This window comes from Homo sapiens, chromosome 20 (assembly GCF_000001405.40).
Source record: "Homo sapiens chromosome 20, GRCh38.p14 Primary Assembly".
Lineage (NCBI taxonomy): Eukaryota > Metazoa > Chordata > Mammalia > Primates > Hominidae > Homo > Homo sapiens.
In genome coordinates, this window is record NC_000020.11 from 1209321 (window position 1) to 1432699 (window position 223379).

A 223379-nucleotide genomic window follows, 5' to 3' on the forward strand; every position below is an offset into this window, starting at 1 on the left:
CCATGCCCGATGCTAATCACTAGCACCCTCTGCCTCTCCCTGATTTCCACATTTGGGCCCAAAGACCAAAAACCCCTGCCAACCCCTCCATCTCCAATCTGGGAAGATAGACCTAGAGCTCCAGAACCTGCCCTTCTGGTGGGATATTTGTTGTTCTCCAAGACCCTACATTTGGAACCAACGTTCACTTCCTGATCCTAGGTCAGAGAAAGCCAAAGCTGAGCCCAGATGCTGGACAAGGAGTTGGGATGGAAATTACATCTTCAGCGTTGGTCCTAGAGGTCTGGGTGGGAAATCATGGCCATGCAGGACAGTGAGCACCAGAGGGAGCATGTGGATCATGGTCTCAGGAAAACCCAGGGTTTTCTCTGCTAAGGCAGCAAAAACAGGACTGCACACCTAAGCCTAGCATCCAGGATGAAGAGAGGAGGGGACAGAGATGGAAAAAGGATTCATGAGGTCAGAAGCTAAAAATTTAGGAGCAAGAACAGTTCAAGATGTGAAACCTAGAGTGAGTCAGGGCAGGCAAGGCAGGGCTTACTTACACTGTGACTGATTAGAAATGATCTAATCTCTCACACCTTTACATGAGAGCCAGCTTCCAGTCCTGGGTCAGCTGTGACACCTTACAGAGCCCATGTGTTGTGGTGTATATTGATGTGTAACAAACTGCCTCCAAACTTAAACACAGCAATCCCTTTATTATTGCAACAGCCATTTATTATTGTTGTAAATTATGTTTCCCATAGTTCTGGGCTCAGCTGAGCGGTTCTTGGCTTTGGGTCTCTCCAATGATTGCAGTCAGGTGGTGGCTGCAGCTCGATTTATCTCAAAGGCTTATTTGTTGCCCTCTGGCAGGTGATGCTGGCCTCAGCTGAGGCTGTAAGATGGAATGCCTATACATGACCCTCCAGGTGGCTGGGCTTCCTCACAGCACTGTGTCAAGGGTTGGGCTTTACTTTCCAGTCTTTCTGCATCTTTTCAGGTCCACTCCCACTGCTAAAGATTTTACTCTCCTGCTATTTCTTTAAGTCGCAGTTTATAGAGAGGGAATCTGATTGGTCAGCTTAACTTTTGACACCTGGACATATCATAGGTTATTGGTATAAAGGAGGTTTATTTTTGTCTTCCACTTCTTCCTCCTTCTTCTTCCGTCTCTTCTCCCTCTTTCTCCTTTTCCTCTTCATTATCATCATCCTCATCATGATCATCATACATAGGTAATTAAAAGGGAGGACTTTGACATCAGGCTGCCTAGGTTTGAATACCAGATCTGCATCTTATCAGCTCTCTAACCTTGGGCATATAGCATAACTTTTCTGTGCTTCAGTTTGTTCTTCTATAAAGTGGGGATAATAACAGAAATTACCTCATAGGACTATTGAGCAAATGCAATGAGTCAACATGTTCCTGGAACATAAGCAGTGCTCAGTAAATCTTAGCAATTATTATTAATAATGACAGCTACCATTTTATTTTATTTTACTTTAAGTTCTGGGATACAAGTACAGAACATGTAGGTTTGTTACATAGGTATACATGTGCCATGGTGGTGTACTGCACCTATCAACCCGTCATCTCGGTTTTAAGCCCTGCGTGCATTAGTTATTTGTCCTAATACTCTCCCTCCCCTTGCCCCCCACCCCTGACTGGCTCTGGTATATGTTGTTCCCCTCCCCTGTGTCCATGTGTTCTCATTGTTCAACTCCCAGTTATGAATGAGAACATGCAGTGTTTGGTTTTCTGTTCCTGTGTTAGTTTGCTGAGGATGATGGCTTCTAGCTTCATCCATGTCCCTGCAAAGAACATGATCTCATTCGATTTTATGGTTGCATAGCACTCCACTGTATATATGTACCACATTTTCTTTATTGTGCATTTGGGTTGGTTCCATTGATGTGCATTTGGGTTGGTTCCATGTCTTTGCTATTGTAAATAGTGCCGCAATGGACAGCTACCTTTTTTTTTTTGAGATGGAGTTTCGCTGTTGTTGCCCAGGCTGGTGTGCAATGGCATGATCTCAGCTCACCGCAACCTCCACCTCCCGTGTTTAAGCGATTCTCCTGCCTCTGCCTCCCAGGTAGCTGGGATTACAGGCGTGCGCCACCACACCCAGCTGATTTTGTATTTTTAGTAGAGACGGGGTTTCTCCATGTTGGTCAGACTGGTTTCGAATTCCCGACCGCAGGTGATCTGCCTGCCTTGGCCTCCCAAAGTGCTGGGATTACAGGCCTGAGCCACTGCGCCTGGCCAACAGCTACCATTTTTAAAGTCAGGATAGTTTAGTGATCGTAAGTACAGCCTGGAGCCTCACTGCCTGTGTCCAAATCCCAGCTCTACAATATACTGATTGTGTGCCCTTGGGCAAGTCATTAAACTCTCTATGCCTTGATTTTATCATCCGTAGAATGGGGATAATAGTATTGCCTATCTCCTGGGGTTTTTGTGAGGAATAAATGAGTAAATCCATGGAAAACACAACCGTGCTTGTCATCTAACAACAACTATGTGTCATGTAAACTATTCATTATCATTAGTAATCATCTGCCCTAAATACCAGCACCACACACGGCGCTGTAAAGATCTTAGTGCACTGAACACACTCAACATCTCTGCAAGGGTGATATTAAATCTCCACTTTATGGATGAAGGAACTGAAGTTTAGTGGAGCTAAGTTGCCCCCCAAAAAAGCACAATGAGTAAATGGCAGCAGTGGCATTGAATCTCAGGCCTGTCTTCTGTCTAAGCAGGGCTCTTACTATTATATGATGTTGCTCTTCTGATCAGCCACAGTGGGGGAGTGGTGCCATGAAGAGAGGAAGCAGTGATGTCAGGCTCATAGGATCCCTGCTCCCTCCTTCTGGCAGGGTCTGGGGCAAGACAGTCTCTAATGTGTGTGAAGGCAACTCTAGGACAACACCTCTGTTATCTCTCCAGTAAGTAGGCAGACACAGAATCTGGTGATCCCAGTAATGCACACCCATCCCTGCTCCCAGCATATCTTGAGGCCCAGTTCTCTCCTGTCTCTGCCACCCTGCTTTGTTTTGCCCAAACCCTCCCCAGGTCATGGGGACAGCTCCTATTTCACTGGGCTGAGGTCAGTTTCACTGGATCAAAATCAAGGTGTTGGCCAGACTGTACTCCCTGCTGACTCTAAGAGAGAATTCCTTCCTTGCCTCTTCCAGTTTCTCGTGGCTGCTGGCAGTCCTTGACTTAGGCTGCATAACTTCAGTTTCTGTCTCTGTCTTCTCATAGCCTTTTGCTCTGTGAGTGTTAAATCTCCCTCTGTCTACCTCTTATAAGGAATCACATGATTGCATTTAGGGCCCACCTGGATAACCCAGGATAATCTCCGCATGTCAAGATTCTTAACTTAATCACATCTCTAAAGACTTTCACCTGCCTTTCTTTCCATATAAGGTAACATATAAGGATTAGGATGCGGAGAGGGAATTTCCCTCTCATTCCTTCTGGAAAGCATTCTCTGGCCAATGTGCAGGGCTAAGAAGAATCTCACATAGCTGCAGATTACCTTGGTCGCTGTCAGAAGAAGAACTTATGTTTGTTGAACACCTACAATGCACAGGCATTGTAACAGACCTGACCAGTGAGTACGTGTTAATATTTCCATTCGACAGCGGAGAAAACTGTGACCCAAGGAAGCAAAAGCAGGACAGTTGCAAACAGATGAAACTGAGGGTTCAAAGTTGGGCTTCTGACAAACTTGTTTAGATTTCGTACGCGCGCCATCGAAGACTACGGTAATTACGCTGTGTGTGGCCGCCACCTAGTGTCCATACAGAGCAATCCTTCCGTGAATCAGCCCGTTCCGGGTTGCAGGACTGGCTCACTCACCATCAGCTTTCCCGTTGTGGCGCATCTTACTGGGAGGGCCATGGCCCCAGAGGCTTTCTGGCTCCAGAGATCTGCGTTTGAACTTTAGCTCTGCCGTTGACAGAGTGATCTGGGGCCTCCTTCTCTGATCCTTCACTTATCCTTAACTCTAAAGTAAAAATGACACCTCTCAGAGCTGTGGAGAGGATGTTGGAAAGTGCTTTGTAACAAACTGGGAATAACTGGAGAGAATGGAAAGAAACATTGTCTGCAGTTGACCAGGCTTGGATTCATTTTAAAAAATACTTAATGTGCACCTGCTGTGTGTCAGGCACTGTTCTGGATGTGGGAATGTCGCAACAAATAAAACAGACAAAATTTATGTTTTTGTGTAGTTAATAGTCCAGCATTCCAGTTTTTGAGTCATTCATTCATTCATTTACAATATGTTTCTGGCACTCCTGTGTGCAGCACTTTCCCAAGCAATGGGCACAGAGGGTATCTAATATGGCTGGAACCCAGGAAGCCAGGGGAACAGGATGGAGCAAGTCCAGATTTGTGGGGCCTGAAGTTTATACGATTTAGGGTATCAATCATATACCCTAAGAGAAAGAATGCAAAGTCAGAAATACAGAATTAGGCTAGAAAGAGTTTTTTCTTTTATAATGAGAGATGAAATAAACTTTAGCTGGCAAAAATCACAAAACATAAAATCTAGAAAAGTAGCACAATATTAACTGCATGATATGGCTCTATAATAATTTTTCTCTACATTTTTTTCTGTAACTTCTTTGATCATCTAGTCATGATAACAATTTTATTATTTTATTTTCTTCAAAGAGACTGTGGAAATAATTCAGTCTCTCCTCTACAAGATTAATTTTTTTTGTGTGGGTACTTTAAACAATTTAAACATTGTAAAAATGCCATGTATATTTTTAGGATTATTGTCAATTTTGGGGAAGCCTCTATGTTCCTCTTATATATAAGCTGTAAGCCTTCTTGTAAAGTGACTAATTTTAAATGGTATTTGAGTGGATGGTACATTAGCCAATTTATTGTTGCTGTCCCTATTGTAGGGGTGTATTAGGAGTTTTACATTTTCTTCCTGTATGTCAGTGTTTCATGTTAAATAATTGAGAAATTAAAACTTTCCCAATGTATTTATATGATTCACTCCTTTTAATTACTTAGATTATCAAACAATCTAAGTCTATTAATTACTTTTGTTGCCAGAAAAGGGGGTCTTGATCCAGACCCCAAGAGAGGGTTCTTGGATCTCACACGGGAAGGAATTCAAGGAGAGTCGCAGAGGGCACTGAGAAGAAGTAGTTTTAGTGAAAGCTACTCGGTTACCGAGCAGGGCATCCTCAGAAAGCAAGAGGAGAAATACCTCATCTCTAAGTTTTTCTTACAGAGGGGACTTATCTATGTAAAGGCTAAGATTTGTCTACATGCTGGTGGACTAACAGCATGACAAAATTTAGCACTTTTTGATTTAAGGAAAGTTATCCTTGGCATTTTAATGTATACATCCAACAAAATGACTACAATCAAAAATGTCCATCAAGACAACTATAATTATCTTGAAAGCACATATTGTTATGGATACTGGAACATCTGGACTTTCCGTTGTTGTAGGAGTGCGTCCTTGCAGGTATCTTTAAGTTGTTTTCTCAACTGTAAACGTCTTATGAACATGGGTCATGACTGGCAAGGAATGGGTCTTGCTTGTTTCACGATGGAGTCAATTTTAAAATGGTGTAACCCTGGCTCTCCTATGCTCCTGTTTCCCTGACACTTTGGTTTGAAATGTATCTATTTCTCTTAATGAATCACTACTTTTGTTATGATCTGCAGGCTAGTTCATCTGTAAACACCTGACATCGGGAAGGCAGAGATGGCCAAAGAAGACATGAGCCAATACAATGAGATCATAAACATGCAGCTTCACACATGGATGTACTAGCTGTTTACAGCACTGCTGCATGTTTGTGCTCTATGAACACCAGACTCTGATATCTTCTAGTTTGCGCAATTCCTATTAGAAATGAAGAAAAAATGTGCAGTGCATTTATAATTGCACATGTTGTGTTGTCAGATAGATTTCAGGTAGACAGATAGACAGGAAAGAACTTCTGCTTTAACTGGGCTTTGATGAGAATTAAATCCTCTGCTTATAGTTTAATATGTCTGATGATTGGAAGAATTCTCGATAGACTAGTTTCTGACTCTGTATGTTTCAAATTTTGTTTCTTATCCAATATATATGTACTCCTGACGCTATGCATTAAAACGATTTATGGCCCTGTACCTTCATGTCACAGTGCAGGATGAGTCAGCATGGTGGGCGTAGATGTGTTCCTGGAAGCCATTCCTAACTAAGATAGATAGCAATGACTTGACTATAGATCGAAGTGACTGTCAACCACATAAATTGATCCCTCTGAACCTGTATTAAATGTACATGTAACTCAGCTCTGCGTCAGCCACACCCCTCAGCTACTCCATTGCCACCCACACAGTGACAGACAGAGAGTTAAAGTGGAAAGAGACATCCATCTTCAAAGATTACGGTAAAATATCTTATTTTCGAAAACTTAACAAAAACACACACCCATAGGAAAATACTGCTGTGCTTCTCCCAGGGCTTTGGAGGAGGCCTTGCAAGTGAGGGTCCTGAAACTGAAGATTCCTAATTGTTAAGGTAAATCCACCCACGTGAAATGAAGCCAGAATTACAAGTAAGGGGGAGACCATGTAGGGCCCTGTAGTTGTTAGGAGGAAGTTTCAGTGTTATTCTAAGAACAACAGGAAGGCTTAAAAGGCTTTAAAAGGGAAACCCGCTGGTTGTGGGCGGAGGATTACCTAGGTGCCGAGGCAAGAGACTGAAGGCACAAACTATTTCAGTATAATAAAGAAAATAGTCAGAATAAGAATAGTCATAATACAAATTAGACATAGAGATGATCATGAACAATTACCAATCATTATTATAAACATTATTAATCATTAGCTTTTAATATTACTCTTTGCTGCATTACTAATATAACCTAGGAATAACCAGTGGGTATAGGGTCAGGTGCTGAAGGGACATTGTAAGAAGTGACCTAGAAGGCAAGAGGTGAGCCTTCTGTCATGCCCGCATAAGGGCCGCTTGAGGGCTCCTTGGTCAAGCGGTAACGCCAGTGTCTGGGAAGGCACCCGTTACTTAGCAGACCGCGAAAGGGAGTCTCCTTTCCTTGGAGGAGTCAGGGAACACTCTGCTTCACCTGCTTCTTGTGGAAGGCTGGATATTATCCAGGCGGGCCCGCAGTCATCCGGAGGCCTAAACCCCTCCCTGTGGTGCTGTGCTTCAATGGCCACGCTCCTTGTCCACTTTCATGCTTCTCCCACACTCCTGGTTCCTCTTTGAAGTTCATAGTAGATAGCAGTAGAATAAATAGTAAAAGTCTTAAAGTCTTTGATCTTTCTTATAAGTGCAGAGAAGAAAACGCTGACTTATGCTGCCTTCTCTCTCTGCTTTGACTACCTAAAAGGGAAGGGCAGAGCCCCCTATCCTGTAATCACGTGACTTCCTTCACCTTGTCAATCACTCAGAAGATTCACCCTTCTAATATGGTGGCGCCAAGATGGCTGAATAGGAACAGCTCCAGTCTGCAGCTCCCAGCGTGAGCGATGCAGAAGATGGGTGACTTCTGCATTTCCAACTGAGGTACTGGGTTCATCTCACTGGGGCTTGCCAGACAAGTGGGTGCAGCCCACGGAGCAGGGCGGGGCATTGCCTCACTCGGGAAGCACAAGGGGTTGGAGAATTCCCTTTCCTAGCAAAAGGAAGCCGTGACAGACAGCACCTGGAAAATTGGGACACTCCCACCCTAATACTGCGCCTTTCCAACGGCCTTAGCAAACTGCACACTGGGAGATTATATCCCGCGGCTGGCTCTGAGGGTCCCACACCCATGGAGCCTCGCTCACTGCTAGCACAACAGTCTGAGATCAAACTGCAAGGTGGCAGCGAGGCTGGGGGAGGGGCGTCTGCCATTGCTGAGGCTTGAGTAGGTAAACAAAGCGGCCAGGAAGCTTGAACTGAGTGGAGCCCACTGCAGCTCAAGGAGGCCTGCCTGCCTCTGTAGACTCCACCTCTAGGGGCAGGGCACAGCTGAACAAAAGGCAGCAGAAACTTCTGCAGACTTAAACATCCTTGTCTGACAACTTTAAAGAGAATAGTGGTTCTCCCAGCACGGAGTTTGAGATCTGAGAACGGACAGACTGCCTCCTCAAGTGAGTCCCTGACCGCCCAGTAACCTAACTGGGAGGCACCCCCCCAGTATGGGGGCAACTGACACCTCGTAAGACCGGGTGCCCCTCTGAGCTGAAGCTTCCAGAGGAAGGATTAGGCAGCAACATTTGCTGTTCTGCAGCCTCCGCTGGTGATACCCAGGCAAACAGGGTCTGGAGTGGACCTCCAGCAAACTCCAACAGACCTGCAGCTGAGGGTCCTGACTGTTAGAAGGAAAACTAACAAACAGAAAGGACATGCACACCAAAACCCCACCTGTACGTCACCATCATTAAAGACCAAAGGTAGATAAAACCACAAAGATGGGGAGAAACCAGAGCAGAAAAGCTGAAAATTCTAAAAATCAGAGCGCCTCTTCTCCTCCAAAAGAACACAGCTCCTCGCCAGCAATGGAACAAAGCTGGATGGAGAATGACTTTGACGAGTCAAGAGAAGAAGGCTGCAGATGATCGGTAATAAGAAACTTCTCCAAGCTAAAGGAGGATGTTCAAACCCATTGCAAGGAAGCTAAAAACCTTGAAAAAAGAGTAGACGAATGGCTAACTACAATAAACAGTATAGAGAAGTCCTTAAATGAACTGATGGAGCTGAAAACTGTGGCATGAGAACTACGTGACACATACACAAGCTTCAGTAGCCGATTTGATCAAATGGAAGAAAGGGTATCAGTGATTGAAGATCAAATGAATGAAATGAAGCGAGAAGAGAAGTTTAGAGAAAAAAGAGTAAAAAGAAATGAACAAAGCCTCCAAGAAATGTGGGACTACGTGAAAAGACCAAATCTACATCTGATTGGTGTACCTGAAAGTGACGGAGAGAATGGAACCAAGTTGGAAAACACTCTTCAGGATATCATCCAGGAGAACTTCCCCAACCTAGCAAGGCAGGCCAACATTCAAATTCAGGAAATACAGAGAACGCCACAAAGAGACTCCTCGAGAAGAGCAACTCCAAGACACATAATTGTCAGATTCACCAAAGTTGAAATGAAGGAAAAAATGTTAAGGGCAGCCAGAGAGAAAGGTCGGGTTACCCACAAAGGGAAGCCCATCAGACTAACAGCGGATCTCTCAGCAGAAACTCTACAAGCCAGAAGAGAGTGGAGGCCAATATTCAACATTCTTAAAGAAAACAATTTTCAACCCAGAATTTCATATCCAGCCAAACTAAGCTTCATAAGTGATGGAGAAATAAAATACTTCACAGACAAACAAATGCTGAGAGATTTTGTCACCACCAGGCCTGCCTTACAAGAGCTCCTGAAGGAAGCACTAAACATGGAAAGGAACAACCGGTACCAGCCACTGCAAAAACATGACAAATTGTAAAGACCATCGACACCAGGAAGAAACTGCATGAACTAATGAGCAAAATAACCAGCTAACATCATAATGACAGGATCAAATTCACACATAACAATATTAACCTTAAATGTAAATGGGCTAAATGCTCCAATTAAAAGACGCAGACTGGCAAATTAGATAAAGAGTCAAGACCCATCAGTGTGCTGTATTCAGGAGACCCATCTCACGTACAGAGACACACATAGGCTCAAAATAAAGGGATGGAGGAAGATCTACCAAGCAAATGGAAAACAAAAAAAAGCAGAGGCTGCAATCCTAGTCTCTGATAAAACAGACTTTAAACCAACAAAGATCAAAAGAGACAAAGAAGGCCATTACATAATGGTAAAGGGATCAATTCAACAAGAAGAGCTAACTATTCTAAATATATATGCACCCAATACAGGAGCACCCAGATTCATAAAGCTAGTCCTGAGAGACCTACAAAGAGACTTAGACTCCCACACAATAATAATGGGAGACTTTAACACCCTACTGTCAACGTTAGACAGATCAACGAGACAGAAAGTTAATAAGGACATCCAGGAATTGAACTCAGCTCTACACCAAGCAGACCTAATAGACATCTACAGTACTCTCCACCCCAAAACAACAGAATATACATTCTTCTCAGCACCACATCACACTTATTCCAAAATTGACCACATAGTTGGAAGTAAAGCACTCCTCAGCAAATGTAAAAGAACAGAAATTATAACGAACTGTCTCTCAGACCACAGGGCAATCAAACTAGAACTCAGGATTAAGAAACTCACTCAAAACTGCTCAACTACATGGAAACTGAACAACCTGCTCCTGAATGACTACTGGGTACATAACAAAATGAAGGCAGAAATAAAGATGTCCTTTGAAACCAATGAGAACAAAGACACAACATACCAGAATCTGTGGGACACATTTAAAGCAGTGTGTAGAGGGAAATGTATAGCACTAAATGCCCACAAGAGAACGCAGGAGAGATCTAAAATTGACACCCTAACATCACAATTAAAAGAACTAGAGAAGCAAGAGCAAACACATTCAAAAGCTAGCAGAAGTCAAGAAATAACTAAGATCAGAGCAGAACTGAAGGAGATAGAGACACTAAAAACCCTTCAAAAAACCAATGAATCCTGGTTTTTTTAAAAGATCAACAAAATTGATAGACTGCTAGCAAGACTAATAAAGAAGAAAAGAGAGAAGAATCAAATAGATGCAATTAAAAATGATAAAGGGGATATCACCACCACTCCCACAGAAATACAAACTACCATCAGAGAATACTATAAACACCTCTATGCAAATAAACTAGAAAATCTAGAAGAAATGGATAAATTCCTGGACACATACACCCTCCCAAGACTAAACCAGGAAGAAGTTGAATCCCTGAATAGACCAATAACAGGTTCTGAAATTGAGGCAGTAATTAATAGCCTACCAACCAAAAAAAGTCCAGGACCAGACAGATTCACAGCCGAATTCTACCAGAGGTACAAAGAGGAGCTGGTTCCATTCCTTCTGAAACTATTCCAATCAATAGAAAAAGAGGGAATCCTCCCTAATTCATTTTATGAGGTCAACATCATCCTGATACCAAAGCCTGGCAGAGACACAACAAAAAAAAGAGAATTTTAGACTAATATCCCTGATGAACATCGATGCAAAAATCCTCAATAAAATATTGGCAAACCGAATCCAGCAGCACATCAAAAAGCTTATCCACCATGATCAAGTTGGCTTCATCCCGGAGATGCAAGGCTGGTTCAACATATGCAAATCAATAAATGTAATCCATCATATAAACAGAACAAAAGACAAAAACCACATGATTATCTCAATAGATGCAGAAAAGGCCTTTGACAAAATTCAATAGCACTTCATGCTAAAAACTCTCAATAAACTAGGTATTGATGGGACATATCTCAAAATAATAAGAACTATTTATGACAGACCCACAGCCAATATAATACTGAATGGGCAAAAACTGGAAGCATTCCCTTTGAAAACTGGCACAAGACAGGGATGCCCTCTCTCACCACTCCTATTCAACATAGTGTTGGAAGTTCTCGCCAGGGCAATCAGGCAAGAGAAAGAAATAAAGGGTATTCAATTAGGAAAAGAGGAAGTCAAATTGTCCCTGTTTGCAGATGACATGATTGTATATTTAGAAAACCCCATCATCTCAGCCCAAAACCTCCTTAAGCTGATAAGCAACTTCAGCAAAGTCTCAGAATACAAAATCAACGTGCGAAAATCACAAACATTCCTATACACCAATAACAGACAAACAGAGAGCCAAATCATGAGTGAGCTCCCATTCACAATTGCTTCAAAGAGAATAAAATACCTAGGAATCCAACTTACAAGGGATGTGAAGGACCTCTTCAAGGAGAACTACAAACCACTGCTCAGCAAAATAAAAGAGGACACAAACAAATGAAACATTCCATGCTTATGGATAGGAAGAATCAATATTGTGAAAATGGCCACACTGCCCAAGGTAATTTATAGATTCAATGCCTTCCCCATCAAGCTACCAATGACTTTCTTTCTTTTTCTTTCTTTCTCTTTCTTTCTTTCTTTCTTTCTTTCTTTCTTTCTTTCTTTCTTTCTTTCTTTCTTCTTTCTTTCTTTCTTTTTCTTTCTCTTTCTTTCTTTCCTTCCTTCCTTCCTTCTTTCTTTCTTTTTCTTTTTTTGATGGAGTCTCGCTCTGTTGCCCAGGCTGGAGTGCAGTGGCGCCATCTCAGTTCACTGCAAGCTCCGCCTCCTGGGTTCACACCATTCTCCTGCCTCAGCCTCCCGAGTAGCTGGGACTACAGGCGCCCGCCACCACGCCTGGCTAATTTTTTGTATTTTTAATAAAGACGGGGTTTCACCATGTTAGCCAGGATGGTCTCAATCTCCTGACCTTGTGATCCACCTGCTTCGGCCTCCCAAAGTGCTGGGATTACAGGTGTGAGCCACTGCGCCCAGCCTGACTTTCTTCACAGAATTGGAAAAAACTACTTTAAAGTTCACATGGAACCAAAAAAGAGCCCACATTGCCAAGACAATCCTAAGCCAAAAGAACAAAGCTGGAGGCGTCACGCTACCTAACTTCAAACTATACTACAAGGCTACAGTAACCAAAACAGCATGGTACTGGTACCGAAACAGAGATATAGACCAATGGAACAGAACAGAGCCCTCAGAAATAATACCACACATCTACAACCATCTCATCTTTGACAAACCTGACAAAAACAAGAAATGAGGAAAGGATTCCCTATTTAATAAATGGTGCTGGGAAAACTGGCTAGCCATATGTAGAAAGCTGAAACTGCATCCCTTCCTTACACTTTATACAAAAATCAGTTCAAGATGGATTAAAGACTTAAATGTTAGACCTAAAACCATAAAAACCCTAGAAGAAAACCTAGGCAATACCATTCAGGACATAGGCATGGACAAGGACTTCATGACTAAAACACCAAAAGCCATGGCAACAAAAGCCAAAATTGACAAATGGGATCTAATTAAACTAAAGAGCTTCTGCACAGCAAAAGAAACTACCATCAGAGTGAACAGGCAACCTACAGAATGAGAAAAAATTTTTACAATCTACCCATTTGACAAAGGGCTAATATCCAGAATCTACAAAGAACTTAAACAAATTTACAAGAAAAAATCAAACAACCCCATCAAAAAGTGGGCGAAGGATATGAACAGACACTTCTCAAAAGAAGACATTTATGCAGCCAACAGACACATGAAAAAATGCTCATCATCACTGGCCATCAGAGAAATGCAAATCAAAACCGCAATGAGATACCATCTCACACCAGTTAGAATGGCCATCATTAAAAAGTCAGAAAACAACAGGTGCTAGAGAGGATGTGGAGAAAGGAACGCTTTTACACCGTTGGTAGGACTGTAAACTAGTTCAACCATTGTGGAAGACAGTGTGGCAATTCCTCAGGGATCTAGAACTAGAAATACCATTTGATCGAGCCATACCATTACTGGGCATACACCCAAAGGATTATAAATCATGCTGCTATAAAGACACATGCACACATATGTTTATTGCGGCACTATTCACAATAGCAAAGACTTGGAACCAACCCAAATGTCCATCAATGATAGACTGGATTAAGAAAATGTGGTACATATACACCATGGAATACTATGCAGCCATAAAAAGGAAGAGTTCATGTCCTTTATAGGGACATGGATGAAGCTGGAAACCATCATTCTGAGCAAACTATCGCAAGGACAGAAAACCAAACACCACATGTTCTCACTCATAGGTGGGAATTGAACAATGAGAACACATGGACACAGGGTAGGGAACATCACACACCGGGGCCTGCTGGGGGGTGGGGGGAGGGGGGAGGGATAGCATTAGGAGATATACCTAATGTAGGCTGGGCGAGGTGGCTCACGCCTGTAATCCCAGCACTTTGGGAGGCCGAGGCCGGTGGATCACCTGAGGTCGGGAGTTCAAGACCAGCCTGACCAACAGGGAGAAACCCCGTCTCTATTTAAAAAAAACACACAAAATTAGGTGGGCGTCGTGGCACATGCCTGTAATCCCAGCTACTCCGGAGGCTGAGGTAGGAGAATGGCTTGAACCCAGGAGGCAGAGGTTGCTGTGAGCTGAGATTGCACCATTGCACTCCAGCCTGGGCAACAAGAGCGAAACTCCATCTCAAAAAAAAAGGAGATATACCTAATGTAAATGACAAGTTGATGGGTGCAGCACACCAACATGGCACATACATACTTACGTAACAAACCTGCACGTTGTGCACATGTACCCTAGAACTTAAAGTAAAATTAAAAAAAAAAAGAAGAAGATTCACCCTTCTTACCCTGACCCCTTGTCTTGTATGCAATAAATATCAGCAAGCCCAGCCATTCGGGGCCACTACCAGTCTCCGCATCTTGATGGTAGTGGTCGCCCGGGCCCAACTGTTTTCTCTTTATCTCTTTGTCTTGTGTCTTTATTTATTACAATCTCTCCTCTCCACACACGGGGAGAACACCCGCTAAGCCCTGTAGGGCTGGACCCTACAGCTGGTAATAGGATTTGATCTATATTTTGAGACAGAGTCTCTCTGTTGCCCAGGCTGGAGTGCAGGGGCGCAAACTTGGCTCACTGCAATCTCTGCCTCCTCGGTTCAAGCGATTTTCCTGCCTCAACCTCCCGAGTAGCTGGGATTACAGGCACCCACCACCACTCCTGGCTAATTTTTGTATTTTCAGTGGAGACGGGGTTTCGCCGTGTTGGCCAGGCTGGTCTGGAACTCCTGGCCTCAGGTGATCCGCCTGCCTTGGCCTCCCAAAGTGCTGGGATTACAGGCGTGAGCCACCACACCTGGCCATGATCTATATTTTTCAAAGACCCCTCTGGCTTCAGTGTAGAGCAGCAGTCTCCAACCTATTTGGCACCAGGGACCAGTTTTGTGGAAGACAATTATTCCACGAGCCGAGTGGGCGGGGGGTCATGAGATTCTCGTGAGGAGCGGGCAACCTAGATCCCTCGCATGTGCAGTTCCCAATAGGTTTCGCGCTCCTGTGAGAATCTAATGCGCGGCTGATGTGACAGGAGGCGAAGCTCAGGCGGTGAGGCTCCCTCGTCCACTGTTCACCTCCTGCTGTGCGGCCCTGTTCCCACCCGGGGTTGGGAACCCCTGGTGTAGAGAATGGGCTTTAGGGAGGTGAGTGACAGGAAGGAGACCGCTCAGGAGGTTGGAGCTTTTCCAGGAGAGAGGTGGCTTAGACTAGGGTGGAGTCGGTGGAGATCTTGAGAAGGGGTAGATGAAAGTCATATTTGAAGGTGGAGTGATGGGCTTGCTGATGGGCTGGCATTGAAGTAGACATGAGGGTGGCACCAAGGGTGTCTCCCAGACATCCTCTTGAATGGTTGCCGTGACATCATTTCCTGAGGTCGGAAATTGGGAGCTAAACTTCAATTTGAATTCAATTTGAATCCTGTCTCTACAATTCCCAACCACGTGACCCTAGACAGGTTGCTATTTTTTCTCCAGCCCTTTCCTTATTCAAAAGGGGAAAACCAGTAACTACTTTTGTGAGATTGTTTGAAGAGTCAATGAGACAACCCATGAAAATGCCCAGCCAGGAGCCTGAACCTTATCAATAACCTTATATTGGATGCCATTGCCGCTCCAAGATTTATTAGTATTTACTATCAAACTCAAGAGAGGAAACCAGCCTTGCATCCTGATGCTCTTGCAGGATTTTTCTCAGGTTCTAGCACTTGGCCTTGACTACTGAGAACTGTGATATTCCAGGCTGGAAAATATTTGCTGTCCCCAAAGGGCAGGTCAATGTGAATAATCTTTTTAATAATAACAATAATAATAATAGCTAATATTTGTAGAGCACTTATTATTGCTTGGCTCTTTTCATGGTTCATTTTATTTATTTCTTACAATATCCTACGGCGCGAGTACTTTTATTATTTTCACTTTACAGATGAGAAAATCTGAGGTTCAAGGGATTAAAGAATTTCTCCAGTGACCTCCAGCTATAAGTGGAAGAGAAGAGACTGGACTGCATCATAGGGATGTTCAGAGATCAGCCAGAAAGATCACCTTTCACAACAGGACTATGGGGCCCAGGCCCCATCCCTGTCATGCCCCTGCTCAGGTGTCTCAGGTCCGAGCGCCAGGACAAAGCCGGAGACTGCGCACTAGGACCGGTGCGCCTTGCTCACTGTCTGACTCTATCCCTCCTGCCCCGTCCACTGTCCCCACCAACGCCCTGCGCCCTCGTCCCTCTCAGTCCCGGTCCTCTCCACTCTAGCGCACTGCCCTACTCTGTCCGTACCCCCAGCCGCCGCCGCCGCCGCCGCGCCCAGTCCCTCGGTCGCTGGCCCGCCCTTCCCCGCCCCCTGCCCCCGGTCCCTCAGCCACTGCCCCGCCCCGCCCGTCCATACCCCTCCACGCCCCTCCCCATGTCCTGCCCGTCCCTCTCCATCCCCTGCACGCCCCGCCCCTCGCCCACTGCCCCGCCCCATCCCCTGTCAGTCCCGTCCATCGCCCACTGCCCCGCCCCGTCTCCTGCACGCCCCGCCCCGTCCCCTGCACGCCCCGCCCTCGCCCACTGCCCCGCCCCGTCCCCTGCACGCCCCGCCCCTCGCCCACTGCTCCGCCCCGTCCCCTGCACGCCCCGCCCTCGCCCACTGCCCCGCCTTCTCCACGCCCCGCCCCTCCCCGCCCCGCGCCTGCCGCGCATTGCAGACGCCCAGCGGCGCCAAGAACCCGGCCAAGCTGACTTGGCGACTCCTCGCAGCCCCTGCTCTGGCACGCCACACCTCAGACGAGGCTTTGAAAGTAGGGCGCAGCCTGAGAGGCCGGCCGGACCCCGAGTGCTGTAGGCGGGCTGGGAGATGGGGGCCGCCGCCACCCACATTCCCACACGCACCCGGCGCCGGCGCCTCACGCCGTGTTAGCTCGCGGCGCCAAGCCCGGAGGGTCCCGCCTGAGGAAGAAAGGTCGTCGCCCGCAGCCCAGCTGGGGCTGGAGGCGCGACCCGGGGTCTCCTCGCCCGCACGCGGAAGAAAATGGGCGCTGTGGCCTCAGTTTCCCTCTGTGAGCACCCGGCCCGGAACTCTGAGGAGTCGTCTGTGGAGGAGCCTTTGGCGTCCCCCTGCCCCTGAGCGTGGCCGTCAGCTCTTCCCAGCCCCTGCACTTTGCTTTCCCCTCCCTCACGCCCGGAAGGGTCTCGCCCTGCCCGGCTCAGCCCTCTCTCCCCACGCCCCTCTCCCAGGGTCCCCGCCCGGTCCCCTTCCGACCCCTTCCTCCCTCCCTTCGCTCCCTCCCCGCCACCGCCGCCACCCTGCCCTTTGCGGGCCGGTTTCCACGGAGTGGCCCCATCCCGGTGGCTTCACGTTGCACGAAGTCAGTTCAATCTGGAGACTGAAAAAGCCTCCGGGACGTGGGGCGGGAGGGTGCGGGGGGAGTTTGTGTGCGTATTTTGTGGGGAGGGGAAAAAGGTTAGGTAATATGTGCTCGGGAAAATCAATGTCTCAGGAATAGCAAATCTCAGGGTTTGGGTTTTTTCTTTGTTTGTTTTCTCTTTTAAGAAGTCCATCACTTAAAAAGTACATTTGATTTTTTTGAGACGGAGTCGCCCTCTGTCGCCCAGGCTGGAGTGCAGTAGGGCGATCGCGGCTCATTGCAGCCTCCGTCTCCCGGGTTCGAGCGATTCTCCTGCCTCAGCCTCCCAAGTAGCTGGGATTACAGACGCCCGCCACCGTGCCTGGCTACTTTTTGTACTTTTAGTAGAGACGGGGTTTCACCATGTTGGCCAGGCTGGTCTCCAGTTCCTGGCATCAAAGTGATCCGCCCGCCTCAGCCTCCCACAGTGCTGGGATTACAGGCGTGAGCCACTGCGCCAGGCCAAAAAGTACATTTTAAAAGTACCTCACACCACTGGGAGCCATTTAAAAAGATAAATAGGAATTTATTCCGAGAGAGCGAAACACACAGACTAAAAAGGAAAGTAGTGGAACCAGCGCAAGGTACAAGCCATATGCATTAAAATCTCCAGCTGCCCCGTAGGGGAACATGGTTTGGCGGATTGCGTCACCTTTAGTTGGGGCATAATGATTGAATTCTTGCGGTACAAATAGACACTGATGGAAGTTTACCTAAGTTTTTAATTCTTTCGCCGACTTTGTGTTCGTCTTGGCTCAGTTTTCTCTTTTATCAGTATCTTAAGTAGAAAAGAAGCAAAAAGAAGCTTCCATAGTGGCAGTGTAAGATTACTTATATGTAAGCAATAATTTGATTCTTCCCTAGAAGTCAACCAAAGTGCTATAACATCCCTTCTCATCTTTAGCTTAGTGATAGAGCCCTATGGTGTTACCAAGAATAGTACAGTTTGTAAAAATGTGCATTAATTCCTTCTCTTTGTTTTAAGTGAAGGTTTTCTTTTATCGTTCTTATTTCAAAACATTTAAATTTGATTCGTGTTTCTTCCCTTGCCTTCTAATTATTTTCTTATAGTTTCTTGTTTTCTTCATTTTTCCACTTTATGGAATGGAAACTCCACTCCACTCCACTTTTTGGAGTCCCGTGATTTTAACTTCAAAAATTAAAATATTGTTGAATAAACCAGAGTATCTTGAAGAGGGCAATGAAATTCAACACCTGCGTATAAATCAATAATCCAATCCTTCTTAAATTATTAAGTTTTAGAAAAGAGGTGCCCTGTATTAGCTTTTCTTGGTTTTGTCTACCTTTTCCTATTCTTGTTTCTTATTTCCATATCTTATATTTTCAGCCTTCCTCCTTTATTTGACCATGTTAGTAAGAAGAGAACTCAAATCCTTTTTTGGATAAAATAAGTGACATGTATGAAGAAATCATTAATCAGGATGCATTTAAGCCCGGTGTAGAGGTGTAGTTCACAATTTACTAGAGCTTTGTCATTAGGTTATAATTTTATATTCTAAATAAGTTTCTCTTATTTACAAGAGAATAAATTGTATTGAATAATTGAATTAGAACATAATCTGAATGTTATTTTGTAGAATTAATACATATTTTTCTTATAGCAATAAAAAGTTTTTGTAATAAAATTTTAAATTTCTTTTCGTGTTCTCTCTAGTTTGTTAAATACAAGTAAGGAACACAGGCAACATGTTCTACACACATGTGCTTATGAGTAAACGAGGGCCATTGGCCAAAATATGGCTTGCAGCTCACTGGGAGAAGAAACTCACAAAGGCCCATGTATTTGAATGTAATCTAGAGATAACCATTGAAAAAATTCTTTCACCCAAGGTATGTTACTGATTAAAATGATAGCTTGTATTTATCATGACTTTGGAGGAGGAAAGACATTAAGATACACTTATATCATGAAATACATTTTCAAGGAAGTTTTACTTGTCAAATGGTCTTTCCTTTAATTCCTATAGCATTTAGTGTTATAACAAACCTATTGGTTTCTGTTGGTAATTAACTTTTTCATATGTCTATCATAGATAGATTGGACCCTAAGGGACAAAGGCCATATTTTATGCGTATTCATATTCCTTTCTTATTCACTAACAAAATACAGTTGACATAGTAAGTACTTAATAAGCATCTCTTAGAAAATAATGAACAAATGGGGAGGATAGAAAGAGGACTGGTTATAAATCCAAAAATATGTGAAAATGTGTCATAAACAGTAAAGTACTATGTTCATTATAAAACATTAAAACAGTGATTAGAATTTGCATTACAGCATTTAATATTGTTTTAAGTTAAGTATTTTTCAACTTTAGAGAAGGACAAATTGAAAGCCTATGGTGTGTTAGGCACTGGGCTGGACTTTATGCCTATAAGTCTATTTAATCTTTACAACAACCCTATGAGGTTGGCTTTTCTTAGCTTCTGTGAACTGTAGTTAGCATGTTTTGAGTTGGTCAAATTTATATTTAATTATTGCTTTATCACTTAATATGTTACTTTGGGCATCCTACTTAAAATATCTGAGTCTCAGTTTTTTCTTCTGTAAATAGAGGTTGTTGTCAAAATTAAATAAATTAGTGTATCAAAAGCTCTTAGGACAATGCCTGGCATAAAATAAGTATATAATAAATTGTAGGGAGGCTGAGGCAGGAGAATTGCTTGAACCCGGGAGGCGGAGGTTGCAGTGAGCCAAGATTGCGCCACTGCACTCCAGCCTGGGTGACAGAGCGAGACTCCGTCTCCAAAAAAACAATAATAATAAAAAAATAAGCTGTAGCCATTTTTATTAAACTGAAGTTCAGGAAGGTTAAGTGACAGCCTCAGCAACTGAACCAAGACCTGAACCCAATTCTGACTACAGAGTTTATATTCCTCTCATAATACCAATAATAGTATACTTTACTTAAATGCCATATTAGATTAACTTCCTTGAATAAGAATAAAAAAATCATTTTGCAAGGTAAGGTAAAAAGTGATATACTTTAACTAAGAATACAAAATATCTGCTTTTTTAAGAGAACCAATTCTTACGATGTCAGTAACTTTCAAAGAATAGGATTTATGAACCTAATCTTTACTCTTCTAATACTTCAAAAATTATTGAAAGGTGAAAATAGCACTTCGAACTTCAGGACACCTTCTTTTGGGAGTTGTTCGAATCTATAACAGGAAGGCAAAATATCTTTTGGCAGATTGCAGTGAAGCATTTCTTAAAATGAAGATGACATTTTGCCCAGGTATACATGTAATATTGATTTGTCTCCTTCTTGGTTCCCTTTTGCATTTTAATTGGGGGTGGGATCTTTTAATATACTTCAGGCTAGTATGGTGAATGTAAACTTAGTTTTGAATGAATCTAAGTTTCCATGGTTGAGGATAAATTGTATTCATTTCCTTGCTCTTTTTCTATACCTGCAGGAAAAGGTTATGCTTTCCAAAACTTGTAATGTTCCTGCATATTTATGGAAGACATATACTTAAAGCCACTACACTTGCATAAGAAACTCTGATATTCTGTTTTTAATGGGTCATTTAGTTTGTCGTGCCTGTTTTTGCCTTTATAAGAGAAATTAGAAATAGTGTGATTGACAAAACAGAGATATCAGTAATTGTTTTCAGAATTCTCAAGATTCCAAGCAGCTTGCTATTTATGACATATCAAAAATTCCTAAGCATTCCAAAGTGCCAGAGATTTACATATGTCATAAATATAATACCTTCAAAATTTATATACCATCTGTTTCACTTTGAAGACATTTTTTATTTTCTACCTTGTATTATGGCTACTTAGGTATGGATCTTGCCTCTGTCACTAGTCTTCAAGCTTCTTGAAGGCAAGGTCTTTGTCATAATTATTTTCTGAATCTCTTATAATATCTGTCTCAGTGCCTTGCACATACCATTTCCTCAATCAACATTTGTTGAATCAGGATTGACAGATTTTTTTTAATCTTCTTCATTTAAAATATTCATATAATCTCTAGGTGGATTTATATTCATATCAAGTATGGTTCATTTGTTCGTTTATTATTTTTTTACATATTCCACAAATATTCATTGATTTCATACTTTGTACCAAACACTATGTTAGGCTCTGGGATATAAAGACAAACAAGATAAATAAGATCCTTTTCAGTCAGGTGAGGAAATCAGATAATTAAAGTATTTTTAAAACATTACAGTAATTGTAAATTGTAATTGTGCTATAAAGGAAAATAAAGTGCTACAACATAAAATAACAGAGAAGTTCACTTTAGTTAAAATAATTGGGAAAAGCCTTTCTGAGAAGATAGAATTTAAGCTCAGACTTGAAAAATGAGAACTACCCAGCCATGTAAAAAGTCCCTGAGGGAATAGCATTCTAGGCGGAGGAAACTGCAAGAGCAAAGGTCTTGAGGTGGAAAAATGCTTGACTTTTTCAGGGAACAAAAAGGCTAGTATGGTCAGTATGGTGAATGTCACTAGATGATGCCTCTTAGGTTTTTAGGGTTACAGAGGCTCCAATTAGAAATTTTGATTTTATTAAATGCACTGGAGAAGTCACTAAATCATTTTAAGGCATCTAATCTGATTAGTTTTTTAAAATATTACTCTGTCTGCTTTATAGAGAATGGACTACACAAGGGTAGGAGTAGATAGAGGAAAACTAGTTAGAATAAGCAGTAGTCCAGTAAAAGAATATAGAGTTAGTTGGGAGTTCTTTGTTTTATATAGCATTGTTGCTTATTGAGTATGGTTTTTGATCCTTTTCAGGACTGGTTGACCTTCCAAAAGAGAATTTTGAAGCATCTTACAATGCTATCACATTGCCAGAAGAATTTCATGATTTTGACACCCAAAATATGAAGTAAAATATTTTATTTATTTTCCTTCGATTTAATTTTCTTGATATTTGTTTTTATATTCAAATTTAATTGAGTCAAATGGAATGTAGTTAACAACTGCACAAGTACAGATGTAATTGATAAAGACTTATATTTGGTATAAACTCCCAAAGTACAACAACAAAAGTGTGTCATTTTATTTATTGAATATAGTTTGCAATATTGACAGTATATTCATCTATTCATTCAGTAAATATTCACTGAGTGCCTTCCATATGCCGGAAACTGTTCTAGGCACTGAGGAGATAGCAGTGAATTAAACATAGCTGCTGGCCTCATGGATCTTAAATTTTATTTGGGGTAGCTAATAAATAAACGAATAAATATATGTCAGGAAATGATCACCATTGTGAAGAGAAACAGAAAATGAAATAAATAAACAGTAAGACAGGAAAGGCTTTTCTGAAAAGGTAAGAACAAATCTGAAGGAGGTAAAGGAACAAATCAGTAATGTGGGGGAAGAATATTCTAGGAAGAGCAAGTAGAAAGGCCCTAAAGCAGGACACACTGGACATTTTCAAGGACCAGCAAGGAGGCAAGTGAGACTCTAGCGGAGTAAATGAGAGGCTGAGTGGTAGGAGATGAGGTCAGAGAGATAGCAGGAGACACAGATGATGTAGGGTGTGATATACTACAGCGGGACTTTTATTTTACTCAGGGAACACAGGAAGGTTTTGAATAGAGGAGTGACGGGATCTGACTTGATTTCAACATCATCCCTTTGGCTACTTACTCTAAGGGGAAAGGGAGGAATCAGAAAGCACATGAGAAAGTTATTGTAGTAAGAAGTCCAGATAAGAGAATGCAGTATCTATGATCAGTTCTCAGTCATCATCTCACCCAGGTGGTAGCAGTCAAGTTACAGATATATCTGGAAAGCGAAGCCAGGAGAATTTGCTGATGAATTGCATATAGCTTTAAGAGAAAATGAAGGATACTATATGATTTTTGGCATGAGAACAGACTTAACACTTCATAAGATTAGTATAATCAGATTTAAAGGGGGCAGAGAGAAGGAAGTAAACTAGGTTTTGCATATAAGTTTTGGGATGACTGTTACACATCTGTTATGGTCTAAATGCATGTGTTCCCCTAAAATTCATATGTTGAAACCTAACCTTCAAGGTGATGGTATTAAGAGGTGGGGCTCTGAAGCCAGAATGACCTTTTAGGAACAACAACAACAAAAGAGTTGGAAGTGATTAGGTCATAAGAGAGGTGATTAAGTCATAAGAGAAGTGATTAGGTCATAAGGGCTCCACCATCATAAGTGAGATTAGTTCCCTTATAAAAGAGACCTGTAGGAGTTTTCTTGTCCCTTCCACTGTGTGAGGTCACAGCAAAAAGACACCATCTATGAGGAACAGGCCCTCACCAGACACCAAATCTGCTGGCACCTTGATCTTGTACTTCACATCCTCCAGGACTGTGAGCAATAAATTTCTGTTGTTTATCAGTTACCCAATCTAAGTTATTTTATTCTAGTGGCCCGAATGGACTAACACAATATCGAAGGGAGTAGGTAAGTAGTTGACTCTCCGGGTCTGAAATTCAGGAGAGAGGTCTGAAGTGGATGTATAAATTTGCAAGTTGTGAGTGTATAGATGGAACTTCAACCATGGACTCTAAGAGATCCCCAAGGTAGTGAGTATACATTTAAAAAAAGTAAAGAGAGAGAGGGATCTGAGGACTTAGTATTTGGTCATTCCCAGTAGTTAGTCTGGGATATTAGGAACAGAAAAGGAGCAGGTAGGAAGAAAATCGAGAAATAGTGATACCTCAGAGGCCAAGAGAAGAATGTATTCCATGAGGAAGGGAGTTGTTTAGTCTGTTTGGGCTGCTGTAACAAAATACCATAAACTGGGTGGCTTATTAACAATAGAAATTTAGTTATCATCATTCTGGAGGCTGAGAAATTCCAGATAAACTTGCCAGCAGATTCATCGTCTGGTGATGGCCTGCTTCCTGATTCATAGATGGCAACCTTCTCACCGTATTCTCACATGGTAGATTGAGGCAGCTTCCTGGGGCCTCTTTTATAAAGGCACTAATCTCATTCATGGGAATCTGCCCTCATGACCTAATTATCTCCCAAAGCTCCCACCTCCTAATACCATCACATTGGAGATTAGATTTCAAAATATGCATTTGAGGTGAAGAAGACACAAACATTTAGGCCATAGCAAAAGTCAACATCTAAGTCAAGTGCTGTTTGTTTGTGCAAATAAGATAAGGGACTGAAAATTGACCACTGGATTTGGAAGCCTAGAGATTATTTATATACATGTATATATAATAAACTAGTGTTTATAAATAATACTATTGAGAAAATGAAAGTTGTTTTAGTTTCTTCACTATATCAATGATATTTTTACAGTATCATTGTTTTCTGTTCTCATGTTTTTCTCAACCTTCTATTTCTCCATAGTGCTATTGATGTTTCAGAACACTTTACTCAGAACCAAAGCAGACCAGAAGAAATCACTCTTAGAGAAAATTTTGACAATGATCTAATTTTCCAAGCTGAGAGCTTTGGTGAGAATATTTGAGAACTCAAAATTACAAATTATAATCAATTATATTTGTATTTGTGTATTGAAATAATGCCAGTAGACGTAGCTATAGAATGAATCTTTTGATGTGTAAATGTAATTCCCAATACATTTTTCCTTGCCTTTTTCTAGTATAGATGTCAATGCCAAGACTCAGTCTTAGGATATACTTCTATTCTCAGTGTATAACCATTTACTGAATACCTACTCTGTATCAGGTGCTATCAATAGACAGGGCAGTACCAAAATTTAAAGAAGCAGTTCCTGCCCTCAAGGAGATTCTGGGTGTGAGAGAGACACATAAATAAACAGTTAAGATGGTCAACATACATACAAGATTTTATATGTATGCTGCATGAAATGCCTTCAAAATATATTTCTTCTGGTATATGATAATATCAATTGTAAAATAATGCCTTTTAAATCAGCCTGGGGGTGAGGAAGAGGAAATGCTACCACACTAAATGTATATATTGATTGTGAAACAGAAACTGATTTTTAAAATGTTAAACTCTTGTTTGGGCAAGGCGATTGTACTTTATTTTTAAATTTTTTTTTTGACACAGGGTTTTGTTCTTGTCACCCAGGTTGGAATGCATGATCATGGCTTACTGAAGCCTTGACCTGGGCTCACAATCTTCCCGCCTCAGCCTCCTGAGTAGCTGGGACTGCAAGTGCATGCCACCACACTCAGCTAATTTTTTAAAACTTTTTTGTAAAGACAGGGTCTTGCTATGTTGCCCAGGCTGGTCTTGAACCTCTAGGCTCAAGCAATCCTCCTGCCTCAGACTCCCAAATTGTTGGGTTTACAGGCATGAGCCACTGTGCCTGGCTAGTGTACTTTAAAATGGAAGCAATATGGTGTAATTTAACTATAGAGTATTTGATCTTTTTTTCTGGCATCTCCTACTCCCTGTCTTATATCATGATATTTATACACCTCTTGTCTTGGTCTACAAACTCCATGAGGATAGAATCTGTGTAATGTTCATATTTGAGTTTCCTATAGTGCCCAAAACAATGAGTATAGGAGAAAGATGGCCTATGTCTATCTTGGTCGGGGAGGGGAGTCAAGAAAGTAATGCTTGAGCGACATCTCTAACCTCAGCTTCTCATCCTTACTCTGCTTCCGTAACTCTTGCCATATCTGTAGCTGTGTTTCTCAGCCTGTGGTGAAGGACCAGTTTTCTAATATTTGTCCATTTTCAATCTGTATTGTATTTTACTGTGTAAAATACAATAAAATGAATTATTAGAAAAATTAAAAATTTAAAAATCAAAATACAAGTCTTAAGTTTTGTTATTAGAGTCAACATATATAAAATTGCTCTGTCAAATTTCTGTAAAACTTTCTGAAAATGTGCTTTTATTTCTGTATTTTCTTTCTTGTGGACCAGTACCAGTCCACAGATTATACTTTAAGTAGCACTGATCTCTTACTGGCTATAACCCCAGACCCAGAATTGCAACACATTGGCAAAGAGGTAATCATATTCCCTACTCCCAAGACACTCTTTACAAATTCCCCTACTATTCTTATTTGGGCTTGAAACTTTAGGATCACTTTTTTTTTTTTTTAAATGGGGTCTTGTTCTGTCACCCAGGCTGCAGTGCAGTGGCACGATCTCGGCTCACTGCAACCTCTGCCTCTCAGGCTCAAGCGATTCTCCTGCCTCCGCCTCTGGAGTAGCTGGGACTACAGGCATGCACCTCCGCACTCGGCTAATTTTTGTATTTTTAGTAGAGATGGAGTTTCACCATGTTGGCCAGGCTGGTTTTGAACTCCTGACCTCAGGTGATCCACCCACCTCAGCCTCCCAAAGTGCTGGGATTGCAGGCATGACCTACCGTGCCCGGCCAGGATCACTTTTAACTATACTTTCTGTCAGCTTCATACTAGTGCTGGGTTGTTTGTTTGTTTGTTTGTTTTTTAATTCTGAAATGTCTCTTAGATCTTTTTTCTATTTCCTTAGCCAGTGATATAGTTCACCAGTACCAAAGACCTGGAGTACTGCAATACCCTCCTACAAATCTTCCTCCAGTCTCTTCCCACATTTTATACATCTTTGTAAGAGCAATTGTCTTTAAATTCCATTTTTGATATATCACATTCCTCTGCTTAAGTGCCTTGGGTCCCTATAACTTACTGTATCACATACTTCTACCTATACTCAAGGCCCTCTGCCAATTTATCACCTTCTTTATTTTATCAGCTTTGTTTTACTCTTAATGTGGACTTTTTGCTCTAGTCAAGCAAATGTCTTACCACCCAACAAATACAATTTAGTTGTTCACATTTCTGTATCTTCCTTTACAATTTTAAAAGGTGGGAAGAACATGTTCTTAGTAAATGGGCAGATTTGGGTTTGAATCTGAACTTTCTCTATTGATTTCCTGTGTGACACTGGGCAGATTGCCTAACCTCTTTGAGCCTTACTGTCCCTATTTGTAAAGTTGGGATATAACTAACAACATCATAGGGTTATTCCCCTTATTCCTTCCTTTAATCTTCTTCACCAATATGTGATTTTTCTCTTCTATAAAAACTGCTTCAAACCTAATGTCCTCTAAGAAATATTTAAAATTAATCCATCTTATTCTGGATTGTAATATAAGATCAAAGGCAATGATTATTTCTTTTATGTATTTTGTATAATCTGATATTCTTGTGATGTTCAATGCTGAGAATATAGTGTCTTCATAAGTCTTATTCTCTGATTGACCAACGCTGGCTTTTCCTTTGGGAGCTATCAAGCTGTACCTAGATGATATGAATACATTCTTAGTTTTTGAAAAAGTAATTTAGTCTTTTCTTCTGAGCAATTCTTTAATCCATTGTCATGATAGTTGTTTTTTTCCACTCTTCCATTCTAGAAGATTTAGGTCTATAGAAGAATTTTCAATATGGGTAATACTTCATGATTTTCTTTACTGTCTAACACTAACATGGGTTGTTAGAGGGAGGAGAAGACTAACCTTGGACCTCTGGGGTTTCAGACTCCTGGACCTAGAGATTCAAACCCAAGAGAGGGAAATAACTGATGTCTGGTCAAGAGCTGACTTCTGGTCCCCTGGAACTATCAGTGTAGTGTTGTGATTGTCAGGATGCAGGCTCTGGAGTCAGAGAGAGCTGGGTTCAGATCCTGACTCTTGTCATTTATTATAGTGTGACTGTGTGCAAGTTACAAAACCTTTCTGTGGATGTGTTTCCTCATCTGTACAATGAGAATTATAATAGTATCTTCTATTACATAATATAATACATACTATAAACACTCGGTTACTGTTAGCTGACTGGGTTTGTCTTTTTTTTTTTTTAACGGACCTCTATCACTGCCTCCTAGCATATTCGATATTTATTGAATGAATGTTGTAAGCCCATTCTTTAATATTTTACCTACGTTTCCATTTCCTGAGATGACTAACATGTTCCTTATTTTCCAAACCTCCACTATGCATGAACACTACAAGCAATTGTCCTTGAAATACTATGAAATATACTTGGTCAAGCAGAACTTACTTACCTAAAATAGAATAAATTATTTTCCATAGTACTTTTACCTTAGGAAGTTATTAAACTATATCACAACTATAAACTCTATGTAATATGTTGGCATTTTTTCCATTGTATTTGAAAGGGCATTAGACTAAAAATCATGTCTCTACTGATTGAGTGACCTTAGTTGAATAATTCAAGTAAGTCTTTCAGCCATTCTCTTCATCTATAAAATGAGGTGTTGGATGACAAGATTATGCTAGATGATATCTGAATTTCCTTCTAACCCTATAATTCTGTGTTTCTATGAATTAGTATTAATGATATATATTTATTTAGGGGAGGAATCTGAAATTCTCAGAAGACATAGCTTCTTTGATGACAACATATTACTGAATTCCAGTGGTCCTTTAATTGAACATAGTTCTGGAAGCCTCACTGGAGAACGATCTCTATTCTATGACAGTGGAGATGGGTTTGGAGATGAAGGAGCTGCAGGAGAAATGATTGGTATGCTATCTGGTCATGTGGAAATAAAATATTTATTTTCATCAAATTACTACAATATATTAGTAGATTTATTATATCAATCTAAAATTTCAAATATGTTTTTGTGTTATGTAGGTCAATACTTTTTTTTATACAAGTTTTCAAAGTCTGTGGCATGTTTAAACATTTAGGCTAGGCCTAAGTAAATAGCCGTCTGTTTAAATATATTTTCTATAGAGGTTATGAACTACTGCTTGTTTTTATTTTTACAAATTCCTAATTTTTGGAGGGGAGAGAGTGAGGTTAGTATATTCCTTATAAAATATACTAGGCTATGTACTGGAAAACATTGTTTTCTTTAACATACATTGTGGGGCAGCTAAGTTATTTTCCAGAATTTTATATTATTATTTTATATTTATATTCCCCTGCTTAAGGCCTTGGGTCCCCATGACTTACTGTATCAAATACCTCTACCTATCCTCAAGGCCTTCTACCAATTTATTGCCTTCTTTATTTTATCAGTTTTATTTGTTTTACTCTTAACATAGACTATTTCACATTATAAAATAGTCATAGAAATCGGGTAGAGAAAAACTAAGAAGTCCAAATGCACATGTTTTATTTATTATTATTATTATTATTTTTGAGACGGAGCCTTGCTGTGTCGCCCAGGCTGGAGTGCAATGGCACCATCTTGGCTCAATGCAACCTCTGCCACCTGGGTTCAAGTGATTCTTCTGCCTCAGCCTCCTGAATAGCTGGGATTACAGGTGCCCACCACAATGTCCAGCTAATTTTTTTTCTAGTTTTAGTAGAGATGGGGTTTCACCATGTTGGTCAGGCTGATCTCAAACTCCTGACCTCAGGTGATCCACCCGCCTCAGCTTCCCAATGTGCTGGGATTATAGGAGTGAGCCACTGCGCCCAGCCAAAATGCACGTTTTAAAGATTATTTATTGGCTGTTCCTATCAAATCTTTTTTAAAATTCTCTAGTTCACATTAAAGATCTGGTTATTCCTTTACAATGAAATGCATAAAGTAACATTAATAAATGTTTAGTGAACAAATGACAGATTCCAGTCTGTATGAAAAAATATTCATTGTGTTTTTCAAGACAATCTATTGCAAGATGATCAGAATATCCTGTTAGAAGACATGCATTTGAACAGAGAAATTTCCCTGCCTTCTGAGCCTCCCAATAGTTTAGCAGGTAGGTTGAAATTTTCCTTTATGAGAAAGTAATGGGTTACTAATGTTTAAGCCTCAGAACTTCTGAATTTAAGTAGCAATATAGTATAGTGAAAGATAAAGAACAATGTCTTTCAGACTCTGTTAGTCTGACTGTAGACAATATAAAATAGGAAATTGGATTCTGATAAAGGTACACTGAAGGGTATTTAGCCAGGATTGGGCTTAGCATGAGAGAACTCTGCCAATATATTGTGCTTTTTGAATTATTAAAATAGTATATGGTAAATGGTAAGAAAATTTATTAACTAGTATGGTTTGATAATCTACATACAATTTGAGAGAAATTACAAATTGAGGATATTTTCCCTATTTGAAATTCATACGGAAGTACCTCAGATGATTTGAGGTATTTTAGTCTGATTTTTCTTAAGAATTAAAAGTACAATTAGCCCCATTTTTTATTTGCCACAATTTTTGATGTTATATTTGCTTTCTAAAAACAACAGTAGAAACTGAAAATACAAAGAGCTAAAAGTAATAAAATTTTACTTATGGTTTTTTATGGATCAACTGATAAGTGATTTAACAGAATAGAATTTTTTTTTAGCAGACATATAGTCAAATTGTTATCAGTCATTTACTGTAGTTGCTGCCACTGTTTTCACATCTGCTGTGACTTTAGCCCACCCTTAGATGTCTCATGTGCAAAAGGGGATGATGATACTTGACTCACTCGAATACTGTGGGTCCCACACCATATAATCTGTAAGCCTCTTCAGCTCTATTAAATAAATGGTTCTAAGAATTCAGATGTTCCAGTTAGTAATATAAATCTTCAGTTAGTTTATCTTTATCTTTAATTCTCATACAGTCCTCTAGCCTGCATCCTAACTGGTTTTTTTTACAATTACTTTTATGTGGATGTTGATTAGTTGAACCAGATAACTCAGAGTGTATATGTGTACCTGAAAATGAAAAAATGAATGAAACAATATTATTATCAACTGAAGAGGAAGGATTTACCCTTGATCCAATTGATATTTCAGGTCAGAGGCATTTACGGTTTTGTTTTAATTTTTAATACACTGTTAACTTATTTACTTTGAGATGTTTGAATAATCACTGAAATATTATAGGAGATAGTCAATCTAGTAATAGCACTTGTAACACAATAGAGGAGAAGACGGTGAAGAAAATTTTAGATGATCCTTTTGAGGTAGGAAGCGGGACTCAACTCCAGAATTGGGGGTTGGACACCGGACCAGATGAGGACTAGTTACAAGGTGGGTGGGGGGAGCTTTCAATCACACCCACCCACCAGTGTGCCATGTCAATTTACTGCTGCCATGGCAACACCGGGAATTCACCCTTTTCCATGGTGATGACCCAATGATTCCTACTCCTTCCCTGCATAAACCAGCCCCCTTAATCTGCATACAATTAAAAGTGGGTATAAATATGACTGCAAAACTGCCCTGAGCTGCTAGTCTGGGCCTGCTGAGTAGCCCTGCTCTGCAGCAGCAGTTACGGTGCTAGAGCTGTAACACCACCAGAGGTGTAACACTGCCTATTCAATAAAGCTGTTTTCTTCTACCTCTGACTTGCCCTTGAATTCTTTTCCTGGACAAAGCCAAGAACCCAGATGGGCTAAGCTCCACTCTGGGGCTCATTTGTCCTGTACCTCTGTATCACTTGCATTATATTCAGTCCTGTTCAAACCATGTATCCAGTTTGGGAAACTGAAAAATTTTAAACTAAGTTCAATTTAGGAAGGTATTGAGCCATTACTCTGTAGTGGGCACGGGAATAAAGAAGACACACACTTTTTACTTTTAAGAAGCTTAGAAAACAATCTAGTCAGGAAGATAAATAGTCATGCAAGTGAATATAATATAAGGCAGAATAAAAAGATCAGAGGAGAGGCGAATGCCTTCTAGCATTTAACTTCAAGCATCATATTTTTAGGGATAAGTAGTAAGTATGAATCTAATATATCTAATGTAACTACTAGTCTAATATAACTAATATAACTAGGTCATTTAGAAACATCCTAGTTGTAGGTAGTATAATTGATATGAATTTCAGTTTATAAACTCAGGCATGCAAACAGTAAAGCATTTTTTTTTTAACTGAATTCACCACTGAGCCTCTATCTCACTAGGCTGGCAGGAAATTCAATCTGTGTAGCTTCCCTGTCTTATTTCCACCATGTAGTTCCAAAGTTTGGGGGAGGGGTATGGAAGGTGGAAGGGAACCTCTGGTTATCAGCTATACCAATCTGTGGTTCCCAGGGCTCCAGCTTACATAGCCTTGGGGATCATCACATAGCCAACCTCTCCAGTATCTTGTCTTGTTCCTGGGATTTTACTGAGGCACATCAGCCAGCAAGCAGGTTCCTGTACATTTTGGCTCCATTTGATCTTGGATCTTTATCAATCCTGAGAAATCTAACCCTCTCTCCCCTTTTACAGCTTTACTAAAGAAAAGCTTGACTTCTGCTTTCTGCCTGGTAAAATTCCCTGGTGGAGTGAAATCCTATGGACCTAGTTACCTGCTTGGAATGTCTATGAATTTCAGTGGGAGAGGGAAAAATACACTGGACAAATACAAATGAGTGTTGTAGAAAGTTATTCTATTACATAAGCATTTTAAGGAACCTCCAAATTGGTGGACTTCCCTCTTCCCCACCTTTCCTCAGTTGCTCACTTAACAGGTAGATCCCTTTCTAAGCACTTCCAAGCAACACCTTACAAAATGTATCAGCTATTGGTTGCTCAGCATAATTTTCAGAGGGGAGAAGGGATTTTCTTTCCAATGCAACACTGTAGGTTGTACTGTGGTAGAAATTTCTTTTCTCTTTTGGAGATAGGGTCTTGCTCTGTTGCCCAGTCTGGAGTGTAGTGATGTGGTCTCAGCTCACTTCAACCTCTGCCACTCAGGCTCAAGGGATCCACCCATCTCAGCCTCCTGAGTAGCTGGGTCTACAGGTGCGTGCTACCATGTGTGGCTAATTTTTGTATTTTTTGTAGAGACGGGGTTTAGCCATGTTGCCCAGGCTGGTCTTGAACTCCTGGGCCCAAGCAATCCGCCCACCTCAGCCTCTTGAAGTGCTAGGATTACAGGCATGAGCCACCGTGCCTGGCTTAGAAATTTCTTAAGTATTTAGTGCCTACAATATGATTTTAGAAAGCTGTATAACCAATCACATTTGTGCTATTTCTTATATTTAGACATTGCTGAGAAAAGGAAAGGCAAAAAGAGGAGATTGCTCATAGATCCTATCAAGGAGCTCAGTAGCAAAGTTATACATAAACAGCTTACTTCCTTTGCGGACACACTCATGGTTTTGGAACTTGCACCTCCTACCCAAAGATTGATGATGTGGAAGAAGAGGGGAGGAGTGCATACACTTCTGTCAACTGCTGCCCAGGATTTGATTCATGCTGAACTGAAAATGGTAACGGTTCCTACCCTTCTACATGTGAGCAATGTCTGGTTATAAATAAATAATAAATAAATAAATAAACACATATTTACATACATATATAACAGAATTTAAACTTGCGAAGAAGTACTTCCTCATTTTGAATTAATTTTCTGTATTGTGTGTATGAATTATAGTTTTTCCTTTTTAGATATGTGCTTGTGTTTTCTTGAATTGCTTTGCTGGTACAAAAACAAAAAAAACAAAAATGTGTATTTTTACAGTTGTTTACAAAATGCTTTCTGTCCTCTGGCTTTAAACTTGGAAGAAAAATGATACAGAAGGAGTCAGTAAGGGAAGAAGTGGGAAACCAAAATATAGTAGGTGAGACTTCTTAATTCTGTTGATGTTGAGGGGAATGCTGTGGAAACAAAAATTTGATGTTTTAAATTTCAAAATGAAGGTGGGATCCAATTCCATATTCTCAAGTATAAATGCTAACTCTGGAAGAGTAGTGGAACTTAAATGAAATTATTACCTCGGTATTGCATTTTTCTGCATTTTGGATTAATTTTTGTCCCAGAGATTTCGTTAAAAAGATGAAATATATATACTATGTAAACCATTCTTATTATCACTCTTTCTACCTCCTTCACTCCCAAAGGCATACTCAAAAATCCTCAAAAAAGAAAATCTTTATATCTAGCAAGATAAAGTTTCAATGTAAAACAACTAACATGAAAAGTCATGTAAGGATAAGAACAGCACTTAATACACTTAACCTGACGCAGATATTTCTGTCTACCCAAAAGGCACATGGAGTATTAATAATCACTGATTATTATCATGATAATTATAAAGTGATAATAAAACCAATTGATGTGATGAGTGAGCTTCCACTTCCTGATCACCCTTCCTGAAGGCATTAAAACCTGCTGAACAATATACCACAATGGGCTTGAACTGTCCATGTTGTCTTGTGAGTGAATGTGTGAGAGCGTGTGTAGAGGAGATGGTTGGCAGAGAATGGGGAGTGGAGGTGATAGAGACAGAGGACAAGAAAGGGAAGATACATATGTGAGACTTGGGAGCAATAAGAAAGTTTGTGTATCCTTTGCTTAAATTCTTGGATCCCAACATGTCTGTCAGAAGTTTTCTTTTGTTACAACCATATCACAATTCAAGTTTGAAAGATATTTTGGTGAAATTGTCTTTATTTCCTTGATAATTCAGAGACATCCATGATGCAAGAGCCAAATTACCAGCAAGAGTTAAGTAAACCCCAAACTTGGAAGGATGTGATTGGTGGATCTCAGCATAGCTCTCATGAGGATACCAATAAAAATATTAACTCTGAGGTAAGTTATCCAGAGAGAATCGTAAAAATATTTTATTTTCTACAGATACAGTAAAGGAATGTTGGGACTCTGGTATATTTTCTTACATTTGTGTAGTTCATATTTCATTTTAAATTGTTTTGCAATTTGTTTAGTAAGTAGCAGGGTAAAACATGATTTTCTTCTGCAGAATTTTTCTAGGAGTTTAGGATGTAAATTGCAAGATAAGGTGGTTTCATACCAAGCTAGTATTTTGCATGATACGTTAAATCAATGATTGTCTCTATGTAAACCTAGTTATATGCTGAGAATCCTACTAGGCCTCATATTCTTTGTGTCATGGAATGTTTTAGAACTGCAGCCAGTATGCCTAAGTTTTGCTTTTCATCATAAATTCACCCAAGTATCTCTAAGAATAATATATTTTAGACCCACCAATTCCTTGGCCTTGAATCTGAAAGACTATCTAAAGATCTATGACCAAAACAAAATTTTAAAAACTTTTTAAGATATAATTTTTTATTTGAAAAATATTACTATTTGAAAACACAATTGGAAATAATGTACTTTGAAATATTTTCTCAGTTGTTATTTTATTGGTTGTACAAATATAAATATTATAGCCACACCAGTTAAAAATAAACCAGTGTTTTTATGGTCTGTTCCATTATCACTGTATTTTGATAACCACTCAGGGAATTCAAAGTCAACCCATGTTGAAACTGAATGCCCTTGGAAGGAAAGACAATTTCACAGTGCATTCAAACAGAATGTATTTTACTAAATATTTGATAATATACTGGATATTGAGACACTGGGTTGCTAGTACTACTCTCTCCCTCACTTGGGCTCAGGCATTTGTTAAAGTGTACCTACCGAAAATTATGATTAGGCAAACCTGTTTAGTTTATGATTTTTTGGAAGGAAAATACAACTGCAGTTATCACAGATATAACAAGATAGATTGTCCCATGGGCTTGAAGTAGAGAGAAGAGAGATCGATGTACCAGTTCTTTTGAACCTTTACTCCTTTACCTTATGCTTATGCTTTAAACCTTCAATACTCCTCTTATTCTGCTTCCAAAAATGGTTAACAAATGTGAAATATAGTCAAGCATGGGAGCACAAGAACAATAAGGGACAAGAGAATATTGATTCTGATGAATCATTTTCAAATCTTCATAAAACAGAATTTTTATATACCATACCTGCAAAATTGAGAGTATCAAAAATGTAGAATACTCATAGAAATTGAAAGAGAAAAACAAGGCTTCACAAATATGTATATTAAATAATAAAATGTAACTCCTTATGTTTACTAAAATTTTTTAAAGCTGAGTGAAAAAGCAAGTAAACTATCTTAGAGGAGGCCCTTAATCAAGATTGAGGAGGACAGCTGGGGAATGAAGCTTGGAGACAGGTTGAAGATGAAAAGAGGTTGATAGCTTCTATAGCAATGAGAAGGGAAGGAGATGATAGGGACTAGGAAATCTCTGTCTCTTTTTCTTTCTTCCTTTATGTCTTCACTCCCCTTCCAACAGACAGGTTCTTCTTCCCTTTTGCCCGTGACAGCTCCAGCAGTGGTGGCAGGAATCCTGTCATGGTCCTCGGTAGGGATATTAATATCCCTTTCCTCACTCTCACTCCCTCTCTGCTTGCTTATTGCAGATCTCTTTCCTCTGCCACCTGGTATTGGCATGAGAATAGAGGTAGGGGAGTGGGGCTATATAAAATGCTTCAAAGCAAAGTGGTCTCAGTAGCACAGCAGTAGAGACTTTTAATGTGAGGTCTGCAGTAGAGAGGGAAATAGGAAAAGGATAGGAAGCAAGGAGGGAAGGGGCATGCAAGTTCTTCCTTTATGGGAGGCATATGGAAAATTGTAACATTTAAGTCAAAGACTGCCTATCTGGGGTATTTCAGAGATAATATTTTGAGAATGTGGGTAGTATTTTAAATTAGTTTGAGAAGTGAGCATTCATGTGATTAAAGCATTTAATAAAATTAGATTGTTCCTGTATAACCACTGGCAGATTTACCTAACTTTCCCTAATTTGCTTCAGCAGGATATTGTTGAAATGGTGTCTTTAGCTGCTGAGGAATCATCTTTAATGAATGACTTATTTGCACAAGAAATTGAATATAGTCCAGTTGAATTGGTAAATATATGTGTAGTCTTGGGGATGTTCTTAAAAACTTTATTCCTAAATATTTAACACCTTATTTATCTAAAACTTGGCTTTTATAGCTGTCATGTTACTTTCTAAATTTATAATTTAAATTTGTGATTACAACAGAGATGTTTGTGAATAGTTTGATAAAATATTCTGAATTGCTCTGATTTTTTTGTCTTTCTTTAATTTCTTTTGAAACTTCAAATACTTTTAAGGGAAAGTGTGAGGTTTTTGTGCTTATCAAAAGTAGTGACAGGATTTTAAATGTTGAGAATCACTGTTTTAAATTATTGATATAACATCTCTAAAGAAACAGAACTATATTAAGAGTATGGCCTAGGGCATTTGAAATTTTATCTTATTTACAAAAAACTTGTGGGCAATTTTTCCTTTAACATTATGTGGCACAAGGCTTGTATCTATACAAGGCTTCTGGAAATCTGAAACAAAATAATCTGGTAGTCAGAGGGCCACATGTCAATAGCAAAGACAGAAGTAAAGTCTGATTTCCCTGACTCCCTGCTTATTAACTGTCTTATTTCTCTGGTATTATCCCAGCATACTGAAAACATTTTTAAGATTGTAAGGAATTTTAGTAAAAGTTTTTTAGTAAATAATATAAAAACACCTAGTAAGCCTGATGTTAATTTGCTTCTATAAAATTATCTATATATTGAGTTCCAAGACTCTTTGATTGTTTTTCATACAAGGAAAAGAGACCAAATTCTCTAGATAATCTAGGACAGAATAAATTACCTGAACTTTTTACCTGAAGTATCCAAACAGCTGAGCCAGAAGTGGGTTAGTTCATTTTTGCTATTCGCTGTGCTTCTGTAGATGCAGGTTATTTTCATACATGGTCAAGCAAACCACAACATAGCACAAGTTCAGCTGTTTTAATAATCCACTGGGCTTTTTACACAATAGATTCAGCTGTAGGGTGTCCAGATAGATCAAGTGGACAGGCTTTAGCAGAATGCACAGAGTATTTCTTCTGAGCCTTTCTCTGGTTAGTTTAGTTGTGCATTATAGATGAAGCTAGAGTCTCATGGATCTTTAACAAAGAGGTTTTTACATTTCAAAAACTGCATTTGTTTATTTAACAATAAAATAAACATTAATAAGTGGGTGTCCTCATTTATCCAAGGAGAGACCAGAAAAGAATAATCATAAATTGTAGCTGAAGGGATTTAGAAAACTCTCTAGAATAAAGTGACCGTATTTTCAAATCAGTCTTTTTGGAATATAAGAAAGCATACAGCATAGGCAGGCCTAGGAAGCTGGTATAGTTGGTGGAAATGGGGACTCAGTAGCTCCCAGGCTTAGTCAAAGAGTCCCTTTAGCCTCACATGATTTAAAATGTCATGCAGAATATTCTGGTGCTTTCTGTAATTGTCTTGGAGTCTATGAAATTGAAAGCACTTTTAGGAAGTGTCTGGGCTCCTATACATGAAGGCTAGACAGACAGTGGACATGAGGTGAGAGTGACATAGATGCTGTTGGGCTGCATAGTCAGAATTAGCTTAGGAAAAATTATGAAGTAGGCCAGGTTTGTGCCACTTCCCTTCCCCCAACCCTTTGTAAGCCTACTCTTTTATCAGATTCATGAACACCTTTCATATGCTCAGTTTCTGTTCTCACATCATAAGGTGTTAGTTTGTAAGGGATTAGAATACCATTTTTAAATATTGAGGTATTTCTGAAAGTGGTTAAGCCTTAAATACCAAAAAAAAAAAAAAAAAAAAAAAGAATCTATTTAGATAACATGACAGACATGTCCAAGGCACAGATGCCTTGGACAAGGCATCTCGAAATCTGAAAGATTTCTAACCCAATTGTACACAAACTACTAGACAGCAGTTATGTTTAGAGCTTCCATTACCAGATAAGTTCAGATAAAGGCCTTTACAAGACAGAAATAGCTGTATGTTTACTCCTGTCAACTGAGTTCAGATTGACCAGAACTAGGATAACCCTAGGCAAAAGTTGTTGTCTTTGCTAATTTTGCTTTTCAAAGTAACCGTAAGACCCTGGACACATTAACAAATAAAGATGGCAGAATCTCCTATTTTGGAGCCTCTTATCAGAAGAGACCCTGGAGAGTACAGGTGTAATTGTGCAAAGGTGGTTTATATTTGTATGTTAGCCTTATTCTTTTTATAAATAATAAAGATTATAAGCTCTTTATTTGGCAGGACCCATTGTAATAATTGTGTTTCTTGTAGAAGCTAACACTATGATGGGCAAATAGTCAGCATTTAGTAAAATTTGCTTAAATTAAATATTTTATCTATCATTCAAACAGGAGTCATTGAGCAATGAAGAAAATATTGAGACAGAGAGATGGAATGGAAGAATACTTCAGATGTTAAATCGTTTACGGGTGAGATGCTAGGGTTTGTCAACCCTGTTTTTATTTTAAAAAATAAGTAAATACTGACTTCAAGCTTCCATATATTAATGAAAACGCAATAATTTTCCTTATTTTTTTGAGGCCAAATCCCACTAGAGTGCAATGATTTTCAGTAGTATACCCAGGGCTAAATATAGAAGTTTGGATTTGGTGCCTGCATATTCTAATCAACTTCTTACCCACACTAATACCCTTAGATATCCATTCTGTGTCCCATCCTCGTTTTTAGCATGATACCAACTAATTCTCAATATGAAACTTAGTTTATAGCAGTTCAAGAGTGACAACTCAGGTAATTTTTGAATTTAATTTATATTTTTATCAAAATAATACATGTATATTATTTTAAAAGCTCAATAGCACCATGCAATAAGGCTGAAAAGACAGAAAGGCCTTTGTCCTACCTCTCCTTATCCCTAAGTCCTGCTCACCAGAAGCAACTACATTAAGCTGTTTCTTTTAGTATTTATATCTATATTCTTAATAAACATGCTTTTAGTGCTCTTTCTTGGTATTTCAGCTTTAAACTATATCTACTGAATTCTTTTGACAGAAAACAAAAGTTTAACTTAGTTACCTTCCCCTCCCTAGTATACTTTTAGCATAGTGTTATGTGTTTACAGTGTTATATTTGTAATAGTTATGATGCAGGTTTGATTGCGACAGGGAGCCAAAATATTAGTGGCTTAAAAAAGACAGAAGTTTATTTATCTGTCAGGTAAAAGTTCAATCTGGTATGGCAGCTATGCTCACAAAGTTGTCAGGGACCCAGGTTTCCTTTGTCTTCTCAAGATCCAAAATGGCTAACTACCCACCAGGTCTGTACTCCAATCAGTAACAAAATTTCCTTTAAGAGTACAACCCAGAAATTGTATCACTTTTTACACTTCATTGACCAGTACTTAGTCACATTGACGCATCTAGCTGGGAAATGTAGTCTTTATTTGGTAAGCTTAGTCCCAACTAATAATTCTGTTACTATAGAAGAAGAGAATGGAAATTAAAGGACAACTAGCAGCTGCTGCCATAAAGACTAAATAAAAATTAGTTACATTGAAGCTTCATAGCATAATTACATTTCTTGTCAACTTTATGGTTGTTTTGTCATTACCTCATTTTTTTTCTTTTTTTTATTATTATACTTTAAGTTCTAGGGTACATGTGCACAACGTGCAGGTTTGTTACATATGTATACATGCGCCATGTTGGTGTGCTGCACCCATTAACTCGTCATTTACATTAGGTATATCTCCTAATGCTATCCCTCCCCCCTCCCCCGACCCCATGACAGGCCCCGGTGTGTGTTGTTCGCCTTCTTGTGTCCAAGTGTTCTCATTGTTCAATTCCCACCTACGAGTGAGAACATGTGGTGTTTGGTTTTTTGTCCTTGCCATAGGTTGCTGAGAATGATGGTTTCCAGCTTCATCCGTGTCCCTACAAAGGACATGAACTCATCCTTTTTTATGGCTGCATAGTATTCCATGGTGTATATGTGCCACATTTTCTTTCTTTTTTTTTCTTTTTTTCTTTTTTATTATACTATGAGTTTTAGGGTACATGTGCACAACGTGCAGGTTTGTTACATATGTATACATGTGCCATGTTGGTGTGCTGCACCCATTAACTCATCATTTAGATTAGGTATAGCTCCTAATGCTATCCCTCCCGCTGTGTCCAAGTGTTCTCATTTTTCAATTCCCACCTGTGAGTGAGAACATGCAGTGTTTGGTTTTTTGTCCTTGTGATAGTTTGCTGAGAATGATGGTTTCCAGCTTCATCCATGTCCCTACAAAGACATGAACTCATCCTTTTTTATGGCTGCATAGTATTCCATGGTGTATATATGCCACATTTTCTTAATCCAGTCTATCATTGATGGACATTTGGGTTGGTTCCAAGTCTTTGCTATTGTGAATAGTGCCACAATAAACATATATGTGCATGTGTCTTTATAGCAGCATGATTTATAATCCTTTACTTCATTTTTTTATTTGCTCAGTGTCTATAAACCCATTTTAATTATTTTTCCAAACTCAGACAATATGACCAAACTCTGACAAAAATACCATTTTTATGGTTTTGTAATATTTTATAATATCTCTTATCAAATGATCCATCAGTTCCATTTTTTTTCCTTAAAGGTATCTCTCTGGGAGCTCACCATCCTCTTGTTCTGATCCAAACCAGCGGCTGTTTAGGTCTGCTCCATAGTTTTTGTCTTGGGATATTGCTTTGTCATAAACATGGGAATTTGTCTCTTTCCTGTATATATTATTTCCTCTGTGGTTTTGGGTGCTTTGATCTTTCTTTATCTTAAATTTTTTAGTGGTTAACATCCTTTCATAATTTCCTGAGATAAAGAGTTCACGAGAGATACAGACCCTCCATACCAGCGTGAGCGTTTCTTTTACCTTTAACGTGATTGATTGTCTCTAGATGTAAGTTGAAAATATATTTCTCTCAGATGTTGAAGGCTTTGTAACATTGCCAAGATTCTTGTGATGTTATTGAAAGGTCAGATATTGCCTTAGTTGGTGATCCTTTGTAAGTAACCTTTATTTTCTCTCTGGAAGCTTTTGATCTATTATTGTTATTATTATTATCCCGGGCACTCTGGAATTTCATGATGTGCTTTGGTTTTTTTTTTTTCCACTTATTGTCTTTACCATGTAGTGTGTTCTTTTATACAGAAATTTCATGTTCCTGAGTTTTAGAAAATTTTTAAAAATTTCTTGGACTTTCTCCTTATTATTGTTATTTTTTAAAGTTTTTCATAGAGTCAAGGTCCCACTGTGTTGCTCAGGCTGGTTTCAAACTCCTGGCCTCAGTTTCCTTTTTATTTATGTTTTGTCTTCCTGAAGGGCCAGTGGGTCAGATGTTGGATCTCCTGAACTACTCCTTTAATTTTAATAACATCTTTTATCCTCTATATTAATTTCTTTGTATTTGTGTTTTTCTACCCTCTAGATTTCTTCAACTTTGTCTTCTAGACTTTACTGAATTTTTATATCTGCTTTCACCTTTTTGTTTTCCAGGAGTTTTTTTTCTTGGTTACTAACTATTCTTTTATTTTATAGCATCATAATATTTTTATTTAATTATTCAATTAGGTTTCTAAAGCAGCTTTGTTGAGATATGATTAACATGCAGTAAACTATTTATATTTAAAGTATGCATTATATAAGTCTTGACATATGTGTACAACTGTAAAACCTTCACCACAATCAAGGAGTAAACATATATCAAACCAGAAAAACTTTCCTTGTGCCCCTTTTGAATCCCTCATTTGCATACCTCCAACTGGCACCCCCATTCCCAAGCAACCACTGATCTGCTTCCTCTCACTGTTATCCTAGCCATTTTTCATGGGTACAATGAAAAACTTCTTAACTTCAGAGGTTGCACTTCTGCTCCCTGCATTATCTTTCCTTAGTGATTTTCTTGAATGTATTCCTTTTTGCTCTTTAATATTAGAGATTTTACTCAAATGTCTTGTAGATCCTAGGATTATCTGCTTTTATTTAAGATAGAGACACCAAAAAACTGACTGGAAGTTATATACGCATGAGTAGGGGTTGTAGACTTATGGTCTTTATACTGAGGTAATTGGGTGGCACCTCTCACCTTCCCTAGATTGTATTATATAACTGGGTTTTGTTCTCCCTTAGAATAGTCATCTTTTCCAGAATAATCTTTAAGTCTACTGCCTAGGAGATATAAGCATGATGCCAGTGGCTCAGGAACCAAAAGGAGGTAAAGGAGAGGCTGGTTATCTCACTGTTCAGAGTGTAGAATTTCCCTTAATCCCACTGTTTGTGGTATGACACTTCACCATCCACAGCACTAGTGCCCTAAGTTCAAAGCCTCAATGCTTGTTATCTCCAGAAGGGCAACTTCACGCCTTCTGCTGTGTGAGTAGCGGTCTCCGCTACTGTTCCTAAGTAGATTCTCAAGGAATTCTCCTGTTTTCAGCTTCATCCCTCTCCCCAGTTTATGACACACTGATGTCTCCAATTCCTGAGCTTTTCCTAGGTACTGTGTCTCACTCAAATCAGCTTGCTTTTTGCTGGCTTCCCCCCTGCCAGCACTTAGGGTTCAGTTGTCTCTACTCTACTAAGTCAGTTATGTCTTCCACTTTCTTTGTCTTTATCTCCTTCGTCACTTTTTCTTCCTTTACCTTCATTTCAGAAGGGTTTCTGAAGGGAACACAAATAAACGCTTATGTTTAATCTTGCATATTTGTCCCTTTAGGGTTTTTCAAAATAATTCTTGAAATTGAAAAAACTGTCCTTATTCTCTCCCAGGGGGGAAAAGCCATCCAGTTCTCATCTTTTCTCTCAAGGCAGGGAATAAATGTAGGCTGGATATGCCATCTTTGAAAGGTTACTGAACCTGGGCCACGCCTTTGGTTAAGATAAAGTATGACAAAGTATTTAATTTATTAATTTGTTGACTGTTATGGACAAGCAAAACCTTGTATGTGGTATTTCTAAATAAGCTTCACAACTATCCAGCGTGTATGATTCTCATAGGGACATTGGCCAGTATTCACTGCAGTACTTCTTTTCTTTTTTTCTTTTTTTGTGACAGGGTATCACTGTCACCCAGGCCAGAGTGCAGTGGCATGATCTCGGCTCACTGCAACCTCATCCTCCTGGTTTCAAGCGATTCTTCTGCCTCAGCCTCCCGAATAGCTGGGATTAGAGGCGCGTGCCACCATGCCCAGCTAATTTTTGTATTTTTAGTACAGACAAGGTTTCACCATGTTTGCCAGACTGGTCTCGAACTCTTGACTGCAAGCGATCTGCCCTCCTCGGCCTCCCAAAGTGCTGGGATTACAGGCGTGAGCCACCACGCCTGGCCGCACTGCAGTATTTCTAACTAAAAAATTACACTTCTACTCTAGGACTCTGATTCCAAATCCTAGTCTTCATGAAAAGAGTTATCTTCATCCATAATTAAAATACTTTATTGTACCTCAGTTATTTTCAGTAGGTACACAGATGTCATGTGGTGAATCCGACATCTTTTTAATCTGTGCAAAGAAATTGGGAGTTGTTTACATAGTCATAATCCCCTGACACTGAAACTGGAGTTGTTTATAGTCAACACCAACACTATAGTACCTTTAAGTAGAAGAAGACTGATAGGCTGATCATTTTCATTGTATTTGAAGCCTCCCAAAGTCCTGTGGATTTTTTTGTCTCTGCAAATATAGACTAATTGCCCTTTCCACTGGAGCCATTTATGTTAACATCAATTTTAAAAAGGCCTATCATTTGTATAACACATTATAAATTTATATAACACTTCGGAATTCTTTTGCATGCATGTTCTTCACGAACCAAGCTTGTGTACAGTAACTTGTGTTGTTTTTATGTTTACTAAGGAGTCATTTCCCTTTTTCCATTTAAGGATTTTATAGTCATTTATCCAAAATGTCAATATTTTGTTGTTTATTACGCATTTATAGCCGGCTTTACTTCTAATGATCTTGTTTCCCATTTCTTTTTTCTTTTCTAATTATTTTCCCAGGAATCTAACAAGATGGGAATGCAGTCCTTTAGTCTGATGAAGCTCTGTAGAAATAGTGACCGAAAACAAGCAGCTGCCAAATTTTATAGCTTTCTTGTCCTAAAGAAACAGCTGGCTATTGAGCTGAGCCAGAGTGCTCCCTATGCAGATATTATAGCTACGATGGGACCAATGTTTTATAACATATGAAGGAAACCCAGACATACAGATTTATGGCATCACTGGAATTTCTGTGTAGATTGTTCAATTTAATGCAGAAGCCATCTGGAAGCAGCTGAAGGTCTGATCCATTTCATAGATAGGCTGACCTACTTCCTCTCTGTAGTTCAGAATAATCATAGCTAGAATTGGAAACCTACATGCTTACAAAGAAATACTTTAAATTCTGTTTTGTTTTTTTTTGTTGTTTTTTTAAGGACAAAGGTCTCACTATATTGCCCAGGCTGGACTTGAACTCTGGGTTCAAGTGATTCTCCTGCCTCAGCCTCCTGAATAGCTGGGACTACAGGCACATGCCACCATACCTGGCTCAGAAATACTTAATTATAGCTAAGTAATTATTTTTAACTTAGCTGATTTGAATATATAGCATTTATCATTTCCCTGATTTGAATGTTGCACTTAGCATACATTTAGCATGCATTTTTAAAATGCTGTATGTTTTTGACAGACATTCAAAGATGTTTCTTAAAAGGCTATTTTACATTGGAGTATTTACTTGAATTTTATGGGGTTAATGAAAACATCATTATTTCTACACAGACTATTTGGTTGCAACGTATATCATACTTGATTTGACATAATGCCATGGTTTTTAATCCAATATTTTAATTGAAGAGTTACAAAGCTCATCTTTGCTTTAAATTGCCTGAGTGGGTTTTAGTCTATTTATAGGTCACTTAACTTTTTTATTTACTATTTAATGATTATTATAATCACCATTAATGTGTCAGCAAAACTAAATCTGCTTCTTATGTTTAAAAAAATTAGCAGACACTTGTTCCTCATGTTGTTTGCAGCTACGGTCTGAGTAAAGATCACCAAAATAAATGTTCTTTTGTTTGGTGTTTACTGAACATTTTTGACATTAAAACTGTTGTTTTCCTTTTTTCTTAATTGAAGTTTGAGTTAGGACATTTTCATATGATGCTCTGTGAGCTCCATCATACACTGTCAAATGAAGCCTATGGTACTCATTAAAATGTTGTTATATCTGGAATTATGCTGCAAACAACAAATTCTAAATAGCCTCTCTAAATGTGTTAACTATAAATTTTAAATGGCAAAATTGCCTTTTTAAAATTTCTTTTATTTTTTAAATTAACATACAGAAAATTTGACTTCTTAATTTTGGTGCACAGTTCTGTGAATTTTAACATATTTGTAGAGTCCTGTAACCATCTCCACAATTAGGATTCCAGCAGTAACATCACCCTAAAAAATTCTGTTATCCCTTTGTAGTAACCCCCTTCCCCCATATAACATCTGGCAACCACTCTTCTCCATGACTACACTTTTGTCTTTTTGAAAATGTCACACAGATGGAATCATATAGCATGTAAGCTTTCGATACGGGCTTCTTTCACTCATAAATGTCTTTGAGACTTATCAAGTGCTTGCATGTGTCAGTGCTTTGTTCCTGTTTATTGCTGAGTAATATCCTGTTGCCTAGATATACCATAGTTTATCCATTTACCCACTGAAAGATGTTAAGTTGTTTCCAGTTTTGACAATTATTAATAGAGCTTCATACATTTGTGTACATTTTTGTCTGGATATAAGTTTTTATTTGTCTAGGGTAAATATCTAGAAATGGGATTGCTGGGCCATATAGCAAGTATATGTTTAACTTTATAAGAAATTACAAAATTATTTTCCAGAGTGGATGTACCATTTTGCATTCCCAGTAACCATGTAAGAGAGTTCCAGTTGATTTTTTGTTTACTTGTTATTTTGAGATAATTGTAGATTCACCTGCAGTTGTGAGAAATAATACAGAGATCCCATATATCAGTTTACCTCAGTGGTAACATCTTGCATAACTTTAATATAATACACAACTAGGAAATTGGCATTGACACTATCCACCCAGCTTATTCAGACATCACAGTTTTACATGCACTTATTTTGTGTATGTATTAATTCTATGCAAATTTATCGCATGTGTAGGTCTGTGTGGGCACCACCATAGTCAAGAAACAAAACAGTTCCATCACAAGGATCACTTGTGCTACCCTTTGTTAGCCACAGCCATCTCCCTCCTTACTGTCCTCCCTGGCTCCTGAAACCCACTAACCTGTTCTCCATCTCTATAATTTTGTCATTAATACAGTTAATTTTTATAGATTAATCTTGTATCCTATGACCTTGCTAAACTCAAAAATTAGTTCCAGGTGTTTTTATTTTACATAAATGGAATTGAACAATGTTTTGCCTTTTTTTTTTTTTACCCAAGCTGGAGTTGCAGTGGCACGATCTTGGCTCACTGCAGCATCGACCTCCCAGGTTCAAGCAATTCTCCTGCCTCAGCCTCCTGAGTAACTGGGATTACAGGGGCATGCCACCATGCCCAGCTAATGTTTTTGTATTTTTAGTAGAGATGGGGTTTCACCATGTTGGCCAGGCTAGACTCGAACTCCTGACCTCAAATGATCCACCTGCCTTGGCCTCCCAAAGTGCTGGGATTACAGGTGTGAGCCACCACTCCTGGCAATGTTTTGCCTTTTGTATCTGGTCCTTTCACCTAGTATAAAAGTTTCAGGTTTTATCCATGTTTTAGAATGTATCTTTACATCATTCCTTTTTATGGCCAAATAATATTCCATTGTATGGATATACCATATTTTGTTTATCCACTCATCAGCTGATGGACATGTTGATTGTTTCCACTTTTTAACTACTATGAATAATGCTGCTATCAACATTAGTATATAAGTTTTTGTGTATATAAGTTTTGATTTTTCTTGGTTATATACCTAGGCATGGAATTGCCAGGTCATGTGATAACTTTATGTTTAACTTTTTGAGGAGCTGTCAAACTGTTTTCCAAAGTAGCTGCACTATTGTACATTTCTACCAGCAATATATCAGAGTTCCAATTTCTTAATATCCTTGACAATACTTGTTATTTTCCTTTTTAAAAATTATAGCCATCCTAGTGAGTATCTCATGGTTTTGATTTGCATTTTCCTAATGACTAATTATGTTGAATATCCTTTCATGGGGATTTCCTAATAGTTTATTAAGGATTTTTGCATCTGATATTGGTCTGTATTTTTCTTTTACTGTCTTTTTCTGGTTTTGATATCAGGGTTATACTGGCCTCATAAAATAACTTAGAAAGTGTTTCTTCATATTCTATTCTTCTACAATAGATTGTGTATATTTGTGTTATTTCTTCTTGAAATAGTTGATAGAATTCACCCATAAACAATGTGGATCTGGATATTTATATTTTGTAAAGTTTTTTTAACCATGAATTTAATTTTTTAGTTGTAGGACTATTCAGTTACCTATTTCATTTTGAATGAGTTTGGGTAGTTTCTTATTTTAAGTAATTGGTCTATTTCATCTACTTTTGTGAGTTTATGTGTGTAGAATTGTTCAGAGTATTCCCTTATTATCCTTTTAATGTCTGTGGGGTCCATAGTAATAACCCCTCTTTCATTTCAGACATTGTTAATATGTTTTCTCTTTTCAGTTGTGCTAGAGGCTTATTAATTTTATTGATCTTTTAAAAGATTTTCTCTTTTGTTTTTCTGCTTTCTGTTTCATTTCATTTATTCCTGCTTTTACATTTATTATTATTGTCCTTTGGCTTGCTTTGGGCTTATTTTGCTCTTTCTAGTTTTATTAAGGTGGAGGCTTAGATAACTGATTTGAGATCTTCCCTCTTTTCTAACATAAACACATAAAGCTCTGTTTCCTTCTAGGTAACTGATTTGAGATCTTTCCTCTTTTCTAATATAAACACGTAAAGCTCTGTTTCCTTCTAGGTAACTGGTTTGAGATCTTCCCTCTTTTCTAATATAAACACATAAAGCTCTGTTTCCTTCTAGGTAACTGATTTGAGATCTTCCCTCTTTTCTAATATAAACACATAAAGCTCTGTTTCCTTCTAGGTAACTGATTTGGGGTCTTCCCTCTTTTCTAATATAAACACATAAAGCTCTGTTTCCTTCTAGGTAACTGATTTGAGATCTTCCCTCTTTTCTAATATAAACACATAAAGCTCTGTTTCCTTCTAGGTAACTGATTTGAGATCTTCCCTCTTTTCTAATACAAACACATAAAGCTCTGTTTCCTTCTAGGTAACTGGTTTGGGATCTTCCCTCTTTTCTAATACAAACACATAAAGCTCTGTTTCCTTCTAGGTAACTGATTTGGGATCTTCCCTCTTTTCTAATACAAACACATAAAGCTCTGTTTCCTTCTAGGTAACTGATTTGGGATCTTCCCTCTTTTCTAATATAAACACATAAAGCTCTGTTTCCTTCTAGGTAACTGGTTTGAGATCTTCCCTCTTTTCTAATATAAACACATAAAGCTCTGCTTCTTGGTAACTGATTTGGTATCTTCCCTCTTTTCTAATATAAACACATAAAGCTCTTGTTTCCTTCTTGGTAACTGGTTTGAGATCTTCCCTCTTTTATAATATAAACACATAAAGCTCTGTTTCCTTCTAGGTAACTGATTTGGGATCATCCCTCTTTTCTAATATAAACACATAAAGCTCTGTTTCCTTCTTGGTAACTGATTTGGGATCTTCCCTCTTTTCTAATATAAACACATAAAGCTCTGTTTCCTTCTAGGTAACTGATTTGAGATCTTCCCTCTTTTCTAATATAAACACATAAAGCTCTGTTTCCTTCTAGGTAACTGATTTGGGATCTTCCCTCTTTTCTAATATAAACACATAAAGCTCTGTTTCCTTCTAGGTAACTGGTTTGAGATCTTCCCTCTTTTCTAATATAAACACATAAAGCTCTGCTTCTTGGTAACTGATTTGGTATCTTCCCTCTTTTCTAATATAAACACATAAAGCTCTGTTTCCTTCTTGGTAACTGGTTTGAGATCTTCCCTCTTTTATAATATAAACACATAAAGCTCTGTTTCCTTCTAGGTAACTGATTTGGGATCATCCCTCTTTTCTAATATAAACACATAAAGCTCTGTTTCCTTCTTGGTAACTGATTTGGGATCTTCCCTCTTTTCTAATATAAACACATAAAGCTCTGTTTCCTTCTAGGTAACTGATTTGAGATCTTCCCTCTTTTCTAATATAAACACATAAAGCTCTGTTTCCTTCTAGGTAACTGATTTGAGATCTTCCCTCTTTTCTAATATAAACACATAAAGCTCTGTTTCCTTCTAGGTAACTGATTTGAGATCTTCCCTCTTTTCTAATATAAACACATAAAGCTCTGTTTCCTTCTAGGTAACTGGTTTGAGATCTTCCCTCTTTTCTAATATAAACACATAAAGCTCTGTTTCCTTCTAGGTAACTGGTTTGAGATCTTCCCTCTTTTCTAATATAAACACATAAAGCTCTGTTTCCTTCTAGGTAACTGGTTTGAGATCTTCCCTCTTTTCTAATATAAACACATAAAGCTCTGTTTCCTTCTAGGTAACTGGTTTGAGATCTTCCCTCTTTTCTAATATAAACACATAAAGCTCTGTTTCCTTCTAGGTAACTGATTTGGGATCTTCCCTCTTTTCTAGTATAAACACATAAAGCTCTGTTTCCTTCTAGGTAACTGATTTGAGATCTTCGCTCTTTTCTAATATAAACACATAAAGCTCTGTTTCCTTCTAGGTAACTGATTTGAGATCTTCCCTCTTTTCTAATATAAACACATAAAGCTCTGCTTCTTGGTAACTGATTTGGTATCTTCCCTCTTTTCTAATAGAAACACATAAAGCTCTGTTTCCTTCTAGGTAACTGGTTTGAGATCTTCCCTCTTTTCTAATATAAACACATAAAGCTCTGTTTCCTTCTAGGCAACTGATTTGAGATCTTCCCTCTTTTCTAATATAAACACATAAAGCTCTGTTTCCTTCTAGGTAACTGATTTGGGGTCTTTCCTCTTTTCTAATATAAACACATAAAGCTCTGTTTCCTTCTAGGTAACTGGTTTGAGATCTTCCCTCTTTTCTAATATAAACACATAAAGCTCTGTTTCCTTCTTGGCACTGCTTTAGCTGCATCACACAGATACTTATACGTTGTATCTTCACTTTTGTTCTGTTAAAAATATTTTCTAATTTCCCTTGAGACTTGCAGGTCTTTTACCTGCAAATTATTTGGAGGTATAGGATGTTCAGTTTCGAAGGGATATTTCCAGTAATTGATTTTGAGTTTAATTCCATTATGGTAAGAGAACATACTTTAAATGATTTCAATTATTTCAGATTCATTAAGATTTATTTTATGACCCTATACTAAGTTGAAAATTTGTGTATACATTTTGACTCCCCAAAAACTTAACTACTAATAGCCTACTGTTGACCAGAAGTCTTACCTATAACATAAACAGTCAATTAGCACATGTGTTGTATATGTATTATATACTATATTCTTACAATAAAGCAAGCTAGAGAAAAGAAAATGTTATTAAGAAAATCATAAGGAAGATAAATATATTTTCTATTCATTAAGTGGAAGTGGATCAACATAAAGGTCTTCATCTTCATGGTCTTCACACTGAGTAGGCTGAGGAGGAGAAGGAGGAAGAGGAGTTAGTGTTGCTGTCTCGGAGATGGCAGAGTCAGAAGAAAATCCACATGGAAATGGACACACACAGTTCAAAGCTGTGTTGTTCAAGGATCAATTCTGTTCTGCATTTGTTAGGTGGAGTGTTCTATAAATGTCAGTTGGACCTAGTTAGTTCATAGTGTTGTTTAGTTCTTCTACATCCTTGTTTATTTTGTCTACTAGTTCTATCAATTACTGAGAAAAAGTGTTTGTGTCTCCAGCTATAATTGTGGATCTGTTTATTTCTCTTTTCCATTCTGTCAGTTTTTGCTTTATATATTTTGAAGTTCTTTTATTAGGTTATATACATTTATAATTATTACATCTTCTTGGTGAAATGACCCTTTTATTATTTTATAATAATTCTCTTTATTCCTGGTAATATTTTTTGCTCTGTAGTCTACTTTTTCTAATATTAATATAGTTATTCCAGCTTTCCTTTGATAAGTATTTGTATGGTATATCTTTTTTTATCTTTTACTTTTAGCCTACCTATATCATTCATTATAGTTAAAGTGAATTTCTTATAGACTGCATCAAATAAAGTCATTTTTTTATCCATTCGGATAACCTCTGTTTTAATTGAAGTGTTTAGATCACTTATATTTAATGTAATTATTGACATTTTTGGATTTCAGATTTTATTTATTTAGGATTTTTGGATTTTATTTTATTTTTTTTACTGTTTGTTCCCTTTATTTTTTATTCCTCTGTTTTCCCCTTTCTTGTCTTCTTTTGGAATATTTGGAATTCCATTTTTATTTCTTCTTCTTCTTTTTTTTTTTTTTTGACAGAGTCTCACTCTGTTGCCCAGGCTGGAGTACAGAGGTGCAGTCTTAGCTCACTGCAACCTCTCCCTCCTGGATTCAAGCAATTCCCATGCCTCAGCCTCCTGAGTAGCTGAGATTACAGGTATACAACCACCCCACTCAGCTAATTTTTGTATTTTTAGTACAGACCAAGTTTTATATTTTTAATAGAGACCTGTTGGACAGGCTCATCTTGAACTCCTGGCCTCAAGTGATCCACCCACCTCTACCTCCCAAAGTGCCAGGATTACAGGCATGAGCCAGTGCACCCGGCCTATGGTGTTTTTTTTTTTTTTTTTTTACTATATTTTTTGTCATAGATTTTAAAAATAGCTATTCTAGGGGTTACAAAATACATACTTAACTTTTCATGCTCTACTTAGAATTGATATTTTACCACTTCAAGAGGAGTGTAAAAATCTTACACCATATAGGTCCCTTTATATTGTAAAGGAATATACATACTCCTCCTTTATATTGTACTAGTCTTATCTACACACATTGAACCCCCATCAACAATTGTTGCTTTCCACTGTCAAACATGTTTTAAAAGATCAAGAGAAGAATAGCCTATTACATTTACTCAAATATTTACCATTTTTGTTCTCCTTCCTTCTTGATGTTCCAAATTTCTTTCTAATGTAATGTCCCTTTTGTCTGAAGAACTTAATTCAGTAGTTCTTTTAGAGCAAGTGTGCTGGCAATGGATTATCTTCATTTTCCTTAATTGGAGAATGTGTTTATTTCACTTTCATTTCTGAAGGATATTTTTGCTGGGTACAAAATCCTGGTTGACAACTCTTTTCTTTAAGCAATTAAAAAAAATTGTTCTGTTTTCTTCTGCCCTCCATGGTTTCTGATAAGAAATCAACAGTTATTTAAATTATTATTCCTGTATTTTTTTTTTTTTTTTGACACAGGATCTTGCTCTGTCACCCAGGCTACAGTGCAGTGGTACAGTCAGTCATAGCTCACTGCAACCTCGACCTCCCGGGCTCCAGCAATCCTCCCACCTCAGTCTCCCGAGTAGCTGGGACTACAGGCAAACGCCACTACACACAGCTGATTTTTGTATTTTTTATAGAGGTGGGGTCTCGCCGTGTTGCCCAAGCTGGTCTCAAACTCCTGGGCTCAAGCAATCTGCCTCTTGGCCTCCCAAAGTGCAGGGATTACAAGTGTGAGCCACTGCATCCAGCCTATTCCTGTATTATTAATGCATCATTTTTCTCTGACTGCTTTAAAGATCTTGTTTTGTTTTTAATTTTCAGCAGTAACTGAAAACTATTATTATTATCATTATCATCATTTGATTTATTCTCTCTGGGGTTCACCAGAATGCTGGAGTTTGGAGCTTTATTTACTCTGTTCCACTTTGCTGCCTACTTTCCACAGTTGAACTTGCATCTGGGACCAGGAGGTAGGAGGACAGTGACAAAAAAACAACAACAGGGGCTCACCCTCCCTCAGGACTACAGCTACTTTTATTGAAGAAGTTTCTCCTCCCTCAGAGTTTTAGGCACCTGTGGGTTCCTGCTGTCACAGACACCACTGCAGGATGGCCTAGGGCCTGGGTCATGAGACAATGGAGAAAAGATTTGAAAGGAAAAGAACAATGATATCTCCCACATACTCTGCGCATCAGAAGTCCCTTTTCCTGATCTTCAAGTCAAAACTAGGGAGATTCTTTGGGAGCTTTCTCTTTATTGAGCCCCAATTCCAGATTTTGATCTGCCTTGAGACCAGGACAGGAGTTATAGGAAGAAATAAAGATGATAAATTCACCACTAGTTCAGTGGTAGGGTATATCAAATTCTGGCTTCTTCCCCAGTGTGCCTGCTAGTATTTTGTCTTCAGAATCCTCAAATAGCTGCTACATGCATTTTGTTCAGGTTTTATTGCTGCATTCTGTGGGAGAGTATGCTTAGCCAGAATTGGAATACAATTGTTTTTGAAACTAAAAAAATTTTTAATGTATTTTCAACTAGTCCAAAACAAAACAAAATTACTAATTTATTAGGAATAATTTTGTTTTATACTTATAATCCTCATTTGTTGCAATTTACATTATAACTAAACACCAGTTCTCTTCTCAATCATCTGCTTCCTGATGATAAAGAGAATACTTTACTAGCTAACACCATTCCAGATGGGAGTAATGTGAGTGAAGTCACTGTCTTGCTTTGGGGAAGTTCCTTGTGGAGATTTCTGGGAAATGTAGTCTTCTAAGTACCAAGCAAAAAAAAAAAAAAACCCAAAAAAACCCCCACACAAAACCCCACACACATACACACATGAGGATGGGACAGCCAGGCATGGTGGCTCAAGCCTGTAATCCCAGCACTTTGGGAGGCTGAGGATTGCTTAAGCCCAGGAGTTGGAGACCAGCCTGGGCGACATAGTAAAGCCCCATCTCTATTAATAAACAAAACAGCATGGGAACAGACAAAAAAATATTTTAATGACAATCTCAGAAATGTTCTCCTTCTAAACATGTAATAATTACATGGCTTCCTTTGGTTTCACTTTTAAGTGTAAAAATGTCACTTATATAATTTCAGTGAGCATTAGAGCAGATAAAACATTTTATCAATTAACTTGCTAATATAGCATTAGGTGTTTTGGACAGAAGACCTCAACATTTCACATGGCTTTTTCAACTAGTTTCCTATTCCTGCTAAATTGCTCTGCCATGTTTTTCTAGAAAACATAATATAATAATGGCTATCTGATAGGATATGGTTTAACGGAATACAGGAGAAAATAGAATCAATGTCCTCTCCAAAATTTATTAGCATTTGTTGCAAAAAAAGTAATGGATTTATTGCAGCTCAGAGATACAGGAAAAGATTTGACTGTGAAAAGCAACAGTAAACTTAAAATAATTATTTTTTCATGTACATTATCAATATTAACTGTTTCTCACCAGGCCAGTACTGCAGAGTCATGATGTAAATCAGTGAAGTCACTTTACAAATTCTTCTCTTGGAAAAGTCAGCTTGGGGCAGAGAGTAGAGGGTACCAAGTTCAGCACCGGCGAGAGTAAACAGACTTAAGGACTTAAGAGCCTTAAGAGACTTAAGACAAAAGGACTTCCAGGATGGCATCTGGCCTAGTGTTCCCATAGAAGACTGGGGCCTGGCACAATGTGTGCTTGCTTTCTCATTCACTTAGTCAATATTTATTGAGCTCCTACTATGTGTTAGGCACTGCTCTGGGCACTGGAAATACAGCAAGGGAAAAAAACAAAGTTCCTTCCCTCATGAAGTGTACATTCTAGTGGGAGTGATAAATGACACATAGTAAATATACACTATGTCAGCTGGTAATTAAGTGTAGCAAAACTAGGGGCAAAGGAGGTGGAGAGGAGGGAGTTAGTATTTTATGTAGAATGGTTAAGGAAGCCCTCTCTGAGACAGTAACATTTGAGCAGAGACCTGGAGGAAAGGAAGGATTGAACCATGTGGCTCTCTGGTGTGTTCTAGGCAAAGGGGACAGCAAATGCAAAGGCCCAGCAGTGAGGCCTCAGCAAGAAGGACAGCTTGATGGGAGAAAAGTGAGTGATGGGGAGAGCCACGCAAGATGAAGTCAGAGAGCTGGAGTAAGATGAGGGCATGTGGCGGAGAGCGATACAGAAAACCACTGGATGGTTTAGAGCAGAGTAATGACAGATCAGACAGGCCTGGTTCAGAAAGAAGGAGCCCATTCCCACTCCACCTACTTCCCACACATGAAGCAGATAAGAAACCAAGCCCAGAAAGTGAGTTAACTTATCTAAAGTTGTATGGCTAGAAATGGAAGGGCTAGGCAGAAAATCCAGTTTTTTGGACTTTTTGGTCTTCTTGTTTTCCCTGTGACAGATGGAAGACAGAGGGAAAAGAGCCACAATTAACATTTTAAGTTGTGATTGTTTATCTCTCCGAGATCTTTCCAATGATTCACCTTTTTACTACTTAAGAGGAAAACATTTCCATTTTCAGACACTTAAGATTCCTGCTATCATTGTTAGTAGCCCAAGTGCTTGTCATTCACATTAAATACCCCTGGTACTCAGACTTGGTTTGGGCAATGAAAAATGTTCCTAAAGGCTTTTAGATAAAAATTACTATTTCACTAGAGCCAACTATGTGCCAGGGAGTGAGACTGGTATCATCACCCCATGTTAGAGAAGAAAAAGCTGAGGCCCAGAGAGGTGAAGGGACTTGCACAGGGTCACACAGCCGACCAAGACGCTTTCCACCACGCCCAATCGATCGCCCAGCTCAAAATACCGGCTGGTGTGTAGGTGGGAGAGGCCGCCGCTCCCCGTGTGCTCGTTGTCTCTGTTCCCAGGCCCTCTAGAGCAAGATACTAACTATCTCTTTAAGAAGGAAAGTAAAGACGGGCCGCTTACGCAGCTGCCGGCGAGCCGCCGACTGGCTGGTCCCCTCCATCCACCTCACCCTCCCCGCCCCTCCCTCCCGGCAGCCCCAGCCCCGGCGAGCACCCAGCTAGCCGCCTCCTGCAGGGGCTCGGGAGAGCAATTCGGCGGCCCCTGCAGGGCAGCTGAAGCCATGGAAGCCTCCGCAGGTGATGACAAGGACCCCGGGGATCTCCGGGCCCACCGCCCAGCTGCACCCGCCGCAGTCCAGAGTGCCGAGTGCCAGGGGGTGGGGTGGGGGCCGCGGGCCGCGAGGAGGAGGGGACGGAGCACCCGGCAGGCAGCCTGCCCTCCAAGCCTTCTGGCTGCAGCGGCCCAGCTGTCAGCGGCCGGGGGCTCAGCTGCCTGGGTGTTCCCCGCCCGCGCTCACCCGCCCCGGTCTATCTCTTTTTCCTAACCCCGCAGGTCGCTGATCAGGGCCAGGCGGCTGCAGCAGCGACTGCAGAGGCGCTGCGCCAAGCCGGGCCGGAGTGGTGCGAGCCGGCGGGGCTGCGGAGGGCCAGTGGACTCAGGTGAGGAGGCCGCGGCGGAGCGGGGAGCTGGCCCTGCGCTGCACCGCGGCAGGTGGGGGCCGCTTGCAACCGCTCGCTGCGGTAGAATCCCTTGGAGGGCACCAGCCTAAGAGGGGTTAATCGTGACTCATTCTTACCCTCCCTTCATTCCCCTACATCCCTTTAAGCGCTTCCCTCCCTCCCCCTCCCTGAAATGTAAGAATTAGAGGGTGCTGATTGCAGCAGAGAAGATGCCCAAAGTGGGTGATTAGGAGGCTTTTAGGGAACCCACCCCCCAATTTTATTTGTCTTCCCCTTCTGGCATTTGGCAAACATTTAAGCTTCTCTTTTCCTTCTTGGAGGAGGAGCAGGGGTACCTGGGGGTGGGAGAAGGATGAGACCCCACCCCCACCCCAAGGTCAAGTGCCAATGACTGCTTCCATCCCATCTTTCCCTCTGAGAAGCATCAGGGCCCTGCAGTAGATCTGGGGAAAAAATGCCCATAAGTCCTAGAGTGGACGATCTGAGCCTCCGTCTCCCCGGAGCTTCCCTGGGATGTGAAGCCTTCCACTCCCCAGCCGGGATCTGGGCTGTTTGCAACACCTACTAGCCTGGGGAGCCCCATATTCCCTTCCCCAACCCTGCAGACTGAAAGAGAGGCCGGTCACATGCTGCCCGTTTCCTCTGCCTTCTCTGCCCATCTGGTGGTGTCGGGATGGGCTGGAGGAGCTTCTTAGAAAAAGGTGATCTCTGCAGGCAGAGTCGTGTAAGGAAAGTGCCAGAGATTGGGGTTCTAGGCCCTTAACTTGCTAGTTGGCCACAAGTAGCCATTTTAAAATTCTCTAGGCGTGGGTGTCTGTCTGCTCATCTGTTAGATGCAGGAATTGGATTAAATGATGTGTATAATTTTAGTATATCACTCAAGCAGCTTTTACATGTCAGGGGGACCCCTCTGCTAAGGCAATTTAAATTTAGTTTCATGAAATAATTGGGGTTTCCTCAGTTGATCTCTTTCAACTCTGACTTCTTAAGTGAAACATTGACCTTGTGGGCCTCAAGGAGCTGGAGGTGCCAGACAGTCCTATGTTGACATCCCTGAGCTGCCAAGTGACTTCCCTTCCCCCAGCCTCAGTTTCTCCATCTGTAAATCTAGGGGTACAGCCCGCAGAGGGCTGATGTGAAAATTAAATGAGATGTATGTGGAAGCACCTAAAATAGTGCCTGTGCCTGGCACATAGTAGGTTCTCAGGAACTCAGGACTTGGGAGATAGGCTGGGGGAAGAGAGGAAGAGGTGACTGCTTTTAGTCCTGTTCTCCTCCCCATCCCCTGCCTGTCTCTTCCACACCCCTGCAGATGGTGTCCCTGCCAGGGGTAATGAATGCTGAAGTGTATTGGGTCACCAGGCTGAGGGCCTAGGCAGGCAGCAACATTTCCACTGCAAAGGTTGTGACATCATTCTAGCAAATGATGGTCCCAAGGAGGACTGTAGCCCAGCATTGGGTTTGGAAAATCCTGGCATCCAAGGGCGGAGTCTCTGAGGGAACAGAAGCAGCAGATTCTTGTGTGCTGGCAGCAGGGCAGGGATCAGGTCTTCCGGATCTCACATGAATCCCACTGTGGCTCTCTTGCCCTCCCTGGAGTGTCTCCCTAGAGTCACCCTGAGGCCAGGCAGTCAAGTTTTTGGTGCTTGTATTTTCGATTCTTTATCTTCCTTCCTGCTGTCATTTTCAGCCTAGCACTCAAGCCTTTCTCGCTCCTCTTTATTCCAGATACCTCCTGCCTTTTGACAGCATGATAAAGGAGGTTCTCCATAGGGTTGGGTGGGGAATTTTGCTGCTGCACCATTTGGGCCAAAAGAAGTTGTCATGTCCCCCCACCCCCACCCTAAATTCCTATTTGGCAGAGGCCCTATCATTTTCCTTTCTCTATCTCCAGCCTCTGGCCCATGAGTAGGCCCAAAGTAGGTGCTCCGTAAGTGTTGAATGAAACAAACTTGAGGAAATTATGTCCCTAAGCCAACTAGGTTAGGGAGAAACTGTAGGAATGTGTTGATTATGTAGGTGAAAGCCCTTTTTAGTGTAGGACATCGTCCAGGTTGTTGGTTGTCATTATTATTGCTATTACAGCTACTGTTATTATTGCTATTGTTGGTGATTAACAGATGCTTCGCCTACTCCTCTAGGGCTCCTGACTAGACCAAAAGGGGCCAGATGTGCCTGGGAGGGTGGTGATGTTGGCAAAAAGGGATCCAGATGGTGCCAGCTGGTGTGAGATGACTGTGAAGGGAGGAGGATTGGGAAGGGAATGATTCTAGCCATTTTCTGTGTTTGAGGGAGGAGAGCAGGTAATTAGAATCAAGTGGGACAACATGGATATGCAGTAGAAAGTCAGGAGACCCAGGTCCCATGTCCCATTGAACCACTGCCTTATTATGTGACCTTGGGCCAGTCAGGCCTCCCCTCAAGGCCTCTGTGTGCCCATCTATATAATGATGGGACTGGACTAAGTGATTTCTAAGACCCCTTCTGCTTCTGACATTCTGTCGAGTGGATTTTGTTAAATAAAAATCAGACAACTATGATTACCCTCAACGTCATTTATGAAGTCCCAGACCATTAACTGTCTCAGGTAATCCTTAAAGAAAATTATGACCATTTCAAAGATGGGGAGACTGAGGCTTGGAGAGACTAAGTGACTTGCTGAGGGTTGCGCGGCTAGAACTGCTATCCGACACCAGGTCTGTCTGCATCGTCCCCTTCCAAAGGTTTCGCTGCCTCTTCATGCATACCTTGCTGATGCTGTGAGCTGTGTGTGCACTTGCAGGTGGGAACAGGGGTTTGGAGAAGAAGAAGCTGTGAACAATTTACGGTGAGAGATCAGGCATTTCTCCCAGGTGATTGGTGCAGGGTACTTCCTGGTTGAAAACTGTGTGAACCAGGAATGGAGAGTTTTCCTTTCACCGTGAGCCCTGCTTTGCTGATGTTTGGTGGATGCCCCTTTACCGAGGATAATGGTTAGGCCTGAATGACAGTCAGGACAGACACACTTTTTTAGTCTTCTTATGTGTTGTGCTCTGTTTTACACAGGTTCAATAATTTACTGCTCAGATCATCCCATTATGTAGGCACTATATATAAATTTACCCATTTTTATAAGTGAGAAAGCCAGGGCAGAGAGGCGAAGGGTCTTACCCAGAGTCGTACAACCAGTGTATCATAGAACCTAGAAAATGTTTAGCTGGAAGTGCACTGGACTGGGTGTCCAAAGGGTTGCTTTTAGTCTGAGCCCTCTCAATAACTGAATAACCTTGGGTCAGCCAGTTTCCCTCCAAGAGTTCCCATCCCTCAAATGATCTGCATGCATCTACTGGCTCCGAAAGGCCTACATGCACCCTTGTTCCAGTATTGGAGGTGGAGGGGATTCCTTAACTTGCTAAACATTGACCAGCATTTGTCCTTATTTATTAGCTAGGCCCTGGGCTAAGTGCATAGCATGCAGGAAAGAGTAAATTGTGAGTCCTAGTTTCAAGAAGCTCATATCTAACAGAGGGAGACAGACACCTAAACGTGTAGATATGAGAAAACATCTGGAAGCTATAAGACATACTGATATGTGTGTGATGGGGTGGGGGGACAGAGAGAGGGGAATGATCTTTCCTACTGAGTGGGTCAGGAAGGCTTTAGAGAGATGATGCCATTGTCATCTCTATTTTTGGCATTGAGCTTGTGAATAATAATTTAATAATAATAGTAAAGGGTTCTACTCGATTTAGAATGTTTCCAAACAGCCCTAAAGACTTGTTGGCTCCTGTCCTCATCAATCTAGAAGGTGGACATGGAGTCTAGGGGACTATCCAAGCTCACGCTGTAACACAATTTTGATGGAACTATCTGTTTGTCCCAGGTAGACCAGAACCTTTCCTGTCCTTAAAGCCTTCTAGAAGCAGGATTTTGAAATTCCTCTGACAAAGACTGTCTTGTGCCTATAATCATCTGATAGGCTTGGGGAATTCTTCTTCATGTCTATTCTAGGCATCCCACCTGTCTGGAGGAACGCCTAACACCTGAGAGGTGAAGTCATTTGCCTAAGATTACTCAGCAGGGCTTGGTTCATAACTCTGGCCTAACGGGGATTGCATTTCTAAGCCACATGGGGTCTTTCTACATCTAGGCCACCAGAAGCCCCAGGTGCCAGTTCTCCATTTGATGGGCAGCTGGTGCTGTGGGAAGTCTCGATGCAGGTGATGTGAAGCTCAAGCCAAGGGCCATGGAGAGGCTGAGGCCTGTGCACCCCAGGCTGCTTTGCATTAATGGACAGATATTTATGACGTGTTTGTCGCATACTCAGCACTGTCCTCTGAATTGAGGGGCTGAGCCAACCAAAAGGGAGTGGCTGGAAAGCAGCCTGGCACAGCAGGAAGAGCCAGCACCGAGGAGTCAGTAGACTTGGGTCCTCACCCCAGCTCTGCCGTTGACCCACTGGGTGGCCTTAGGTCAGACCCTTTGCTTTTCCACACCTGCAAAATGGGAGTCAGAGGTGATGATATCTAAGAGCCCTTCTAGCTCTGAGTGGCTAACAATTCAGAAACTCTTTCTTCTTCTTCTTCTTTTTGTTTTTTGGAGGCAGAGTCTTACTCTGTCACCTAGGCTGGAGTTCAGTGGCATGATCTTGGCTCACTGCAACCTCTGCCTCCCGGGTTCAAATGATTCTCCTTCCTCAGCCTCCTGAGTAGCTGGGACTATAGGCATGCGCCACCATGCCCAGAAAATTTTTGTATTTTTAGTAGAGAGGGGGTTTCACCATGTTAGCCAGGCTGGTCTCGAACTCCTGACCTCAGGCAATCCATCTGCCTTGGCCTCCCAAAGTGTCTTTCTTCTGTTCTGTAATGACTTTAGGGGGTAAAAGGGTGGATAGGATACATATAATTGTTACTTGAGGAAGAATAAGATAAATATAACAAAAGGCATGAACAAATGCTTTGTGGATTTGCTGGAGGGAGAGGGGTTGGGAAAGACTCAGTTCAAAAGCCACCTCTTCAAAAATAGAATGATGCAGACATGGTTAGATGAAGTTATGAGTTTTTGTTTTTTTGTTTTAACCAAGAGGAGTAACAGAAGATTGCTGTCATACTGGGACAGGAAGTCTGTAGCAGAGCAGTGGGTCTTGGACTTAGATTTCACAAAGACCAGTGCATTTGGGAATCCATCCTCGGTTAGCTAGCTTTTTATTTTACCAGACGAGGACATTCAGATGACACTTAGGGTCCTCTTTACCATCACTATCATAAAATAAGAGAAAGAACATTTTAATATTTCTATTCCCCCAAGTAAGAAGGCCATGTTATCAGGGGGAAAATGGTATTCCTTCAAATTGAATACATTTTGCTTTGTTAAAAACTCACTGCATTGTCTGTATTTTCCTCATTTTTGCCACAGACTCGTGTTCTCGTGTTTGGCTCTGCAATTGGGCTGCTGGGGTTTGAATTTTGGCCCAGTTATTTTTTTCCCTCAGAGCTTCTGTTTCCTCACCTGTAAAACTGGGAAATGATGTTGTCTCCTAAGGTCATTAGGAAGACTTTACACCAAAATGAAATATGTTAAGCAAGGGATGTCAAATGTAGTTGTCTACAAAGGTAAAACAGGCCAGTTGGGCTGTTTGGGGATTGTAGCACATTGGAAAGTGCTTGCTTGAAAGAGGCAGCTGCTATCCTGCTCTCACCATTCTTGCCTACAAGAACATGTGCCCAATGTTGTCAGATCTTCTGATTTATAAGACAGAAATCTGCATATTTGTTTGTGACATCTCCTAATTTTTAAAATGTAGCTGATTAGGCAATATTTTTAAATGCACATATTAAAATGTGTATGTGACCGGCCATCCGTCTGTGACCTCAGATGTAAAGTTTTAGATGCTGGGCACATAGTGCTCAGTCATTATTGGCTGGCCCACAGATGAAGGCAGAGAAAGGAAGGAAGGCTGGAAAGGCAGCCTAGGCCAGGGAATGCCTTGTTTGCATGGCTAGGGCATTTAGCCTGACTTTGGCAGCTTGTGATCTTCTGCTTCTGGCTCCCCCAGCTTCAAAGGCCCTGATGGTGCCCCTTCCCTTTTGGCAGCACTGTCAGGATTGAGTCTCTGGGGACTGAGGCCTCCAGATACCTCTGTACCCCTTGAAGCTGGCCCTAGCCACGCCTCCCTACCACAGGGTCTCTGGAAGCTTGGTCGGCAGCTTCAGAAGAGGGAACTTGGCTGGTGGCCTGTGCAGCCTGGCACAGAAGCCACCTTTGAGAAAGAGGGGTGCAGAGAGACTCCTGGCAGGTCCTCAGTGGGTGGGGTAGTTCCTGTTCTTTGGAAGCCACGCCGGCCTTGCAGCAGAGCTTCTGCCACCCTCTCCTTGGGTTGTGCTGTGGTCTGGACAGCAAGCAGTCTCTCTGTGGACAGCTCTGACACATGGTCCCTGCAGAGGAAAAGTTGGGATCTGGTTGCAAAGAGAGCCTAGAGTGTTCTTAGAGAAGGACCTCAGAGGAGCTCTTAATTAGCAGAAGAAACCCTACCACGGTTTCAGGGCCTTCTAGGATTCAGATTAAAGCCACTGATGACAGTTCACATTTTTTGTGGCTCCAGTTAATCAAATATTCATCAAGCACCTATCATGGTAAGGTTCTATTCTGGCCACGGTGAAGGAATTCAAAGAAGTATTTACAACCATTCATTCAACCAACATATACTGAGGATCTGCTGTACACACAGGCACCAAGATGTGGTCCCTACCCTCAGGGAGCTGTTTAGGTTGGTTGGAGGGAAGGAATGTGGGTGGTGCACAGGGCCTGACACATAGAAATATTAACAACAGCTGCCATTTGACTGTGTGTCTTCTGAGTATGAGGTGCTAGCCCTCATAGCACCTGTTTTAGAGGGTGGATGGGAACTGAACTGAATCTTCATCTGAAGCACTCAGCACTGTGCCTGCCACACAGTGATATAGCTGCATTATTCGTAGCCTGGAAAATTGGGCAGATGCAGAAGAAAGGCAACGTAAAGATGGGACGGAGAAAAAAAGAAGCAGTCAACCAATCCGGGCCCACTTAGCATATGTTATCCTTGTTTTATAGAGAAAGACACTGAGACTCAGAGAGGGGAGGAAATTTGTTCAAGGTTACACAGCGGCTGTGTAGCAGAGCCTACACTTAGATGCCAGTCTCTTTGGCATCAGAGCTGCGTTCTTCCCTCTAAGCCATACTGCCTCTAAAGAAGTGATCGGTGAACAAAAAATAAATAACTACCATTTGTTGAACACACACAACAGGTGAGGCACTGTGCTGCTTGCTAAGATAGGAAGTTTTTTAATAGTTGAGGAAACTAGGACCACTAGAAAGAAGAAACTGGCCCAAAGTTATATAAGCACAAGTGGTGGGGTGGGGACTCTGACACAGGTATACAGGATGTAGCTTCCCGCACCGTAGTGACAGGATAGCAGTTTTCAGGGGTAAAGGTATTCAAAGTGCAGGCATGGGAGAGAGTGTGGGCTTCTGCATGCCCTGAGAGATAGATACCAGACCAGTCCTTGCAAGTGCCAGCAAGGAAGGCAAATTTTGGCTCAGTTCAAGGGATGAAAGGGAGAAAATTCTAAAAAAAAAAAAATCTAGTAACAAAACAATGTGTTTTGAGAGCTGGCACCTCATCTCTGGGCTGCTCACATAGGGCTGGATGTTCTAGGAGGAATTCTTGCCATAGGATGGAGTTTGGAAAGGCTGTGCTTGACAGCTGTAACCCAGAAGATCTGGAATCCTAGTATAGGGCTGGTCACAGATGAGGCAAGCAGTGGGTGCTGCTGGCATTCCCAGGAGAAAGAATAGCTGTAGGTTGAGACTATCTGAGAAGGCTTCCCGGAGGAAGAGGAGGAACTAGAAAGGATCTAAAGGCTGGCACTCGGGAAGGGAGCGGAAGAGGACTGTGTAAGGACTGTGAGTCTGAGGACACTGAGCTCTCTAGTCTGGCTAGGCCATCGGTCTGGTGCCCTTCAGCAAAGGGCAGCTCCCTGTCCTTTCTGGCTTTTAAAATGGTGGAAGCAGAGGTACAGTAAATCCTGGGTCCTGCGTCTTTCCCAAAGCCTCATTAGGCAGCCAGTTTGGCACCACCTCCCCCGTCTTGCTTCCCACACATCCCCTCTGTATGCATTGTAAGATTCGCCTCCCTTCCAGCCTCCCTTTCAGAAGTGGCGGACTTTGGACGTGCAGCCCCAGAGGGAGAAGGGGTGCGCTAAACATCACCTCTTCTGTGAGGCAAGTGTCATGAGGCAAACTACGTCTTCTGGCAGTGGCCACCTGCCTCACTTTTGGGGCTCAGAGCCAAAGGGGGAGGAGCCACAGCTCCATCCATTTAAGCCACCCTGGGCCTTCTGGGAGCCACTCGCTTCCTCAGAGCCAGGCCTGGCTCATTTCCAGTTCTGCCACTTGTTAGCCTGGGACTTCAGACAAATTGTGTTACCCCCTGGGCCATTTTCTCATCTGCCAAAGAGAAATCGATTATTCCTGCCTGAGAGGAGACGGGATGATCTGTTGTGGTCCCCTGTGGGAAAGAGCCTGGTATATAGCAGATGTCCCCACGAACACTGCTTCCTCCTGTCTCTATGGGCCTCGATTGCTTTTCTGACCCTCTAAGTCCCGACTCTTGTCCAGGTTAATGAAAACAGCTACACTACATGTCGGGCACAGGGGATATGTGACCTTATAGCATCTTCCTGACAGCCCAGGTAAGGAAAGCATTATTATAGAAAAGGAAGCTGAGTTATAGGAAATTTAAGCAATTTGTCCATGGCCCACAGCTGTTACATGGTGGCTGAGCTACCAAATACCTGATTCCAGGGCCCAAACTCTCCCTGCCCCTCATTTTGCTTTCTCATTCTCTTCCTCTCCCCATTTCTGTTCTCTTAGGCCTGTGAATGGGCATTCCTTCCTCCTCAAAGCTTAGCTGGGCTCTTACACCAAGGTTGCTAGCCCTGGACCTGATAGGAGTGAGGTGGTCTAAGAGCTAGAGAAGGACATTTTGATAGTTTATGACTTCAGAAAAGTCCCTGAGTGACCCTTGGACGTGTTCTACCCCAAGTCAGCAGTATTTCCTCCCTGCCATTCCTTTCTACCTCAATTACTTTTACTTGCCCTGTTTCCTCTGCCTGAAATTTTCTTCCTACTACTACTGCTATCTCCTCATGTTCAGATCTGTCTCAAGGCCCAGCTCAAACACTGTCTTTCAGGGGACCCACTTCCAACTCCCACAGCTCCTTCACAGAGCCCAGGCTCTTAGTCACCAGCCTAAGCTCTGTGCTCTCAGAGGATGGAGAGGACCTGACCCCTCCACACCCTCCTGTTCCCTGACTGCAGAGACCAGCCCTCCCTGGGTGGCACGCAGGGCCCAGATTGGAGCTGTAGACCATTTGAGCCAACTGTCTGTGGCTTCCTTCTGGAGAGCCCCTTCCCCCTCCACAGGAGGGGGGCTCCTCACTCTGGGGCCGTGTGTTTGAGAGAGAAGCCCTCAGAGGTTGTTAGGCCTGGTAGAGGTCAGTTTTGTAAGGAATCCCTGAGGCCAGCCATCCAGATGAAAAAGCCCAGGATCCAAGCCTAGGCAGCACTGGCCCCCTTGCCCTGCTCTCTGAGTGGTTGGGAACAGAGAGCGCAGGTTGGAGTTGGATACACTTGGACTGCTGTCTCCGTCTCTGCCGTGGACTGACTTTGTGACTGGGCAAGTCACTTAATTTATCTGACCCTTAGTACCTCAATAGTAAAAATGGGCATCATAATCATAACGTAGGCCTCCTGACAGCAAAGCTGGCATGAGAATTAAACTAGATTAGAAATCTTCTATGTGTAAAGCCCCTACCTAGCCCAGGGGCTTTATTTATTAAACACAGTAGGTGCTTAATAAATGCCAGTACCCTTTCATCCGTGTTGTATAGGAATCACTTTATAACTTCCCTACTTTCCCAAAGTGCCAACACATCTTCATTTGGCAGTGAGCTCCCTCCTCACTGGAGGTATTCAAACTGGGTCCGGGTGACTGCAGAACAGGAATGTTATTCCGAGAAACAGAACTTCAGTCAGATGGATGTTGGGCTTTGAAACCTTCAGATTCTTTCCTGTCCAGAATTTTTGCGATTCTGTGAAGACTTGACTCAGATCTCGTTGGTCAATTATTAGAAATCAGTTGGGGTTCGGCTTGGATGTCTGTTTTGCACAGATAAAAGACAGACTTCTGCTGGAGTTGTGAACTAATTGAAGGCTTTCTCCCAAGAGGTGGCAAGGGTAGAAACAAAATCAGGCCCAGGAGGAAGGACTCCAAGGGATCCTGGAAAGGGAATCTGGCTGGGATATTAGGGGCATGTGGCGAAATGTTTAGGTTGAATTTGGGGAAGGCTATACCACGGCTGCTAGAAATAATTTCCTGGGGCAAGGATTGTTTGATTTGTCTCTGAACCCCCGTACCCAGCACAAACCAGGTACACAGAAACATTCTAGAAAAATGTTGAGTAAATGACAAGAAGCTTTGGTGTCCCTATCAGATGGAATCCTGGGTTGAGGGACTCCTTGGGACTAGAGGCCATGTGGGAGTTTCATACTCTGTGTGTGTATGTGTATGTGCCTGTGTCTGTGTGTGTCTGTGTCTATGTGTGTGTATGTCTGTGTCTGTGTGTCTGTGTATGTGTGCCTGTGTGTGTGTCCATGTGTATGCCTGTGTGTGTGTCTGTCTGTGCCTGTGTATCTGTATGTGTGTCCGTGTGTGTGCCTGTGTGTCTGTCTGTGCATGTGTGTCTGTGTGTGTATCTGTGTGTGTGTCGTGTGTCTGTGTGTGTGTGTCAGTGTCTGTCTCTGTGTGTGTCTGTGTATGTGTGCCTGTGTGTGTGTGTCTGTGCCTGTGTGTCTGTGTATCTGTGTGTGTCCGTGTGTGTCCATGTGTGTGCCTGTGTGTCTGTCTGTGCCTGTGTGTCTGTGTGTGTATCTGTGTGTGTCGTGTGTCTGTGTGTGTGTGTGTCAGTGTCTGTCTCTGTGTGTGCCTGTGTATGTGTGCCTGTGTGTGTCTGTGCCTGTGTGTCTGTGTATCTGTGTGTGTCAGTGTGTGTGTCCGTGTGTGTGCCTGTGTGTCTGTCTGTGCCGATGTGTCTGTGTATGTATCTGTGTGTGTGTGTGCCTGTGTGTGTCTGCGTGTGTGCCTGTGTGTGTCTGTGCCTGTATGTCTGTGTGTATCTGTGTGTGTGGCGTGTCTGTGTGTCTGTGTGTGTGTCAGTGTCTATGTATGTGTGTCTGTGTATGTGTGCCTGTGTGTGTGTGTCTGTGTGTGTATCTGTGTGTGTCTCTGTGTGTGCCTATGTGTGTGTCTGTTTGTGTGTGTATCTGTGTGTGTCTCTGTGTGTGCCTATGTGTGTGTGTCTGTGCCGGTGTGTCTGTGTGTGTGTATCTGTGTCTCTGTGTCAGTGTCTGTGTGTGTGTTTGTGTGTCAGTGTCTGTGTGTGTGTATCTGTGTATGTGTGTCAGTGTCTGTGTGTATGTGTGTTGTTTGTGTTGTTTGCCTGGCTTCCTAAGACAACTCCTGTTTGCTATGCTTTCTGTTTTCTTTCCTCCACTCTTTCCCATCCTCCTCCTTCTAGCTTTATTGAAATATAGTTGATATACAAGCTTCACATATCTAAAGTACAGTGTGGTAAATTCTGACATATTTCTATACTGATGAAACCATCACCACAATTAGGATAGTGAACATCTCCATCGTCCCCAAAAGTTTCCTCCCCCTTCATCCTCAGGCAATTACTGATCTGCTTTCTGTCAGTACAGATTACTTCACATTTTCTAGTAGTTTATATAAATGGAATAATATAATATGCACATTTTTGGTTTGGCTTTTTCACTCAGCATAATTATTTTGAGATTGATGTTGTGTATACCAATAGTTTATTCCTTTTTTTTCTTTTTTGTTGAGACAGAGTCTCACTCTGTCACCCAGGCTGGAGTGCAGTGGTGCGATCTTGGCTCACTGCAACCTCCGCCTCCCGGGTTCAAGCAATTCTCCTGCCTCAGCCTCCTGCGTAGCTGAGATTACAGGCATGCGCCACCATGCCCAGCTAATTTTTTCTAGTTTTAGTAGAGACAGGGTTTCACCATCCTGGTCAGGCTGGTCTCGAACTCATATTCCATAGTATGGAGAAAGGATAAATCATCATTTGTTTATACATTCATCTGTTTGTTGATGGACATCTAGTTTTTTCCAGTTTTTTGGCTATTACAAGTAAAGCTGTTATAAATGTATGTGTATAAATCTTTCAATGGACATACACTTTCCTATTTTCTTGGGTAAGTTCCTAGAAGAAGAATGGTTGTATCATTTGGTAAATATATATGTAACTTTTTACTGCCCAAGTGTTTCCAAAGCATCTGTACCATTTGACATTTCTACTCGCGGCATTATGGGAGTTTCAGTTCCTCTACATCCTCATCAGTACATGGTATGGTTAGTCTTTTAAATCTTAGCCACTCTAATAGGTTCGTAATGGTATCTCCTTATGGCTTTAATTGGCATTTTCCTAATAACTAATGATGTCGAGCATCTTTTTGTGTCTATTTGACAGCCACATATCCTCTTTGGTGAGGTATCAGTTCAAGTATTTTGCCCATTAATTTTTAAAAACTGGGCTGTTGGCCTTCTTATTGAGTTGTATGAGAGTACTTTATACATTCTGGATATAAGTTCTTTGTTAAATATATATTTTGCAAATACATTCTCCCAGTGTGTAGGGCTTGCCCCAGAGGGCCTCGTGGAAGTTTCTTGCTCAGTGTGTATGAGTGAGTGAGAGAGACACTGATAGAAAGACTGGTTTCCTGAGAGACTCCGGCTTCTTTTTTTTTTTTTTTTTTTGAGACAGGGTCTGACTCTGTCAGTCTGTCACCAAGCCTGGAGTGCAGTGGCACCATCACAGCTCACTGCAACCTCCACCTCCTGGGCTCAGGTCTTATTTTGCAAACAGGGAGCCTAAGTCCCTTAGATGCCATGAAGGTTTAGTGTCAGAGCCCACAAACAGCTCTGATGTCCAGAGAGGCCTGGCTGGCCCTTGATGCCTTTTATTCCTGTGACCCTGGGTGAGTAAGGTAACTTAGCATCCTTCATCTTGTGAAGATGGGCACAGCTGTGCCTTCCTGTGGGTGAGAGACTGGAGTAGAGCTCTCCAGCCGACCCTCCCAACAGCAAGGGCGAGGAGCGTGTGTCAGTGCCAATGCCATCAAAAGGCCTTTTGGAGGCAGAGATGGAGAGGCGAACTATTCAGTAAGGAAGGTTTGTTGAGCTCCACACTGACCAGATTGGGGCATGGACTGGCCGGAGCGGTGCCCACAGCTTTTCTGCGTTGCTCTGAGCTGTGTGGAGCCTGGACGAGGACCTCGTGACTTCTTCTGCCAGACCTCTTTCTCAGCTCATCAGCATCACACACACATGTGTGTGTGTGCATGCACATATACATGTAGGCTCAGTAACTCCCAAAGGGTGGGAGACTGGTCTACAGGTGGGGATGTGTGTAAACAGCCTGTATCTTACTGGTGCACGATGTGCTCTAGCTGTGAATTCTGTCTCCCTTGAGGCTACACACAAGCATTCAGGCCTGGATTGAACTTGGAAAATAAGTAGGCTGAAGAGGCTTGGGAGAGCTTTCCAGGAAGACAGCACTGCATAGGCAGAAGTCCAGTGAATTTTCAAGATGAATTGCAAAGGAGGTGTGTGGGAAATGAGGCTGACAAGGCAGAGGTCGGGTTGTCACAACTGCTGTATGAGGTGGGATGTGTTATCTCCACTTTATACATGGGCAGACTGAGGGACCCAGAGGTCAAGAGAGGTATGCCTTAGGTCTGAGTCATACTGAGTGGCAGAGCTGAGTGTCCTGGCCCCAAGTACCGTGGTCTCCATACTGTACCAGGCTTTGTCCCAAGAGAGTGAGAGGATGGAGCTCCCTCAGGGGCCCTCTTCCTGGTTCCTGGATTGATGGAATGGGGTTCTCAGAACTGTCAGGTCATCTGTTTGGCTGCCTGACTTCCCTCAGCAGGTGTTTACTAAGCCTCGATTTCGAATCCAGCTCTGTTCCTAGCACCTGGGAAGACTCCAAGCCTCTGAAGGCATGATGCCCATTCCTCTTTTAGCCCTTGCAGGATAGCAGACACCTAGCCAGGTTCCCAAGCCCAGGGTGCTGCTGTTCACAACTCACAGGCCAGAACTGTCTCTGCAACTCTGGGTGGAGTGGGGGGTGTGTTTGTATGTTTTAAGGTGGGTATATTGCCACCCCTGAATAAGGTTCTATTATTGAGGGAGGAGGGATAGAATATTGAGTAGGCAGCGAAGCTAACCCACACAGAGGCCTGGGCGTCATCACAATTCTTCCCTTTCCGTCATTCCCTACAGCCTATCTCTTCTGGGGACCCTCAAGAGTCTACTTCCTAAATTTCTCTTGAAGCCACCTTTACTTCTGTCACCTCCTCACCTCCACTCTCATTTTAACCTCTATAGCCTTCGTTAAAACGTCGTCATCCCTGACCTGTCCTGGTGCTTCTCTTCATCTCTTCCCAGTCCATACTTGGCAGAGCTCGTACAGGGTTATCTTCTGTAATATAAATCTGACCTTGAGCCTTAGGCCTGCCTTGACCTTGAACTGTAAACCTGACTTTGACCTTAAATTTGATCAGAACTTTTTTCTGTAAGCTCAAAAGGCTTTTTTCTGCTGGCTCAGCCCTTCTCTCTACTCTCCCTATGCCCCTACACTGTGTGGTCTAGCAGTACCCAGCCCCCTGTAGCTCTCTTACTCTTCATGACTCTGTAAATGCTAACCCCTATTCCTGCACAGAATGTGGAATGCTCCTCCACAGGCAGCTCCTGGGTACCTGGAGAACAACTATGCACCTGTCCTCCAGAGCTCTGCTCAAGGGCACCAGCTTCTGAGTTCTGCAGAGAAGCCCCTCTCTCTTCTGCCCAACCCCTCAGTGACACGTGCTTCGATTATGGGACTATTGGCAGAGGAGGAAGTGGCACACAATAGACACTTGGTAAATATTGACTGAAACAGCCATGCCAGAGCTGCCACACAGATAGGAAATGCTGTAATTAGAAGGGGGAGTAGCTTTGGGAGGCTTGCTTTCAATCTGGGAGCTAGGCCATTTCTGAGCTTGGCCTCAGTTCCCCGCCTGCATTGCCATGGGGCAGAGGGTGGAGGGTGGAGGGTGGGGGTGAAGATACTTGCCACAGGGCCGGAGAGACATGGAAAAATCATCTTGGATGATTTGTATGTCTGAGCTTGAACACTTTGCCTTTTAAGGCTTTGGCTAAGTGCTGGTGGTTTGATCAAGTAGAAAACCCAGCTAATAGGTATACATTATGGGTAGGAGAAACAATAGGCAACCTAGCCCTTCGGGAAAGCAGTTTGGCAGCACATTCATACTTTTCGACCCTATAAATCCATTATCAGGGAACCAGCCTAAAGAAATAATTCTAAATATAGGAAAATAATTATTCACAAAGATACCTATTGTAACATTATTTTTGATAGAAAGTCTAAATGTTCAACAGAGAGGGAGGCTAAATGAACCATGACAGACCCATCAAATGGAATACTATGCAGCCCATAAAATACTTTTTATAAAGGATATGCCATATGGGCGATTCTTAAACTATGGTACATTTTGAAAATATACAAGTTATATTTTTGCCACGGCTATAACTGTGTAAACATAACAACCCCTTGCCCCCTAAAAATATCTGTGCTTAGAAAAAGGCCTGAGAAGGGGCAGCAATCAAATTAATCAGTGGTTTGAGTAGCAAAACTGGAACTGGAAGGCTTTTAAATGGGTATGTACTACTTTTACAACTATATTTAAAACTTAAAAATTACCCAGTTGGAGCTAAGGGAGCCCATTTTAGTTCAGTACCTTTCTGGTATAAGTTATTCATTTGTCTCTGGGCCTTGGTTTATAACATACGGGAAAGAAATTACTGTTCATCCAGCAGTGTGTGTGCCAGGCTCTTTGCATGCACCACTCAGTTCAGTCTTCACAACTGAAACCCCATTTTACAGATGAAGTTAAAGCTCGTGGTCAGCCCTATGCTAAGAACTAGGTTTCCAGCTTGATTCTGCCCTAGGACAAAGCCCCTGCTCTTTACATCCTATCAGGGGCCCCTAGGATGCCTGCTCTCGGGAAAGGGGAGTGAGAGGGACACCTGAGAGTGCTATGTCCACAGAGCCAGTGTAGGCTGAGCCTTTCCCCTGAGTTTATTTTACAAGGTCGGGGAGATCAGTGTTTGCCAGCAAGTGGGAAGAAGAGAGGCTTTAGCTGCATGCAGCCAGAGATGGTGCTCTCTGCTTTACCTCCCTGGCCCCACCAGCCTTTTCCTGAAAAGGATTTCCCCCTCAGCCCAAGTAGCCCATTCTTCTTACCTGACAGCTGGGAACCAACCAAAAGAACATTGCAAGGCTGCATTCTCAGCCTCCTTGTACATCCCAGTGCCCTGGATTCAGAGCCGTAAGCCTGGGGTTGCAGTCCTGGCCCCACTCCTGATTTACTGGGGGCCTTGGGCAAGTGCCACCCACCCCCACGCTGACCTCAGATCTTCTACCTATAAAATGAGACTCGACCAGAAAAGAGACTCCAAGCTCCAATGCCGTGCCACTAACAAACAACACAGACCAGTTATAAGAGCAAGAGCTCTGTTAAGAACTCTGACAGAAAGGAGCAACTTCTCAGTCTCAGACAATCACTGCCATGCAGGAATGCAGGCACAGAGCTGAAAGATCTTTTAATTTGTTTGAGACAAGCCAGAAAACATGGATTTTAAAAAAATATGAAATCTCTTAGTTTATAAATATCGACTGAATTGGAATACATATACATGCAGGTCTTTAAGCATGATACGGCCGTGGGCTGCCAGTTTGGAATCTCCGTAGTCACCTGTCTCTGAGCACCTTCCTACCCCGAAGGTAGGCACCTTCTGATACCTGGACTCCTGGTCTACAAACACTTGCTAGGGCCAGTGCTGGGCAGAATAGGACCCGGGGCTGTGATAGCAAGAAGGTCAATCTGCTGAGAAGGAGGAGAAGGCCCTAAGTTTGCTTTTCTGGACCCCCAGGCTCGCCTTTGCCCAATACTTAGCCTTCAAAGGCTCTGTCCAGCTACCTTCTAGAAATCCTATCCCAGCTGTGACATGCACCGTGTACCAAGGGCTTGCTGTATATGCTCAGCAGCACAACCTCCCTTCGTTGTCATGGCAGTGATTAACCTCATGTACACACAAGGAAATTGGTCCTGATACTGATGGGCCTGAGGGCACACAGCTCCCAGCTGAGCTCTTGCATATAGTCATTACAGCCCTTAGAGGGGACCCTCTGGTGCTATTTTTTCAAAGATGAATAAAACTCTTCCAGCTCATAACCTAGCAGGAGAGACAAGCTCACTAAATAGAACACTGTGTGTAGAAAGGACTATAATAATATAAACAAAGTACCACAAAGCTTTCTTCCCCCCCTTTTGTTGACTTGCTAAGAGGCCTACACTTACTTGGGTGGTGACATCAACCCAGATCAGTGCACACCCCCTTATTCATTCAGCAAAGATTTATTGAGGGCCTGTGGTGGCCTGACACTAGTCTAGGCATAAGGGACTAAATAAAGCATAAAATGGGCATCCATCCTTACCTCTCTGGAGCTTATATTCTAAAGACATAAAATAAATACATACATAAATATGTTAGCTGTTGCTAAGGACGGTGGAGAAAAACGAAGCATGGGAAGAAAGAGGAGTGCTGTAGGAGGAGGGGTTGTATTTTAAACACAGTGGTCAGAGAAGATTCACTGAGAGGGTGACCTTGGAGCAAAGACCTGAAGCAGGAGAGAGAATACACGGGGCAGAGATCTGGGAGAAGAGCATTCCAGGCAGAAGGAACAGCATGTGCAGAGGCCCTGATGAGGGGATGTGCAAGAAGGCAGGGTGGCTAGAGCAGAGTGAATGAGGGGGAGAGGTGATGAGGTCAAAGAGATAAGCGGGGGTCAGGGGAGGGATGCACAGAACTTTACATCAGCCGAAGAAAAGGCTTTAGCCTCTATTGAAAGGAAGGACCGTTGGAGGGGTTTTGAGTAGAGGAATGACCTGATCCAATTTGTGTTCTAAAAGGATCCCTTTGGCTGCTGGGCAGAGTTTGTAGGAGATAATGAGACCTGCATCATCCAGGAGAGAGATGGTGGCTTGGACCAGGGATGGAGCAGTGAAGATGCCGAAAGGTGTCAGATTCTGTGACTGTGTCGCCTCAGTTTCCTTATCTGTAAAATGCATACACTGTGCAGGGAATAAAAGCTGACAGGCTTTTCTGATAGACGTGAGAGTGTTGGCCTACCCGACTGGAATGATGGGATTGCCATTAACTGAAATGAGGGAAGCTGCAGAAAAACAGATTTTTAAGGCAAAATCAGAAATTCATATTTTGGATGTGTTAATTTTGAGATACTCTGTTAGACCAAAGTGGCGGTGTCCTGAAATCCTGTTGTTTGGTAGACAATGACCGGTTTAGGGTTTTTCTTTCCTTTTCTTTTTTTGCAAGTAGACTTAAGAAAGCATAAAATGAATCTGTAGTCAGGAACCTCTCAGATACAAACGAGTATAGTATTTCAGATTAAGATTTTGGACAGGGAGAAAGATGTAATATACATGAATAACATTGAGAATAAGAATATATTCAGGCGAATAAATAATTACTGCTATTTACGGAGTGCTGTCCCTATGCCAGGTCCTTGCTAGGCATTTCACACGTGTTATTGCTCATTGTGATTATACTCATGCACAACTGTAATTAGCCCCATTTGAGAGATAAGGAGAATGAGGCTTAGAGGAGTAAAGTGGCATTCCCACTGTCATAAAGATGGTGGGTGGTGGAGTTTGGAATTCAGAGTTCCAAATCCAGTCATATTGGATCTAAAATTCAGTTACATTTGATGTTCAAGCCGTGGTTTCTTTCTGTCGGGTTAGTCTGCCTGTCAGCAAAAGGGGAAAACTCGTTCTGAGATAGATAAAGGGTGGCCGGGTGCAGTGGCTCATGCCTGTAATCCCAGCACTTTGGGAGGCCAAGGCAGGTGGATCACAAGGTCAGGAGTTTGAGACCATCCTGGCCAATATGGTGAAACCCCGTCTCTACTAAAAATACAAAAATTAGCCAGGGGTGGTGGCAGGCACCTGTAGTCCCAGCTACTGGCTGAGGCAGGAGAATTGCTTGAACCCTGGAGGCGGAGGTTGCAGTGAGCCGAGATTGCGCCACTGCACTCTAGCCTGAGCGACAGAGCGAGACTCCATCTTAAAAAAAAAAAAAAAAAAAAAAAAGATAAAGGGCCTTTAAAATAGGACATAGTAGTTTGTAGAATCTCCCTTTTAAAACATTTTAGAATGCTTCACTTTGGCTAAATTAAGAGGTAGGGCAGCTTCTCCAGAGAAGGAAAACTTATTAGGAGAGGCATTTATTAATCACCCACCCTCTTCCAGCAAGTGTGAGCCACACTGGGCATTGTTGAGGCCCTGGATCTTATTGAAGGTGAAAGAATTCAGCATGGCATGGGAAGTACCACGGGGAATCAGGTGGACAGGGATCAGCTGCTGAGGACAGCAGGGCAGCTGCAGCTGGAGAGGGAGAAGGGAGCTGGGAGGAGAGATGAAGGAGCTGCTGTGAGATAGGCTCCTGGGCTAAAACAGGCACAGTTGGGTGCGCTGGGCTCCATGTCTCCCTGCTGAGCCCCTGGGAGCTGCAGGAAGATAGATGAACCTTGGCTTCCAACAGGAGCGGCATGCCTGGAACTGTTGGTGGGATTAGAATGAGCTGGCCCTGCTTCTATGGCTCCATTGTGGCCTTTGGCAAGTCTTCACTTTTCTATCTAGAAAATGTGGCAGTTGGGACTCGATTGTCATGAAATGCCAGGAGAGCAAGAGAGAGTGTGTGTGCACAAGTGACAGGGAGAGAATGCAAGTGCAAGAGACAGCGTGAGTGGTTTTATGTGGTTTCTTGTTTTGTATTACCAGGAACGAGGAAGCTCTCTGATCTCAGGCTGGGTGGGGGCTTTGTCTGTGGAAAGGGGCTGTCGTCGCAGGCAGAGCAGATGACATCTCCACATCCCTTTAGTCCTTTGGTCTGTGTGTTCCATGTGTTCTTCAGTCTGACATGAGCAAAGCACAGCACACACAGGGCAACTTTGGGGAGCTCTGAGGGCACCATCTTTCCTTGGGACCCACTTTGCCGACTCCCAGTGGACCATCATCTTGCCCTGCAGCCAACCCCATGCAAAAGTGTTCCTTTTAACATTCCTTTTAGGGAGATCTTTATTTCTCCCAAAGAACCAATTTTCTTCCTGCCCTCCCATAACCATGAGAACAATAAGACTGAGCATACTTTCCCTTTTGGCATCAGTGGCCAGGAAGCTTGGAATTGAATCTCAATGTCATTATTGCCACCATGTATTTGTGGTCAGCATGGATATTCCCTTCTTCCCTGGGCCTCTGTTTCAATGCATATTTTATTGCATGTCATTTATGAGCTGCCTTAAAATGGTCAGGACTTCTCCTGTCATACCCGTAGGCCTTCCTTCCAAGATTTCTTTACTTGAAAAGGTTCCCTTTGTTCTTTTTTTTTTCTTAATTTTTGCCCTGGTGAGGGCAAGGGTTGTGGTACAGAAGCTTCACTGATAGATTCAGGAGTCTAGCCCCAAGCCCAGGCTCTGTCCCTGACTTTCTGGGTAACCTCAGGCAACTAACATGCTTTTTCTGGGTTTCAGTTTCTTTCTCTATAGAATGATAGGTTGTGATGAGGTCTACTCCAGATCCTTTCCATTCTGATTCTGAGAGTGTGTTAGTCCCTGTTGGTACCTGGGGTAAATGCCAGGGGATTAGGCATTTACCTAATCTTACATCCAGGATCCAAAGAATCAAGGCAGAAATCTGGAAAAAATGAGAATTTTTAGGGATGGAAGTCTCACCATTTTCCTCATCCTGTGATGCTTTAGAGTTGGAAGCTTGGGAGAAGGGGGAAGGGAGAGAAGCCGGACTGAGGCTTGACAGCTCTATCAGTCAGGAAGCCCAGGGAAGCATATGCTGTGGCCAAGGTTGCTGAAGGGCCTCCATCTGCCAGGAGCCACTAGCCAGGCAGCCACCAAGCTGGGGCTGGCACCACTGCCCCTCCGTTCCTCACATTTCTCCATGGGTGTCTGCAGAGGGGCAGCCGTGGAGCAGCTGGGATGGTGGAAGCATGGGAACCAGTGTTCCCCCTACTACTCCCTACCCAGACGGGAGGCCTGCCAGACATTGCCCTGGAAAGCCAGCCCAGGTCACTTGGCCTAGCAGAGTTTGCCAGTCATTTCAGAGTCACTCATGCCTGGGCCTGCTGATGTCCGCTGAGGTGATAAAGCAAGAATTATTTCTGAAGAAGGGAAAAAGAGAGATCTCCTTCGACAGGTAATAGTGATAGCAAGAAATGTTCAGTCCTCTAATTTCCCAAGAACTACCCCCATCCCTCCATTCATTACCTTGGTTGGATCCCAAAGAGACAGCAGGGCCAGGAAGGTGGCGCCTTCCTGAGTGAATGCATGAGACAGCTGAGACGAACAGAGGTCAAAGACCCAAGGTCACCAAGATGGACGATGTGATATGGCTCAGAGGAGCTGAGGGTCTCTCAGTGGTGGGCTTGCACAGCAGCTGGGCTGCTGGGTGGGACGCAGCAGTTGTTGGAAGAGGAAAGAGCAGTGCTCCTCATGGAAAGGGCTTCTCCTTTGCCTGCGAGGCTGATTCTTAGAGGAACAGGGAAAGTCACTAGTTAGGGAGAAGGCACATGAGGAATTTCTTTTTCTTTTTTTCTTTTTTTTTTTGAGATGGAGTCTCCACTCTGTCGCCCAGGCTGGAGTGCAATGTCGTGATCTCGGCTGACTACAACCTCTGCCTCCCAGGCTCAAGATATTCTCCTGTCTCAGCATCCCGAGTAACTGAGATTACAGGCACCCACCACCTCGTCCAGCTAATTTTTCTATTTTTAATAGAGACAGGTTTTTGCCATGTTGGCCAGGCTGGTCTTGAAATCCTGACCTCAGGTGATCCGCCCACCTCGGCCTCCCAAAGTGCTGGGATTACAGGTGTGAGCCACCGTGTCTGGCCAAGAATTTCTTTTTAAACGACTCTCTGTAGTATGCTTACCTCTTATGTCTGTGATGCCCTGCTTTTATGGAAGTATGACCAGCCCAAAATGCAGGTATATACCTGCTCATCTCCATTGTGGTATCTTAGAGTCTCATGGAAAAGTAGGTTTTTTCTTTTATGCAGCAGAATGATAAGTGTCCCAGGTCTACTGTATTATGAGACCTTCATGATGCAGTAGAAATGCAGGTGCCCATGACCTGGAAATCCAGGGTCCAGCCCTTGGTGACTCTTGTAACCTCTGAGGCTTCAGGTTTCCCATAGATCAGATGGACTAGTCTCTACCTGGCCTCCCTCTATGGGGAATTTGTGTGAGGATTCAACGAAGTTGTGAATATGCAAGAGCTTTAGGGGCAGCCTCAGCTACCAGTCTCCTCCAGGCTGACCCAAAGTCTAGGGAAGCATCCTGGGCCCAGCTACCTGAAGTCAGGTAGAGGGGGGGCACTGGCTCTTGCTCCCCTTCTGCTGCAACTTGCTGAGCCATTCTGGAAGAGTCTCTACCCCTTTCTGGACCATGCCTGTCTTTTTATTAATGCAACGGTTCATTTAAATACACACACACACACACACACACACACACACACACACACACACACAATGGAGTCAGGGGCATGGTGGCTCACACCTGTAATCCCAGCAACTCAGGAGGTGACGCTGGTGGATGGCTTGAGGCCAGGAGATTGAGACCACCAAGAGCAACATAGTGAGACCCCACCTTTAAAAAAAGTAAAAAATAGATTAGCCAGGTGAGGTGGCTACTGGAAAGGCTGAGGCAGAAGGATCGCATGAGCTCAGGAGTTTGAGGCTGCAGTGAGCTATGATTTTGTCACTGCACTCCAAGCCTAGGTGACAGAGTAAGACCCTGGCTCTAAAAAAAAATTAAATATATATCACATGTATTTTTAAAAATTTGTTTTTTATTGAGATATAATTTACATTCCATAAAATTTATCCTTTTAATAGCCAGATGCAGTGGCTCACACCTGTAATCCCAGCACTTTGGGAGCAGGGAGGCCAAGGTGGGTGGATTGCTTGAGGCCAGGGGTTCAAGACCAACCTGGCCAATATGGAGAAACCCCATCTCTACTAAAATATACAAAAATTAGCCAGGTGTGGTTGTGCGTGCCTGTAATCCCAGCTACTCGATAGGGTGAGTCATGAGAATCACTTGAACCCGGGAGGCGGAGGTTGCAGTGAGCTGAGATCGTGCCACTGCACTCTAGCCTGGGCGACACAGTGAGACTCTGTCTCAAAAAAAAAAAAATTAAGTTTTTAAAATGTACAATTCAGGGATTTTAGGATACTCACAAAATTATATAACCATCACCACTAGCTACTTCTAAAACGTTTTTTATCTTCCCAAAAAAGAAACTCCATTCCCATTACCAGTCATTCCCTGTTCCTTCTTCCCTTCCAGTGTGTTTTCTGTCTGTGTGCATTTGCCTGTGCTGGATATTTCATATAAATGGAATCATGCAATATGCGGCCTTTCGTATCTGGCTTCTTTCATTTAGCATAATGTTGTCAAGGTTCATCTGTGTTGTAGCATGGATCAGTAATACTTCATTCCTTTTATAGCTAAATATTCCATTGCATAGACGCATCACATTTTGTTTATCCATTCTTCTATTGGTGGACATTTGGGTTATTTCCACCTCTTAGCTATTAAGAATAGTGCTACTGTGAAGTACACTTCTTATACAAGTTTTTGTTTGAGCATCTATTTTCCATTCTTTGGGGTATATACCTAGCAGTGGAATTGCTGGTTCTTATGGCAATTCTATGTTTAACTTTTCGAGGAACCACCAAACTGTTTTCCATAGCAGCAGCGTCATTTTACATCCCCACCAGCAATACATGAGAGTTCCAACTTCTCCACATCCTTGACAACGCTTGTTATTGTCCATCTTTTTTATGCTAGCCATCCTAGTGAATGTGAAACAATATCTCATTGTGGAAAATAAGTATTCCATAGATTTTTAACCTGAAAAATCCTTTTTAAAAAGTAGTCTTACTTCACACCTTCCATATGTAAAACACATACGAGAGGAGCCTCTTCAGGTGAAATGGGGGAGGAGGCCCAAGCCACCCCTCCCAGTAGGTGCAGAGGCAAGTCCTCTTGGGTGGTTTGAAGACCTAGGCTTGATGCCCTTCAGCTCTGGAATCTGAGTCTAATCACTGGAGACACATCCTGTGTAGCAGCTGCCTCAGCCCTCAACCTATGCTGGTTGCCTGGGGAAGCTTCTCACAGCATTTGGCCAAGTTGTGGGTCTGCCTTGCCGCTGTGTTGGGGTTGCCACAACAGTGAGAAGAAGTCGGATGGCGCCTCATGTGTGGTCCCAGCTTTGAGGGTGGCTTGTGTGGGAAACAGGAAGCAAGCTGGAGAAATGCCAGCAAGTCCTGGAAGGAAGATCCTAGGTTTTGTTGACAAAGGAGGAGCAGAGGCACATAGTGGCTGATGAGGCCATAGCCAGTGCAGGGTTTACTGAACTCCTCAGCTGTGAATAGCCCTGGTAGTGCTAATCTTCTGAGATCTAGAGTGTGGCTGCTGGAACACTCCCAGGCCTGTCTTCTATTCCCACCTCTCTGCATTAGCATTCTAGGAGCACCAGGCACTCTGCTGTCTGATGGGTGGAATGTTCTGCGTTCTAGTGTTACCTTGGCAAAGAGAGGATCCCTCCCAAGTTCTGCTCTGTTGATTGCAATGCTCTGCTTTCCACAGCTGTCAGTGGTTTGAGTCATCAGACACAGATTGTTCTGTTCCCTCGGATTTTAGGATAGCTTTCTTCTTGTATCAATGGCTAATTCTTTGAAAGAAGATAAATTATAGTACATACAGGGACTTTTGCTTAGCTGGAATATTAGATTAACCCAAGCACCTGGTTTTTCCCCCATGACTGTTGATTGGGGAAAATGCTATCATGTCTCTTTGAAGAATGGAGCTTCCTAATTTTACATATGTGGAAACTGAGACCCGAAAGTCCTAGTAATGAAGGAGAAAGAAGCATCAATTAGAAGCCCATAATTTCATTGACAGCTCTAGAATTAGAGAATGTTAGATCCAGAGCACCTTAGAGACCATCTAATCTGACTCTTTGGTCTATTCAATGTGCTTGTTTAAACCATTGTATTACCAACAGTTGTGTGTTGATTGTGTTTGTTTTTATGAAGTTTCCCAGGGGATGGTGTTCCCTGAGTTTTAGTCTAAGGCATAGCATCCTAAGTGGTCAAGACAGTAAGTGATAGGAGAAGTCACTGGTGGAAAGGCTGTGGGTGGGACCTAAAGAAAGAGTGCAATGTATGCCTGAGGACAGGCAGGGAAGATGCTGCAGATGGGACAAACAGCCCATGTAGAGATGCAGATTTGGGAGTGACTAGCCGAGGTCTCCTGGATGTATCAGAGAGCCAGTTGGAAAGGTTGTAGATGAGAGGGCCTTAAGCACCCACATCAAGAGCTTTGCTCTGATTTTTACCTAATCTGGGACTTCCAAGGAATTTTGAACAGGGTCCAGGCCCTTTTCTCCATTGTTCCTGCCATGACCCTGGCCCAGGCCCTCCTAATTTCTCCCCTGGTTGGTAACCTCCTAACTGGTATCTGGTATCCCTCCCTCTCCACACAGGCTCCTTATCAGGAACTTTCTAAAATGCAAATATGATTGTGCCCCTTTCCTATAAAGCACTTGCATGGCTTCCTGTTGCCCACAGGACAAGATCCTGGCTTAAGTGGCTCTGTGTGGCCTGCCCCCCTCCTTCTGCAGCCTCACTCCCACTGTACTTCTGCCCTCAACAGGCTCCCTAGTTTCTGAGCAGCCAGCTGTCACTCACTGCCTGTGTCCAGACTTCTCCTTCCCTCCCATTTTCTGCTGCCACCTGGTGAACTCTTATTCATCCCTCAAGACCCAGTGCAAATTTCTTGTGTAGAGAAGCGTTCCTGGATCCTCCTGAAGACACTATTATGGCTTGAATGTGTTTCTGTTTTGAAGCTCACTTCATGTTACTTCCAAAATACTGGCTGCCCCCATGTTTTAGTGTTTATTGTGTGATAGGCACTGACCTAAGCCCCATACTCACATTATTTTATGTTATTCTCACAGTAACCATATGAGGTGCATTCATTAGAGCCCCAGTTATTACAGATATGGGCAGTGAGGCTCAGAGAAGTGGGTGACTTGCCCAAGGCATGCAGCTGAAGGGTGCCAGAGCTGGCATTTGAGCCCAGATCAGTTCATATTGACTTCTGCAGTCATTAGTCTCATGCTCCCTGGACCCCCATTGTCGGGGGGGTTAGGAAGTGTTGAGCATTTGAGGGAGCAGTCAAAGGAGTGGATGCAGCAGGGTTGCTATGGTGTGGACAAGATGGGGAAGTGGAGGGAAGTTCAGTGAGGGCAGGGGCTGGGTTTACTCTGGGGTTAAAGTGATGAGAGACTATCAGCCCAGCTTCCCACAGTTAAGGGTTTTCTTTCTACCTTCCTTTCCAAGTGGCAGCCTCTGGCCACCTGGGGAGAGGCCTGCGGGACTCCAGGCTAAGCAGGTGGCATGGTGACAAACACCATGGCAACCTGCCTCCTTGCTAGGGCCTAGAAGGGAGGGAGGACCTGAGAGAGCACAGGATGCACACTGAGTTTTCTGAGTAGGATCCTGAGAGGTGGCTCCCTTTGGGCCTGGGTGGCTTCTGCCCTCCCATGAGGGACCCTGCCTGCAAGGTCCCATCCCAGCAGGGGAAATGCGTCTTCCACCTTTGTCCCTAATGAATACCTGGCTCTGGGTGCCCAGGAGACTGTTAGCTATACGCAGGTACAAGTGCCACCCCCTTCCCTCCCCCAGGCCAGGGAGGAAGGAAGAGGGAACTCAAGAGGAGGCAGGTGTGGGGTAGCCAAGCAAGATAGTGGCAGGGACAGCTGGGACAAGGCCCTCATTGTAGCAAGGCCACACGCAGCTCCAAGACAAACCAGGCATTTTGCCTGCCTCCCAGGACTGGGCCTAGCACTCTGCCTGGACTTTCCTGGCTCCTTAGAACACTCACTCACACTGGCTTGGAAGAGCCCATCCTCAGATCTGAGTCCTGCCTCTGCTGGAAAGTCCTCCTGAAGGCTCAGCCTCCTTTTTGCATCCTCCCAAAAGCCAGAAGGGCAGGGATGATGGTGGGAAAGTTGTTGGTGAAGCCAGGCCGACCTGGGCCAGAAGCCAGAGCATGTCACACCTGCAGCTGTGTGACCTTGGGCCCAAATGCAGTAACAAAGCCGGCCTTGAAGGATTGCTGCTTCAAGTAATGGGCCAAGGCAGACGAGAGCACTCAGCATGGCCACCTTACCACTGAAGGATTCAGGCAATGGCAGGTGATCCTTGGAGCCCTTGCCCATGTGCCCCTCTGCACCCTAAGCTGTTCCTGGTCAAGATCCTCCTGTGCCCAGGAGGCAGTGAGCCATTTATGGCCATCCTCACAAGCATGGAGGAGCACTGATGTCCTCTTACCCCCAAATCGCCCCTCCTCCATGGTTCCTGCTCTAGGGGCCAGCCCTACAGTTCCAGGAGGCCCTGCCTGGGTGACTGGGGCATAATGAGTGGGAAGCATTGCCAAGCTGGGGCAAGAAGCTCAGGTGACAGGTGTGGTGTCGGCAGGTCCTGCAGCCCAGCACCCGACACCTCCAGGCAGACAATGCTGGCTGTGTCCAGACCCTCCAGGGGAACAGGCTGTGTTCTATGTCCCCGCCAGGAAACAGGCCATCTGAGTAGTGCCTTTGTCCACTCAGGAGGCAGCCCCGCCGCTGGCTGGGATGACCAGGCTCCGGGGAGGCCCTGACATGGGAAGGGGGTGGTCCCCGGGCCAGAGACTCTGGGGTTTGAGATCCAGCCCCTCAGCATCTGATGTTGACCTGGTTTCGATATTGGCTCTGCCACACACCTGGGATGTGACTTGGCCAAGTCCCTTCCCTCTCGGTGGCTCGATTCCTCATCTGTAAAAGGGGACTAATCACAGCACTTCCTCATAGGGTTGTTGAGAGGAGTCAATGGCATAATGTACGTAGCGTGGTTGGCACGAGGTCTGGTGTGGCGTGGGGCTCGGTGAATGCTTCCCTCCAGCATGGGGAGAGGTCCAGGCATGACATCCTCAGCCAAGTCTCCTGTAACCCAGGCTGCTGTCCTCAGTCCCTGCTGTTAATGTGGAAGGAGGGGACTGAGGTCTCTGGAGCTGGCACAGGACCAGCACATTGGCTGCAAAGAGCCCAGGTTCCCCACTCTGCCCCAGACTCCGGTAACTTTGGGCTAATACCCAGTATAGCCCTCCTCACGACAGCCAAAATCCAGCCCAGCATGGGGCCTCTCCCCTCCTTAAATCCTGGAAAGGCTGCCCTTGGAACCCAAGCCTCTACCCAGGAAAGAAGCCTAAGGACTCGGGGGCAGGAACCAGGGGCTTGAGTCTACCTGCCCACTTAGCAAGAGGCCCAGTGATGGGTCTCTCTAGGCACGAACGCTTCCTCCTGGGTCCACCCACTGGGACACCCCCAGCGGAGGGCCTCTGCTCCCACCCACCCCAGTGCTCATCTGCTTTAAGTCTGTGCCCCTACATTCCTGGTAGATGCCAAAACCAGCATGCGCATTACATGGGTGGGTGCGGACATGCCTGTGTGCCGCATGGGTGCGGGAGGACCTGGCTGCATGTCCTGCGTCATGGGCTGGCTGCCTGAGCACGTTCATGGAGACGCGTGTGGCATGTCTTGGAATGGCAGGGACATGGTACCTTCTCGTGTTGGTGTGTATCCGTATGTCTTTCTACACATGTGCTGGTACGTTGGTCTGTCTTGTCTCCCCTGTAGACGGGAAGCCCCGAACCACGGGCCAACTGGGAAGTTGATGGTCGGCGAGACCAGCCCATCCTAATTTGGGGTTCCTGGTCCTGCTCCAGGAGTCCTACAGCCTGCAGCCCCTACCAGAGAGGGAGGACTGAACAGCAAGGGGGTGTGTGGGTCTGAGTATCAGGGTCCTGGGGAAGAAGCAGGCCTGGCTCGTAGAGTAGAAGACTCGGTGCCGGCAGTCAGGAGGCCCTGCTCCTGAAGCCTCTGTGACCTTGGGCACGGCCTTCACTCTGTCTGGGGCACATTCACTCATCTGGAGAACACAGGGTTGGACTGATTACTTTTAGCCACTCCTGACAGTTGTGGTTTTAAGTTGGGTGGTGGGAACCTGTGCACCAGCCCTATTCAATTCACTGGTGGAGGCAGCCGTGGTCTGCCAGGCCCTCGCTCCTGGGGTGTCCTGCCGAAGGGTGAGAAGAGAAGCCATGCCGGGCAGCGGCCCCAGCGAGAGGATGACGTGGCCTGGCCCGGCCCTTTCTGCGGGCCCCCCAACCCGCCCTCTCTCCTCAGCCCCCGGGATACCGCCCATCCCACCCCTTACTCGGACCCACAGCCTCATGGCCATGTCCCTGCCAGGAAGTAGACGGACCTCTGCTGGATCACGCAGGTGAGTCTCCCCCTCGCTCACAGCCTAGGCTTCGGAGGGCGGGAGGAGGGCGCACGGGCCTCTCTCTACCTGCCACCAACTTGCAGTATGTGTTTGAGCAAATCATTTCCCATTCCCATCTTTAAAATGAGCTTGCTAACACCTGCCTCCTCCTGGAACTATTTAATGGCTCAAATGACACAGTGGATGTGAGAGTTCTCGGAAGGTGTAAACCACTGGATTCCTACCAGCAGTAGCCTCATCAATATTGTTTGATTTTCACAACGACTGGAGGGGAATCGTGCAGTCATCCACTCAGACTCACTTGGTGTCCCTTGGTTTTTACCCCCGAGGCTCCTCCTCCTGTCCCCACCCCTGTCTGCCCCATTCTTCTCCACCTCTGTCTCAGTCTATGCAGGGATCTCCTCTCCTGGGTTTGGGGAACCCCAGAAGTTGAGGACCTTGATAAGAGCATATGAGGCCCCACCCTTGCCCTGCAGCCCTGCCGGCCCCCATTCTTGTCCCTGGGGAGCCAGGAGGACCAGCCTTCTTCTGGTTTTCCATCTTGATTTGCACTGTCTGTTCTGTCACCCCTGTCTGTGCGTCTCTCTCTCCCTGCTTCTCTCCCCTGTGGTGACCCCAAAGCGGGGGCACTTTGGGCCGCAGCGGCCTGGCAGTGTTCGCCCAGTGTCCGCAGCTGCCCGCCAGCCAGAACGAGCACCTGCCTCTTCTTCCTGCCTCCAGGCGCACCTCTCCACCTGTGAGCGTGCGGGATGCCTACGGCACCTCTTCGCTCAGCAGCAGCAGCAATTCTGGCTCCTACAAGGGCAGTGACAGCAGTCCCACGCCAAGGTAATTGGCCCCTCCTCTCTGGGCCTGGCCCTGCTGGCTGGGAACAGGTTGTCCTGGGGTGGGAGAGGTAAGGGAGCAGGGTCGTGTTCTAACCACCCCTGACGCCAGCATAGCCGCTGGCCGTGTGACCTTGAGCAGATCATTTCTCCTTTCTGAGCCTCAGTTCCTGTCTGTAAGATGGATATGATAATATACAGCTGGACATAAAAAAATACAGTGGCCTAAACAAACTAGGGGTGATACTTGCAGAACAAGGAGCCAGGGGTCAGCAGCTCCCTGAAGTGTCAGGGACCCTGTGTCTTCTCCCGCTGCTCCACCATCCTTGGTGTACAGCTTTTGTCTTTGTCATCACAGGTGGCTTCTGTACCTCCAGGCATCAGGCCTGCCCTCCAGGAAGGAACAGGTGGAAAGGACCAAAGCCCTTCTCAGAGATTGTTTTTCTGAGAGGGACAGCTTGCCCCCAAATCCTGCCAGTTCTTGCTGGCCAGAACTGGGTCATGTGAATAACTCTAGCTGCAGGGCCAGTTAGTGTCTTCCCCACAACAGTACCACCCCAGACAAAATGGGGGTTCCGCTAGGAAGAAAGCAAGATGAGTATTGGGAAGCAGCCTGCAGTGTCTACCATCATGCACTTCTCAGGGGAACACTTTGAGAGTGGCAGAGGTGGAACTGGCTTGGAAGGCGAAATGTTACGAATGCAGCAGATGCCAAGTTGTAGTCTTGAGTGAGGTGAACTCGGACTCACAAAGCAGGATCATGTTGGAGAAGCAGGTGTAGGGGAGCTGTAGGTCCTTGAAGACCAGGAAGGAAGAGCTGTCATGGTAGGCCTTGTCCTGCTTCCCCAGCATTGAAATACAAGTGGGAGGTTGGGGCGTGTAGGGAACGAGCATAGGCTCTGGATTTGGTCTCTTCCTGTCTTGAGCCTCCATTTCCTTTCTTTAAAGTGGAGCTAATAACTCGGAAGCTTCGGTGACTTGATATCTACACACCGCCTGTGCATCCTAGTTGGCCAATAACTGATACCTCCTGTTGTTAGAGCTTTGATCTGACTTAAGGCCAGGAGATGCCCAGCCTGTGGCTCCCATGGCTGGAGCACCTCCTGGGAGGACTCAGTGGAGAGGATGTCATTTGTGTGAAGCGATGTCCAGAGCCACTGAAACAGCAGCTGTTAGATTTCTATCGTGACACACATGATGGGTAACACCCATGTGCAGGACTCATGCCCCAGCATCCTGGCTGTAACACCACCCCAGAGACTGGGGGACATAGGAGTAAAGCATTAATTTACATTTTGAAAACTATATAATTGGCAACTTTAATCTTTTCTATTAGTAACAGATTTTGTAACACACCTCGTAACTGCAGCCCATGGAGGTGATCCCAACCCCAGGGCTGAGAATTGCTCCCAGCAAAGGGTCTTCTTCCCCACAACAAGGGTTGCTGCCCCTGGGTGAGCAGTGGGGCCACAGTTAGGTCCCCTCTGCAAATAGCCAGGCTTTCCAAGGCAGGAACAGCTGAGAAACATGCGTCACAGCGTATTTTTTTTCTAATTTGTGTGTGTGTGTGTGTGTGTGTGTGTGTGTGTGTGTGTGTATACATATTTTTTTTTTTACAAAGAGCTAGTGACTAAAAATGTACACGTGTTAAATTTTATATCGGGGAAAATATTCATGAAAGCAAAATGAAAAGAATGTAAAATAGTTACTTCCTCTCTAATCCTCAATCCTTACTAGTTTAGCTAACCTTGGGTCCCCCACTCCTACCACCCCTTGCCAAGGGGTGACTCCTCCGCCCCTTGCCAAGCAGAGAGGAGACCTGCGTGACTTGGCTTGAGTTGACCTAGGGGCCATGACGTGAGTACATAGAAGAAAACCACTTCTCATTCCACTTCTATCACCACTTTCTCTTTGACAGTTTACGACTTACAAGTACTTTTTCCTCGGTAAACACCATACAGCTTCCATGGAACTTTTAAAATTGCCTCCAGCTCGGCTGCTTCAGCAAATGGGCCTCACCAGGGCCTGCCTTTTCCAGGCTCATAAAGGGACATTGCCCCTCCCTAGACCTGCCAGTCACTCTCCCCTCAAGGAGCAGAGTTGGATGGCAACAAGGCCTGAGTCTCTAGTCGCGAGATACATGCCCAGGTTTTAAGCCAAGATCCAAGGTTTCTGTTTGAGCAAAACAACCAGCAGCCAGGACACTGAGAATAGAGCTGGCTGGGCCATAGTCTGTTGTGGAATTGGGGCATTCTCCTTCCCCGTGAAAGCCTGGCCCTCCCTCCTCCACTGGCACCTGACTGCCCTCTGGGTGGAAATTCCTTCTCCTTTGCCCTGGTAGGGCACCATGTCAGTGCCGCCCTGTGCTGGGAGCAGTGCACTTCCAGCCTGCTGCCACCCCAGAGTACTGCAGTGGACAGGTCCCTGCCCAGAGCCGGCAGGTGTTCACGTGTGTGCTCCCATGTGCCCCCGGAGGTGAAAGTGTGAACATGTGCCTGGGCTGGTGCCCTAGTATGTGTGAGTACCTGCGAGGCACAAGTGTGTCTCCATGTATGTGGGCATGCAGGTGTGAATGGACTGGGAATTGACATCCCAGGAAGTGTGCGTGCATGTAGTGCTCACCCACGTGTACGCAGTGGGGGTGAGGAGTGAGAGTGCCAGGGCGTATATGGAGACAGCTGTGCCTGCGCGTGTCTGCCCTCCCTGTCCCCAGGCTGTGAGGGGTCTCAGCTCTAGAGAGGAGAGCTTCTGCCTCCACCTGGGAGATGTATCCTGCTGTGTGGGGGTGAGTCCTTGTCTGCCATGCAGACCCAGCATCTGCCACTTACACCTCAGTTTCCAGCCTTCAAACTCATTCTCCAGGTTGGAAGACGAGGTACCTGGGTTCTGGGGCACACTACCGGGATTGTCTGAGGGGCTCGGGGCAAGAGCTAACCTCTCTGAGGCCAGCGGCCCCTCTAAAAGATGAAGACAGTCCCTACTTCAGGGCTGCTATAAGGATTGATGGCGTTGGTCAAGTGCTTGGCCTGGTTCCAGGTTTACACATATGCTCTGGGATATATCTCCCCACCCAGCCCTAACTAGAGGAGCCCTGAAGCCCGCTTCCTGACATGATGGTCTTCACTTAGAGGAACTCTACTAAAACCCACCTTCCAGAAGGCTGGGGGTTCTCCTGCCTTGTGTGGGAGGCCTGGCTTGGAGCATCTGGTGGCCAGGGATGGTGAGGCTGGTGTCCCCTTGCTCCCCAGAGGTAAAGCACCTGTGCCTTGCCTGACCTCTTCCTCCCTCCCTGATGATGGGCGTCCCCTTGCAGGCGCTCCATGAAATACACGCTGTGCAGTGACAACCATGGCATCAAGCCCCCGACCCCGGAGCAGTACCTGACCCCCCTGCAGCAGAAGGAGGTGTGCATCCGGCACCTGAAAGCCCGGCTGAAGGACACACAGGACCGGCTCCAGGACCGGTGAGCGGGTGGCCACGAGCAGCCCTGGGGGTACCCCACCAGCTCCACACTCAGGGAAACCAGGGCTCTGGGGTGCCTCTTGGAGGGAGGAGTGGCTGGGGGTCTCCCAGCATCCGTCTGCTCTCTCCTTCCCAGCAAAGCCTCATTTGAGCCCACTTGCAGACCCTCATCCCCAGCAGCTACTCACCTTGACTGCTCCACGAGGCTGTTGGGGGCCAGGCGGGAGCAGTTTCCCATGAGGGCCTGTCCTGTGGGGCCTCCTGCCTGTGCTGTCCTTTCCCAGCTTCAGCCTGGCAGCTCCTTTGGCTGCTTCTTTTCCTCTGGCTCCCATCTTCCAGGAGTTGGAGCACAGGGCTTCTTTCTGACTTACTTGCCTCTTTTGGGGGAGAAACAACTCTTTATCCTTCCTCGCTTCCTCCTGAGTGAGTCACCAGAGGGCTTGTGGCCAACCTCGACTTCAGGCCCCAGAAGCCATCTACTTCCTGCTGTGGAGGATGATGATGAGAAGCCTTTTGCTGAGCTCCTCCCCAGCCCAGGTGTCTCCCAGGAGCCCCCGCAGGCCGTCTGAGCTCATTCTCAAGTGCTTAATCCCAACCCTCCCAGCTTCTACCCTCCAAGCCCAGTGGCTTCATCTTTGTGATCTACACTTCAGGGCGTCGATCTCCCATTGTCTTAACTATCCTTCTCGGGACTGTGTCTATGCAAACATGCAGCCTATTGTGAGCTGGCCAAGGTGCTGTGTGGGGCTGGAGCTCAGAGCAGGCACGATGATCGCTCCTTTTTTCTTTTCTTTCTTTTTTTTTTTTAATACAGCAGCTTTATTGCAATGTAACTTACATACCATATAATTCACCTATCAAAAGTGTACAATTAGATGATTGTTAGTTTAGTCACAGAATTTTGCAACCATTACCACTATCTAATTTCATAAATATTTCTATCACCTCAAAATAAACCCCATTCCCATTAGCAATCACCGCCAATTTCTAATTTCATCAATATTTCTATCACCTCAAAATAAACCCCATTCCCATTAGCAATCACCGCCAATTTCTAATTTCATCAATATTTCTATCACCTCAAAATAAACCCCATTCCCATTAGCAATCACCGCCAATTTCTAATTTCATCAATATTTCTATCACCTCAAAATAAACCCCATTCCCATTAGCAATCACCGCCAATTTCTAATTTCATCAATATTTCTATCACCTCAAAATAAACCCCATTCCCATTAGCAATCACCGCCAATTTCTAATTTCATCAATATTTCTATCACCTCAAAATAAACCCCATTCCCATTAGCAATCACCGCCAATTTCTAATTTCATCAATATTTCTATCACCTCAAAATAAACCCCATTCCCATTAGCAATCACCGCCAATTTCTAATTTCATCAATATTTCTATCACCTCAAAATAAACCCCATTCCCATTAGCAATCACCGCCAGTTTCTAATTTCATCAATATTTCTATCACCTCAAAATAAACCCCATTCCCATTAGCAATCACCGCCAGTTTCTAATTTCATCAATATTTCTATCACCTCAAAATAAACCCCATTCCCATTAGCAATCACCGCCAATTTCTAATTTCATCAATATTTCTATCACCTCAAAATAAACCCCATTCCCATTAGCAATCACCGCCAGTTTCTAATTTCATCAATATTTCTATCACCTCAAAATAAACCCCATTCCCATTAGCAATCACCGCCAATTTCTAATTTCATCAATATTTCTATCACCTCAAAATAAACCCCATTCCCATTAGCAATCACCGCCAATTTCTAATTTCATCAATATTTCTATCACCTCAAAATAAACCCCATTCCCATTAGCAATCACCGCCAATTTCTAATTTCATCAATATTTCTATCACCTCAAAATAAACCCCATTCCCATTAGCAATCACCGCCAGTTTCTCTCCAACCACCATAGTCCCTGGCAACCACTGATTTTTCTGTCTCTATGGATTTGTCTATTCTGGACATTTCATATAAATGGGATCACGCTGTATGCATGACCACATCGTTCTTGACCACAGCTCTGCCAAGCAGCCAATCCGGTTTGGATTTGTTGTGGTTTTAAACTACAGGCGGTTACGGGTAGCATTCAGCGAGCTTCATTGTCGGCAGAGGGAGGATTTCTATTTTTATTTTCCCTCATCTTCCCAATGATGCCCAGGATCTGCGTGGCCTTTTGCACTAATGCCTCAGGGAGCAGATGGCCCATCTCCCAGCTTCATTTCTAGGGCCAGCCCCATGGCTTAGAGCAGACCATCTGCCCTGTGTGGTTTGGGCAGGATGCCCTGGTGTAGGTGTGCTAACACCTTGACTCCCTGGTCACTGTCTGCCTGTTACTCCCACAGGAACCCATTGCAGGTCTTTACATGAAATACTGTCACTCTCCCCACACTCTCTCCATATGGAGTTTCATGCCTGTGCTTCCTGCAGTGGCCCACCTTCTGTTCCTCAAAGACACCATGGCTTTTGCACCTCTGTGCTTTCGTATCTGTGTCCCCACTACTTGAGATGCCCTGCCTTCTATCTTGCTCCCTGGGCAGACTTACCCTTCAAGACGCACTTCAGATGTGATGCCCACTGAGGCGTGGACAGGGCTCGAAGCCATGGCTCCCTGGGGTTTGGCTGGGCCCCAAGGAGAGAGAGGCAGAGACTGGCTGAGCAGATCATGCCCAGTTCCTTCTTTCAAACTCACTCTTTCTCCCAGGGTGAGGTGTGAGTGAGGAGCAGGGTGAGAGGCCAAAAGGGTTACCTAGAGTGGGCCCCCCACCTGGAGGCAGGAAGGGTGAAGGCCAAGTATCTCCTGCCCCTCAGTACCTGTTGCCTTGTCTGTTATTGGCACTCTAAGCAGCTCCAGCTGTGTCCTGATGGGTGGATGGGCCCCTTCTAGGTGACACCATTGCTGACCTTTATGGCCACTGCATCCCCTCAGCCCCCAGTCCCTCCAGCGTATTGTGGAATGAGATTCCTGGGCCCATTTCCTGAAGGAAAATTCTGATCTGGCTTTGAAAAGTATATGGTGCTTGATCTGGGACGGTCATTCTGCTGGGCTGATGAACCCCAGAGTGACAGGCACGGCATTTGTAGATTTTACGGATGGGAATGTAGGGTTTAGGCTGAGGGGGCTCATGTGGGCTGCCACTAGGAAGTGAGCGAAAATGCCCAGGACAGGGTTTGACGTCTCCTGGATGATTTTCCTTCTTCCTCACTGGTGTTAATCAGTCGCCATTCTGTCTCACTCTGGTTTTACCTCTAGACCTGATGGCATATTTTTCTAACTTACCTCCCTCCCCTTGCACCCCTGGATTCATCTGTGACTCGGGAATTTGAAAAGCCTGAGCATTTCTGGACAAGAGTCTGCCGACTATCTTGTTCACCTGGTGCTTGCCCCCGTCGCTCAGGAGTAACTCTATGCCTTTCTCGTTGATCTTTTCAGCTTTTCCTCTTTAAGATACAAGATACAAGGAGATACAAAGATACAAAGAAGCTTCTAGCATGGATAGATGAGAGCCACCCTGTTCTTATCACTCTCCCGTTCCACCCACCACTTCTCATCGCTCTGCATGAGGGATGATGTAAAATCATCAGCCTCCCCCAACATTGAAAGCTGTCATTTCTCTCCCCTGGGGTCTCTGGCCAAATATTCCTCCACTGAAACTTTCTGCAACCTGCTTTAGTAGGTAGTAGGAGGCTACATCACTTTCTATAGAGCAGAGATTTCCTGCCTAGTTTTTGTTGTTTCACATTAAGATTTTATTAGGTTTTTATAGCAGTAGCTATAAAACTTATGAGCATCTTTGTTGTCTAGTCTCTTCTCTAGATGATGGATTTGAATGTTGAGAGTTGTCGGCATTCTGGGGGTGGTGGGGTGGGGGAGGGAATGCGAGTGGTGTCTCCTCCCAACCTTTCTTCTCTCTCCAGGCAGAGGCTTCTCCTGTCTTCACCCCTCAGCCCCTCTCCCCAGCCACTCTCACTCCCCACTATAATAAGAAGGCATTGAGTTTGTCCTTCTGTTTTGGGTTCTGAGCCACAGCAGCACAGGGCCCTTCATCCTTGGCAACAGTGTCCTCTCCCTGCCTCTCCTTGGCGGTGACAGACCAGGCAGGCAGGCAGTGAGCGTGTGTGTGTCTCCTCGGCTCGCAGGGACACAGAGATTGATGACCTGAAGACGCAGCTGTCACGCATGCAGGAGGACTGGATTGAGGAGGAGTGCCACCGCGTGGAGGCCCAGCTGGCCCTGAAGGAGGCCCGAAAGGAGATCAAGCAGCTCAAGCAGGTCATCGACACTGTCAAGAACAACCTGATTGACAAGGACAAGGGGCTGCAGAAGTACTTCGTGGACATCAACATCCAGAACAAGAAGCTGGAGACGCTGCTGCACAGCATGGAGGTGGCCCAGAATGGCATGGCCAAGGAGGATGGCACTGGGGAGTCAGCCGGTGGGTCCCCTGCCCGCTCCCTCACCCGCAGCTCCACCTACACCAAGCTGAGTGACCCGGCTGTCTGTGGTGACCGCCAGCCGGGTGATCCCTCCAGCGGCTCTGCTGAGGATGGGGCAGACAGTGGCTTTGCAGCAGCCGATGACACACTGAGCCGGACGGACGCGCTGGAAGCCAGCAGCCTGCTGTCGTCGGGGGTGGACTGTGGCACCGAGGAGACCTCGCTGCACAGCTCCTTCGGCCTGGGCCCCCGCTTCCCTGCCAGCAACACCTATGAGAAGCTGCTGTGTGGCATGGAGGCTGGTGTGCAGGCCAGCTGCATGCAGGAGCGTGCCATCCAGACAGACTTCGTGCAGTACCAGCCTGACCTTGACACCATCCTGGAGAAAGTGACCCAGGCCCAGGTCTGTGGGACAGACCCTGAGTCAGGGGACAGGTGCCCAGAGCTGGATGCCCACCCTTCAGGGCCCAGAGACCCCAACTCAGCAGTGGTGGTGACAGTGGGTGATGAGCTAGAGGCCCCAGAGCCCATCACCCGTGGACCCACCCCACAGCGGCCTGGTGCCAACCCCAACCCTGGCCAGTCGGTGAGCGTGGTGTGCCCCATGGAAGAGGAGGAGGAGGCTGCCGTGGCTGAGAAGGAGCCCAAGAGCTACTGGAGCCGCCACTACATCGTGGATCTGCTGGCTGTGGTGGTGCCGGCCGTGCCCACGGTGGCCTGGCTTTGCCGCTCCCAGCGGCGCCAGGGCCAGCCCATCTACAACATCAGCTCCCTGCTGCGGGGCTGCTGCACTGTGGCCTTGCACTCCATCCGCAGGATCAGCTGCCGCTCGCTGAGCCAGCCGAGTCCCAGCCCAGCGGGCGGCGGCTCCCAGCTCTGAGGGGGCCCATTCTGGCAGCGGCGCCTGCGGCCTGACCACTGATTGTAGGGATGCCGTTCCCCCCTCCCTTCTCCCATGGGCATCATCTTATTTATTTAGTTTTGGGTGTGGAACTGTTTCTTTTTTTCAAGATGTTAAAACAGTCCCGTGGAAGGAGCAGGGGTTGGAGAAAGGCATCCCAAAGCTTCGATGGAGAGCAGGGAAGGGGGACCCAAGGCAGGAGGTACACCAGCTGGACAAATTGCAGGGAGGGGAGGGAGCGAGGGCCAACCCGGCCCCTCTGTCCCCTTGGCTCTTCAGACAGGGCCAGCCCTGCTCAGGAAGTCTCTGGCTGTCTTCATGTGGGGAAGCCGGGCTTGAGTTGCCCATAGGCCCCTGCCCTGCACCATCCTGTCCAGTGCCCTGCGCACTCCATGCCGTCTCTTCCAAGCCACCTTGCCCGCAGCCCAGGCTCCTGGGCCAGTGCTCTCTCCTCAAATGGAGGCAGCCATGGCCTGAAGTGCAGATCACTGACCCAGGGCTCAGAGCAGAGGCCAGAACCACTGGGCCGGCCGGCATTCCAGCCTCCCCAGACTGCTGCCCACCTTGGGACTCAGGAGCTCAGTCAAGGCCACAGGCTGGAGGAGAGACGGGGCTGGGCGCAAGGTGGCGGAGGGCAGTGTGGGTTCTGTGTCTGTCTGTTCATCCCAGGCTTTCCCGTCATCCCTTTCCTCTTGGCACTTCTGGGTGTGTCAGTCATTATTCCTGTGAGGTAGCTAAGCCCGGCAAGCTCAGTGCTGGGGTAGGAGGGCCTGCCTGAGTCCCAGCTCCCAGCTGGAGAATCCACCAGCACAAGAAGAGGAGGCAGGGGCAGAAACCCAAGGGGGCTCCCCCAGCCTTCCAAGGTGAGGCCATCTCATCTGCAGGCTGGGAGGCAGGGCTGGACTCAGGAACCCACAGCTTACTGAAAAAGCCAGAGGCCATGACTGCCCCCAGAAACTTGCCCCGAGTTTCTCTGGGGCCCTCGGGCCCAACTTCTGCTTTGCACTATGTTCACTTTGGGGTTGGTTCTCAGCCATCCAAGGGTCTCCAGTGAGGTGGCTGCTTGCTGTCTGAGATGAGGGTTCCTAAACCTTAAACCTCTCTGCCTCTGGAGGAGGGTGGGGTATTCTGGCAGGATGAATCGCAGGATGGCGCGTACTGAAGCCACGATGTTCATCCAGGCCAAAGCAGGGTGTCCTGGGATAGGTTTCCTAGGCAGGGGCGTGGCAGAGCAGGTAGGCGCCCTGCAGCCTCCCTGCTCCCAGCCCAAGGCCAGTCGGCCTGGGAAGTTCACTGCCCCAACTCTTTTCCCGGGACCATACTGAGTCCCCCAGCCACGCTGCTGACATTACCATTATTATTTTACCAAGTAAACTCACTCCTTTTCCCCCACAGGGGTTACACCCATCTGGTTGTCCCACCCACTCTTCAGAGGCTAGGCCCCACCTCTGGGGGTTGGAGGGACCCTGTGTCTTACTCGCCCCTCTGGCCTAAGGGCCACTCTGGTTATCTGCCAAGGTTGCTTGCCCTCACCCCAATGCTCCAACAGCCATTGCCTAACTCATGGGCTCTGCCCTTCTGCTCGGTGCCCTCCACGTGAGGCGGGGCACCTGCATGCACTGGGAGGGGGCGGCTGGCCCAGCCCTCGGGGCAGGAGCCCCCTCTGCCACACGCTTTGTGCCTCCAAAGCTCCCCCCGCCTTGGTCAGGGCCTCAGACCAGCCAACCTTTGTGGAATAAGCCCCAGCCCAGCCAAACCAAACCCAGATGCCTGAGGCCTGGCTGGGGCTGCCCCCGCAGGACACTGTGGCCATGCCACGGAGGGGGCAGTGGACAAAACCAATCCAAAGCCAAGCCGGGACTGGCTGCGGACCCAGCCTCCTGTGCCGCGCACTCACGGAGCTGCGTAGTCTCCTCAGACATAGTCAAAGCTTTGCCGAGAAAAGAAATGTATGAACTATATTTGACAACATAAAATCTCTCTATTTTTCACCACTGGAATTTAGTCAAGCTTCAGGCCCCTCTGCTCCTGTCTGTGTCTTGCGTCTGTGGCCTTCCTATTGTGTCTTGTGTTTTGGTGGATGTGACAGGGCTGGGGCCACAGTCTACTCTGTCTCTGCTGCTAGAGAAGCCACCTGTGGAGGACTGGGCTGTGGTTGGGCCTGAGGCCTGTGGAGGAGGTGAGTGTAGCCAGCAGCGGCCGTCTACTCCTGTTCTGGCCTGAGACCACCGGTGTGGGTCACGAGGGCCCTGGCCCACAGTGTTGAGGGTCCTCTCTTTCGGGGGCTCTCCTGGGGCCTTCGATGGGCTTTTCTTCTTGTCAGTGGAGGGAGCAGCTCCCCACTCAGCCCTGGGACAGGCCCTGGGACTGTGGTGGCCGGTGGCCCTGGCCCAGCTCTGGAGTGCATGTGTGTGTGCTCAGATCCCGCATCTATGCAAAGGTGCAGGCTGCCTGTGAGGCTCCAGGCGGTGGAGGTGCGGCAGCTGCTGCTCAGGTGCCATGCCCTGAAGAGGCAGGGTACACATGGGGCTGGGAGGGCAAAGATGGGGCGGGGCCTCCCCCTGAGAGAGCTCACCCTCCACAGTGACCCTTTTCCTTCCTGCCTAATACCTCCTCCCGTTGGGCTGTGACTTTTCCTCCTGCCCTCAGCCTCTGAAACAGAAATCTTTGGGGCCTCCCCTTTCCCCAGCGTCTGGCAAGAGCTGATGAGGTCCTGAGGAACAGTGTCCCCAGGAACCACCTTCTGGAGCCTAGCGGCCAGACGTGGCTTCTCCTGAGTTCTAGGGCTCGGGCCAGAGTGGCACTACTGCCCGGCCAGTCCAGGCTCAGGCAGGAATCGGACGCTGGGGCCCGGGCTCTGCACAGAGAGCTGGGCTTGAGTGGAGTTTATTGTAGATTTCTCCCAAGGGGATCACTTAGCTTCTCACTGACACACCCTTCCCAATTGCCACAAGCGCAGGGGTATCTTACAGCACTTTGGGGAGGGGTGGGACAAACTGCAAGGTTCTGGGGCCAAGGCCTACCCAGGGGCCTCTGCCCAGAGAACTCACAACCCCCTCTCTGACCTGGGGGACAATGCAAACAGGTCACAGTGCATTCCCATATTAGGCCATCCCCTTCACGAAGAATTCAGGGGATGTGGGAAGTGGGGAGGCGGGGAGGGATCTTGACTCTTGTCTCCTTTGTCCTTTTGTTCAGACAGAGTTGTACCTGCAGCAGACAACTCTGAATTAAAGCATGAAAACACAGCAAGCCCCTTGGCCTGTTTTCTTTATACTGGGTGGTTTCTCTAAGGGGAGGCAGTGGGAGGGTTCACACCATCTTCCTCCAGCGCAGGGGTCACAACACCCGCACGGGAAAAAGCCACGTGGGCAGCGATCATCTCTGATGTGCAGGGAAGCAGAGAGCTGTGTGGGGCTGAGGCACCACTGCCCTCTTGGGGTCAGGCTCAGAGTCTGGAGCCACCTCCCCCTGCCCCCACATGGCACACCCTGCTGGGCGCCATGAGCACATCGCGTCTCACCTTCCCCAACACCCCCTAAAGTGGCTTCTCATGCCCACTTTGCAGAAGCAGAAGCAGCCACGGTCACACGGGGGGTGCCCCAAAGCCAGTGCTCCCTTTGTCAGCCCCACTGCCCCACAGTCCTACCCCATCCCCACAGTTCCATCCTGTCCCCAGTTCCAGTCATCCCCGCGCCAGGCTGGCAGGTGGCACGTGACAGAGGCAGAGCCAAATCATGGCTCTCAGAGGCCACGCGTAGAAAAGGCCCTGGTCTCACCACGGTTTAAGAGGAAACCAGCCCTGGCACGTCAGGGGACCAAGGATTCCAGAATTTTCAGTTACCTTTTTATTTTATTTTCAATAGTTTTGGGGGAATCAATTACCTTTGCGGACAGGGTTTTGTTTAAAATCAAATCTTTATTCAAAAGATAGTCAAGGCTGACAACTTATGCAGTCTGTGACAAAGAGCAAGTCAAGGCAAGGAAAAAGCTCTCACAAAGAACGTAGCTCTGTTCTCTTAAAATGTGTAACTGTTTTCCTGGTAGAGCAAAATTTCTTGAAAGGGGCCCAGTTGCGACTTTAAGCAGCGTTTAAACAGCCTGCCTCCGTGTCCAGCATTTAAATCAGCACAAGAGAATCGGCTGCCTGTGGGCCCTGCCTGAGCCTCAGCCTAGCTTGGAGTCTGAGGCTCCAAGGAGGCCTGTGTGTATAAGCCATCCCATGGTCACCCTCCTGGACACGCCCCCCTCATGGCAGCCCCCACCTTAAGCAGCAGGCCGGCTGCAACCCATCATCCGAGGGTGGTTGCCCTTTGCTGCAGGAGGGCGGGAAGCCCCCCCTGCCTGCCCTGCCCTGCAGTGGCTTCAGGCATCTGGGATGGAGTGGTCCATGGTGTGGTGGAGCAGGACTGGAGGCAACCTGGATACAGCAACAACAGTGACCAGGTTGGCAGCTCCTTCTCTCCACCCTCCAGCAACCTCCACCCCCTTCCGAGCCAGTGCATCCCATGTGGGCCTTCACTCCCAGTTCTAAGACTTTCGAATCACCAGAAGCCACAAGCTACCTTGGAGGGAGGGGAAGGGAGGATAGAGCTGGCTGAGCCTGTGCCCTGTGTCAGCACTGAGAAAGTGGAAGTGGCTGAGCCAGGTGCACCTGGGAGGCCGGGAGGTGAAGGGGATGGCAGAGGAGGGGTGAGGAGGGGTGAGGAGGGGTGCAGCCTTACTTTTTGACCATGTGCTCGTAGATCACACTGGGGATGATGGTCAGGGTGACAACGTTCCCAGCCGTGGCCAGAATCTCCATGATCTTTTTGTCCTAGGGAGGAGGCAAGTAAGCGATCACCCTAAGGATTGGGGACCAGGGGCAACTCTACAGGCCCCTCTGTGGAGGGATCAGCATGGCCACTGCTAGAGGACACCACTGATGGCTGACTGCAGGGCAGGGCTGCCTCGGACCCCGAGCCTGTCAGATGAGGGTCCCAGCAGACTCCCAGGTAAGGTCTTGCTTGAGTGAGAACATGGGTCTCCCACCTGAGGATCTCCTTGGTCAAATGAGCATGCCTCTTCCCACCCTCAGCTTGAAGGCCAGCGGTGTGAGCCTGACGCGTAACAGGGCCTCATCAATGCGATTCTCCTCCCCCTTCCAAGGGCTCCCAGAGACTCACCAAGCCCACAGTCACATTTGGGTTCTGGCCTCAAAGCATAAATGCCTCCCCATCCTGTGGGAGGTACTAGGCGTACCCATCCACCCTCTGGCTCCTGCTGCCTCCAGGGCCATAAGGATCCTCCTCCTCTTACATCCTCTTACATTTGCTTGTTTGATAAAAAGAGATGGGCCTGCAGACACCACTTAGATCATGGGAAGAACAAGAAATTAAAAGTCTCTACGCAAAGCGTGCCAGGTGGTCCAAACACTAACGTTATGGCCATAGAAGAGCCTCTGGCCCTCACTCAGAGCCTATTGACCTTTACATTACACATGTATGTTATCTGGTTATGTGTTTTCTTGGTTGTTCGAAAATAAATGTGAGAAGATGTGCTAGACAGGACTAGTGATGGCCACAGGTGGAAATAAACTTTGAAAAGACAAACGATCTCAAGAAGTGTGGCTGGCTGGGACAAACCCAGTTCTGAAGAACCTCACGACCCCATGGATTTCTGAATAACGATTTTCTAAAACATTCCTAAACTACTGAACATGATCCACTATACCAAAAAAAGTGCCATACAGAGCAAGGAGGTGTCCATGCAGCCAGCAATAGCTATTATGTATTAAGCACCTGCTATGTGCCTGGCACTGTGCTCAGAGCTCTAGGTACACTGTCTTTTTTTTTTTTTTTTGGAGACAGGGTCTCTCTCTGTTGCCCAGGCTGGAGTGCAGTGGCATGATCATAGCTCACTGCATCCTTGACCTCCCAGGCTCAATTAGTCCTCCCACCTCAGCCTCCTGAGTAGCTAGGACTACAGGTGTGCACCACCACGCTTGGCTAATTTTTTAGTTTTTTTTGTGGAAAGAGGGTTTCACATTGCCCAGGCTGGTCTCGTGCTCCTGGACTTAGTGATCCTCCTGCTTTGGCCTCTCAAAGCACTGGGATTACAGACGTGAGTCACCGCACCCAGCCCTACGAACACCGTCTTACTGAACCCTCACAGCAACCTTAGGAAGAGGATGCTGAGGCTCAGGTGGGGTAAGCAAGCTGCCCAAAGACCTGAGCCCTCCCACCACCCGGCAGTCCCTCCCTGGTGCGGCCACCAGCCTACCTTCAGCCCGATAACATTCTGCCCGTCCACCTCACACACGTAGTGGTTGGTGAGGAGCCCGTTGCGGGCCGCAGAACTCCCTTTGACCAGAGAGACAATCTTCCCCTTCTTGATCACGAAGCCGACGTGGCCCATGCTGTCCTTGTGCATGGTGACAGTCCGCTGGAACGGCCTGGCAGGAGGGACAGTGAGCTGTCCTGGGGACATGGCTGGGGTGAGACGGAGAGGCTGCCCGGGCCTGGCTACTCACCTGTCCCGAACCACCACGACAATCTTATCGCCTGATGCCTTCTTCACCACCTGATGGGCTTTGTGCGAGCTCCACCCAGCACAGTCACGCCCGTCAATCTGCAGGAGCTGGTCCCCAAAGCGCAGCCCCACAAGGGATGCAGGGGTGTTGGCCTGGACCAACTGCACAAAGAGCCCCTGGGGGAGGCAGGGCCCCAGAGTCAGTGTCCCTGGCCCACCCTAGGCACAGATCCCTCTTCCAACCTGTTGTTTTCCTCCTGATACTCCAGGAACCTACAGGGTGCCAGGGACACAGCTCTGCATGGCAGGCACCAAGGTTACCCCATTTACCGGGGAGGAAACACTCTAGGCCTCATAGTTAGGAAGCAGGTGAGTCAGGATTTCAACCCTGGCCTGGGGCTGCACTCCGAAACACTCCACTGTACCATTCACAAAGGCATGGGCTTCCCTGGCGTCGGCTGTCTACACCGTCGCCTGGAAGCTAGATGCCCTGGGCAGCGAAGGGCAGGTGGGGAAGGGAGGCTCCTCCGAGCGACGGAAGCCCACGGAGAGGCCAGTGGAGGGCCCTGCGCAACCCAGCACCAGCCCCGCCCGGGTCTCGGGGAGGAGGGACTGGGGGCAAGAGCCTGGCCGCTGGGGTTAGGAGGCCCGCTCTGCACCTTCCTTACTGTGGACGGGCCCTCTGAGCTCTGAGGCCTGGCGGGAGAGCGCGTGCAGCTCGAGCTCCTCTTCCCACCCAGCCCCCGCGCCCTACCTGGTCGACCTTCCGCAGCCTCAGCCCGGTCTTGCCGCGCTCGTCCTTGCACAGGTGGATCTCGCGCACCCCGGGCTTGATCTCAGCTCGCCGCACGCCCAGGCTGTACCCGGTTACCGGTGCCACCATCTGGCCGGGCCCGGGGCCCGAGACCGCTGTCTGCAGACACCAGGGGGCAGGGGGTCAGCCCGGCCCGTGGGGACCCTGTGCCTCAGGAGACACTGGGGTGGGGGTAGGGATGGGGAAAGGAGGATGGAGCCGTCCCCGGGTCCCCCCACGTCCCCAGTCCACGCTTCTCCCCTAGGGGCGAGAGGAGACGTGGCTCCACGCGGCCACTAGGGGGCGTCAAAGTCCATGCCCTTAAAAAGCCAGGAAAACGGGGAGGGAAGGGGCGAGGATACAGGAAGAGGCCCTTCATTTCCCAAGGGAAACTGGCATCAGGAAAAGCCTCCTTTAAAACCCACTTAAAATAGAAAAAGTCACAGTAAATAGTGAGCAACAGGGGATAAAAGGACTGGATTTTTGTCTTGAGAAAAATGTAAAAATATACAAATTCATGATGCAGAAAAAGGCAAGGAACTTCACTCTCCCAACACTATTAAAGATGGTACTGGAAGACCTAGCCAGCACAGTAGGCAAGAAAAGAGGGGGAGTCACACAGATCAGAAGAGAAGAAATAAAACGGTTCCTATTTATAGATGGCACGATGGTCTACTAGAAAATCCCAAAGAATCTACAAATAAACTCCTAGACCAAATAAAAGAGTTTAGCAAGGTCCTGGGATACAAAATTAACACACAAGATTCAATTGTACTTCTGTATACTAACAACGAACACATGTAAACTGAAATTTAAAATACAACACCAGGCTGGGCGTGGTGGCTCATGCCTGTAGTCCCAGCACTTTGGGAGGCCGAGGAAGATGGATCACTTGAGCCCAGGAGTTCAAGACTAGCCTGGGCAACTGTTGAAACCTCCTCTCTACTAAAAATACAAAAATTGGCTGGGCTGGTGGCAAGCACCTGTAGTCCCTGCTACTCAGGTGGCTGAGGCAGGAGAATTACATGAACCCAGGAGGTGGAGGTTGCAGTGAGCCAAGACTGAGCCACTGCTCAGTCCAGCCTAGGTGACAGAGCAAGACTCCACCTCAAAAAAAAAAAAAAAAAAAAAAAGGAAAGGAAAGGAAAGGAAAAGAAAAGAAAGGAAAAGAAAAGAAAAGGAATACAATACAATACCACTTACAATCACTCAAAAAAAAAAAAAAAAAAAGAGGCCGAGCTCAGTGGCTCACTCCTGTAATCCCAGCATTTTGGGAGACCAAGGCCGGAGGACCACTTGAGGCCAGGAGTTCAAGACCAGCCTGGGCAACAAAGCAAGACCCCCATCTCTGTTAAAAACAAAAACGAAGCAAAATAAAACCTAAAAACAAGAACAACAAAAAGAAATACGTGTAAATCTAACAAAACACATACAGGAACCGTATGCTGAAAACAACAAAATACTGATAAAAGATATCAAAGAAGACCTAAATAAATGGAAGATTCTCTGTATTCACGTGTTGAAAGAATTAGTAAAGCTGTCAATTGCCACCAAATTGATATACAGATATAACACCATTTCTATCAAAATCTCTACAAGATGTTTTGCAGATCCAGGGAAGGTTAGTCTAAACTTTATATGAAAAGACAAAGGAATTTAGAATAGCTAAAACAATTCTGACAAAAAGAATAGCGAGAGGAATCACCACCAAATTTCAAGACTTATTATATATAGCTACAATAATCAAGACAGTGTGGTACTGGTGAAGGGATAGACAAGTATCAGTGGAACAAAGTAGAAAATCCAGAAATAGCCTCAAATGAGTAAAGTCAACTGCTTTTTGCAAGAGTGCTTTCAACAAATGGTGTTGGCTGGGCGCAGTGGCTCATGCCTGTAATCTCAGCACTTTGGGAGGACAACACAGGGAGATCAGCTGAGGTCAGGAGTTCAAGACCAGCCTGGGCAACAGGGTGAAACCTCATCTCTACAAAAATACAAAAATTAGCCAGGTGTGCTGGAACGTGCCTGTGGTCCCAGATACGCAGGAGGCTGAGATGGGAGGATCGCTTGAGCCCAGGAGGCGGAGGTTGCAGTGAGCCAAGATCATGTCACTGCACTCCAGCCTGGGTGACAGAGTGAGACCCCATCTCAAAACAAACAAACAAACAAAACAACAAAAAAAGCAAATGGTGCAACCATGGCAAAAATATGAACTTTGACTGAAACCTAACTCCTTACAAAAAAATTAACCCAAATTCAATCATAAACGTAAACGCAAAACATAAAACTATAACCATTTTAGAAGAATACGAAGGAGAAAATCTTTCGGACTTAGGGCTAGGTAAATATTTCTTTACAAAGTATGAGCCACAAAAGAAAAAAAAATCAATAAACTGGACCTCATCAAAATTCAGAACTGTTAAGCTACAGACTGAGAGAAAACATAAACCACACATCTGACAAAGGACTTTAGAATACACAAAGAACTCCCAAAACACTACAGACAAGCCCCAGCCTGGCCAACATAGCAAGACCTTGTCTCTGCAAAAAATAAAAATAACAATAATAAAAGAAATTAGCTGGGCATGGTGGTGTGCACCTGTGGTCCCAGCTACTCGGGAGGCTGAGGTGGGTGGATCACCTGACCCGGGAGGTGGAGGCTGCAGTGACCCGTGATCGCACCACTGCACTGCAGCCTGGACAATAGAGCAAGACCCTGTCTCAAAAAACAAGAAGAAGAAAACAAGCCATTTAGAAAATGAGTAAAATATATGAAGAAACATTTTACCGGAAAGAATATACAGATGGTAATAAGCACATGGAAAGATGGTCCACATCATCAGGTGCCAGGGAAATGCAAATTAAGACCATGATGAGCCATCATTATACCTATCATAGTGGCTAAAATATAAAATAGTAATAATACCAAATTCTGGTGAAGACATGAAGAAACTGGAGCACTCATGTATTGCTCACGGCAAAATAAAATGGTATAGCCACTCCAGGAACTAGTTTGGCAGTTTCTTTTTGAGACAGGGTCTCACTCTGTCACCCAGGCTGGAGTGCAGTGCTGTGATCTTGGCTCACTGCAGCTTCCACCTCCTGGGCTCAAGCAATCCTCCTGCCTCAGCCTCCTGAGTAGCTGGGGCTACAGGCACAAGCCACCATACCTGGCTAATTTTTGTATTTTTTGTAGAGATAGGATTTCACCATGCTGCCCAGGCTGGTCTCGAACTTCTGGGCTCAAGTGATCCACCTGTCTCAGCTTCCCAAAGTACTGGGATTACAGGCATGCACCACCACACCTGGTGGCAGTTTCTTTAAAAAACTTAAACATACATTTGTCATACAGCCTAGCAATTGCACTTTGGGCATTTATCCTAGAGAAATGAAAACGTATGTCTATACAAAAACCTGTATAAGAATAACTTTGTTTGTAACCACCAAAAACTGGGAACAACTTAGCTATTCTTCAACAGGTTAAACAAACCCTGGTACATTCACATCATGGAATACTACTCAGCAGTAAGAAGGAATGAACTATTATTGACACACACAACAGCCTGGATGGATCTAGAGGGTATTGTGCTGAGTGAAAAAAGCCAACCTCAAATGGTCACATACTGTACGATTCCACTTATGTAACATTCTGAAATGACAAAATTATAGAGATGGAAAACAGAGGGCCGGATGCCAGGGGTTAGGGAGGGTGGCAAGCAGGCAGGCATAACTATACAGAAGCAGCCTGGGAGGGAGGTGGTTGTGGTGATGAACTAGTTCTGTATGGATTGCAGTACTGGTTACATGAATCTACACACTGATGAAATGACATAGAACTAGAGACACACTGTACTCGCGTAAGACTCCTGGTTTTGATAGTGTACTATAGCTATGGAAAACATAAGCATTGAGGAAACTGGGTGAAGGGTACTAACAACTTCTCTGTACTCACTTTGCATCTTCCTGGGAATCTACTGTTTAACAATAAAAAGTTAAAAGACATACAAAATTTTAAATTATAAAAATGTATTCATCATCTTATATTTTATCAAAATTACGGTTGAATGCATTTATGTCTTAATTATAGGAACAAAGAGTGATGACAGTGGGGCTGCCTACAGAAGGACCTTCTTTGCTTCATGTCTGCCTTTCACAGCACGACCATGAAGGGGGCCACTGTGGAGAAACACCCCAGGGTGCCATCAGTTCTTCTCAGGGTCCCACATGGCCTCATCCTTGTGGATTTCCTCCTGTCAGATCCTCGTTTTGGCAGTGGCTTTGTATGTGTCTGTGACAGTTCTCTATCATCATATCCATGAACTTCATGAAATTCCCCAGCCTTAGACAACTTTGCAGTTTGTACTTTCAGTTTCATCGGCTCAGGACGAGCCTGGCAGGAAGACTGACAGGTGGGACGCAGGGATGCTAGAGCTAACTGGCAAGGGGCTTAGGCGGGGACTGGTTCTACAGGTAAATATGTTTTCAGTGGCATATATTTCTGTGATGGTGTCTTTTGCTCCCCGAAGCCATGGAAAGCAGGAATTGAGCCTTGTTGTTTAATTTGGGGACCAGAGTTGGGTGACGAGCTCCTGCCCTCTCGGCTCTGTTTATCCATGCAGGCAGCCCTGCTTTTGATGTCCCCAGGTTCACGCTGGGCTTAATGACCTCCCTTCTCATCCAGCTCAGGCCCAAGGTCAAAGGGCAAGCCCTGGTTCTCCATCCCCAAGGCTTGTGGGAAGATCTGAAACCATGAAAGCCCACAGTGGTTTTCGTGAAGCCTCAAAATGAACGGTGCCATCAAGAAACAGAGCCAGCAGAGTGCTGGGGAGAGGGGAGGTCCGAGCACAGAGAGAAAGAAGGTCTGTTGAAATGGCAAGACCAGGAAAAAGGGAGGATTGGGAGGTTCTGCGCCCGCAGCAGGCAGAAGCCAAATACATACACTGTCACCCTCTGGAATCTGAAGCAGGCTCTCCTGGACTTCTTGGCTGGAGAGGGAAAGACCCATATAATTTTCCAGTTCTGCCAAGTTTGGGTACAAAACTGATAGGGAAAGAAGGAAGAATAAATGTGTCATTAGAGGACATGTGCTTCCCTATGCCTGCCTGGCTCCCCTGTGGCTGCTCATTTTTATTAAGAAATGGAGCCTGGGAATGGTATTTATTTCCAAGACTGTGGGGTATCCCCAGGAACACTCACTGATGAGCGCTCCTCAGAGGGCCCAGGTGCAGGGTAGGACACCGAGTCCTCATGCACCACTTTGCTATTCAACTCCACTGACTTTATTTGACACCCAGAAACCTCTGCATCCCTCAGCGAATGGTTCCCACCAGGACTGGCAGGGTCCTAATCCCTTCTTATAAGGATTTGTGTCCTTATAAGAAGAGACAACAGAGGGCTCATGCATGCGCTCTCATGCTGTATCTCTCTCGTGTTCTCGTTTTCTCTCTCTCTTTTAAGCAAGTACACTGAGGAAAGGCCATGTAAGGACTCAGCCAGAGGGTGGCCATCTGCAAGCCAGGAAGGGAGGCCTCACCAGAAACTGAATTGGCCAGAACCTTGATCTTGGGCTTCCAGCCTCCAGAGCTGTGGGAATATACATTTCTGCTGTTGAAGTCATCCAGCCTATGGTATTTTGTTATGGAAGCCTAAGCTGAATAAGGCAAGTGGGGTTCTGGCCCCTTCTCTCTTTGAGCCGCTATCTGCCGTCCACTTCTTCCCCACCTGCCCCCACCCCAGGCCAGCCATAGTTCCAGCAAGGAAGTCTGACAAGTGTGGTATTTCATTCCCGGGGTCACATGAGATTGGATCACCAGAATGGTGCTGAAATGCTGATTTGAGGTGACTCAAATCGTTTATATAGACAGAGGCCCCACAAATGATATCACATCCTCAAGGCAGCCTTGCTGGGGGCATCAGAGAAGCCATAGCTTCCCTAACTTGAGCTGGGTTTGGAAGGATAAACAGGGGTTCACCAGGCAGTCAAGGAGGGAGGGGAACAGCATGGGCACAGGCTCTGGGAGGTGAGGTGACTCAGCCCAGGTCACCCAGGCAGTAAGAGGTGGGTGGCAACTGGAAGCCTGGTCCTCTCTTCCCACCATGTTGAGTCCTTAACCCTGGAGCCTCCCATACCTTTGGCATTGCCAAGCTTCCCTGATGATCTCTTCCCTGAAAGGACTTGGCACCCAGGAGCCCCTCATCCCAGCCCACTCACCTGGTGGTGGGGAAATGGCTGTTGCCTGGACTGGCAGGGCTGGCATCTTGGGTGAGGCTCTGACCTGGGCCTGGGGAGGAGCAGGGAGCACTGGTCAGCTGTGGCCAGGACCCCAGGAACCCCAGAGCCTGGAGCTCCATGAGGCCAGGGTCTGGGCATTAGGGGTGTGAGTGGGCCCGGGGTGTGGGGGGAGTGTGCACCAACCCTCAGGGCTCAAGATCACGTAAACGTGGCCTCCGCAGATGTGTCTTTTCCTGGGAGGAAGTTCTGGGGGACTGTGACCCACCCTATGTCACAACCCATTTACTGCCTGCAACAGGCAGAACATCAAGGCCCATCTCCCAATCAAGTTCTCAGCTGAAAAGTCTCCATTTCTCAAAACCCACTGGAACCACAGAGTGCTGGGATGGAGGAGGAAGGGGGCTTCTGGGGGCTAAGCAGACCAATGCCTATGCCCACTAGTCTTGTTTCCTCTGAAAGCCTGCCTTAGAGCATGGAGCCCGCCCATCCTGGAGGGAGGGAGAGCTGGGCCTGGGCAGGACAGAGCAGGCATGAGAGAGGCATGCGTGCGCTGCTTGGTCTTTTCTATTCTTGCTGTAACGCCATTGGCATTGCCCCCTGGATGTCTTCTCTGCCCAGCAGGCCCTGCAGTGGACACCTACATGCCCTGAGGCCTACGGGAATCTCCAAGTGGCCCCAGTACCCAGCACCTTCCAGGGTAATCCCCAAGGTCCCCTTCAGGGAATCCAGGCCAATGGGGCCTGGCGACTTACCTGAATGGCTTGGTCCACTTTTAGGTCCTCTAGAGATGGGTACAGGGATGACATGGCTGATTCTCAGAACACCCTGCAGAGTGCAGAGGGTGGGGAAGGATAAGGATGCAGCTGATGCCCCCTTGAAAGGAGGCACAGACATCCGCAACAGCAAGCGGGTTGGAACTTAATATTCAAACAGAAAGGCAGCAGGGCACTTAGAATGCCTCCCCGAACTCCACCCCTAATCCCCTGTCGATATTTGAACTCTACTGTATTCCACTCATCTCCAGCCTCACTGTCAACTTTTAATCTTGGCCACAATGAAGTAAGACCAGTAGGAAATTTATAAAGACTCTCACACAAACTGTAGCAGAACTTAGACACTCAACAGGGCACTGCTCCAGAGGGAGGAGGGAATGGGGGGTGGAGAGGCACCATGAGCACTTATTTACTAAACACCTTCTCATTGTCCCAGGGAGAATCAGCAGGACCTCTGAGCAAGGTGCCCCGAGAAAGTGAAAGGAATGATGACCTCTTAAGAAATGTTTTATTCCCTTCCTGACGAAATGTGGGGAAGGAGCAGTCTGCCTTTCTGGGTTCCTTCCCTTTACTCACTAACCACTGGCTCTGTCACACCTCCAGGCTTCGCTGAGGCAGTCCACTCCAACTGGAGCCCCTGCCCAACCTCCTTGTCACCCTCGGTTCCTGTGGGACACGCCTCCCCTGGCTCCCAGGCAATACGGTCACTGCCCCTCCCACCCAGGACCCTGCCCTCCGGGACAGCTCCGGGACAGCACCGGGCCAGCCTCTTGCTTGAACTCGCCACTTGTCCTGACTGCAGTTCTGAGGGGTAAAGGTGTGTCCTATTCACCCCACTGAACTCACATGTGATGGGTACACATGATAAAGGAATGCCCGCTGGTGGCACAGGAAACTGAGGGTCCTGTGCCTGAGCGATGTGACTCCAGGCTTCCCAGGATCAGATCCGCTGGGCACCTCCCTGAGTGACCACAGGCACGCCGAGGACATACTCATCCATCACTGCTCCTTCTCCTCCCTCTGCACCTGCTGCCTTGACCCCTGTGTCATCCTTGGCCCCGCCCCCACTATCCCTTCTTGTCTGTCATCAAATCCCATCTCTCCCACATCCCGTGTTGTGCAGGTCCCCATCATCTCCCTGGCCCTCTCCAGGTGCCATAACACCCTCCAAACACACTGCTGCCTCCCCTCCTGCCGTCCTGCTGCTCTCCAGACAGCAGCCACCAGGCCCTTTGTGTACACACTTGGGATGTCATGCCCTGGCTGAAAGCCCGCCAGTGGCTTCCCTGCCTTGGGAATGTACTCTCCTTAAAGAGGCTCACAGGGCCTTCACGATTCCACCAGAGATTGGAACTGGTGGGCCCAGGGCCAGATGGAAATAGATTTTATTTGACCTTGTGGAGTACTGTAAACGTTCAGATTAGCAGCTTAAACACAAAGCTCAAGGTACTGGATTTAATAATCGAATTTCCCACTGCTCCCAAAAAACAGGAAGCTTTGGCAACCCTAGGCTATAGCAGAGTAGCTACAATTGAGTAGCAGCAGACTCCAGGGTGACCCAGTCCACCATCCTCTATTGGCTGTTACACCCAGACCATTGTACTCACTGGTGCCAAGTCCCAATAGATATTTGTTTGCAACCCTAGTCTACCTCTCCAGCTTCATTTCTTGCCTTACGTCCTTTCAGCTGCTACTTTCAACTCCAGCCACAATGAGCTACTTCCACGTCCTTGCATGTGATTCCCTCCTGTCTCTTTTGCATGTGTTATTCCTTCTATCTGGAATACCCCTCCTCTCCCTGCTCCTTGCTTGGCCAACTCCTAATAATTTTCAAGTCTCAGATCAGGGAGCTCCTCTTACAGGAAGCCTGCTTTGATTTGTGCTCCCCCTAGCCCCTGCTCCATGTCCTACTCCTGTTGAGTATTCACCACTCTTGTGGTTGCCTCTTTACTTGTCTGTCTACCTCCTTAGGAGTTCCAAGATGGCAGGAACAGGGGCTTCTCATTTGCTGTGAAGCCTCTAACCCCTAGCATGGAGGCTAGCTCAATAATATTGCCAGAAGCAACACATTCTACCTGGGCTTCCACTTTTCTCCTTGTAAAGTAAAGCTCTAGTATCCTAAGAACACCCACCTTCCTGGATGAAACAAGGACCAGAAGTCCCAAATGTGCCTCTCACAGTCCTGTTTTATTATTATTATTATTTTGAGACAGAGTCTCACTCTGTTGCCAAAGCTGGAGTACAGTGGCGCGATCTTGGCTCACTGCAATCTCCAACTCCTGGGCTGAAGCCATCCTCCCACCTCAGCTTCCCAAGTAGCTGGGACATAGGTGCATGCCGCCACACCTGGTTAATTTTTGTATTTTTTGTAGAGACAGGGTTTCAGCATGTTGCCCAGGCTGGTCTTGAACTCCTGGGCTCAAGCAATTTGCCCGCTTCGGTCCCCCAAAGTGTTGGGATTACAGGCCTGAGCCACTATGCCCAGCCTTTTGTTTTTAAAATCTGAATTAGTGCCAATATTTAAAAATCTGGAAACACAAAATGCGTCACTTCTTACTTGGATTGAAAAAAATATAAACATTTGGCAAGGCAAGAGCTGGAATAGTGCATGGCAACACTCACCCGGCTGAGTCACAGCCTACCTCGCAAATGGGGCTGTACGTGCTTTCCTGTTTCCGCAAGTACCCATCAGCCCTTCACTGATTTACGTTGCCTGCTTGGTTCCTGGAGGCAGCCAGTTCCAGACCCTGCCCTAGCCTGGCCTTTGGGGTAGAAATGACCATCCCAACAGGACAGGAATTTCCTGGGAGGGGAGGGAGTCTGGCTCTGACTTCCTTTAGACCACCTGGGGGAAGAGACCCCTTTGCTTATAGCCTTCCCCACTGTGTACACACACTATGAGATTTTTAATCTTGGGACAGTCCTGAGCAGCTATCATCTGCCAAAACATGACCTGCCACCAGGACCACGCATGAACAGCAGATGCGAAAATAAGCAGCCACTCCTGCCCTGATTTTCCTAACATTTAACCAGTAGAGCACTTATATTTTTGTCAGCTGTCCCCTGGGAGAGCAGGGAGTCAGAGATCCATTTCCTGGAAATCACTCCCGGGCCAGATCACATAACCCTTTTTCTGTGTCTGAGATCCTTTCACCACTGCCACCTTCTCTGGATCCCATCTTAGTGCTGGGATGCGGGGAAGTGAGAAAACAGGTACAGTCGTTCCTTGGGGTAGGTTCCAGGACAATGCCCCTCACTCCCCATCCCTCGGATACCAACATCCACAGCTGCTTATGTCCCTTACATAAAGTGGCATAATATTTGCATATAACTTATGCACATTCTTCTGTATACTTTAAATCATCTCTAGATTACTTACAATACCTAATGCAATGTAAATGCTAAACAAAGTTATATTTTATTTTTATTTGAATTTTTGTTGTTTTTTTTAATTTTTATTTTTAAATATTTTCTGTCTACAGTTGGTTGGATCCATGGATGTGAAACCTGGGGATAGGAAAGGCATACTGTATCCCCTGCCTTGTAGCAGCTCACAATATAATGGGGAATGGTTCCCTGCCAGCGAACATGCTGTGTTTCGTTCAATCATTCAAAACATTTGAGTGTCCACTGTGTGCCAGACGTGCTGGTCCCTCTGCTGTGCACATCATCCTCCTTGGTGTGATGCTCCTTCGAGGCTCAGTTCAGATGCTACTTCTCTGCTTGGCTTTTCCAGACTGCATGATACCCAGGCTGCCTGGCTGGGTCTTCCCATGTATTCCACCCCTGACCTGTACTGCCCCTGTTGCCAAGCTATTTATCAAATTATGTGATTAATATCTGGGTATTTTCTTACACTGGACCTCACTCATAAGGGCAGGAGCTCTGTCCCGTTCACACACGATCCTTCCCCGCCACGGCACTGCCCAGCACACATATGCTAGCAAAAATTATTTGACTGAATAAATCAGTGGTTTTCCAAGGAACAGATTGGAAATTTATGTGGGCATTTTTGGGTGTCACGAGACTGAGGGGACAGTCATATCCCTGTCGGGGGTGGGGGGGGCAGGGATATGAAACTCCTGTAATGGATGGGACAGTCCATTACAGTCACCATAACAAATGGTCCTGTCCCGCACAACTTTCAGATATCCTGCCAAACTTTCAAGTAAGCCAAAAATCCGTTATAATTGGTTGTACATACAATCACAATGAATTTTTCCCTAGTTTTAGTACACACTAGACTGTCTGGAAATGCATATATCAGGTTGGTTGTGGGGAGTTACACTTTGCTCACCATTCTGGAAAATCGCTGCCCACCCTGCTCCCCACGGGTGAGTCACCCGAACAGCATGCTCACGTCTGTGTACATGTGTAGCTGTCACAGTGACTCCGCGCTTTTATATAAATATATTTAGCCTTTGACTCAAGATGTCAGATATAAACTGTTGGCAAAATTCAGCTGAATATTGTCTTCTAGTAAACCTAAGCTGATTCCTAAGTTGGGTACAAGCGTGATCGGGTGTAAGCCAGCCTCAGCTTTTACAAAGTGAAATGCATATTCTTTTATTAGAAATTACTTTCATGTCCCTGCCTTCTCCTTATAAACAAAGGGCATCATATTGATTTTTTACCCGGGGAACCATCACCTGGGCTGCAGCCTCAGGACGAACCTGTGCCTTCCCTCTGTCTCAATTTCCTGCTTTGGGAAATAGGAGCCACAAGCCACAAACTCCATCCACCGCGCCACAGGAGCGAGGTCCAACGCAACGGTCCCTAGGGCCTGCCTCCAACCCAGCCTCAGTTTCCTATCTGTCACATCGTTCTATGATCTCGAAATGACTATAACCCCTTTCTTAGCCCCAAACCAGCCGGAAGCGACATCTTCCGGTTGCTACAGGTTACGGCGGTTGCTATGGGCTACGGCGCCTGCGCAGAAACACCGCCAAGCGACTCAGCAACTTCTAGAGCGCATGCGTTTCGCCCACCCAGGCCCGGGCGCGGTTAGGGGTGACTCCCACGATCCCTAGCGGCTGCAGAGTGGAACATGGCGGCCTCCTTGCCGCTTGCGTTACCAGAGTCCACCCGGCCTCGTGCTTTCTCCGGGCGCCCGTAGCTGGCGCCGGCATCCACAAAAATAGATCAGGTAAAGCAGCAGAGTAAGGCATAGGAAGACTTGGTCGGGCTCCGCGGCCCCTCTTTACCGGATTGGAGGCTGCGCGGGTGAAATCGAGCTTTAAACTCCCCTGGCCTCGGAACACCATTTGTAGCCTCTGAAGGAGGAGGACTTATAAGATTCTGTACTAAGGCAGCCGTGGGAAGGGAGGAGAACCAGGTCGGCCCGCGCGCTCCCGGCTGCTTTTGCTCTCCCTTTGGTTTCGAAAGCGTCAAGTCCCAAGGTATTTCCTACCAATTGTGACGTCACCCTTCCTCCCCCGTTTCTCACCCGTTTCTTGTCTGGCCGTGACTTCTGACCCAGTGTTGAGCTAAAAATGCCCCGCCCCACCCTACGCAGATTCACCCCGCGTCCCACCCACCAGTGACTGAGTGACTGGGCTTCTGCTGCCTAGGGAAGGGTTCTTGGCTTGGCCGGGCAAATCAATTCCCACAGCAAAATCAGACCGAAAGCCTGTTATGAGGGACTCAGGCAGTTGGATGTGGCGTATAGGAGGAAGGCTAGGGCAATCAGGAAGGTCTCCTGGAGGAAGGAAGAAGACCCTGACTGGGCCGTGTAGGATGGATGTTCAAGTGGGAAGAGAGTGTGCTATTCCAGGGACAGGGAGGCCCAGGCCTGAGAGTCCAGTTGCCTTCTGGATCCCGTTTACCTCGCAGATTATCCAAACTGGACTCGTGATTTTCCCCAGCTGTGCCGCGCCTCCCCAGCGGTCTCACTGAATCCACCCATGGGCTATGTCAGAAATCTGGGAGTTATCCTCAGCTCCTCCCTTTCCCTTCTGAAGCCATACCTACTTCTTGCCCTCAAATCTCTGTGACCTGACTTCTGGTAATGTTTCCATTCTCACCATCTCATTCTTCTCCACACTTATCATGAAGTTCATTTATTCCAGACTACTTTAGGTTGAGTCCTAAAAGTCAGCCTGCTAGTTCATGCCTCCATGCTTTTGCAGGTGCTATTCCCTCTGTCTTAAGAGTCATTCATGCCTTCTCTCTTTTCCTTGTTGTGAACTCTTTTTCCTCCAATTTAAAGCTTTCCCCCACCTGTACGCATGGAGATTGGCAAGCCTCCCTTCTCTAGACGACAGCATTTCTTGTATTTGCCTCTTCATCATATATTCCACAAGTGTTTGTTAATCACCTACTATGAGCAAGGCCTTCTGCATTTCCTAGGTTGGATTTCCACTGTGCTGTGTTTGTTTGCTCATCTCCCTCACTGGTCAGGAAATGTCACTCATTTGTTAACCCCCAGTGCTGAGCACAGTGCCTGGCACACAACAGGCATCCCATTACTATTTCTGAAAGGAGTGGAAAAGCAGGCACAGAGAGAAGAGAAAGCCTGATATCCTAAATATACAGTCTTTCTTCCCATGCCTGTCTGTGTTTGCAGTCAATAAGTAGAAAGTCTTTCGAAGAATAACCTGGGCCTGGAAAAGGAGAGAAACCATGGCCCTAACGAGTTAGGTTGAAAGGCTGCCTGGCTCCTATAATCTGACAGTGGAAGTTTGCTCAGTTCTGTGCTGATGGCTTCCCACAAGTAATTGGTTCCTCCGAAAGGAAAAGAACCCACCTAACCCCTCTCTCTCAGAGGAATTTTCCTCTCCCACAGCCCTTTCCAGATTTCCATCCCTGAGCTTCTGTACTTTTTGATATAAGCAATAACAACACCCACAACAAACCAATAGCTGGGCTTCGGAGATCAGCAGGGCTGACAAGGGGACTTCAGCCCCCATCTTTGAACTTAGAGTGAGAACACTCTTTGGAACACTTTGTTCCAAAGAGCTGAAGTGATGGAACTCCCACTCGTTCCTGTGGACAGCTCATCCGTCCTTTACAAGACAGTGCGCGGGAGGGAAGCGTGGGTTAGAGTGTCAGAGGAATAGCTCCTGGAAGGCCAAATTAGCCCAGGGATGTGGTGAGTCGGAATAGAAGAAGCTGTTGCTAGGCCACCAGCATGTACCCCCACTCCTCCTCTCAGTGCTGCACTGCCTGCTGGGGAAAAGCTGTGACTTCCTCAAGCAGACACGCCTGAACCCAGGCCCAGGCAGGGCAGGGTTCAGACTGACTGCTTCTGACTTGTGAGAGCACAGCATAGGCAAATCCCCTTTGAATGTCATTTCTTCCTTTGTAATCTGGATAACAATAGTTGCATCACAGTTGTCTGGAGACTGAAAGATTTTTAAAAAGAGTTAAGGTGTATATGGAAAGCATTTAGCACAGCACCTAGCACATAATAGGCATTCAGTAAAAGTTAGCTGTTTATTCATTGTTTCAGCGCTTACTTACTCAGCACCTGCTAAGTCTGAGTACTGTTCTAGGTATCAGCAGTGAAGGAAAGAAGACTTGGTCCCCAAATGTACTTTCTTTGGGGGAAGAGCTGGATAAATAGGCTTTGTGACTCTGTGTGCTGTGTTAGATGGTGGGAGGCACTGGAGAGAAAGAGCAGGACGGAGGGTCATGTCAGGAGGTTCAGAAGCCTTGCTGGCTGGGTGGGGTGACATTTGAGGAAAGGCCTAATGGGGTGGGCACGGCCATTGCAGAGCCTCTCAGGTGGGAGTTGGTGTTGTGTTTAGAGGACATCTGCCAGTGAGAAGCCAGTTGTGCAGAGAGGGAGTAAGGAGGAGTAGTGGGGAGGAAGCTGGAGAAGTGAGAGGGGCCAGATCCTGGAGGGCCTGGAGGTCATGGTGAGGACTTTGGCATTTACTGTAGTGAGATGGGAGCCACTGGGGGATTTGTAGCAGCAGAGTGCCAAGGTCCAAGGGTTATTTTGACAGGCCTCCTCTGGCTGATGTTTGGAGGATGGGCTACAGGGCAGGAGTGGGAGCAGGAGCCCAGGTGGGAAGTGATGGTGGTGGAATTGTCATGAGCTTGGGCCACTGTACGTGAAGCTGCCTGTCCAGTGCTCGCCCAGCCCATACCAGGCTCGTTTTCTGCCCCATTTTCTGAGACCCTGCTGAGGAGGGCATGCACTGGCTCCTGTGTCCAGTATGTCCTTCCATTCTCCTGACTTTGTGGGCTATTTTCAGTCTCCAGATGAAGAAACCAGTTCTTAGAAAGGTGAAGCCCCTGGCGCAGTTCCCCAGCAGGTGTTTCAGTGCTGTGGCAGGAAGGTTTTTTGATAGAAACAGCCTCAGGCCAGAGAAGTCGGCCTGAGCTGTGGATTCCTTGGGAGAAATGGGCTTTTTGCCTGCCTGCAGCCTCTGGTTTCGGCTGGAATTGGCCTTTCAAGGAGCAAAGTGTGGATCTCATCTCCTTGAGCACAGTCATGGGCAGTCAGAAGGCATCGGGGGCCCTCATGATGTCTGGGTGAAGAAAATCACTCAGCCCTTAATCAAACTTGGTCCAGGGCTGGGATCAGAAGAAGAAACCCCACTTCACACTTGACTGCTTGGAGTGAAGCACTTCGAAAGGAAGCTGCCTGGGAAGTCCCAGAAGGGAAGGGGCAGGGAGGGAAGGGGACAGGGTGAGAGCAGGTCTCACTCATCCCAATCCCAGCCAGGATTGGGTCAGGGCCCCCAGCGCTTACCTGCAGGCAAGGTGCTGCTCCACGACCTTCTCCAGCTGCTGCCGCTGCTGAATCTGTTTCCCTCCCTGAAACGTAGCCCTGTCTCTCAGCTGGCTTCCTGATCTGGGAAGGGTGGTGCCTGTCCCCTGTTCAGCTGACTCACCTTGGACTGGGATGGGCACAGGTGAGGGCTGTGGCTGGGTAAACAAGGCAGGTTGCCAGCCCAGAGGAGGCCTTTGGCCTTAGTCTGGATTTGGAGGTGGGATTAAGGCCCTCACAGCTGCTGTTCAGACGGTTATGAACCAAGACTTCTTGGCCTTTTCTTAAATAGCTCTAAATTTGGGTTGGACACCTAGTCCTGCTGATCGAGGCAGTTGGCTAGAGGGCGGTTTGTGATAGGTATCTAGGGGTCTAGGCCAGGATATTAAAAAGTGGTCATATCCTGTGACCCAGCATTTCTTCTAGGAATTTGTTACAGTGGAGTCACAGGGCCCATCCATCACTGCTGCTTCTAGTAAGGAAAATGTAGAAATCCCAAATGCCCATCTCTGTGGTCTGCTTGAATAAATCATTGTCTGTGGAAGATCACAGAGCTATTAAAGTCACTTAAGGAAGAAGGTATGAGGAAACATTTCTGAGATTCTAGTGAGATGTTGAAAAATCAATATTGTGAATCTCTTCTTGCATTTTGTTTTCATTTTTTGTAAAGTGGATGTGCGTTGAAAGCAGTCTAGGAGGACATACGCTAAAATGCTGAGTATCTCTGAATGGCAGCATTGAGGGTGAGGTTTTCAGTTTGTACTTTTGTGTGTTCCAAGGTGGTTTTTTTTTTTTTAAGTTAGCTTTTGCTCTGAATGCTCATGACTTTTGTAAGGGGGAAGCAATTAAGTTTGATTATTTTAATGGGAATTTAGAGTGGTTGTCTCTTGGGAGCAGACCTAAGGAGCTGTGTGCTGAGGTGGAGATTTTTTTTTTTATGGCACATTTTTGGTGTCTTAAATTTTGAAAAGTTTAAATGTACTACTTATTCCAAAAATAATTATATAAATTTGAACAGAAAAGGAGGAAGAATTTAGTTTAGATCCTGGTGGGTTTGGTTGGGTGAGGGTGCCTGTCGCACTGGGTGCCTGGGGAGGGACGAGGGACTCGTGTGCTGGGCAGTCCCATGAGGATTGACGCTGTACACACTCAGGGTGTGTCAGTATCTGGGCTGCTTCCTGGGCCAGGCAGGCCTACGTCACAGTTCCCATGACCCACCTGGCAGAGTTGCACTAGCCTTGGGTGTCAGATCTTGTGCCTGCCAATGAAGAGCTTACAGCCCAGAGTCCCACACAGGAAACACACAATAGGAATAATAACAAGAAAGACATTTGCCACTAATTCAGCACTTACTCCCAGAGAGCACAGAGATTCTACCCCTGGCACTTTAAAGGCATTATCTCAATGGCTTCTCATGCCATCCCTGCAGAGTAGGTGTGACTCACACCATTCCTCCAGGTGGGGACACTGAGGCACAGAGGCAAAGTTTCTCTCTCAAGTTAGCTGGAAAGTGGGCCAAGTTCATGTCTTCTCTTCTATGGGACATACTGTTTCAGAAAGCTGAGGTGTGGGGCAACCTCAGAGTAAGCTGTGTGGGCCTGAAGCTGAGGTAACGTGGGTGATGGACCCACCTTAGGTCAGGTGTCCAAGGCCAAAGCAAAGTGGAAAATAGAGATCCTAACTAAACCAAGCCACTCCTCCCCCACCTCACTTCATTCAGTCATGACCTGAAAGGGCCTTTATAGAAGAGGGAGGAGGAAGCAGGCCCTTCCAGGTAAGGGGCTTGCCTGTGGTCCCAGCATGTCAGCATGGAGCCCAGGTCCCCTAACTCCCACCTATTTAATACCTACAGGGACTCTCTTTCTATTCCCTCTTTGGATAGTTGCCACCCATCACTGACTTCCAGCCACCTGGAAATATCTTTCATTGGGCATGCCCTTGCTCGAACTCTTCAGTGGCTCCCTCCTGCTTCAGGGTCTGGGCTAAACTCCCAGGGCTGACATGGAGACCTCCACAGCCCACTCCCTTTATTACCTCCTCAGCACTCCCCCAGCACCTCTGCCTCAGCTGGACTGGGAGCCCCACCATTCCTGCCCCACTGCACACCCACTTCCTACCTGCCCTGACTCCATACCTTTGCCTGTCCTGCTGCTGCCCCTGGAACACCTTCTCCTGCCCCCACCCACCTAGCCACATCCACCACTGAGCTCCTCCAGGAAGCCTCTGGGATCCCCCACATCCATGTGGCCTCTCCCGCCTCTGACTCTGGATCAGACGCTCCTGTTCCATTCTTTAATAATCATCATCTTGTACTCATGTGTACCTTTTAGGCTACTAGTTAGACCCTAAGTTCCCTGAGGGCAGGGCCAAGTTATTAGCTCTACAGTGGTCATTCTTTTGAGACAGCATTTCGCTCTGTCACCCAGGCCATAGTGCTGTGGTGCAATCATGGTTCACTGCAGCCTCCACCTCCCAGGCTCAAAGGATTCTTCCACCTCAGCCTCCCTATTAGCTGGGACGACAGGTTCACACTGCCACACCTGGCTAATTTTTTTATTTTCTGTAGAGACAGGGTTTTGCCATGTTGCCCAGACTGGTCTCAAACTCCTGGGCTCAAGCAGTCTGCCTGCCTGAGCCTCCCAAAGTGCTGGGATTACAGGTGTGAGACCCCACACCCAGCCAGTTACTCTTTTCAAAATAAGGAGTGGAACTGTGCTCTGACCAGACAATATTTCTGCTTTGTTATATATTTGTATGAACAAGTCTAAAACTTTGGGTGGCCAGTAAACAGCACACACTCAGAAACTCCCTGGTAGCACCCATGGCACCCTGAGTAATCAACCACTAATGTCCTTCCTGCTGGGCCCAGAGGCCTCTCCGGATCCTCTCGTCATAATGCTGCAGGCAGCTACCGTCACCTAGAGTTGGCTCATGAGGTGAAGTCTCCATGCCATCTGGAATGGGTGCTCCATGATGGCAGGGGCTTGTCTTAACCCTGAGGCCTAGTACTATGCCTGGCACATAGCAGGCTCACAGTAAATTTTTTTTTTTTTTTTGAGATATGGTCTTGCTCTGTCTGCCAGGCTCAAGTGATCCTCCTGTCTCAGCCTCCTACGATCCTCCTGCCTCAGCCTCCCAAGATCCTCCTGCCTCAGCCTCCCACAATCCTCCTGCCTCAGCCTCCTGAATAGCTGGGACCACAGGCGTATGCCACCACAGCTGGTTAATTTTTGTATTTTCTGTAGAGATGGGGTTTTGCCATGTTGCCTAGGCTGGTTTTGAACTCCTGGGCTCAAGGGATGTATCCACCTTGGCCTCCCAAAGTACTGAGATTACAGGCGTGAGCCACCACACCTGGCCTCAGTAAATATTGACTGAGTGAATAAATGCCCCTCCTAGAAAAGTCAATCACAGTTAGAAACTTAAATGGCTGACCCTTATTTAAAAGATGGGTTGGGCTGGGGCATCCGATCTGAGTCCCAGCTCTGTGATGTTGCACATGTTACTAAACCTCTCTGAGCTGTAGTTTCCACACCTACCTTCTTTATAGACTTATCCTGAAGACTAAATGAGGTAACCATGTGAAGTACCTAGGACACAGCTGGCATTTAGTAAATGTTAGTTTCCTACTTTCTCATGGCTACATGTCACAGAAACAGTCATCTGATTGGAGTGAAAATAGAGATGCTCTTCCCAGAAGAAGAGAGAATGTCGGCTGGGCAGAGAAGGAGCTGCTCTACACTCCAGCCCTCTGCATGGAATCTGGGTAGTGCAGCAAGACCCTGGCTTATGTCATCACAGCTTTGTTCCTACTGCTGAATTGAAATAATAACAGGAAGCGTAGCATTTATTGAGCTCCTGCACACTGGGTGCTCTGCTGGGCACTGGGCATACACTGATCTCATCTGTTCACCATAATTCCCAGCTTCAGAGTGAAGCACTTTGCCCAAGGCAACACACCCCAAGAGTGGTAAGGCCAGGCCTTGGCTCTGAACCTCTAGGAGTCTCCTACCCTAGTGCAGCTGAGTCACAGATTTCTCTTTAAGAAACCCACAAAGAAGTCCTTAGGTGGCAAAAATTTGATCACATGGCCACATAGAGCTGCATGGGAGACTGGGAAATGGAGGCAGTCTATTGTTAGCAGGTTCTGTGCCAGCCTCTACTATAGCATGCTGTGAAGCCCTGCCCTTTCTGGACCTCAGTCTCCGTATTTGGCCAGGGAAGAGTTTGGATGGATTTTCTCTGAGGTTTGCCCTAACGGTACTAAGGCCCCACAAAGGGCCAACTCTATTGCCACTTCCAGTCCCTCCTGTGGCGTGAACACCAAAGATGTCCACTATGAGCATTTGGTCTCCAAACACAATGTCCTTCATGCTATTTCTGAGCTCCATCTTGGTTTTGCTTTTTGGAGATGTGTGTGAGTTAAGGTAGGCCAGGTTATGCTGCAGCAACAAACAACCCTGAAATCTTGGTGGCTCCTAATAGGAAGTGTCATTCTCATGCACGCTACTACCCGTCAAGGGCTGGCAGGGTCCCCATGTCTCCTTACTCCAGGACTGGGGGTGATGGAGCAGCTGCCATCTCAAAGGCCGTCAGAAGCCACGGCAGAGGGAAAGAGATCTCTATCTGGCAATTAAGTGCTCCAGCCCAAATGACAGATGTCACTTCTCACACCTTGTTGGCCAGGTTACCCCACCTCCCAATCACAAGGGAACAGGGAGCTGCCATCCCACCACATGCCTGGAAGGCAAAGAGTAGGAAATATAGGAGGATGACATTAATAACAACCTCAGGCCTCTGTTCCAGAGTGTCTGCCAGCCAGCTCTGATCATCTGTGTCAGGGCAGGGGTAGCAGATGTGGCCTGGGAGGCTGCACCGAGCCCTGCTGGGACCTACATGGGGAGTGAGGGGCTGAAGAGATGGAAAGACGTCTGACATTCTGGAGTCTGGGGCCGAGGCTGGACAGCGCAACCTGCCACTGTAGGTAGAATTCCTATGTTGAAACTGAATCTCCAATGTGATAGTACTAAGAGGTGGGGACTTTTGGAAGGTGATTACGTCATTAGGGCAGAGATTAGGACTCTTATACAAGAGGTCTGAGGGAACTTGTTTGCCCCTTTACGTGACGATGCAGTAAGAAAATGTAATCTTTGAAGCAGAGAGCACCTTGATCTTGGACTTCCCAGCCTCCAGAATTATAAGCAGTAAATTCCTGTTAAAAAATTACCCAGTTTAAGGTATGCTGTTACAACACCCTGAATGGACTAAGACACAGTCCCAGGCAGGAGCGTTAGTTTCCACTTCTGCAAAATTGGGGCAGTATTCCCTAACCTGCAGAATTTTGATGAAGATGAAATGGATGAGTAACAGTGGGGAAACTTCTGTCTACTCCCAGCAGCCTTCTACGGAAGGTGGACTTTTCAGCAGAAGACTCTGCCCAGCTGAGCCCTATGCTGGATTTGGGTGGTCAAATTTGAGAGCAGGAGCTTGGCAAAGAGGGGCTTTGGGGAGGCAGTCAGTTTGGCGGGGGCATATTGTAAGACTGTGTGCTTACAAAAGCACAATATATTCCTAAGATTTCTTTGGGGTGACTTTATTTGGGACAGTTTTGGGGGAGTTGACGGAGGTGGGGGCACTCTGGCCCCTGATGCCTTCCCCCATTCAAACAGACTTGGGGGTTCCTGTGGCAATGCACAAGATGGGGGTGCAAAAAGGGGGCAAGAGAAGGAAGGTAGCATGATGGACAGAGGCTGGACCAGTATAGTGACCCCCAGGGAAGGTCCCCTGGGAGGGTGCAGGCAAGTAGGAGGGTACTCTGAGAATAGAGTCAGGTTCTGAAGCTGTTGCCTTCCTATGATGCAAGCCTCAGCTCCTCCTCCATCCTCAAATCTTCAGTAAACGCCCTCTGTTGACAGGACATTCACTACTGCACAGTGGGCACTCAGCTGCTGCTTTGTGTCATCTCGTGTCATGACATGTCATGTCAAAGCCAACCTGTGGACACACAGGTCCTCTCGGCTTCCCTCAGGTGGGGGTGGGGAGAAAGCAGGTCAAAAGCCCAGCCTTGGTGGGAATGTAAACCAGTACAACTGCTACGGAAAACAGTATGGAGATTCCTTAAAGAACTGAAAGTAGAACTACCATTCGATCCAGCAATCCTATTACTGGGTATCTCCCCAAAGGAAAAGAAGTCATTGTATGAAAAAGATACATGCACACACATGTTTATAGCAGCACAGTTGGCAATTGCAAAAATATGGAAACAATGTAAATGCCCATTAACCAATGGGTGGATACAGAAAATGTGGTATATATACACAATAGAATACTACTCAGCCATAAAACGGGACAAAATAATGGCCTTTGCAGCAACTTGGATGGGGCTGGAGGCCATTATTCTGAGTGAGGTAACTCAGGAATGGAAAACCAAATATCATATATTCTCTTGGGGTTTTTTTTTGTTCTTTTGTTTTTGTTTTTTGAGACGGAGTCTCGCTCTGTCGCCCAGGCTGGAGTGCAGTGGCATGCGAACTCGGCTCACTGCAACCTCTGCCTACCAGGTTCAAGCAATTCTCCTGCCTTAGCCTCCCAAGTAGCTGGGACTACAGGTGCGCACACCACCATGCCTGGCTAATTTTTGTATTTTTAGTAGAGACGGGGTTTCACCATGCTGGCCCGGCTGGTCTTGAACTCCTGACTTTGTGATGTTCTCTCTTTTAAGTGGGAGCTAAGCTATGAGGATGCAAAGGTGAAGAAGAATAATATAATGGACTTTGGGGACTCACAGGGGAGGGTGGGAGAGGTTGAGGGATTAGAGGCTACATACTGGGTACAGTGTACACTGCTCAGTTGACAGGTGTACCAAAATCTCAGAACTCACCACTAAAGAACTTACCCGTGTAACCAAAAACCACCTGTACCCCAAAACCTATTGAAATAAAAAAGCCTAGCCTTGGTCCTGCCCAGCGCAGAGAGACATGAAGCTATGACTTGGATTTACTCTTCCAAAAGCCTCCAATAGCCAGCCCTGATCTGCTGACACAGTTCCCCTTCTGAGCAGAGAAATGGAGGAGAAGGCAGCAGAAAGATGAGAAAGAATCTCCCATGAGATCAGGGGCTAGCTCATTAATCTAGGTGAGTATGCCATTTTGGAGATAGACAAACTGAGCCCTGGAGAGGTCAAATGACTCAGTAATGCAGCCAGACTATGGCACAGGCAGGGTGATGAGCCACATCTGCCTTCCTGTAGCCACCAGACAAGGGAAGCAGGGGCACAGAACAGTCACATAGCAATTCAGTAGCAGAGCCAGGATCCAGTGACCCCAAACCCTGGTCTCTCCCGACTGCTAGCCTGGGAATGTTGCCCAGCTCTTTCACCCACTTTTGGCCTTGCCTCTTCACCGCACCTGAGGATCCAGGGACCCCAAGCCCTGGTTTCCTGGCTGCCAGCCTGGGAACATTGCCCAGCTCTTTCACCCACTTTTGGCATTGGCTCCTCACCACACCTGTGCCAGTGGCTGGCTGGGTTACTCGGAGTCGTTTGACTCCTCCAGGGCTCAGTTTGTCTAATCTCCAAAATGGCATGTTCACCTAGATTGAATAGCTAGCTTCTAATCTCAGGGAAGTGTCTATCTTGTCTTTCTGGGGAGATTCTGGGTGTCAGATAGGGAGAGGCAGCATGACCTGAGAAATCTAAGCCCCAGACACTAGAGGCGGAACTGGTCCCCCCTGCATCCTGGCCGGAAGCAGCATTTGAAGCTGATCTTGAGCGAGACAGTATGAGGACAGCCATTGCCATTGTTGCACACATGATCTTACTCAACCCTCAGGTGGCCCTGTCGAGTGGGTTCCTTCGTTTTCTAGTTTTTCCATTGAGAAAACACAAGTAGGATTCAGTCTGAAGACTGGTAGTTCAGTGCTCCCAACAAGGGGCAGGAGGGGCCTGGCTGAGCACCCTGAGGGTGGAGTCGGGGCAGGTGCCAGAACACGGATGCTTTCCCGTCTGGCTGGAGCTGCTCCCGCTGTGTTCCGGAGCAGGGCAGAACAGGAAGGCAGGAACAATGGGCAGCCGGCAGTGGCGGGGTGCTGGGGTTCCTGAGCCAGGGGTGGGGAGGCTCAGGCCTGGTCACCACCAAGGCTGGGGGTGCAAGTTTCCTGTGCAAGAGACTAACAAGATTAGCCACTAACATTTTTGAGCACTTACTGTATGTCCGGACCCGTGTTAGACACTTTAGATGGATTAGCCTCATTTTACAGATAAACAAATTGGGGCACAGAGAGTTTAAATGAAATGCTCAAGGTAAGTAAGAGGTGAAAGATTTGAACCCAGGCAGACTGGCTTCAGATCCTATGCTCTTAACTACTATAACTTTATATGTGTATACATACATATATGATTATATGCATGTTATACATACTTTCTCATAATTTTCCCCTTTCACTTAATTTACCATTGCCAGTTTTCTGTGTCATCAATATCATCCTTGTTTACAGTGCTAACGTGCCGGGAAGACCTTGTCCATGTGTCCTGGCCACATCCCAGTCTGTTCTTCCCATGACCTGAGGGGTCTGGATTTCCACTGTTGGTGCTGTCATTGAGTTAAGGTGCGGTGCCTCTCGTTTAAACTGCTGATAACAGTGGTGGCACCAAGGTGTGGGCTGGGGGGTGCTTAAGCCCCTTTTAATCTCTATCATAATAACTCCCTTATCCAAATAAACACCATCGACATAAAATAATGTGCTTTTATGCAAACAGTACTTCAAGACAGGCCTCCCTCCCCAGCTCAATCATTGCTGCACCTAAGCATTCCCACAGAGAAGTCCCCCAGGTAGCCTGGCTGGTGGGTTAATGTCAGAGTGGTGCTGGCTCTGAACGCAGCTGTGGGAGCACTGCTGGTATCTTAGGATCCGGTGGGGTGGAGATTTGGAGCCCAGGAAGACCCAGCCTGACCTGGTGGTGGTGGCTTCAGAAAGAGCTGGAGAGGGTAGAGGCCCTTGCCTAGGGCTCTTACTGCATTGTATGTAAGATGAAGGCCACAGATTGGTGCTGTCAAGACTGGGAAGGCCTGTGGGACTCAGGACCCCAGGGTAAGACTGACCTGCCCCTCCTTTCACCTGAGACAGACTGGGAGATCCCAGGGCACTGGGGGCAGGGGAGCGGAAGGGGCTTGTTGAAAATATCCACCATGGCAGCTAGGAGAGCCTGCTGGAGCCGCTCCTCCGGGGGTGATGAACAAGCTGGAGGACCCCTCCTGGAACCCCCTTTTTGCCCTCACAAGGCCAGCTGGGAGCACTGGATAGGGAACGAGACACCTGAGTTTTGTGTTCTAGTTTCATCGCTGCCTGTGGGTGGCTATGTGGCCCTGGGCAAGTCACTCTCCCTTGGTAGCCTCTGGCTTCCCACCCCTACCATACCAGGGAACACCATGGACTCTCCCGTTCTGCCAGATGGTCTAACAAAGATGCTTTCCCTCTTGGGTCACCTGGGCTGGCAGGTGGGTGATTCAGAAGTCACCTTTCTGAACCTCCAACTATTATTACATATTAATATACATTTACATAATTACCTTCCAGGTATGGCCTTTGGGGGTCACCTGTTATCCACTTCCCCTTATGGTAGCTGTCCTCTATTTTCATCTGGGGAAGCCTCCTCTCCTCCACCTCAGCCATGTGCAGTGGATGGAGTTGACTCTTCTTCTGGCTCCAAAAGGGGAAGAGAGGCTTGCGGATCTGTGCATTCCATTTCCCAAACCTCAGAGGAATGGGGGTTGGGTGGGGCATGTGACCCAATTCCAGCCCATGGCATCAGGCTTAGAACTGGTCCTGATTATGGAGAAGTCTGGAAGCGTCAAACCTGAGGGGATTTGAGGTTGGAGTTAACTGGCAGCCATCCTGCCCCCATGGAGAATGGAGCCATTGCAGAAAAGGCGGAGCTGGGGATGGAGAGAGAGACCCAGGGCCTCCTGATGCAGCTTAACCCCTCAAGTCCAGCTGTGCGTGAAGCCAACTGCTCACCCTTAGGCTTTTCAGGTACAAGACAATCAAATGCCTTTTTCACTGAAGCCAGTTTGAAGTGGGTTTTCTGTTGCTTACAGCTAGAAAAAGCCTGACTTTTGTTGATGTTACTTAATTCTATGCTGCCATCAAAGGTACGATGATTTTTTAAAGGAAAATATTAAATCTGCTTAATAACAGGTTATTTTTATTTTTATTTTTTTGAGAAGGTCTGGCTCTGTCGCCCAAGCTGGAGTGCAGTGCCGCAATCTCGGCTTACTGCAACCTCCGCTTCCTGGGCTTAAGGCATCATCCCGCCTCATCCTCCCAGCCTCCCAAGTAGCTGGGACTACAGATACATGCCACCACACCCTGATAATTTTTGTATTTTTAGTAGAGATGATGTTTCTCCATGTTGCTCAGGCTGGTCTTGAACTCAAGCAATCCACCCACCTCGGCCTCCCAAAGTGCTGGGATGACAGGCCTGAGCCACTGCACCTGACCTAATAACAGTGTTGTTTTTTTTTTAATTAAAAAGATGCAAATCAGGTTTCCCTTGTAAAAAAAACTGACACTAGTGTATTTTTACTTATAAAATTGCATACCACCATCTCCTTTGGTGATATGATCAAAGTTCTTCACATCTAGAGTCTAGACTGTGAGAAACAAACTCACCCGTCCAAACCCAAAGAATGGACTCAGAGACACGGAGAATAGCGGAAGTGAGACTTTTAATACAGTCTTGCAAGATCAGGTGTCTGGTGGGCAGGCATACCCCGCACAGTTACAACAAGCAATTTATCCTCTAGTGTGCAGGTCCCTCTCCTGGTTCCTCATAGGCTGAGTATTATGGAGACCAGCGTTGGCCAGGCTGGTCTCAAACTCCTGACAAGTGATCCACCCGCTTCGGCCTCCGAAAGTGCTGGGATTACAGGCATGAGCCACCGCGCCTGGCCAGGTAGGGGTTTTGGGTGTTTTCTTTAGGGTTGTCTCGGTGCATTTTGTTGCAGCCCATAATGCATTGCAATTATAGTCTGCTCAAGGGCTTTTTAAGTATTTGACCTATGACCTAGGTAGTCAGGCAAGCTGATAAAAGAATAGATAAAGTGAGCTATTTTGCAGGCTAGTAAATTTTCATTCTAGACTAAACTCTTAGGTTCGGATGAGAGCAACTAAGGGCACCCCAACAAGCAGGCTCCAGCTATTGAAGCAAGGGCCTAGGATATTCTGTCCTTCTGTAGCTGGCAGACCCAGGCCTACTTGAGGCACTTCATCTTGGAAATGGACCACCATTTACATATTTCCTACATAGACTTTGGAGGTGTTTAGCAATTTTTACTTTCCTTTTTCTTTTCTCTCTTCTTTTTTTTTTTTGACAGAGTTTCATTCTGTTGCCCAAGCTGGATTGCGGTGGCATGATCATAGCTCACTGCAGCCTCTAACTCCTGGGCTCAAGTGATCTTCCCATCTCAGTCTCCTGAGTAGCTGGGACTACAGGCATGCATCACCACATCCAGCTAATTATTTTCTGTAGAGATGGGGTTTTGCCATGTTGCCCAGGCTGGTCTCAAACTCCTGGACTCAAGTGATCATCCCACCTCAGCCTTCCAAGGTGCTGGGATGACAGGCCTGAGCCACCATGCCCAGCCTTCTCTTTCAATCGCATTGTCTGGCTAGCAGTAAATCAGTCTTCTGTATACTCAATATAATCTGTTATTTCCATGTGGCATCATTTTAAAAGTCATTTTAAGTGATAGGGAATCGGGTAAAATTCCACTGGACTTTATCACAGCCACCCAAACAAATGGATAGCAGATAGTGACAACACCTAACTCCCCCTCTGCCTGCTGGCTGGCAGATTTCTTGGACATCCATTCTCGGGCACACCCTCATTCAAGAAACTTTAAGATGGTGCTGATGGGGAGGTAGTGTGTGAGAATGAGTTACGATCATCGTTACCATTTCTTTGAAGCATTCCAAATTGCTAGCAAACTTGAAACAAATGCCCCTGGCTGAGTCTGGGTGTGTTGGGGGCCAAGTATATAATTGGAAGTTCTCTGGATTAATGTCTATATACAATGCTTATTACAGGTGGTTTTTAAATGTGCTAATATCATATTAAAACTTAACCATAACCACAATGATTGTTTAGAACTGAAGACTAACAGAAGGTTTTTTGGACTAATTTAATCACTGACTTTGAAATTGCCAGTGCAGTGATACTAAAAAGCAGACCTACTTTTGGTGGTTTTCTTGTCACCTTCAACTGTTCTGCAGACTACGTCCCCCTCATTGCCTGTACGAGGTGGGTCTCCCACTGCCCTATTGTGCTCAGTAAATGTTTTGATGATCATAAGGAGAGGTCCTTAATGGGCATCCCAGAAAGGAGTGAACGAGGGAGTGACCCGGGACAGGGAGCCATTGCTTCTGAGTCTTAAGCCTGATTATGCTATGTGTCCTTAGGGAAGCCATACCCTCTCTGTGCTTCAGATGGGTATCCTTTCCCTGCTCTGCTTAGCCTGGATGATGGAGATGTCAGGCCTTGGGCAGAAGTGAATGACAAATGCTTGCCTGCTCCAACCCTGGGCACCCACCTAGGAGTCAAACACATGCCGGTGCTGGGCCAGGTCAGCCTCATCTGCCCATCCCCTTCTCCTCTTGCTCCCCAGCTATCCTTACACCTAGCTAGGCCTTTTAATGCTTAGTAGGGGCCCCTCACGTGAAGGGGCTGATCTCTGATGCTCTCAAGGACCCCTGTTCCTGGAGTTGCCCCATGGCTGCCACTGGGCGCCTCTTCCCAGCCTGTGCAAAAACCCCTTCCCAGTGTCTCACTGCTGCACTGGCTTCACAGCCCCGGGCTGTGGTCCCAAAGGACATCTTCCAGTCCTGTCACTCAGCCATCCCCAGTGAGTTATGCTACAGCTGAGCTTGGCTAAAAGGCAGCCTCATTCCTGCCTGGAACTTCTGCTCCTTTCCCACTTTTAATCTGATGGCTGAGTCTGACTCACTGCAGGGCTGTGAGGACAACAGATGGCCCAGAAGAGAACAAATGCACACACACACACACACACACACACGCATGATATATACACCCCATGTTTCACATTACTTTAGCTAAGGGTAGTGAGATGGCCACAGAGCAAGAGCAGATGCAGCCAGTCATGGCCTGGCTTTTGACCTTCCCCAGTTCCCTGTGCAGTGGTTGCTACTTTCTCTGAGTAGGTAGGATCCTTCCAGAACAGAGTAAAAGGCTGAGTTCCTGCTATGCCACAAAGTCTTTTATATTCAGTTTCCATCACTTCCAGAAGAACGTACATAACCATGAAGGCCTGCCCTTGTAATGTTCACCAAGGTCGAATTTCCCTAGTTCCTAAAGCTTCAATATTACCATTCCAGTCTTCCCGTGACCCAGATAACTCTTTCAAGCTCATCTCGCCAGTGTCCTGAGTCCATTATTTCCATTGAGGGACCACCTCATATCCATCAAACATGACAGGAGAGGTCTGAATGCCATTGGTTGGCAGAGATTGTTTCTTCCCTGGTTCTCCCCTGTGAAGACTGAGAAGTGGTCAGTCTGCCAACATTGAGAGACAGCTCGGGAGGTTTTGTCTGCCTGGTGTATACAGAGGAGGCTGTGATGGGTCACATCTAATGTCTTTCCAGAGCAGAGAGGAGCCCATGATGGGGATGTCCCTGTCCTGACAGGTGAGGGGCAGGACACCCAAACACGTATGCAATGCGTACACTGGAAGTTAAGGTCCATGACGACGGGGACTCTTTTGTTTACTATTGTGTTATAGGACCTTAATAAATATTTCTTCAGTGAGTCACTGGAACCACACTTACAGTATATTAAAAATATGCATAGAACGGCCGGGCACGGTGGCTCACGCCTGTAATCCCAGCACTTTGGGAGGCCGAGGAGGGTGGATCACCTGAGGTCAGGAGTTTGAGACCAGCCTGGCCAACATGGTGAAACCCCGTCTCCACTTAAAATACAAAAAATTTGCCGGGCGTGGTGGTGGGCGCCTGTCATCCCAGTTACTCGGGAGGCTGAGGCAGGAGAAGTGCTTGAACCTGGGAGGCGGAGGTTGCAGTGAGCCGAGATAGCGCCATTGTACTCCAGCCTGGGGGACAAGAGTGAGACTTCGTCTCCAAAAAAAGCATAGAACAGCAAAATACTTTTTCACTCATTTTTTAGCAAACATTTAAAAGATGATAACATCCAGGCTGGGCATGGTGGCTTACACCCATAATCCCAGCATTTTGGGAGGCCAAGGCAGGTGGATCACTTGAGCTCAGGAGTTCAAGACCAGCCTGAGTAAAATAGTGAGACCCCATCTGTACAAAAAATACAAAAATTAGCCAAGCATGGTGGCACATGCCTGTAGTCCCAGCTACTCGGAAGGCTGAGGTGGGAGGATGGCTTGAGCCTGACAGGCAGAGGTTGCAGTGAGCTGAGACTGCGTCACTGCACTCCAGCCTGGGTGACAGGGCAAGGCCCTGACTCAAAAAAATAATAATAAATAAAAGATGATAACATTGTTTTGGTGATAATGCAGGAAAATATGCGCTCCTCATTGCTAAGTGGGCAACACTGCCACATATAGTGGCACGGGCTATGCACTGCACAACTGCATAATTGTAAGAGTGTTACCGGTGGAGGGTGTCCAGGTTCTTGGCGTCTTGAACAAATAATTGGACAAAACGCTCAAACAAAGCAAGGAAAGAATGAAGCAACAAAAGCAGAAATTTATTGAAAATGAAAGTACACTCCACAGTTTGGGAATGGACCCAAGCATAGGGGCTCAAGGGCCCCGTTACAGAATTTTTGGGAGTTTAAATACCCCCTAGAGGATTCCATTGGTTACTTCATGTATGCCCTGTGTAAATGAAGAGGATGAAGTAAAGTTACAAAGTCATTTACTTGGTGTATGCCTCATGGAGAGGATATTTCCTGTCATAGCTGAAGTGTGAATTGGCCTTATGTTCCCTGCCTCCAGACCCTATTTTCCTGCCTCAAGAGGAAGACCTGATGGAAGGGATTTTGATAAAATGTATCAAAAGCCTGAAAAGTGTACATACTTTTTGAACCAAGAGTTCTACTACTTCTAGGATTTAGCTTTAAGGAATAACTGTGAGGTGAATGAAGATTTAGCCAAGGATCTTCATCACATCGTTTATAGTAGTGAAAAAAAGTCTAGGTGATTAAAAATAGTGATTGACTAAAGAGTGTCACACACACACTCATATAGCAGATCGCTCTTCAGGAATTTAAATGACACTCCAAGAATAAATTTAATAACCCAGGCAAGTAGTGGCATATGCAGTAGAAACCCACTTTTAAAAGGTGTGGGTATATATATGTATATGAATTTTTATGTGTGTGCACAGGAAAAAAACCTAGAATAAACCTAGAATAAATAAATAAATCGGGGTGAAGAATTACAAATGCTAGTAATTTTATTGTTTTTGGTTTTTATCTATTAAATAATTTTTCCAAAATGAATATGCATTAGCTGCATGTTTTATAAAATTAAAAAAAAAACTTATTTTAAAAATACTGGAAGAAAAGACAATAATGAATTATTACAAGTTGTTTTGGAAGGGATAAGATTTTGAATTCTTCTATACCTCTCTTACTATAAAGCTGTAGTAATTTTATAATGGAAAAATAAACTTTTAGAAGAGAAATAGGAGATTTGGGGATCAAGTGGATAGATTAGCACATGCTAAAATCTATCTTTTTACTTGAAAAACACAAAAATGATAGAAAAAATTTTTAAATACATACATAAATATAAACATATACACTCATTCTCAAAATCTTTCTCGACCAGAAACCAAAAATAAAGGTCCCACTGTTGGAAGTAGGGATTGAACCTCAAGACCTGCGGGAGCTGGGTCTGGAAACAGGCTTTGGGCCTGTGGTAGCCAGCCTTCAGGATGGTCCCGGATGACACTTACCTCCTAGGTATTCATGCCCTTGTGTAGTCTCCTCCCACAGTGAATCAGGGCTGATCTGTTACTAGTAGAGTATGATGCAAGTGACAATGTGTGACTTCCAAACTAGGTCATAAAAGGCACTGCAGCTTCCATGTTGGTCTTTTGGATCACTGGATCTGGGGGAAACCAACCACTGTGTTGTGAGGACACGCAAGCAGTTCTGTGGAGGCTCACGTGGAGAGGAAAGAACCAGGGGACCAGCTACCTTGCAAATCAACCCTAACAACTTGGTTGATGACACAAAGACCACAAAGGAAAGAGTACATGAAGCAGGGCCCTTTGAACCTATGGAGCACAGTTTGGCACTATGTACCAATGACACTTGTTTTAATTAACAAACCAATATTGATACATTATTATTAACTATAGTCTATATTAAGGTTCTCTTTTTTTGTATTGTACAGATCTGTGGGGTTTTGACAAATGCATAATATTGTGTATCCACCATTACACTGTCATACAGAATAGTTTTTACTGCCCTGAAAAGCCTCTGTGCTCTACCTATTTAACCCTCTGCGCTCACACCAAACCCCTGGCAACCACTGACTGACCTTTTTACATTCCCTATAGTTCTGCTTTTTGCAGAATGTCATAGTAGAAATCATACACTATGTAGACTTTTCAGACTGGCTTCTTTCATGTAACAATATGCATTTGTTTCTTCCATGTCTTTTCTTAGCTTGGTAGCTCATTTCTTTCTGTTGCTGAATAATATTCCATTGAATGGATGTGCCAGACTTTGTTTATTCATTCACCTATTAAAGGACATCTTGGTGGCTTCCAGTTTCTGGCAATTGTGAATAAAGCTACTATAAATATTTATGTGCAGGTTTTTGTGTGGACATAAGTTTACAACTCAATTGGGTAAATATCTAGGAGTGCAATTACTGGATCATATGGTGCAAATATGTTTAGTTTTATAAGGAACTGCTGAACTCTTCCAAAGTAGCTGTAGCGTTTTGCATTCTCACCAGCAATGAAAGAGCATTCTGTTGCCAGCATTTGGTGTTGTCAGTTTTGTGGATTTTAGTCACTCTAAAAGATATGTAGTGAAATCTCATTTTAATTTGCAATCTCCTAATGACATATGATGTGGATCTTCATCTCTATGCTTATTTGTCACCTGCATATTTTCTTTAGTGAGGTGTAATTTTCAGACCTTTTGCCCATGTAAAAAATTAGGTTCTTTTCTTATTGTTGAGTTTTAAGTGTTTATAATTTTGAATACCAGTCCTTTATCAGTTAATGTGTTTTGCAAATAACTTCTAATCTTTGGCTTACCTTTTCATTCTCTTAACATTCTTTCACAGAGCAGAAGTTTTTAATTTTAATAAAGTTCAGTTTAAGAATTTTTTGTTCCATGGGTTGTGCTTTTGGTGTTGAATTTAAAAACTCATCGCCAAACCACAAACCACATAGATTGGTTCCTATATTAGCTTCTGTAAGTTTTGTAGTTTTATGTTTCACATTTAAGTCTAAGATCCATTTTGATCTAACTTTTATAAAAGGTGGAAGGACTGTCTGGATTTTCCCATTTGTTAAAAAGATTCTCCTCTTCCCTCTTCCTGCACTGAATTGCCTTTGCTTCTTTGACAAATATAATTTGACTATATTTATGTGGGTGTATTTCTGGGCTCTCTATTCTGTGCTGTTGATCAGTTTGTCTGTTTTTTCACCAATACCACACAGTCTTGCCTAATGTAGATTTATAGTAAGTCATAAAGTCAGGTAGTGTTAATCCTCTGACTTTGTTCCTTTTCAGGATTGTGTTGGTCATTCTAGGTCATTTGACTTCCCATATTAACTTTAGAATCTGTCAATATTCACAAAATAACTTATTCGAATTTTATTGGAATTGTGTTGAATCTATAGATAGGGTTGGGGAGAATTCTCGTCTTAAAATTATTGAGTTTTGCTATTCATGTACATGGAATATCTCTCCATTTATTTATATTTTCTTTGATTTTTGTCATCAGAGTTTTCTGTGTTTCCTTATATTGATCCTGTACATATTTTGTTGGATTTATGCCTAGGTATTTCATTATTTTTGGTGGTAATGTAAATGGCATTATGTTTCTAATTTCAGCTTCCAACTGTTCATTGATGGCATAAAGGAAAGCACTAAACTTTTAAATATTAACTTTATATTCTGTGAACTTCCTATAATCACTTATTAGTTCCAGGAGTCTTTTGTTGTTGAATCTTTGGGATTTTCTATGTTAGACAATCATGCCACACTGTACACAGAAATAAAGACAGCTTTATTTCTTCTTTCCCAATTGGCATGCCTTTTATTCTCTTTTCTTGTCTTATTGCACTAGCAAGAAATTCTAGTGCAATATTAAATAGGAGTGGCGAAAGGGGACATCTTTGCCTTGTTCCCAATATTAGGGGGGAAAACATCCAGTTTCTCATCATTAAGTATGATGTTAGTTGTAGAATTATTGTAACTCCCGTTTGTTAATTTGAGAATGTTTCCTATTACTCCTAGGTCGCTGCGAGTTTTTATTATGAAAGGGTGTTGGATTTTGGCAATGCCTTTTTTGCATCCATTGATATGATCGATCACATGATTTTCTTCTTAAACTTATTGATTTGATGAATTACATTAATTGATTTTTGAATGTTGAACCAGTTGTTCCTGCCTGGAATAAATCCTGCTTGGTCAAATCATGGTGTATAATGATTTTTATACATTGTTGGATTTGATTTGCTAATTTTTTTAAAAAAAAATTGGGGGTACATAGTAGGTATATATATTTATGGGGTACATGTGATATTTTGATTCAGGCATTCAATGTGTAATAATCACATCAGTGTAAGTGGGGTATCCATCACCTCAAGCATTTATCCTTTCTTTGTGTTACAAACAATCCAATTATACTCTTTTAGTTATTTTAAAATGTGCAATAAATTTTGTTGACTGTAGTCACCCTGTTGTGCTATCAAATACTAGATCTTATTCATTCTGTCTAACTATATTTTTGTACCCATTTACCATCCACATTTCCCTCCCTACTCCCCCAACTACCCTTCCCAGCCTCTGGTAAGCACCATTCTACCTTTATCTCCATGAGTTCAATTTTAAAAAACTTTTAGCTCCCCCAAATAAGTGAGAACATGCAAAGTTTGTCTTTCTGTGCCTGGCTTATTTCACTTAACATAATGACCTTCAGTTTCATCCATGTTGTTGCAAATGACAGGATCTCATTCTTTTTTTATGGCTGAATAGTACCCCATTGTGTATATGTACCACATTTTCTTTATTCATTCATCTATTGATGGACACTTACATTGCTTCTAAATGTTGGCTATTGTGAATAGTGCAGCAATAAACATGGGAGTGCAAATATCTCTTTGATATACTGATTTCCCTTCTTCTGGGTATTATCTAGAAATGGGATTGATGGATCATATGGTATCTCTATTTTTAGTTTTTTGATGAACTTCCAAACTGTTCTCCATAGTGTTTGTACCAATTTACATTCCCACCAACAGTGTATGAGGGTTGCCTTTTCTTTACATCCTCATCAGCATTTGTTATTGCCTGTCTTGGATAAAAGCCATTTTAACTGGGGTGAGATGATATCTCACTGTAGTTTTGATTTGCATTTCTCTGATGATGATAATGATGTTAAGCACCTTTTCCTACGCCTGTTTGCCATTTGTATGTCTTCTTTTGAGAAATGTCTATTCAGATGTTTTGCCCATTTTAAACTCAGATTATTAGATTTTTTTTCCTATTGAGTTGTTTGAGCTCCTTATATATTTTGGTTATTAATCTCCTATCAAATGGATAGTTTGCAGATATTTTCTCCCATTCTGTGGGTTGTCTCTTTACTTTGTTGATTGTTTCTTTTGCTGTGAAGAAGGTTTTTAACTTCATGTGATCCCATTTGTTCATTTTTGCTTTGGCCGACTGTGCTTGTAAGGTATTACTTTGCCCAGTCCAATGTCCAGGAGAGTTTCTCCAATGTTTTCTTTTAGTAGTTTCATCGTTTGTGGTCTTAGATTTCAATCTTTAATCCATTTTAATTTGATTTTTGTATATATTGCAGGAGATAGTCTAGTTTCATGCTTCTGCATATGGATATCCAGTTTCTCCAGCACCATTTATTGAAGAGACTGTCCTTTTCCCAATTTATATTCTTGGCATCTTTGTTTAAATAGATCAGATGGATTCGTTTCTGGGTTCTCTATTCTGTTCCATTAGTCTGTCTGTTTTTATGCCATTAACATACTGTTTTGGTTATTATAGCTCTGTAGTATAATTTGAAGCCAGGTAATGTGATTCCTCAAGTTTTGTTCCTTTTGCTCACAATAGCTTTGGGTATTCTGGGTCTTTTGTGGTTCTATATAAATTATAGAATTTTTTCTATTTCTATTAAGAATGTCACTGGTATTTTGATAGGAATTGCATTGACTCTGTAGATTGCTTTGGATAATATGGACATTTTAACAATATTGATTCTTCCAACCCATGAACATGGAATATCTCTATTTTTTGTGTCTTCCTCAATTTATTTTACCAATGTTTTATAGTTTTCATTGTAGAGATCTTTCACTATTTTGGTTAAGTTTATTGTTCGGTATTTTATTTGTGGCTATTCCCAATGGAATTACTTTCTTGATTTCTTTTTTAGATTGTTCATCCTTGGCATATAGAAATGCTACAGATTTTTGTATGCTGATTTTGTATTCTGCAACTTTAGTGAATTTATCTAACAGTTTTTTGGTGGAGCCTTTAGGTTTTTCCAAATAGAAGATCAGATTGTCTAAAAACAAGGGTAATTTGACTTCTTCTTTCCCAGTTTGGATGCCCTTTCTTTCTTTCTTTCTTTTGTCTGATTGCTCTAGCTAGGACTTCTAGTACTATGTTGAATAATAGTGTACTGGGCATCCTTGGCTTATTCCAGATCGTAAAGGAAAGGATTTTAGTTTTTCTCCATTCAGTATGATAGTAGTGATGGGTCTGTCATATATGTCATATATGGGTTTTATTATATTGCAGTACATTCCTTCTCTACCCAGTTTTTTGAGGGTTTTTATCATGAAGGGATGTTGAATTTTATCAAATGCTTTTTCAGCATCAATTAAAATGATCATGTAGTTTTTGTCCTTCATTCTTGTTGATAAGATGTATCACTGATTGAATTGCATATGTTGAACCATCCTTTTATTCCTGGGATGGATGTCACTTGGTCATAATTAATTATTATTATTATTTTTTGAGACAGACTTTCGCTCTTGTCGCCCAGGCTGGAGTGCAATGGCGCAATCTGCAATGGCTCACTGTGACCTCCGCCTCCCAGGTTCAAGCAATTCTCCTGCCTCAGCCTCCCAAGTAGGTGGGATTGCAGGCCCCCACCACCATGCCCAGGTAATTTTTGTATTTTTAGTAGAGATGAGGTTTCACCATATTACAGGCGTGAGTCACTATGCCCGGCCATGAATGATTTTTTAAATGTGTCTTTGAATTTGGTTTGCTAGTATTTTGTTGAGGATTTTTGCATCAATGATCATCAGGGATCCTGGCCTGTAGTTTTCTTTTTTTGATGTGTCTTTCTCTGGTTTTGGTATCAGAGTAATACTGGCCTTGTAGCATGAGTTTGGAAGTATTCCCTTCTCCTCTATTTTTCAGAATAGTTTGAGTAGGATTGGTATTAGTTCTTCTTTAAATGTTTGGTAAAATTCAGCAGTGCAGCAATTGGGTCCCGGGCTTTTCTTTGCTGTGAGACTTTTTATTATGGCTTTGATCTCATTGCTTGTTATTAGTCTGTTCAGGTTTTGGATTTCTTCATAGTTCAATCTGGGTAGGTTGATTTATCTATTTCTTCTAGATTTTCCAATTTATTGGCATATAGTTGCTCATAGTAGTGTCTAATAATAGTAGTGTCTTTGAATTTCTGCAGTATCAGTTTTAATGTCTCCTTTTCATCTCTGATTTTATTAGTGTCTCCTCTCTTTTTTTTTCTTAGTTGGGCTAAATTTATCAACATTGTTTGTCTTTTCAAAAAAACAAATTTTTGTTTCATTGATCTGTATTTTTTAATTTCAATTTTATTTACTTCTGCTCTGATCTTTATTTCTTCTACTGATTTTGGGTTTTGCTTTTGCTTTTCTAGTTTTTTAAGATGCATCATTAGATTATTTGAAGTTTTTCTACTTTTTTGATGTAGGTGCTTATTGCTGTAAATTTTCCTCTTAGTGCTGCTTTTGTTGTATCCCATAGGGTTTGGTATGTTGTGTTTCCGTATTCATTTATTTCAACAAATTTTTTTCTTTTTTCTTATTTTTTTCTACTTGTAAATTTTTTATACGATAACAAAATGTTTTTCACTTTCCTTCTTAAATTTCTTTATTGACCCACTAGTCATTTAGGAGCATATTGTTTAATTTCCATGTGCTTGGACAGTTTCCAAAATTCCTCTTGTTATTGGATTTCTAGTTTTATTCCACTGTGGTCAGAGAAGATACTTGATAGTATTTCAATTTTTGGGAATTTTTACATACTTGTTCTGGGGCCTAACATATGGTCTATCCTTGAGAATGATCTATGTGCAGAGAAGAATGTGTATTTTGCAGTCATTGGATAAACTGTTCTATAAATATCTTTTAGGTCCATTTGGTCTATAGATGGAATCTATAGTTCAGATTAAGTCCAATGTTTCTTTGTTGATTTTCTGTCTGGATGATCTGTTCAATGCTGCATGTGGGATGCTGAAGTCTCCAGTTATTGTACTGGAGTCTGTCTCTCTAGCTCTAATAATATATACTTTATATATCTGGGTGATCCAGTGTTGAGTGCATATAGGTTTACAATTGTTATATTCTCTTGATGAATTGACCCCTTTATTATATAATGATCTTCTTTGTCTCTTTTTATAGTTTTTGTCTTGAAATATACTGCTCTTTTTTGGTTTCCATTTGCAAGGAATGTCTTTTTCCATCCCTTTATTTTCAGTTTACGTGTGTCTTTAAAGTGTGTTTCTTGTAGGCAAGACATTATTGGGTCTTATTTTTTTAAAATCCATTCAGCCACCCTTCCTTCCTTCCCTTCCTTCCTCCCTCCCTCCCTCCCTCCCTGCCTGCCTGCCTTCTTTCCTTCCTTCCTTCCTTCCTTTCCTTCCTTCCTTTCCTTCCTTCCTTCCTTCCTTCCTTCCTTCCTTCCTTCCTTTCCTTCCTTCCTTCCTTCCTTCCTTCCTTCCTTCCTTCCTTCTTTCCTTTCTTTCTCTTTCTTTCTTTCGATGGAGCCTTTCTCTGTCACCCAGGCTGGAGTGCAGTAGCACAATCTTGGCTCACTGCAACCTCCAGCGCCCAGGTTCAAGCAATCTTCTTGCCTCAGCCTCCCAAGTAGCTGGGACTACAGACGCGCCATGATGCCTGGCTAGTTTTTTGTGTTTTTAGTAGAGAGACGGGGTTTTGCCATGTTGGCAAGGCTGGTCTCAAACTCCTGACCTCAGGTGATCCACCTACCTTGGCCTCCCAAAGTGCTGGGATTACAGGTGTAAGCCACTGTGGCCGGCCTACTTTATGTCTTCTAACTGGAGAGTTTAGTCCATTTGTCTTCAATGTTATTATTGATAAGCACTTACTCTTGCCATTTTGTTATTTGTTTTCTGGTTGTTTTGTAGTCTTCTTTTCCTTCTTTCCTTCCTTTCCATCTTCCTTTTAATGAAGGTGACTTCTCAGGTGGTATGTTTTAATTTCTTGCTATTACTTTTGTGTATCCATTGTATGTTTTTTTATTTGAGGCCACCATAAGGCTTGCAAATAATATCTTGTAACCCATTATTTTAAACTGATGACAACTTAACAATGATTGCATAAGCAAACTAACAAGCAAAGAGATGAATAAAAACTCTACACTTTAACTTCATCCCCTTGCTTTTGACTTTTTGTTGTTTCTATTTATATCTTATTATACTATGTCTTGAAAAGTTGTAGTTATTATTTTTGACAGGGTCATCATTTAGTCTTTCTACTCAAGAGATCAGTAGTTTACACACTACAGTTACAGTGTTATATTCTGTGTCTTTCTGTGTACTTATGATTATCTGTGAATTTTATACTTTCAGATGATTTTTTTTTTTTTTTTGAGACAGGGACTCACTGTCACCCTCGCTGGACTGCAATGGAGTGTGGCTCACTGCAGCCTCAACCTCCCAGGCTCAAGCAATCCTCTCATCCCAGACTTTCAAATAGTTGGGACTTCAGGCACATACCACCATGCCCAGCTAATTTTTACTTTTTGTAGAGATGGGGTTTCATTATGTTACCCAGGCTGGTCTTGAACTCCTGGACACAAGCAATCCCCCAACCTTGGCTTCCCAAAGGGCTGGGATTAAAGGTGTGAGCCCCCAGATGATTTCTTATTGCTCAATAACATCCTTTTTGTTTTTTTAATTGAAGAAATTCCTTTAGCATTTCTTGTAGGACAGATCTGGTGTTGATAAAATCCCTCAGGTTTTGTTTGTCTGGGAAAGTCGTTATTTTTCCTTCATGTTTGAAGGATATTTTCACTGGATAAATTCCAGTATAAAAAGGTTAGTTTTTCTTTAGCCCTTTAAGTATGTCATGCTAGTTTCTCTCCTGGCCTGTAAGGTTTCCACTAAGAAGTCTGTTACCAGATGTATTGGAGCTCCTTTGTATGTTATTTGTTTCTTTGGCTGCTTTTAGGATCCTTTTTTATCTTTGACTTTTGGGAGTCTGATTATTAAATGTCTTGAGGTAGTCTTATTTGGGTTAAATCTGCTTGGTGTTCTATATAACCTTCTTGTATTTGAATATTGATATATCTCTAGGTTTGAGAAGTTCTCTGTTATTATCCTTTTGAATAAACTTTCTACCCTAGTCCCTCTCTCTACTGCCTCTTTATGGCCAGTAACTCTTAGATTTGCCCTTTGGAGGCTATTTTCTAGATCTTGTAAGCATGCTTCATTCTTTCTTATTCTTTTTTCTTTTGTCTCCTGACTGTATTTTAAAATACACTGTCTTCAAGCTCATTAATTCTTTCTTCTGCTTGACAAATTCTGCTGTTAGGAGACTCTGATGCATTCTTCAGTATGTCAGTTGCATTTTTCAGCTCCAGAGTTTCTGCTTGGTTCTGTTTAATTATTTCAACTTCTTTGTTAAATTTATCTGATAGGATTCTGAATTTCTTCTCTGTTATCAACATGATTTTGTTGAGTTTCTTCAAAATGGCTATTTTGAATTATCTATCCAAATATTCATCAATCTCTGTCTGAGATTGGCCCCAGGTGGGTCCATAGATGTCGTCCAGAAGGCAGGGCCTGTAGTTGGGAACCTTAGGAGTCTACCTGATGCTCTATTCTACTGCGGCTGAGCTTGCATCCAAGCCACAAGACAAAGTCCTTTCCACTATTCCCTCCCCTTTCCTCAGGCAGAGGAGTCTCCCCATGGCCACCACTGTCCTAGGCCCGTGGTGAGTACTGCCTGGCTACCACCTATGTTCATTCAAGACCCAAGGGCTCTTCAGTCAGCTTATGGTGAATGCTTGTAGTCCTGATTCTCTCCTTTCAGGGCAGTGGGCTTACCTCTGGCCCAGTACAGGTCCAGAAATGCCATCCAGGAGCCAAGACCTGGAATCGGGGCCCCAGAGTCCCACTTGGTACTCGGTACTCTACCCAACTGTGGCCAAGCTGGTACCCAAGCTGCAAGACAAAGTCCCCTTTACTCTTCCCTCTCCTTTCCTTAGGCAGAAGGGGTCTCTCCCTGAGGCCACCGTAGCTGGGAATGTACTGGGTCACACATGAAGCCAGTGTGGCTCTGAGTCTCACCCAAGGCCTGCGGCCAGTACTACTTGGCTAACACTGCTGATTATTCAAGGCCAAAGGGCCCTTTAGTCAGCAGGTGATGAATTTTGCCAGAACTGGGTCCTTCTGTTCTGGCAGTAGGTTCCTTTCTGGTAAGTTTAGAAATGTCATCCAGAAGCTAGAGCCTGGAACGAGTGCCTCAGACCTCTGCTTAGTGTCCTATTCTACTGTGGCTGAGCTAGTATCCAATTTGCCAAAAAAAAAGCCCTGTTTACTCTTCTCCTCCTCTCCTCAAGCAGAGGGAAAGAGTCTTTCCTGGAGCTGTAAGCTGTGCTGCCTGGAGTTGGGGGAGAGATGACACAAGCACTCCCTTGATCACCCCAGCTGGTGTCTCACTAGGTCACATGCCTCCCAAGTACACTGGCTCCGAACACAGCATAGCACCAGGACTTGCCCAGGAATTGCAGTCCTTCTGGTCCAGACGGCCTTCCAAATTTATTTAGGACCCCAGAGCACTTTAGCCCACTTTGGCGGGGTTTGCCAGAACTCACGTTCTGACTGCTGGGATGGATGATTTGCCCCTGGCTAGGACATGGGCACTCGCGAAGTTCTGCCCCGTTGCTTTCCACTGTGAGAGGGCGGCACTGAGTTCCATTGCAGTGTCCCACAATCACTGTGCTCTCTTCCAGAAGTGCACATATTCTCTCTCCATACCACACTCAGTGCCTCTTTCTTTAATATGATTTTAATATCAAGTACTGTAATCACTTGTCTGATTTTTGGCTCCTATGAAGGTGCTTTTTTGTGTGGATCATTGTGCAATTTGGTGTTCTTGCAGGGTAGACAATTGCTGGAGGCTTCTTTTCAGCCATCTTGCTCCACCTCCTCCTGATTTGCTAGTATTTTATTGAGGAGTTGTACATCTGTGTTCCTGAGAGATTGGTTTTTAATTTTCCTTTATTATAATATCTTAATCTCGTTTCGGTATTAGGGTAGTGCTGGCCTCATAGGATGAGTTAAGAAGTATTCCCTCTGCTTCCGTTTTCTGGAAGAAATTGCAGAGAATTGATACTATTTATTCCTTAAACATTTGGTTTCACCAGTGAAACCAGTGAAACCATCTGGGTCTTGTACTTTCTTTTTTTGGAAGGTTACTAATTATTAATTCAGTATAAAACCAGCCTTGCATTTTAAGAATGAGTGAGAGGCATACAGTTTAATTCCATCACAACTGATCAGAAAACATACTTCACATAACTTCAATTATTTTAAATTTGTTAAAGTTTGTTTTATGTCCCAGGATATGGTCTATCTTGGTAAATGTTCCATGTGCACTTGAAAAAAAAATGTGTATTCTGCTGCTGTTGGATGGAATGTTCTAGAAATGTCACTTAAATGTTGTTGCTCATGTTGTTAATTTCTTCTAATCTTTGATGATTTTTTTTTTTTTGTCTAATGGTTCTATCAGTTAGTGATAGAAGGATGTTGAAGTCCACGCTGTAATTGTGGATTTATCTATTTCTTCTTTCAATTCTGTCAGTTTTCACATTATTTTATAACTTTGTTGTTCAGTGCATACTATTTTAGGGTTGTTGAGTCCTCTTGGCTTGGGGTTTGCTCATTTTCTTAAATCTGAAGATTTACACCTTCCACCAAATTTGGGGAGTTTTCAGCTATGATTTCTTTAAGTATATTTTCAGCACTGCACTCTTTCTCTTGTCCTTATGGAACTTCAATAGCTCTAAAGAGTATTTAGATCTTGGAGTATTTTCCCATAGGTCCTTAAAGTCCTATTCATTTTTAAAAAATCTATTGTCTTTTTTTTCCTCTGTTCAGACTGTGTAACTTTTATTGGTTTGTCTTCAAGTTCAATGTTTCTTTCCTCTGTCATCTCCACTCTGCCATTGTGTCCATCCAATGAGTTTGTTTCTGTTATTGTGTATATATATATATTTTTAAGTTCTAAAACTTCCATCTGGGGCTGGGTGTGGTGGCTCATGCCTGTAATCCCAGCACTTTGGGAGGCTGAGGCGGGCAGATCACTTTAGTCCGTGAGTTTCAGACCAGCCTGGGCAACATGGCGAAACTCCATCTCTATAAAAAATACAAAAAATTAGCTGCGCATGAAGGCATGTGCCTGTAGTCCCAGCTATTCACGATGCTGAGGTGGAAGGATCGCTTGAGCCCAAGAGGTGGAGCTTGCAGGTGAGCTGAGATCACGCCACAGCGCTCCAGCCTGGGTGACAGAGACAAACCCTGTCTCAAAAGAAATAAGTTAATAAATAAAAAATAAAATAGGCTGGGCACAGTGGCTCACACCTGTAATCCCAGCGCTTTGGGAGGCTGAGGCAGGCAGACTGCTTGAGCACAAGAGTTTGAGAGCAGCCTGGGCAATGTAGTGAGACCCTGTCTCTATTTTTTTAAAAATGATTTAAAATAAAATAAATCTTCCATTTGGGGTTTCTTTTTCTTTTTTTTTCTTTTTTTAAGATGGAGTTTCACTCTTTGTTGTCCAGGCTGGAGTGCAATGGCACAATCTTGACTCACCACAACCTCCGCCTCCCGGGTTTAAGCGATTCTCCTGCCTCAGCCTCCCAAGAAGCTGGGATTACAGGTGCACGCCACCACGCCCAGCTAATTTTGTATTTTTAGCACAGACGGGGTTTCTCCATGTTGGTCAGGCTGGTCTCAAACTCCTGACCTCAGGTGATCCGCCCACCTTGGGCTCCCAAAATGCTGGGATTACAGGCATGAGCCACCGCACCCGGCTGGGGTTTCTTTGTATCTTTTATTTATTGAACCTTTGTTTTTTGAGTGTTCATAGTTTCTTGTTAAAAGTGTTTTTGTTTGTTTTTTAATGATAGCTGCTTTAAAAATCCTTGCCAGACAATCCCAACATCAGTACCATCTTGGTATTGGCATCTGTTGATTGCCTGTTCTCATTCTGGTTGACTTTTTCTGTTTTCTGACATGACAAGTAATATTCAATATTATCAGTACTTTGGGTATTATGAAACTCTGATTCCTTTTTATATTTTCTACTTTAGCATGCATTCAACCTGCTTCAATTCAGAATGCACATCATGACTCACTTCTGTGGTCTGTGAGTTTGAATGTCAGTTTGGTTTCAAATTCAGCGTTATCTTGGTCTGCTCTGCCTGTGTGCTACCCAGAGACCAGTGGATACCCAGAAACCCGAGTGGTATTCCACAGCATAGCTCAGTTCTTAAAGCTTTTGCTGTGTTAATTCTGATGAGTTTCACACATAGGCCACTTGGGGATGTGCACAAATTGAAAGACGCTTTTTCCGCAGCTCCCTCCTCTCTGTTATTCTGCCCACACTCTCTGTGAGGGGGTAGGTGCTGCCTCTGTTACTGCAGGACAGGTGGTAGTCAACAGGGCTCTACCCTAGAGTGTCCATAGCATCCCATGGGAAGAAGGAGGAGGGAGGGGGTGTCACCTCTTATCCCATTAGTGCAGGATGGGGCTCATTAATAGAGCTCCACTTGTCTCCAGAATCACTGGTGAGGAAGGGGAGTGTTGCCCCCACATTCGTGCACAGCAGGGATGGTTCACCGAACTCCACACCAGTCTCTGCAGAGCCTGTTGGGGAGAGGAGGGCTGTGGTTTCTTTGATGGTGTTCACCTGGAGTAGAGCAAGTATTGTCAAAAGGGTCATCCTCGGAGGTTGCAGTGAGCCGAGATCGCACCATTGCACTGCAGCCTGGGAGACAGAGCAAGACTCCATCTCAAAAAAAAAAAAAAAAAAAAAGGCCATCCTTCATTACTGTCCTCTTCTAGGTCCTTTGACTAGAGAAAGCATTTTCCTTAGGACTTTTGTTGTCTGTGCTTGTTGGTCATTTCAGATTGTGCCTTCCTCTAGTGCCCAGGTTGAAATACGTGAACACTACGAAAGCCTCTGGGAACTCCCTGCCAGGTCATCCCTTGAGACTTAAGTTTCCTTGCCAGTCTGCCTAGTTTACTTCACCTTTAGAGGTTTCTGATAGTTGCTTTATGTATTTTGTCTAGTTTTTAGTTGTAATTAGCAGAAGGAATAGGGTGGAGTCCACTTACTTTATCTTGTGTGAACATGGAAGCCCCATGTATTTTTTAAATAAACTTTTTGAGGTGTAATTTACATGAAATAAAATGTACCCATTTAAAGTATACATTTCCATGAGATTGACAAATGTGTATATCCATGTAACCCTAACCACAATCAAGATATAGAACACTCCCATTACCCCAAAAGGTTCCCTTTGTCTTCCTTCCTAGTCAGTTTCCTCCATCCTGAGCCTCAGACCTGGCCTGATTTCTGCCAGTGTAAGTTGAACTTGTCTTTTCTAGAGTTCCATATGAAGAAAATCACATAGAACGTAATGTTTGTAAAAGTCTGGGCCGGGCACGGTGGCTCACGCCTGTAATCCCAGCACTTTTGGAGGCCAAGGTGGGTGGATCACAAGGTCAGGAGATCGAGACCATCCTGGCCAACATGGTGAAACTCCATCTCTACTAAAAATACAAAAATTAGCTGGGCATGGTGGCACATGCCTGTAATCCCAGCTACTCAGGAGGCTGAGGCAGGAGAATCGCTTGAACCAGGGAGTCGGAGGTTGCAATGAGCCGAGATCGCGCCACAGCGCTCCAGCCTGGTGACAGAGTGAGCTTCCGTCTCAAAAAAAAAAAAAAGTCTGGTTCCTTTTACTTATTATAATATCTGTGAGATTCATCCATATTGTTGGCATTTCAGTAGTTCATTCCTTTTTATGTTTGTTTTTGCTTTCATTTGAATTGTCACTATCCTATGCTCTTGCCTGACAGACCCTGAGAGCCTACTGACCACAGCAGCTCCTGTTACCACGGCTGCCGTTTCTGCTCTCAATGCTACTGCTCATTGATCCCAGGGAGGAAAATTCTGGTGCATCACTTAGTATTTATTTCAGGTATGGTTAGGACATTTCAGAATAAAGGATGGCTTCTTCTGGATGTATCTGAATTGATCTGCTGTCATATACTTATGAATCACATGCTCAGACCAAAGTACATAAAAAAGTCATTCTCTTTCCAGACAATTTTAGGGGTTTGTAACCTTGGTCTTATATTGCTCCATGGCCTATGAATTAGTAACAGGACTAGTGAAATTCCTAGTAACATAGTCCTGTTACTACAAGATTACCCATATCCTTTGATGATCCATCTACTGCAAACTCATAGAATTTACTGGACAGTCTTCTTCATTTTATGTAAGAATGACCACTGTATCATCATATGTCAATGTCCTGCATAACTGTCACCACCCCTCCATGCCGAATACCTGGTAGCTTGTGATGAGTTGAGAACCTCACTAAACAGTCTTATCCACATCCTCAGGTTCTCTGAGGTTTTCCTTCTGTCCAGTCCATGCACTTGTACCCCTGGTGGTCGAAGTACAGTCACGCACTGCGTATGATGTTCTCATCAGTGGTGGGCTGCATACACAGCAGTGGTCCCATAAAACCATAATGAAGCTCAAAAATTCCTATTGCCAACTGGCATAACGTCATGTAGTGACACATGACCTTTTCTATGTTTAGATCTGTTCAGATACACAAATCCTTACCACTGTATTCCAATTGCCTGTAGTATTCAACAGTCACTGTACAAACCTGCTGTATAGTTTTGTAGCCTAGGAGCTACAGGTTGTACCGTATAGCCTAGGTGTGTGGTAGGTAGGCTATACTATACAGATTTGTGTAAGTATACTCTATGATGTTCACACAATGGTGAAATCTCCTAATGACACATTTCTCAGAATGTCTCCCCATCACTTTGGCCAGCTGACTCAGTTTGTGATGGCAATTGTGAGACCAGTTGAAGGGCGATCTGACCTGTATATTCTCTTGGTTAATTGTATTTACAAATTGGATACATGATTTCTCTGATTGCTCTCTTCACAAACTACATTTGAATATACAAATGAAGTGCTAAGTGGTTTTTATACAGGGAAACAAAGCCAGTTTTGTTTTCTACCAATGCAAGTTTGGATAAATTCTTTTCAAGAAGATGACTAAATATTTCCCATTTAGCAAAGTCCTCAGATAAAGAGATGCCAGGTATTTCTCGTTATGTTGGTTTCTGTATTACTATCTGTTCAGACACAAGCGTCCTTAAAAATGTGCTTAGTTGTAATTTCTTCATAGATTTCAACCAAAACAACATATTGCAAGATTGAATGCAGAAGTAGATGTGAGAACTCATTCTATTAAGCCAAGCGTAAATGTTTAAAAATGTAAAATAATACCACTCTTCTGATATGTTTTGGGAGAAAATATGTTTGTGGAAAATATACCTATCAAAGAAATATCAGAAACCTTCCAAACTGAAGGACATGTGTATCCAGATTAAAATGACCTTCCAAATGCTTAACATAGTAAACAAAAAACAGGAGGAAAAGGAGGGGAGAAAAGAAAAAAAGAAGACTCACACAAGGCCGTGTTACGACATTTCATCATACCATAGATAAATCAGATCCTGAAAGATTTCAGAAAGGAATATGAGATCACACATAAAGGAACAGGAATCAAAATGACATTACCCTTCTCAACAACACTGGAAGCTCCAAGAGAGTGCAGCAATGCTTTCATCCTCAGAGAAAATAATTATCAATACAAAATAATATTCCCAGCTAAGCTATCAATCATGAGGGTAGAAGAAAGGCATTTTTAGCCATTGCGTGGGAGTGCTATAATAATGGTCCCAGTGAACCACACCTCCCTGTATCCGCACCACTTTGCAATGAGAAATTTGCTGTTTCTCCTAGTGAGAGAGGGAGTCTATTTCTTTACCCTTGGGCCTGGGCTGGCCTGGTGACTTGTTTTGACCAATACATGGAAGAAGTGACATTATGTGAGTTCTGCAGCTGAAGCTTTAAGAGGCCTTGAAGTTTCTCCTCACCTTCTTGGAACCTTGAGACCACCATGCTGTGAGAAGCCTGGGCATATCTACTGGAGGCCGAGGGGCCACATGACACGTCTAAAACTCATACGTCAAGATATGGTAATATAATGTGAAATTCCTAGAGCAGCTTAATGCTAGTCTCTATTTGGCTACCTTTTTCTTTAGAATTGCTTATATAGTTAGTGTATGAGATTTTTTGTTATATTTTGCAAATATTTTCTCTCCATTATAGCTCATCATCTTTTAGCTTTGTTTATGGCATGTTTTTATGATAGAGAAGTTTCATTTTTTATTTTTAAGTGGTTACATCTATTAATAATTTCCTTTGTGTCTCTGAGGTTTTGTTGCTTAAGAAGGACTTCTCAAAGATTTAACCTTATTTTTTACTTAAAGAGCAAAAAAAAAAACAAAAAACAAAAAACAAAACACGATCACAATATAAGCCAGTATAAGCAACTGGTTCGTGCAGGATGGTGGTAGTTATCAAAGAGAGCGGGGGGTCTAAAGCTCTAAGGAGTCGTCTGGAGAAAGCCAGGCAGAGACTTGCTGCTTTTCTATTCTACTTCTTTCCCTTCTCATCCAGCTTGAAAGCTGCACCCATCAAGTGCGTCCTGAATCTGACGATTCACTATCTTCACTTCCGCCAGTCTGCTCCAGGCCTCCATCCTTTCTGGCCTAAATGAACCCCAAAGCTGGCTTGTGTCCTGCATCCATCCACCACTCTTGCCCTTGTTTCACTTATCTATTGCTGTGAAATAAACTTCAAAACCAAGTGATTCAGTCTCACAACTCTGGTTTTCCTGGGCTGAGTGGGGTGGTTCCTCTATTCATGTGATGTGGCTGGAGCTGTGGGCATTTGTGGGCTTGAATGGGCTGAGTGTTCACCGTGGTTCATTCACATGGTGGCAGCTGGCTAGGTTCTCAGCTAGGACGATGGCCTCTCCATGTAGCTTGGGCTCAGAGCTAGTGTTCTGAGAAGGAAGTAGAAGCTGGCAGTCCTATTGAGGCCTGGGCTTGAAGTCCCAGAACATCCTTTCCCACTGCCTTGTAATGATCAAAGTAGTCACAAGGCCAGCCTAGATTCAAGGGCTTGGAGGAATACTACCTTTCAGTCAATTTCCCAGTTTCCAGAGGATTTTAAAAAAACAAACGGCTCGACACAGTGGCATGTGCTACTCGGGAGGCTAAGGTGGGAGGATCGCTTGAGCCTGGGAGGTTGAGGTTGCCGTGAGCTGTGATTACACCACTGCACTCCAACCTGGGTGACAGATCAGACCTTGTCTCAAAACACTCTCCCCAAAACAAATAGACATAATTCTCCTGCTGGAATCCACTGCTCACTAGACTTACATTGTAATAGCCTGCCTCACCTGGCCCCTGCCTAACTCTGTCCCTCACACCTTTGCTCTGTCTCTAAAGGTCATACTGCTGTTTCCCCAGCACCCCAAACTCACCACCCTTCAGGGACTTAGCCTAGAACAATTTTCCTCCAGGACTTCACTTGGCCACTTCACTCCATTGCTTCCAGACGGCTGGCATTATTTGCCCATCTGTTTTGGGTCTCCTTCACTGGCATGAATGTAAGGTCCTTGCCAGCAGCACTTTTCTGTCCTATCCTACATTCACTCTTAGCATCTAGAATGGTGTTATCACAGGAAAGGCATAAAAGTATACTCTGTGGTTAACTGAATTTACTTGCCTAAATCTTGGGCATGTGATGCTTTGAGAAATATACAAATTAATGTTAAACAGAACCACAGTGGTCAGTAACAGGCACATCCAAGGATACACTAGTCCTGCATACATACCCACTGGCATGTTTCTACCTTCCTAATAAGAGCTGACAGCCGTTTTGCTGCATGCTGTACAGGACAGCTGCTGCTGCAAACTCAGCCTCTGATGGGCCCATAGTCGATGTGCCCACTGCATGCCTTGAACTCAGGGAATTCAGACGAAATCATCACACACTCCAGCCAGAAGCTAGAGGGCTGCCGGCCTTGACATTTTAATGCATTTTTGGTGTCAGCTGCCCTTCACTGATTCACTCAATTCTAGAGGTCTGAATGAGAATCCCTACACGCTTCTCAGGGGTTCTGAAGAAGCCAGTGTAGCCCAAGGTCATCAACCCAAGTGAACCCACATTTATCCAGGAAGCAAGAGGTGTGGCAAGGGCAGAATTCTAACAGACATCCATTCCACATGTGTCAGAGACAAAACTAAGTCCAAGATAAAATCGACAAAGGCTATTTATTCATAAACGTGCAGCAGGGGAACCCTTCTGCTGAAACCTTTGTTTTGGTAAGTGTTCAGAGGTGTTAAGACGTTATAGAGTAAAAAGGAGAAATACTGACAGTGTTGACTTGGCAAATGTCATATAAGGGTAGGATTTGTGGAAGCAAGCCAAGAGACAAAGTGGTCTTCAAGTACATTTGACTTGATTAGCTTCAAGGAGGCAGGTGAGCAGTCTGGGACCATTTCAAAAGAGGAAAGGGGCGGAGAGTTTTCTGTGGCCAGCCATTTCCTGGAAAAAGTGATGGTTGATGGGATGCTTTTTTGCAGTCTATCATCATGGTTCTTAGGGGTGTAAAAAGTAAAGTGAGGTTCCTCTTCAAAGACTTTCCTCCCTGTCTAATTAAGAATAAATAGTAACTTCTCTTAGGAGCAAAACTTATTCAAAGACCTGTGCTAACATTCTTAAATATCTGCTAGCCGTAATAAAGAAATCAATGTACTTTATGTTCTTAGCTCCCACAATTTAGCCTATTTGCCCTGGCAATGCTTATACTGGTCCAAGCAAGCATTAGGTCATAGCCTGTTCCTCTTCCTTATCTGAAGGTGTTTTTACGTTTCTCAGCATTCCACAAGTTACTTCCTCCTTCATTCTCCTCTGCCTTTGCCTCTTTTAAAAAGTTCTAAGTTGCTAGCCAATCAGGACAAATACAGAATGTGAGGTCCCGTTCCAGCCAATGGAAACTGGACACAGCAGTAAAGTGGACTTGTCAAGTTATAAATGACCCTGTCTCCTTTGTTCGGTGTTCTCTCGTGGCAAAACTGCTGGCGAGTGTACCCTTTCTGCAGAAAGTATAAAAATGACCTTGCTGAAGAAATTAATGTTCAAGTGCTATTTCTTTGCGGCACTGAAGAACAAGCATTTCAAACAGAGGGTAGGGTGGGGTGGTGGTGGTGGTGTTATGTGGTTGCCACAGCTAAGTTAAGTTTTTCACATGGATCATTAACTTTCAAATAATTAAAATTTTAGAGATGCAAGGTATCTTAAAGTTCATCTGGTCACTCTGACCACCCACATTCCCACTCTCATCCCAAGTTCATTTAATGGATGGAAAAACTCAAACAAAAGGTAGTTTGGCATCTAACCCTTAGCAAAGGTTAGATGTGGAATTAGAAGTTTTCCTGAATCCTAGGACTGTAGTATAACCATCATGCATTTCAAAAGTAAAACAAAAAAGGAAATTTAAAAAAAGAAAATACAGTAAGTAGCCACATAAACCGCTTCTAGCTGGGTCCACTGGTCCCCCTGCTTCTTGTTTATTAACGGAATCTGTTCAGGGGCTCTAGGGCTCAGAGCTTTAGGGGAGTCTGAGCCCTTCTCCAGCCCTGGGGTGATGGGTCTTGATTGATCCAGGTCAAATTCTCCACAGATTTAATTCTGGCCAATGAATATGAGAAGAAATGAGAAGGTGGAAAGGTGTCTTAGTCTACTTTTTGCTGCTATAATAAAAATACCAATACATGGGGTAAATTATAATGAAGAGAAATTTATCTCATGGAGTTCTGGAGGCTGGGGAGTCCCAAAATCAAGGTGTTGGCATCTGGTGAGGAGCTTCTTGCTGTCCACCCCATGGTGGAGGGTGGAAGGGCAGAAAGAGAGAGAGGGCTGGAGGCCAATAGGTGGCTGAACTCATTTTTTTATGAGGAACCCACTCCCATAATAACAGCATTAATCCACTCATGAGAGCAGAGCCCCCATGACCCAACCATTTCCCATTAGGTCCTACCTCCCCACACCCACTGCACTGGGGATCAAGTTTCCAACACATGGAACTTTGGGAGACACATTCACGACATAGCAGAGGACCACTGGAGAAAGGAAGGTTTTTAAAGATTTTTTTTAGGACACTATGGAAGTGATAGCCATTGGACATGGATGGTGTTTTTGTTTTTGGCATGGGAAAAGGCTTATACAACTCTGGTCAACTTGGCAACACTAATCAAAAGTCAAAATCTCCTTTGACCCTAGGGATCCCCTACTATTAACAGTATTATATCTTATAGAACCTAGGTATTTAGGAAAGAAAAAAATGTTCAAAGATGTATTGACATTTAATAAAAGCAAATAACTGGACATAACCCAGCTATCCAAATACAGGCTATCAGGAAACACTGTGAAGGACTTTGAAATAGGTCTTGCCCACTGCCCCCACCCCTGCCTCCAATTACTGAGTGTTCTGTCTAATCTAGCCCACCTTTCTGAGTTGATTCCCTTTCATTTCACTGCCTTTGAGCTACTTTACAATTACGTAAATTAAGGGAAACTGATAATGCAGATGATTCTTGTTCATAGAAATGCAAATTGTGACCAATGGAATATAACTGATTATTGTTCTGCAGGTATCAGCCAATTTTGCCAGTTTTGTAACTACGAAGCAAACTCATTTCAGCATTCCTGCTAGGCTTATAATTATTTGTTCTTTGGATTCTCCTTTGAGCCAATTAAAGTGTCCTACTGGTTCTCTCAATAATTAACAAGTTAAATACAATCATCTTTAACATGTTACTTTTATATTTGTATGAGTCATAATTTTAACTTCTAAAAAAATTATCCTTTAACAAGGTAGTTAAGTAAATTTAATGTTCATGTGGTATAATTTACTTAGCAGCCCTCTTAAAACAGTTATAAAAACCATATGGCAACAGGGACAAATACTCCTGATAAAAATGGCAAGTGGGGAAAAAAGCAGAAATGCAAAATTTGTACTACGTTGTGATTAAAGCTAAACGTTGTAAGTGCTTAGGGCAAGAAATAGGAAGGAGAAAAAAAATTGAAGTTGGATTTGTTTGTTAGGGTGGTAGGATCCTGGATTAAAAAAAAAAAACAAAACCCTGACATTATTCTGTTATACATTAAAAATAATATTGGCGGGCATGGTGGCTCACGCCTGTAATCCCAGCACTTTGGGAGGCCAAGGCAGGCGGATCACGAGGTCAGGAGATCGAGACCATCCTGCTAACACGGTGAAACCTCATCTCTACTTAAAATACAAAAAATTAGCCAGGCGTGGTGGCACGTGCCTGTAGTCCCAGCTACCAGGGAGGCTGAGGCAGGAGAATCACTTGAACCTGGGAGGCGGAGGTTGCAGTAAGCCGAGATCACGCTACCGCACTCCAGCCTGGGATACAGAGTGAGACTCCATCTCGGGAAAAAAAAAAAAAGTTGGCCCTGTATTAGTTTCCTATTGTTGCTGTTAACAAATGGTTTAAAGCAACACTAACTTATCACCTTAGTAATAAATTCTGCAGTTCTGGAGGTCAGAAGTCCAAAGTGGGCATCACAGGGCTAAAATTAAGGTATGGGTGGGGCTGTGTTCCTTTCAGGAGTCCTAGGGGAAAATCCGTTTCCTTGCCCTTTCCAGCGTCTAGAGGCTGCCAGCATTCCTTGGCTTGTTGCTCTCCTTCCTCCATCTTCAAAGCCAATAGCTTAGCATCCTCAAAAGTCTGTCCACCCTCACGTCGCCTTCACTGATGCTTATATGGATCCATGTGCTTACACTGCATCCGCCCAGGTAAATACAGATAATCCTCCTATCTCAGGGTCCTTACCTAACCACATCTGCAGAGTCCCTTTTGCCATGTAAGGTGACACATTCACAGGTCCTGGGGATTAGGATGTGGACATCTCTGAGGACTCCCATCCCCAATCCAGAGGATTTCCCTGAAATGCCAAGTTCAGTGAGAACAGCTTCCCATATGCCTGAGTGAAGGCACAATACTGACTGTGCGAAAGGACATAGTGTGGGACTCCATTTAAATTAAATGTCAGAACAGGCAACACTAGCCTATGGTGGAAAAGAATTACAATTACCACCTCCAAGGGCGGGGTGGGGTTGACTGGGGAAGGCCATATTGGAATTTTCTGGTATGGTGATGTTCTTTATCCTGGCAGGGGCACAAAAGTGTAAACAAACACTACTCTCTAGTCTAGTCAATGACACGTACTGGGGGAATTGTAGTGATGTCTGCCATTTACTCTGAAGAGACATAATGGATAGTTTGATGGACAGATGGATAGACAGGTGATATATAGATACAGTAACATGTTTATGATAGAATCTAGGTGGTGGGTATACAGGTGTTCATTTTAATCATCTTTGTGTTGTTTGAGAATTTTTATAAAAATGTTGGGGATGGTAAGATGTGACCCTGGAATATGACTCTGGCACTCTAAAAACCATAAATTAACAAAAAGAACTTAGAAAGCCATTAAGCAAGCTGTTGAATAATTTCCTTTTTAAAATCAATGGTTCTCAACCTGGGCAATTTTGGAAGGTGTCTAGAAAGGTGTGGGAGCATTCTTGACGGTCTCTAGAACTCTCAGTAAGGGCAAAGTGTTCCTGGCACCCAGGGCAGGGTCCAGAGAAGCTACTGCAACCACGCAGCCTCTCCACAGGACTGTCTTTCTACATTAAATGTTACTGAGGAATACCAATTTAAAATCAGAGTCTTCTCTTCGTATCTCATTAATTTGCTTGCAGTTGCTTGTAGCACATCTCCAAGTGGACTGTGACTCACTTCTCAAAAATGTGTTGTATCTCCCACTTTTCTGTAACCCAAGAACCCCGAGCATAGTGCTCTACCCAGAACACATATTTAATAAACATTTGGTAACAGGGGAGGGGATGTTCCCTGACTATCCCAGCTTGCCCTTTCAGGCAGCTCCTTTGATGCAAACCTACCCCACATTCCCCCTCCTCTGACCCCCAACCCGTTAATAGCCAGTGAGGAAGGATGTTCACTGCTGCATTCTTCTGCCAAGACACAATCTTGAAACTGCATCCCCACTGCCACCCTCCTTCACCCTGCCCAACCCCATCCCCCTGCACCAAATGGCAGGGGAGGCACCTGAAAATAACCACCATGACACAGAGCTGAGAAAAGCCGGCATAAAGCACTTTTATTGCAATAATAAAACTTGAGACTCATAAATGGTGCTGGGGGAAGGGTGCAGCAACGATTTCTCACCAAATCACTACACAGGACAGCAAAGGGGTGAGAAGGGGCTGAGGGAGGAAAAGCCAGGAAACTGAGATCAGCAGAGGGAGCCAAGCATCAAAAAACAGGAGATGCTGAAGCTGCGATGACCAGCATCATTTTCTTAAGAGAACATTCAAGGATTTGTCATGATGGCTGGGCTTTCACTGGGTGTTAAGTCTACAAACAGCACCTTCAATTGAAACTGTCAATTAAAGTTCTTAAGATTTAGGAAGTGGTGGAGCTTGGAAAGTTATGAGATTACAAAATTCCTGAAAGTCCATTAGAAAAACCACAGGATGAAAAAAAAAAAAGGCCACAAAGAAGGCTTCAGAGGTCCCTGCTGGCCCAGGGACAGATACCTGTAGTGTCCAGCATTGCAGTGAACATGATCTACTTTCAAAGGCAGAGGGTTTAAGGGGAGGGTGGGTGGGAATGGTGGAGGCAAAGGCTCTCCCCATCCCCACCTCAGTTTTAGGTAGGGCTTTTAATTTAACCCAAAGACATCTCTCAACTTGGAGAGTAATTCAGTCCTCAACAGCGCCTCAAATCTGCTATGGCTTTGCAGCGCAGCAGCAAGAATGTTTAATATATAATAGATAAAAATTTCATCCAAAAAATTAAAATAAAATATTCTTGCAAACCCCCCCCCCAACACCAATTCCTATTCTAATGTTAACCTACCACTTGTGCTGTTAATACTTGACCATGTACTTAATTGGAAACCTATATCCAAAAGACTGAAACTGAATCTTCACCCCAAAATGAAAACAAAATAAAATGAATAACTTGAGGTTTATGGCATATAGTTTAGGTAAACACACATACGAGGAGAAAGGGGAAGAGGAAACAGAGGTGTCGGAAGCAAAGCTGAGTGACAGAACACATTCAGTCAGGGCAGATGTCTATACAAAGTGGAGTGGAACATCAGGAAAAGCTCCATATGGATTCATGTGCACATGTCTGGAGGCACCAGATCCCTCCATGGCAGATCTGTTGGGGACAGAAAATCTGTGAGTTTCCAGCAACTCAGTGTTCTTTGTGTGCAGTGGCGACAGCCACGATGCCATCTGCCACGCCAAATCCCTTCCCCAACAGCTGAGCAGTCTGAGACCAAGCCACTTCTGTTCCAGCTGGAGACAGCCAGAAAGACTTGGGCTGGGTCCCAGGTGAAACAAACTTTCTCCTTAAATTGATCTGTGTGTTTTGTTTAATCTAAGGTTAAGTTTGCCTTGCTGAGGACAGCAGGAGGGCTAGCCACCCATGCTGCTGACAATACAGTTCCCCACTATCATTGGGTCTCAAACTGTGCTACATATAGGCATCACCTGGGGGCTTTAAAAAACTCTTAATGCCTGGGTTCCACTCCCATGATTATGATTAACTGGTTTAGGGTTTGACCTGGGCATCAGGAAAGTCTTAAAAATTTCCCAGGTGACTCTCATGTGCAGTCCAGACTGAGAATAAACTGGTCATTCATAATGTTGAGTATACTGGGAAAATATCTCCAGTATTCATTCATTCACTCAACTTAAAACTTTCTGGGTTTGCCCTTGGATTTTCCTTCCAGACTCTTGCAAGAAGCTGAGACATTCTTTGGCAGTGGGTTGGGAGGGTTACTCGGGGTGACTTGTAGCCTTTATCCCTCTCTCCCCTCCCTCTACCTCATCAAGTTTACAGAAAGCCTGTTCCCAACCAGGAAAATAATTCCAAGGCTCCCTCGAGTACAGTTATGTTCAAAAAATGACTCAGCTCTCAAAGAACAGGAAAGGGATTTTGGCCTAGGTGCAGACCTCTGGGCAGACAAAGGCCCTGTAAAGTGCCAGGGATTCCCTCCCAGTAGCAATGACAGGTGAAGAAACCAGTTATCAAACTTAACCAGGCCTGTATTACCAAGGTGTGTGTGGTTCAAACAGAGAGTTTAAAAAGCCCCTCCACTTACAGATGTGCACAACAGGACCAGGTTACAAGTAGCTCTGACTGCCATCACAAATAGGATGGCAGCCATTTGTTGTGGCTTTCAAACAAAAGTGTCCTCACCCAGGCCTTGGCTGTGACCCTCTGGTTCCTATGGCAGGAGGGGAGCAAATAAAAAGGTCTGGGGCCAGTTGGAAGGAAGCCAGTAGCATTCATGTACTTAATGATTCTAACACTTACATGAAAAGTTACGTGCTACTAGGATACTGAGTTTAGTTCCTAAGAAATGAGGGTGGAAGAGGGGAAAATCAACAAACAGGGGCTCTGGTCCTACTTTGCCACTGCCTGGATGTGACCTTGAGTAAGGCCTTTCTCTCTGGCCCTGTTTCCTTACTGTTGCACAATAAAGCTGATGCAGAGGCCCCTAAGATCCCTTCCTAGAACTGTCTGATCTAAGAGCATCCTTTCAACTTCACAAGCATCCTCTGGCTTCATTTTTCCACTTCACTCACTGATAAGCTGGCCTGGGGGCCTCAAGTGTCCTGGGTGTGGACCCTGAGCAGGTGGACCGATGCAGGAATGCCTCCCTCATACCATCTAATAGGCAGTAACCACAAACCACAGTGAAGAGAGAGCCGCAGAAGCTAGGACATGATATTCATATCCAAAGGGCTTTTTTTTTCCCCCTCTAGCTTCTAGAAACACAGGGTAGAACAAAGTCATTCATTAAGAGTCTTATTTCCAAAGAACTAAAATGTTGGCACTACAAATTTGGCCTACATTTCCATAGTCCTCAATTCAGTTTTAATTTATAAACTACATAGAAAAACATTTAAACAGCTGCCATCTCCATGAGTTGAACTGGGAACATACACATGCCAATTCCTTTCCTTAGGGTGACCAATTTTTACATTCAAAGCATACACTAATAACACTGAAAGGATACTCAATACAGAAAGAATGCAGGGGGAAAAATAGCCTTGTGGTGTTTTTTGTTCTCTCTGCTACCCATCAAACGCTGGGCATAACATGGGAGGAGCAAAGGCAGTGAAGGGCCCTTCAGTATTCCATTTCCTTACCCAAGAACAGGGAGCTAAGGGAGGAGGCCATTCCTGTCATTCCAGTTTTAGAAGCTCCACATCGAAGACGAGAGTGGCATGTGGTGGGATGATGCCTGGGTGCCCAGTGGCACCATAGGCATAATCTGGAGATATAGTCAGTTTGGCTCTCTGACCCACACTCATCTGTGAAAAGAACAAGGAAGACAGACTCAGCTGGACACATGCCCCAACTGTCTCTGTAAGAAAAAGAGCTGTTTACCTAGGTGTTCCTTGGCCAGGATGGTATTGACTTTCCAGTGACTTTGCAGCTGCCCAGGCATCACCACCTCCTTGTGCAGGACTTGGAGGTTGGCAGTCATATTCCATCACCCCTGCATCTCACTCCAAGAAGCCCAATGGCAGTTCAAAACCCCTCCTGACTCTCAGAACGGTCAGGCCCTCAACCTTTCTACGCAAGTCTTAATGACTAATGCTAGGCAGGTAACATTCCAGATGTCTCACCACCTAGTCCCCTTCAGTGATCTGTCACTTAAAGGACATGTTAAGTGCCATCTATGCTCTTCTTGAAAAAGGAATACTCAACTTTGCTTTAAAAAAATATATACACAGGAAGTAATACTTGAGGGTAGTCTATTTTTTCTGTATTTTTTCTATTTATACTCTTTTACCCATATAGGAAAACTTCAAAAAAGACAATATGATTTTCTGGGCTACAAAATAGCATTTACTGAATACCATTTGTGAAAATATTGATATGCCTACAACAGAAAACATCTTTGGAAGGACATACCAGACATTTGCTGTGAGGAGAACAGTATGGATAGTGAGTGACCAGTAAGGAGAGATTTCTACTTTAAAAAATATATTTGTGTATATTTTCAGTTTCAAATTAAATACACAAATAAGTATAAAATATCTACTTTCTGAACAGTGAGCAGGTTCTCTGCAGTATTTCCATCCTTTGACTTATCTCTGCTTTTGGTCTCCATGTGTATGTTCCCGACTTTCCAACTCCACCAGACAGAGGATGAATAAAGAGGAAGCTCCAGGCTGTGAAGCGTCTAGTCCTTGCTCCCCTCAGAAGCTGGGACATGTTGGACCAAGGTGGTAAGGATAGTGAGGTATGGCTTTACCTTGTACAATTCAAAACAATCATATTCCTTGACTCAGCAATTCTATTTCCAGAATATTCTGCTAACAACTCAAAAGTCCATCACAGAAGGAGTGGTTTCATAGGCATATCCACACCAGGGATTAGTCATGAGAAATCATATAGTGGTGGCTTTAAATGTATTAACATGAAAAGATGTCCAAGATGGATGAAAGAAAGCTGCCAAAATGGTCCTTGTGGCAGGCAGGACTCCACGCCTGCAAACATGTAAAACCAAAACAATATCAAAAGGAAAGGAAAAGGGTCACAAGTCAATCTCCCCTTCTTCCTGTGTTTTTAACTCACTTGGTGAAAAAATATGCTATGAAGAATTTAAAAGATATTTTATGTAGATCTCAAACTACCCAGACTTCTCACAAATGACAGGGCTGTGACTGACCCCAAAATACCAGTTAAAGGGGGAGTCAGGCATCTGTCCAATACTCGACCATGCCTCTCCAAGCCTGGGAAGTGAAGTAGGCCGATAACACTATCTCGATGGCAGATACAGCACTCAGTACATACAACGCAGTGATTGTTCCAATGCTGGAGCAGTCACAGAAGATGGGTTGTGGTATGAACAATGGCTGGCATGAAAGATGGGGGATGGGCTACAGATCCAAGAGCCAGACAGACTAGGGAGACAGAGGCAAAAAGCTATGGTTGGCAAGGTTTCCCAAGGGAAGTAAACTACAAAGCCTCTTCCTCACACTGCCAACCCTCTGCCCTGCAGGAACAGAAACCCAGACACCTGGGAGTGGGATGGCTTCAAGTTCCTGAAAGTTGAGCAGTTTATTTGGAGATAAATCAGTGATATTTTATAGAGGAAGTAGAGCAATGTGTATTCTGGAAAAGAGAGAGACAGAAATCTGTCTTTTCATCTTGGTTAAATTTCTAATTCTCCTGGGTGAGAGGGAAGCAGACTAATTACCCATCATGCAGAGCCTAATTATAAAGTTCCTTGGGTCTCAGGTCACTGAAAAACATCCCTTTACCTGGTTAGAGCCAAGAAAAAATTCCTAGGTTTGATGGAAAGACAGAATCCAACTAAAATTTGGCAACCCTGGGTCCCTATTGTCTCCTGGGAATTTTGTAGTGTTGGCAGAACAAAAGCTGTTTCCACAAATGGGGAGGAAAGAGATTAGGAAACACACTCAAGACAAACGAAATGACTTTCTCCATAAGTATGACGTCTCAGAAGTGGTCTCACACAATATGGGTAATAGATAAATACAAATTAAAACCACTGATATCATGTTTTACTCTTATTGTCCAGAGGCCAAAGATTTAACAATATACTGTGATGCTGGGGCTGGGAGGAGATTGCACCTTTATAGCCTGGTGGTGGCAGTCCAGAGTGCAACCCCTAGAGATGGTAACTTGACAAGACCTCTCAAAAACACTACACACAGCTTTTGAGCCCCTCATCCCACTTCTGAGAGTAAGTCCTATGGCAACATGTGCACACGTGGAAAATGAAGTCTGTACAAGGTGAGTTACTGCAGCATTGTTTATAATAGCAAAATACTGGAAATGACTCAAATACTCATTAATAGGGCACTAGCCAAGTAAATTATAGCACACTTACATAAACGAATACTAGGCAGCTGTAACAGAGCTTACTCCTCATTTTTTCTTTCTTTTTTGAAATGGAGTTTCGCTCTCGTCATCCAGGCTGGAGCGCAATGGCACAATCTTGGCTCACTACAACCTCCGCCTGCTGGGTTCAAGTGATTCTCCTGCCTCGGCCTCCCAAGTAGCTGGGATTACAGGCACCTGCCACCACGCCCGGCTAATTTTTGTATTTTTAATGGAGATGGGGTTTCGCCATGTTGGCCAGGCTGGTCTCGAACTCCGGACCTCAGGTGATCCATCCATCTTGGCCTCCCAAAGTGCTGGGATTACAGGAACTCCTGACCTCAGGTGATCCACCCATCTTGGCCTCCCAAAGTGCTGGAATTACAGGCATGAGCCACCGCGCCCAGCCTACTCCTCTTTTATGTAGTGGTATTGCAAGTGTCAAAAATGCATTAAGTGAAAAAGTAAACTGCAAAACAGTATGTGTGTGAAAGCAAGAAAAAAGTTATGTTTTTATATGTGCTTAAACCACAGTACAAGAAACATTAACAACAGGAGCTTCTTGTGGGGGTATTGGTCAGATGGGATGGCATGAGGGTGAGACTTTTCACTTTTTTTATTTTTGAACCGTATAAATATGCCACCTATAAAAAAATATAAAAGGTAAATACTAGAAAGCAAAACAAAACAAATGAGAGAGCATACCTGGGCAACCCCTTCTTCCCAGCCTCGGATCACCTCCTGCTTGCCTAGCATAAACTTAAAGGGCTTGTTTCTGTCCCGGGAGGAATCAAATTTCTTTCCATCTTCAAGCATCCCTGTGAAAAAGACGACTGTAACATGAGCAGCAGAGTAATGACACAAGACAAGTCAGAAACCAGCAGCAGAGCACTCATCAGAGATGCCAGTGCTGAAGAGTCTGGCAGGAACTGCAGTATCTAGGGAGGGTTTCCTGTGACCTCACTGGACATCTAAGGAGTTGCGACAGTCCTACTCCAGACCTGTGAATGCTCTTCCCTGACTCCAAGCAATAACTCGACTACAAAAGGACCCCGCGTACCAGAGATGAGCGGCAGTCCACCTTCTTCTGGAGATGGGGAGTATAAACTTCCTCCTGCCCTGACTCTCCCAGCACCCCGTGGATTTTCTCCCCAGCTAAAAATAACTGTGGTCCCTCGAGGTGCACACTATGTCTAGAAGTCACACACAGTGCAAGAAGCAATATTCCTTCCCAAAATCCCCCATCATCTTTCACATATAATGTGTGTATATATTGCTCCTCCATTGTTCAGTGCAGGCAAATCCCCCTCCACCATCTGCCACCCCCATGGGCTCCTCTGTGGTTCACTAATTGTGACCTACACACATTGCTGCTCTCCAGGCTGTGGGTCAGCACTATGGGATGTGGTAAGAGGAAGCTATAAGGCAAGCTTTCACCCTCATTCTAGTGCCAAGTGTCTCACACCAACAGGGAACCTGGGGCGTAAAGCTGGCCCCTTGTAGGCTGGTTCCTGAGTTGTCATAATTTTCCTGGGAAAGTAAAAACCAACCTAGGCTGAAATAGAGAAATGAAAGAAAGAATTTGTGCAGCATTCATCCCACTTATTTTATCCAATGCTGCCCCACAAAACAACCCATGCTCATTTTTGCACAGCTAATACTTTGTAACAGAGATGACTGAAGAGAACAGGAATACTAAGGAGGTTGCAGTGGTGGCCCTTCAAGAATTAACTCAGTAAACCCAGCCAACTGCTAGCAACTCTGTGGCCAGTGGTTCCACTCTGAGTTACTCTAAATGGGCTAGGTGCTTTCCACACATGAACGAATGCAATTCTTTCTCCACAGCACTATCCCCATTTCACAGATGAAGAAACTGAGGCAGACAGGGAGAAGTGAAAATAGTAAATAGTAAAATTTACTATTATAAAAATAGTAAATTTATAATTTAGTAAAATAGTAAAACTACGTTATAAATTATAAACCCAAATACCATGCTCTTTCTATTATTCCAGTTTCCCAGAAGCTGGACAAGCCACGACGGCGCCTTCCAATAAAAGGGGAACTCCAGAGACGCTATGAGAAAAGAGGAACAGACATCTGCAATAGATATCTGCAACTTCCTTTTCAAAAACACCATCGGCATTGCTTTCTCAGGAAGCCACTGCCAGCCTATTGTGATAGCTGACACTGAGTTCCTGAGAATTCTCTAATTAGGATCCCAGATTGGAGGGTCAGCCAGTGGTTAACATATAATGGACACAAAACTGATTTTACTGGAAGACTGAGGGTGGGCACTCACCATGGTTCTAAGCATTCATTACTCAGAAGATCCATAAAAACATTACAGTTCTGTTGTGTAAGAGTTTAGGAAAAAAAGAAAATCCTGACAAAAATCCCAACCTAAAAAACAGTGTCAACATTTGTAAGTAGGATGGGGAGGCAGAGATGAATTGGCAGTGTTATCACAGCTACTGGACTATGTGGACTTTAACAAAGTAAGAAACGGGTGGGGGTTGGGTGGTGGTATCTTAATAGAGCAGGAGTAGAGACGGATGTCCTGGGGCAGAATGGGTACCAATGCTGCCTGAAGCCTGGAGCTGGGAGCTGAGGACTAAGAGGTAGACAGGAGGGTGGGGACCGGTACCTGCTCCAAGGAACTGGTGCCCCAGAACTGGTGAGCTGGGGTATGCATTTAGCTCATTCGTTTACCAGAATGCAGTCACCACCTGATGAAAGAAATGACTAATGGCAGGACTTGAACAGTTCTCTATAAATGAGTACCTGGGAGAAAAACAGGTCTCCAGGCTCCACAATACCCAATAAACACACTGCCTTTAGCCCACTTCAAGCTGCACTTCTTACATGGAACCCAACCCAACCAACCTCAGAGGTAAGGGTGAGAGCAGGCAATGAACAGCTATGATTCTCCATTCCCTGGCCAGGCAGGGAGCCTTTCCATCCACCCTCGTGAGACTGCTTGTAACAGAAATAAGGAAACCGACTCCAAGGCTCAGTAACCCACCCAAGGTCAGAACCACGGAGTGGCAGGGCCTGTGAGCCACAAAGGAGACTGAAAACCAGAAAGAGCTTCTCTCTGGTCTGTTATTTTAAGAAAAACATGCCCAGAGGGGCCACCTGGAAGCAAGGCTGTGTGGCACCCTCACCTTCCTAATTAAACAACAACTTCCCAGGAGCAACGACAGCAACAACAGCCTGGCCCAGCAGATGAACTCGAATCAATCCAAGCCCTTCCCCTATACGGGTCAGTTTGGGCACTACTTTACCTGCTGTGAAGTCTACTGGGATCTTCCAGGAAAGTCCCACCTCATTAGTAAAAAGAAAAACAAAGACTCGGGAAGAAAGTTCCTGCCCTCCCTGTTGAATGCTGTGTGAGGATAAGATGTCTGGAGCATGGCAGTCACCCTGTGACTATCAGAAGGCCAGGCGTACCACAAGGTGGTCATTCCAGTGCTCTGAATCAGCCCCAAACCACTTCCCTCAAGACTCATGTTCTGAGGTGATTAAAAGTGTGCTTTGAAGGTAAATCTAGGATGACAGTCAACAGATCAGTGATTGCCAGGAGTCAGGGGTAGAGGGAGGGAAGAACAGATGGAGCACAGAGAATTTTTAGGGCAGTGAAAATGTTCTGTATGATACTATATATAATGGATACATGCCATTATACACTTGTCCAAATGCACAGAATGTACACCACCAAGAGTGAACCCTAATGTAAACTATGGACTTTGGGTGATCATGATGTGTCAATGCAGGTTCGTCAATTGCAACACACGTACCATTCTAGTGGGGGGTGTTGATAACAGGAGGCTATGCATGTGTGGGACCAGGGGATATATGGGAAATCTCTGTACATGCCTCTCAATTTTGCTGAGAATCTGAAACTGCTCTTAATGAAGTCTTACAAAAATAAAGAAGTCTGCTTTGCCTTAGGTTGGGTCTTCAGTTACCTGCAGCCAAATGAACACAACTGGCGTGAGGTAAACCTCTGACACTTAGTGAGCACGCTACAATGTAGTGCTGCCACGAAAGGAATAACAAAGAAACAGAACTCAACAACTAAAACCACAAAGAACTATCCCTGATCCGCGACAATGGGAACAGTGTCTCATGTCAGGACCCAGTACACACCCACATTTTGTCTGTGTATAAACAAAATTTACATGTAAGTTACTACATGGCATATACTTCTCATTTTTAAAAAGAATGCTGATTGTGACCCACTACATTTATTTCATGATGCATTAATGGTTCATAACCCACAATTTGGAAAGTACGGTATACCTATAAAAAATTAGCCTTATTTCTTGCCAAACTTGAACACGGCTCTGACCTGTGCAAGATCGTATTTTGATTGCAGTGAAAGCCACAGGGTACTGAGACAGACTCCCTAAACTTCCTTTTTATTCCTGATCAAATGCAATGCCAAGCAACCTCCAGACACTACATGCATCAATGTATCAATGTTGCTTTGCCTGAGGTGAGATACTTCAACTATCTATCTGACTGGTACCAGGCTAGGAGCACTAGGCAGGACACAGCCTGAATCTGCTGCTGCTGCTGCTGCTGAGCCAGCATGGAGATGTGTATGTTCTTCAGTGGCTCTATGTGAGGATGCCTGTCTAACCCCAGCTCTCCTGAGCCTATCTTGGACACTGAGGGGCAAACCTCTCCCTAGTATCTTAAAACCATAAAAGCCAGGAAGCAGGATTTCTAAGTAAAGGAGCTTTAAACAGGACCTTTGCCTAGGATCTTAATTTTCCTATGCTATTTTGGATGCTCTGTTGTCCCTGGGAAAGGGGCATGAGACTTGCTCCAGAATTTCAGACCACAGTCACCAACTGTCAATCTCATCTACTTTCTAAGGAGAAATCTTCGCAGGGCAGGGTTGGGTGGTGGCAGTGATGTTGGGGTTCCTTGAGTCCAAGGAGAGGATTTCCCATAATCGAGTCCGAAAGCTAAACAATAATCCCCCGAAATGGGTGGGGTGGTATGTGATTAAGTGGGTGTCACACAACTGGCACAAGCTACAGGACAAGGAGAAGGAGGGCTTCCCCAGTGGGGAGGAACAGGCCACTTATCTATGGCCCTAAGTTGTCAGCCTGGGGGAGAAGGTGGAAGCAGTGTTTGTTAAGCTGGAATGAGTGTGCATGTGTAGGAATTATGCTGTTCAGTCTGTAATGTCAAAACAGATAGTGAGAACTTCCATTTCTGGTCACGGTGGAGGACAAGGATCAGATTTGTTCATGAAACAACCAACAACCAACCAACCAACCCCTTCCTCCCTACAAAAAGTCCACTAAAACCTAAAAACCACCTAGACAAAATAGCTACAACGATGGTTTGTAGGACACCAGACATCTGTAATGAAGAACAATAAATCCTGAGACATGGGAAACAAGGGCAGCCCTATATCCTTGGGAGTTTCCAGGGAGAGGGACCTGGAGTGGAGCTCAAGGCACCTAGAGTCCATAGGACACAGTACCAGCAGGAGAGAGCTATACAGAGATCCCCAGAGATCTGCAGGGTCCTCTTTGAGTATTCAGCAGAGTCCCTCTCAGTGCATGTATCTGAGCAAACTATTCAAGGCCAGGAAAAGAACTATCCAAAAGGCTTAGAGGAACAGTATCCAGTGCTCACACAGGGCTAGGATTAGTGCTTACTACCCCCCGGTCAAACTGGAGAAGCTCATGATTGACAAAGCACTGGGCAGAATACTCAGGAAGATCTTGCCTATAGTAGGAAATAATCAGCCCTAAACTGAGCTCTAGACCTACCTAACAAATCACAAAAGCAAGACTCGCAAGCATCAAACTGTTTCCGGGTAACTTAAATGCTTCTCAGTATAAAACTCAGGAAAATTTATAGGAATAAAAATATCCAGCACCCCAAAAGGCAAAATTCACAATGTCTGGCATCCAAAGATTACCAGGCATGCAAAGAGGCAGAAAACAGGACCCACAATGAGGAGACTTATCAATCAATTGAAAGCAACCCAGAACTAACACAAATGTTAGAATTAGTAGAGGAGAACCATAAGACTCCAACTTTCAGAGATGAAAACTACAATGTCTGAGATGAAAATTACATTGGGCTGAAATGACAAAATATCCACACATAACACAGTAAAAACTTCACACCATTATCAAGCATTAACTCAAAATGGATCCTAGACCTAAATGTTAAGTACTAAACCTATCAAATTTATAGAAGAAAACATAGGAAAGAAATCTTTGTGACCTCGAGTTGGGTGAAGATTTCTTAGTATGATGTCAAAAAGCACTATCTATAAAAGAATAAATTGAACTTCATCAAAATAAATTCAGTACTTTAAAAAGCACTGTTAAGAAAATGAAAGACAAACCATACACTGGGAGAAAACTTTTGCAAAGTACATATCTGATAGAGGACTTATATCCAGAATATAACAAACCAAAATTCAACAATTAAGAAAACCAATAAAAAAGGGCTAAAGATTTGAACAGATACTTCATTGAAAAAGACAGAGGGCAGGTAAGCATATGAAAAGATGCTAAACATTCCTAGTTATTATAACAACGCAAATTAAAACCACTAGGAAACGCATCTACCACCACTGATTAGAATGAGTAAAGCTAAAAAGACTGACCACGTCAGGTGTTAGTGAGGATGTGAAGGAACTGGTATTCTCATACACTGCTAGTGGGAATATAACATAAAGCTTCAGAAAACAGCTTGATAGTTAAGTTAAACATACACCTCCCATATGACCCAGCCATTCTGATCTTGAGTATTTATCCAAGAGAAATGACAGGCTATGTCCACAGAAAAACTTGTACACAAATGTTCAAAGCAGATTTATTAGCGATAGTCAAAAACTATAAACTAACCCAAACATCCACCAACGGGTAAGTTGGTAAATACATGTTTCTATATATAGAAAAATATTTAGCAACAAAAAGGAACAAACAATTGATACATGGGACAATACAGATGAATCTCAAAATAATTATACCAAGTGAAAGAAGGCAGACATAAGAGAACGTACTGTATGATTCCATTTATATAAAACTTTAGAAAATGCAACAAATCTACACTGACAAAAAAGCATATCAGTAGTTGTTAGAGGAGGGTAAGGAGGGGTGAATTCAAAGGGAAACAATGACACATCAAAATTTATGAAGCTGTACATTTTTAAAATGTGCAGTATATTGGATTTCAATCACGCCTCAGTAACTTTTTTAAAAAAGGAAAAGAAAAAGAGTAGGCAGTGGCATTTACTAAAATGCTATATATGTTTAGCTCCCACATACACACTGGCAATGAATGAAAAGTGCTTCCTCTCTTTGGGGAGGGAACAGGTAAAGCAGGCAGCAAGTCAAGTCTCAGCAGCTGCTCCAATTTTAACTCTGGAGATCACTTGTGCCAGGAGCTGGAGCCCTTGAACAGTGAAACCACCTGCCAAGTTAGTGCCATAATTTCCTAAAGAAAGCGTGCCCTGCTCAGAGAAGGCAACTGAGGTTACAGTGCAGACAAGACAGCTGACAGTCTTTAAGCTCTAAAGGCCACTCAGCATAAAACATCACAAGCATTGCCTTCTAATTGCAGAACTGACCAATTTCATTCCTGGCCGTACAAGCCTATAACTCATGCCTAACAAACTGCCTGGAATAGCTCCATATTCTTATTTTAAGTATTTAGTCTTGGCTCTCCTGACTGAATGCAGCCCAAGCTCACAGACCTGGCCTGCGTTCTGTGTCCTGGTGGCACGTATGGTGCTGGTACTCAAGAGCACTCTTGGATTTGCTTTACTTGCATGATTTTTAAGAACCAGAAGGACAAGCATGAGGCCTTCATATTTAGACCTTCTTCCCTATATGGTAACAAGAATATGAGGGGTAATCCCAGAATGGTAAACTTTACTTTAAGCACCTTTAGTTACTAATCAGTAAGAAAAATGTGAAAATGTGCTCCAGTTAAAAGCACAAGACCATGAAAGAAGCCAAAGCTATGACTGACTGCATGCAGAGGCTGTTGACGTCATCTTCGCCTGGGTCTCCTCCTGAACTGAAATCCTTGGAAAGGGAGCAAAAGGGTTTACAAAACAAGACGGTGCAGAGAGTCTCAAGTCTGTCTACTCCACAGCAGCCTGCTCTTTCCTGTTGCTTTTCAAGGAATCAGCAGAGGGAGACCTGGCCAGCAGCTCCTGGGCAGCAAAGTATCCCCAGACTGTGTTCCTGGTGGTTGGCTCAAGCCACTGAAGCGGTGGTTAAGACTCAAGACCAGGACCTGGAGATTCACAAGGACCACTGGGATACTATTTCACTAATAACCCAATAGAAATGGAGTCACTTCCAAGGCACTCTGCTTTGGGGAAGGGCAGAGTGCCATATACCTTCTACTGGGTAACAGGACTGAAGAAGGCACCTCTACAGACTTATGGCTTCACTACTTGTAGTGAAAGCTCATGACTCACAATGCAGTTTATAGTTGCTCATGAATCTTTGCAGGAGTGTTTCCTATAGGCAGCATTTTACAGGGACAAAATATGGGAAGTTTTAAGATTAAAAAAAAAAAAATGACTAAACTAAACCAAAAATCAAACATAACAAAAAACCAGAATATCCTAAGCCCCAAACCTTCAAAATAAAATAAAGTCCTTGCCATTTACAGTTTGGAGAGGGAAAAGGATTTCTACTTTCAACACGCAGGTGAGTTTCTTAATGACAAAAAGTACAATGAGGCCAGCTGCGGAGGAGGCTCATGCCTGTAATCCCAGTGCTTTGGAAGGCCAAGGCAGGAGAATCACTTGAGGCCAGGAGTTTGAGACTGGCATGAGTTTGCAACCAGCCTGGGCAACACAGCAAGACTCATGTCCCCAATCCTGTTTCTGCAAAAAATTAAAAAAAAAAAAAAAAAAATTTAGCCAGACATGGTCCTAGCTACTTGAGTGGATCAAGTGGGAGATCACTTGAGCCCAGAGGTTTGAGGTTGCAGTGAGCTATGACCGCACAAGTACACTCCAGACTGGGCAACAGAACGAGACTCTGTCTCTTAAAAAAAAAAAAAAAGGTGTAATGGTTGAATGGGTGGAGGTAGGGGGAGCCAGTATTTTTCTGCAGCTTTGCATTTGAAGCCACTCAGAACATTCCCAGATGGGCGTATGGCTCAAGGTCTAATGGTTTAGCTGTTTGCTTTCCCTCTTCTTATTAGACACAGAAGTTCTCTTAACCACCTTTTACTCAGCTGCCTTACTTGGAGACTCATAAAACTCACAGCCTTCGTACCCCAGCATAGTGAAGAGCACTCCCCTCATGCTTTAGTCTCTAGCTCATGATCACTTCTTCATTCCCATATGAGTTCTGTGTTCACAAAGGGAGGAGTGGTTAGCTGTGTTTGTCCCCAAATCCATTTATGGTAGCTATATTTACTGTGTAAATATAATGTAATTAAATAGTATGTAAATCAATAAAATGAGTGTGAATACAAACAGCGGTTCTAGCTGACTCCTGGGAAAGACTCAATAAAGGCAAGTCACTAAAAAACTATTGCTAGTGAATAATCATATGGGAGACTACATTTAGAGAAAGAAATCTTAAAAATCTGGAAAGGTTTGGTTTTTAAATGTTCTCACAATACTCTTTGCTCTACTTTAAAAAAGGTCAAATTGGTTTTTGCAAGAACTATGATGGGAAACTCCACTAGCAGAGCCATCCTCAAAGATAAAGACATAGTCCTTTAGCAAATGATTTATGTTAGAGTTTGAAATCAAATGTTTACAGAAGCCATGTCACTTTTATGTTAGCATACCAACTACCCACTTGTCTCAATCATGATGGGTAAAAAGGGATTCTACATTTAGATAGGCAAAAGATACAAATTCAAATCTTACATTCTTATTATTCCATTTCTGGGTCTCTGTGGCTGTATTCCAGCACAACCTCCCTGAAGTGGGGTTCTGAGAACTCCTTATGAGTGAGGGGTATGACCAAAGGTCCAAGTGCCAACCCAAAGAGGGAACCAGCTCACTCTCACTATCATTTTCCTGAGATCACCAACAGTGCAAGCACATTTCCCATACGCAGTATGGAAATGCTTCTAACCTTTGGCTAAATCCCTTTAGATCCTATAACCAAAAGTGTATTTTCAAAGGCAGGGCCCATGATGGGAAGAATATGCAGGATCCAACGGCAATAAAAAGAACACAGACCAGAATGCATGCCCTGTGGGTGTGTCTCTCCATTTTCCACTTTAATCACAGTATAAATAAGAGGAGTTACTACCACATTATATCGCATGGGGAGGGGGAGAAAGAAATACCACTAGGCCGGGTGCAGTGGCTCACGCCTGTAATCCTAGCACTTTGGGAGGCTGAGGCAGGTGGACTGCCTGAGCTTCGGAGTTTGAGACCAGCCTGGGCAACATGGTGAAACCCTGTATCTACTAAAATACAAAAAATCAGCCGGGCATGGTGGCGTGCGCCTGTAGTCCCAGCTACTTGGGAGGCTGAGGCAGGAGAACTGCTTGAACCCGGGAGGCAGAGGTTGCAGTGAGCCGAGATTGCACCAGGGCACTCCAGCCTGGGCGACAGAGTGAGACTCCATCTCCAAAAAAATCAAAAGAAATACCACTTAACAATAGCTAGCTGGAAGTGGTAGAAATATGCATTTTCTATAGGGTATAATGGTTAAAGGCATGAGTTCTGGACCTCTGTTACAGACTATTATTACAACTCCCTCCCTGGTCTCCCTGCTTCTGCTCTTGCTCTCCTACAGTCTAAACCTGACACAGCAGCCAGACCCTACTACCCCTCGGCTGAAAAACTCCTGTGACTCCCCCATCTCAGGAGATAAAACTCTTAAAATGGCCTACAAGACCCTCTAAGAAGTGTCAAGCCTCCGCCCCTACCACCATCCCTCTGACTTCACCTCTGATTACTCTTGTACTTTTCCAGTCCCAGAACATTGTTTCCTTATGTTCTACATACACACCAGGGATACCTCCACCCGTGGGCCTTTGCATTTGCTGTTCTCTCTGCCTAAAATGATCTTGCTCAAACAGTCACATAGGTTACATCCTTACCTCCTTCAAGTCTTTGCTCAAATGTCACTTTCTCATTGAGGCCTTTGCCAATCTATCTAAAACCTCAACCTTTTCCTATTCCCTCCTTAACACTTACTAGCTTATACACAACAGTCTTGCTTATTAATCATATTTATTATGTCTTTTCCACTACAGTGTGAGATGAAGGCAGGAACTGTGTCTTCTTCACTCCTAAATTCTTGGTAGCCAGGACAGTGTCTTGTACATAGCAGACATTCATCAAGTACTTACAGAAATATCAAAGGTACCCTTTTCTCCTCCTGGCCTGTGTATATACCTGGAAGACGCTTTCCTCCTGCCTGACTGCACCATACACACCCAAGACCAAATGGCACTTCCTCCAAGAAGTTCTAGCCTATAGGTGTAGGTTGCCTGAGGTACTTTCATTGTAACTGACCACTCCCTACAGGGTAAGCTTCTTGAGGGCAACATTGAGGCTTTGCCCAGCTCCTTATATATTCACTGAGTGACCGAGGGAATGCCAGGTCCTAACTGGCCACTCATTCAAACAGTCACTGAATAGCTACTCTATGCCAAGACTGATGGGGAGACCTTGGAGAACAACACTAGTGTGGGTCTGGCCTCCTGGAGCCTTCAGTCGGTTGGGGAAAGAGCAGATGTTTAACTACACGGATCCTGACTATGATGGGGGCTAAGAAAATAGATGGGTGCATTGTTGCAGAATTAGAAGCATGCATGTATGCATCCAAAGTGTTACTTAAGCTGTGCTATAAAGAAAAGAGCCTGTCATGCAGTGGGGAGTGGGGGCAGTGTGGTGGCACCTAAGCAAAGGGGCAGAGACCTCCATGTGGGAAAAGGCTTGGAGCATTCGAGGAATGAATGCAGGCCAAGGTGGCTTGAGCTCCTGGGAGAGGAAGAGCAAATGTAACAGAAAGAGACAGTAGCATCTAAGAACTGGTTATTTCTACCTCCCCGACTTTCTGCACTGCTAGAATACACCTGGTCAAAATCAAAGGGGTCCAGGGGAGGGAATGCAGAGACTTGGTTAAGCTTTTTAGCAGGAAAAGAAAACAAAAAAACAGAAGAAAAAATAGAAGTAAAAATAAACAAATGTCACCATGAGCACCAAAGGGAGAACTGAATGCTATGTGATTAAGTTATTCATAACCTTGGCTTCTTCCATGGGAAACAGCAGGTGACAATATTTTTAGAGAAAATTCCAAGGCAGACAAATGATTTCCAGTTTATGGATACAATAAACCCCTCAGTAATTCATAAAAATCAGTTTAAGCCTAAAAATGTTCTAGTTAAAACATCTATGAGTAAATAGGTGAATTTATGGTATGTAAATTATATTCAATAAAGCTGTTACCAAGAAAAAAAAAGGTCATGGACCCCACTGAAAGGAACCAGAGCTCTTTGAAAGATGGCTGATAATTGGACCAGAGTAGTGAAACCGAGAAATGGATGAAGGAATGGTGGGAGCCTGTCAAAAAGGTACTGGAGCCAGCTTAAAGGGCTCCTACTGGCCAAATTTAGGATGATATTAGCATCAAAAAGAATAATGGGTATCATTGATCTTAAGGCCCTGACAAAAAATTTCAGCCCACAGTACAGTCAAAGCAAATAGAGGGGGAAAAAGTCACTTGCCCCCACTGGGAATGGCAATACCCCATCAGTTAACATTCATTTTTCATTTTAAAAATTGGTAATTAAAGGCTGGGCACGGTGGCTCATGCCTGTACTACCAGCACTTTGGGAGGCTAAGGAGGGTGGATCACTTGAGGCCAGGAGTTTGAGACTAGCCTGGGAAACCTGGCGAAACCCGTCTCTACAAAAAATACAAAAATTAGGACAGGTGGCATGCACCTGTATGCCCAACTATTCAGAAGGCCGGATGGGAGGCCGGGATGGGAGTCTGGGAGGTCGAGGCTACAGTGAGCCATGATCAAGCCACTGCACTCCAGCCTGAGTGACAGAGACACTGTCTCAAAAAATAAAAATAAAATTTGGTATTTAAAGGTAAAGAATTACTTTACCTTATCTTATAGAAGGATAACAGCTAATAAATTTAGAAAGAATGAAGGAATTTTAAAAATCAACACTTTGTGAATGCCAGTGACTTCTTCAGGGGAGAATGATCAGATGGTGTAAACACCACTAGGTGAAAGGCTGATGAGCAAGAGACCATCTATGGCTACCTAAGCACTCCACAGATCACTGCTAAATGCAAAGGGAAAAATGTACCTTTACAGAAAAGATCAAATTTAGCATCACAACTAGTGATGTTTCCCATGTGTGCTGAGGATGAAGTACTCACACTAAAATGTTTAAACGGAATCTATTCAGACACTTAAAAGATTAAACATCCGGTTCAGAAAATCAAGGCAGGGAACAAGTTAAACAATACCATGAGAAAACAGTAAGACAGATGTGGAGTATTCTATAACTAGCCTGCTCTCTTTGAAGAAATCAGAGTTATTAAGAAAAAAACAGCGTAAGGACTCTTCTAGACTGAGATTACAGACATAACAACTGCGATGAGTGAGGCTCAATGGAACTGTGGTTTTAAAAAAGAGCAACACTTTGGAGACAACTGGGTAGTCTCGATAGGCATTTGCTTCACAGCAGGCATCGTTACTCCCATTTTATAGACAGCATGTGGAAGCTGGGAACTGTGGGACAATTTGTTCAAGCTCTCATAGCCCGTTGTATGGCAGGGTCAAGATCAGAACACAGCGAAGAACCCACATGCTCTTTGGGGATCACTGTCCACCTGGCACCACTTCTGCCCACTGCCTGAGCTGGCACTCCACACACCTGGGATACAACCAGTGTCCTGTTTCTGCCTTTGCCCCCAAAAGCCCATTGTCCACACAGTAGCCAGAAGGAGCGTGGGTTGGGGGGGCGGGGGCGGGCATTAAAAGCCAAGCCAGCCAGTGGCTCTCACCTGAGTTAGAAAAAGGCAACGTTTTTATAAAAACCAACGAGGCTCCACCATCCCCTCATCTCCTGCCACATACCCTTTCACACAATCCACTTCCTGTTCCTCTAACGCACCGGTCTTCTTACTGTTCCTCTAATGCACCGAGCAGGCTCCAGCCTCAGGGTCCTGCACTAGCTCTTCCCTCTGCCTGGATACTCTAGACAGCCCTGTAGCTCCCTCTCCAATGTCCTTTGAGTGAATGTTAAAATGCCATTTTTTTCAGAGGCCTTTTCCAATCACCCTCACGAAAAGCAGCCAACTTCCCTTCCCATCCCTCACTCTGCTTTAATCTCTCCAGCGCTTCTTACTACCTGATGTGCTCCATGGCCATACTATCAGTCTCCTCATCATAAGCAAAGCCCCACCAGATCAGGTCTTTGTCTATTTAGTTCACTAGCCATGTCCCTAGAGCCTGGCTTGCTGCTGTTGCTCAAAAAACATCTGCTGTGGGAAGGCAAAGGGACTTGTTGCAGCCCTGCCCAACAGTTACAGCCTGTGTGCCTCAAGACAGCACACGTCAGGGGAAGCCATCTGAGGCATCTCTGCTGAGGGTGAGCCTCCCTCCAGACATCAGATCACCAACCAAGAGATACCTAGCAAGGGAGTGGATGGAATAAAGCAGAGGAGAGGGGGGAACAAAGCTAAGGAAAAGCAAGGGGCTTGAGGGAGGCTGCAGCAAAGTGGCCACACCTGTCCCGGGAGCCTCAGCAGCCTTCCCAGTCAACCTCCTGAGGACATGAGGTTGAGGGGCTCCTGGTTTTTCTCAGTCAGAAACCGGGAGGCTATACCTGACTTAAACCTGATCCCAAGGACAAAATGTCCAGTTAGTTACTTTTTAAGAAGAAAAAAGAAAACATTCCTTCAATCCCCTTGGGGCTGCTCTCACAATGGCAGGCACACGGCCTGCTGAAGTAAGTAAAAGAGGTCTAAACCTAGCTGTGTGCCAGGACAAGCTAACAGTAAAGATGACGAAGCTACTGGAGGCAGCAGGGAGGCGCCATGAGAATTCCCTGGCTCCTAAAGGCACTTACTTGGCAGCTTACCTTTCCACCACCTCCCTCCCACCTCAATGCCTGTCATGCTCCTAGGAGATGCTTAGCTGGTGATAGTGAACTTTGTATTTTCCCTCTGGTACCACAGAGGTAGTGCAGGCATTCCTTTGAGGCCTTGCTCATGCTGTGCTCTGCCAGAAGGTCACGGAAGTCACCAGAGGGACCCTTGAGAGTGACATCAAGGTGACTGACAGCCATTAGTGGCATTTAAAGCATCCATGTGGTAAAGGTCAGTCTGTGCTCTGCACACCTGTGATGGCTAAGGGGAGATTTTGGCCACCTTACTTCCACCCCTCTTTCTCTGGACCCGTGCCCAAATCAGCTGAGTGGACACCTGGCAAGAGCTGACTGGATCAAGAGTGTTCACCTTACTCAAACTCTCCTTCTCAGAGAAGTAACAATCAGAATCACAGCCAAGAAATCTGAGCCAGATACTCAAAAGAAGACAGAGAAGCTGGCCATGGGGAGGGGGGAGGGGGGAGGGGGGACGGGGGAGCATGCAGGGGACTTCCACCACCCACCAGTTGGGAGAAGCAGACAAACACAAATCTCTAACAGGAGACTACTGAGGCAGTCAGGCAGGAAACAAAACAAAACACAAAACAACAACCAAAAAACAGAGATGAGAACTAGAGGCATCATGATTATTTCTTTTCCCTTCTTAGGACCCAGTGGGCTTCTGCCTTTGAAAACCCCTGGAACCTTTATAACCTCCACCTTCTGATCATGTTCCCCCAAGATGGATTCTGTTCCCAGTGACTTAAAAGCCTTAACTGCTACAGATGAGATCTCCCAGTGCCTACCCACTCCTCTCACGCCCCCACAGGTCTCAAACAGGTTATTCCTGGGAGGCTGGTGACAAAGACCCACGGGAACAAAGCCACCAGCCTGCTCGAAAACAGTCTATTCTGTGAGCATGAGGCAGAGCTGGCTTCTCACTAAGGCGTCTTTATAGGGCTTATCAAAACGAAATCAAAAAGAAAGCTTTTGTCCTAATGCATGCCAGGGTCCTGCTGCTGCTCTGGAAACATGTGGGTGCGTGCCACCCGCGAGAAAAACACACACTTCAAGAGGCACTGGAAACCCTGATGGTGTTCTGGGTCTCATGACCATCTGTTCTCATAGGAAAAGGCTCCAGACATGCTGTGTGGGGATATTTCACAAAGAGACATGGTGAAGTGCGGCACTGCCTACATGCTGGGGTCCAGTCCTGTTGGCAGCACCAGAACATGGGCGAGCATGAGGGGCAGACGTGGGAGTGGGACACATGCTGCCAAGCACCCTAGTGTGGCTATGTACAAGCTAGGGTGGGGAGGGGGTGCGGCAGAAGGCAGCTCCTCACGGCTTGAGTCCCAATCTTTGCCCCAGTTGGCTGCGGAACTGAATGAACTGCCCACTCACCCCAGCACTGTAAATGGTTACTCTCCTCATCCTTCCGATGACAAATCACCAAAAGGATGCGCTTTCATCTACCAGACCTCCCAGGCTCAGGTGCTGACTGTGGCCTACAAGGACAGCTATCTAAAACATCAAAAGCACTTTCCAGCTTCCTTCACGGACATGAGACTGCCTGCTCCCCAGAAAGATGGGTTTCAGTAACTCCTCCTTTGGCAGAATTTTTAAAGTTCTAGTCCTTAACTTCTACCTCCTGCCCCCATTTCTACCCACGGGGAAGGGCCACAGAAATAAAAGGGCATGGGAGGGGGGATGTTAGTTGCCTTTTCCTCTTTCCAGTGAAAGTCATTTCCCTCAATAGAGGGATCCCTCCATGTTTCCATGATTTGGAAGAGAAAGGTGGAGCTTATTCGTGAGCAACTTGGCCAGAACTGCCCACAGCCTACTACCCAGGAGGAGGAAGAGGAGGAGAGGGAGTGGGAAAAAAAGAGGGAGGAGGAGGGGGAACAGAGGAAAGGGTGGGAAGGTTGAGAAAGGGGAAGGAGGAGGGGGAGGGAAGGTTATTCGTATCAACAACTGTGGCTACACCAATCACTGCCACCCTTGTGGGACCCACAGCCACTGAGTCTCCGCCAACTCAGCTCTCCCCCTCCCCCGCCCCCATACAAACCAGGACAAGCTTGTAAGGAGAAGGAGTAAGACAGCCCCAAGGCACACGACTCTGATGTCTGAATTCTGGCTGGGGAGGGGGAGGTGTCTAAAATTTCCTTTGGCTTGTATTATCACTATGTATTAGCCTCCAGATGCTTATCTTTAAAATGAGGACGAGAAAAGTCTCTACTTCTAGAAGAGCTGGGGGACTAAATTACACGTGCAGCTTTCGGTCAGCCTGAGCCAGCGCTGTCACTGAGCCTTGGATTTGTAAGTGGCTCAAAAGTAAAAAGACGGAAGAAGGCCGTGCAGCTCTACTTCCCCCAAGGCCAGGAAGGGCCAAAGCAATGACTTAGGAAGTGGGATGTTTCCCCACCCTAGGCAAAGGGGCGAATTCCGAGTTCCCCGGAGGAAGCAGCAGCTCTGCAGACTCGGAATTACCTCGTCCTCATCTCCAGTGAAGGGAGGGATGGAAGTGGGGGCAGGGGCACAGAAATGGTACAAATCCTTCCTAATGGTCCCTGGCCAGAGCTCTGCCCATTCCTGAAAGTGTGACCTTGGGAAAGTGAGACCTTGGGAAAGTGACTTCGCCTCGCCAAGCCTCAGTTTCCTCATCTGTGCAGCGGGCATAAGGGCAGCATCTAAGGTGCAGAAATGCTTCTGACGGGTCAGATAACACCTAGCCCGCAGCCGACGCTCACAGCCGCCGATTCAGACCCGCCCGGGTTCCGCAAGCCCCAGGCTGCCCCTGAGCCACCGCCCAGGCCTCAGCCTCGGGCCATGCGGACCTCGCCGCCGCCACGCCCCGGACCCCAGGCCCCGGGCCCCCAGGCCTCGACGGCCAGCCGCACCCGGGCTGCGGACTGCGGCCCGGGCCCCCTCCCCGCTGGGCCCCCGACTCACCGGTGTAGTGCACCACGCAGGTCTGGCCGCGCTTGGGGAAGGTGCGCCCTGAGGAGACAGAGACGGGCATGCTGAGCCGATGCGCGCGGCGGCAGAGGTACTCCGAGCCGCCGCGCGCCACTACTCACCGTCTCCTGGGGAGATGGTTTCCACCTGCACTCCCATGGCGGCGGCGGACGCTGAGCGGGCGGGCGGCGCGACGGGCGGCGTGGACCAACAGCGACCTGGCGGCGGTTCCACGGCTCTGCCTAGTACCTCGGCGCGTCGCCTGCGCACGCGCACGCCCCCTCACGCCCAGCCCTGCGTGCGCGCCCCACACGGCGCGCGACGTCCCGGAAACCCAGGCCTCCGGAAGAGGGACCGGAAGCCCAGAAGCCCCGAGACCTCCGGAAGCCCGGAGGCCTCCGGATACAGCTGTGTTTGCCGGGTGACTTGCTTCGTTCTCCTGCCCTTCCTCTGTGCTTCCAGCCGGTTAAGCATCTCCCTGCCCAAAGAATGGGAGTAATAATAGGGGGTCCGCCAGTCACTGACTGGGTGACTGTCATCAGGTTTCCACTTAGAAGCACACAGTTACTCATCCTGGGAAGAGCATGGTTCTGAGAAGACAGCGCACAGGTGGTGGTAGTATGTTAGTATTTTATAAGTGGCTCAAGGTTGTAAGTTCTGCTTTTCTTCACTGGAGGAGGAGTTGTCCAAATTCATTCACTCACCCATAGCTTACATGCATACATTCTTATTGAGCATGTGAAAGTTGATAATACGAATTGGGTCACTCTTCTTATGCCCAACGGAATCAGAATCCAGGGGCCAGGGGAAAAGCACTGGAGGCACGCAGCGCCTGCTCCAAGAACCAATATTTCCACTAACTGCTGCGGAAATGGCCTGCTGTCCCCCTGAGACCAGATTCAGCTAGTAACTGCTGAAACAACCCGCCATAACCTAATACTAGTTTTACTTACCACTGTCAGTCACCAATCAGAGCTTGCCAGCTCCCTGAAACTTTACTAGTGCCAATGCATTTCCCTTTCTAATAAAACGCCCAGCCTTCTCTTTGTTTTTCGGACATACCAAAGACCACCAGATCTGTGTGTATGCTCCGAGTTGCGATTCTCGCTTCCCCAAATAAAACATTACATTTAGAGATTCATCTCCATATTTTATTTTGACTTTGACAAGCACCTTCTGTATGTCATGTACTGTGCTAGGTGCTGAGGATACAGCGGTGAAGGAGTCAGACTTAGTCCCTGACCTCACAGAATCTACGTATGATGTGGGAGAGATAATCAAATAACCTGTTTAAGTAAAAAAAGATACGGAATAAATGTAAAGTTTCAAATCTGTAATATTATGAGACAGTAATACATGCTGTGAGGGGCGTGTTAATATAACAGAGATGCCTCACTTAGTCTGGAATGTGGTCAGATATTTCCCTGAGTTAGCCAGGTTTAGCCAGGTTTAGCCAAGGTTAGAAGGCCAATTGTGTGTATGTGTTGGGGTAAGGGGAGGCAGAAGGAGCAGTACCTGCAGAGGCACTGTAACGCAAGAGAACACTGTGACATGGTCTAGGACATAAGGAGGCACATGTGACTAATCTTTCTCTGATCTGTGTGTGTGTGTGCTTCTGCATTAGTCGATTCTCACACTGCTATAAAGAATACCTGAGGCTGGGCACGGTGGCTCATGCCTGTAATCCCAGCACTTTGGGAAGCTGAGGCGGGCAGATCACTTGAGGCCAGGCGTTCAAGACCAGCCTGGCCAACATGGTGAAACCCAGTTTCTACTAAAAATACAAAAAAATTAGCCAGGCATGGTGGCACAGGCTTGTAATCCCAGCCACTTGAGAGGCTGAGGCATAAGAATTGCTTAAACCAGGAGGCGGAGGTTGTAGTGAGCCAAGATTGCACCTCTGCATTCCAGCCTGGGTGACAGAGTGAGAACCAGTCTCAAAAAAAAAAAAAAAAAAAAAAAATTCCTGAGACTGGGTAATTTATGGAGGAAAGAGGTTTAATTGACTCACAGTTCTGCATGGCTGGGAATCCTCAGGAAACTTACAATCATGGCAGAAGGGGAAGCAGGCATATCTTACACAGCAGCAGGCATGAGAGAGAGTATGTGAAGAGGAACTGTCAAACACCTATAAAACCATCATTTCTCATGAGAATGCACTCACTACCATGAGAACAGCATGGGGGAAACCACCCCCACCATCCAATCACCTCCCACCGGGTCCCTCCCTTGACCTCAGGATTATAGGGATTACAATTCAAGATAAGATTTGGGTGGGGACACAGAACTAAACCATACCAGCTCCTGTAGTGTTTTAAACATGACCTCACAGTTTTTTGACACCCCAACCCTCATCTATGTCCCCTTTCCTAAAATCTCAGTGAGCTCGTGACTGCTTTGGAAATTTTAATGTAGTAAGAATACAGGCTGTAACAGAACCAAATTAACTGTGGCTGAAAAGAGGCTGAAGTTGCTGTCTCTCTCATGTAACAGTTCAGAGGCAGGTGGTTCAGTGCAGGTAGGACTTCACAGGCTGCCCAGGGACTCATCCTTCTTCTACTTGTGGCTCCCCATCCTTAGAATCCTACCCTCATATGCATGGTCCAAGTTGGCTCTCCAACATATTTTCATCTCAGCTAGTGGGAAGGGGGAAAGGAGGAATGGGGGGTACATTCCCTTTTCCTTTAAGGGTACGACTTAGAATTGCACACATCTCTTCCCGTTATACTTCACATTGACTATAACTTAGTTATATGGTCAAATTTAGCTGCATGGGAGGCTAGGGAATAAAGTCTTCATTCTGGGTGTACACACACCCAACTAAAATCAGAGGTTCTGTGCTCATAGAATGGAAGAATGGAGATCGAAAGATGAAATTAAAAAGAGGGCCCCAGCAGTCGCCAGGACACTGCTTCACACCACCTAGAGAAAATCAGACTGCAGCGAGAATAAATGATGGAGAATGAGAGCAACCAGGGGCGAGAGAGTTCCTGGATTCCGTTTTCCCTGAAGCCTAGCAGAATAAGGCTTGCCTCACATTCATCCTGTGGTCTCTCTCATGGCTCTGAATTGGGTATCGGTTCAAAACATAGACCTGCCTTTGAGACAGTGGCCATCTCAATCCATGGATATAAGCTTTGTTTATATAGATGGGGGTTCCCCAAGAACCTCACATTTGCACCACTTCTTCCTCAGTGCTTTGGGAAAACACAGGAAAGCATGTAGCTATCAGTTCTGCCACCAGACCTAAGATGAATTGGACCTGGGGACAAGGGGCACTTATTAAGCATTTATCTGATTTTTTGAAGTAACTGGGAGAGTTCCTTTCTAAATTAATTTAGATTCTGTTTATATATAGCCTAGTTATTAACAACTCTGTTAAGTAGTTAAGTTCTTTGGGATCACCCTTAGCAAACCAGAACAAAAAACAGAAAGAGTGAGTGACTCTAAGAGATGGAACTGGGAGAAAGAGCAGGAGATTCTGACTTTCATTTAATATCATTCTGAACTGATTAAATTTATTTTCACTCTCTTTGTGTAACAGGAGACAGGGAATCATTTCAGTCTGAAGTCATAAGCATCCCTCATGACAAGGGGAAGTGACTCCCTCCCTGAAGTTCTAAAACCTGAAAAATGGGGGTTGGATTTCCTTTGGTTTATCCTGTTTGTGGTTTACTCAGCTTCCTGAGTCTATAGGTGTATGCCTTTCACCACATTTGGGAAGTTTTCAGCCATTATTTCTTCAGATATTTTCTTCTGCTCCATTCTGTTTCTCCTGTTCTTCTCAGATCCTGGTAACACGAACATTAGATATTTTGGAATTGTCTCACAGGTGCCTGAAGTTCTGTTCAGCTCCCCCCAGTCCTTTTTCTCTGTTGTTCAGATTGGATAATTTCTATTTTTCTATCTTTGAGATCACTGGCATGTTTCCCTGCAATCTCCATTCTGCTATTGTACCCATCTGTTGGGAGCTGAAAAGGCCAAAGGGATTGTGACCAACTCAGCATTCCACTGAAGGATATATGATCAAACAGCAAACTGTTTATCATGAATGCAGGATGTGGGCAAACTCACAACTGCGCCTGCCGCCAGGAGGTTTGCTGAGGGCCCTGGCGCCATGCTCATTGAGATTATCTACTGGGACATCTAGATCCTATTGTTCAAAGACTGCAGTCTTGCAAGCCTGCTGTAAATCAAACTGCTAACCGACAATCACCCCCCACTTCTTGCTATCTCTTTTGCCTAATAAATGTGAAGGGCTCTAAAGCTCAGGCCCCCTGTTTACCAGAAGCAAGGAGCCCCCTGACCCCTTCTTTCAAATATGCTCTCTTGTCTTTGTCTTTTATTCCCATGTTTGCCCCCTTTGTTCAGTCCCCCAAGGTCTGTGCAGGTGACAAGTGGCGACCCAGAACAGGGACTCCAAGGATGTCGGACACGTGGCATCTGAACACAGGGACTTTGAAGACGTGAATGAAGAAGCTCTGCTGGAGCAGAGGAATTGAAATTGACAAGATGAACGGGGACCCCAGGATGAGTCTGCTGGCAGCAGATAGAAGGTCAGTGCCCTAAAGAGGTACTGGGAACGATATAAGGTCAGTGCTCTAAAGAAGTACTTGGAATGGGAAGTTTTCTGAATCAGGGTAACATGAAGCAGAATTTGTCTATTGAAGAAAAACATCATGTGCAGTTGCTTAAAGTTCTGTTGAGACAGTCTGGAGCTCAGGTTAATTCGCAGGCACTAACTAACCTCCTGCAGAAGCCACAAAAGGTTATTACGCATAACCCATGGTTTCCACAGGCAGGCACTCTTGATGTGGAAAATTGGGATAGACCAGGAGAAGGATTAAAACAGGCTCATCAAAAAGGTCCTAAAGTTGATTCTTCTGTTTTCTCCACTTGGAGTCTAGTTCGTACTGTTCTTCTGCTATCTCCTTATTATTCTGCTGGACAGCAGGCTGAGTCTAAAAAATCTGAAAGAATCTGTTGTCCCACCCACAGCTCCAATTGAAAATAAAAAATGGAGAGGGAGGATAAAAATTGGCCTACACCGCCCCCTCCAGTTGCAGAAACATCTGTACCGCCTCCTTTGGTAGCAGAAATAGTGACCCCAATACAAAGAATTTTATGCTCTGCTGCCATAGCTAAGGGGAGCCCTTAGGACCTTGTACTTTTCCTATTTCTGTAAGTGTAACGAGTGTAGCTAATAATGGGGTACAGAGCCCATTCACTTTAGGATTGGTAGAATCTGCATTTGGTGCTATGTGTCTTCTACCCTTTGATGTAAAACACTTGGCTCAAACTTGCTTGTCTGCTAGTGCATATCTGACGTGGTATTTAAATTGGCAAGAACTGTGTGCAGACCAGGCTAGACAGAACCATATTGCTGGACATGGAGACATTACAGAGGATATGCTATTGGGTAATGGCCCTTATTCAGACCTGGAACGTCAAATGGCACTCCCAGACGCTGCTTATCAGCAGTGTGCACAGGCTGCTAAACACACCTGGGCCACAATTCCTGAAGAGGGAGTCCCAGTACTGTCCTTTTTACATATCATGCAAGGGTCACAGGAACCCTACGCGCAGTTTCTTGCAAGATTACAAGAGGCAGTGAAGCATCAAATTCCTCTTGCCACTGCCACGGAAATGCTAACCTTAACTTTAGCTTTTGAGAATGCAAACGCAGATTGTAAACGTGCACTGGCACCTGTGAGGTGTACAAAAAACTTTTCTCAGAGCTTGTCAGGATGTAGGAACTGAGCTTCATGGGTCTTCAATGTTAGCGCAAGCAATGGCTAATCTAGCAGTTGACAAATCTAAAAGGAGCCAAGGATTAAGCCCTAAAGTAGGAAAATGTTATAATTGTGGAAAAACTGGACATTTTAAAAAGGAATGCTGCCAGATCTCAGGACAGAAAGGATCTTATAATGCAGTACCCCTCCCTCCATAGTGGAAAACATGCCAGGACTCTCCTCGCTGTAACAAAGGAAATCACTGGGGTAATCAGTGCCGCTCAAGATTTCATCAGAATGGCATCCCCCACTGTCGGGAAACGAGAAGGGGGCCTGGACCTGGGTCCCTCAAACAATGAGGGCATTCCCAGTTCAGACCACAACCCCATTTCAGGGGCGGGTCCCAGGAGAAACATTGATTCCCTCATTCCAGGAACACCCAGAAGTGCAGGATTAGATCTCCCAGTCAGAGAACAGGTAATGTTAGTTGGTGGAGACAAACCTATCAAAATTCCCACTGGCATCTGGGGACCTTTACCAGCAGGATACAGGGGACTAATTTTAGGCAAAAGCCACCTTAACTTGCAAAGCATTACTGTAGTCCCAGGAGTTGTTGACTCTGATTATGAAGGAGAAATTCAAGTAGTTTTAATGTCACAAGATCTTTGGGTTTTTGAACTGGGAGAATATATAGCACAATTATTGCTTATTCCCTGCAAATTATACCCTTCTCCACTAAAGGAGAAACAAGGAAATAAAGGGTTTGGGAGCACAACTACACGAGAAATCTATTTATCACAATCTATAGCCTCTAGTAGGCCCACCTGTGTAGTACAAATTAAAGGAAAGAAATTTTATGGGCTTATGGACACAAGAGCTGATGTGTCAGTAATATCCAGTAAGGACTGGCCCCCAGCATGGCCTCTCAGAATAACTGCCACATCCCTAGTGGGAGTAGGAGCAGCTAAAAGTGTTCAACAGAGTGCTGAGATTTTTATCTTGTCTTGGTCTGGATGGACAATCATGTACTTTTCAGCCTTATGTTGAAAATATAGCTATCAATTTATGGCTATAAATTGATAGCCATATCAGTTTATCGAGATTTACAGCATGGGATATGAGACTTACATATGAAAACTTTGATAACCCAGGATTTAAAATGTTGAAGGACATGGGATATCAGAGTGGGAAAGGTTTAGGGAAATCCCTACAAGGAAACCCTAACCCGATATCAGTAACTGGAAAGGCAGGTTAAACCCCGCAGGGAGATTCTTCTTTAGATTCCCCGCGGCAATTAACCAGAGGCAGAAGTTGAGTTCGGCAATGGCATGCCTCCCAGCTACAGCTACAGAAACCTTTGATTTCATTATCCCTCAGACAAAATTTTGCAGTTTTATAAAGTCCATTCTTTCATTCTTCCTGTGATTACTCATCACAAGCTTATTCCAGGTGGCCAGACTTATTTTACTGATGGCTCTTCCAAAGGTCATGCAGCTATTTATGGACCTAAACATACTCAAACAATAATGACCTCTGGGGTTTCAGCTCAACACTCAGAGTTGATTGCAGTCATTCAGGTTTTACAGCTCACAGCTGCAGATCCTATCAACATTGTCTGTGATTCAGCCTATGTTGTGAATGTAACCAGTCGCATAGAAACTGCTACAATTAAAAGTACTCTAGACCCCGAACTGCTTAATTTGTTTCACTTATTCTCATATGCTGCCTGCTACATGCCAAACAGGTGAGACAGCTGGTCATGTACGGCCACATTGTCTGTCATCATTTGCTCATATGGGGATTCCTAAACAATTAAAAACTGACAATGGACCCGCTTATACTAGTCATGCTTTTCAAAATTTCTTACAGCTTTGGGCTATAACCCATAAAACAGGAATTCCTTACATCCCTTGAGGACAAGGCATTATAGAGCGGGTACATCAAACATTACAATGTATGTTGAATAAACAAAAAGGGGGATTAGGAGACCAGTTACCACCTCAAACAAAATTACATTTAGCTTTATTTACTTTAAATTTTTTGATTCCTGGTATGGATGGTAAGACTCCAGCAGAAAGACATTGGCAAGTGTTAGAGGAAAAGAGGAAAGTGTATCCAAAAGTGTTATGGAAATCCCCAGAAGAAGGACAATGGAAAGGTCTGGTGGCTTTACTGACATGGGGAAGAGGGTATGCTTGTGTTTTTACAGGAGATGGACAAACTGTGTGGTTGCCCTCAAGGTGTGTGTGACCATGGAACAGGAGACTGGAGGAACCCAGGGTGGCCAGCCATGGGCCTGGCCCCTCCAGTATAGGCCATGAGCCAGCTGAGCTTGAGTGCGAAGATGCGGAGAAGGCCGACCGGGGTCACGACACAGTCTTAATGTTACATTTGTAAAGAATATCACCACTCAATTTATGGTTTGTGGGTTTTTTTTTTTTTGGTTTTTTGTTTTGTTTTGTTTTGTTTTTTTTGAGGTGGAGCCTTTCTCTGTCACCCAGGCTGCAGTGCAGTGGTGCAATCTTGGCTCACCGCAAACTCTGCCTCCCGGGTTGACACCATTCTCCTGCCTCAGCCTCCCGAGTAGCTGGGACTACAGGCACCTGCCACCATGCCTGGCTAATTCTTTGTATTTTCAGTAGGGATGGGGTTTCACCATGTTGGCCAGGATGGTCTCAATCTCCTGACCTCATGATCTGCCCGCCTCGGCCTCCCAAAGTGCTTGGATTACAGGTGTGAGCCACTGCGCCCAGCACGGTTTGTGTTTTTAATCCTTATGTCTTTCTGGCAGCTAAAAAGCACCAGCTCCAGGTAAACAACACCCAATTGACCTGTAAATCTTGTCAGTTATATCACTGCATTAATCACAGCACATTGCAAACACAGAATACCTCTACTTTGATCATTCTGGGTCGCATCCCTGGACTGTGGATTCCTGTTCATCCATCCAAGCCTTGGGCTGCCACCCCTGCTTTACGCTTTGTGAAACATCTTCTAACTCAGCTTACTCACTGTGTCCGTAGAGCCTTAGGCATGATCATTTTTACTATTGTTTCCTTAGTCACACTGATAACTTCTGTTGTGATGTCCTCTGTAGCTTTGCATAATTCTGCTCAAATGGCTCAGTACACAGAGAACTGGACACAGCCAACCAAGTACAGCCAACCAAGTGTGGCTACTTCAGAATAAAATTAACACTGAGTTACAAACTGAAGTGACAGTGTTGAAATCCCCATGGTTAGGGGAACAAGTGCAAAGGTTACAATTGCAACAGCAATTGTGCTGTCATTTTAATCACACTCATATTTGTGTAGCCAACTTAGATTATAACCAAAGTGAGTATCCGTGGGACCTTGTGAAAGCTCATTTGCAGGGAGCTTTCACATCCAACATCACCTTTGATATTGGTGAATTATAAAACAAAATTCTTGATTTACATAGGCAAACTCAAGAGTTTCAGCCTTCTTTAGAAGACTGGACCGAATTCCAGCAAGGCCTGGAGAGCCTCAACCCTTGGACCTATCTAAGGCCCCACATTAACATCTTATATGTAGTTCTTGGAATAATGTTGTTTTGTCTCTGTCTTCTGTTCATCGTCTGTGAAATCCGTTGGACTGCCAATTGGAAAATGAGAGCTGCCCAGCCTGGCCTTACGTTCTTTCAATTAATTCATAAACAGAATGGGGGAATGTTGGGAGCTGAAAAGGCCAAAGGGATCATGACCAACTCAGCATTCCACTGGAGGCTATGTGATCAAACAGCAAACTGTTTATCATGAATGCAGGATGTGGGCAAACCCACGACTGCGCCTGCTGCCAGGAGGTTTGCCAAGAGCAATCACTCCCTGGCGCCATGCTCATTGAGGTTGTCTACTGGGACATCCAGAGCCTATCGTTTGAAGAATGCAGTCTTGCAAGCCTGCTGTAAATCAAACTGCTGACCAACAATCACCATCACCTCTTCTCACTATCTCTTTTGCCTAATAAATGCGAAGGGCTCTAAAGCTCAGGGCCCTTGTTCACTAGAAGCAAGGAGCCCCCTGACCCCTTCTTTCAAATATGCTCTCTTGTCTTCGTCTTTTATTCCCATGTTTGCCCCCTTTGTTCAGCTCCCCAAGGTCCATGCAGGTTACAAGCCCATCCGGGAATTTGTTCTTGTTGTTCTCATTTTATTTTTTAGTTCTAACATTTCCACTTTATTCTTCCTTATATGTTCTATTTTATTTGCTTCAACTTTCCATCTTGGCTGAGTGTGGTGGTTCACACCTGTAATCCCTGCACTTTGGGAGGATGAGGCAGGCAGATTGCTTGAGACCAAGAGTTTGAGCAACAGCAAAGGTGTGTCTCTAAGCTAAAACACCTACAGCCTCAAAAGCAGAATGTGCATTCTGAAAGGGCCTCTGCAAATCTGAAGTTTGGAAACATAGCTGAGATGGATGGGGTCTGAGGTCCCCAAGGTGGAACTGCCAAAACTCCCAACCACCTTCTTCTCCCTTTGAGCTCCTATGGCTCTCTTCTTTTACTCAATGGAGAAAACCTTCTGGATTTGAAGTATCAAATGTATAAATGTCTGACAGTATCTTGACTGTATATTTTATACCTTAAAGGGTTTAAGAATTCTGGTTAAGGGACAGTCTCTAATGGTGAAATTTCAGACATTCATCAGTAGATGGAGTTGATACATTTGAGCCTTATCACAGTCTTAGGAGGCTCCAGGAATCAGAGACATGGTCTCCACTTAAATGCCCATATCTTCTCCTCAAAGAAGCTTCCAATGGGCTGCCCAGGTTCTGCTTGAATATCTCCACTGACAGGGAAGCCACTACCTCCAGGAGTAGAAGCTTTCACCTTTGGATAGTCTGTGTATTGAGTGAAAAGGCCTGCGGGAATGGGGATTAGACCAGCTCTTGTGCTTGTGGGTGGAAGTGAGTACATGAGGCCAACTCTGAAGGTCCTAAATTTGATGGGCAGCAGGAGGGGGAGGGGAGATGCCTTGCTGTGTCAGTATCATCAGGGTGTGGCTGGGACTGTCTAGTACTGCACAAAACATAAGGCTTGGGTGAAACTGTAGCCAAAACTCTTATAAATTCTATGGTGGACATTTGGTGACATTTGTCTTTTCCGGTAATAGCACTTTGGTTTTCATTTGGGGAAGCACTCCTTCTCCACTCTTGGCCATGATGTTCAAGTGGAACTAATGCAACACTCAGCTCCAGGAGTGGTCATGTGACTCAAGCCCTTAAATACAGTGACTGATTTAGGAATGGACATGTCTTAGTCCATTCTGGCTGCTGTAACAAAATACCATACCTTGGGTGATTCATAAACAACAGAAATTTACTTCTCAGAGTTCTGGAGGCTGGGAAGTCCAAGATCAAGGCAGATTTCATGTCTGGTGAGAGCAAGCTTTCTGGCTCATAGATGGTGCCTTCTTGCTGCATCCCCACATATGAAAGGAGTGAGAGGTCTCTCTTGGGCTTCTTTTTATAAAAGAACTAATCCTGCTGGGCGCAGTGGCTCACGCCTGTAATCCCAGCACTTTGGGAGGCTGAGGTGGGCAGATCACCTGAGGTTGGGAATTCAAGACCAGCCTGACCAACATGGAGAAACTCAGTCTACTAAAAATACAAAATTAGCCGAGGTGGTGGCGCATGCCCGTGATCCCAGCTACTTGGGAGGCTGAGGCAGGAGAATCGCTTGAACCCACGAGGCGGAGGTTATGGAGAGCCAAGATCGCACCATTGCACTCCAGCCTGGGCAACAAGGGCGAAACTCCGTCTCAAAAAAAAAAAAGAGCTCATCCTATTCATCAGGACTCTACCCTCATGACCTAATTACCTCCCAAAGTCTCTATCTCTTAATACCATCACCTTGTGGGTTAGAAATTTCAACATATGAATTTGGGGAGTGGGACACAAACATTCCAACTATAACTGGCTCCACAGTACAGAGCAAACAGCAGAGCTACTGGGGCCAGACAGAGTGCCACTATGGTTGGGTTCTGCTGAGGGTTCTCTTCCTGGCTTACAGACAGCTGTCTTCTTGCTGTATCCTCACATGTGAGAGATAAAGAATGGGAAGAGCTAGAGAAAAACGAGAGGGAGAGTGCACGCTCTTTGCTGTCTCTTTTCTCTAATCCCATCATGAGGGCCCTACCCTCATGATTTCTTTTTTTTTTTTTTTTTTTTGAGATGGAGTTTCATTCTTGTTGCCCAGGCTAGAGTGCAATGGTGCGATCTTGGCTCACTGCAACCTCCGCCTCCCAGTTTCAAGCGATTCTCCCACCTCAGCCTCTGAGTAGCTGGGACCACAGGCATGTGCCACCATGCCCGGCTAATTTTGTATTCCCAGTAGAGACGGGGTTTCTCCATGTTGGTCAGGCTGGTCTGGAGCTCCTGACCTCGGGTGATCCTCCCATCTCCGCCTCCCAAAGTGCTGGGATCACAGGAGTGAGCCACCGTGCCCATTCATGATTTCTAAACCTCATTACCTCCCTGTTGTGCCAAACCCTTACTGACTCCAATGGGGATGGCATCAGGTTCAAGAGGCCAAAGAAGAGACCTAGAGCCAGCAAATGAGACATGAGGTTTTATTTGGGGCTTACATACAGGAGAGAGAGTCCAGTGGTGGTGGGCTGGATAGGAGAACTGCGGTACATACAGTCCAGTGGTGGCAGGCTGGATGGGATAACCACATGGCTCAGTGGTGGTGGCCTGGGCAGAAGAACCACAACTGCTTGTAAAAGACATGCAGTTTATATAGCATTTTCACTTAGCACCCTCCCCCAACAGTCTCCACCTAGCAACTTCACCTGACCTAAAACAAAAGGTCTCGATCCCCTGTATGGCCCGCATTCCACAGGATGGGCCATAGGTTCCTCATAGACTCAGATGTTCCTCATACACAAGGAAGGAATCTCCAAGTTGGCTACTCCCAGATTTCCTAGCTTGGAACCCACATTAAGGTGCGTCTGCCATACAGAGTCATTCTCAGGGTATACTTAATTTATTGCTATTAGGTGCATTTATCATGCACTCCCAAAGGCCCTATCTCCAAATACCAGTACCTTGGAGGTTAGGGTTTTAGCATATGAATTTAGGGGCAACATAGTTCAGTTCATAGCAAAAAGTTAATCCCCAATTCTTCTGGGTGTAGTTACTAATTAAAAGAGAACCCTGATTATAGTAGAGCCAGCAGTGTCAGAATCTAGATGACCCTTAAGCTTTCCACTTTATGGGCCAATAAATTCTTTTTGCTCGTCTAAATTGAATTTTCTGCCACTTGCAACTAAAAGATTCTTGAGTAATATGATCCACAAACTCGCAGATCACTTGATCTCCAAAGGCTGTACTTGCTGGGTAATCAGTTGCTTTGGGTGTGTGTGTAATGACTGCAGGAGGTTCTTACACTTAAGCCTTCATCAGAATCACCTGCAGAACTTGGTAGAGCCCAGATTGCTGTGCTTCAACCCCAGTTCCTCATTCTGTAGGTCTAAGGTGCAACTTGAGAATTTCCATTTCTAACAAGTTCTGAAATGATGCTGATGCTGTTAGTCTGGGAATCCCACTTTGAAAAATGGTGAAATGGAAGCCCTTGCCTCCTGAAATGAGGACACCTGGAATCTTTGTGGCCCAAGATTGAGACAAGGGGTAGGATGAAACTTTTCTTTAGTGGGAAAGAACCATTTTGGTATGTCCTGGGAGTCCTCAGGAAGTTCAGTCCTTACTCTTAGCTCCCAAAGGGGAGGTATTACAGTTCCAGAAGAGATTTTCTTAGAGATCCTTTAAAAATGTCTGCTGTGCCTCCCTACAGGGCTTTTCTATTGCACTCAGAAAAAATTCAGGTGCCTTACAAGGCATTTCATGATCTGGCTTTGCCGGGGAAAGTGGAAGGGATCAGAATCCTTCATTCCCTTGACTCTTCTCTCATGTTCTATGTCAGTAGCTACAGGGCTTATACATGCTGGAATTTCCTGGGCCACTCTGACAGCAAGGAGCATTTTTCAGGCTATGAGATGTAGCAAAATTAATCTTCAAAATAACAAAAAACACACCAGCTCTTCTCCTCAGCTCTCTAAATGTCTAGGAAATTCTTATTCTGTGTTGGTCTAAGCTAAACTATATCTCTCAGATGCTTTGGAGCCCAAAAATAGTTCTTAGACTCCCAAGTATGTACTCAGATATTTGGATTGGGAATTGTGATCAGTAGATCATAGTGGCTACAAATAATGACCCATGGCTTTAGGAGGATTCACCAAGCAGTGTGTACCAAGGGCCAAGACGGGTCTTAATGGCTCCAGGAGATCAGGAAAGTGGCTCTTCACCTTGTAGCAAGGCAACAGGAAGCTAACTCAACCATAAGAAATGCAGTGATATGTGTTTTGCCTAGAGTGGCTTATGTAATCCTTATCCCAACATCACTATTATTACCCCTCTTTTACGGAAGGGAAAGCTGAGGCTTAGTGACATAGAATAACTTGCCTATGGCTACATGTGGTAGCTTGAAAAATGGCCTCTCAAAGGTACCAGGTTCTAATCTCTTACCTTGCATGGAAACGGGGCCTCTGCAGATGTGATTAAGTCAAGGATCTTGAGATGGGAAGGCTGTCATGGATTAGCAGGGTGGGCCTTAAATGCAGTTGCATGTATATAAGAGGAAAGTAGAGGAAGATTTGACCCCACACACACAGAAAAGAAGGTACTGTGACTACAGAGATGAGAGATTTGAAGCTGCCGACCTTGAAGATTGAAGTGCTGTGACCATAAGCCAAGGAATGATAGCAGCCACTAGAAGCTGGAAGAGCCAAGAACAGACTGTCCCCTAGGACCCCCAGAGGGAGCATAGCCCTGGCAACGCCTTGGTTTTGCCCCAGTGATACTGATTTCAGACTTCTGGCCTTCAGAATTGTGAAAGAGTAAATTGTGGAAGAATCCATTTCTTTTGTTTTAAGCCACCTTATCTGTAGTAATTTTGTACAACAGCCTCCGGAAACTAAAACACATACGCCCAGAAATGTGCCCAAGTCTGTCTGGCCCCAGTAGCTCTGCTGTTTGCTCTGTACTGTGGAGCCATGCAGGAGGAAACAAATGCTACCCCCAATGTTCTGCACTAATAGAGATGGAGTGGGCATGGGAACCCACATAGGACCATTATTTGGCTTGTGAACATTGTGTACTTTTTTTTTAATTATGAAGATTTATTTTGCTACATGTGGAGCCTGAAAAATGCCCCTTGGTTCAGGCTTCTGAGTAACCAAGTGTTGACCTAGTGGGCCCATAGTGGCTGGATACTGAGGAGGGGTGATGGGCAGGGACAACTTAGGATGAGGGGTGTGCTACAGATGACCCCCAGATGGGACAATCATGTTGATGTGAAAGTGATATTGTCAGATAGGCTAACAGATTCTAAGTAGTATCAGAAGCTGCCAGGTTAGCTTGCCACTCTGTCATCGATTTAGCTGGTAGGAACACATCGAGCCCATATAGATTAAGATGACTTATTACTTACACAGACAACAATGGTATTGCTCCCCATGGCCCTTGATCACAGGATGACACTGGAACAGAAGGGGCCAAGTGACATGCAACAGAGGTGATGGGTCCCTGATGCTGAGGAGCCAATTATATGCTGCAGCAAAGCAGCTTTACAGCCTGCAGCTGTACCCTGAGGGGAGGAGGGGAAGTGGACAGGCCCGCTTCATCAGAACCAGCAAGGCAGATGAGAAATGGCCATGACAGTCTTCCTGTAGATAGAGAGGTGGGTGAGAGATGGCCTTGTGGCAGCTCCTGGCAAGCTCACCTGACTTCTCATGATCTGGGTGACCATGGGGTATCCCTCCAAGACTTAGGTCAGCAGTGGTTAAGCCTTGCCCTGTAGCCTAGGTAAAAATGTGCAAGGTTGTCAGGGCACCAGCATGGAGGAGTTCCCCTACAAATATGAGCCCTTCAGAGTGAAAAGGCAAGAACTTAGATTTTGCCACTTCTTTGAGTCTTCATTTTTGTATGAAGACTCGTGTGTGTGTGTGTGTGTGTGTGTGTGTGTGTGTGTATAACAGGGTCTTGCTCTGTTGCCAGGTTGGAGTGCAGTGGTGCAATCACAGCTTACTGCAGCCTCAACCTCCCACGCTCAGGTAATCCTCCCACCTCAGCCTCCCAAGTAGCTGGGACTACAGGCGCACACCACCATGCCTGGTGAATTTTTTAATTTTTTTGTAGAGATATCGTCTCACTATGTTGCCTGGGCTGGTCTCAAATTTTCAGGCTCAAGCTATCCTTTCGCCTCAGCCTCCTGAAGTGCTGGGATTACAGCAGTGAGCTACTACACCTGGTCCCATTTTAACCATTTTTAAGTGTAGGTTCAGTGGCATAAAGTACATTCAACATTGTTGTGCAACCATCATCACCATCCATCTCCAGAACTTTTCCCCTTCCCCAGTTGAAACTCTGTACCTTTTAAACAATGACTCCCTGTGCCCTTCCCTTAGCTCCTGGCAACCATCATTCCACTCACTTTCTGTTGCTGAGTACGTTTTTTACTGCAAGCTCAGTACTAACCCCTGCCTCCTTGATATTGCTCTGCTTTGTATATGAGTTGAATCCTTGAAGGTTGAATATGCACATGACACAGTTCATCTACATGCCTTGGTCTCAGCATGTTCTCTTTGACTAGAAGAGTCTTTAACAGCACAGCCATGCCTTCTGTTTCTCTGAATCCCACATTCCGAATGTCCTGCCATGCTGTTGGTATAGACAAGATGTCTGTTCATTGTGAGTTCTTGGTACCTGATGGTGAAGTTGGGTAGGGCACAGACTTTGCTGAATTCCCATGAGGTATCTGAGTCCAAGGCTTTAGAGCAGGTCATACCACAGGGAAGGGACTTTCCCAAGCAAATTGCTGGTTTTCCACCAAATCCATGAGGCCGAGCATGTGGTCAGTTCCCCTGAAACTTTCATCTTGATTGCATTCTAGATGACATGCCCAGCTTGCTTACATTCTCCAGCCATGTCAGGTATGGCCATGTGACTAGGTTTTGACAATGGAACTGGAGCGGAAGTGTCCTGGGACTCAAGCTGAAGACACTGGACCAGTGTCTTCCACTACTTCCTCCTCCTTCTAGCTGGAACTTTGACACAACATCCTAAGTTGGGGATCACAACAATGTGCTAGAGGATTGCAGGGCCACCCTCCTCCCAACCTGGGACTCTGGATGACTTCATGGAACAAGCCTGCCTACTTCCCTGGACTGTTATGTGAGAGGAAGATAATGCTCTGTCTTGTATAAGCCATTTCATTTCGGGGCTAGCCTTTGCCCTAACTATTACAACCACAGAGAAGGCTGAGATAGAACCTGGACCTCCTGACTCCCAGGCCATCCCTACACCATAGTACAAGGGGTATTAGATTGGAGGAGAAAGAGAAGTGAGTGTGGCAAAGCTATCTTCAGTGGCAGCAGGAGAAATGCCTCTGCTCTTGCCTGAAGGTACTTTCTGTCTGGGCCTCAGCCTTAACATCTCACTCCTGGTTGTTTGCAGTGGCTTCCTACTTGGTTTTCCTATTTCCAGCCTTTCTTATGCTGGCTAACCCTCCTTACCATAATCAGAACAGTCTTTCCAATACCTATGTGGTCTCTGGAACAGACATTTCATCCAGTAGCCATTCCTTTCCATTGTTTCCCTTCTTGGAAGAGCCTATCTTCCAAGACAGATGGTGAAATATTAGTAATTTGTTCTCCAGTGTCCCTTGCAGCAAGGATTGGCCATGTAGCCAATGGGACACATTGACATTGTTGTATATGGTAATTTTTATGTTTAATTTTTTAGGTATTTCCAAAGTGGCTCTACCATTTTACATTCCCACTAGTGATGAATGAGGGTTCCAATTTCTCCACATCCTCCCCAACACTTGTTATTGTTTCTCTTTTATTATAGCCATCCTATTAGGTGTCTAGCCAATGAGAACTGTGGGAACGTCTGTCAGAGGACTTTGGGGAAAGATTTTCCTCCTTAACAAAGAGATATATGGAACAAAGACATCACAAGAAAAGAAAACTGCAGACAAATATCCCTTATGAATAAAGATGCAAAGATTCTCAACAAAATAGCAAACTGAATCCAGCAACACAAAAAAAGACTATACACCATGACCAGAAATGCAAGGATGATTTAATATCCAAAAATCAATCCATAAAATACATAACATCAATAGAATAAGGAAAAACCAAACGATCATCTCAACAGACACAGAAAAAGCATTTGACAAAATCTAACACCCTTTCATAATAAAAATGTTCAACAAACTAGGAATAAAAAAGAATTTCCTCAGCCTGATAAAGAACATCTATTAAAAAACCAACAGCTAATATAATATTTAATGATTAATGATTGAGGCCAGGTATGGTGGCTCTCGCCTGTAATCCCAGCACTTTGGGAGGCTGAGGCAGGTGGACTGCTTGATCTCAGGAGTTTGAGACTAGCCTGGGAAACATGGTGAAACCACATCTCTAAAAAACATATAAAAATTAGCCAGGTGTGGTGGTGTGTACCTGCAGTCCCAGCTACTTGGGAGGCTGAGGTGGGAGGGTCATTTAAGTCCAGGAGGCAGAGACTGCAGTGAGCCAATATTGCACCATTGCACTCCAGCCTGGGTGACAGAGTGAGAACCTGTGTCAAAAATAAATAAATAAATAAATAAGTAAATAAAAAAGATTGAATGCTTTGTTCCTAACATCAGGAACTAGACAAGAATGCCCATTATTACTATTTCTATTCAGCATTGTACTGGAGGCTCTGGCCAATGCAATAAGGTAATAAAAGAAGCTAAAAGGCATCCAGATTTAAAAGGGAGAGGTAAAACCATTTCTATATGCATATGACATGATCTTGCATATAGACGATACTAAGGAATACACAAAAAACTATTAGAGCTAATAAACAAGCTCAGCAAAGTTGTAAGATACAATATAAATATACAAAAATATTTGTATACCTATATACCAGCAATGAATAATCTGAACATGAAATTAAAAACCAAATCTCTTTATAATACTATTGAAAATAATAAAATAATTAGATATAAATTTAACAAAAGAAATGCAAGACTTGTACACTGAAAACTACAAAACATTGCTGGAAAACATGAAAATGTATAAATAAATGTAGACATATACTATGTTCATGGATTAGAAGACCTAATATTTTTTAAATGACAACACTCTTCAAACTGATCTAAACATTCAATAAAATCTTTATCAAAATCCGAATGGCATTTTTAGCAGAAATGGAAAAACAAATTCTAAAATGGCAGTAGCTTCTTGTTCAGGGCTCCTTGTTAGTGAGATAATCTTCCTGTCTTCACTGATCCTCCTGACCTTCACCTGATGCTGTCCTATGTGGGAAAATGGAACACTGGAAAGCCAACACATTTTTTTTTCTTTGTCTCTGGACTTCACTATCCTAGTAAGTGAACAAAGTCTTGACTATTAATTTCATTTGGCTTATTGTCCTAACTGACCATCTCAACACCTGTCATCTTGACAATCTTAAATTATTAAATATAACAATCAAAAGACAGATTGGCAGGGTATATATGTTGTTTATGATAAACTCATTTCAAATTCAACAATTTAGGTGGCTGAAAGTAAGCGATATAATAAGATATATTATGCAAATTTTAGTTTAAAAAATAGAAGTGGCTAAATGAATATCAGATACAGTGGACTTCAGAACCATGAAATTTACTAGAGTCAAAGAGGGATATTACATAAGAATAAAAGGATCAATCCACTAGGAAGACAAAACAATATTAAATGTGCAGGCACCAAGCAACAGAGACTTAAATATGTAAAGCCAAAGCTAATAAAACTGAAAGGAGAAATAGACAAGTCCACAATTACAGTCAGGGGCATAAACAACCCAATCTCAACAATCAATTGAACTACTAGGTAGAAAATCAGTGAGGATTTAGAGGATCTGAACAACACCATTAAACAACGGTATCTAATAGGCATGTATAAAATACTCCAACCAACAACACAGAATATAATTAGTTTCAAGAACCCAAGAAGTATATACCAACATAGACATATCCTGGACCATGAAAGAAACCTCAGCAAATTTAAAAGAATTATAATTATAGAGTATGTTCTCTGACAAAAATGGAATAAGCCTACAAATCAATAGCATAAAGGCAGAAAATCTCTAAACATGTGGAAAGTAAACAACATACTTCTAAATAATCTATGGCTCAAAGAAGAAGTTTAAAGGGAAATTTAAAAACTACATAAAACCAAATAAAAGTAAAAATACAAGATATCAAAATATGTGGGATGCAGCAAAAGTAATGCTGAGAGGAAAATTTATAGCACTAAATGCTTAACTAGAAAAGATGAAAGGTCTCAAATTAGCAATTTAAGTTAGTACCTCTAGAAACTAGAAAAACAAGAGCAACATAAATTCAAAACTAGCATAAGGAAAGAAACAGTAAAATTCAGGGCAGATATAAATAAAATCAAAAACAGAAAAACTAGAAAAACTGCAAAAAAGCTGATTTATTAAAAAATAAATAAAATTGATAAGCCTCTAGCAAGATGGAAAACAAAAAGAAGATACAAATCACTAGTACCACAAAGAAACAGGGAATGCCAATATAGATCTTGTAGCCTTTAAAAAGATAATAAGGAAATACTGTAAATACATTGATGCTCATAAATTTGATAACTTAGAAGAAATGAAACAATTCCTAAAAAATAAAAAAAAACTTCCAAAACCCAACCAGGATGAAACAGATAGTTTGGTCAGTCCTAAAATCATTAAAATGGCCAGGCACGGTGGTTCATGCCTGTAATCCCAGCACTTTGGGAGGCTGAGGCTGGTGGATCACCTGAGGTCAGGAGTTTGAGACCAGCCTGGCCAACCTGGTGAAACCCTGTCTCTACTAAAAATTCAAAAATTAGCTGGGCATGGTGGCAGATGCCTGTAATCCCACTACTCAGGAGGCTGAGGTAGGAGAATCACTTGAACCTGGGAGGTGGAGGTTGGGAGCCAAGATCGTGCCATTACACTCCAGCCTGGGTGACAAAGCGAGACTCTGTCTCAAAAAAAAAAAAAATTCATTAAAATAACTGAATTCATAATTAAAATGCTCCAAGCTGGATAATTCTACCAAACATTTGAAAAACACAACACCAATTTTACACAATCTCCTCCAAAAAATAGAAGCAGAGGAAACACTTCTCAATTCATTTCATGAGGCCAATATTATGAGACGAAATAAAAAGAAAGAAAATTACAGACCAGTATCTCTTATTAATTCTGATGCAAAAATCCTTGACAAAATATAAGCAAGCCAAATCCAACAATGCATAAAAATAATTATTCACCATTATCAAGTTAGATTTATTACAGCTATGGTAGTTCAACATTCAAAAATCAATCAATCCACCATATCAACAAGCCAAGGAAAGAAAAGCATATAATCATATGAATTGATGCAAAAAGAAAGCATTTGACAAAATCCAAAACTCATTAAGTCTCCCAGCAAGTCATAAATAGTGCAAAATTATTTCAACTTGATAAAGAACATGTAAAACAATTATACAAAACAAAAAAATCCACAGCTAATATACGTAATGGTGAAAGACTGCTTTCCTCTTATGATGCTTTCCTAATGGCGCTTTCCTCCTAAGACGGAAACAAGGATGTTCTGCCTCACCGCTGTTATTCTACACGATACTGGAAGGTCTAGCCCCTGCAACAAGGGAAGAAAAAGAAATAAAATGCCCCACGTCACAAAGGAAGACAGAAAACTGTACTATTTATAGGTAACCTGTTTGACTATGTAGAAAATCTAGAGGAATTTAAAATGCAACAAACAAACTCCAACTAAAAAGTGAGTTTACAAGGTCATAAGACACTAGATAAACACACAAACATCAGTGACATTTCTATACACTAGCAGTGAATCTATGGAACAAAACTTTAAACCACAATACCACTTATAATCTCTCCAAAGAAAATGAAATATTTAGCAAAACATGCATAGCATATGTATGCTGAAAATTATAAAATACCAGATAAAAGAAATAAAAGATATAAATAAGTAAATGAAAATACATACTGTGTTTACAGATTGGAAGTCTCAACATAGTAAAGATATCAGTTTTCCCCAAATTTATCTGTAGGTTCAATGTTCATATCAAAATCCCAGCAAGATTTTTTGTAGATATAGATAAGTTTATTTTCCAATTTATAAGGACAGGTATAGTCTCTAGAATAGCTAAAATAACCTCAACAAAGAGGAATAAAGTGGAAGGAATCAATCTACTCAATATTAAGGTTTACTTTATAGCTACAATAATCAATACAGCTTGGTAGTTTCTTATAAAACTAAACATGCAACTACGATATGATCTAGCAACTGCACTCTTGAGCATTTCAGAGAATTGAAAACATGTTCACTCGAAAATCTGTACACCTATGTTCACGGTAGCTTTATTCATAGGAACTAATAACTAGAAACAACCCAGAAGTCTTTCAGTGGGTGAATAGTTCAGCAAGCTGCAGTATATATATGTCATTAAACACTCCTTAGCAATAAAAAGCAATGAACTGTTGGTATGTGCAACAACTTGGATGAATCTGCAAGGAATTATGCTGCGTGAACAAAAGCCAACTGCAAAAGGTTACATACTGTAGGATTCCATTAATATTTACTCCACAAATATTTATTTTTGCAATAATAAAAATTTTAAAATGGAGATCAGATTAGTTAGTGGTTGTCAGCGCTTAAGGATGGGTAGGGAGTGGCTGAAGGAAGAAAACGGGATGCTTATGAAAGGATAAAGTCTTTGATATCTTTGTGATGATGAAGGTATCTATCGTGATTACAGTGGTGAATACACACACCTATGCCTGTGATAAAATTTGCATAGAACTAAATACACACCACACACACACGAGTACACGTAAAAGTGGGAAAATCTGAATAAGATGGGTGGATTCTATCAATGAAAATATCCTGGTCATGATATTATACTACAGTTTTGCAAAACGTTATCATTGGGGGAAACTAGGTAAAGGGCATATATGGGATGTGTCTGTATTATTTCTTGGAGTCTGTAATTATTTCAATAAATATTTTAATTAAAAAAAGAAGCAAAATACATCTGCCTACTTTCTGATCCAGTAAATCTGCTTCTAGAAATATATTGAATGGAAATATTTGCATGAGACAGGGCAATGGAGGTGGGGGGAAGGGTTAGATTCCAATCAGTGTTGAAGCTGGAGCCACCAGGACTTGCCAAGGAATTGAGAGTATCCCCGTGTCTCTGACCCAGTCTCCTCACGGTTTCCCGGCTTCACTCTGCCACATCTAATCCATTTGCCATCGTGTAGCTGAGATGATCTTCTACAAATTCACCCTGACCATGCACCTCCCTGTAGAGCCTTCTATGGTCCCCCACTGCCCTCAAAAGCCAGCATTCTTTTCCCTGGCATAGGAGATACTTTGATCTGGCCTCTCTGACTCATGCTCAGTCCTGTCCTGCAGCTCCCCTGACTCATTGCATTCCCTCTTGACACGAAGCCTGTGCAGATGCTGTTCCCTCAGCCTGGAAGACCTCAGTCTGGGTGACTCATGCTCACGCTTTAAGTCCCTGGTCAGACAGCACTTCTTCCGGGAAGCCAGCCTGACCTTCTCAGCAGGGTTCTAAGACCCATATTTCCTGCCTAATCACAGCCTTTTGCAAAAGTGGGTGGTAGTTGTCTCCTCACTGGCTAGGCACACAGTAGGGGCTCAGAGTGTGATTCCTCCAAGTAGAGGGGCTCCCTGTTGCCTCAGGACTAAGTCCAGATTCTGCACCATGTTCAGGAGATCCTGTAGCGTCTGGCCTCTCCTGACCTCCCAGCCCTGGATCTAGCCCCCATCTCTCCACAACTTTCTTTATTCAGCCTGTTGGCTTTTAATAGTTCTTCTAACTCTCCTCATGGTCTTCTCTCAAGGCCTTTGTTGATGCTGTCTTCTCTGCCCAGACATGCCTCCTTCTTCCCATTTTCACCTGGGTACCTCCAACTCATCCTTCCCACTTCAGTTAAAACATCACCTCCTCCAGGAGGTTTCCCTGACTGCTGGGGCCAGGTGAAGGCCTCTGTTATGACCTTTCCCATGGTACTCTGTGCCTCCTCCCTTCCAATGCACATCGTACTTTCATTTATTATTTTTTGCCTGTAATTACACCGGAATGTGAACCCCATGAGGGCAGAGCAATTTATGTCTTGCTCACTGCTGAATAGTGCCTGGCACCTAGTAGGAGCTCAGGACATGTTTGTTGAATAAATGATTAATATCCCTCCTGAGAGACAAATGCAGGCATGTGGCTTGCCCAGTTGACCAGGGGCCTTTGTGAAGGGAACAGCAATTCTGGGCACCAACTGCATGACAGGTACTCTCGAGACCCCACTTATTCCTCACCATAGCCCCTTGTGATAAGTTTATCATCCTTATTCTACAGATGGGTAAACTGAGCTCCAAGAGGTGAAATAACATCTGTAGAATCACTGCTGGTAAGTGGGGAGTCAGGATTTGAACCCAACTCTCTGGCCTTTGAAATTGGTTTCTTACTACAAAAAAGCACTGCCTCTTGGTGGTAAGAAACCAACTGGTTTTTCCAGATGACCCTGGGAGCTAAGAAAACCAATGCTTCTTGCATGCCCGTTCTGCGCCAGACACTGACATGCTCATCTTGCTCAGGCTCACCACAGCGCTGTGCGGTGGGAATTAGAGGAGGAGCCTGAAGCCCTGAGAAGCAAAGCCACTTACCGAGATCACATAGCTGAGAAGAGCTGAGCCAGGATTTACCCCAGGGTGTTCTGACTCCAAGGCTGGTGGGCTCAGGCAGGGTGGCTACACATTGGTGCCACCTCCCACTTCCTGGACATACCAGAATGATGACAAGAGGCACTGGAAGCTCCCACCTAGGCCTGCAGGGTTACTACAGAAAAAGACAAAGATCCTTTGAGTCATCTGGGTGAGAAAAGGCAGGGAATGACAGGCACAGTGTGGTGTGCTAGTGATGGCCTGTGCACAGATGGGGCTTTGCCAGTCCCTTTGCAGGGTGGAGATAACTGAACCTGGAGAGAGTATGGATTTGAAACCCTGTCCCCAGCTTGCACAGGGCTGCAAATCACAGGGTTATACGTGTTTCCTGCCTTCCTGGTGTGAAAGTGGCTGAAGAGATTGTGAGGCCAGCCTCAGTTTTCCCATCCCAGAAGGGGAAGATGCCCTTAGAAGTTGCCCCTGCCCTTCTGGAGACCCTCTTGAGACTGCAAGATTGGCCTCAAGGAAGAGGTCATCAGGTCTTTGCCAATTGGTCCCTGGGGCCCAGAGAGGGGCAGAAACTAGCCCAAAGTCACACAGGGATGCTTGGCTGACCCAGAATTGGGGCAGGCTTTGGAATCCCCACCCAGTGCTCTTTTTGCTGCCTCAGGCTGCACTTATGCTACCCCCTTCCACTTGGAAAGCCAAGGAGATGAACAAGAAGCCACTGAGTCTAGGGGTGATGGTGGAGGATGTGCTGGAGGCTGGGAAAGAGAGTAGTGAGGATGCTGCCAGGGAGCTGAGGAGCCAGGGAGGGGAGGGCTGTCTTAGTTATGTCAGGTTGGGGTCTGCCACGCACCTGTCATCTCAGTCTCATGCTCTCATCTTGAAGGAACAGCACCCAGATTTTCCTTTAGGGAGTCCCCTCCCAACTGCCCCTAAGTCCACTCCCCATCCCCAGCTTCAAGGCTCAGCCCATCAGTAAACTTCATCTCCCTGGCTACAGTGATTGGTTTAGGCAGCGTCATATGACTCCATTTGAGCAATGAGAGGCAGCTCTGGGATTGTTGCTGGAACCTCTGTGAAAGCAGAGGAAGCTGGAAAGGATGTAATACAGTAGCTGCTGATGATCATCTTGCCACCATAGGGGTAAGTCATCTGGCAAAGAGGTCAAGATAATGCTAGCAGGGTTGAGAGCCTGAGGCAAGGACAGATCCCTGAGGACACTGTCTGGACGTCTGACAATGGGTCATCCTGGCTGCCCTCTTTCCTAGCCTGCAGCACATCCTCCACCATCAGCCCTACATCCTGTTACTCAGGCACCCAACCATGCCGGAACAGCTATGGAATTTCCAGTTTTGTGAACCAATATACTCTCCCTTTGGTTAAGGCAGTTTGAGTTGTGTTTCCATCATTTGCAATTAAAAGATTCCTGCTACAAAGCCCTCATGGATCTGCATTTTTTCTCCCAGGTCTCTTCTACCACTAGAGAGTTGTGGACTCTTGGCAAAGGAGTTAATAACACTACTCACAATTCATGTCTTCATTCAATAAATATTATTCTTTACTTCATATGTTCCACGCTCTGGTTGTTTTGTGGGGAGCAAAAGAGAAGTTCCCATTTCTGTTTATGTTAGAAACAAAACAAGACAAAAAACAAATTAACAAGCAAATACATACTGATTATAAAATAATGTGATGTGAAGAAAAAAACTGCTAAGAAAGAATAATGAGGTAGGAGGGGGCTACTTGAGATCAGGTGGTCACGCTGAGAGTTGAGAGTGGAAAGGAGCAGCTGGGAAGGTGTCTGGGAGAAGGCTGTTCTAGGAGGCAGAAACAACATGAACCAGAAGCTTGAGGAAAGACTGTTCACTAGAGGAACAGAAGGAAAACCAGGGAGGCTGGACAAGAACAGGGATGGGAAGCTGACTAGAGTGTAGAGAGAAAACTAGGAAGACCTCATAGGGCCTTGTGGGTTTGAGTGTAATTCAACCAAAGAAGCCACTGTTCTTGCCTCCTCTCTCATAGAAAGAGAACTCCTGATTTACTTATTTTTATTATTTTTTTAAACGGTTAACTTTTATTTTAGATACAGGGGCTACATGTACAGATTTGTTACATGGGTATATGGCATGATGCTGAGGTTTGGGGTATGGTTCCCATCATCTGGGTAGTAAGCATATAGTTTTTTCACCCACGCCCCTTCCTTATTTCTCTCCACCAGTAGTCCGCTGTGTCTACTGGAGTGTCTGTTGTTGCCATGTTTATGTTCATGTGTGTTGTTCCCATGTTTATGTCTGTGTGTGTTGTTCCCAATGTTTAACTCCCACTTATAAGTGAGAACATGTGGTATCTGGTTTTCTGTTCTTGCATTAATTTGCTTAGGATTATGGCCTCCAGATGCATGCATATTGCTGCAAAGGACACGATTTCATCCTATTTTATGGCTGCATAGTATTCCATGGTGTATATGTATCAAGTTTTCTTTATATAATCCACTACTGATGGCACCTAGGTTGATTCCATGTCTTTGTTACTGTGAATAGTGTGGAAATAAAGATATGAGTGCATGTGTCCTTTTGATAGAATGATTTATTTTCCTTCAGGTATATACCCAGTAATGGGATTGCTGGGTTAAATGGTAGCTCCGTTTGTAGTTCTTTGAGAAATCTCCAAACTGCTTTCCACAGTGGCTGAACTAATTTACATTTCCACAAATGTAACAGAAAGGCCCAAAATTAACAGTAGATAAGACTTTATTTCTCTCAGGGAGAAAAAAAAGTCAACGTATAAAGCAACTCTTTATAAGGGTTCTCTTTTCTTTGCAGCCTCGCCGGCATCTGTTGTTTCTGACTTTTAATAATAGCAATTCTGACTGGTGTGAGACGGTATCTCACTGTGGTTTTGGTTTGCATTTCTCTGATGATTGGTGATGATGAATATTTTTTTCAAGTGTTTGTTGGCCACTTGTATTATCTTCTTTTGAGAAGTGTCTGCTCATGTTCTTTGTCCATTTTTTAATGGGGTTATTGTTTTTCTCTCATTTATTTGTTTGAGATCCTTATGGATTCTGGGTATTAGACCTTTGTTGGATGCAGAGTTTATGAGTATTTTCTCCCATTCTGTAGATTATCTGTTCATTCTGTTGAGAATTTCCTTTGCTGTGCAGGAGCTCTGTGGTTTAATTAGGTCCCATTTTTCAATTTTTGTTTTTGTTGCAATTGCTTTTGGGGACTCAGCCAAAACTTTTTTGTGAAGGCCAATGTCAAGAAGGGTACTTCCTAGGTTTTCTTCCAGGATTATTATAGTTTGAAGTCTTACATTTAAACCTTTAATCCATCTTGAGTTAATTATTGTATATGGTGAAAGGTAATGGTCCAGTTTTATTCTTCTGCATATAGCTAGCCAGTTATCCATCCCAGTACAATTTATTGAATAGTGAGTCCTTTCCCCATTGCTTGTTTTCGCCTTGTCAAAGATCAGATGGTTTATAGGGTGTGGCTTTATCTCTGGGTTTTCTATTCTGAGAACCCCTGATTTATATTTAGGCACAGAGGACCTCTGATTATGGATACCATTTCCCAGACTCTCTTGCAGCTAGGTGTGCCATATGAGTAGATACTGGTCACTGGAATGTGAACAAGTGTGAAATGAGTAACATCAGGGTCCTTCCTGTAAAGAGCAGAGAAATACCCACTTTGTCCTCTTTTCTCCCTAGAATAGCTGGCATGCAGGGATGAGCCAGAGCCATCTCAGACTGTGGCAGGAGGGCAACACCTTAGGAATGGCTGAGCAACAAGCCAGACAGAGCCTGAGCTCCCAACAGTTTCATGGAAGAGATGCTTCATAGGTTGACTTTTTTTCTCCCTGAGAGAAATAAAGTCTTATCTACTGTTAATTTTGGGCCTTTCTGTTAATGCAGCTGAAATTATATAGAGATGTTTAAAACTATGGGTTAGGATGAGACCACCCAGGACAGTAGTCCTCAAACTGTGTTTTCGGGAGCTCTGAGAACTCTGAGTGTCATTGAGATGCTATCAGGGGTCTGTGAGGTCAAAACTCTTTTCCTAATAATGCTAAGATGTGTGTACCTTTTACACTCTCATTCTCTCACCAGTGTATGGTGCAGCTTTCCAGGAGCTATGTGCATGGGATAGTGCAACACGGTGTATGCAGATGTGTATGCAGAAGTAGTATGAAAATCCAGCTGTCTTTTTTTAAAGCCAGACAATGCAGGGATTCACAAAAATGTAAAACAATGTACTCTTCTTACGAAATGCCTTTTGTTTGGAAATATGGTCAGTTTTGAAAACAGATTATATTTATGTTAACATGTAATGCATTCACAATTTTAAAATTAATATTTTTAACTTTTCTCCATTTTACTAACATAAATATTAATAGATACAAACCCACTTAAAAAGCTCTTTCAGATCTTCAAGAATGTTTAAGCATACAAAGAAGCCCCGAGACCACAAGGGTGAGAACTACCATCCTCCCCGCTCTCCGGATGCTCCCACAGCCTGGGCTCCCCAGTGCAGGTAGGGACTCCCCAGAGCATGAGACCACCCCTGCCTCTCTTGGCCCCATGACCCCCCTCTTACCTAACTGTTCCTTCACCCCCAGAGCCAGCACCAAGCAGGAGATGCAGTACAGTGTGCCCAGGACCATGGCAGCCATCACATATGCCCTCCACTGGGGAACAAGAAGTGCGTTAGGCTGATGTACTCCACTCCACCTCCATACGTGTTTGTGCAGTGACACCAGCCTGGAGGGCCTTCTATCGCCATCTCCCTCCTCTGTAAATCCTACCCACTCTTTGAGTCTTGGCCCAAGGGCTGCTGTCTCTCTCTCTCTCAAATGATTTCTGTGTTCTCATTTGTCTCTGCCTTCTCTGGGAATCTTTGGTGCCACAGGGTAATCTCCTGTGTGTCACTCCTGACTTCCTAATTCATCTGCCATCTCCTTCCTTGAAAGCGGAAATAGTGACTTCTTCTGCTTCCCTACATTGCCTAATAACAATAACAACTACCATAATAATACTTGCTAACAATTATTAAACAGTCACCATTATAATATTAGCTCATTTACTCCTTGCAACAGCTCTCTAAGGTGGGCTCTATGATATTAGCCTCATTTTACAGATGAGAGGACTGAGGCTCAGAAAGGTTAAAGAACTGCCCAAGCCACACAGTTCAGAAATGGAGGCCAGCATATAAGCCAGTTCAACTCTGATTGGCGACTGCTAGAAATCAATGGAGTGATATGCACTTAGCACTGTGCCGGGGGGATAGAAAGTGCTCTACTACCCAGTAAGCATTTATTGAGCACCTACTATGTGTCAGGCACTGCTAGGTGCTGTGGGTTCAGCTGTGAGCCAAGCAAAGTCCCTTCTCTCCTCGTGCTTGTAGGCTGTTCCTGCCTAAGCCTTCCCTCTGCTGTTCCCTCAGCTTGAAATGTTTTCCCCAGGTTCCCACATGGCTTGCTCCATCACCTCCTTTAGGTCTCTGCTCAAATATCACCTTATCAGTGAGGCTTCCTCTGACCTCACCACCTAAAATCTCAACTTGCTCTGCCCTTCCCTGCAGCACATCCTGCCCGATGCCTGCATGTGCTATGGGCCTCACTCACTCATGGGTAATATCTGTTTCCCCTGCAGGACGTCAGCTCTGTGAGGGTGGAAGATGTGTCTGTCTTTTCCCTGCTATAGCCTCTGGCACAGCATAGCACCTGGTATACAGTAGATGCTCAGAAACCATGTGCCAAATGGATGAATGAGCATGGTTGGTGGTGAAAATTGTTATGAGGAAGAATGAAGGTAGTCAAAGGGGATGGGGTCTGGGGGTCATCTTCCAGAGAGGGCGTAAGATTGGAGACCTGATTAGAGCGTGTGGTGGGGGGGAGTGGGGTCGGGGGGAATGTGTCATGTAAAGAACTGGGAGAAGTGTCTTCCAGGCAGAGGAAAAGCATGTGCAAAGGCCCTGTGGTGGGAGCATGCAAGGCATGTCTGAGAAACAGAAAAGAGGCTGGTGTAAGGGAGAAGGGTGGGAGGTGAGGGAGAAGGGCCGGGGGCCAGCTTGTCCAGGTCTTTCAGACCATGCTGAGGGATCTGACGTTTCCTGAGGGTGATGGGGAGCCATGGAGGAGTCTACAGACATTAGCTGTTATTACTATGTTTCAAGGGCCCACATGGGCCAGGCCCAGGTAGGCCGCCTTACACACACACACTCCCATTTGATCTGTGTGTCCATGCTGCAGGCTTTCCTGTCCCCTTTTCACAGACAGGGAAGCAGAAGCCAGCAGGCCCCTCTTTACTGTGTTCTCCAGAGAGTTGGTGAGCAGGAAGTTGCTGTTGCCATCAAGGGAGCCATTGTCCCATGAGCCATTGAACTCCACGGAGCCCTAGTTTATGCTGCTGTGGAAGTGGCTCCCCAGCTTTCCCTAGATGTGGGCTCCTACTAGCATGCTGACAGCTTCCATACCTATGCCTGCGGAGGCGACTTAGGAGACCAGCGGACTTACTTCCTGGTCCCAGGATGAAGTAAAGAAGCCAGCAGATGGTGCCAAAGGCAACCTCTATTTACCCTTGCTGCTCATTAGCATAAGACACTCCCACCAGTGCCGTGACAGTTTACAAATGCCATGGCAACGAGCTGCAAGTTACCACCCCTTTCCATGGCAACAACTCGGCATTTGTTCTTTTCTAGAGCATTCTGAATAACAAACCTCTTAATTTGCATGTAATTAAAAACTTTTGGGTCTGGTAAAGATCTTAAATGTTTTTAGCACACACACACACACAAATGTAAGTGGGTGAGGTGACAGATGTGTTAACTAACACGATTGTGGCACTCATTTCACAATGTATATGTATATCAAATCAGCATGTTGCACACCATAAATTTACACAATTTTGTCAATCATACCTCAAGAAAGCTGGGAAAACAGAATCATACCACAAATTCACTGTTTTAGAACATGCAATTAAGCAGTTTTAGTATATTTACAGAACTGTGCAACCATTATCACTACTAATTCTAGCATATTTTAATCATCCCAAAAAGAAACCCTGTACCCATTAGTAGTTACTCCCCAATCCTCTCTCCCTCTAGTGTGTGGCAACAAGTTGTAGCATGTATCACTACTTCATTTCTTTTTATGGCCAAATAACATTCCATTGTGTGGTTACACCACATTTTGCTTATCCATTTATCAACTGATGCACATTTGGATTGTTTCTACCTTTTGGCTATTGGGAACAGTGCTGCTGTGAACAGCCTGTGTACGTTTTTGTCTGAACACTTGTTTTCAATTCCTTGGTCATATACCTAGGAGTAGAATTGCTGGATCCTATGGTAACTCTGTTATCATAACTTTTTGAGGAACTGCCAAACTGTTTTCCAAAAGGGCTGCACCATTTTACATTCCCACTTTCAGTGCAGGAGGGTCCTAATTTCTCTACATTTTCACCAACACTTGTTGTCTATCTTTTTTATCATAGCTATCCTAATGAGCGCAAAGTGGTGTCTCCATGTGGTTTTCCTTTGCATTTAAAGATTACTAATGAATCAGTCTGGCGTGGTGGTGTGCGCCTGTAGTCCCAGCTACTTGGGAAGCTGAGGCACAAGAATCACTGGAACCTGGGAGGCGGAGGTTGCAGTGAGCTGAGATCTTGCCACTGCACTCCAGCCTGGGCAACAGAGCAAGACTCTGTCTAAAAAAAAAGAAAAGGAATTTAGTACTACTAATAAGCACATTTTCATGCTGATTTGTTTGTTTTAAAGATGCCAAAGATCTAGATGGGTTTTTATGTGTGAAATTTTCTGATTTTAAAATGTTGGTCCCAGATCATGGGGTGTTCAGAGCAGCAGGCTCCCATGCTGGAGGGCCACACCACCCCCTGGCCAGGCCTGCTCAGCATTGGCTTATGTTTGGCCCATGTTTGCCAACCACCTCCTTCAGTTCCCTGTTGTTCCCTCCATGTCAGTCACTTTGAATTTCTCCCATTCCTCACACATAGCAAGTTCTTTTCCACCCCAGGGCCTCTGCACTTGCTGTTCTTTCTGCCAAGCACACTTTCTCCCCAAATCTCTGCTTGGTTGGTTTTTCATGTTGCAGGTCTCAGCTCAAATGTCAACTCCTCAGGGTTGCGATCCCTGGCTACCCTAACATAGCCCCAAAATTTGCTGCTAGTAACTGTCCCATTTCTATTTCATTGTCTTCAGAGAACTATTGGCATCTGAAATTACCTTGCTGTGTATTTATTTACAGCTGTCCTTAGTTATACACAGAGGATTATTTCCAGGACCTCTTGTATATACACAAATTCACATGTACTCAAGTCCTTTAGTGTTTATTGGAGTCCACGGATACTATATTTCTTTCTTTCCTCTTTTTTTTTTTTTTAAGAGAGAGGGTCTTGCTTTGTTGCCCAGGCTAGAGTGCAGTGGCATGATCACAGCTCACTGCAGCCTTGAACTCCTGGATTCAAGCGATCCTCCCACCTCATCCATCCAAGTAGCTGGGATTACAGACATGAGCCACAGTGCCTGACTCAGATACTTTATTTTTTATTTACATTTGGTTGAAATAAATTTGCCTATAAGTGGAATCACATAGTTCAAACACGTGTTGTTTAAGGGTCAACTGTGTTCATTTACTATCTATCCCACTAAGATATAAACTGTAAGAGCAGAAATCATGTCTCTTATTCCCTGCTATAACTTCCGTACCCTGCACCTAGCAGGTGCTTAATACATGTTTGATGAATGAGTAAATAAGCTACAAATGAGGAAAATGAGGCTTTGAGATGTTAAGTCACTTGCCCAAGGTCCCACAGTTAATTAGTGGAAGAGCCACAACAGGAAAGGTTTTCTATGTGCAGATCCTGCAGCCCAGGAAGGAGAGACTTGCCTGAGTCTAATAGCAAGTCAGCAAGAAAACAAAGGCCGCCAAGGTCTTTCCATGGGCTGCTGAATGAGGTTGGCACTGGGTGCCTGTCAAGCTCCAGGGGCCTGTCTGCAGTCGGTCTCAGCTGAGGGAGACCCTCCACCTCCAGGGACTCAGTCAACAAGACCTGGCTCCTCTAGAAGCCTCCATAGATGAAGGGCCCCCTGGAAATCCCCAGAGAGATTTCTGGAGGCCAGAGGTAGGAGGACAATTCAGCATCCAGAGGAGAAAGGATTTTCTAACAGGCAGAGCAGCAGTGATGGAAGGACAGGTGGCAAACTCCCCATTGCCTGAGGGAGATAAGCGGAGATGAGTATCAGGAGGGGACCAGCTCCACTCAGCTCTGCCACATGTTACACTCAGGAAAGAGGCTGGGGGAGCACTGGCAAAACTCAGGAGAGGAAGAGGCACCAGTGCCCAGTCTAGTGCACGTGACATTTGACTGAATCAGTGGGACTGGTGGGAGCAATGATAATGCAGCTTTATTTTGACATCCCAGTGTCCACACACCCTGATGGGTGAACTGGAATCTTCACAGGCACTGAGATGGAATCTAGGGCAGGTCCCAGTGACTCTGGTAATTGAAAGTCTTCCTGTCACTTTTTCCCCTCAAAGAGCTTCAATTCATCTATTCATAAAAATAAATTTCTGCAATGATAAAAATGTACCAGAAGCAAGTCAAAAGACAAAAAACAGAATAGGAAAAAAAATTGTGATTCATATCTCAAAGTGTATGTCTCCCTGATTCTGAGACATTAGTTTCCTATACATAAGTGAACAGAGGATATAAATAGAGGTTCACAGAAAAGAGGATGCAATGGCTTCTGACTGCACGAAAAGATACTCAACATCCTTCATAATCAGGGAAATGTTAAGGCAAACTATGATGGGGTCAGATCTAGTTCTGGGCAAGATGGAGTAATAAGCATGTTCCACCCCACCTCTCCTGCTGAAGGCAGCTATAAAACCTGGACAGGATGCACAGGCCAGCTATGTGAGGACTCTGAAAAGTAAATGGTAGAAGGTAACTTGAAGAAGATCAGAAATCAAAGTACCATCCTGAGTTTACCTTTTTGCCCCCTTCTTGTTTCCTGGCTAGAACAAAATGTAGCCTGGAAGTGGGGACTGGGACCACACAGGAAAACTCCAGTAGAAGCCCTCTAGTGCTGGCTTAAGGACCAGGAATTTCTAATGCCACTCTCCTGCCCTGAGTTTCTTTCTTCTTCCTGCTCTCCTATGCCCCAGCCACCAGGGAGTCCCTGGCAGGAATGACAGAGGCCTCAAAGCATTGGGAACCTGCAGGAGCTGAAACTCAGAGGGAGGAGAATGTTCTTCATGCATCAGCAGAGTTGTGATCCCAAAAGGAAGGGAGCAAACCCCTGTTGCTTTTTCTTCTTTGTGCTCCCACCACCTGGCCCTGCCATGAAGAGTGCAGCACAGCGGGATGCTGCAGCTTTAGCTTTCTGGCTGGGAGCGTGAAAAGGGAGCCCCAGGAAACAGGAAAGTACCAGGGAGATTGTAAAAAGGGAGGAGCTTGTGAAAGCAACCCCATTACATTGTTTACGAACTCCTTGAGGCACTCTCCAATTGCACATGTGTGGATCTGATTGTAATCACCATATAAAGGCTCTGAGAAATGTGCTAACAGGCCACATGCTCAGGTCCCAGACTCCCTGCTGGGTAGTGCACACAGGGTACCAGACAGTCAGCAAAGGCTTTGCAGACTGAGCTGACATTGGAACCACCACACACAGAAGGTTGGGACTTGAGGCCTGAACCTGACCAGGTTGACTGCCAGCCAAAACACAAGATATAAATGTTTCCCATAGAACTTAAATAAGACCCAGAGCCTCAAAATATAATACAGAAAACGTTCAGGTTACAATCCCAAACTACTCAGCTTGTGAAGATCCAGGAAAATGTCAACTCTCCTGGGAGAAGACATCAACAGATGCCCACTCCTAGATGACACAGATGTTGGGGTTATCTGATACCTTTTGAAGAAATTACTACAAAAATACTCAAATGAGTAAGGGTAGATATTCTCTTTTTCTTGAGATAAAATTCAAGTAACAGGCCGGGCGCGGTGGCTCACGCCTGTTATCCCAGCACTTTGGGAGGCCGAGGCGGGTGGATCATGAGGTCAGGAGTTCAAGACCAGCCTGGCCAAGATAGTGAAACCCCGTCTCTACTAAAAATACAAAAAATTAGCCGGGCGCAGTGGCAGGTGCCTGTAATCCCAGCTACTTGGGAGGCTGAGGCAGGAGAATCGCTTGAACTTGGAGGGTGGAGGTTGCAGTGAGCCAAGATCGCACCACTGCACTCTAGCCTGGGTGACAGAGTGAGACTCCGTCACACACACACAAAAAAATCAAGTAACATAAAATTAATCATTTTAACAGGGCGTTTAGTATGTTCAATGTTGTGTAACCAGTACCTCTATCTAGTTCTAAATATTTTCGTCAACCCAAAATAAAGCCTAGTATCCATTAAGCAGTACTTCCCATTGTCCCTTCCACACAGCACCCAGCAACCATCAATCAGCTTTCTCTCTCTATGGATTTACCTATTCTGGATATTTTATATAACATGTAGCTGTCATAGTATGTGACTCTTGTGTCTGAGTTTTCACTTAGCATAATGGTTTTGAGGTTACCTAGAGTTAGCCAAACTGCAGGTAACCTCAAAAACATTGTGCTAAGGTAGGGTCTTCCAGACCACCAAATTTGACTCCCAAGACTCTGACACAAATTTCAAGTTCAAGGGGTTCCTAAAACCACCCTCAGGTTGTATAATTCACCAGAAAGACTCGCTGAAACCTATTATATGTACGTCTATGTTTATTACAACAAAAATATACAAATTAGAACCAGCCAGAGGAAGAGATGCATAGGATGGAGTTGGGAGGGGTCTAAATGGGGAGTGTCCGGTGTCCTCTCCCCAGGGTCATGGACAGTTACTTCCTCGTGACCATGATGTGTGATAACATGCACAGAGTATTGCCAACCAGGGAAGCTCACCTGAACTTTGGTATCTAGAGTTTTTAATGAGGCTTCACTACATGGGCATGATTGATTAAACTCAATCTTCAGCCCACTCCACCCCAACCCTGGAGGTTGGGTTGAAAGCTCTCACAGTAAATTCTATGTTTGGTTTTTCTGGTGTGGCCAGCCCCTCCACCCTAAGACTATCAGGTGTGAGTGGCGTTATGAATAATCTCATCAACATAAACTATCAGGTGTGGTCCCAGTGACTCAACAGGAATAAAGAGGACACTCCTGTCATGTTGGAAATTCTAGACATTTCTTTGAGTGAGGCCAAATTCCTTACAACATGGAAGTTTATCCATTATAGCATTTATCAATACTTCATTACTTTTTTGTTTCTGAATAATCCATTTTATGTGTACACGATTTGTTTATTCACTTGTTTATTGCTGGACATTTGGGTTGTTTCCACCTTTGGGGTATTTTGAATAATGCTGCTATTAAACATGGATGTACAAGTATCTGAGTACCTGTTTTCAATTCTTTTGAATATATATCTGGGATGTTTAACTTTATGCATTAATTTGACTGGATTATGGGATACCCAGATCTATGGTAAAACGTTATTTCAGAGTGTGTCTGTGAGGGTGTTTTCTAGATTAGTATTTGAATCAGTGGATGGAGTAAAGAAGATCATCCTCCCCAGTGTGGGCAGACATCATGGATGAACTTCGGTGTTGAAGGCCCATTAAAATAGAACAAAAATGTGGAGGAAGTGCAAATTCTCTCTCTTTTTCAGCTGGATCACCTTCTCCTGCTCTCAGACAATGGAGCTCTTGGTTCTCAGGCTTTTGGACTCTAAGGCTTATATCAATAGCCTCCCACCCCCAGATTCTCAGACCTTAGGCCTTGGAGTGGGAGTTACACCACTGGCTTCCCTGATTCTCAGGCTCTCAGACTTCAACTGAATTACATCACCATCTTTCCTGGTTCTTCAGCTTGTAAATAGTATGTCATGGGACTTCTTGGCCTCTGTAATTGCATGAAACAATTCCCATAATAAATCTTCTCTATATGTATTGCATTGGTTCTGTTTCTCTGGAGAACTCTGACTAATATAATTCCTAAGAGTGGAATTTCTGGGTCATATGTAATTCTATGTTTAGCTTTTTGAGGAGCCACCAAATTGTTTTCCACAGCAACTTCCAACAGTGACAAGGGTTTCTTTTTTCTTTTATAGGTTCAGTATTCTTTATTATAAACAATCAGACAACAGTGTAAGTGTGCATTTGATGGATAACCGAAGCCAAGTTATTATAATAGAAAGCATGACTTCGCTCAAATAGAGTTTCTTTGTTGTTGTTGATCTGTTTTACATTAATTTGAATTTAACATATGCTAGGATCACCTAAATTTGTCATACAGTTCTGCTATTAAAATTGTAACAGGGAAAGACAAAATGTGAAATGCATGTTATATTTTGCTTTATTTGTTGAATATCTATCTATCTATCTACACTAAATATTTGGGACACATTCAGAGTTAAGCAGGTGCTTAAAGTCTATCAAGTGATATTTATAAAATGTTTTTGTTGCTGTTATGGGAACATCCATATCCTTAGAAGCCAATAAAAAAGAGGATTCTAAATGCTAGGTGGTTGGCTAAATGTTCCTGATTTATACTGAGTGTAAAACAAAATAAAACAAAACATAAGGTATATGTGTTAAGTAGTGACATCTACATAGTTCCAAAGCACTGGCAACTATTAAAATATCATCCAGCTAAAACAAACTTTTCACAATTTTTTTTAACAGAAAAATAATAAACCAACAACAAAAACTGGTAAATGTTCTGGGTCTTGTGAGCAGACCAAAATGTTACTACAGTGTTCTCTATTGTGTGATCCCAGTGTACAAGTTTCTATTTCTCCATATCCTTATCAACATTTGCTATTTTCCATGTTTTTGATTATAGTTATCCTAGCGGGTGTGAAGTGGTTTATCTCTTGCAGGTGTTAAGTGGTATCCCACTGTGGTTTTCATTTGCATTTCTTTAGTAACAAATGATGCTGAACATGCTTTCATGTGCTTATTGGCCATTTGTATGTCTTCTCTGGAGATATGTCTATTCAGGTTCTTTGCCTATTTCTTAATTTTTTTTTTTTTTTTTGTGGTTGAGTTTTAAGTGTTCTTTATATATTCTGGATACAAGTCCATTATTTGCAAATACTTTCTCTCATTTTGTGGGCTGTGTTTCTACTTTCTAGATAATATATTTTATTGTGCAAATGGTTTTACTTTTTATGAAGTCTAATTTATCCATTTCTTCCTTTTGTTGCTCATGCTTTTGGTGTCAAATCTAAGAATCCATTGCCAAGTCTGAGGTTATAAATATTTACTCCTATGTTTTTCTCTAAATAGTTTACCCCTATGTTTTCCTCTTGTATTTGGGTCATTGATCCATTTTGAGTTAATTTTTGTGTATGGAGTGAGGTACGGGTCCAGCTTCATTCTTTTGCCTGTGATTATGCAGTTGCCCCGGCACTGTTTGTTGAAGAGACTATTCTTTCCCCATTGAGTTGTGCTGAACACTTATTGAAAATCAATTAGCCATAGATATTTATTTCTAGGCTGTCAATTATATTCCACTGGTGTATATGTCTGTCCTTATGTCAGTACCACACTGGTTTGATTATAGAAGTTTGGAGCATGTTTGGAAATCTGGAAGCATGAGCCCTGAAACTTTGTGTTTCTTTTTCTTTCTTTTTTGGTGTGTTTCTTTTTCAATAGTATTTTGACTACTTGGGGTTCATTCCAGTTCCACATAAATTTGAGGATTAGTTTTTCTATTTCCTTAGGAAATGCCATTGGAATTTTGATAGGGGTTGCATTGAATCTGTGGATCATTTGCAATTAATATTCCAATACATCAACATGTGTTGTCTTCCATTTATTTAGGTCTTCTTTAATTTCTTTCAGCAATGTTTTGTAGTTTTCAGCATAGAAGTCTTTCTCCTTGGTTTAAGTATTTTACTCTTTTGGATGCTGTTATAAATGGAATTGTTACTTAATTTCATTTTCAGACTGTTCATTGCTGATGCATAGAAAATGGACTTTCGTGCACTGATCTTGCAATCTGCAACTATGTTGAATTTGTTTATTGGCTCTAGTAGTTGTGTGCATTTTGGTATTGTTATATTTTCTATACATAGAATTATTTCATCTTCAAATAGAGATAACTTTACTGCTTCCTTTCCAGTTTGGAGGCTGTTTATTGCTTTTTCTTGCCTAACTGCTCTGGCTAGGACTTCCAGTACAATATTTAATAGTAGTGGTAAAAATGGGCATTCTTGTCTTGTTCCTGCTCAGTGGGGAAGCTTCTGC

General features: G+C 44.4%; 4 protein-coding genes, 4 long non-coding RNA genes and 1 other non-coding gene across 44 annotated transcripts, besides 17 other annotated features; 4 read left to right on the top strand and 5 right to left on the bottom strand.

Moving 5' to 3' along the window:
- The first annotated feature begins 16723 nt into the window (after positions 1–16723).
- Positions 16724–46556, top strand: RAD21L1 (RAD21 cohesin complex component like 1). 14 transcript variants are annotated; one of them, XM_006723603.3, is made up of 14 exons: positions 16724–17078; positions 19102–19277; positions 20560–20689; positions 22206–22299; positions 24765–24871; positions 28724–28894; positions 29992–30087; positions 31001–31114; positions 33299–33549; positions 33777–33876; positions 34726–34850; positions 36890–36985; positions 39306–39383; positions 44949–46556. In XM_006723603.3, the coding sequence occupies exons 2-14, from the start codon at positions 19134–19136 to the stop codon at positions 45135–45137; spliced, it is 1695 nt and encodes a 564-aa protein (XP_006723666.1). In that variant the 5' UTR covers positions 16724–17078; positions 19102–19133; the 3' UTR covers positions 45138–46556. The 14 variants fall into 14 exon arrangements, 13 of the variants coding, with proteins under 13 accessions (XP_006723666.1, XP_047296327.1, NP_001130038.2 ...); XM_047440371.1 differs by having other exon boundaries at positions 33299–33525; positions 36893–36985; NM_001136566.3 differs by having other exon boundaries at positions 16724–16860; positions 33299–33525.
- Positions 16936–16985: a silencer, noted in NCBI's record as "silent region_12587". NCBI's record gives its function as "represses an Ori minimal core promoter by ATAC-STARR-seq in GM12878 lymphoblastoid cells {active_cell/tissue: GM12878}" and the evidence as "EXISTENCE:reporter gene assay evidence [ECO:0000049][PMID:35858748]".
- Positions 56660–56809: an enhancer, noted in NCBI's record as "active region_17456". NCBI's record gives its function as "activates an Ori minimal core promoter by ATAC-STARR-seq in GM12878 lymphoblastoid cells {active_cell/tissue: GM12878}" and the evidence as "EXISTENCE:reporter gene assay evidence [ECO:0000049][PMID:35858748]".
- On the top strand, positions 56974–100007 carry SNPH (syntaphilin). 13 transcript variants are annotated; one of them, XM_047440612.1, is made up of 8 exons: positions 56974–57077; positions 57334–57440; positions 85631–85658; positions 86456–86597; positions 87005–87101; positions 87726–87932; positions 91242–91391; positions 95558–100007. In XM_047440612.1, the coding sequence occupies exons 5-8, from the start codon at positions 87052–87054 to the stop codon at positions 96732–96734; spliced, it is 1584 nt and encodes a 527-aa protein (XP_047296568.1). In that variant the 5' UTR covers positions 56974–57077; positions 57334–57440; positions 85631–85658; positions 86456–86597; positions 87005–87051; the 3' UTR covers positions 96735–100007. The 13 variants fall into 13 exon arrangements, with proteins under 13 accessions (XP_047296568.1, NP_001426192.1, XP_047296570.1 ...); NM_001439263.1 differs by having other exon boundaries at positions 87825–87932; XM_047440614.1 differs by having other exon boundaries at positions 85631–86597; positions 87825–87932.
- Positions 57210–57289: a silencer, noted in NCBI's record as "silent region_12588". NCBI's record gives its function as "represses an Ori minimal core promoter by ATAC-STARR-seq in GM12878 lymphoblastoid cells {active_cell/tissue: GM12878}" and the evidence as "EXISTENCE:reporter gene assay evidence [ECO:0000049][PMID:35858748]".
- Positions 57390–57469: a silencer, noted in NCBI's record as "silent region_12589". NCBI's record gives its function as "represses an Ori minimal core promoter by ATAC-STARR-seq in GM12878 lymphoblastoid cells {active_cell/tissue: GM12878}" and the evidence as "EXISTENCE:reporter gene assay evidence [ECO:0000049][PMID:35858748]".
- Positions 66551–66751: a silencer, noted in NCBI's record as "peak4117 fragment used in MPRA reporter construct". NCBI's record gives its function as "represses an SCP1 promoter by STARR-seq MPRAs in K562 erythroleukemia cells {active_cell/tissue: K562}" and the evidence as "EXISTENCE:reporter gene assay evidence [ECO:0000049][PMID:32103011]".
- Positions 85691–86582: an enhancer, noted in NCBI's record as "H3K4me1 hESC enhancer chr20:1275655-1276546 (GRCh37/hg19 assembly coordinates)". NCBI's record gives its function as "activates a minimal SCP1, AML or CMV promoter by ChIP-STARR-seq in naive H9 embryonic stem cells {active_cell/tissue: H9 hESC(naive)}" and the evidence as "EXISTENCE:reporter gene assay evidence [ECO:0000049][PMID:30033119]".
- On the bottom strand, positions 100589–119819 carry SDCBP2 (syndecan binding protein 2). 3 transcript variants are annotated; one of them, NM_080489.5, is made up of 9 exons: positions 119765–119819; positions 111043–111115; positions 110270–110339; positions 108998–109098; positions 104020–104178; positions 103267–103442; positions 103017–103188; positions 101480–101571; positions 100589–101175 (listed from the first exon to the last, which is right to left on the bottom strand). In NM_080489.5, the coding sequence occupies exons 2-9, from the start codon at positions 111094–111096 to the stop codon at positions 101121–101123; spliced, it is 879 nt and encodes a 292-aa protein (NP_536737.3). In that variant the 5' UTR covers positions 111097–111115; positions 119765–119819; the 3' UTR covers positions 100589–101120. The 3 variants fall into 3 exon arrangements, with proteins under 3 accessions (NP_536737.3, NP_001186713.1, NP_056500.2); NM_001199784.2 differs by lacking the exon at positions 119765–119819 and adding an exon at positions 116510–116549; NM_015685.6 differs by lacking the exons at positions 108998–109098; positions 110270–110339; positions 111043–111115; positions 119765–119819 and having other exon boundaries at positions 104020–104353.
- On the bottom strand, positions 100589–183852 carry FKBP1A-SDCBP2 (FKBP1A-SDCBP2 readthrough (NMD candidate)). Its single transcript, NR_037661.1, has 10 exons — positions 183642–183852; positions 183514–183561; positions 111043–111115; positions 110270–110339; positions 108998–109098; positions 104020–104178; positions 103267–103442; positions 103017–103188; positions 101480–101571; positions 100589–101175 (listed from the first exon to the last, which is right to left on the bottom strand). It is a non-coding gene; the product is annotated as an FKBP1A-SDCBP2 readthrough (NMD candidate) (long non-coding RNA).
- On the top strand, positions 111115–115049 carry LOC124904856 (uncharacterized). Its single transcript, XR_007067487.1, has 2 exons — positions 111115–111880; positions 114546–115049. It is a non-coding gene; the product is annotated as an uncharacterized LOC124904856 (long non-coding RNA).
- On the top strand, positions 116023–169415 carry SDCBP2-AS1 (SDCBP2 antisense RNA 1). 3 transcript variants are annotated; one of them, NR_040048.1, is made up of 4 exons: positions 116023–116209; positions 163758–163858; positions 165164–165378; positions 167478–169415. It is a non-coding gene; the product is annotated as an SDCBP2 antisense RNA 1 (long non-coding RNA). The 3 variants fall into 3 exon arrangements; NR_040047.1 differs by lacking the exon at positions 165164–165378 and having other exon boundaries at positions 116023–116462; NR_040049.1 differs by lacking the exon at positions 165164–165378.
- Positions 116085–116314: an enhancer, noted in NCBI's record as "active region_17457". NCBI's record gives its function as "activates an Ori minimal core promoter by ATAC-STARR-seq in GM12878 lymphoblastoid cells {active_cell/tissue: GM12878}" and the evidence as "EXISTENCE:reporter gene assay evidence [ECO:0000049][PMID:35858748]".
- Positions 116305–116599: an enhancer, noted in NCBI's record as "tiled region #67; HepG2 Activating non-DNase unmatched - State 1:Tss". NCBI's record gives its function as "activates a minimal TATA promoter and a strong SV40 promoter by Sharpr-MPRA in HepG2 cells {active_cell/tissue: HepG2}" and the evidence as "EXISTENCE:reporter gene assay evidence [ECO:0000049][PMID:27701403]".
- Positions 132585–132879: a silencer, noted in NCBI's record as "tiled region #14422; K562 Repressive non-DNase unmatched - State 19:H4K20". NCBI's record gives its function as "represses a minimal TATA promoter and a strong SV40 promoter by Sharpr-MPRA in K562 cells {active_cell/tissue: K562}" and the evidence as "EXISTENCE:reporter gene assay evidence [ECO:0000049][PMID:27701403]".
- Positions 159658–183734, bottom strand: FKBP1A (FKBP prolyl isomerase 1A). 3 transcript variants are annotated; one of them, NM_000801.5, is made up of 5 exons: positions 183642–183734; positions 183514–183561; positions 166171–166283; positions 162756–162920; positions 159658–160752 (listed from the first exon to the last, which is right to left on the bottom strand). In NM_000801.5, exons 1-4 carry the CDS (start codon positions 183676–183678, stop codon positions 162792–162794), a joined length of 327 nt encoding a protein of 108 aa, NP_000792.1. In that variant the 5' UTR covers positions 183679–183734; the 3' UTR covers positions 159658–160752; positions 162756–162791. The 3 variants fall into 3 exon arrangements, with proteins under 3 accessions (NP_000792.1, NP_001186715.1, NP_463460.1); NM_001199786.2 differs by lacking the exon at positions 166171–166283; NM_054014.4 differs by lacking the exon at positions 159658–160752 and having other exon boundaries at positions 162396–162920.
- Positions 168069–169268: an enhancer, noted in NCBI's record as "MED14-independent group 3 enhancer chr20:1358033-1359232 (GRCh37/hg19 assembly coordinates)". NCBI's record gives its function as "activates an origin of replication core promoter dependent on BRD2, BRD4, P300/CBP and CDK7 cofactors, and independent of MED14, by STARR-seq in HCT116 cells {active_cell/tissue: HCT116}" and the evidence as "EXISTENCE:reporter gene assay evidence [ECO:0000049][PMID:35650434]".
- Positions 181821–182334: an enhancer, noted in NCBI's record as "H3K4me1 hESC enhancer chr20:1371785-1372298 (GRCh37/hg19 assembly coordinates)". NCBI's record gives its function as "activates a minimal SCP1, AML or CMV promoter by ChIP-STARR-seq in naive H9 embryonic stem cells {active_cell/tissue: H9 hESC(naive)}" and the evidence as "EXISTENCE:reporter gene assay evidence [ECO:0000049][PMID:30033119]".
- Positions 183126–183626: an enhancer, noted in NCBI's record as "H3K27ac hESC enhancer chr20:1373090-1373590 (GRCh37/hg19 assembly coordinates)". NCBI's record gives its function as "activates a minimal SCP1, AML or CMV promoter by ChIP-STARR-seq in naive H9 embryonic stem cells {active_cell/tissue: H9 hESC(naive)}" and the evidence as "EXISTENCE:reporter gene assay evidence [ECO:0000049][PMID:30033119]".
- Positions 183361–183430: a silencer, noted in NCBI's record as "silent region_12590". NCBI's record gives its function as "represses an Ori minimal core promoter by ATAC-STARR-seq in GM12878 lymphoblastoid cells {active_cell/tissue: GM12878}" and the evidence as "EXISTENCE:reporter gene assay evidence [ECO:0000049][PMID:35858748]".
- Positions 183441–183540: a silencer, noted in NCBI's record as "silent region_12591". NCBI's record gives its function as "represses an Ori minimal core promoter by ATAC-STARR-seq in GM12878 lymphoblastoid cells {active_cell/tissue: GM12878}" and the evidence as "EXISTENCE:reporter gene assay evidence [ECO:0000049][PMID:35858748]".
- MIR6869 (microRNA 6869) lies at positions 183580–183641 on the bottom strand. Its single transcript, NR_106929.1, has one exon. It is a non-coding gene; the product is annotated as a microRNA 6869 (primary transcript).
- Positions 183741–183790: a silencer, noted in NCBI's record as "silent region_12592". NCBI's record gives its function as "represses an Ori minimal core promoter by ATAC-STARR-seq in GM12878 lymphoblastoid cells {active_cell/tissue: GM12878}" and the evidence as "EXISTENCE:reporter gene assay evidence [ECO:0000049][PMID:35858748]".
- LOC105372497 (uncharacterized) lies at positions 195826–215645 on the bottom strand. 5 transcript variants are annotated; one of them, XR_007067490.1, is made up of 7 exons: positions 214583–215645; positions 212665–212755; positions 209593–209684; positions 208064–208235; positions 201792–204994; positions 199049–199127; positions 195826–195963 (listed from the first exon to the last, which is right to left on the bottom strand). It is a non-coding gene; the product is annotated as an uncharacterized LOC105372497 (long non-coding RNA). The 5 variants fall into 5 exon arrangements; XR_007067488.1 differs by having other exon boundaries at positions 214543–215645; XR_937193.3 differs by lacking the exon at positions 212665–212755.
- Positions 206613–207812: an enhancer, noted in NCBI's record as "P300/CBP strongly-dependent group 1 enhancer chr20:1396577-1397776 (GRCh37/hg19 assembly coordinates)". NCBI's record gives its function as "activates an origin of replication core promoter dependent on BRD2, BRD4, P300/CBP, MED14 and CDK7 cofactors, with strong dependence on P300/CBP, by STARR-seq in HCT116 cells {active_cell/tissue: HCT116}" and the evidence as "EXISTENCE:reporter gene assay evidence [ECO:0000049][PMID:35650434]".
- Positions 218145–218904: an enhancer, noted in NCBI's record as "NANOG-H3K27ac hESC enhancer chr20:1408109-1408868 (GRCh37/hg19 assembly coordinates)". NCBI's record gives its function as "activates a minimal SCP1, AML or CMV promoter by ChIP-STARR-seq in naive H9 embryonic stem cells {active_cell/tissue: H9 hESC(naive)}" and the evidence as "EXISTENCE:reporter gene assay evidence [ECO:0000049][PMID:30033119]".

What these genes read in the sequence shown, in the direction of transcription:
- RAD21L1 (XM_006723603.3), top strand. Translation starts at nt 19,134, where the DNA reads ATGTTCTACACACATGTGCTTATGAGTAAACGAGGGCCATTGGCCAAA. An exon ending in AAAAAATTCTTTCACCCAAG is followed by an intron (nt 19,278 to 20,559) that starts GTATGTTACTGA and finishes AATTATTGAAAG; the next exon opens with GTGAAAATAGCACTTCGAAC. An exon ending in GGGAAACCAAAATATAGTAG is followed by an intron (nt 33,877 to 34,725) that starts GTGAGACTTCTT and finishes TTGATAATTCAG; the next exon opens with AGACATCCATGATGCAAGAG.
- SNPH (NM_001439257.1), top strand. Translation starts at nt 86,920, where the DNA reads ATGCCGGGCAGCGGCCCCAGCGAGAGGATGACGTGGCCTGGCCCGGCC. An exon ending in ACCTCTGCTGGATCACGCAG is followed by an intron (nt 87,102 to 87,725) that starts GTGAGTCTCCCC and finishes GTGACCCCAAAG; the next exon opens with CGGGGGCACTTTGGGCCGCA. An exon ending in CAGGACCGGCTCCAGGACCG is followed by an intron (nt 91,392 to 95,557) that starts GTGAGCGGGTGG and finishes CTCGGCTCGCAG; the next exon opens with GGACACAGAGATTGATGACC.
- SDCBP2 (NM_080489.5), bottom strand. Translation starts at nt 111,096, where the DNA reads ATGTCATCCCTGTACCCATCTCTAGAGGACCTAAAAGTGGACCAAGCC. An exon ending in GTCGTGGTGGTTCGGGACAG is followed by an intron (nt 103,189 to 103,266) that starts GTGAGTAGCCAG and finishes CCCTCCTGCCAG; the next exon opens with GCCGTTCCAGCGGACTGTCA. An exon ending in AGAATGTTATCGGGCTGAAG is followed by an intron (nt 101,572 to 103,016) that starts GTAGGCTGGTGG and finishes CCTCCTCCCTAG; the next exon opens with GACAAAAAGATCATGGAGAT.
- FKBP1A (NM_000801.5), bottom strand. Translation starts at nt 183,678, where the DNA reads ATGGGAGTGCAGGTGGAAACCATCTCCCCAGGAGACG. An exon ending in AACCATCTCCCCAGGAGACG is followed by an intron (nt 183,562 to 183,641) that starts GTGAGTAGTGGC and finishes CTGTCTCCTCAG; the next exon opens with GGCGCACCTTCCCCAAGCGC. An exon ending in GGGAAGAAGGGGTTGCCCAG is followed by an intron (nt 162,921 to 166,170) that starts GTATGCTCTCTC and finishes TTCTTTTCACAG; the next exon opens with ATGAGTGTGGGTCAGAGAGC.